The sequence below is a fragment of the Microcaecilia unicolor genome, chromosome 13 (assembly GCF_901765095.1).
Source record: "Microcaecilia unicolor chromosome 13, aMicUni1.1, whole genome shotgun sequence".
Classification (NCBI taxonomy): Eukaryota; Metazoa; Chordata; class Amphibia; order Gymnophiona; family Siphonopidae; genus Microcaecilia; species Microcaecilia unicolor.
In genome coordinates, this window is record NC_044043.1 from 95,207,618 (window position 1) to 95,495,975 (window position 288,358).

At 45.6% G+C, this 288,358-nt stretch overlaps 1 protein-coding gene across 1 annotated transcript; it reads right to left on the bottom strand.

The window, feature by feature from the left end:
- Nucleotides 1-40,948: 40,948 nt before the first annotated feature.
- Nucleotides 40,949-236,864, bottom strand: LOC115456646 (ephrin type-A receptor 8-like). The gene is made up of 17 exons (XM_030185869.1): nucleotides 236,789-236,864; nucleotides 201,910-201,974; nucleotides 151,483-152,146; nucleotides 78,665-78,820; nucleotides 77,115-77,450; nucleotides 76,463-76,587; nucleotides 75,151-75,313; nucleotides 67,471-67,567; nucleotides 64,518-64,585; nucleotides 60,783-60,908; nucleotides 57,864-58,049; nucleotides 56,468-56,529; nucleotides 53,929-54,138; nucleotides 50,433-50,582; nucleotides 46,359-46,549; nucleotides 41,162-41,317; nucleotides 40,949-41,063 (listed from the first exon to the last, which is right to left on the bottom strand). Exons 1-17 carry the CDS (start codon nucleotides 236,847-236,849, stop codon nucleotides 40,949-40,951), a joined length of 2,931 nt encoding a protein of 976 aa, XP_030041729.1. The 5' UTR covers nucleotides 236,850-236,864.
- Between the last annotated feature and the right edge of the window lie 51,494 nt (nucleotides 236,865-288,358).

Sequence of the window (288,358 nt, forward strand, 5' to 3'; positions counted from 1 at the left end):
GTAATATGATGAGTTATAGGTAGCCAGTGTGCATCTTTGAGATAAGAGGGGATATGATCGAATTTCCTGACCTTTGCTATCAACCTGATTGCAGTATTTTGGATGATCTGGAGGCATCACAGTTCTTTGACTCTAAGCCCTTGCTATAAGGCATTACAATAATCTAGTTGCGTTATGACCAAGGAATGGACCAAGATATTGAGTGCTGGAGGCAAAATCAAAGATTGTATTGAACGAATTAAACAAAGTTTATAAAAACAACCACTGGAGAGATTTGAGGATGGAAAGAAAATTTAGAGTCTGATAGGACCCATAAAATGCGGACAGTGTCCACTTGAAGTACAATGGGTATAGGCGAAGAATGGGTATAGGCGAAGGTGTATTTGCTGTTGCTGGGAATGACCAGAGAGTTGGATCGAGGAAGAGTGTTAGATGTGGTGTATTTAGATTTTAGCAAAGCCTTTGCCATGGCCCCATTGAGGTGCCTTAGAAATAAGCTGAGTGTCCTTGTTATGGGCCCTAAAGTGACTGACTATGTTAAAAACTGGTTGAGTGGAAGGCAACAAAGGGTAGTGGTAAGCGGAGCTCACTCTGAGGAAAGGGATGCTACCACTGGTGCTGCAAGGATCAATTCTTGGGCCAGTTCTTGAAGGGTTGCCTCTTTGCGGATGATACCAGGTAATAAATAGAAATAAAACAGAACAAAGAAAAGAAAAGAAAGAAGATGATACCTTTTTTATGGACTAGTTTAATACATTTTTTTGATTAGCTTTTGAAGGTAACCCCTTCATCTTCAGGGACATGACCGAGGTGTTCTGAAAAGTTGTGCGTGGAATTATAGAATACAACCTCAGTGATGGTAAATTGCATGCCAGTATTTACACAAGGATTTAGCAGGTGTAAAGGCTATTTGGTGTATTTTAATAAAATATCATTGCTTCTCTCTTGCATTCTTCGGAAGAGCCTACCTACCCTACTCTTTGGTTTTGATGTATTACAGTCGTAGGGACAGAATCTTCCTCCACACCTTGTGGCTGATTCTCTGGTGCCTAAATTTAGACATGGGAATTGGTACTACATTTGATTCTATAAGGGGGGTATGCCTTTTATAGAGTCCCACTTAGCACCAATTTTTTATGGTTCTGAATATTGAGCGCCAGTTTAGAATTCTCTCTACATGTAAATGCTTGAAATAATGATATTTACATCCATTTTTTACATAAATCTAGGTGGTTTACCTTTATGTGCATATACATGTATCTTATAAGTACATAGGCATCGCCATGCTGGGTCAGACCAAGGGTCCATCGAGCCCAGCACCCTGTCACCGACAGTGGCCAAAAGCACAAGCAATTTGTCCTGCCCATCCTAGAAATACTGTATTATTCCCTCGTCCATTCAATAACATTCTATGGCTTTTTCCTCCAGGAAGCCGTCCAACTCTTTTTTGAAGTCCGCTAAGTTAACCGCCTTAACCACCTTTTCCTGCAGCGAATTCCACAGTTTAACTACGCGTTGAGTGAAGAAACATTTCCTCCAATTCGTTTTAAATTTACCACACTGCAGCTTCATCGCATGCCCCCTTGTCCTAGTGATTTTGGAAAGCGTAAACAGACGCTCTACGTCGACCTGTTCCATTCCACTCGTTATCTTATAGACCTCTATCATATCTCCACTCAGCCGCCTTTTCTCCAGGCTGAAGAGCCCCAGCCTCTTCAGCCTATCCTGATAGGGAAGCCGTCCTATCCCCTGCATCATCTTTATTGCCCTTCTGTGCACCTTTTCCAATTCCACTATGTCTTTTTTGAGGTGCAGCGACCAGAATTGAACACAATACTCGAGGTGCGGTCGCACCATGGAGCGATATAATGGCAGAATAATATTTGTGTTTTCAATCCCTTTCCTAATGATACCAACATTCTATTTGCTTTCCTAGCTGCAGCAGCACATCGAGCATGTGTGGTATGTGTGTACACTGCAGTCTTGAACCCCACCTCTGGTAATGTCTATTGACTGTATAAAACTGTGCATGGTCTTGTGAGTACACATACTTGTATACAGCTGTTTTCCAAGTGTAAAATGATTTATCCCCAGTAATGTTAGAGCCATTGAACACTGGAATAATATGAGGAGAGTCTATGCTTCTGTGAGGAAAAATGTGGCGTGTCCAGGAAAGTGAATATTTAAAAACATTTGAAATTAGAGGTCATTGGTAGAGACGTACTTGAGCTGTGTAGTGAGCGGAAAGTATGTCAATTTTTTTTTGATGGTGAAATATATATATTTTTTAAATGTTCCTTTCCCATTATATCCTATGGGAACTTGGGTTTTCAAAAAATGGGGCTGAGATCATAAAATTCTATGCTCTTGAAAAAACAAAACTGCACTTTTAAGATGACAACTGCTGATTGGCCAGCGGGGGTCAGGTGACGTCAGCGAAGACCCTTGTTGCCATAGCTACAGCCTCAGGGACAGTTGAGTTCAGTTGAGCATTGGCTCTGGTAAGATGAGGGCGCCAAAATCTCACTAGGCCAATATACCTCGGCAAATGCGCATTCTATGTGGCAGACGGATTTTCCACTATCCAGCGTTTAGGTTGAATTTACAGCTTCTTTAGCAGAACATTAGGAATCACGTCATCAAACTATTGTGATATTTTTTTTTTTTTGTTACATTTGTACCCTGCGCTTTCCCACTCATGGCAGGCTCAATGCGGCTTACATGGGGCAATGGAGGGTTAAGTGACCTGCCCAGAGTCACAAGGAGCTGCCTGTGCCTGAAGTGGGAATCGAACTCAGTTCCCCAGGACCAAAGTCCACCACCCTAACCACTAGGCCACTCCTCCACTGTTGCTACTATTTGAGATTCTACATGGAATGTTGCTATTCCACTAGCAACATTCCATGTAGAAGTCGGCCCTTGCAGATCACCAATGTGGCCGCGCAGGCTTCTGCTTCTGTGAGTCTGACATCCTGCACGTACGTGCAGGACGTCAGACTCACAGAAACAGAAGCCTGCGCAGCCTTGTACATGGAATGTTGCTAGTGCAAATAGTAGCAACATTCCATGTAGAATCTCCAATAGTATCTATTTTATTTTTGTTAAATTTGTACCCTGCGCTTTCCCACTCATGGCAGGCTCAATGCTGCTTACATGGGGCAATGGAGGGTTAAGTGACTTGCCCAGAGTCACAAGGAGCTGCCTGTGCCTGAAGAGGGAATCAAACTCAGTTCCTCAGGACCAAAGTCCACCACCCTAACCACTAGGCCACTCCTCCACTGTTGCTACTATTCCACTAGCAACATTCCATGTAGAATCTCCAATAGTAGCAACATTCCATGTAGAATCTCCAATAGTATCTATTTTATTTTTGTTACATTTGTACCCCGCGCTTTCCCACTCATGGCAGGCTCAATGCGGCTTACATGGGGCAATGGAGGGTTAAGTGACTTGCCCAAAGTCACAAGGAGCTGCCTGTGCCTGAAGTGGGAATCCAACTCAGTTCCTCAGTTCCCCAGAACCAAAGTCCACCACCCTAACCACTAGGCCACTCCTCCACTCTATATCTGTATTTGCTTTGGAGCAAATGATTCAACATCTATGGGGTGAAGATACAACCAAATGATGATTGCAGAAGGAACAAGTGGATTTATTTTTTTGTTACTCAGACACCCTGGAAACACAATGGGATGCTTTCCTTTAACTTATATTGTAGAAACAGGATAGATAGATAGATATTTTTTTTGTCTACACATTTGGTATAATGTCTGGCTCTGATTGGCTGCATTGCTTGATGAACACTGTTCTGGAACCAATCGGCTGCCTCTGTTTTTCTGCTCTGTGATTGGCTGCATGCTGTGCCTTTTCCAGCTGTGCTGCTGGTCTTTCATTTTAACAGCTGGATCTAGTTCTTCCCCTCCTGTAAGTACTTTAGAAAAGCTCCGTGTCCGCCCACTGGTTTGCTCCATGAAATCTTTTTGTTTATGTGTTTTTAATTGCTTTTTTATGTTGTCCTGCTGTATTATTTATAGTACTTTATCACAAAGTCCCCCCTGCTGAAAGACTGAACCACTGCAGAATATCCAGGCTGTGCATACAAAACAGCTTTGGGAAGTGGGTCCCTTGCGGAAAACATCAACCTCCATATAATGAGACAAGGGTTAGACACCAATTTGGAGCCCTTTCTATAAAAGAAAGTAGGATGTACCTTTCTTTATAAAATCCTAGCAAAACAGGTCAAATTTGCACCTGCATCACTAAAAGGTGGATGGAAATTATAGTATAAATATTCTATGTACTGTATGTCGCACCCACATGCCTAGACTCCGCCCATATCTATGCCCAACTTCAAAGTATCTTCTTTAGGTTGACTAGAAACATAGAAAAAGGTAAGCAGATAAAGACCCTACGGCCTACCCAGTCTGCCCATCCATTCCATCTACTCTCCCCATCCCTCCCTTTGAGATCCTATGTACTTGTCCTAAGGTCTCTTGAATTCAGATACTGTTTTCATCTCCTGCACTTTTATCGGGAGGCCATTCCATGGATTCACCGTCCTTTCTATGAAGAAGTATTTCCTCAGGATACTTCTAAGTCTGTTACATAAGTACATAAGTATTGCCATACTGGGAAAGACCAAAGGTCCATCCAGCCCAGCATCCCGTTTCCAACAGTGGCCAATCCGGGTCACAAATACCTGGCAAGATCCCAAAAATGTACAAAACATTTTATACTCAAAGAACACATCACGTTCAAAGTATGCACCCTAGTACATAAAATCATCCATGGCGAAGCCCCAGCCTACATGTCAGACCTGATAGACCTACCATCCAGGAATACTAAAAAACCATCTCGCACATTCCTTAATCTTCATTTCCCCAACTGTAAAGGTCTAAAATACAAATTGATGCACACATCAACCTTTCCCTATATGAGTACGCAATTCTGGAACGCATTGCCACGCAACCTAAAAGCGACCTATGAACTGACCAACTTCCGTAAACTACTAAAGACCCATCTCTTCGACAAGATATACCACAAAGATCAAAACATTTGAAACTCCCATATATACCCAGAAATGTTAAGAATGCCTTCTATTATATCACTATCATATATTCCATTACCATATAACCCAAAATCCTGCTGTAATACGAAATGTCCATTCTCTTCTTATTTCCATTATCCATGATGTATTATAAGCCACATTGAGCCTGCAAAGAGGTGGGAAAACGTGGGATACAAATGCAATAAATAAATAAATACTGCTTATCCCAGAAATAGTGGATTTTCCCTAAGTCCATTTAATAACGGTCTATGGACTTTTCCTTTAGGAAGCCGTCCAAACCTTTTTTAAACTCCGCTAAGCTAACTGCCTTTACCACATTCTCTGGCAACGAATTCCAGAGTTTAATTACACATTGAGCGAAGAAAAAGTTTCTCTGATTCATTTTAAATTTACTACATTGTAGCTTCATCGCACGCCCCCTAGTCCTAGTATTTTTGGAAAGCATGAACAGAAGCTTCACATCTACCCGTTCAACTCCACTCATTATTTTATAGACCTCTATCATATCTCCCCCCTCAGCCGCCTTTTCTCCAAGCTGAAGAGCCCTAGCCGCTTTAGCCTTTCCTCATAGGGAAGTCGTCCCATCCCCTTTATCATTTTCGTCGCCCTTCTCTGCACCTTTTCTAATTCCCTTTCACCTTCATCCTATGGCCCCTGTTCCAGAGCTTCCTTTCAATTGAAAGACTCACCTATTGTGCATTTATCCCATAGAGGTATTTAATTGTCTCCCTATCCTACCTTTTTTCCAAAGAATACATATTGAGATCTTTAAGTCTGTCCCTATACGCTTTATGACGAAGACCACCAATCATTTTAGTAGCCGCCCTCTGGACCAACTCAATCCTTTTTATATATCTTTGAAGGTGGGGGTGTCCAGAATTGTACACAATATTCTAAATGAGGTCTCACCAGAGTCTTATACAGAAGCATCATCACCTCCTTTTTCCGACTGGCCATTCCTCTCCCTGTGCATCTAAGCATCCTTCTAGCTTTCGCCGTCACCTTTTCTACCTGTTCAGCAACCTTAAGATCATCACGTACGATCACATCCAAGTCCCGCTCATCTTTCGTGCTCAAAAGATACTAATTTATGGCATCATAAAGACACTCTTACACAGGCAAACCAAACAGTCTGACAGCTTGGCTACACTGTACAGTGGAGAAGAGAGAAGAATTAAGAGAATGGAATAAGCAGTTAATAAGAAGACTGCAAAAAGTCAGAGAGGTAGGACAACCTGAAATAGACATAGAAATCCAGCTTCCCAGAAAGGGTCTGTGTGTCAGACTCTCGAGGATAATCTGGACTCTTGAGCCCTTGGGCCTCTGCTGAGGAGCGGCAGCAGCAGCAGCAGCAGCAGGAGAACCACCCAAACAAGAGACAAGACAGAACACAGACGGACTGGTAAAAACAGGACTGGAACCGCCGGACTGAAGCTGCAGCTGAAGCAGAGCAAGCAGGAACAGCTAGACTTCACCTGCGCTTGACCGCCGTTCCCCAGGGGTTGAGCCCCTGGGTGCGGGTAGCCAGCAGGACTATGGGACAGAAGGGAAAACCAGAACTGCAGGGTCCAGCAGGCGGCCAGCAAACAGTCAAGTAGCCCAGGAAACAAGCAGGAACAAAGGCAGGCAGTAATAGTAGAATACTCCAGGAAACGAGCAGGGTCAAAGGCAGGATAAAAAGTAACAGGGTAGCACTGCAACAAACAAACACCAACAGAGAAACTCATCAGACGACCTCTGTTGCAAAGGCAACCTAGAAAATTCCCAGGAGGTAATGAAGGCACTACAGGTGAGGTCACCAGTAAGGGTGGGGCTTGGCAGCAACAACAGCAGAGCACGGCTTGGCTGGAACAGGATCCCGGAATGGACTCGACTGGACTGGAACAGATTTCAGGATTTCCACACAGGCTTCAGGATTAACAAACAGACTTGGCTTGGCTGGAGGAACCCCAAAGCAAGTCCGACAGGGAATATAGTCACAATCGTGACACTGTGAGACCTCAGGGGAAGGTAACAGGGTGGCTCTAGGAATAACTCAGCCAGACAAGGTGTATAAACATGAAAATAAATGTTCTGTTCGCCTGAGCCCAGGGACCTCATACCTCACAGGCTAGGAACCTCAGTTGCAACAGTCTCTCTGGTTTAGTAACAGTCTTAAGTAAGTCTCTGGCTAGCAGGCCAAGAAGTCTGTGGCTGGTGGGGCTGCCCTGCCCCAAACACAGGCTGTAAGTTATCCGGCCTTCTGAGACTCAGGTCTGGCCCCAGCCAGACTTTGTCAAGGCTTGCAAGTCTTAACAAGAAACAAAAGTTGGCTTATCTCAGCCAGGTTACAGAAGCGTAGACTTGGGCTTAAGTTCTTCCTTCCCTGGGCCTCCTTAACCTCAGCCTGGCCCTATCTTTTAAACTGCCAGGTATTGACTCTGCCCCTCCAGGCTCACTTCCTTCTGGGGCAAGATTAGTGCTCTTCAGGTGGTCCAGGCTAGTTTGAGAGGGACTTTTCTTAAGGGTGAGGGGCAGTGTTCTATAAATCCCCCTCACAGGGCCAAAATAAACTAGTCAACATGGAGATGCTTGAACTGACAGCATACTCGAAATAGCACATCAAAGACTAGTGTGCTCAGTAGCAGCAACTCTAATAGCATAAATACGTGTGAAGGGGAAAATTGTACAGTACAGAGCATCGTTCGTTTGAAGAGATCTGCACGAGGGAAGATCTTGCACCAATGGAAAGAGATGAGATATCACTTTGAGATAGTTCTGTAAAAACAAATGGTTTGTGACAAAGACGGGAGACGAGGAATAAAAGTAGGAGCATATCTATGGAAAATGTTGATTTCATAGTGGCCATTTTGGAATTGAGATACAAAATAGGGGAGTTCTTTGAACGAGCCACCAAATTCTCCGAGGACTGGCATGAGAAAGTTCTCAATAGAGGCCAAAGAAAAGAGGGGAGGGGGTGAACAACCAATGCACTGAAGGAATGAAAATAATATCTGAAAAGAACCCTATAGTTAGGGTTACCATATGTCCGGATTTACCTGGACATGTCCTCTTTTTGAGGACATGTCCGGGCAACCGGGCGGGTTTTGCCAATCTGCCCGTTTGTCCGGATTTCTGGACAAACGGCAGGTGGGTGGGCGGTCCAAGCCTCCCCTCCCCTTACTTACTTACTGCCCTGGTGGTCTAGTGACCTCTTCCGCCTTCGGGGCAGGAAAGAGTGACCTCGCGAGACTTCAACTCTCGGCGGCCATTTTGAATCGGCGCCGAGATCAGGAACAGGAAGGATGCATGCAGGGCAGCGCTCCGGGCAGGAAAGAGGGGGCTCTTTCCTGCCCCGAAGAGGTCACTAGACCACCAGGGCAGTAGTAAGGTAAGGGGAGGGGGAGTGATGGGGTGTGTGACAGGGGGGAGGGGAAAATGTGACAAGGACGGAGCGAGGGCATGAAATGGGGCGGGGCATGTCTCCTCCTATTTGGGGGACAAAACATGGTAACCCTACCTATAGTGCACTTTCATTAATGCTAAGCAAAAAATAGAACAGCTATGTAATCATATCGACACTGGTTTATCTTCCCCACATATTCAATCCAAAATACCGTCCATCATCAATAAAAACATTTTTGTAAAGTGCTCATAAACATGGCTCATCTTCTTTTATCCTGTCATAGGCTTTGCCAATGTTTTAAAGTGAAATCATTGCACATCCAAAGGTTCTACTACTACTATAAATCACTTCTATAGCGCTACCAGTCGTACGTAGCGCTTTACAATTGAACATGAAGAAGACAGTCCCTGCTCAAAAGAGCTTACAATCTAAATCAGGACAAACAGACAGGACCAAAAAGGAGAAGGGAAGGACAGTCAGAAGGACACATAAGGATGAGAAAAAAGTTACAAGTCAGGAGTCGAAAGCAACATCAAACAGGTAGGCCTTTAGCCCGGATTTGAAGGCGGCCAGGGATGGAGCTAGACGTAATGGCTCAGGAAGCCTATTCCAGGCATAAGGTGCGGCGAGATAGAAGGAGCGGAGTCTGGAGTTAGCGATGGTCATGGAGGAGAAGGGTGCAATTAGGAGAGATTTGCCTAGTGAAAGGATGTCTAGGGAAGGAGTGTAGGGAGAGCTGAGGGTGGAGAGGTAGTGAGGGGCTGCAGAGTGAATGCACTTATAGGTCAACAAGAGGAGCTTGAATTGTATACGGAAACGGATAGGGAGGTAGTGAAGTGATTTCAGGAGAGGGCTGATATGGGCATAACGACTTTGGCAAAATATTAGTCGTGCAGCAGAGTTTTGAACAGATTGAAGACGCAAAACATTGAAATGATCTCAAAATATGAAAATATAATCAAAATATCTGCGCACCTCACTGCTCTGACAACACAACTATGCAGTCCCGGCTAGTTTTTAAAGAATAAACTTGTAAAAGGAAATGTATAATGATTTTATTTCACATTTTGTTCTGTAAATATGCTTTTGGCCAGGTCACAAGGAACAGAGGAGTCGCTCCTAGGTTTTTGGTACCTCTTCCAGCATTTTCATCTAGCCCATCTTGCCGAATGCCTTGAAAAATGGACTTAAAAGAGTAGATCTGACTTCCGTTTTCCTTAAGAATCGGATATTAGTGGAAGAGGAGAGTGTTGGCTTCCGTTTGATTAATCCTTTGCCATCTGAGTTTTCCTATATGTAGTTGGCTTTGAAATATGTTCGTACCAAGGCCAGAATATCAAAGATAATAAGTGAAATGAAATGACCTGCAATGTCACAGCATGGACTCTATTCAGGATCAGCGCTGATGCACCCCCCTAACGCCAGGTCTGGGTATCTGTTGGCTGCAGAGGGTAGAGGAGGCCTGAGGTTTTGAAGTAACTTTGTGGGCTGGAAGAGGCGACTTCAACAATTAATGTACAGTGATATCCTGTTTGTTATGTGATATGTGAATTTGAATGAATATTCTTTATATGGTTTTATTTATTGCTAGACTGTTGGTTATTTGGTATTTTGGTAGAGCATGTAATGAAAATGGCAGCCATTTTGGCTGAGGAACTGCCGGAGGCAAGAGCAACTGGGGATTGCTCTTGCCAGAAAAGGCCACCAGGGCATTTAAAGGTAGGCTCAGGGAGGGCCTTCGGGTGGAGGGGTTGTGGTCAGGGAAGAGAAGGGACCGGCTGGTCCGGGAGTTTCTGCCTTCAGCTGGGGGAGGGGGGGAATGACAGCAGCAGTTGTGTGGCTGGCCAGGGAGAACCTGCTCCCTGTGCAGGTGGGGGAGGTACCATTTTCAGTGAAAACAAAATGATAAATTTTGGCTGCTTATTCAGTTTCTGTCAAAACTGAAAGTCCTGTTTTTGGTCGCCCTCTGCCCTAACTGAATATGCATGAGACAGATTTGCATGCCTACTACCTTCATTAAAGGCAAATCTGTCTCATGCATATTCATTACGGATGTCCTAAAAAGCCGATTAGTCTTCCCCCCCCCCCCCACTCCAAGGACAAGTTTGAGAACCACTGATCTAGGGTCAATGAATGCCTAGAGCAGTGGTGATGAATCCAGTTTATAGACTCCCCAGCCATTCAGGTTTTTGGGATTTCCATAACGAATATGCATGAACTAAATTAGAATGCACTGGAGGCAGGAAAATCTAAATCATGCATATTTATTAGGGAAATGCTGGAAACCTGATTGACTTGGGGTGGGGGGAACTCAAAGACCAGACTGGTTTAGTTATGTGTTGTAATTCCACCTCTGCTCTGCAGGAGTCGCTGCAAGAGACGATCATGGCTGACATGCCAAAACTAGTCCAAGTCGGCTGGTCACTTTGCTTTCTTTGTGATGGTTTCACAGCGGACATTTGCAAAGGACAGCGAGTTTATCCTTTGCTTACGGAACCAAAGACACAGAATTCAGAAGGTACTCCGCTCTCATTTAATGCACCTTTCTCCCCAGTGCCTTCCAGTCTGAGAGCACTGGTTTCTCCTTTTTAAACCTCCACACAGCCTGTCCCACGGCTCATGACCCTTCACTGGCGGCTGTCCTTGCAGAAGGATCATCGATCTGTTTGCATGTTTGCGTGACAGTGTTTTCATGACTGGGTAACGTGCTTGAGTATTTCTTTCTATTCTTATCACACTTGTGAAGGTTTACATGTCGGTGATGGCGTGCTGTGATCCTCATAGCTCAAATGGAGGAGTTGGAGGGGGTGGGGGGGGAGAGAGTAAAGCAGAAAGAGGGTGAGAGGGGACTGTTTATCAAATGCCGGATGGCACATTGACTGTCAGAGAACCCCTTGGGACAGCAAGAAGGTACAGGAGCACTGAGGGCCAGAACTGCAGCTGAGAGGGTTAAGTGCTGATTTAAACTGACAGGTCACTCGTTTTTTTCTCTTTCTCTCTCATCTCCCTCCTCCAACTCAAATTCTCTCTCCTACCACTGCTTCTTACAGCTGAGATTGGAATTTTAGTTAAAGAGACAGTTTCCAGATTTTGACTGAAGCTTTTCTGCATGGCATGCAACAGTGGTTGCTTTTGCATTCTGTTGAACATACCCTCTCCTGTCCACTTGCCTCTGGACAGTTTCCTTTATCCATGTGGTCTAATTCCTTTTGCTTTCAGAATAGGAATAAACAGTTTTCCTTTGATCAGGGCTTTTTTTGAGGGGGTACTTGGGGGTACTGAGTATCGGTACCTTTTCCATTGTGTGCTATAATTGACCCATGGTCCCCATGTTTTAATGAAAGAGCTCAGGCTCTACACACCAATTCTGCCTTGTCATAGATTCTGTGACTGGTTGCAGGGGGCCTGGCTATTGTGGGGTGAGTCCCTCAGTGATCACCCCCACCCCTGAAGGGTGGTCTGGCATTTGAGTACCAGCACCTTTTTTGCTAGAAGAAACACACTGCCTTTGATTAAGATAAATGTCCTCCCCCAAGGTCACTCTTCACCTATTTGTGCTGGATTCCTTTCCTAGCAGGACAATGCCGGGCAGACTTTTACAGTCTGTGTCCCGCAAATGACAAAAAAGATTCGGATAGGGTGGAGTGGGCTTTGACGGCAACTCCAGTAGTTGGAGCATAAGGACACAGCCGGGCAGACTTCTACGGTCTATTTCCCAGAAACACCAAAGAAAGACCATGGCCAATTGTATAATATGAAAAAAACAACAAGAAAAACGGAAGAAACCCAAAAAGACCAGACTGAAGCCACAGATGGTAAGAGCACCAAAAGAAGTTTTATTGGGACCCTACACGGTCCGTGTTTCGGCCAAAAAGGCCTTCCTCAGGGGTCTTCAATTTGACGTATACCAGGGGCGTAGCCAGACACTCAATTTTGGGTGGGCCTGGGCCCCAGATAGGTGGGCAGAAGAACTCCACCCTATCCCACAGTGATTTGGTCTCTGCTTGATGCAGGCAAAGATCTGCTATTTACAAGGTATGCAGGAGGGACAGCTGTTGGGAGTTTTCAGCTGGTATGGCTTGGGGATCCCTGCCTGCCAAATCATAGATGTGCTGCTACTGGGGTGGGCCTGAGCCCACCCGAGCCCACCCTTGGTTACGCCACTGACGTATACAGATGTTCCTCCAAAATTCTCATGGAGTAGAAAGGCATAAAACGTTGATGCTATCCGAAATGGAGCATAGACACTAAAAGCCTGTAAAAACTTCTTTTGGTGCTCTTACCATCTGTGGATTCAGTCTGGTCTTTTGGGGTTTCTTCCGCTTTTCTTGTTGTTTTGTGCGTTTTTGCGGGAGATTTGGACTCTCTTTTTGTTGTCCAATTGTATAATATGTTCATTGCTGATTTAATCTTGAATTGAAAATGAGTGTGACTGTTGGGCAGACTGGATGGACCATTCAGGTCTTTATCTTCTTTCACTTACTATTTATATATCTTTGTGCTACTATCTTTTTCTCTACTACTACTACTTAACATTTCTAGAGCGCTACTAGGGTTACGCAGTGCTGTACAAATTAACAAATAAGGACGGTCCCTGCTCAAAAGAGCTTACAATCTAAAGGACGAAATGTCAAGTTGGGGTAGTCTAGATTTCCTGAGTAGAGGTGTAGTGGTTAGGTGCCGAAGTCGACATTGAAGAGGTGGGCTTTGAGCAATGATTTGAAGATGGGCAGGGAGGGGGCCTGGCGTATGGGCTCAGGGAGTTTGTTCCAAGCATGGGGTGAGGCGAGGCAGAAAGGGTATTTATTCATCTGTTCATGCTGAAATTTTACTTTGCATGAACGAGGGTGTATCAACTTCCCCGAGGCCACTCATCAGCCGTTAACTTCTATTATCATTTCCATATCACTAGCAGAAACGTACATGAGAGACAATTTCTTCTAATAGAGCTTACCAAGTAGTCAAGACAAAAAGACTTTGAGAATTCCTTTGACTCAGGATATTTCAGGATCTAGAGCCAACCCCAGACAGCCTCAGTAATATATAAAACGGCAAACTAGCACTTCTTTCAAATTAGGAAGGTTAGAAATAAAAGGGGTGTCCATCTTCTTTACTGTCTGATGGCAAGAATGCACCAATCAGATGTTTAAGGTCAAACTTCTAAGCCAGTGGATAGCTTCAGTAGTAATGAGGTTTACAGAATCTAGTCTGGATGCAGGTGGACATAGATACCAGTACTTTTTGGACCGTTTTAAAATGTCCACACGAGGCGAAGATGTATGTGGTGTGTGTTCAAGGATTTAAGATGATTTATGGAGCATCAAGTCTTTCTGAGCCAATTGGATCCATACAGAGTGCTTGTAGGATCCTCAATGAGGTCGTCATTTGGAAGATCCAGTGCACATGTCTTTGACTTGAGTATGCACGCATGGAAAGACTTTTGGTTCCCTCACACGTCCAAAGGGTTTAGCCCACTAACTTAGAAAGTTAACCAGCAAAATCTCTAATATGAAAAGATGTGAGCCTGCTGAGTGGCTAAATTTGGCTGCTGAAAAGATGGGGGGACTCCAAAGGCATTCCTGGGGTGGGCTCTCATGTATACTCTGGAGGAAAGGATAAACAGGGGTGACATGATACAGACCAGGGGCATAGCCAGACTCTGCCGGGAGGGGGGGAGTGGTCCAGAGCCTGAGGTGAGGGGGCACATTTTAGCCCCCCCCCCCCCCCACTGCTGCCACCACCACCAACTTTGACCCCCCCCTGCCAATGACCCTCTCGACCCCCCCCCTCCTGTCGCCAACCCTCCCCCACCACCGCCATCGCCTACCTTTGCTGGCGGGGGACCCCAACCCCCGCCAACCGAGGTCCTCTTCTTCCTTCCTTCTGTTTCTGAGTCTGACGTCCTGCAGCTGGGGTAGTGGAGATTCAGGAATGTGCGTGCTGACCTTTTTGTGTTCCTGGTTGGTAAGTCTATGAGGTCGGACATGTAGACATGGTTTAGATCCACTGATAATGGAGACTGTGAGCTGTTCTGACGTATGGGGTTACACGTTTGATATACAGCCTTCCTGTGGTACAATCAAAGCTGTTTCTATATTACATACAGGTACCTTCTCTGTCCCTGGTGGGCTCACAATCTAAGTTTTGATCTGCCATAGTGAAAGCATAAAGTGTGCTCTGCCTTTCCTATGCCAGGAATTGGTCGCACACAGAGCTTAATAAAAATTTCCAAGGTTTGATTAATTTTGTTGTATGTGGCCAGGCTACTCTGGCCTGTTGTATCCCTGACAGATGTAATAAAGTTTGTGCCTTTTTCATTTCTAACTCATGCAGCTGGGCTTTCTTCCAAGGTTATTCCCAAACAGATAATATCTCTGTTTTATAATACATTGCTCTCTGATACAATATACAGCATTTCTGCTGTTCAGGTGCTACTGCTGTCTAGTTGGGGAATAGTACCAGTCTAGAATTATCCTTTTCAAGTTGAACTTTGAAGTGTAGAAAGTTTTTGCTGTCATCCCTTTTCATGGTAAAATATTTTTCACCAACCCAGTTGTGTCTCTCAGCACTAGCTCCCAAGTTGCCCTGTGTGATTCAACCAGAACTGGGTTCAGCCCATTGCATTTATAGACTCGTAGATCTTGCTTAACACATAAGCATGCCATAGTGGGAAAAGACCAAGGGTCCATCAAGCCCAGCATCCTGTCTCTGACAGCGGCCAATAAAGGCTTCAAGAACCTGGTAACCCCCCCCCCCCCCAATTTTTTTTTTTTAATAATCTTCAATGGACTTTTCCTTCAGGAATCTGTCCAAATCCCCCTTAAACTCCGTAAGGCCAGCTGCTGCCACTACATTCTCCGACAACAAGTTCCAGAGTCCAACTACACGTTGCAAAGGGAAAATCAGAACTACAGCTTCCAGCATGCATTGGGGTAAACCCAGACTTGGGTCTACCTTGATGGGTGAATCGGGAGGCAGTTGGTACCCTTCCCTACTCCACTACAATATTCCATTTGCCCCATTCTACTGTCAGCATCTGGGGGCAGGACTGGTGCTGAACGTCTTCTGTTTGTCATCAAGGTTCATCCACCCATCACAGCTCCTGGAAGACTCAGTTCTTCCGTGAGGTCCTACTAGATGTTCAGAAACATCTCGACTTGTCTAATGTCGGACGGTAAGTGTTTGATTAAAAGGCTCATTAGCATGGTAGTTAGGATGTTCTAATTAGAAACAAATTTTGTAGTTCATAGTCTTCATTTTTTAACTAGGCATTTGACTCATTTAGAATTTGGCACGAATATTATCTAGGAAAACTGTGTAAATAGTTTCTCCTTTTTTTCTTTAAACAATAAATGTTCATTGAGGATTTTGAGAAACAAATACAGAACAAGACTGTGTAATTCATAGTAATATACCAACACCAAAAATATATCCCCAGTAAGCACAACAATCCTCACATTCCCCTATACCCAAAGCCCCCGCCACAATCCAACTCCCCTCCCCCAGAACCAGTAAAAAGACACAATATAAGCACTCAATGGACTGTTCAGAGTGCCCAGCCAACAATGACCCCCCCCCCCCCCCAAACCACCAAAAATCATGTCTTCCCCAGCAACTGTTAAGAAGCGTTAACTAGGAGATCAAGGTGAACCCATTCATCTTTAGGAGCATAGCACCCAAGCCTATGTCCATGAGCTTGTCCAAGTCCCCAATGGGCTGAAGATAGGACCCGAAGTGGTGAACTGGATTAGGAACTGGTTGACGGACAGATGCCAGAAGGTGGTGGTTAATGGAATTCGCTCAGAGGAGGGAAAGGTCAGTAGTGGAATGCCTCAAGGATCGGTGCTGGGGCCGATTCTGTTCAATATATTTGTGAGTGGCATTGCAGAAGGGTTAGAAGGTAAAGTTTGCCTATTTGGGGATGATACTAAGATCTGTAACAGAGTGGACACCCTGGAAGGAGTGGAAAACATGAAAAAGGATCTGAGGAAGCTAGAAGAATGGTCTAAGGTTTGGCAATTAAAATTCAATGTGAAGAAATGCAAAGTGATGCACTTAGGGAATAGAAATCCATGGGAGACGTATGTGTTAGGCGGCGAGAGTCTGATAGGTACGGACGGGGAGAAGGATCTTGGGGTGATAGTATCTGAGGACCTGAAGGCGACGAAACAGTGTGACAAGGTGGTGGCCGTAGCTAGAAGGTTGTTAGGCTGTACAGAGAGAGATGTGACCAGCAGAAGAAAGGGGGTGATGATGCCCCTGTATAAGTTGTTGGTGAGGCCCCACCTAGAGTATTGTGTTCAGTTTTGGAGGCCGTATCTTGCGAAGGATGTAAAAAGAATTGAAGCGATGCAAAGAAAAGCTACGAGAATGGTATGGGATTTGTGTTACAAGACGTATGAGGAGATACTTGCTGACCTGAACATGTATACTCTGGAGGAAAGGAGAAACAGGGGTGATATGATACAGACGTTCAAATATTTGAAAGGTATTAATCTGCAAACGAAACTTTTCCGGAGATGCGAAGGCAGTAGAATGAGAGGACATGAAATGAGATTGAAGGGGGGCAGACTCAAGAAAAATGTCAGGAAGTATTTTTTCACGGAGAGAGTGGTGGATGCTTGGAATGCTCTCCCGCGGGAGGTGGTGGAGATGAAAACGGTAACGGAATTCAAACATGCGTGGGATAAACATAAAGGAATCCTGTTCAGAAGGAATGGATCCTCAGGAGCTTAGCCGAGATTGGGTGGCAGAGCCGGTGGCAGGAGGCGGGGATAATGCTGGGCAGACTTATACGGTCTGTGCCAGAGCCGGTGGTGGGAGGCGGGGCTGGTAGTTGGGAGGCGGGGATAGCGCTGGGCAGACTTATACGGTTTGTGCCAGAGCAGGTGGTGGGAGGCGGGGCTGGTGGTTGGGAGGCGGGGATAGTGCTGGGCAGACTTATACGGTTTGTGCCAGAGCCGGTGGTGGGAGGCGGGGCTGGTGGTTGGGAGGCGGGGATAGTGCTGGGCAGACTTATACAGTCTGTGCCAGAGCCGGTGGTGGGAGGCAGGGATAGTGCTGAGCAGACTTATACGGTCTGTGCCAGAGCCGGTGGTGGGAGGCAGGGATAGTGCTGAGCAGACTTATACGGTCTGTGCCAGAGCCGGTGGTGGGAGGTGGGGCTGGTGGTTGGGAGGCGGGGATAGTGCTGGGCAGACTTATACAGTCTGTGCCAGAGCCGGTGGTGGGAGGCGGGGCTGGTGGTTGGGAGGCGGGGATAGTGCTGGGCAGACTTATACAGTCTGTGCCAGAGCCGGTGGTGGGAGGCGGGGCTGGTGGTTGGGAGGCGGGGATAGTGCTGGGCAGACTTATACAGTCTGTGCCAGAGCCGGTGGTGGGAGGCGGGGCTGGTGGTTGGGAGGCGGGGATAGTGCTGGGCAGACTTATACAGTCTGTGCCAGAGCCGGTGGTGGGAGGCGGGGCTGGTGGTTGGGAGGCGGGGATAGTGCTGGGCAGACTTATACAGTCTGTGCCAGAGCCGGTGGTGGGAGGCGGGGCTGGTGGTTGGGAGGCGGGGATAGTGCTGGGCAGTCTTATACGGTCTGTGCCCTGAAAAAGACAGGTACAAATCAAAGGTAAGGTATACACAAAAAGTGGCACATATGAGTTTATCTTGTTGGGCAGACTGGATTGACCATGCAGGTCTTTTTCTGCCGTCATCTACTATGTTACTATGTTACTGCATGGAGTTGACACAGAGTGGTTGTAATTTATCTACACACATGACCAGGTTGCAGAAGTGCTGCTGCTGCTGCATGTGGATCCTGGCCAAGGACTGTCAGGATGGTGACTGGATCAGTGGGTGGAACTTGTAAAATAGTTAAAAGGTCTCTGGGAAGCTGCGGCAAAGCCTCGGGATGCCAAGCTGGAGTATAGGCTGCTTCCAAATGAGCTGGAAGCCCAAGGAAGCAGGAGAAAACTGCCAGTTCAATCAAGAAAGTAAACCAATCTGCAGCCAACCTTGCCCCATCTTCTTTCTATATAGGATCCTTGGAATTCTGTCACTGTTTTTATCCCTACCACCTTCCTGCGAAAAAGTATTTCCTGATGGTGCTGTTAAGTTTACCTCCCAGCAGCTTCATTTCATGTCCTCTAGTTCTACAGCTTCCTTGTCTTTGAAAAAGAAGGGTTTGTGCATTAATACCTTTCAAGTATTTAAACATTTATTTAAGTCATGTCCCCTGTCTTTCCTTTCCTCTAAGATATATATACATATATTCAAATCTTCCTGTCTCTTCTCAGTGGTACAGACTCTGCACAAGACATATGAAAAGAGATTTGAAGACCTGAATGTGACCCTAGAGAGAGGAGGGACGGCAGTGAAATGATATAAACGTTTAAATGCTTGAAAGACATTAATTACTCCTGCTGGAATTCTGCACCAAAAAAAAAAAAATCAAATTTCTGCACATAAAAATCAAACTTCTGTGCACAAAATTTGCAAATTCTGCAACTTCATTAGTCATAATTTAACCAGTATTACTCCCCCCCCTTCCTGTACACAGAGAGCATCCATATTTTTCTCAGCATTCATGTTTTTTCTAGCCCCCTCTTTGCACCCACATATAGCATCCACCTTTACAGCCCTTTTCCCCCCTCCCTGCACACACACATACCATCCACTTTTTTTATAGCCCCTCCCCTCCATAGCAGCCACTTTTTTTACAGCTCTCCCACCCATATAGAATCCACCTATTTTTTCTTACAGCCCCCTCCTTGCCTCCCCGCACCCACACACCATCTATTTTTTTCAGCTGCCTCTGCACTCACCTGTGAGATAGGAACAGGATGAGCTGCATGGGAGTGCCTCGTTGGGGCAGGAAAGAACCCCACTCTTTCGTCCTCGCTACTGCTACTCTGGACTGGTGCCGCCGCTTTTTCCAAATGGCCGCTGAGATTTCCTGTCTTGGTGGCCATTTTGAAAAAGTGGCTGCACTGGCCCAGAGCATGGGCAGGAAAGAGTGGGGTTCTTTCCTGCCCCTGACGAGGTCTCTAGACAACCAGGGCATACACAGGTAGGCCCAGGAAGGGCCCACCAAAGCTCGGAGGGGAGGGGGGTGGCAGCGAGAGAGAGCCAGCAAGCCTTTACCGCAGGCTAGAGAGGCCAGCCAATCAATCAATTCCCCTTGGCGTGCAGATTCTGCGCAAAAATGTTGAATTCTGCACGGCTGCAGAATTCTGCGCTCCGCAGTCACACAGAATTCCGGCAGGAGTAATTAATAGTAGCCTAGTGGTTAGTGCAGTGGACTTTGATCCTGGGGAACTGAGTTCAATTCCCACTGCAGCTCCTTGTGACTCTGGGCAAGTCATTTAACCCTCCATTGCCCCTGGTACAAAATAAGTACCTGAATATATGTAAACCGCTTTGGACGTAGTTGCAAAAACCACAGAAAGGCGGTATATCAAGTCCCATTTCCCGTTCCCTAATACACAAATACATTATTTTCAAAGGCGAAGAAACTATAAACTAGAGGACATGAAAGGAAGTTCCAAAGAAGTAAATTAAAAACAACATCAGGAAATACTTTTCCATGGAAAGGGTGGTGGAAGCTTGGAACACCCTCTTGTCAGAAGTAATGGGGATAAAATTCGGCGATGGAATTCAAACAGGCATGGAATAAATACAGAGGATCTCTCTCCAGCACGAGGATGGGATTAGAGAGCTGTACAGGAATGGGGAATCATGGGAATCCTGTGGGGATGGAAGCATTTGCCATGGGATTCCCACGGGAGTATAGTATAGTCAAAATCTCCGACAATGCCAGAATGATGCTCGGAATCCACTGATAGAGGCAATTGGAGTGCTAGAATGAGGCTTGGAACACCCAGAGAGATAGTCGGAATACCAGACTGAGGCTTGGAACACTCATTGGTTGAATAGTGAATCCCACCCAAAAGACTACGGGAGGCTGTTGGGATCAGGAGGAAAAGGAGGGCTGCAAGAGAGTAATACCGTTGACTCCTTGCAGGCATAGGTGGGGATGGAGAAGATTAATCATGAGGATGGAATGGATTTTAGCAGGTACAGATTAGATTCCAGTGGGGACCGGCAGGGAGGGGTGACATTTTTGTCGCCATGGAAACTCTCCAGATAGGATCAGAGGAAAACAAATGACAGACTACTACTACTACTACTACTACTTATCATTTCTATAGCGCTACTAGACGTACGCAGCGCTGTACACTTGAACATGAAGAGACAGTCCAGAGTGGTGTAACCTACACCGATACAATCCTAAACAAATATACAGAAGTGGTAACCTTGATGTTCTGCACAGACCAACAGGTAACATAGTAACATAGTAGATGACGGCAGAAAAAGACCTGCACGGTCCATCCAGTCTGCCCAACAAGACAAACATATGTGTAAACCTTACCTTGATTTGTACCTGCCTTATTCAGGGCACAGACCGTATAAGTCTGCCCTCCACTATCCTCGCCTCCCAACCACCAACCCCTCTTCCCCCCACCTGCTCCGCCACCTAATTTCGGCTAAGCTTCTGGTCTTTTCCTGCTGTCTTTTGGTATGTTACTGTGTAATTCAGAGCAAGGCAGTTAATAAATCTCAATAAATAAATTAACAAAATAAAGTTCTCTAACATTGTCTAGAACATAGGTTGTAGTCACACGACAGGGTAACTTGTCCATGACCTTTTACCATTGCCTGATACCCGAGGTCATGTATGATATAATTCATAGATTAGGTAAAATCCTCCACTCACACTGAACAAGGCCCAACATTCCTGCAGAGACAGGAGCCTGTGAAGAGGGAACCCCGATCCACGAAACATTCATTAAAACCACCTGCTAAACTGGGACCAGGGACAGTTAATCCTGCTCTTCACCACCAGCCAGCAAATAAAACAGACAAGGAGTTGAAAGGGTTTTGCCAACATCAAGATCAAAGAGAACCCAATGATTTGTGTAGGCCAAATGTCAGCAGTTGCCGCTGTCAGCAGGGACGCGGAGGGAGTTATCAAAATTCAGGAAGTTTTCTGCAGACTGGACTGAAAAATCTCATAGTTCCTCCAGCCTCGGGAGGGTCGGAGAGGCGGGGAACACTGACAGGCACTTTGCAGAGACAGAGAGAGAAAATATTGAAAAAAATATCCACAAGCTTTCCTCAATCAATTTCTCTTCTGGCCTGTTGTGAGCACATGTGATGGGAATACTGAACAGGAGGTGGGAGAAATGTAAGCATACCTATGGTGGCCACTGACACTTCTCCAGGATACAGGATGGTCACTTAGCAAAAACTGGTGTTAAGGACATAAAAGAACATAAGAATAGCCATACTGGGTCAGAACAACGGTCCGTCTAGCCCAGTATCCTGCCAATCCAGGTCACAAGTACCTGGCAGAAACCCAAATAGTAGCAACATTCCATTCTACCAATCCCAGGGCAAGCAGTGGCTTCCCCCATGTCCATCTCAATAGCAGACTATGGACTTTTCCTCCAGGAATTTGAACAAACCTTTTTAAAACCTAGATACACTAACTGCTGTTACCACATCAACCAGTTCCAAAGCTCAACTATTTGTTTTGTGAAAAAAATATTTCCTCCTATTTGTTTTTAAAGTATTTCCATGTAATATCATTGAGTGTCCCCTGGTCTTTTACCCATTCTACAGCACTAAGGATTTTGTAGACCTCAATCATATCCCCCTTTCCCAGCCACCTCTTTTCCAAGCTGAAGAGCCCTAACCTCATTAGCCTTTCTTCATACGAGAGGATTCCATCCCCTCTTCTTTGAACTTTTTCTAATTCTGCTATATCTTTGTCTCTCAAAAAGACCAGAACTGAATGCAATACTCAAGGTGAGGCCACACCGTAGAGTGATACAGAGGCATTATTATATTCTTGGTCTTATTTACCATCTCTTTCCTAATAATTCCTAAGATGCTGTTTGCTTTTTTGGCTGTCGCCAAACGCTAGGCAAAAGATTTCAGCCTATAGTCTACGATGACACCTAGATCTTTTCCTGAGTGCTGACTCTTAAAGTGGACACCAGTATCTCTGAAGACATACTTCTTCAACAAAGCCTACAATGAGAACCGATAACCTCAATAATCCACCTCACCAACCCACTCAGTTATGAAAGCCCACCTTCTATAACTACCCTAACCACTCCCTCCTCCTTCTCTCTTCCCTACTTAATCTCTGCACAATACTAACTGTATCTGATATCCTGGAATGACAATGTTAACAAAACTATGTAAGCCACATTGAGCCTGCAAATAGGTGGGGAAAATGCGGGATACAAATGCAATAAATAAATAAACAAATAAAAGTATCAGGTAACTATGATTCAGATTATTCTTCCCAAAGTGCATCACTTTGCATTTGTCTACATTAAATTTCATCTGCCATTCGGATGCCCAGTCTTCCAGTTTCCTATGGTCTTTTTGCAATTTTTCACAGTCTGCACGTGTTTGGACAACGTTGAATAGTTTTGTTTCATCTGCAAATTTAATCACCTCACTTATCGTTCCCGTTTTTCAGACCATTTATACATTTGTTAAATAGCACCTGTCCCAGTACAGATCCCTGCGGCACTCCACTGTTCCACCTCTTCTGTTGAGAGAAGAGACCATTTAACCCCACCCTGTAGTTTCTGCCCAATAACCAATTCCTAATCCACAGAAGGAAATTGTCTCCTAGCCTATGACTCTAATTATTCTCAGGAGTCTCTCATGAGGAACTTTATCAAAAGCTTTCTGAAAATCTAGATAAACTACATGAACGGGCTCACCTTTCTCCACATGTGTATTCACACCTTCAAAGCAATGAAGCAAATTGGTGAGGCAAGACTTCCCTTGGCTGAACCCCATGTTTATCTATGTCTGTGTTAAATGGTACCATTATTATTAGGATTTATTTACCGCCTTTTTGAAGGAATTCACTCAAGGCGGTGTACAGTAAGAATAGATCAAACATGAGCAGGAGGAAAATTAGAGCAGTAAAAATATTCGAACAACAATACAAAGTATGGCATGGTATAGTAGCAATGTCAACACAATACGTAATAGAACATTATAATTCGTAGTGAAGGGTAAGGCAAAGTTGTAACATATAGATGGGTAAGAAAGTAGGAAGAGTTAGAAAGTAAGGTGATTAATTTGAAGAACGTTGCACATGAGGTCAGAGAGATGGTTAAATATTATCTCAGCTAGGGTAGGAGTGGATAAACATGTCCCGCTGCAGTATGTGCAGCCCGAGTCAATCCTTGTGTGTGCGAGTGAGAATAACAAGTTAGTTACTTCTTCCGTTAAAGGCTTGGTTGAAGAGCCAAGCTTTCACCTCCTTCCTGAAGTAGAGGTAGTCTTGTGTTAAGTGGAGCCTTTCAGGCAATGTATTCCAGAGGGTGGGGGGCCACTCCGGAGAAGGTTGACCTTGACTAAAAGGTGGACCTTCCTTGAACTCCCTGGTAGTGGCAGTCAGCTCAGTGATTCAGAGAGGGCAGGCCAATAGCTTAGAAACATGCACGTGTGCAAGGCAGTCTCTGTAGAGACTGGGTAAAAGCTGGATGCTCTGGATCCTGCATATTCCACCTTAAATTTGGGCAGTGTATCGGTGGATCCAGAGAATGTGCCAGATCCACCCACTGGAAAGTATAGGATTTCAAGGATCCTGCTCCCTTTTCTTGTGTGCACTGATGAAGCCACACTGGAGCTGCACCGGATCCTCTGACTGGGAATCCAATAAAAATGCAACAATTAAAATCTTATTTGTAGGGCTGTGGGTACAAAGTCCTGCATTTTAAATATTGCTCTCCCAAATGAGAGGTAAGTTTGGTGGGGATGGGGGGGGGGGGGGGGAACAGTTTGAGCATTTCTTTTCATTAAAAGCTGTTCTGTTGACTGGTTATAGAACAGACAAGCTCTGTAGTAACAAAATATTTTCTGTCAAAATAGAAGGCAGTAGAGTCCCTAATTCAATGTGACTTCTAATAAAAGATGGGATGAAATATTCTAATGTCCCATCACATCTGTAAATCCTGCCCATTCTCTGCGCATTAATGGGATAGTCTGCATTTTCATGATCACGAACTAGTGTTGAATTATGATGTGCTATAATTCCTCTGAATGCCAGAAAGTCTCCAGGTTTTAAGGATTAGAGAAAACAGGAAGGTCCAGGTTTCTGGGTCCAAAAGCCACAAATATGCAAAGATAAAAAAATAAAAAAAAAATCCCATCCCTACTGAGAGTTCTTGTCTACCCCTTGGGTTTATCCTGGAAAGCTAGTCTGGATAAGACACCAAACATAAGTGGAGGAGTGGCCTAGTGGTTAGGGTGGTGGACTTTGGTCCTGGGGAACTGAGTTCGATTCCCACTTCAAGCACAGGCAGCTCCTGTGACTCTGGGCAAGTCACTTAACCCTCCATTGCCCCATGTAAGCCGCATTGAGCCTGCCATGAGTGGGAAAGCGTGGGGTACAAATGTCACACAAAAAATATATATATATATTAACATAGTAGATGACAGCAGATAAAGACCTGTACGGTCCATCAAGTCTGCCCCATACAAGATAAACTCCTAGCATAAGGTGTGATGTGATACTACATAGGCATACCTGTTCTTGGATTCGTCCCTGCCATTTTCAGGGCAGAGACCGAAGAAGTCTGCCTAGCACTGGCCTTGTTCCCAAACTTCTGAAGTTGTCATTGAAGCCCACTAAATCCCATCCAAATCTGTCCAGCCATGATCAGGACACAGACTGTAGAAGTCTGCCCAGTACTGGTTTTGTTTTCCAGTTACTGGAGTTGCCATCTTAATACAGACATATGCACAGTGATCTCATAAGCTTTATTTCCCTTTGGAATGTAAGCTAAAAAAAGACAAAATCCCTACAAAAACATGTCAAAAATTGAACACAATACCTCAGCATTCAGCCTTTTTTCCACTGAAATGGTGCAATCATTGGTCAGAGGTCAGCTAAGGTCTTCGTATTGTATAAGAAGCAGTAATCAGACAAATGTATGAAGTCGTCTGGTTCCAAATAGAGTAGTTAGCTCATGCCAGACGTGCATTCAATCAAACTGGACGCTGTCTTGAAAAAAACGCCAAAGGAAAGCCAACAGTGCTGGAGGTGGGTGTAATGTGTGCCATGCTCACCTCCTCTTCCTCTCCCCAAAATTGGCCTCCTTAAGCGGCCTAATGATAAAATTTCTCCCGTGTCATTGGTGTGTATGATGACAGTATTTGATCAATAACCTACCTTCAGTCTATGCCTAATATCTCTGAGACCTGACCTCCTGATACCAGGGGCGTAGCTGCGTGGGGCCACGGGGGCATGGGCCCCCACAGATTACGCCCTGGCCCCCTCTACATTTGACATCCCCACCACTGCATCAGGTACCTTGTTTGCTGGCAGGGGTCCCCAATCCCCACCAGCCGAAGAGTTTTCTTCAGCGCCGGTTGACTCCGGCGCTTTTGTTGTGGGATCATCTGTTTCTGACGCCTTACGTCCTGCACGGGGCTACATGCGGCAGGGGGAGGCGGGGGGGGGGGGGGGGTTTGTGGTGGCGGTCCAAAGTGGTGGTGGCGGCAGCGGTGGGGGTTCCAAAGTGGCAGCGGTGGGGTGAGGCGGCTAAACAGTGCACCCCCCCACCTCGGGCTCTGCCCCCCCCTCCCGCTGAGGTCTGGCTACGCCTAGGGACCCCAGGCTATACAATTCTGCACTGAGGACATTTACATCCTTAGTGATTGGAAGGCTGTCTAGCCCCTTGCCTATAGAGCACAGGTCATAGCTGACTGCAGGTTCCACTCCTTCCTCCCCCCCCCCACTGAGGACTGCCATGACAGGAAAGAATTCATCTCATCTACCTCCTGGTTGTTTCACTTGTTCAATATAGAATAATTATTTTTGCATTCATAAAGCAGTTTAGACCTAATCTCCTAGCAATAAACACTCATCATATCTTTCCACAATGACTGGAAAACTCACCCCTCCCATTCTTTAAAATCTTTTATTCATAATCTTTCCCTGGTGCAGACACTTTCATTTGGTTTATAATAGGTCAAATATATTGTTCCCTGCAATTTTTTTGTTGGTGATTTAGACACACTAGAACAACCTGTAAAGTCAAAATGTACAAGAACTGAAAATTTCCAAAGCATTGACCCTTTGTGAGTGGCTCCTGGTTAGGAGGGAAAATGAAGAGCTTTAATTATTTCTCGCCTTCTGTCTCGCTACACCCTACGCCTGGAATAAACTTCCTGAGCCCCTATGTCTTGCCCCATCCTTGGCCACCTTTAAATCTAGACTGAAAGCCCACCTCTTTAACATTGCTTTTGACTCGTAACCACTTGTAACCACTCGCCTCCACCTACCCTCCTCTCTTCCTTCCCGTCCACATTAATTGATTTGATTTGCTTACTTTATTTATTTTTTGTCTATTAGATTGTAAGCTCTTTGAGCAGGAACTGTCTTTCTTCTATGTTTGTGCAGCGCTGCGTATGCCTTGTAGCGCTATAGAAATGCTAAATAGTAGTAGTAGTAGTAGAGGGAGAAAGAAGGGGTGGGGGTGGGAGATGGGGGCAAGGGAACCTGGTGTGTGCTTGTGGTTGTTGGGAGTGAACCCAGGAGAGCACACTTGAGCTGTTACGTTAATGGTCTGAAGTAGGCATGAATAGACCCAAAATTCTTTCCCCAGCTCTGGTTTAATGCCAGTGAGTAAAGCTATTCAGACAATGACAAGGTGAATAGGTGACCTTGCATTCCCCTCTCCCTCCATACCAAACAAGTACTACAGTTGTAATGATCCCAGAGAAAATGGGACTCACCTGTTTAGCCTACAAAGCGATAATCCTTATGGAACTGCTCCCTAGCCAAACTACAGTTAAGGCACCTCTTGGTCCTGTGGTTAACCAGGCAGTGATTCTCCCCCCCCCCCCCCCCCCGTATGCAAACTGCACCTGTCTGTCCACTGTTGACATCTGGAATAAGGTTGTTAAGGACCAGATTTCCTTCTTTTTTTGCCCCATGTAAAGCACCCTGAACAGAAAGGTGTGTGAACAGGCAACATTAATAATGGAGGGCCTTGGTCACCTGTGATTCTACAAGGGAAAGGCTGCAAATCATGATCCTTGCTGTGGAGCTGTCCGATCCGGGTGGCAATCCAGAAGGCATCAAGGGAAACCATAAGGGGTGGTGACTGGTCAGTAATGCGAAGAGCAAACCTGTTCTGGAGTAGCCTAGTGGTGTGTGCAGCGGACTTTGATCCTGGGGAACTGGGTTCGATTCCCACTGCAGCTCCTTGTGACTCTGGGCAAGTCACTTAACCCTCCATTGCCCCTGGTACAAAATAAGTACCTGAATATATGTAAACCGCTTTGAATGTAGTTGCAAAAACCACAGAAAGGCAGTATATCAAGTCCCATTGCCCTTCTCTGCAGGCACAGGACCGCTTCATGCCAGTATAGCCTCTTGCTTTGCCCGATCAGTGCATCAAAGTGCATGGCTAATCCAGGAGTCCAGCCCAGGCAACAGTGGAAGGAAAATAAGGACATGAAGCACTCTCATCCTCTTCCCTGCTGGTTGGCCCAATTGGGGGGGGGGGGGGGGGGAGTGGGGACACTTATCTCTCATCAAACCAGCACAGACAAATATGTAGTCAACATCTCTATATATAAAAGGCACCACCAATATTCTAAATGAAGCCTCCAGCCGGAAGTGTGAAGGGTGAGAGATATCCGGTTTCCCCATGAGTGTCTGCCCCGCCCTCGCTCTCTCTGTAACACAAACAGTGAAGAAAAACACAGCAAAGCACGAAATCAAATCGCTCTCTCTGTAACAGTGAAGGACTCAGAGGGGGGAGGGGAGAGAGGGCAGAAGCCCTTACTATCTCTGTAACATAAACACAGCACAGCAGGAATCTTAACACTGAAGGACTCGACTCCGAGGAGGGAGGGGACAGACAGCACAGGGGAAGGGAGAGAGGACAGAGACACACACACTCCCACATGCACACAGAAGAAAACCTTGCTAGCCCCTGTTTCATTTGCATCAGAAACGGGGCTTTTTTACTAGTACTGACATAAAAGCAACACAGTAAATGAGGCAGGTAAAGTTCCATCCAGTCTTCTCAGCTGAGATTCATTCTCGTTGGATAAATGCAGTAGGTATGAATTCTACGAAAAGGTCCTCACAGTACAGAGAGGCCAAAGAAAGAAGGGGGTGCAGTTGCTCCCAGATACTCGGAGGTGGCCCCTGTCACTTTAAGGGCCTTTCGGGGAAAGGGACACCTTACTCAGACATTCAAGGTGAATTTCATGCGGGTACACTAGATAGATTTTAAGCTCTCCAGGGACAGGGAGCTAACGGGTCAATATTCAGTGGGCAGCAACAAGCGTTTCTTAAGTTAGAGCTGGCTAGTCCATATTCAGACTTTTTCAGGCAGCATCAGTTATGTTATGTTAGGCACTGCTTATATTCCGCAAATACCATGAATGGTTCAAGGTGGATCGCAACAAAAACCATAATAATCTAAACACAAATCAGAATACACAATCTAGAATTAAAATCAACTCGTATTAATTCCGTAAATAAAGATGTTTCATGAGCTTTCTTAAAAATATAATAATTGGCAAGATACAAAGTGTAATGTAACGTGTTCCATACAGAAACTTGATAATAAAGAGAAAAATTAAATATCCTAAATTTGGTAACACGTCAAAGAAAAGGGAAAAGCCAATAACATGAAATTTCTAGTTGTAGTAGCTCCAGTTTTCATATGTAGCAACGTAATCCAATCTGTCAAAGAAAGAGGGGCCTCAGTATCTCAACTGTCCATGTGCAAAGTTTGAATTCAGATCCTGTATATATGGGTAGCCGATGAAGTCTTTGCACCAGTTCTGAAGCTGAATCAAATCTACTTAACGAAAAAAAACCCAACCAAGCAACTGTATTCTGGACTAACTCTTTATCAAAGGGTTAGTACAACAACTATAAACGATATTACAGAAGTCTAGCTTAGAAATTAGTAAAGCCTGAATCAACAGTCTGAAAGTATTTGGTTCCAAATATTTACGAACTATTCTTAGCTTCCTTAACCTCTATAAGGAGCTCTGAAGCAACGATGTCACATGAATATCTGGGTCTTTGATCACAGCTGGAAGTTACGTGGATACAGCCAATATTTTTTATTTTTGTTACATTTGTATCCCACATTTTCCCACCTATTTGTAGGCTCAATGTGGCTTACATAGTACCGTGGAGGTGTTCGCCAACTCCGGTGATGAAACAAATACAAAGTGATATTATGGTCGGATAAGATTCACGTGTTACAGACACATTAGGGAATCGTAGAGGAGTTATATTGTTCATTACGGGCTTTGGTTTCGCTGTATTGCCTGATTCGGGCACTTAGGTTGGGTCGGTAGGGTATGCCTTTTGAACAGGTTGGCCTTTAGTGATTTACGGAAGTTGAGGTGGTCGTACGTTACTTTCACGGCCTTTGGTAGTGCATTCCACGATTGTGTGCCGTACCATACCCATATGACTGACTGTGAAAAGTTAGGACTGCCTTCTGTGCGGTCCTACATGCCCAGTGCCGCATCACTCCCAACTCCGCCCCAGCCTTAACCAGCAAGTGCAGTGGCACTCACACCAGGTTTTCAATGACACCGTGCAGTTAACTAGAAGGTGATATTCTGGTGTTGCAGGATTTCTAAGCAGTCTTTCACACGGTGGATCATATCATACCAGGGGCGTAGCCAGACCTCGAGGTGGGAGGGGGCCAGAGCCCAAAGTAAGGGGGCACAGTTTGGTCCCCCTCCCTGCCCCCACCGCCGCTGCTGCTACACATACTTTGGCTGGCGGGGATCCCTAACCCCCACCGGCTGAAGCCTTGGCTGGCTGGGGTCCCCACCTTCCGCCAGCTGAAGCGCGTTTTCCAGCACTGATTTCCAGCACCACCGCATTTCTTGCCCTGCTCTCTCTTCCCCTTATGTCAGGGCCAGCATGCTCGTTTTTAATTAATTTCACTAAAACGTGCATGGCGGATGTGAGGGGAAGAGAGCGCAGGGCAGGAAATGTGGCGGTGCCGGAGACCAGTGCTGGAAAAAAAAAAGCTTCAGCTAGCAGTGGGTTGGGGACCTCCAACAGTCAAACCAGGGGCACAGATTCAGTTTTGGGGGGGGCCCAGGCCCCCATGGCCCCCCCCATAGATACGCCACTGTAGAATGCTTATACAGCTGGCTGAAACAGGTATCAGCGGCACAAGATTTACACAGTTCAAATCCTATTTGTCACACAGACAATCAGTCCTGTTCAGCAACAGCACATCATTACCTTGGGCACCGAGCTGTGGGGTGCCACACGGATCCATACTGTCTCCCATTTTATTTAATATCTACCTCAAGCCTCTGGCTGAGCGGCTTCGGTCGATGGACACAAAATTCCATATCTATGCTGATGTGCAACTACTTGTATGTACTGAACAAGATCTACCCACAGTCTTGAATAAACTGACTGCCTGTCTGACCAGAGCTCAGGAATAGGCAAAAAAAAAAAAGACGACAAACTGTCTGAACCCAAGCAAAACGCAGATTCTTTTTTGGAAGTATGAACTCCATCTACAATCACAAGTCAGGAACCCTGGGATACTGCTAGACTGATCACTCACCTCGATCACACAAATTCGTACAATCTTTAAAAACTCTTATCACCTGCTGCAACTATAACATTTCTCTCAATCTATAAAAAAATATGAGTCTGATCACACAGGTCCATGCCATGATCATGAAAAAACTGGACTACTGTAATGCCCTGTGCACTGGTCAAACCAAAAAGAGTTTGCACCAGGGGCATAGCCAGACTTTGGCGGGAGGGGGGTCCAGAGCTCGAGGGGGGCACATTTTAGCTCCCCCCGGTGCCGCCGACCCCCTCCCACCATTGCTGACTTTGCCCCCTCCTGCCGCGACCCTCTCGACCCCCCCTCCCGCCGCCAACCTGCCGTCGCCTACCTTTGCTGGCGGGGGACCCCAACCCCCGCCAGCCGAGGTCCTCTTCTTCTCACAAAACGCTTCCTTCTGTTTCAGGACGTCAGAAACAGAAGAAAGCCTTTTGCGAGAAGAAGAGGACCTCGGCTGGCGGGGGTTGGGATCCCCCGCCAGCAAAGGTAGGCGACGGCGGGTTGGCGGTGGGAGGGGGGGGTCAGGCAGGTCATCGGCAGGGGGTCCAGGGCCAGATCTACGGGGGGTCCAGGCCCCCCAAGGCCCCATGTAGCAACGCCACTGGTTTGCACCAGCTTCAACTAATTCAGAATGCGGCAGAACGACTAACAGAAGGATGCAAGCGACATGACCACATCACCCCCTTCCTGCAAAAACTATACTGGCTACCAGGCCCGTGCCAAGGGTCTATGCCGCCCCCCCGCAGACGAACTGTTGGCGCCCCCCCCCTCGCAGAAGAACAGTTGGCGCGCGTGCCCCTCTCCCCCCCCCCATGAAGATGATCGCTGCGCGCCCTGGGGGCCTTTAAATCTTTTACTTGCAGTCGCAGCAGCATCTGTGAAAGCAGAGCGCTGCCGACGTCTCCCTTCCCTTCGCGCTCTTGGTTCCCTCAGTGTCCGCCTTCTTCTGACGTCAGAAGAAGGCGGGACACTGAGGGAACCAACGAGTGCAAGGGAAGGGAGACGTCGGCAGCGCTCCGTTTTCACAGACGCTGCTGCGACTGCAAGTAAAAGATTTAAAGGCCTCAGCGGCGCGGGGCGAGGGTAAGCACTGCGGCGGCGCCCTCCAGAGGTGGGCGCCCTCCTGCGGTGCTTACCCCGCTTACCGCATCGGCACGGCCCTGCTGGCTACCTGTACCTTACAGGGCTAAATTTAAAACTCTGCTTGATTTTCAAGGCCCTCAGACAAAGTGGGCCACAGTACTTAAAGAATGTTAGCCCTTTACTCACCTTTGAGGTCATTAAGGTCATCTCAAGGAGCATCACTATCTGTCCCCTCATCAAAAGAAATTGTACGATGTGATACCCGCCAGCGAGCCTTCTCAGGAGTAGCCCCCACGCTCTGGAATTTACTCCCCGAGGGGCTACGTCTAACTCAAGACTACCCTCTACTTCAGGAAGCAGGTGAAAGCCTGGCTCGTCTCCCAAGCTTTTAATATATTTTACATTTTTGATTTTACTTGACATACCGCTAAATCAAAAATATCTCGAAGCTGTTTACAACTAAAAGGTACAAGAAGAAAGGACAGAATATACAGCAGAAACAGGTGGCCCAGGATGCAGTGGGAATACTAAATGCAATGGAGTGGAGGAGTGGCTTAGTGGTTAGAATGGTAGACTTTGGTCCTGGGGAACTGAGTTCAATTCCCACTGCAGCTCCTTGTGACTCTGGGCAAGTCACTTAACCCTCCATTGCCCCATGTAAGCCGCATTGAGCCTGCCATGAGTGGGAAAGCGCAGGGTACAAATGTAACAAAAATAAAATAGATACTATTGGAGATTCTACATGGAATGTTGCTTCTATTGGAGATTCTACATGGAATGTTGCTATTCCACTAGCAACATTCCATGTAGAAGGCTGCGCAGGCTTCTGTTTCTGTGACTCTGACGTCCTGCACGTACGTGCAGGACGTCAGACTCACAGAAGCAGAAGCCTGCGCGGCCACATTGGTGATCTGCAAGGGCCGACTTCTACATGGAATGTTGCTAGTGGAATAGCAACTTTCCATGTAGAATCTCAAATAGTAGCAACAGTGGAGGAGTGGCCTAGTGGTTAGGGTGGTGGACTTTGGTCCCGAGGAACTGAGTTCGATTCCCACTTCAGGCACAGGCAGCTCCTTGTGACTCTGGGCAAGTCACTTAACCCTCCATTGCCCCATGTAAGCCGCATTGAGCCTGCCATGAGTGGGAAAGTGCAGGGTACAAATGTAACAAAAATAAAATAGATACTATTGGAGATTCTACATGGAATGTTGCTATTCCACTAGCAACATTTCATGTAGAAGCCTGCGCGGCCACATTGGTGATCTGCAAGGGCCGACTTCTACATGGAATGTTGCTAGTGGAATAGTAGAATCTCAAATAGTAGCAACAGTGGAGGAGTGGCCTAGTGGTTAAGGTGGTAGACTTTGGTCCTGGGGAACTGAGTTTGATTCCCACTTCAGGCACAGGCAGCTCCTTGTGATTCTGGGCAAGTCACTTAACCCTCCATAGCCCCAGGTACAAATAAGTATCTGTATATAATATGTAAGCCGCATTGAGCCTGTTATGAGTGGGAAAGCGCGGGGTACAAATGTAAGAAAAATTAAAAAAATATATAAATACTAATTAACAACAATATCATTAATATTAATAAGACAGATTAAGAGGGCAGGTAACACATATAGAAAATACACAAAGCGCAAGGGGGCAACAAAGTAATCTGGGAAAACCGGGCCAAAATAAGTTTTTCAGAGCTGTTCTGAATTTCCTATGGAAAGTCTCAAGATGGATATCCAGAGATAAACCGTTTCAGAGGGTTGGATCTACTACACTAAAACAGGATTCCTACTGCAAAGAAGGCAGAACTGGTGAACAGAGAATATCCAGAGCACATTGAGAAGAGGGGAGTACGAGTCTCAGTTTGTAGTTTAAGCAAACTAAACAGAAAAAGAGGGCGATTCAGAATAAAGGGCCTGGTGAGCATCGGCAAGAATGTTAAACAGAATCCAAAAGGAAAACGGGGACCAATATTCTTGGATCGGAAGGAGAAAAATCTGATCATATTGCCAGATATTCAAGTGATTTAATCAGGCAGGAGAGCTTCCTGCCTGGCTCATTCGCTTCTTCCTGCATATCAGCTGATATTCAGAGATACTTAACCAGACAGTCAGCTGAATATCATCTCTAACTGCCAGGGCCACCGAGAGACTGGACTGGGCCCGGGGCAAGGCCGCCCCTGAGGTCGCCGCACGGCAGTCCCCACCCGCCCACCCCAGCCCCGTCGACAGCCCCTCTCCGTCCGCCACCGGGCCGACTGAAGTTACATTAGATGAGGGCGGGACACAGGGAGGGAAGGCCCAAAGAGAGGCGATCTGCACTGTAGTTTGAATGCAGGGAGCCCGGCCCGGTGGCGGACGGTCGACAGAGCCAAGGGCGGGCGGGTGAGACCGGGGACTGTGGTGCCAGGCCCCCCTTGGAGGCCCGTGGATTTTTGTCCCCCCCGCCCCTCCCTCTCAGCGGCCCTGCTAACTGCCCCTGCAGTGTCCGGTTAGAGCCGGGCCAATCCAGGAGTGGAGCCTGGGCAGAGCCAGTACTTAATCCAGGAGTTTTTAACCCAGTTCTCGGGGGGGAAAACCCAGCCAGTTGGGGATTTCGGGATATCCCCGTCGTCCTAAAAATTTGCACTCACATCTCGCTGTGCGCTATTTTATAAGGCATGGCATCTAACTTCAATCGCAAGTGTCTGAAAAGGGGGCGTGACAGGGGTGTTCCAAAGATTTGGGCACAAATTTACAGAGTTTACCGAAAAGCGCTCCTAAGTTAGGTGCCAGTGATTAAACCTGATTCTAGCAGGCACAACCTACAGCACCCAAAAGTTAGGCGCAGGGTTTACGCTGACTGCTGTTCTGTAAAGAGCGCGTTCCCTTCGGCGCTGTTTGATGAATTCCCTTCACACTGTACGTATCATCCATCCTAAATTTAGCCGCCCGTCCATTTGTCCCAACAACTTTGTTCTACTCATCCTGGCTCTGTGTCTTTATGTCTCAACTGCTCTTGCCAAGATATTTCACTATATTGTACCAATATCGTACAATATAACAACAACAACAACAACCATTTCTAAAGCGCTACTAGGGTTACGCAGCGCTGTACAATTCAAACATAGAAGGACAGTCCCTGCTCAAAGAGCTTACAATCTAAAAGACAAGAGAACAAATTAAAGACAAGTGAACAATCTAGAGGACGAGTGAGCAGTTAATCTGATAGGGTGGATAGATTGGGGTATTTTATATTTCTCGAGCGGTTAGGCGCCGAAGGCAGCATTGAAGAGGTGAGTTTTAAGCAGAGATTTGAAGATGGGTAGGGAGGGGGCATGGCGTATGGGTAAAGGAAGATTGTTCCAGGCATAGGGTGAGGCAAGGCAGAATGAGCGGAGCCTGGAGTTGGCAGTGGTGGAGAAGGGTACAGAGAGGAGGGATTTGTCTTGAGAGCGGAGGTTACGGGTGGGAACATAGGGGGAGATGAGGGTAGAGAGGTAGTGAGGAGCCGCAGACCGGGTGCATTTGTAGGTAAGGAGTAGAAGCTTGAATTGTACGCGGTATCTGATCGGGAGCCAGTGAAGTGACTTGAGGAGAGGGGTGATATGAGTATATCGGTTCTGGCGGAATATAAGACGTGCGGCAGCGTTCTGAACGGATTGAAGGGGGGATAGATGGCTAAGTGGGAGGCCGGTGAGGAGTAAGTTGCAGTAGTCAAGGCGAGAGGTAATGAGAGCGTGGACGAGAGTTCGTGTGGTGTGCTCAGAAAGGAAAGGGCGAATTTTGCTGATGTTGAAGAGGAAGAAGCGACAGGTCTTAGCAGTCTGTTGGATATGCGCAGAGAAGGAGAGGGAGGAGTCGAAGATGACTCCGAGGTTGCGGGCAGATGGGACGGGGAGGATGAGGGTGTTATCAACTGAGATAGAGAGTGGAGGAAGAGGAGAAGTGGGTTTAGGTGGAAAGACGAGGAGCTCGGTTTTGGACATGTTCAGCTTCAGGTGACGGTTGGACATCCAGGCAGCAATGTCGGATAAGCAGGCCGATACCTTGGCCTGGGTCTCCGCGGTGATGTCTGGTGTGGAGAGATATAGCTGGGTGTCATCAGCATAAAGATGATACTGAAAACCATGAGACGAGACCAGCGAGCCCAGGAAAGAGGTGTAGATTGAGAAGAGATACTGAATGCCCTAATGTGTATCATACCAACATTGTTTTTTTAATCATATTTATTTTCTACAAATGTTCTAATATGCTGCATATTATTGAGTTTCACTTGTATTGTGCTATTTAACGTGTATATTTTAGAATTCAATTTGCCATTTCCAAGTTTACCTCATTGATCGTATTTATATGTGGTCATTTTAGTATTTATTTACCGCCTTTTTGAAAGAATTCACTCAAGGCGGTGTACAGTTAAGAATAAATCAATACTGTTATGCTGTTAACAAAACTGTCCCTGCTGTGAACTGCCTTGGGTGAATCTCTTCATAAAGGCAGTTAGTAAATCCCAATAAATAAATCCATTAATAAACAGAAGCGCAGGTGGCATAAGGTCAAATTAACAGCCCTCTTATGGCAGCTTCGGAAGGGTACCTAAAATGGAAGTTAGCTCAGGAAATCTGGGAATGGATGCATATGGGACCTCCCCCCCCCTTCTTCCCTGGGACCTTTTCAAACAGGACGTAAGGCATCCCTCCACCCTGCAAACATAAGAACGAGCAAGGCAGTGAGGCAACAGTTTATTAAAATGGAAGCAGTCCAAGCAGTGTCCATTTGTACGACAAAACAAAGAGACAGACACAAAATGAGAAATGGAGTGGGGAGGGGAGGGGGAGATGTGTAATGGTTCAAATGATTGGAAAAATTACAGCAGACCGACCCTGTGGTGTGGTACCTGAATTAAACTGGGTTCCCATACTACATTACAGTGAATGAATGACAATGTTTGATAAGGTGTGTATGAATGGGGTGGTGGTGGTGGGGACATAGTGATGCAAATTAAGAAATAAAATACGTTATAGCTTACAAAAGGCACTTCCATGGGAAGAAGTAAATGTTCATATACAGAATTTCAGAACTAAAAGTGTGCATAAAATAACAGCAAACTGAGGAGTTCACGGTTGAGCTGAGGCCGAATATTGCTGTCAATAGCCTGGCGTGATCAGACCACTTGTTTCTGCTTACCCTGCTAGGATTTTCCCTGGGGAGGGGGTTACACTGTATTCTACATTGGCGGTGGCAGCTCTGTGTGTGTGGGGGGGGGGGGGGGGGGGTCACATGCCAGGCAATACCACCACCACCCACACCAACCTACTCCATGGAAACTAAAGTTAATTGCTCTGATGTTCCTAACGACTATGGCTATGAATGATTGACCTCTATCGCCTATTTGACAAGACATGTACCATGCTGGCCCCAGTGCAGCGTTATGAGCCACAAAAATCCACTGGAGCAGCCTTCATGCTGGCCTTGGTGGGGGGGGGGGGGGGGGGGGCTGTAAGCTATGGCCCCCTATGTCCTGCCCCCAACCCCCACGGCTATGCCACTAAAATTCTACAGACTCATCCCTTAATATTCTTAATTGACTTAATCAAACCTCAGTGTGCTAAATCTAGTAGGATTCTGAATATGAAATTGTAAAATGCATATTTATAAATGTGGAAATAAATATTCAGAATACTTAGTATTATAAATACTAAGGGGCCATTTAGATTTTATAGATTCTATAACGTGGTATTTGCAAAACTAATGTCTACTATGGGGGGGGGGGGGCGGGGGGCATGCCCAGCTTTTTCCTATATAGGTCCCACATTAACATTGGAATTAGCATGCAGTGATCCGGTTGATGTTAGCGTGGACGCACTTATCCCTGGACTCTATGTAAGGCACGGCAAGTTGCACATGTTAAATTGGGAGCACGCCCCATTTGCGCATGCACCTTAATTAACATGCCAATCAGCGCTAATAATCAGCTGATAAACAATTATCAGCACTAATTGGCATTAATTGGAATTTACGCATGCATCTTTTGGGCGTATTCTAAAAGGAGGCGTGTATAAATTCTAACGTACATATCTGAAATGGGAGGCGTGTGGGCATGTCAAGGGCGTTCTTCAAATTTACGCGTGTGGCTATAGAATTCAGGGGGACCGTGCCTAATTTGAGCGTGGGTTATTTATACCAGGTTTTCAGTGGCATAAAAGACTGCGCCTAAACACGGGCGCATTCCCCTGCCCTATGCGCTAGTCTATGGGCCTTATTTTAGGCGTGGTTTATAGAATAGTACTAAGCGCTATTTTTGGACACGCCTATTTTGTAGACGCCATTTACAGAATCTGGCCCTAAGCACCTCCTACTTAGGAGGCCGCAAGTGGTCCCATGTTAACAGTATGCTAGATGATTGGCACACAGTAAGCGCAACACATTAACCCTCCAAAGTTGCGCATAATCTTGAGTTGCGTGTGCAAATAAATTTGTTAATAAGCACCAATAACTCTTCCTCTCTACGATTCCCCAGTGTGTCTGTAATCACATGAACCTTATTCGAACATAACATCACTTTGTATTTGCTTCTCTACCGGAGTTGGCGAACGCCATTACGGTATTATGTAAGTCACATTGAGCCTGCAAATAGGTGGGAAAATGTGGGATACAAATGCAACAAATAAATAATTTTTTTAAGAAAATGTCCTGGTGGAATTTGAATCGGTGGGCAACAGCACTCCTCAATTTGGGAACAGATCCGTAAGAAACAAAAATCATACCCCCAAAAAGTACCAGCAGGGATATGAAAATGCAACCCCCGAAAATACTTCTCCTCCCAAACCCTACACACATCTCTCCTCTGCTACAGGCTGTTACGGCCCAGGTACTGACTTACAGCAGAGGAGGGAATAGTATTAAATGTGCAGAGAGGAGCTAGGATATACATTTTCCAAATTGTCCCACTACACATCACTCTACCCCTCTCTCTGCAACTCTGAGGAGTCACTTTCTCTCCCTGTGCCTCAGTCCCTGACTCTGTGTGTTACCCTGGGGGAATCACTTTACCTCCCTGTCTGACCCTCAGGGAGTCAACTTCTGAGGGAGTCACTGTGTGACCCTGGAAGAATCACTTTCTGTCCCTGTGTCTCACTTACTCTCTATGTGACTCTGGGGGAGTCACTTTCTCTGCCTGTCATTGACTGTGTGTGACCCTGTGGGAGTCACTTGCTGACTTCTCTGTATGACTCTGGGGGAGTCACTTTCTCTCCCCGTGTTTCACTCACTAACTCTGTTTGACCATGAGGGAATCACTTTCTCACCCTGTGCCTCAGTCCCTGACTCTCTGTGTTACCCTGGGGGAATCAATTTACCTCCCTGTCTGACCCCCAGGGAGTCACTTCTGAGGGAGTCACTGTGTGACCCTGGAAGAATCACTCTCCATCCCTGTGTCTCACTTACTCTCTATGTGACTCTGGGGGGAGTCACTTTCTCTGCCTGTCATTGACTGTGTGTGACCCTGTGGGAGTCACTTGCTGACTTCTCTGTATGACTCTGGGGGAGTCACTTTCTCTCCCTGTGTTTCACTCACTCTCTGTTTGACCATGAGGGAACCACTTTCTCACCCTGTGCCTCCATCACAGACTTTGCGTGACCCCGGCCTCAGGAGAGCCCCTTTCTTTTCCGGTGCTACTGCTGACTACATAGTTTTTCTAAAGTGCCTTAGAACTAGATACATTTTGGATGGCCAGGGGAAGTCCAGGGATTGGGTCTACATTTATCAGTCTCTCTCCAGGTAAATGTATCTATTTCAGTGGACCACTACACGGCGGTACTCACTGTGAATGGGTAAATTCACAACTTTAAATCCACAGTTAAGTGGTCCTACCCAAATATACAAGTCCCCGACTATCAGACATAAAGACGAGCAGATTTTAGTAGTGGCAGGGCTGCATTTTGTCCCCAAATAAGAAAATATAAAGAACTCCAGGCTGGCTATATTGGATCGTTTCTGTTCAGAGATCCTGCAATATAGCGTCTCATGTCTACCTTTGTATCATGGCAGCTGCTGTAACTAGACAGGTTGGATCTGTTACGGCCCTGCATCCATCAAAGTTGAGTATGTCCACATCAATGTGCATATCAGAAGGGAACTCACTCTCTTAGTTTAAGTGCTCATTATACTTTTGACTAAGTATCATTCCCCCCCCCCCCCCAATTAAAGTCATCGAATCACATTTTCATTTTGAAGCGAGTAATAAAATCGCACCTCTCTATCCCAATGAAGGAAACGAGCGCTGCTAATATTTGTTTGAAGAAATGCTACAACAGGAAAATGAACTGTGATATCCAGAGTTTGTCATTATACAATACTGGTACAGTTTTGGCAGGGACAATCTATCCCTCCCCATGTGATAGAAACTTCAGTGTGTCAATGGTGATGTCAGCTACCGACGTTGTCCCTGCATCACCCATTACAGACTCTAAGACATGGAGCCTCTAGTAGGAAATGGGGGTGGGGGGTGGAAAGGATAGTTTGGGCATCTTGTTCCGAAGCAGCACCTTCAAATCTCATGAGGCAGGTTCTGAAATCTCCGCTTCATCCATCTTTGCCTTCAGGAGTAGAAGTTAAGAGATAAGTCATTCTGTAACCAAACTGTTTCCCGCATTCCCTTGGCAAGCGTTGCTGGTTTTCCGTTGTGTACCCTGTGCAGAGTCATGTGTTCTCCTGCTGCCGCTCTCATGCATTGGGACCTCCTCGGCCCCTGGAGCATCACACAGTTACACATTCATGCGCAGGCTGCCGGTGTGTAAGAGCTGGGCTCTCATCCGTTGGATGCTGTTTAGGATCTTCTTCTGGTGGCCGATGAGGGAGATTCCGAGCCGCTGAATGTCCCTGGCAAGAGAAAAAAAAAAGTCAGCCACTAAATTTCTGGATGCAGCAATGACTTGGCAGTTAAGGTAGGGAGCCCTCTCTCCATCCCATCTACTCACTCAATGTTCATCCGCATGACCATGCCCAGTGAGAAATATCCGCCCAGTGCAAAATGCTCCTGGTAGCGACTCATTTTGATGGATTCCAACCAGTCATCCACCGTAGCACAACTGGTGAAGGAGAAGAACCCTTTGTCCCGGGAAGGGTAGGTAAATCTAACCCAAAGAGAGACGAGATAACAGCTGTATTAAGTAGAGAAGGTGGAACACATGATCAGCATTGGCTTAATTTGGGGAGGGGGATAAGAGGTAGAGAATTTAAACTGGTGAGTGGAGGGGTGTGAACCTCCCCTGCTGTGCCCACCGACTTGCTCCCCCTTCTTACCCAAACTCCAATGCTTTCTCTCTTCGTCCCTCCCTCTCCTCCCAGTCTCAAATCTTCTTCCTCTTCTGCCCACCCCTTGTAATATCTCTCCCTAGGGAAATATCTTGTGTGGTCCTACATACCCAGTTATCCTAAATAGTGCCAATGCCCAAATCACTCTCGGCTCCTCCCAGCATTAACCCCGTTTTGTCTTGCAAGTTCTGCACCATCTCTCCCTCTTCCCCCATACCCTATCTTGCAACATCTCCCCTTCTCTCTCCAGTGGAGTGGCCTAGTGGTTAGGGTGGTGGACTCTGGTCCTGGGGAACTGAGGAACTGAGTTCGATTCCCACTTCAGGCACAGGCAGCTCCTTGTGACTCTGGGCAAGTCACTTAACCCTCCATTGCCCCATGTAAGCCGCATTGAGCCTGCCATGAGTGGGAAAGCGCAGGGTACAAATGTAACAAAAATAAAATAGATACTATTGGAGATTCTACATGGAATGTTGCTACTATTGGAGATTCTACATGGAATGTTGGTATTCCACTAGCAACATTCCATGTAGAAGGCTGCGCAGGCTTCTGTTTCTGTGAGTCTGACGTCCTGCACGTATGTGCAGGACGTCAGACTCACAGAAGCAGAAGCCTGCGCGGCCACATTGGTGATCTGCAAGGGCCGACTTCTACATGGAATGTTGCTAGTGGAATAGCAACATTCCATGTAGAATCTCAAATAGTAGCAACAGTGGAGGAGTGGCCTAGTGGTGGACTTTGGTCCTGAGGAACTGAGTTCGATTCCCACTTCAGGCACAGGCAGCTCCTTGTGACTCTGGGCAAGTCACTTAACCCTCCATTGCCCCATGTAAGCCGCATTGAGCCTGCCATGAGTGGGAAAGCGCAGGGTACAAATGTAACAAAATTAAAATAGATACTATTGGAGATTCTACATGGAATGTTGCTACTATTGGAGATTCTACATGGAATGTTGCTGCTATTGGAGATTCTACATGGAATGTTGCTACTATTGGAGATTCTACATGGAATGTTGCTATTCCACTAGCAACATTCCATGTAGAAGGCTGCGCAGGCTTCTGTTTCTGTGAGTCTGACGTCCTGCACGTATGTGCAGGACGTCAGACTCACAGAAGCAGAAGCCTGCGCGGCCACATTGGTGATCTGCAAGGGCCGACTTCTACATGGAATGTTGCTAGTGGAATAGCAACATTCCATGTAGAATCTCAAATAGTAGCAACAGTGGAGGAGTGGCCTAGTGGTGGACTTTGGTCCTGAGGAACTGAGTTCGATTCCCACTTCAGGCACAGGCAGCTCCTTGTGACTCTGGGCAAGTCACTTAACCCTCCATTGCCCCATGTAAGCCGCATTGAGCCTGCCATGAGTGGGAAAGCGCAGGGTACAAATGTAACAAAAATAAAATAGATACTATTAGAGATTCTACATGGAATGTTGCTGCTATTGGAGATTCTACATGGAATGTTGCTACTATTGGAGATTCTACATGGAATGTTGCTATTCCACTAGCAACATTCCATGTAGAAGGCTGCGTAGGCTTCTGTTTCTGTGAGTCTGACGTCCTGCACATACGTGCAGGACGTCAGACTCACAGAAGCAGAAGCCTGCGCGGCCACATTGGTGATCTGCAAGGGCTGACTTGTACATGGAATGTTGCTAGTGGAATAGCAACATTCCATGTAGAATCTCAAATAGTAGCAACAGTGGAGGAGTGGCCTAGTGGTTAGGGTGGTGGATTTTGGTCCTGGGGAACTGAGGAAGTGAGTTCAATTCCCGGCACAGGCAGCTCCTTGTGACTCTGGGCAAGTCACTTAACCCTCCATTGCCCCATGTAAGCCGCATTGAGCCTGCCATGAGTGGGAAAGCGCGGGGTACAAATGTAACTAAAATAAAATAGATACTATTGGAGATTCTACATGGAATGTTGCTATTCCATGTAGAAGCCTGCGCAGGCTTCTGTTTCTGTGAGTCTGACGTCCTGCACGTATGTGCAGGACGTCAGACTCACAGAAGCAGAAGCCTGCGCGGCCACATTGGTGATCTGCAAGGGCCGACTTCTACATGGAATGTTGCTAGTGGAATAGCAACATTCCATGTAGAATCTCAAATAGTAGCAACAGTGGAGGAGTGGCCTAGTGGTGGACTTTGGTCCTGAGGAACTGAGTTCGATTCCCACTTCAGGCACAGGCAGCTCCTTGTGACTCTGGGCAAGTCACTTAACCCTCCATTGCCCCATGTAAGCCGCATTGAGCCTGCCATGAGTGGGAAAGCGCGGGGTACAAATGTAACTAAAATAACAAAAATAAAAACCCTCACCCTATGCATATGAGCCAGTTCGGTGGGGGCTTGAGCACCCCCAATATTGGACAAACTCCTTGACTGTAACCAGGAAGGTGTAATTTGCACCTTCAATCGCTTTGAAAAGTTGGCTCCTAAGACCCCCACGCTTTATACAGTCTCCTACCCCTCCCACCACTGCCTGTCACATCTCTCCTCTCTTCTCCCACTTCCCATTCTCCTCAGCACCCTTTCCTCTTCCCACATCCCTGCCCTGAATATCTCCTCCTCTTCCTTCTCACTCTACTTCCCACTCTCTGCCCTATTAGTTCTGCAAAACCTACAGGCTTTGCAGTCCTCCCTCTATCTCATTCCCATGCCCTGCCCAGCAACCCCTGGCACTACACCTCTCTCACACTTCCCTTTTCCCATTCACTTGGTTAATCAGGACCTCAGTGCAGTGATGCCTCAATGTTCACATTGAAGCAGGAACAAGGACAGATCATTACAGGGCCTGCAAGCTCTCAGTTCCTGTTCCTGCCCCCTCTTGTTATCCAGAAAACCCGTGTAAAAGGGTGGCCCCAGCAGGGCCTGTGCAGTCTGCAGGTCCCATGCTGACTTTCAGTGCTTCGTTCCTGTCACCATAGGAGGAGGACCAGGGCTGCCGAGAGCCGGGAACGGGCCCGGGACAAGGCCACCCCCCCCCCACCCGAGGTCGCCGCCCACCTGAAGTCGCCGGGCCCCCCCTCCACCCGCTACCGGGCCTGGAACTAACCTTAAGCCTCCTTCTTTCACTTTGCGCAAGCAGCAGCAGGGCAGACCTCTCCTCCTTCCTTCCGTGCCCCGCCCTCGCGGACGTTACGTCAGGCAAAGGCAGGACACGGAAGGAAGGAGTGGCCTGCCCTGCTGCTGCTTGCGCAAAGTGAAAGAAGGAGGCTTAACTTGCTTAAGGTTAGTTCCGGAGCGAGGCGGGCGGGCCACACTGCAGCGGCGGCGCCGGGCACCTCCGGAGGCCCGGGCACTTTTGTCCCCCCTGTCCCCCCCTCTCGGTGGCCCTGAGGAGGACATCCAATGCCTCCAGCTTCCAGTATTGCATTTAGGGGGAACAATCTTCAAGAAACACTGCCCAAGGTGATAAGAGAAGCTGTGAGGAGAGGATAAGGGAGAGATGAGATGGAAGAAGAAAAGTTGATGGCAAGAGATGATCCAAAAAAAAGGAGGTGAAAGAGGAGTTGGGAAAAGGAAGAGAAGTAGAAATGGGCAGTGGCGTTCCTAGGGGGGGGGGCGGTCCGCCCCGGGTGCACGCCACAGGGGGGGGGGGTGCTGCGCGCGCCTGTCCTCCGTTGGTCCATGCTTCTTCTCTGCCCCGGCGGGGGGGGGGGGGTTTCCTTCACAGGGGTGTCCTTTCGCCAGGAGGGTCCGCGCTGCATCGGGGGGGGGGGGGGGGGCGGGGCGCATCGGTGATGTGCCCCGGGTGCCAGCCCCCCCAGGAACGCCACTGGAAATGGGTTGAGTTTGTGGCTCAGTATAAGGCTCATTTTGGGACTGCTGCCTAAAAGTACATAAGTAGTGCCATACTGGGAAAGACCAAAGGTCCATCTAGCCCAGCATCCTGTCACCGACAGTGGCCAATCCAGGTCAAGGGCACCTGGCACGCTCCCCAAACGTAAAAACATTCCAGACAAGTTATACCTAAAAATGCGGAATTTTTCCAAGTCCATTTAATAGCGGTCTATGGACTTGTCCTTTAGGAATCTATCTAACCCCTTTTTAAACTCCGTCAAGCTAACCGCCCGTACCACGTTCTCCGGCAACGAATTCCAGAGTCTAATTACACGTTGGGTGAAGAAAAATTTTCTCCGATTCGTTTTAAATTTACCACACTGTAGCTTCAACTCATGCCCTCTAGTCCTAGTATTTTTGGATAGCGTGAACAGTCGCTTCACATCCACCCGATCCATTCCACTCATTATTTTATACACTTCTATCATATCTCCCCTCAGCCGTCTCTTCTCCAAGCTGAAAAGCCCTAGCCTTCTCAGCCTCTCTTCATAGGAAAGTCGTCCCATCCCCACTATCATTTTCGTCGCCCTTCGCTGTACCTTTTCCAATTTTACTATATCTTTTTTGAGATACGGAGACCAGTACTGAACACAATTAAGTGCTCTTTACAGAATGACATCTAGTGGCTGGATAAAGAGCAGCACAGGAAGTAGCTCTGACCCAGCTGCATCCCATTGTCTTCTAGGTATACATATTCCTTTCATTTAATACGTGTAACATTTTTACGTGCATACATTTGATTTTTCTCTCATAAAATTGATGTATATGTGTGAGGAAATGAAAGAAAAGAATTAACAAAAATGTAAAAAAGTAAAATGAAAGAAAAACATTATAATGACAGGATGTTACTGCTTTTTTTTGGCATAAATATGGCCTACGACTGATGATGTGCTTAGGGATCCTACAGAGGGTGATCAAAGGTAAAGCACTGATGAAAGCCCACGCTGGGAAGGGTAAGGAGAGGCCTCGCAAGGACCAGTAAAGGGGAAGAAGAAAAACGGTGTTTCTCTTTCAGGTACGCACCGGTGGATGGTCGCCGTCACCTTCAGATTCTCAGGACTGCGGATCAGTTTATCGAGGATGCTGACAATTTGCGAGAAGCGTGGTCTCTCATTACGATTCCTCTGCCAGCAGTCCAACATGAGCTGGTGCAGAGCACTGGGGCAACCCATAGGTGCAGGCAGGCGGTACCCCTCCTCTACAGAATTAATCACCTGAAATGCCAACACAGGTCTATCGCTAAGTGTGCAGGACCACCCAGCATCCTCTCTCTCATCCCCATGTCTTGTGCAACTGAATGACTCAGTATAAGATTCACAGCATTACGAAGTCTATCACCTACCAGCCCAGGTGGCCACAGGGAAATGAGTTGGTCGTCTCAGTCCAGTTCCAGGGGCCTCGGTGGCTTCTGCCAGATTCTCAGGTACATTTTCAAAAGTTTAGTCCAGTGGATTTTCACCACTGAGTGCATATTGCAGGTGAATTTGGTGGCATGAAGTTATTTATCCTAACTCAGGGGTCCTTTTTTTCTCGGCTGCGGTGGAAGAGGGCCTGCGCTAGCACCAGCGTGCGTTTTTGATGCGAGGTCCCCTTTTACCGCAGTGGGTAAAAAGCTGACCAATTTTGGGGAAAAGAAATGGCCGTGTGGTATGGCAGCCCTTACTGCCAGTCACTGAGATAGCGGTAAGGGATCCCGTGCTAACCCGGTGGTAACTGGGCAGCACCGCCGGTTAAGTTCCAGCACTACAAAAATCTAAAAAATTACTTGCTCCCTCTTGGGAATTTTGTTGCTGTTTGCTTTCAATTTTGTATTTTGCTGTATCTGTTACATTCTTGGTTTTTTTTTATAATGTCTCTAATTGTTTAATAAAGACTTCTTTAAATTTCAAAAAATTACTGTAGCATTGGAAATGAATGTTAGAAATCTCAAACCTAACGCAGACTATAACCACACCGTATAAGGCTTTATAAGCATGTGTTCTAATGTCCTACTTCTACTTATAAAACTGTTAACAGTTCTTCCACTAATGTTGTAAACCGCACTGCAGAAGCGTAGCCAGACTCGGTATTTTGGATGGGACCAGAGGTAAATTGGATGGGCCCTTCCATGCACACACGCCTCCTCCCCCTCCCCCTCCAACAACACAACACAAATTTCTTCCCGGAGATATTTTTTAAGAACATAAGAGGGGTTTTTTTTCACCTACCCCACACCTTCTCCCTCTCCTCTGTGGCAGGGGCGTATCTGCGTGGGGCCACAGGGGCCTGGGCCCCCGTAGATTTTGGCCTGGACCCCCCTACCGCAGCCAACCCGTCGCCGATCTTTGCTGGCGGGGAACCCCAACCCCCGCCAGCCGAGGTCCTCTCTTCCATTGCAGCAGGCTGCCTGCAAGCTGTTCTTCTGAGTCGGACGTCCTGCACGTACAACGTGCAGGACGTCAGACTCAGAATTCGAAACTGAGTCTGACGTCCTGCGTGTTATACGTGCAGGACGTCAGACTCAGAAGAACAGGAAGCTTTGCAACTTGCAGCCTGCAACGGAAGCGAGGACCTCGGCTGGTGGGGGGTTGGGGTCCCCGCCAGCAAAGGTAAGTGACGGCAGCGGGGGAGGGTTGGCGGCGGGAGGGAGGGTGGAGAGTGTCGTTGGTGGCAGGGGGGTCTTTCAATGGTGGCGGGGGGGTGGGGGTCGGTGCTGGTGGTGGCAGCGGAGGGGGGCTAAAAGGTGCCCCCTTCCTCTGGCTCTGGCCCCCCCCTACCGCCGGAGTCCAGATACGCCTCTGCTCTGCAGCATCTGCGCTCCTGTCTCTGAACTCCGTCCCTCCCCTATGTCGGTACAGGCATCCTTGGCGCCTGCAGCAATTCATTCTGACTGCTTGCACAGGCCCCACGGGCTCCCGTCCGCCATGTCCCGCCCTCGCTGACATCATTGCCTGTTTCCTGTCCGGCTTCAGCTGGGTGGGCCTGAGCCAAGATTGGGTGGGCCTGTGCCTACCCAGGCCCACCCATAGCTAAGCCACTGCCGCACTGAACCCTAAACAAGGGACGTTAGCGGTACATAAGGCCCGAACTGAATTGAAAAGGGAACTTGCTTTGAATTTTGTTTAAAAGTATGCTAGTAGCCAGCATTACGCAGAACGTTTGCCATCGTTTTGAAGCAAGTATAGGTAAGCCCTGCTCTTGCAGCCTCTTCAAACCCAATTTATGCAGGTACCTGGTGTTTGTTGGGTGCGGGCTTAAAAGTACATGTGCAATGCAGCAATTAGGAAAACGACTTTAAATTTTACCCGTCTTTAAAAACCTAATAAATACGTCAAAATGCAAGATTCCTTTGATGTGTGAGGAGGAGGAAGAGTCCTGAGTGGTCCAGATCATCAGGCCGTATTGTAATGTAGAATACTGTGCTATACTTGGATTATTGTTTGAAACTTTTTACTGCTGTAATTGTCTGTAGCTTATATTGTTCTTGCTGTACACTGCCTTGAGAGAATTCCTTCAAAAAGGCGGTAAATAAGTTCTAATAAATAAATAAATTTAAAGTATCAGATTTACTCAGACACTTGGTTATTACTTCCTCTGAGTTAATTTTGTTTATTAGAAGCTAATACTATAATCCCTCTCTGCTTCCATCATGCAAATTAATACCATAATCTTTTGTACTTCTAATATCCTGGAAAATGTTGAATTGTGTGTTCCACACGTGGAAACCCAAGGGCATCAGACAGGAGAGAGACTGTTGGTTTTATACGTCGGTCATCTAGGCTTCCTCTCACTGCTGGCACCACCACTCAGGAGACGGATGAGTGGAGGAGTGGCCTAGTGGTTAGGGTGGTGGACTTTGGTCCTGGGGAACTGAGTTTGATTCCCACTTCAGGCACAGGCAGCTCCTTGTGACTCTGGGCAAGTCACTTAACCCTCCATTGCCCCATGTAAGCCGCATTGAGCCTGCCATGAGTGGGAAAGCGCAGGGTACAAATGTAACAAAAATAAAATAGATACGATTGGAGATTCTACATGGAATGTTGCTACTATTGGAGATTCTACATGGAATGTTGCTACTTTTGGAGATTCTACATGGAATGTTGCTACTTTTGGAGATTCTACATGGAATGTTGCTACTATTGGAGATTCTACATGGAATGTTGCTACTATTGGAGATTCTACATGGAATGTTGCTACTATTGGAGATTCTACATGGAATGTTGCTACTATTGGAGATTCTACATGGAATGTTGCTACTGTTGGAGATTCTACATGGAATGTTGCTATTCCACTAGCAACATTCCATGTAGAAGGCTGCGCAGGCTTCTGTTTCTGTGAGTCTGACGTCCTGCAAGTACGTGCAGGACGTCAGACTCACAAAAGCAGAAGCCTGCGCGGCCACATTGATGATCTGCAAGGGCCGACTTCTACATGGAATGTTGCTAGTGGAATAGCAACATTCCATGTAGAATCTCAAATAGTAGCAACAGTGGAGGAGTGGCCTAGTGGTTAGGGTGGTGGACTCTGGTCCTGAGGAACTGAGTTTGATTCCCACTTCAGGCACAGGCAAGCTCCTTGTGACTCTGGGCAAGTCACTTAACCCTCCATTGCCCCATGTAAGCCGCATTGAGCCTGCCATGAGTGGGAAAGCACAGGGTAAAAATGTAACAAAAATAAAATAGATACTATTGGAGATTCTACATGGAATGTTGCTACTATTGGAGATTCTACATGGAATGTTGCTATTCCACTAGCAACATTCCATGTAGAAGGCTGCGCAGGCTTCTGTTTCTGTGAGTCTGACGTCCTGCACATACGTATGTGCAGGACGTCAGACTCACAGAAGCAGAAGCCTGCGCGGCCACATTGGTGATCTGCAAGGGCCGCCTTCTACATGGAATGTTGCTAGTGGAATAGCAACATTCCATGTAGAATCTCCAATAGTAGCAACAGTGGAGGAGTGGCCTAATGGTTAGGGTGATGGACTCTGGTCCTGGGGAACTGAGGAACTGAGTTTGATTCCCACTTCAGGCACAGGCAGCTCCTTGTCACTTAACCCTCCATTGCCCCATGTAAGCCGCATTGAGCACAAATGTAACAAAAATAAAATGTACTTACATCTTGATTGGTCATGTTCCAATAAGGTCTCTCCCCATAGGCCAACACCTCCCACATGACCACGCCAAAGCTCCAGACGTCACTGGCGGAAGAGAATTTCCGGAAGGTGATGGCTTCGGGAGCGGTCCATCGGATTGGGATCTTCCCTCCCTGAAAGATAACCATTCCGGTTGTTTAACAATGACAGCGAGCAGCGTGGAAAGAAGGAAATGCAAAAAGCCAGGTTTATTTATTTATTTATTTATGAAATTTTAACAACTTAAATCCAAGCAATTTCACCTGTACAGAAAAGTGCTTCTGAAGGTAACAAACTCTTACAAAGCAATTCTCAAACAAGGAGAAAGAAAATATAATTACACTCAAGTCCACAATATTGGATCCAAGACTTAATAAAGAGGGAAATATAGGAAAAGAAAATTTAAAGGCATATTATACCTAGATATGTACTTTATGAAGAGCCTAATCGTTCTCCTGATAATCTCTTAGTTGCCAAAAATGCTGACAAGTGAGATGATTCAAAGAAAACATATTTTACACCTTTATATCTAATGATATATTTACATGGATATCTTCGAAAAAAGGTTCCACCTATTTGTAAAACCCCAGGATTCAACAAAAGAAATTGCTTACGTCTACGCTGGGCAGGGGTGTGCTGGTAAATTTTTAACAACAGGCTCTTTCTCCGGACGTAGCCAGCTCTGCAGTTGGAAGGGCCAGGGGTGGCCGGGGTGGGGTGGGGTGGGGTGGGGGAGCAACACTTGCCTCTCTCTCCTCCCTCCCTTCGTGCGGGCACGCTAGGCATACCTTTGCTGGCAGCCAATAAATGGACTGCCACCACTCCCAACATCTCTGAGCAGCATGCTCAAACTTCTCACACATGCTGGAGAAGTCCCAGCCTGCTGCTCAGAGCTGGAAACAAGGAGCTGGGAGCAGCAGCAGTCTATTTACTTGGCTGGCAGGGCTCAGCATCCCCACCAGCAAAGTAAAAGAGAATTCAGCAGGGGGCCCAACCCACATTTTGGGAGCCAGTTGTTAAAGTAACCATGGAGGGCCCTACTTTAACAACCGGCTCCCAAAAGTCTTAAAAACTTAACAACCGGCTCTTGCGAGCCTGTGAGAGCCTGCTCCAGCACACCACTGACGCTGGGTATCTCTTGATACATCAGGAAAGAATTGAATCTTAAAACCTAGGATTAATTTCTATTTTTAAAGAACATCCTCAATGGCCATTGTTTATCAGGAGGTAGCCACCGCAGCGACACTGATTGCTTCGGTGGCACTATTTCTGAATCCGAAGTTTCTAATATTGCGGAAACATCCATAGGCTCTTGTTGGTGCCCCTCAGTTTTCCTCAGTAGATAATAAACTTGTAAAAAAGCCAGGTTTACTTAAGATGAGACTAAAGGTCCTAGTTTTACTGTTGCGTGAACTGCCGTGTCCGTGTTACGTCCCCGAGTCCAGCCAACTATGGACTGTCCATAGTTCTCCTGTATGTGTCAAATGGATGTCCTGGTGAACTGTAGTCATCCTTAGGTCCGTATTCAAAGGAACCGGTTCAGTGAGCATTTTACAGTTAGCTGAATAAAGTCTAACATTTAAAAATCTCTTCCCTGCCCCCTACTCACCCCCCCCCCCCCCCCCCCCCCAGATGAACTTTACCTGGCAAATCATTGTTCACAGTACAATTTATCCAGCCAAAAAAGGCAGCACCTGCTCAGGGCATGATTTCACTTTACCAGTCAATGCTGGTGGTCCCAGTTATTTGGTATCTGGTAGCTTTAGACAATGTTCAGCCCAGATATTTAGATAAAGGTAAGTAGACAAAGGCCTCAAATAGTTTTGTTTGTGTCGTTACTGTTTTGGCCTCATTCACTCCCTTTCTCTGTCCGTTATCTCTCCTCCTCAGTATATGAAGGTTAAATGCTTTGGGAGATATATTTAGCTGGAAGTAGTAAACGTTTACTTTAACTGCCGCAGGGCGACACCACATACAGATAGAACTGACTTAACGTAGGCAGTGAAATGCTGAATCAAGGCACTTAACCACATATGTGCCCCATGAATATTGACCCCTTGTAGGTAGGATTTAAGTAACTGCTTTGTATGAAGATACTACTACTACTACTTATCATTTCTATAGCGCTGCCGGACGTACGCAGCGCTTCACACTTGAACATGGAGAGACAGTCCCTGCTCGATAGAGCTTGCAATCTAATTATGACAGACAGACAGGACAAGTAAGGGATAAGGGTTAGGACAGACAGGACATATCAGGGATAGGGGACAGTTGAAGGGTTAGGTTTAGGTTTAGGAGTTAAAAGCAGCATTGAAGAGGTGGGTTTTTAGCTTAGATTTGAAGATGGCCAGAGATGAGGCCTTCAGTAGATAATGTTAACAAGTTAAATAACTGGCCTAAAATTTACGAACGTTGTCTGATTAACTTCAGTCTGCTGTTTAACTGACCAGAATAACCCGGGTAACATCAGCTACCCTCATTGAATATTAAACTTTAAACTGTACCCCAGGACTGTCCTGTGGCCCCTCTTTTAGACTGGCTACATTGGGTGCAGGAAACCATTTGCCCTGATAAAACGGAGCTGGTCAGTAGGGAGTGGGAATTTGGACAGTCTGGGTTGTCCAGCTAATTTCAAAAATGATCTTTCAACATCAATGCCCATGTTGTTTCTATTCCTATGCAGTCTCAGCAGGGTATCCTCCGACTCTAGCTGGTAAAGCAGGAGAGAGAGGTGCAGGGCCTCCCCCCCCCCCCCAGCCCATCTGGGAATTGCAGTCGCAGAGCTAAAGGACATTTGTCACACCCTTCCCCCCATGATCTAAATGGCGAGTTATTTATGTGTATGCTGTTACTTCATATATCGAGTTATGTATGGCTTAGATCAAATTAGAAATTCTTTTATTTACTAAGCTAAAATAGAAGATTTACAAGTTTGGAGATCATTCCCATAGGACAGACTGGAATTGCGTAGCTGCAGGAGGGCGCCAACCCAGATTTATGCCAGTCTCTGGCAGGACTTTCCAAACCTGTCCTGGAAACCCCATAGGCAGTCAGGTTTTAGGATGTCCACACTGACTAGCTTGAGATAAATGAGAATAAATTGGGTGTGCGACGTTTATGATACTTATCTCAGGCACATTGATTCCTGATATCCAGAAAACCCAACCCAAGACAGCTTTGAAAAGCCCCGGAGTGAGCCCTGCCAGAAACACAAGACATTTATGAATTTGGAAATGATTGTTTCTAGAAGGGTCTGTGGGAAGAGTCCAGAGGGACCACCTTTGAGGACTCCTTCTCCTGAATGCAGCCGATACCATTTGGGGGACTCGGCAAAATATTTTCTCTTTTTTGACTGTTGCGGTTGGAGGTTTCGGCTCTAATTTGTCCTCAAGAAAAGAAAAATAATTCATTCTGGAAAATCAAGCTATTTTCATGTTTTTGAACAGATAAAATAAACATTCCCTATGATTTCTGACTCACGGTGGTAGTATATGCGGCATCGGGGTCATCCTCCAAGACCCGGGAGAGACCGAAGTCAGAAACTTTGCAGACCAAATTACTGTTGACAAGGATGTTACGAGCAGCCAGATCCCGGTGTACGTAGCCCAGATCAGCGAGATACCTCATGCCAGAACCAATCCCCCTCAGAATGGCCACCAGCTGAATGATAGTGAACTGTCCGTCATGGCTCTGAGAGAGAGAAATTGATGATGAGCAATTTGAAGTCTACTACAGAGCACAAACAGGGCCATTCTAACAGTGCCTCTATATTTAGGTTTCCAGAGGGCAGGGCCGGATTAAGGCCAACTGACGCCCTAAGCACAGCCCAGCAACGGTGCCCCTTGACCCTTCCATTGCTTAACTGCAAAGACATTAAGACTCAGTAAATGCTGAGAAACAAAACATCATATATATTTATAATAATTAGAAAAACACTAAAATTCATGTTGGGTGTGGCAGATGGCAGTGAAAGAGTTAAGGGAACGTGGTAACAGCAGTTAGTGTATCTGGCTTTAAAAAAAGGTTTGGACAAGTTCCTGGAGTGGAGGAAAAGTCCACAGTCTGCTATTGAGATAGATGTGGGGAAGCCACTGTTTGTCTCTGGGATTGGTAGAATGGAATGTTGCTGCTCTTAGGGATTCCAGAATGTTGCTGCTCTTAGGGATTCCAGAATGTTGCTGCTCTTAGGGATTCCGGAATGTTGCTGCAGACTGGATGGACCGTACAGGTCTTTATCTGCTGTCATTTACTATGTTACTATGATACTGGGCTAGATGGATCACTGGTCTGATCCAGTATGGCTAGTCTTATGCTCTTATGAATGCCAGGGGAAAAAACTCTGTGGTGCCCTCCTTCCCTTGGTGCCCTAAGCATGTGCTTATTTTGCTTATTGGTTAATCCAGGGCTGCCAGAGGGACCTTTTTTGTCAAAGGAAGCACCAAGCAAAATCCTGTTACCTTCTGCATCCAAACCCACTTTGCCCAGCATATGAACGTGAAGTAATGCACTTGAACTGTGAAGATCTTTGATAAAATAAGTTTTGTTTATCTCTGTCCTTTGTCATCCTACTTCCATTGCAAACCCTCCCCCCATCTTTCCACATAGTCTCCCGGAATAAACTCAAGCTAACATCATCTTCCCTAACCCTGAACTATGCCACATTGCTCCTCCCTGACCTTTGAACTCTAGATGACACCTCCACTCCAAACAGCAGGGCATAGGAAGTCAAAAAATCCCACTTTGGAACCTTGTGATCTTGGACAAGCCACTTAAACCTCCACTGCCTAAGGTACAAACAGACTGAAAGCCCCCTGGGGCCAGGAAAATAGCTAGTGAACCTAAGTGTAACTCACCTTGAGTCAAAACGGGAAAACAAGCATGAGCAAAATCCAGAAATCTCTTCCCTTAGTTGCCTTCATGGAAACTATTCTCTTTACACAGAATCTCAGTCTAGTTTCTATCCCATCTCCAACCTCCCATTTGGTTGTAATAGTGGGGAGAGCTCAGCTTAGTGGCAGTGAGTGAGGGATCCATGAGGCTGTGATACTGGGGAGAGTTCAGCTTAGTGGCAGTGAGTGTGGGATCCATGAGGCTGAGATACTGGGGAGAGTTCAGCTTGGTGGCAGTGAGTGAGGGATCCATGAGTGTGATACTGGGGAGATCTTAGCTTGGTGGTAGTGAGTGGGGGATCCATGAGGTTGTGATACTGGGGAGAGTTCAGCTTGGTGGTAGTGAGTGTGGGATCCATGAGTGTGATACTGGGGAGATCTTAGCTTGGTGGTAGTGAGTGTGGGATCCATGAGTGTGATACTAGGGAGAGTTCAGCTTGGTGGCAGTGAGTGAGGGATCCATGAGTGTGATACTGGGGAGATCTTAGCTTGGTGGTAGTGAGTGGGGGATCCATGAGGTTGTGATACTGGGGAGAGTTCAGCTTGGTGGTAGTGAGTGTGGGATCCATGAGTGTGATACTGGGGAGATCTTAGCTTGGTGGTAGTGAGTGTGGGATCCATGAGTGTGATACTGGGGAGATCTTAGCTTGGTGGCAGTGAGTGAGGGACCCATGAGGCTGTGATACTGGGGAGATCTTAGCTTGGTGGCAGTGAGTGAGGGACCCATGAGGCTGTGATTCTGGGGAGAGTTCAGCTTGGTGGCAGTTGAGTGTGGAATCCATGACTGTGATACTGAGACGTACAGGACTTCATGGCTGTGCTCTTCCCAATTGCATTGATCAGTAATAAAACTGGCAATAAATCTTCCACTTTGGTGGTCTTGTCAGAGAAGCAAAAGGACAGAGCCCCCCCCCCCCCCCCCCCAAAGACTGTACTTCTGCCTCCCTCGTACATGGGCCTTTCCCAGGTGTGGGGCAGTGTTGGAAGAAACCTGGCCCCACTTCTTCATGAACAATTCCCTCCCAGGAAGAGACTCAGGACTTCATGTTTCAGTGCCAGCCAGCAGGACCTTTGATGAACACAGAAAGCGTTACTGAGATGAAAGAGTTTGAATTACGAACACGCCTTACCCTGAGGAATGAATCCAGGGACCCGTTCTCCATATACTCCGTAACAATCATTACCAGTCTACCTAAACAATATGGAAAAGTGAGTTAATCTGACAGCCTGGAGAAGGTCTGGGTGACGTTCCATCCTGCTTTTAGCAACAGTCTTCGGGAATTTGTTACTTGAAAAAAAAAATCTATTTCACTTCTGCTCCCACCTCCACATATTACTTGTGTCATTCCAAGATATCCTCCACCTACAGTCCTGCCAGTGGGGGGCGGTGTTTCACTATCACATTTTCAATAGTGAGGGACAAGCAAGCTCTGCAGAACTCCAGAGAACCTGTCTGTTCCTAATGATTGAAAACACAATATTGAAGCACCACCCCCTGCTGGTAGCAATGCAGTTGGAGGACTCCCGCTCAGCTCAGAAGAAACAGGCTCTTTTACTAAACTGCGTTAAGGGCTAACTACGCAGGAAAAAAGTCTACCGCAAAACATATTAAAGCACTTGAGGCCCCAAAGCCCTGTGTCTGCTCCTCCCCAGCCTGTAAGGGGGGCCCAGCACCGGAGTTTTCTCTCTTCTGCTCCTGTCAGGATGCGATCACCCGGGTCTCGTCAGGAGCAGGAGAGAGACAGATTCCGACGCCGAACCCCCTTGGGGGAATCTTGCCCCAACCCCCTCTCGGCAGCCTTGACAGCAACCTTACCATTAGGCCACCTGAGGCAGGGGCCTCAGGCGTCTCTCTTTTGGAGCGACCTCTACGATGTACTTTCAGTTTCCTCAGAGATGGGGGTGGGACGCAGTAGAGAGAACGGACTGGGCTGGTGGCAGGACAGCATATGGGAACCGCTGCTGCTGACTTTTGAAATTCGGGGAAGGAAGGGGGGAGATGCCATTGTCACACTGGTGGGGGGGGGGGGGGGCAGAGCTGAGCCAGGGCAGCAGACCATCCCCTGCCTCACGCGGAAGACTGTCTTGGGCCGTCCCTGGCCACACACGTCCAGTGACACCCCCTCCCCCGCACGAGACAGTGAACTCCATTTTATTAAATTCTTATCTTACCCCTTCTATCAACACAAAGTAGTTTACAAAAATTCACATTCATAAAAGATAATAAACATAGCACTTTGGCAAGGCGCATGGCCCGAGGGCCGGCAGGCAGACATGGGACTTTTCCATTTCTTTTTTTTCAAAACCTTTCCCCTCTTACCTCTTCTGCTTAATACAATGGCATTCCTTTTCTTACTTTTTCTTTTTAACTTATTATTTCATGTAAACTGATTTGTTTTGTTTACAGATACATCAAAGGTGATATAGTTATGGATATCTGTATTTGATGTAACTCCTCAACGCTCATGTAAGACTTACACAAACAAAAATAAAATGACCAGCACTGCAAAGTTATATAACACATACTTCTGGTGACAACACCCTCCAGGTGGATGACGTTGGGGTGGTCAAACTGTGCCATGATGCTGGCCTCGCTCAGGAAGTCCCGCCTCTGCTTCTCTGTGTAACCCGCCTTTAGAGTCTTGATGGCGACAGGGATCTCACGCTTGCTGGGAAGCTTTAAGCGGCCGTAGCAAACCTCCCCAAACTCTCCTGCCAAACAGAGAGGACGTGCACATGTCAGTAACAATTATGCATGCACTCTTCCAAGAGTCCCGGAATAGGACACCCTAACAGGATTCAGCAAGGGTGCAAGACCAGCTGACAGGGCCCCCAGGATAAAAGATCAGCTCACAGAGCACAGGCACTCTGATAAGAACCAAGCATGGCTCAGATTACAGCTCACAGACCGGTGGCACAGCCATGGGGGGCCTTGGTCCCCTCAGATTGGATTCTGGCCCCTCCCCCCCTAGGTCTGCTGGTTTGACTGGCAAGGGTTTCCATGCTCCGCCAGCAGAAGTTTTCCTCCAGTGCTGTTTGCCACCATGCTGCCTGCCCGGATCCCCCCCCCCCCCCCCACATGCATGCTCGGTTTTAGTGGAATTGAGCATGGGTGAACAGCGCTGGAGGAAGACCTCTCCTGGCAGGGCTTCAGGACCCCCGCTAGCCCAGGTAAGTGGGGTTGAGGCAGGGGGCAGACAGCAGTGGGGGAAGAGGGGCAAAATGTGCCCCCCTCCTCCACATTGAGGTCTGGCTAGAACCATCCTGATAGAACCCTGGTGGGGAGAGAGAGCACATTTCAGAAAGCAGAGACAACCGTATGTATGATTGGGAGGCTTTTTGTTCATTTTCCTCTATCATCCATCTCCCCCTCCCTGATGGCAGGCACAGTTGACTCCATGAACCCTTTTGCCAGTTTTCTGGACAGCTGCTAACTGGACAGCGAGCTCAGGCTGGGCAGGAAGGGGTTTTGGGTGAGATCAGCACTTCTGCTTCCGATCAAGACTTTGGGCAATGCTGATTTCTTGATGAATGGAAGGGAAGGGTTCAGAGGGGTCGACACAAAAGGCCACTGTGAGCAGAAGCACGAGGTTACCACGAGGTCTACGCACACATTACTGGGTGCCCACTGCATAAAGGAGTCCAGAGCAGATGTCCATTTGTGTGGTACACATGGGAACACAGTATTTCAACATACATGGTAATCAGTCGTTAGGCAATTGCACCACAATGTGAAGTAAAACAAGGAAACATGGGAAATGGGATGCGATTTAATACACCGCCTTTCTGTGGTTACAGTCAAAGTGGTTTATATATTATATCCAGGTCCTTATTTTGTACCTGGGGCAATGGAGGGTTAAGTGACTTGCTCAGAGTCTCAAGGAGCTGCAGTGGGAAATCAAACCCAGTTCCCCCAATTCTCAGGCCACTGCACTAACCATTAGGCTACTCCTCCACAGTATGCACAACGCAAGAAATGCACCAACAGGTCCGAGGTAGTGCAGAAGGGTTAATTGACAGAATTTAATGCCAGATTTTTCTTTTCTTTTTTTTTCCTGCTACCACAGCAACTGTAAAAAGACAGAACAGGAGGTAGCAGCTCGGAGCTCAGGTCCGAAGAAAATTAAAGTACCAGTACACATCTGTGAATGAGCTGCAATGTTCTTCTGCACATAAATATCAACCTTGCAATAAAGTAAGTGCAAGAAATTTCTGTGAGGCTAATATTTATTTACTAGTAAAAGAGGCCCATTTCCAACAGAAAGGAAACGGGCGCTAGCAAGGTTCCAGGGCCCCCTCCCTCCCTCCCTCCACCCTCCCTCCGAGTTCCAGGCACACAGGCTCGGGTGGAAGCGGGTGGGAGGTCATCGCTCGCTCCCTCGCTGGATAAGGTGTTGAAAGTGGCCCTGCTCTCTATTCAGGGGTCCGCCCGTGCTTGAGAAGGCGTCGCGGTTTCCCCGGCAACACGGTGACGTCACTGGAAGGCTTCAGACATTACGAACCGGGCTTCAACTTCCTGGCAGTCAGCTTCAGAACGTTGGAGGTGCAAATGATTATAGTAGATTGGGATTTATTAGCCGCCTTTATGAAGGGATTCACCCAGGTACAGTTTAACATTAAATCTTACAATTTTGTTAACAGCGTAACAATAGTAAAAAAAACAAGAATAAACAAAAATACAGTACATAAGGTAAATTGAAAACTTTTGCACAGACCACCAACTCCAGTTCAGTTGTAGATGTGTACGGTGGGCTTTCCCCAATTAGCATGCAAGTTCTGTGTGTGCTTTGAATTTAACGCTCATTAGTGAACTGTATCGCCACGGTTTATTTTCTTACAAACTTCACGGTAGAAGCCACACGCTTAGCCATCGGCATTGCAGCTCTATGTTGTGGCTTTCAGCATCGGCCCTAGAGGGAGTGGATTCCATCGTACATGAAATGACACGACCGTAGGAAGCTCCAGAGACACGTGGCTTCTTGTGCTCCCTGAAGAGATCTCCAGAACACAGGACCACACATCGCTCTCTGCCCCCCCCCCACCCCGCTTACCAAGCAGAACATGAACAAGAATGGGTTGCAGGTCACTCGTGTCACCCTACAGGAATGCACATCTCTGCTGTACCAAGGGCTGGTTGGTGGAGGCGGTCTGCCCCGGGTACGGGCAGCAAGGGGATCCCGTTCATCAGTCGTGCGGCTGTCGGCTCTGACGGTCCCCTGCCCCCTCCGATGTCAACGTCCTGTTCCAGGGCAGGGGGCCGGCAGATCCGACAGCCTTACTCTTATCTCTCAGTGCACCCCCTTGCTTTGAGGCGGGAGGGCGGGGACATAACTGGAGGAGGAGGTGCTCCGGGTAGCAAGCAAGCTAGGTAGGCCACTGATTCTTAACCAAATTTTACAAGAAATAACAGGAAGTGGCATGGAAAGAAAGACCGGTCTCACTCACCTGATCCAATGACTTTTTCAATCTTAATTCTAGAAGCTTCTATTTCTCGAGCAAAGTCAAGTACAGCCTGGAAGGGGTCTTCATAGGTATGGGGGTCCACGTAAAACTTAGACTCTGGAAACATAACTGTTATTTTGTCATGGGGAGAGAAAAAAAAGCACATGGTGCAGAGTTAATGATGGGACAGAATGTATAGCACTTAGACACACGGACGGGGGGGGGGGGGGGGGGGGGGGGGGGGCAGCCAAACAATATGGATGCAAAGCCTCTCTCTCGCTTGGTGCTCACTGCAATGTTGGGTTAATCGCTTGGGGAATAATTTTACAACTATACAGATGTATAATTAATATGTGCAGTTATCCTCGTGTGGCTATAGGCAAGTTTTGTGCACACTTTTGCTTTGAAAATCACCTCAGGAAATTTATGAAAATAACAGCACTCATAACAAATAAATGGCTGGGTGTCCTAATAATGAACTTGGCTCACAAATACACCTATGATAGAGCTATAAAATAATCATGCAAGAAATACGTAGTGTGATAAATATTCTTTGCAAACAATCACATAATACAGGTATTTTGAAACATCTCGTGAACAAAGTGAAAACGATAAATGTGCACACTTTTTAAGACACTTTGAACACAAATCTTTCTGAAGGATTCTGTGAACAGATGCAACAAAGTTTCCAAGTTTATTTCAAATTCGATATACTGTCCATATAGATCTTCTAAAAAGAAGTGGGAAAGGAAAGCCATAATTAATAGAAAACGTGAAAGCCTCAAAGATACAAGTGAAAAAGAAATTAAAACCACTAAGAATAAACATATTAACATTTATATCTTGTGCTGATTAATCTGGCTCCAACCGATGGGCCTACAAACAATTGGGAGGAAGGGGTGGGGGGGGGGGGGGGGGGAGGAGGCGAACTAAGCTCCAAAATCATCCTGGAAGAAAAAAGGATTTGAGTTGTTTGGGGGGGGGGGGGGGGTTGACTCCTCCAACCACAAATAAAGAGGTATTGCATTCCAGAGGAGCAATCCAGCCACGCTAAGGGGCTCATTTACACTTACAAAGTTACACAGAGGTGTATTTTCAAAGCACTTACGGGAAGATGATCAAAAGCAAACACGGACGCAAACGCTATAGGCCAACAGCACCGGAGCAGCGCCTGCGTTTGCTCCTGCCTGACAATCAGAGTTGGAAAGCGTGTGAACAACGTGCTCGCTGGCTCTGAACACAATGAGCATGCAAATGTATGCTAAACAGGGCATTAACTATTCCTCCCCAATGCTTAGGGGCAGTTTCACCAAACAAGGGCACTGCTCCTGCGGCAAATACTACGGCAGCTCAGAGTTAGGGTCTGCAGAGCATTGGGGAGGAATGGAGAGCCCTGTCCAGCATGCATCTGCATGCTAGCAGGCCTCCCCATCCCACCTCAGGCAGAAGACCTGACTCCCCCCCCCCCCGACAAAGGACCCAACACCCCCCCCCCCCCCCCCGGTGATCAAGTGCTTTCCAACTCCCCCTCCCCCCAACAGAGGCAAACCTGATCCCCCCTCCCCAGAAGCAAACCTGATTCCCTCTGGCAGGGATGGCTCGAGGGTCGGAGGTCCAGCCCCTCCAACCTGGTGGTTTAGCCCCCTTGTACCTCAAAACAACAGAGGAGGGAGTATAATGCCAATGCTCAGATTTCAGTAAAGGAGTAATGAGATAATGTTTCCTGGCAGGGCCCCTGAGAGACTGGGCTGGGCAAGGTTGCCGCTCCCCCCCCCCCCCCCCCCCCCCCCCCCAAGGTCACCACCACTCCCTCCCCCGAGATCGCCGCAGCCACTGCTCCCCCTCCACCCCCCCCCCCCGAGGTCGTCGCTGCTCCTCCCCTCCATCCGCCACTGGGCCGGGCCCCCTGCATTGAAATCGCAGTCTCACCTCCGTGAAAGCAGCGCTGCAGGCAGCAGAACGCCTCTCTTCGGCCCTCCTTCCCTTCTTGTGTCCCGCCCTCACGGAAGTTACGTCAGACAAGGGCGGGACACAGGGAGGGAAGGAGGGCCGAAGGGAGGCGTTCTGCTGCCTGCAGCGCTGCTTTCACGGAAGTGTGACTGCGATTTCAATGCAGGGGGCAGATAGTCGACGACGGAGGGCGGGTGGGACTGCGGCGCCGGGCCCCCCTTGGAAACTCGGGCCTGGGGAATTTTGTGCCCCCCCTCTCGGCAGCTATGTTTCCTGGAATACCAACTTGTCTGGCATTTTGTCGTTGCTTGGAGTGAGTCTGTGGACTGGCCTTCTGACTTTATACCAGATCTTCAACTTGGTCGAAAACATCGGCAGTGCGTACACGCATTGCAGCCAATCACACCTGAGCAACGATTGAAATCACCAGGATTTTGCAAATAAGTTTCCCCAGTCCTCTAGGTCACCGTTGTTTCAGGAAATATTTGAAGAAACTTTTTTTCCCCACTCCATAACGTTTTGTTTACCTCGGAAATTTTATTATCCTGCTAATTCTCTAGTGAAAAACAGGTGCTTTCACAGAATTCCGTTCTCAATGTCTGGGTAAATGTGGCCATGAATGCTGCTTGTGCAGAAATTTCCCTGGACTCAGCAGAGGGGTTTGCATGTATCTGCATTCTTCAGAAAATAAATACCTGTATGCATGAAAATTAACCCCAAGAAATTTGTCTATGCAAAGAGCTGGTGTAAATTATATACCGTGTTTCAAAATAACAAGACCCCTTGTACATTTCTCTCTAATAAATAAACGGCTGAGTGTACAGTAATAAAAAAGGGCTGCGATAGAGCTATACTACGATTGTGCTACAAATATGCAGTGTGATAAATCATCGCAACTCATGATGCAATGAAATTATCTACAGGTGGTGAACAAGGGGTTGTGCAAATAAAACAGACGGACTGAAAGCTCTCTGGAAAACACTCATGAAACCAGCATGTAATTTGTGGTACAGTGGCCTGGTTTAGGGTAGCGTAACCATGTGTTCATACTTTCAGGGCAATGACAGATACGCAGTGAGAGCAGATGTACAAAGAATTCTATCACCGCACCTCCTGATGCATTGTGGGACCTGTAAATGAAGAAGCAGGACTACAAATCCCAGCACGCACTGTGACTGCACGTTCAGAATCCCCAACCAATTCGTGAGGGCAGCCCTGGCCTGTTTTTCCCATGCTGCAGACACATCTTAAGAGATGGATATTTACAAAAACAAAGAACACCCTTAAATGAAGAAGAGACAAAGGGGAAGCCACTTGAGATTGGTAGCATGGAATCTTGCTGCTCTTTGGGATTCCGGAACCTTGCTGCTCTTTGGGATTCTGTCAGGTACTTGTGACCTGGATTGGTCACTACTGGAAGCAGGATACTAGGCTAGATGGACCATCATTCTGACCCAGTATGGCTATTCTTATGTTCATAAAAAAAATTCTCTGCCTGGGGTAAATGAAATTGGTATAGGAGGGTCCCACAATAGGGAAAGGCCAGCATGACCCTAAAAACAATCCCTAGTTCTTGACCCGTATTGCCAATGAAACTGCAGGCAAAGTTCATTTGTGAGCAAAACATCGACTTTGACCTTAATCTTCCTCCTGTACCAGCTATACTCCAGGGCAGATTTTTGGAAAGGATGGGGGTGTGATGCCTGAGGAAACTGCTCACCAGGGCATGGTGTGGCGTGGTCGTGCCGGGCTTGTGGGAAAGACCATTTGGGTCGTGCCCGCACTCACCCTGTCCGTTCTCGTAGTGCCTCTTCTCCTCGTCGGACTCCTGAAACGCCTTGCTGTAACCGCAGCGCCTATGAGAAGAGAAAATAGGAGGGAAAGACTAGTACAAGTGATCACGGAGAGGCCAATTTTCAAGCAATTTACACCCAAAAACTATCCTTTCTTACAGGCAGATGATCAAAAGCAAACGCCGGCGCTAGAGGCTGTTAGCGCCATACTAGCGCCGGCGTTTGCTACCACCTCATGATCAGAGTCCTCAAGCGTGTGAAACAACGCGCTCGAGGGCTCTTAGCGCAAGTAGCATGCAAATGCATGCTAATCAGCGCTTAACGCATTCATTCCCAATGATCAGCGTCCAGCGCGCCAAAGATTGGGTCGCTTGCCACGACAAACCCTACGCCAGCTCCGAGCTGGCGTTAGGGTTTGTAGATCATTGGGGAGGAATGGTGAGCCCTGTCCAGCATGCATTTGCTTGCTGGCAGACCCCCATTCCCCCCTACAGCAAACCTGCCAGCGAGGGCAGTTGAGAATGTCCAAAATTTGTACGTTTCTGTGACGGGGCAGTTGAGGAAGTCCAAAATTTGGACGTTTCTGCGATGGGCAGTTAAGGACGTCCAAAATTGGATGTTTGTATCAGAAAGATGTCTTTCTCATAGAAACATTCAATTTTGGATGTCCTTAACTGCCCATCGCAGAAACGTCCAAATTTTGGACGTCCTCAACTGCTCCATCGCTATACCTTCGACACTCCCTTGAAATTTGGCCGTCCCTGCAACAGGGCAGTCGAGGACGTCCATCTTCCGATTTAAAGATGGGCGTCCTTCTCTTTTCATTGGTCTCCAGCCCTGTCAAACAAGTGCGGGAGGATTGTGCTGAGCGCATGCTCAGGCACAATTCTCCCGCACTTCTACCCCATGATCAGAGATAATTGTGCTGCTTAAATTTACATGCATTATCTCTGATCATAGGTCTAATAGCGCCCCGCGCTGTTCCAGCGCTATTTTAGAGCACTGTTTGGAATGGCACGGGGCTTTTGATCATCTGCCTGTCAGTGTTCCTATATTCTTTAGGTTGTTCCATAGCCACACTGAGAGGAGGTGTTGCTGGGAAGGTATTTAGATTCAAAGAGGAAAAATACAAGTTTTGACTGCACTCTTACATCTTCATGTGCACTACCTAGCAAAATTCTACCTACAGGAAAGGCAGGTGCTGTGTCCTCAAGACAGGTTTCACAGCAAAATACACACATGCCCTGTTGCTTTGACACAAAGCTATGTTCCATTACAGACAGCCTACAAATTACCCTATAAAAGGACTGGCAGTGGAGACCAGTCCTCACCGCATAGCTCTGGCCTCCAATCCTGCTTCTAAACCCACCATGTCACTTAGAGCTGTTAAATCTGCACACGCAGTCCCATATCCCACTGCTGCCACCATGTCTCCGTGTGACCATCAGCAAGTCAATCATTACTTCTGAAACATGCTGGAGGCAAACTCTGTGGTGGTTCCTGCCTGTTGTCACATTGTAAGTAGCTTTATTCTTATTGTTGTCTGTCCTTAAATGATTTATGTCATTTTTATTGAGCTTTTTACAGCAAATTATGGCGCCGTATAATGTGGAGAGAAATTTTACAAAAGGTTGTCTATGTGTGGAGTTTCCCTGTGCTGTTGTTCTGAGCATTGCACGGAATTGCTAATGAGCTCATTTAATACAAAATGAGCTCATCAGCGTAAGACCTCTGGTCACTGCTTCTGTGCATCAGACTGGCTAAAACCAGTCTAAATCAGGGGCATAGCTACGTGGGGCCACGGGGGCCTGGGTCCCCGTAGGTTTGGCCCTGGACCTCCCTGCCGACGACCCTCTCGACCCCCCCTCCCGCCGCCAACCCGCCATCGCCTACCTTAGCTGGCGGGGCACCCCAATCCCCTACGTGCAGGACATCAGACTCAGAAACTAAACGAAGGAAGAAGAGGACCTCGGCTGGTGGGGGTTGGGGTCCCCCGCCAGCAAAGGTAGGTGACGGCGACGGAGGGCTGGCGGCGGGAGGGGGGGGGGGTCAAAGTTGTTGGTGGTGGTGGCGGTGGGGGGCTAAAATGTGCCCCCTCACCTCGCGCTCTGGACCCCCCTCCCGCCGGTCTGGCTACGCCCCTGGTCTAAATGCAACTTCGAAAGCCCAGTTTGCTTTGAGAATTGGGCCCACGGTTTCCCCGCCTCCCTCTTAATTCCCCCATAATACCTTTCCCATCATTCCTCCACTTACAGTCTCCAGTTACCCTGCACAAGCCTTTCTCCATTCTCACCCTCTCGCCTTGTCGCTCTCCTGCCGCAGTCTCCCCCTGGTCTCTCCTTCCACCCCTGAGGCAGGTATTTCAGGAGAAAGAGCCTGTGACTGCAAGGGGGGGGGGGGGGGTTCAACTACCACTGCCAGCTGCTAGTGACTCCAAGCAAGTCACTTAACAGAAAGGCGGTAAATCAAATCCACCCCCTCCCCCTTTCCCCATGTTACAGCCAGGGTTCAACAAAGCTTCCAAACCATTCCAGGCAGCAGGAAGTGTAATGGGTGAGGGGGCTGAAGATCAGGGGAATGGGCACCACCTCCAGGCATGCCATGGAGTGAAACCAAGACTGGCTCTGTTTAACTGTATGCAGTTGCCTGGCTACAAACAGATACAGATTCTCATCATTTCCCAGCAGATGAGACTGTGGGACAGATGCACAGAAAGACCGACTGTCTGGACAGATGTGCAATGCATGGTAAGTTGGTACAGCACAGAGGACTGACCCTGAGGTCCGCATGCTGTATCACCTAGCCAGATGTTTAGTCCTAGCTATGCAATCCTGCCAGATGTGTGGTAACAGATAGCTCTATCCTGTGCATGAGCCACTACAGATGTGCCCTGTGTCCTGCCAGCTGTGCTCTACCACATGCCAGTATCTGCAGGGCATTTCACACACCTCTTCCTGCAGAGCAGAGCCAGGAGGAGAATCACCAGCCCTGTGATTAGAGCCAGGCAGATCCAGACGATGGTAATGGTGTCATAGCGCAGAATCCCTGCCGGAGAGAGAGACAGAGTGAGAGCAGAAAGCGGCTGCATCAGACTGCAGTGCACAGTGGGGGAAGAGCGCAGCCAGTGCATGCTTTGACTGGCAAGAGAGATGAGCCTCAGCAGCACTGGCAGTGACAGCTCAGACAAAGAAACCTGGAAGTGCATATGGTGACTAGAGAGACTTAAATGAGACATGTGCAGTCAGTGACATGCGAAACAGAGAGAAGCATGCAGTCACAAGAGAGACTGCCAGGGAGGAGTACACACAGTGATGTCTGAGACAGACGGAAGCCTGGTAAGCACAAGGAGTGACATGTGAAATGGGAGTGAGTGACAGGAGCAGTCACAAGCGAGACTGTCAGGGAGGAGTACACAGTGACATTTGAGATAGACGGAAGCCCAGTAAGCACAAGCAGTGACATGTGAAATGGGAGAGAGTGACAGGAGCAGTCACGAGTGAGACTGTCAGGGAGGAGTACACACAGTGACGTCTGAGACAGACGGAAGCCCAGTAAGCACAAGCAGTGACATGTGAAATGGGAGAGAGTGACAGGAGCAGTCACGAGTGAGACTGTCAGGGAGGAGTACACACAGTGACGTCTGAGACAGACGGAAGCCCAGTAAGCACAAGCAGTGACGTGTAAAATGGGAGAGAGTGACAGGAGCAGTCACAAGAGAGACTGCCAGGGAGGAGTACACACAGTGATGTCTGAGACAGACGGAAGCCTGGTAAGCACAAGGAGTGACATGTGAAATGGGAGAGAGTGACAGGAGCAGTCACAAGCGAGACTGTCAGGGAGGAGTACACAGTGACATTTGAGATAGACGGAAGCCCAGTAAGCACAAGCAGTGACATGTGAAATGGGAGAGAGTGACAGAAGCAGTCACAAGCGAGACTGTCAGGGAGGAGTACACACAGTCACGTCTGAGACAGACGGAAGCCCAGTAAGCACAAGCAGTGACATGTGAAATGGGAGAGAGTGACAGAAGCAGTCACAAGCGAGACTGTCAGGGAGGAGTACACACAGTGACGTCTGAGACAGACGGAAGCCCAGTAAGCACAAGCAGTGACATGTGAAATGGGAGAGAGTGACAGAAGCAGTCACAAGCGAGACTGTCAGGGAGGAGTACACACAGTGACGTCTGAGACAGACGGAAGCCCAGTAAGCACAAGCAGTGACATGTGAAATGGGAGAGAGTGACAGAAGCAGTCACAAGCGAGACTGTCAGGGAGGAGTACACACAGTGACGTCTGAGACAGACGGAAGCCCAGTAAGCACAAGCAGTGACATGTGAAATGGGAGAGAGTGACAGAAGCAGTCACAAGCGAGACTGTCAGGGAGGAGTACACACAGTGACGTCTGAGACAGACGGAAGCCCAGTAAGCACAAGCAGTGACATGTGAAATGGGAGAGAGTGACAGAAGCAGTCACAAGCGAGACTGTCAGGGAGGAGTACACACAGTGACGTCTGAGACAGACGGAAGCCCAGTAAGCACAAGCAGTGACATGTGAAATGGGAGAGAGTGACAGAAGCAGTCACAAGCGAGACTGTCAGGGAGGAGTACACACAGTGACGTCTGAGACAGACGGAAGCCCAGTAAGCACAAGCAGTGACATGTGAAATGGGAGAGAGTGACAGAAGCAGTCACAAGCGAGACTGTCAGGGAGGAGTACACACAGTGACGTCTGAGACAGACGGAAGCCCAGTAAGCACAAGCAGTGACATGTGAAATGGGAGAGAGTGACAGAAGCAGTCACAAGCGAGACTGTCAGGGAGGAGTACACACAGTGACGTCTGAGACAGACGGAAGCCCAGTAAGCACAAGCAGTGACATGTGAAATGGGAGAGAGTGACAGAAGCAGTCACAAGCGAGACTGTCAGGGAGGAGTACACACAGTGACGTCTGAGACAGACGGAAGCCCAGTAAGCACAAGCAGTGACATGTGAAATGGGAGAGAGTGACAGAAGCAGTCACAAGCGAGACTGTCAGGGAGGAGTACACACAGTGACGTCTGAGACAGACGGAAGCCCAGTAAGCACAAGCAGTGACATGTGAAATGGGAGAGAGTGACAGAAGCAGTCACAAGCGAGACTGTCAGGGAGGAGTACACACAGTGACGTCTGAGACAGACGGAAGCCCAGTAAGCACAAGCAGTGACATGTGAAATGGGAGAGAGTGACAGAAGCAGTCACAAGCGAGACTGTCAGGGAGGAGTACACACAGTGACGTCTGAGACAGACGGAAGCCCAGTAAGCACAAGCAGTGACATGTGAAATGGGAGAGAGTGACAGAAGCAGTCACAAGCGAGACTGTCAGGGAGGAGTACACACAGTGACGTCTGAGACAGACGGAAGCCCAGTAAGCACAAGCAGTGACATGTGAAATGGGAGAGAGTGACAGAAGCAGTCACAAGCGAGACTGTCAGGGAGGAGTACACACAGTGACGTCTGAGACAGACGGAAGCCCAGTAAGCACAAGCAGTGACATGTGAAATGGGAGAGAGTGACAGAAGCAGTCACAAGCGAGACTGTCAGGGAGGAGTACACACAGTGACGTCTGAGACAGACGGAAGCCCAGTAAGCACAAGCAGTGACATGTGAAATGGGAGAGAGTGACAGAAGCAGTCACAAGCGAGACTGTCAGGGAGGAGTACACACAGTGATGTCTGAGACAGACAGAAGTCCAGCAAACACAGGCAGTGACATGTGAAATGGGAGAGAGTGACAGAAGCAGTCACAAGCGAGACTGTCAGGGAGGAGTACACACAGTGACGTCTGAGACAGACGGAAGCCCAGTAAGCACAAGCAGTGACATGTGAAATGGGAGAGAGTGACAGAAGCAGTCACAAGCGAGACTGTCAGGGAGGAGTACACACAGTGACGTCTGAGACAGACGGAAGCCCAGTAAGCACAAGCAGTGACATGTGAAATGGGAGAGAGTGACAGAAGCAGTCACGAGTGAGACTGCCAGGGAGGAGTACACACAGTGACGTCTGAGACAGACGGAAGCCCAGTAAGCACAAGCAGTGACATGTGAAATGGGAGAGAGTGACAGAAGCAGTCACAAGCGAGACTGTCAGAGAGGAGTACACACAGTGATGTCTGAGACAGACGGAAGCCCAGTAAGCACAAGCAGTGACATGTGAAATGGGAGAGAGTGACAGAAGCAGTCACGAGTGAGACTGCCAGGGAGGAGTACACACAGTGACGTCTGAGACAGACGGAAGCCCAGTAAGCACAAGCAGTGACATGTGAAATGGGAGAGAGTGACAGAAGCAGTCACAAGCGAGACTGTCAGGGAGGAGTACACACAGTGATGTCTGAGACAGACAGAAGTCCAGCAAACACAGGCAGTGACATGTGAAATGGGAGAGAGTGACAGAAGCAGTCACAAGCGAGACTGTCAGGGAGGAGTACACACAGTGACGTCTGAGACAGACGGAAGCCCAGTAAGCACAAGCAGTGACATGTGAAATGGGAGAGAGTGACAGAAGCAGTCACAAGCGAGACTGTCAGGGAGGAGTACACACAGTGACGTCTGAGACAGACGGAAGCCCAGTAAGCACAAGCAGTGACATGTGAAATGGGAGAGAGTGACAGAAGCAGTCACGAGTGAGACTGCCAGGGAGGAGTACACACAGTGACGTCTGAGACAGACGGAAGCCCAGTAAGCACAAGCAGTGACATGTGAAATGGGAGAGAGTGACAGAAGCAGTCACAAGCGAGACTGTCAGGGAGGAGTACACACAGTGATGTCTGAGACAGACGGAAGCCCAGTAAGCACAAGCAGTGACATGTGAAATGGGAGAGAGTGACAGAAGCAGTCACGAGTGAGACTGCCAGGGAGGAGTACACACAGTGACGTCTGAGACAGACGGAAGCCCAGTAAGCACAAGCAGTGACATGTGAAATGGGAGAGAGTGACAGAAGCAGTCACGAGTGAGACTGTCAGGGAGGAGTAGACACAGTGATGTCTGAGACAGATGGAAGCCCAGTAAGCACAAGCAGTGACATGTGAAATGGGAGAGAGTGACAGGAGCAGTCACTAGTGAGACTGTCAGGGAGGAGTACACACAGTGACGTCTGAGACAGACGGAAGCCCAGTAAGCACAAGGAGTGACATGTGAAATGGGAGAGAGTGACAGGAGCAGTCACGAGTGAGACTGTCAGGGAGGAGTACACACAGTGATGTCTGAGACAGACGGAAGCCCGGTAAGCACAAGGAGTGACATGTGAAATGGGAGAGAGTGACAGGAGCAGTCACAAGCGAGACTGTCAGGGAGGAGTACACACAGTGACGTCTGAGACAGACGGAAGCCCGGTAAGCACAAGGAGTGACATGTGAAATGGGAGAGAGTGACAGGAGCAGTCACAAGTGAGACTGTCAGGGAGGAGTACACAGTGACATTTGAGATAGACGGAAGCCCAGTAAGCACAAGGAGTGACATGTGAAATGGGAGAGAGTGACAGGAGCAGTCACGAGTGAGACTGTCAGGGAGGAGTACACACAGTGACGTCTGAGACAGACAGAAGCCCAGTAAGCACAAGCAGTGACATGTGAAATGCGCGAGAGTGTCAGGAGCAGTCACAAGCGAGTGTCAGGGAGGAGTACACAGTGACATTTGAGATAGACAGAAACCTAGAAAGAAGCAGTGACAAGTGAAATGGGAGCAAGGGGAGGAATACACACAGTGAGTGACAGGTGAGAAAGACAGGAGACTGTAAGGGAGGAGTACACACAGTGAAGTCTGAGACAGACAGAAGTCTAGCAAACACAGGCAGTGATAAATGAAATGGGGGGCATGGGGAGGAATACACAGAGTGACAAATGACACAGACAGAAGTAGTCACAAATGAGACTGCCAGGATTCCAGGGAGGCGTCCACGGTAAAATATGAGACAAGACAGTGAGCATAAGAAGGGACAGGAGAGGAATACACAGTGACAGTTGAGACAGGAAGGAGCAGTCACAAGCGAGTGTCAGAAATACAGGGAGGAGTGCACAGTGACACATGAGACAAACAAGAGAGTGGTCTGGTCAAGCTCTGATAAACCAACAGACTGGACCACAGCAGTTGATGTTTCTTGATGAAGTGATGTCACACACTTGTCCAAAGGAAAACAGGCGTCTCCCACTGGCCCTCATTCAGCAAAGAACAAGGCACAGTGTCTTCTAGTGTTTGGCTCTGCGCTCCCTGTGATGAAACCACTCACCTTCTATTATCTGTGACACGTGGCATTCAGATCCTTCTACAATAATTCATATTTGTTCACTGTCTTTGTGCCTAAGAACTGAGCATAAACTGGGGGGAGGCTAAGGTGGGGGGGGGGGGGGGGGGAATAGTCACACACTTTTCACTATTAAAATAGGTTTTTACCGTAAGTGTATGGGGTTAAATCTCCCCACCAGTCTGCCACTGCTGTCCAGCTCAATTTTGTGTGGATAACTCCATACACAAAAATGCTTATCCTAAATGTGGTGGATTTAACCAGATATTTGGCCTGCAACTCCAGCAAATGCTGTGTTTTGCAGCCCCTGAACGACAACCCCTCAGTATCACACAGTGATCAACGGAGAGGGAAATGATACTGGGGTCTCCAGTTTACCCAGTTCTGTGCTGGAAGTGAAGCTCTGTAACTGTTACACAACTACCCCCTGCGGATGGCAGGATTGGAGGCTATGGGAAAGTAAGGCCTTAGCAATGCCATACCGGTCCCAGCAGCTCCCTGAGGATGGCAGTCACAGAAATGAGATATCCCCAAAGTACTAGTGAAGAGCTGGACTATCTATTTGCACTGCACCTAGTCAGATGTCAGAGGAGGTTGGAGAATCTGGAATCTGCAGGGGCTCACTGGATCTAGAATAGGCACTCAGCTCTTCCTGCCTGTCATTCCAAGCCTCTGCCCTGTGTCTCAAGCCTTCTCTAGCCAATCAGGATGATATCAGAATGAGCTCTGCAGAATAGGTTGAACCATGCTGCTACGCAGAGTAGCTCGGGGGGGGGGGGGGGGGGGGGGGGGGGGCTCCCGATTCCCATGAGAGTCCCAGGCAAATTCACTGTCAGCACTGGAGCTGTCATGGCCACATCCTCAGGGACAGACACCTTCTAGTGCTCCACACTGAATCACCATAGCCCTCAACCTTATCCTTTGTATGAATGGTGGGAATTTTTCTATGTTCTCATGATCCTAGTACAGAATTCCCAAAATTTCCACATGCTGCTTTCCTGTGGCTCCTCACTTCCCCACATTTTCCACATACTGCTTTCTCATGGCCTCTCACTTTCCCACATTTTCCTCATACTGCTTTCTCGTGGCCTCTTCAATTTCCACGTACTGCTTTCCCGTGACCCATCACTTCCCCAAAATTTCCACATGCTGCTTTCCTGTGGCCCCTCACTTCCCCACATTTTCCACATACTGCTTTCCCGTGGCCTCTCACTTTCCCACATTTTCCACATGCTGCTTTCCCGTGGCCCCTCACTTCCCCACATTTTCCACATACTGCTTTCCCGTGGCCTCTCACTTCCCCACATTTTCCTCATACTGCTTTCCCATGGCCTCTCACTTCCCCACATTTTCCTCATACTGCTTTCCCATGGCCCCTCACTTCCCCACATTTTCCACATACTGCTTTCTCGTGGCCTCTCACTTTCCCACATTTTCCACATGCTGCTTTCCTGTGGCCCCTCACTTCCCCACATTTTCCACATACTGCTTTCTCGTGGTCTCTCACTTCCCCACATTTTCCTCATACTGCTTTCTTGTGGCCTCTTCAATTTCCACGTACTGCTTTCCCGTGACTCCTCACTTCCCCAAAATTTCCACATGCTGCTTTCCTGTGGCCCCTCACTTCCCCACATCTTCCACATACTGCTTTCTCGTGGCCTCTCACTTTCCCACATTTTCCTCATACTGCTTTCTTGTGGCCTCTTCAATTTCCACATACTGCTTTCCCGTGGCCCCTCACTTCCCCACATTTTCCACATGCTGCTTTCCTGTGGCCCCTCACTTCCCCACATTTTCCACATACTGCTTTCTCATGGCCTCTCACTGTCCCACATTTTCCTCATACTGCTTTCTCGTGGCCTCTTCAATTTCCACGTACTGCTTTCCCGTGACCCCTCACTTCCCCAAAATTTCCACATGCTGCTTTCCTGTGGCCCCTCACTTCCCCACATTTTCCACATACTGCTTTCTCGTGGCCTCTCACTTTCCCATATTTTCCTCATACTGCTTTCTCGTGGCCTATTCAATTTCCACATACTGCTTTCCCGTGGCCCCTCACTTCCTCAAAATTTCCACATGCTACTTTCCTGTGGCCCCTCACATCCCCACATTTTCCACATACTGCTTTCCCGTGGCCTTTTTACTTCTCTGCAATTTCCACATATTGCTTTCCTGTAGCACCTCACGTCCCTGCAATTTTCACATTCTGCTTTCCCGTGGCCCCTCTTCCCCATAATTTCCACATTCTGCTTTCCTGTGGCCCCTCAATTCCCCACAATCGCCATATACTGTTTTCCTGTGGCCCTTCAATTCCCCACAATCGCCATATACTGTTTTCCTGTGGCCCTTCACTTACTCACTGTCCCTGTTTCCACCTCCAGGATCTGGCTGAAGCGGCCACAGCCGGCAGAGGTGCGGGCACGCACCTGGAAGAGATAGCGGGTGGAAGGCTTGAGGCCAGACACAGTGGCACTGGTGGCCTTGGATTTCAGGGTGGAGTAACTCTGCATTTCTTTGTCCTGCAGGGACACAACACAGCAAGGTCAGCAGGGGACCCCAGAAATAACCAGGACTGGGGCAAAAACACCCATCTCCTGGGATTATAACACAGCACAGACAATAGGGAAGCCCTGAAATTCCTGAGCACGACATAACACGAACGTTAACGCACTGTCACCTTATTTCTCACGCCGGAAATGAACTGATTATCTAACTTACTCTATAATTAACCCTATCATTTATGAACTTTAACGCAATACCACTTTGTATTTCTCATTCCGGAAATGGCGATCGCCATTACGGCATAATGTAAGCCACATTGAGCCTGCAAAAAGGTGGGAAAATGTGGGATACAAATGCAACAAATAAATAACAGTACTCTCCTTTCTCTTACACTGGTTAAAGATTGTCTTCAGAAAAGGAATGTACTTGTAACAGACATTACTATTCTAGGAAAAAAAAAAAAACGAGCCCGGAGAGTGGATATTGTTACGGACTTCACATTTCAAGACAGGAATTCTCTCTGGCACATCAGTGTTACAGAACTGCCTAAGCTTTGGCAGTAACAGATTGAACTCAGGTTCTCCCACCCCATAGAGGGGGCTGTGTAGTAAAAATGAGAAAGAAGCTGGCAATTTGTTCAGGTATGAGCTTCTGAGGATTAAGAGTCCGCTTCCTTGTGCAGTGATCACTAGAGCAGATGAATGCTCCCATATCAAACCCTCTTTTAAACAAACACTGTCACGGGTTCCTTGTGCAAGCATTATACAGAAGGAGGCTGTCATGCGATTTCATTGGCACCGCTTGGGGGCTGAGGGCTTTAAGCTGGCCTCTTCCCCGAGAGGAAACTACATATCTGCTGTTGTGAAAAGAGGGGCAAAACTCACAATTAGGGTTACCATATGGCTCCAGAAAAAGGAGGCCACATTGATCCAGTCTGGGTTTTGCTTCCATTGAAAGCAATGGAAGCAAAATCCAGACTGGCTCAATCTGTCCTTTTTCTGGAGCCGTATGGTAACCCTACTCACAATTAATATGTAGTGAACAGTCCATGTGCTGCTCAAACCAATCCAGCAGTGTGTGCAGACAATAACAAGCTAGAATGCACTGCGCTGCCACCTAGAGATCGAAGCTAACTCTTACATGTCAGAATGAGGAACAGCTGTTACCTTTTCAAAGTACTTGACCTCATACTCCAGGATGATGCCATTGGGCTGGTCTGGCTCATGCCACAGCAGTGACACACTGTTTTGTCCTGTGCCCTTCTGACGAATAAGCGTCACCTGTGACGGAGCTGCAGAAAGAATAAGAAATGAATTTTAGCAACTTGTATCGTGGAAGGTGTTTACCACCTAGCTCCAGACTGAGGTCACAGGGTTGATTCAGTCTTGGTTTCACCCCACTAAATGCAGGGATTTGTTGCTCTGATTTCCCGGTTCCATTCCCTCCACCCCAAAATGTTAAAACTATGTCCATTTGTGGAGGAGTAGCCTAATGATTAGTGCAATGACATGAGAACCAGGGGAACAGGGTTCAATTCCCACTGCAGCTCCCTGTGACTGTGGGCAAGTCACTGAACCCCTCCCCCCCCCCCCCCCCCCCCCCCCCCACTGCATTAGGTGCAAAATAGATACCCGTATATAATATGTCAACCGCAGAAAGGTGGTATATCGAACCTCACCCTTCCCTTTTCCCCCATGCATGCAACGGAGCACAGCCAAGACTGGATTAACCGGTTAGTGAACACAGAGGCTTTTATACAATAGTGGGGTGTACTGCAGTTAACTTCATTAGAGGGGGCTGTAAATATTTGGAGCCTACCTGCCTGGTTCGTGGTAATGTTCACGGTGGCAGATCTGCGTGGCTCCAGGCTGAGGTCTGACACACCGTTGACGGCCTCGATCCAGAAGGTGTAGTTCATGTGAGCCAGAAGATTCGTCACAGTGACGGAGGACTGCCAGAGGCCCATCTGCTGTGGGACGAAGCGGACCCCGGCGCCACAGGCCTCGCACTGCCCCAGATCCCACGCACAACGCCTGCAGATCACGTCGTACAAGGTATCACTACGCTCACCCTTGTCCAGGGGAGAAGACCACTCTATCGCCACTGAAGTGCCATTCACGCTGGAGACCAGGCTGACCGGAGCCGATGGGGGACCTTGTAACAGAAGAGAGATGTAAAGAGAGGCAGTGAAGACCCCAGCCAATCACACAATACACTGTAAAAATGGACCAGTAGTATCGCGATCTCATTTCTGCGGGCTCTCATCAGATCATCACCACGCCTGGCCTCTTTCCTAATGACAGGGTCTTTATGCTTAGCCTTTTATTCTTAGGAATTGTCATATGTGAAACTCTTTCCTTTCCTTGTGACTGTTTCCCAAGAGATACTCATCTGACACCTTCATTTCTTCACATCATATGCTCATTAGAAGAGCAGTAGGCTCACGTTTTACAAAAATCATGTTCAGTGTGAGAACTAGGACTGTCATAAGTACATAAGTATTGCCATACTGGGACAGCCGAAGGTCCATCAAGCCCAGTATCCTGTTTCCAACAGTGGCCAATCCAGGTCACAAGTACCTGGCAAGATCCCCAAAAAACGTATTGATTCTGGCAAGATCAATACATTTTATGCTGCTTATCCCAGAAATAAGCAGTGGAGTTTCCCCAAGTCCATTTTAATAATGGCTTATGGACTTTTCTTTTAGGAAGCTAGCCAAACCTTTTTTTAAACCCTGCTCAGCTTACTGATTTTACCACATTCTCTGGCGATGAATTCCAGAGTTTAATTACATGCTGAGTAAAGAAATATTTTCGCCAACTCATTTTAATTTACTACTTTGTAGCTTCATTGGAAAAAGACCTGGACAAGGGGCAGTCCCCCCAGACCCTCATCTGCCCCCAACATACTCCACATGATTATGTCTCTTTCACACTGTCCCCAAATCTCATCTCCTCCTACACACTGTTCTGCTAAATTTATTCAAGGCCCTTCCTTTTATCATTTTGTCTTCCTCACGCTATCTCCCCTTCATCCCACCAAGCAGACTATCCCTCCCAGTCAATTAACCCGCACCACTGTCTTCCAAGCCTTATGATGAAGACAAGCCGAACAGTATCCATCTCGTATTTTCATTTATTCATCTCATCCCTATCCACATTTAGGTGGAGGATTGTCACCAGGGCGGTGGAGGATTGTCACCAGGGCAGTGATGGCCGTAGGAGTTGGCAAGCGTGGCAACCAACCCTGGCCCTGTCCTCACACCACTCCCATGCTCAGACACTCCAGGCAATGCATGGCTGCTGTACAGTGGTATCTCACAGTACGGAAGCAGCTTAGTCTCTCGTTGGGTCGTGTTGAATACTTACGAGTACAGGAGGCAGAAGGGGAGTCCAGGGCAGCCCGATAGTAATTGGCATCACAATGGCAAACTTGAGCAGCTCGTACCTCCGAGTGACTATGTGACGGACACTGTGTGCATAGCTGATCGCCAGGAGCAGACTTGTAAAAACCAAGTTTACAGGCTGCGGGAAATACGAGAAGCAAAACACTTTTCGTTAGTGACATTTAGTGAGGCACAGTGAGCAATCAAGGAAAGTCATCCCATCTAGTGAATGCCACTGGGACTTCAGGGCTTCTTAAAACATCTCCCACTGCAGTTTTTGAAGATTTCCTTAGTGCCTTTACTCCAGTTATTAATTCAAATGTGATCATGTTATCATCGTTGTTGTCCAGCAGAGCCAACACCAGTACCTCCTTGCCCAGTTCAGGGCCGCCGAGAACAAAATTCCCCGGGCCTCCAAGGGGGGGCCCGGCGCCGCAGTCCCCTCCACCCGTCCACCACTGGGCCGGGCCCCCCTGAATTCAAATCATAGCATCTCACCTCAACCTCGCTCCGTGTGAAAGAGGCGCAGCAGCGGCAGTCTGCAGATCATCTCCCTTCGGGCCTTCCCTCCCTGTGTCCCGCCCTCGAGGGAGGCGATCTGCGGACTGCCGCTGCTGCGCTTCTTTCACACAGAGCGAGGTGGAGGTGAGGCGCTATGATTTGAATTCAGGAGGGCCCGGCCCGGTGGTGGACGGAGGGGGCGGCGGCGACGACAATGACCTCGGGGGGGCAGTGGTGGCCCAGGCCCGGCCCAGTCTCTTGGCAGCCCTGGCCAAGTCCTGCATTCCACTAAGGACTAGATCTAAACCCAGCTGCTCCATGAAGCAGTCATTTATTTACCTAGGAAATTTATGGGCCGACGATCAGAAGCAAACTCGGGGGCTAGAGGATTATTTGCGCCACACTAGTGCCTGCGTTTGCTTCCGTCCCATAATCAGAGCCCCCGAGAATGTGAAACAACGCACTCATGGGCTCTGACCACAAGCAGCCATACAAATGCATGCTAATCAGGTTATTTTACTTTTCCTCCCCAATGATCAACTGGCAGCGCGGCAAACCCTACGCCAGCTCGGAGCTGGCGTTAGGGTTTTCAGAACATTGGGGAGGAAATCCCTCCACGCAGGAGCCCCCCCTAAAGGAACCCTGATCCCCCAACCCCAAGCCAGCAACATAGGGGCTGGAGGACCTCCAGTTCCCCCCGACCCCCCTGACACAAGTTCACAGGGGCTGGAGATCCAGTGGATCTCCAGACCCCTAACCCCACTCCACCCCAATAAAAAAAGCTCTGGTGACCCAGTGGGCTGCAAACACAAGCCCCTCAACCTGGTGGTCTAGCGGCTCCATTCCCTGCCCCTCCTGTACTTGAGTGGTGGAGGGAGTACTATACTCCCTCCTCTTCCAGCGCCGCCTTGAAAATGGTGGCACTCAGCCTATCCAGTGCATCGTGGGATGTGCTGGGTGGGGCTTCACCACCATATAAGGACTGGGGGGGTTGGGGGACTGCTCCTGTATTGCTGGCTTGGGGTTGGGGTGTGGGGAGGCACTAGGCCACCAGCATTTTGCATTGCAGGGGGGTCTTGGGGCAGTGGCATTCCTAGGGGGGCTGACACCTGGGGCGGATCGCAATGTGCTCCGCCCCCTGGAACAGAGCGATGCCCCCCCCCCCCAGCAAAAGAACCCCCCCGATCTCCCGGTGAAAGAACCCCCCCCACGGGTGCACGCCGCTGGGGGGGGGGGGGGGGGTGCCGCGCGCCTGCCGGCTCTTCGTTTTCATGCTCCCTCTGCCCCGGAACAGGAAGTAACCTGTTCCGGGGCAAAGGGAGCCTGAAAACGAAGAGCCGACAGGTGTGCGGCACCCCCCCAGCGGCGTGCACCCGGTGCGGACCGCCCCCACCTTGGTACGCCACTGTCTTGGGGTTCCACAGACTTCCAGCCCCTTTGTTTGTCAAGCAAGTGTGGGAGGAGTGTGCTTAAATTTGTAGGCTATTATCTCTGATTGGATTACGCTGTTACATATGAAAACTGGAGTTAGAAGTAGGAACCTAATGTCATTAGCTTTTCTTTCTGTTAGACGTGCTATTAAACATAGTATATCTAATTCCTCTCTCCATTATCAAGTTGCTTCTATATGGAATACATTGCCATTACAACTTCGGACCTTGCCCAATTATTTATTTATTTATTAGGATTTATTTACCGCCTTTTTGAAGGAATTCACTCAAGGCGGTGTACAGTAAGAACAGACCAAACATGAGCAGGAGGCAATTAGAGCAGTAAAAATATTCCAATACAAAGTATGGGATAATATAATACATAACTCAAAAATAAAAAAAAAGCAAAAATGCTCTAACAAATAATATATATTATATATACAACATATATTGTATAAACAATACATATTTATATATATTTTTCTGCTGTGCACATGTTTTTCAATTGCTATCCGAGCGTTCCAGTGATCTATTTTAAGAGATTTGTTATTGACTTAGGACTTCACTATTGAGTTAAAAATCTTCCTCTGTTTTTTTGGCTACAGTGGTTTTTTCTCCATTAGTTGTTTTACACTGCAGTTGTTTTCAGAGGTTAAATTGAAACCCAATGATGTGAGTCTGTTAAAGGGAAGACCATCTCTGTAGGCAGTGGCGTAGGAAGGGGGGGCGGTCCGCCCCGGGTGCACGCCGCTGGGGGGTGTCGGCTCCGTGCTGATGCACTGGCCTCTCTGCCCCGGAAGGTTACTTCCTGTTCCGGGACAGAGAGAGCAGTGAACCAGTGCGGAACCGACACAGCCAGCAACTTGCAGTCGGGGCGGATCGGCCCTCCCCGGGTGTCCAGCTCCCTTCGCTACAGCTCGTCTGTAGGCACCCTGGACTCCAGAGGTTTCCTTTATTTAAATTTATTATATGTTTGAAACCCTGAGTCAGTAACTTTATTTATAGAGACATTTTTGAGGTATAGTATACTACTTACAATGTCAACACAATACGTAGTAGAACATTTTCATCAATAGGGAAGGGTAAAGCAAAGATGGAACATATAGATAGGTAAGAGAGTAAGAGGAGTTAGAAAATAAGGGGACTAATTTAAAGAAAGGCGCACATGAGGTCAGAGAGATGGTTAAATATTATCTCAGCTAGGGTAGGAGTGGATAAACATGTCCTGCTGCAGTACGTGTAGCCCGTGTTGGTGTACCTCAGGGATCTGTCCTGGGACCTCTTCTTTTCTCCATCTATACTTCTTCCCTTGGTACTCTGATCTCATCCCATGGTTTTCAGTATCGTCTTTACGCTGATGACTCCCAGTTCTATCTCTCCACACCAGAAATTACAGCAGGAGTCCAGGCCAAAGTATCAGCCTGCCTGTCTGACATTGCTGCCTGGATGTCTTACCACCATCTAAAACTAAACATGACCAAGATTGATTCTTATCTTTCCCTCTAAACCAACCTCTCCTCTTCCTCTTCTCTATTTCTGTGGATAACACTCTCATCCTCCTGTCTCATCAGCTCGTACCTTGGGGTCATTCGACTCCTCCCTCTCCTCTCTGCACATATTCAACAGACTGCTAAAACCTGTCGTTTCTTTCTATAATATCAGCAAAATTCACCCTTTCCTTTCTGAGCACACTACTAGAACCCTCATCCACGCTCTTATCACCTCTCGCTTAGACTATTGCAACTTGCTTCTCAGAGGTCTCCCACTTAGCCATCTCTCTCCTCTTCAGTCTGTTCAAAATTCTGCCGCACAACTTATATTCTGCCAGTGTCGTTATGCTCATATTAGCCCTCTCCTCAACTCACTTCACTGGCTCCCTATCTGCATACAGTTCAAACTCCTCTTATTGACTTATAAGTGCATTCGACTACATCAGCCACATGGACACCTGAATGCGGAGTTCCACAGGGATCCCCCCTCTCACCAACCTTATTCAACTTAATGATGATACTCTTGGCCAAACTACTATCAAACCAAAACCTCAACCCATACATATACACAGATGATGTAACGATCTACATCCCATTTTAAACAAGATTTTAAAGGAAATCTCCAATGACATCAACCGAAGTCTACATATCATGCATTCATGGGCGGATGCATTTCAGTTGAAACTCAATGCAGAAAAATCCATGCCTAATACTTGCCTCTCAACACAACACAAACAAATTCACCACCATTAACACACCAACATTGAGTCTCCCAATTTCAGACACCCTAAAAATTCTTGGAGTCACCATTGATTAGCACCTGACACTTGAGAGCCACGCGAAAATACAACCAAGAAGATGTTCCACTCACATGTGGAAATTAAAACAGAGTAAGACCGTTCTTCCCTAGAAATGTCTTCCGTAATTTGGTACAATCAATGGTACTCAGTCACTTAGACTACTGCAACGCAATCTATGCTGGCTGCAAAGAACAAATTGTCAAGAAACTTCAGACAGCCCAGAACACGGCAGCCAGACTCATATTCGGCAAATCAAAATATGAAAGTGCTAAACCCCTATGAGAAAAGCTACATTGGCTCCCTCTAAAAGAACGTATCATGTTCAAAATATGCACCCTAGTTCACAAAATCATTCACGGAGACGCTCCAGCATACATGTCAGACCTGATGGACTTACCACCCAGGAATGCTAAAAAATCATCCCGCACATTCCTTGATCTTCATTTTCCCAACTGCAAAGGTATAAAATACAAACTAACGCACGCATCAACCTTTTTCTACTTGAGTACACAATTCTGGAACACATTACCGCGCAACCTAAGAACAATCTATGAACTAACCAACATCCGCAAACTACTGAAGACCCATCTCTTCAATAAGGTATACCGCACAGACCAACAAATGGGAATTCAATAAGGCATAACGCACAGACCAACAAATGGGAATCCTTCAATAAGGCATAACGCACAGACCAACAATTGTGAATCCTCTATATAGATCCAGAATTATCGGTTATTTGCTTGTTATTCTAATATAATGCTTTTTCATTATCATGTTACCAAGAGCCTTCTGTAATTACTAAAAGCTATTTCTTGTATACCTCCACTACTCATGATAATTGTAAGCCACATTGAGCCTGCAAAGAGATGGGAAAATGTGGGATACAAATGCAATAAATAAATAAATAAAAATTCACTCTGCAGCTCCTCAGTACCTCTCCACTCTCATCTCTCCCTACATTCCTCCCCGGGAACTCTGTTCACTGGGTAAATCTCTCTTATCTGCAACCTTCTCCTCCACTGCTAACTCCAGACTCCGTTCCTTTTATCTTGCTGCACCATATGCCTGGAATAGACTTCCTGAGCCACTACGTCAAGCTCCATCTCTGGCCATCTTCAAATCTAAGCTAAAAGCCCACATTTTTGATGCTGCTTTTAACTCCTAATCCTTATTCACTTGTTCAGAACCCTTATTTTATCATCCTCACTTTAATATTCCCTTATCTCTTGTTTGTCCTGTTTGTCTGTCCTAATTAGATTGTAAGCTCTGTCGAGCAGGGACTGTCTCTTCATGTTCAAGTGTACAGCACTGTGTTGCTGCGTACGTCTAGTAGCGCTTTAGAAATGATAAGTAGTAGTAGTGTTGCTCCTTGTGTGTGTGTGTGTGTGTGTGTGTGTGTGTGTGTGTGTGTGTGTGAATGAGACTAACAATTTAGTTCTTTCTTCTATTAAAGGCCTGGTTAAAGAGTCGAGTTTCATCTGCTTCCTAAAATAAAAATAGTGTTGTGTTAAGCGAAACCTTTCAGGCAGTGCATTCCAGAGTATGGGGGCTACTCCGGAGAAGGCTCGCTTGCGGGTATCACATCATGTAATTATGTGCACATGGTATGTTTTTAGGGAAGCTCTTAAGACATTTTTACTTATGGAATTCATCTCAGATGATTGTTAAGTTAGTTGATTTGTATTAGGACCTACATTGGTTCTTGTAATTCTGATTCGCAATGAACCATCCGTGGTATTTGAGGAATAAAAGCAGTGCATAACATGGCATCTTATATAGCAACTTTGGGGCAAACGCTTATACCAGCTCCATGGCTGGTGTGAGTGGTTGTTCCTACTTTCCTTTACACACTAGATAAAACTACTCTCCTTGTGCCCATAGTAATTGTCGCTCTGTATCAAGCAAAACTGGTGCTGGGTAGACTTCTACGGTCTGTGTCCTGAAAAAGGCAAGGACAAATCAAACTCATGTATAAAGTATCACATACCACGTAAAATGAGTTTATCTTGTTGGGCAGACTGGATGGACCGTACAGGTCTTTATCTGCCGTCATTTACTATGTTATATCATTGTAAGTACCATGCTATGCCAAACTTTGTATTGTTACTTGAATATTTTTACTGCTGTAATTGCCTGTTGCTCAGTTTGATCTATTCTTCCTGTTTCTTCTTGCCTTGAGTGAATTCTTTCAAAAAGGCGTTAAATAAATCCTAATAAATAAATCAAGCGGACAGGCCGTACCAGGCCTGTTTTCACTCCATTGCATCTACAGATTTATGACTCCAGTTCTTCTAGGAAAACAGAAACAGCCTCGCCCTGTCCAGCTGACCTAATGCCTGTCTGTAACCCTGATTTATGGCTCTCAGGAGATTCCTAGGGAACCTACAGCAGCTCATGTCGGAGGCCCATTGTGATGTCACTAAGATCCTCGCCAGCTTCTGCCATCCTGCAGCTCAGGGCTGGCCAGGTCACTTGCTTAAGAGCCTGGCTTTACTTTTCACCATGATGTCACACAGGTGAGGTTATTACAAGCTAGAATAAGACAGGTCATGTCAGTGGGGCCACTGAGAGTAGGGCCAAGTGAGACCATTTCCACTTTTTAACCCATCTGTTCAAAGCCAGTGGAGGAAATGCTGAGAAGAAGCCAAAGGCTCTTGCGTCTTCGACAGAGAGAGAGGGAGGTAACGAGTATCATCTCGCTCTCTGTACCATCTTTAGGCAGGTATGGGAGTTTGAAATCTCAGCTCCTCTCACTTTTAACAGCAGAGAGCTCTATAAACAGCCACTAGGTGTCATAGACGCCGACTCCGTGGGTGCTGTGGGTGCTCAAGCACCCCCAATAACTGAGGCAGTGGCGCATGGGCATAAAGTGCCTGTCCCTCCCGCTCCCTGCACCATCCCACTCCCTGCCCTGTACTGCTGTCCGCACTCCGCTGTCCTTCAATGTATCCGGCCCACCGCGCCGTCAGTGACTCAGGGCCAGATGCACTAAACACACTGCCTTCGGCGGTCTGGAAGCTTTCCCTCTGTTACAGCTTCCTGTCCCCCACTGGTGGGATGCTGCGGAGGAGGAGAGCGGGGGAGTGGGGAAGGAGGGGGAGGAGGAGAAGGGGGAGAGGAGGAGAGGAGGAGGAGAAGGGGGGAGAGGAGGAGGAGAGGAGGGGGGAGGAGGAGGGGGAAATGCTTCTCTGGTATTTATTCTTAGGTTTCCTCGCTTTTTTATGGGAATGGTAGTGGCATTAGATATCCTGATTTTCCTAGCTCTCAGCCCACTGCTGTAACACCCAGGCTAGCATTGAGCAAAACAAGTCTGAGTCTAGGACGTTTAATGACAGGAGATGGCATGAGCCTATCTGGCCCAATATGTGGGCTGAAGCCAGTAGGTGGAGTTTTTCATCCTACCAATTTCATTGTTTTGGGTGTACCAAGATAACGGCAGCTGCATTGGGGAGAATTACTACTACTAAACATTTCTAGAGCGCTACTAGGGTTACGCAGCGCTGTACAAGTTAACAAAGAAGGACGGTCCAAAGGAGCTTACAATCTAAAGGACGAAATGTCAAATTGGGGCAGTCTAGATTTCCTGAGTAGAGGTCTAGTGATTAGAATTAAAACATGGTTGGGTGGAGACCGGCTTCAGCCTTGTGACATCATGCTGTCTCCTGTCATCAAACCTGCTTGGGCTGACCGCCTGCGAATCCTTTACAACCTCACCTCAACTGTTTTCTTTTCCTAAATAGCTCCAGTTTGGACAGACTTTCAGCACCTTTAAGGCTTGTCTACCAGCTCTGCCCTTCTTTGTACGTCTCTGAATACGCAATTGTCTGTTCATCACATGGACTTACATTACAAATCGCCTCTGTTATTTTCCAGAACTTCAGGAATCAGAAGCTTCAGAACGAAAGACAATGCTATGGACTCCGAACAGCAAAGCAGTCGAACCGTGGTAAATTTATATTTAAATTCTTTTTTTTATTGACAGAAATAAAACAAAATATAGAAAAGAAAATAAGATACCTTTTTATTTTAATTGGACTAACTGGATTAGCTTTTGAAGGGCAGAGGAGTGGCCTAGTGGTTAGGGTGGTGGACTTTGGTCCTGAGGAACTGAGTTTGATTCCCACTTCAGGCACAGGCAGCTCCTTGTGACTCTGGGCAAGTCACTTAACCCTCCATTGCCCATGTAAGCCGCATTGAGCCTGCCTGAGTGGGAAAGCGCAGGGTACAAATGTAACAAAAATAAAATAGATACTATTGGAGATTCTACATGGAATGTTGCTACTTTTGGAGATTCTACATGGAATGTTGCTATTCCACTAACAACATTCCATGTAGAAGCCTGCGCGGCCACATTGGTGATCTGCAAGGGCCGACTTCTACATGGAATGTTGCTACTGTTGGAGATTCTACATGGAATGTTGCTATTCCACTAACAACATTCCATGTCGAAGGCTACGCAGGCTTCTGTTCTGTGAGTCTGACGTCCTGCACGTATGGTAGGACGTCAGACTCACAGAAGCAGAAGCCTGCGCAGCCACATTGGTGATCTGCAAGGGCTGACTTCTACATGGAATGTTGCTATTCTTCCATGTAGAATCTCAAATAGTAGCAACAGTGGAGGAGTGGCCTAGTGGTTAGGGTGGTGGACTTTGGTCCTGAGGAACTGAGTTCAATTCCCACTTCAGGCACAGGCAGCTCCTTGTGACTCTGGGCAAGTCACTTAACCCTCCATTGCCCCATGTAAGCCGCATTGAGCCTGCCATGAGTGGGACAGTGCGGGGTATAAATGTAACAAAAAGAAAATAGATACTATTGCAGATTCTACATGGAATGTTGCTACTATTGGAGATTCTACACGGAATGTTGCTATTCCACTAACAAAATTCCATGTCGAAGGCTACGCAGGCTTCTGTTTCTGTGAGTCTGACGTCCTGCACGTATGTGTAGGACGTCAGACTCACAGAAGCAGAAGCCTGCGCAGCCACATTGGTGATCTGCAAGGGCTGACTTCTACATGGAATGTTGCTAGTGGAATAGCAACATTCCATGTAGAATCTCAAATAGTAGCAACAGTGGAGGAGTGGCCTAGTGGTTAGGGTGGTGGACTTTGGTCCTGAGGAACTGAGTTCGATTCCCACTTCAGGCACAGGCAGCTCCTTGTGACTCTGGGCAAGTCACTTAACCCTCCATTGCCCCATGTAAGCTGCATTGAGCCTGCCATGAGTGGGAAAGCACAGGGTACAAATGTAACAAAAAAAAAGGTAACTCTTCTTTTTCAGATCAGAAATAAGCAAATGTTGGCAAACACCAGTCAGTCTCTCTCTCTCTCTCTCTATATATATATATATATATATACTAGTAAAAGAGGCCTGTTTCTGGAGCAAATGAAAAGGGCGCTAGCAAGGTTTTCCTCCCCAACACTCCCCCTTCTCCCTCCCTCCCTATCTACCTACCGACCCCTTCGTCGTTCTGACGCCATCGCTCCGCCCTCGGTGTGTGACGCCACTGCTCCGCCCTCGACGTCATCACGTTTGACGCGAGGGCGGGGCCCGGCGACTTGGCGATTTCGGTGGCTTCACCACCACGAACCCTTCGAACCCTGAAGGAAGTGACGGAAGTGATGTCAGTGTCTTCAGAACGTTGAGGGTGAGTTTTATTATATAAGATAAGTACTTATCTTAAAAGCTACGAGAATGGTAAGGGATTTGCGTTACAAGACGTATGAGGAGAGACTTGATGACCTGAACATGTATACTCTGGAGGAAAGGAGAAACAGGGGTGATATGATACAGACATTCAAATATTTGAAAAGTATTAATCCACAAACGAACCTTTTCCGGAGATGCGAAGGAGGTAGAACGAGAGGACATGAAATGAGATTGAAGGGGGGCAGACTCAAGAAAAATGTCAGGAAGTATTTTTTCACAGAGAGAGTAGTGGATGCTTGGAATGCCCTCCTGCGGGAGGTGGTGGAGATGAAAATGGTAACGGAATTCAAACATGCGTAGGATAAGCATAAAGGAATCCTGTTCAGAAGGAATAGATCCTAAGGAGCTTAGCCGAGATTGGGTGGCAGAGCCGGTGGCAGGAGGCGGGGCTAGTGCTGGGCAGACTTACACGGTCTGTGTCCTGAAAATGGCAGATACAAATCAAGGTCAGGTATACACAAAAAGTAGCACATATGAGTTTATCTTGTTGGGCAGACTGGATGGACCATGCAGGTCTTTTTCTGCCGTCACCTACTATGTTACTATGTTTTTTTTGCCATCATTTGCTTATTTCTGAGCTGAAGAAGGGTTACTTTTGAAAACTAACCAAAAAATGTATTACGTTAGTCCAATAAAAAAGGTATATCATCATCTTATTTTTTTTCTCTGATTTATTTTATTTTATTTCTATTGATTACCTTGAAAAGTGGACGAACACAGCTACCACATCACTTTATTGAAGGTAAAAACACAGAGTAACATAGTAGATGGGACACTAACAATACAAGCAAGAGCTCAAATAACAACAAATATGAATCAAATCAAACATATAAACGGCGAGTGACCGTACTCACTCGCAAATGCGCAGTAGAGACTTCCCTCTCTGCCCCGCCCCCGCTTCAATACGTGATGATGGGGGTGGGACAGAGAGGGAAGTCTCTACTGGCATGCTGCAGACGTCGCAACCGCTCCCCCTCCCCCGGAGCCGCCCCTCCATCTGGCCCGAGCACTGTGAACTTACATCAGCACGCAGCAGCAGGCACATCAGCAAAGCTGCCGTCGGGCTTCCTTCTCTGCCTTTGTCCCGCCCTCGCCGATGTTACATCACACGAGGGCGGGACACAGGCAGAGAAGGAAGCCCGCCCCGACGGCAGCTTTGCTGATGTGCCTGCTGCTGCGTGGTGATGTAAGTTCACAGTGTTGCTCGGGCCGGGTGGAGGGGCGGCGGCAGCGACTCCGGGGGGGGGGGGGGGCTTGGAACCCCCCCCCATTCCAAAAGTAGCCCGTTTTCACGCGCTCAACGGCTAGTAGCATCAGAAAACATACACACATGGTACCAACCAATAACATAGGTATCCTAGATTTCCACAATTTCTCCCCTACTCCCGCATCCAACCCCAAACCTTAATCTAACGTCCCATACGCGATGGCAACTAACACGTGAACTCCACCCACCTAACCCCACTGTACCACTACCAAGCCCAATGTATCCCTCAAAAACAATGCACAGAGAGACACATATCCCCACTATAATGAGACATAATTATACCAGAAATTGGGTGAAATTAATAGGCCACCATCCCGTGTACACAAATATTTTTTTTTAAAAATGCTAAATCGCAGATTAAGAGATCCAGACCAACTAATATTACTTGTAAGTGCCCCCCCCCAAAAAAAATAAAAACCAACAACTCCTCAAAGAAGTAGCTAAGTACCCACACTGGCTAGGAGAATTTGAATAAAAGTTTTTGCTGCCTCCACAGATGTTAAAAAAAAGAAAAAATATGTATTTGACCATCATACAAGTCTTAAATTTCATTCATCATTCTAAACTGCTGACGGTCTTACTCTTCATAGATACAGAGAAAGCTTTCGACCGGGTCTCTTGGCCATATACATTTCAAGTCTTGAAGTGATATGGACTGGACCCCCAGTGGATACAATGGATCAAGGAAACATCATGTAGCTGCTGCAATTTCGCATCCAAGGCAACTTCCATCGCAGCCTATACCTCTGTCACGATCTCCAAAGTCCAAACAGAGCTTACCGAAGGGCTCAGTGGAGGAGTGGCCTAGTGGTTAGGGTGGTGGACTTTGGTCCTGAGGAACTGAGTTTGATTCCCACTTCAGGCACAGGCAGCTCCTTGTGACTCTGGGCAAGTCACTTAACCCTCCATTGCCCCAGGTACAAATAAGTACCTGTATATGTAAGCCACATTGAGCCTGCCATGAGTGGGAAAGCACGGGGTACAAATGTAACAAAAATAAAATAGATACTATTGGAGATTCTACATGGAATGTTGCTATTCCACTAGCAACATTCCATGTAGAAGTCGGCCCTTGCAGATCACCAATGTGGCCGCGCAGGCTTCTGCACGTGCAGGACGTCAGACTCACAGAAACAGAAGCCTGCACAGCCTTCTACATGGAATGTTGCTAGTGGAATAGCAACATTCCATGTAGAATCTCCAATAGTATCTATTTTATTTTTGTTATATTTGTACCCTGCGCTTTCCCACTCATGGCAGGCTCAATGCGGCTTACATGGGGCAATGGAGGGTTAAGTGACTTGCCCAGATTCACAAAGAGCTGCCTGTGCCTGAAGTGGGAATTGAACTCAGTTCCTCAGGACCAAAGTCCACCACCCTAACCACTAGGCCACTCCTCCATTCAGCATTTGTGTCTTTATCCATGAGTGTTTGATAAGGTGCTATGGCATACATCGCATGAAAGTTATTTATGTGGAGTTTTTTTTAAGACTTATGATTAATGAGGTGCCCTCTCTAACTAAAAAGTGTGTCTTTTAAAAAGAGGTGTTGCCGGTTATACTGAGGTCTTTCTTTCTCCACGATTTTTCACGTTTGAGACTCCATATTCACCTTTGAACACTTTAACAATTGTAGAATTTTTGAATTTAGTGGGGATTATATTCTACATATTCCAACTTTCACGGTAATTGAAATCACCCATTATTATAGTGTTGCCCAATTTGTCAGCTTTTCCTAATCTCTGACCACAAAATATTTTAAGCAGTAGTAATTTTGATTTTGGGATGATAAACTGCTTTCTCTCCTTGCCCCAAACGGTGCTGCTTCCAGGCCCTGAATATACTAATTAAGTGACAGCCTAACAAGGACTGTACTTTCGGACAGTGGTCAATAGACCAGGGCTGTGGAGTCGGTAAAAATATACCAGCCTGAAAATATTTTTTCTTTTTTAATAAATCTTGTTTATTGATGTGCATAACAGGATACAAAGGAAAGGACTTCACAGCATCAGTCAGAAAAAAAACAGTACCCATACAGACATAATAAACTGCTAATATAGACGTTGATTTTTATCCCAAGAATCCTTCTATCAGTTATCCGTTGGGAGCAGATTGGTGAAAAGGCGCGTCGTTTCATGGTGAGAGCAGCAGAGTAATCTTGAAATATCTTAATCGAATGTCCTTCAAATTGTATATCTTCAGGCTTTTTTTTATACAGGCGCAAAATTTGAGCTTTTTATGAGTAACAGTGAAATTTCGCTATGACCACCCTGGGCCTGTCGTCTGAAGTACGAGTAGGCCCCAAGCGATGTACTCGATCCAGATGAATGACACCTTTATCCCCCACCGACGGGAATTTTTCCAGCAACCAAGACTCTAATGCAGTAGATAAGGAGGATTCTTGAAGTGATTCCGGAAACCCAACAAATCTCATGTTTTCATGGCGGGCTCTGTTCTCCAAGTCCTCAATTTTCGCCTGTTGGGCGCGGGTTAGAGTCTCCAAGCGTTCTATATCTGCGTTGTGAGACTGAAGTGTATGTTCCACCTCAGAAACCCGACACTCCAGCTCGCCGGTCTGTCGTGTTAAATCCGAGGCAGTCTGGCCAATCCTTGCAATTTGTTCCGAAAGTTGCATGAACTTAGAATCCGGCGCATTAACGACCGCTTTGGTTAGTTCTGGTATGAATTCTGATGCGTGAGGCGTCGATGGGGGAGACGGCGCCATCTTGTCCTCTATTGGGTGGGTCCAATCCTGGCCTGGCCTCTCCGTGATGATTTCGATGACATAGACAGCGTTGTTCTATTTATAAATTTGTCCACAGGCTCCCAGATTAATAAGTATAATGGATATTTTTTTTAAAACGCCACGCGTTCTGTAAAAGGAGTCGAAGGAAGAGGGTCCCTGAGCAGCCAGTTTAAGTGTACGTCCACCGCCGCTCACAGCATCACGTGACCTCCTGCTTGAAAATAAATTTAAAAATTATAATATATGGTACGTTTATTATTTCATACTTATATGCTTTGTCCTGGATCTAAAGTTATATTTACCAGTACTTTAGATCCAGAACACAAAATTTAAATCCTAATATCAGTAGGAGTCTGAGTGGGACAGTAGAAAAATAGAGTCAGAGTCAGAATCAGAATCGTAGGTTTAGTGTACTGACTCCACAGCCCTGCAATATACAAAGACTACACCTCTACACAGTTACTCATGTGTCTTCCAGGACTGTAATGGAAAACTGGAGAGGCAACATGTTAACCACAAAGAAACAGCAGACAAGTGACGTGGGTTCAGAATCCAAAAAAGATAAAGTCACTTACACACCTCCTGTGATCGTGTTCTCAGAATGCTGTCGATATCCCACCGTAAATCATATTGCCCGAGAATTATCAATGCACCATCTGACATCATATCCCAGACAGCTGTAGATGCACCTCCTAAGATGTATCGATGTACCACCCAACAAGGGGGTATTCTCAGAGCATTATTGTATCAAAAGACAGTAAAGATAACTTGATCTCTGACTGCCAGAACCTGTTTCTCATCTTGTTCTCTAATTTGTTTACCCCAGGAATGTTCATGGCCTTCCTTGTGACCATCACTCTGGTGAGCCTGTATCTTCTGGACACCCTCGGTCTAATGACAAGGTATCTGCAGAGTCATAACAACATCCTTTATTTGCTAGGCTTCCTATGAGGAAATCTCTTATGGTGGTAAGACATCCAGGGCACATTTAGAGGTTTGCAGCAGGTCAAAGCATTAGGAAAAGGGCTCCCCAAATATTCTGGAAGAGATTTTGGTAACTCGTTTTTCATACAATTGGTTAGGCTTTTTTTTTGGGGGGGGGGGGGGAGGGAGGACTGTGATTAATTATCCTTCCATATCTCTCATTCTCCTCCCCCATCCATTAGTAGTTAGCCACACCCACCTATACCACCCCACCACTCAGTTTGCCCATTACCCCTTTCCACGCTTTCAGACCATTCCCCTCATACTCCTATACCCTGTGCCACGTTCCTGCTATTTGTCAATATTCTTGTGATCTTAAGCACCAGTATAAAAAAGCACCAGAAGTTCTGTGAAATGCAGGATCTGGAGATCAGAACTGAAATCTAAAGGGTTTGCCCAGCTATTAGTTACCAACAGCAGCTGCAAAATATGGAGATTTTGTGCATCGGCTGCCAGCATTTTAACTGTTTGATCGGTTTTGCTTGTATAGAAGACGCTTTTCTCCAGCTGCACTGGTTTCCTTTGCTATGAGATTCTGCCTTGTTTACTGCAGCTGTAACTGCAGAGCTGCCATCTCTTAGCGGGAGATATTTGACCCATCCTGGTTTGTGAGCTGGCATCCCAATGTTTTGTGGGAGGTGTAGTCTTGCATCTTCTGGCATCAGCACTAAAAAAAAAAAAATGCCCTAGGAGAAGGGTGCAAACTGTGAAGAAACCAGGGTTGGTCTAAAGTCTCCCTCCAGAAACTGGGTGATTTGGCAGCTCTGTACGTGAGACCCTACAGAGAAAAGCCCTAGTACATTTAGGGGTCCTTTTACTAAGGTGCACCGAAAAATGGCCTGCGCTGGTGTCGATGCATGTATTGGGCACTCGCAGGTCCATTTTTCAGCGCGCCTGCAAAAAAGGCCTCTTTTTCTGGGGGGGGGGGGGGGGGAGGGAGCGAAAACAGATGTGCGGCAAAATGAAAATTGGCGTGCGTCCATTTTGGGCCTGAGACCTTACCGTCACCCACTTACCTAGCGGTAAGGTCTCACGCGTTAACTGGGTGGTAATCGTCGGCGAGCATACAATGTCGATTACTGACCGGTTAGCAATGTGTGCCAGATAATTTAAAAAATATTTTCCGGTGAACATAACATGAAATTACCACTCGGGCCACGCGGTAGCCAGGCGGTAATTCAAAATTGACACACGAACGAGGCTTAGTAAAAGGGCCCCTTAAATACTTTTATTACATAGTTCCATTCTTGGTTGGGCTGAAGGAAATGCTGATGTACTTGGAGTTCACCCTTCTGATTACCAACACTCCGCATAATCAGCTAGGCTGACTTCCTTGTTTGCTCGGAATGAGAAGCTGGCCTCAGGAATTTGAACACCCACTGCTTCCAAGTGCCTACAAACCAGATGGGCCTGGGAAGGCTACCACGTTTTATTGAAGAAAAGCTAATTCAGTCCTGGCTTTGATCTGATGGTATGGATTTACTTGTGGCTCAAAAGACCAAAATATAATAAATCCATGGTTCCCAACCCTACCCTGATCGACCCACAGAATTGATCCCTCATTTGAAATTGAAATTTATTATTTCTAGTCCATGCAAAGGAGGGAGACAAATTTAAAAGTAACAACATATACAAACATTACAAAAATGACCAAGAACATTTGAGGTTTATTCAAGTATATTTCATTGCTGTTCAGCACCATAGTCTGGACAGTTCCCATAAAATAAAACTATACTGATACCAGTAACATTTTGCGAAATTTTTAGAAGACATTTAGCCCTGGATTCTATAAATGGTGCCCAAATATCCACACTCAGATTTGAGTGTGATCCAGAGATGTGCACACAACCTAACTGATTAATGAGCCAACAATAATTGGACAATTATTGCTGTTAATTGGCAGCAATTAGGTGTTGTGCGTGCATCTGGCTGCATACTATTCTGTACGCCTGAGTGCCCAAATTCTATAGCACGCAACCCATAAGGGGGCATAGTCATAGGAGAGCATGGGCAGGTTGGGGGTATTCTCAAAGGATGCGGCGTTATAGAATTCCGGGGATCTGTGATCAACCTGCGCGTCAGGATTTACACCAGGTATTAGCTGGCGTAAGTCTTTGATCCAAAGTGGGGTGTGGGAATCCCCACTAGGTGCTATTCTATAAAGGATGCTCATTCCAGAGTGCCCTTTAAAGAACAGCGCAGAGTGCCAATTTTTCAGTGACATTTACTGAATGCGGCCAAAGATTCCAGTATTATCTCAGTCTCACACATACAACTTTGGGCAAGTTGAAGTATACAAGATTTCAGAGAGACCGATCAGTTATAAATACCACCGAGCCACACATCTGCTTACGGCGTCACGAAAATGATTCCTTTCCCCTCCCTACTTTTCACAGACAGATTAACAAGATTCGCAGTAGCACTATTCATCCTGGGAATTAGTCTTTTCGGTAGGTATTTGTACAGAAGAACGGAATGGGAGCTAATTCTGCTCTCCTCTGCCGTATAGAAGCTTTTGGCTCTCAATGACACCACGTCATCTTAAACTTCCTTTTCACCAATACGTTGTGCCAAATCATAAAATATGGGTGACGCAGCCCTGACTTTACAGCTTGTGTTTCAAAGCAACATTATGATTTTCTCAATTAAATAAAAACAGTTGGAAACAGAAGTTGGGAAGCCAGACTAGTCTGTCATGGCCAGACTAGTGGAACCATGCCCCTAGGAAGGCTGTCATGTAAGCTTTTTTTTTTCTCTTTCCCCTGCCCTCCCCTCCATGTCCAGCGATTCTCCTCTTCCCTGCCCTCCCATCCGTGTTCCGCAATTCTCTCCTCTACTATCCTCCCATCCCATCCCATCCATGTCCATCAATTCTCCTCTGCCCTGCCCTCCCCTCGATGTCCCGCGATTCTCTCCTCCCCTTGATTTGTACCTGAACGTTCTCTGGCTGGCTGGCGCTGGCTTCCGTTCCGTTCGTAACATCCCTCCTGACGTCAGCTCACCTCCAGCATTCCCTTCTCTCTCACTGTTTCGCCCTCTGACATCATTACATCTTGATGCGAGGGCAGGACAGTGAGGGGGAATGGAACGCTGGAGACTGGCTGACGTCAGGAGATGTTACGAACCCAGGCAGCCAGACATGGAACGTTGGAGGTGCAAATTATTATATAGGATAATCACTGTATTCTGGTCTTTATCATCCTGCCAATGGCCCCTGCTCAATAAATCCAAGCCAACAAAGACAGTTCTGGTCTTTTGACTCCCATCTCTAAGGATTGCAGGATTTGTGGTCCTGCTTTGGTCAACACCACAGAAACGGAACATGAAAACAGATAAGGACTGTATGTCCCATTCAGCGTCAAACTCACTTCCTTTAATGATATCGGACTAACGTCTTTGTGGCTTTCCCCTCACTTAAGCTTAACCAAGGCTTTCTTAAATTCTGCTGCTGTTTTAGACTGCAGCATCTCCATTCACCGCACTTTCCATGAAATAATATATTGTATTTTGCCAATGACCTAGGCAGATCATAGTTACACATACAGTCACAATTCTAAAACCACTTAAAACACAAATTAGCATGTACAGTGTGTCTGGAAAAAAAAGGTACCCCCTTGCATAGTTTCAAAAAAACTTTGCAATCATTTAACATTTAGTATTACCTTTGAAAACACATTAGTATTTTTTTTTATTACTTTGTCAATTCATAATTTGTGCTCAAAGTGTCCTCCTTCAACCTTGACACATTCACGAAGTCTTAAACACCACTAAGCTGTTGGTTGAATGAATTGGGGTTTCATTAATTAAGAGCTCGGCTGTTTTGTTAGCTCAATGTGCTGGGGCTCCATTCTGTTGAAAAATAACGTACTCAGAAGTGGCTCGAATTTCAGGCAGATGTTTCTGCTGCAGTCAGATGTTTTGGGGTTATTTGGAAAAATGGGGGGTCCCGTTTTTTCTGAACACCGTGTACATGTACATACGCAATACAACCGCATCTAGGAGGATTTATTATCCATCTTTCTGAAAAAGAATTCAACCAAGGTGCGAGTACAACAGTTCTAATGTTGCTACTGGACCTTACACTCTTGAGCTCTCGTTGCCAGTCCTGCTTATAGATGGGAGTTAAAATCCACACGTGGTCTAGTGGGGGCAGGACCAAATCCCACTTGCTCCTGTCCCTAGTGGCAGAAAAGACAGCTAATACGGTAAAATTGGGGGACAAGACTTTTCTCAGATATGTAAGTGACAAGAGGAAGTGCCATAATAGCATTGTGAGGCTCAAAGCTGAGGGAGAGAAATATGTGGAAGATAAGGAAAAAGCTGAACTGCTTAACAATTATTTTAGCTCTGTGTTCATGAATGAAAGACCGGGGGTAGGGCTGCAGAAAACAAAGGCTAAAGGGGATGGATGTATGGTAGACCAAGACCCGTTTACGGAGGACTGTGTTCGTGAGGAGCTTGCCAAACTAAAAGTAGACAGAGCGATGGGGCCAGATGGGATACACCCGAGGATGCTTAAGGCACTCGGAAAAGTTCTGTCGGCTCCGCTGACGGACCTCTTCAATGCTTCCTTAGAAACTGGAGTGGTACCAGTGGACTGGAGAAGGGCAGATGTGGTTCCTTTGCACAAGAGTTGGAAGTAAGGAGGAGGTTGGGAATTACAGACCTGTCAGTCTGACCTTGGTGGTGAATAAGCTAATGGAAACCCTTCTAAAGAGGAGGATTGTGAGATTTCTTGAACTAAATGGAATGCAGGATCCGAGGCAGCATGGCTTCACTAGTGGCAGGTCGTGTCAGACGAATCTGACTGTCTTCTTCGACTGGGTGACCAAACAGTTGGATGTGGGAGGGGCGCTTGATGTGGTTTACTTGGATTTCAGCAAAGCCTTTGACACGGTTCCGCACAGGGGACTGATAAATAAATTGAGTGCCCTCGGTATGGGACCTAGAGTAACTGATTGGGTTGAAAATTGGTTGAATGGTAGGAGACAGAGGGTGGTGAGGATATGCAGATGAGCTGCAAGTCCTCCACGGCATCTGAAAGGCAGCCGGTGGGAGAGCTGGGCACCTCTCAGCCAAGGAAAGGCTTACCAGGGGTTAGGCCGAAGCCAGCATTCCTCCCCCCTGAGGGTCATATGTAACTAAGCAATAGTCCTCTCCAAATGATAACAATCATTAAATTCAAAATCAAAAGAACCACGAAGTGGAGTGAGCTTTTGTTCCACAAGCCCTGATGAAGGTTGCGAAACTTTGGCCATGGTTGGCCATGGAATAGAGTTACTCGATTGAAGAGTCAGCACATCTTTAAGAGTCGAAAGTTAAGTAAAAAGCTCTCTTGAACAGATGAATAAAACTGTTTGGGGGAGGTTTTTCAGCCAATGATGACTATATGAACTCCCAGAAATGTTTGGCATGTAGCCTTTGAGGAGTCAGTTGAGACTTTTCCTCCCATTTTTATGAAAAATTCTAAAAATTATAGAAATAAGAAAATATAAAAATCGAAACATTATATGAATGTAATGATTGTTATATACTCATTTGGAGAGGATTACTGCTTAGTCTCCATGGGTATTCCCAGCCCTGTGCTTTCTCCCCCTTCCCCCCCCCCTCCCTGGCTGAACCACGGCTTTCTGGCTGAGCTTCCTAGGCCTTTAAAGTAGCCCTTTGAGGGAGTGTGCTTAAGGGTGGACCAGTATCTTCCTATACCTTCTGTCAAGAGTCCAGTTGAATAGCAGATGACGTGTTAAGAGGCTTCTGGGACCAGCTTATCACTCACAAATAATGCAAGCTATGAAGGCTCTTAGCAAACAAAATCAATATCTTGATATCATTACATCAAACTTGTGAGGTATTTGCAATAAATGTCTTTAGCACTCTGCATTTCATCTACAGAAAATGCCCCTTTTCCACCAAGTTAGTTTAGCCAAAAAGGGAAGATCCTAACTTTTACAGTAAAGAAAATAGTTTCACTATTGCTTTAAAGAACTTAAAGATGCAATCTTGGTCAGGGTCCAAGACCAAGTTCACAATCAATGTTTGGGGGGGAGGGGGGGGGAAGAGCCAGAAATTCTACTACTACTACTACTATTTAGCATTTCTATAGCGCTACAAGGCGTACGCAGCGCTGCACAAACATAGAAGAAACAGTCTCTGCTCAAAGAGCTTACAATCTAATAGACAAAAATAAAGTAATCAAATCAATTAATGTGTACAGGAAGGAAGAGAGGAGGGTAGGTGGAGGCGAGTGGTTACAAGTAGTTACGAGTCAAAAGCAATGTTAAAGAGGTGGGCTTTCAGTCTAGATTTAAAGGTGGCCAAGGATGGGGCAAGACGTAGGGGCTCAGGAAGTTTATTCCTGCTGCGTTCACCAATAAAAAAAATGAAAAAAAAGATAACTCCCAACTATGAAAAGGTTGTTGAGAAGACCCAGCCGAACTTGTCCTGACGCCTCCTTCTTCAAAGTGCGAAGACAAAAGACTGCGGCAGAATTTTTAATGTTTCGAGTAAATATTTTTTAATTATGCCTTAGGGCGAAAATTGCCTTTATTGTCAAACTAATTTTCACCCTAAGGCATAATTAAAAAATATTTACTCAAAACACTAAAAATTATGACAAAATGCACTTCTGAGGTTCCACTGTATTCTCAATATTTTCCAGTTTAAGAGACATACGACCCTGAGCTAAGAAAGAGTGAACATCCTTCAGATTCTCAGTTTTGACTTCCAGCTTTTCTAGCCGCCACCCCCCCCCCCCCCCCCAACATTCCAGATTCAGTTTACCAGACGTCTCATATAACTGACCCAAAATTCGGTCAACTTGGCCAGAGAGATATCTGCCAAGTCACTGAATTCCTTTCTGTAATTAACCTATTTCTCAAACCTTTCCAGGGTGGCCAGGTCCACAGAGGCTACAATGTGCCCTTAAATCCTACCAATACCTTGCTATCTTACATAGTAAATGACGGCAGATAAAGACCCGTACGGTCCATCCAGTCTGCTCAACAAGATAAACTCATTGTATATGGTATTTGATACTTTATATGTATACCCGGCTGAGTTTGATTTGTCCTTGCCTTTCTCAGGGCACAGACCATAGAAGTCTACCCAGCACTGTTCTTGTACTAAGTTCTGAAGCTAACGTCGAAGCCCCTTCAAATTTACACTCCAGCCCATCCCTATCTATTCAGTCACGATCAGGGCGCAGACTGTGGAAGTCTGCCTAGCTCCCATTTCGTTTCCCCAATTACCAGCGTCACCACCCAATCTCCGCTATGATTCCATGGAACCATTCCTTCTAAACCGGATTCCTTTGTGTTCATCCCACGTATGTTTGAATTAAGATAATTCCATTATCTTTTTCATCTGCTCTTCCTTCTCCTTTCCTATTGTTCCCACTGAATATAAATGTTATTTCTTCTAAATTATAAACCAAGGGGCTAACCAGATCAAATCTCGGAGGCGACTGAAGATTCCTTACCCTGGTGCAGTTTACACTCTCCAAGTGAACTCCTCTGAACCAGGACCTAGTTCTCTCATTGCTATGGGAAGAACCGGATTATCACCAGCTTCTTCTCATGAAGAGTCTTTCGTTACAGCCATGCTTGCGTTGCTCTGTTTCTAGCAGTACCCTCTCCTTTCAAGGTTTCCTCAACATCATTGGTAGGGGAGTTCACCTTAACACATCATGCAGAGCTACTCACAGCTGGGTTTGACAGCCAAATTTCTTAATCTACACTTCCCCAGCTGTAAAAGACTAAAACACAAGCTGATACATGCAACTACCTTTTCGTACATGAGCACGCAGTTGTGGAATGCTCTACTTACTGCCTTGAAAACAATTGATGAAATAACCAACTTTCGCAAATCTCTGAAGACATATCTATTCAACAAGGCCTACAAAGAGAACCCATAGCCCAATAAATCACTTCGCCAACCCACCCCTGTAGGAAAGTCTTCCATCTATCCTCATCCACCCCAATCTTTTCTTTTTCCCATACTTAACCTTTCTGTATCACCAATTGTATCTGATATCCTGGAATGACAAATGCCATAACAGGATTCTGTAAGCCACATTGAGCCTGCAAATAGGTGGGAAAATGTGGGATACAAATGCAATAAATAAATAATAAAATCTCCCATCTCAGAAAATGTTGCTGGCATAGCGTTGGTGGTACAATGAATTACTGCCCCCCCCCTCTTCACCCCACCGTGGCATCATCCACATACACTGTGCAATGAACAAATGAATCCATGAAACTAGCGGAGAGCTGAGGTGCACAAGATAAACCAGCTTTGAAACTGCAGATAATATACATTCCATGTGGAAACTTAAAAGAGTAAAAAACCTTTCTTCCCGAGATCCATTTTTCGCAACCTGGTACAGTCAATGGTACTAAGCCACCTGTACTACTGTAACGCACTTTACGCCGTCTGTACAGAACAGAACGTCAAGAAACTTCAAACAGCCCAAAATACCGCAGCCAGACTCATATTTGGAAAGACAAAATATGAAAGTGCAAAACCCCTAAGAAAAAAACTACATTGGCTTCCACTTAAAGAACGGACCACATTCAAGATCTGCACGATTGTCCACAAAATCATTTGTGGAGATGCTCCAACTTACATGTCAGACCTCGTGGACTTACCTCCCAGAAGTGCTAAAAGATCCTCCCGCACACTCCTCAACCTACACTTCCCGAGCTGCAAAGGATTAAAATACAGACAAACACACGCTACCAGCTTCTCTTACATGAGCACGAAGGTGTGGAATGCACTGCCAACAAATCTGAAAACAATTAACGAAATCACTAACTTTCGCAAATCTCTGAAAACCTTTCTCTTCAACAAAGCCTATCACGAGAATCAATAGAGTAACTATAACACCTCATCACTCCACCACACTCTGAACAACGCCCTTCTATAACTGTATGTGTAGCTCTTCTATATCAACCTCGACCTCATTGTATTACCAAATGTATCTTTTTATCCTGGAACGGCAATGACATTACAGGTCTTTGTAAACCACATTGAGCCTGCAAATAGGTGGGAAAATGTGGGATACAAGTGCAATAAATAAATAAATACATACATACATAAACCTCTTTGGTTGTACCCACAGAAAGGCAGTATATCAAACCCATGAACCTTTGACCCCTTTGTGAGATGTGTGTGCAGTATATATTACGCAAAGAGGAAACAGAAAAGAAAAAAATAGAATCAAAAGGCTCAATGTGCAGAAAGCTCCTTGTAAACCACCACTTTGGACCATTACCAAGAGATCACCGTCTTGTTTTTCCACCCACAAAACTATTTATGCTTCAAAGAACTGACTTGATCACTGCAGCTCACACACAAAGAACTGGGCTCACTCATCAGAATCTTTCGCCAGAATCCACCAATTCGGCTCTTGTCACCACAGCACGTCACTCGTTCATCAAGCTCTCCCTGCAATGCATTTATCTGCCAGCTCCCACCTCTCTATGCTTCCTGGAAACTGTTGCTCCCAGCTTTGTTTCTCATATACCTTGAAGGGTGCTCTGCAGGGGCGTAGCCAGACACCCAGTTTTGGGTGGGCCTGGGCCCAAGATGGGTGGGCAGAACTTTGCCTTGTCCCACAAGTGATTTGGTCTCTCCCTCTCTCGCCTGCATGCCCTATGGTCTCTCAAACATCCCCCTCCCCCGCATACCTTTTAAATAGCTGATTTTCACTGGCAGCGAGCAGCAACTAATACACGCTGCTCATGTTGGCCCCACAGCCTTCCCTCTGATGCAACTTCCTGTTTCTGCATAGGCGGGAATACATCAGAGGGAAGGCTGTGGGGTCGGTGCGAGCAGTACGTATCAGTCACTGCTCGCTGCAGGCGAAGATCTACTATTTACAAAGTATACAGAAGGGACAGTTGGGAGTTTTTGGCTGGTGAGGCTTGGTGATCCCTGCCAGTCACATCATAGGTGTGCTGCTACTGGGTGGGCCTGGGCCCATCCGGGCCCACCCTTGGCTACGCCACTGGTGCTCTGCAAACAGATACATCTTAGTAATCTTCTAATTTTCAAAATTTCCTTCCTTAAGGCAAAAGAACAGTGAGATTGACCAACACATCCAACAAATTGTGCCCCTGAAAGAGAAGCTGGCCTTGCTACTGACAGAGCTGCAGGCAGAGGTTAGAGCCCTGAAAGAAACCGTAAGAGAAACAGCCCAAAAAGCAATAAGCGAAAATATGGATAAAGATTGGGCTGCAGGAGCAGTCAGTAGGCAGGTAAGTACATAAGTAATGCCACACTGCGAAAAGACCAAGGGTCCATCGAGCCCAGCATCCTGTCCACGACAGCGGCCAATCCAGGCCAGGCCAAGAGAGACATCACCCTGTAGGCCTCAGATCCCTCTATCCCAGCAGCCTCTACTGCATAGTGGTCTACCAGCCATGACCCCTAACAGCTCTATTAAGACGTCTCAACCAACCCTACTATTCCAATGCTAAGGACCTCTCCAGCCAATGCCTTTCAACTCACATCCTGCCGCACCCTTCCTATTCCAGAACAGAGACCACCCCCTCTCACCCCACACACAGCTATGACAATATACCTCAGTCCTGTCCCACAGCATGTCCTTCTATTGCAAAAACCTCCCCCCCCCCCCCATACATACAGTTAGAGCTCTGCTAATGCACTTCATCCCTACCTTGCAGCACCCCTGCTCTTCCAGGATGGAGACACCCATACAAGATCAGCCAGTGCACGGACTCCTGCCCTTGCTATCCCAGTACCGAGCCCCAGTCCTCTCCCCCCTCCCCGTTACTAGACTTGCTTTGTTTCCTCATGTTTGTGTTTTCCTTGAATGACTTCTCGCGGGTTTCTTTTTTTCCACAGAAAGTTCTTGAGACCTTGAAGGATGCTTTGCAACAGATACAGGAGGACCACGTGCAAGTGGCCGACTATGCCTTAAAATCTTTAGGTGCGTAGAACCAGCTATTAAACTTGATCTTGAATAGGGGGCTACATTCCGTAAATGCCTAAAGGTAGGCACTGAAATGATATATGCCAAGCTACTTTTCTATAAAGGGAAAGGGAAATGGGACTTGATATATTGTCTTTCTGAGGTTTTTTGCAACTACATTCAAAGCAGTTTACATATATTCAGGCACTTATTTTGTACCAGGGGCAATGGAGGGTTAAGTGACTTGCCCAGTCACAAGGAGCTGCTGTGGGAATTGAACCCAGTGCCCCAGAATCAGAGTCCACTGCGCTAACCACTAGGCTACTCCTCCACTAGCAACATTCCATGTAGAAGCCTGCCCTTGCAGATTAGCAATGCGGCCGCGCAGGCTTCTGTTTCTGTGAGTCTGACATCCTGCACATCCTGAGGTGCGGCGACCAGAGATCAACCCAAACTTCTAGGACTGTACAACTCATGCTTACAGACAGCTGAGTCGCAGTGGGGAAGCAGAATCCCGCTGTAAGCATCACTATAATTGCTAAGCTTTGAGGGCCAGAAAAAAGCACTTGGTGGGCCTGCAGGGTTAAACATGGGTATACATGGGTTAAACACACAGGGCTAGATTCTATATATCACGCCTCGATTTCCATGCGGAAAATCAAAGCATATTCTATAAAGTACACTTTAATTTAGGCGTATGTTATAAAATACGCCGAGTGTTTCTCTGCGTGACTAAATTTAGTCACTGTCAATTACGCCAACTAAAACTTGGTGTAAATCCAAACGCCCAAATTAGGAGCGGAGTGAGTGTATTCTATAACAACACGCATAGATTTTAGAAACACCCACGACCCGCCCATTCCACTCACGTATCCACGCCCACTTTTCAACTGTGTGACTTAGAATTTACGCGCACCACATTACAGAATATGCACAGTAGTGGGCACAAATTCTAATTAATGTCAATTAGTGCTAATTGCTCGTTAACTAATTAAGTTATGCACATTTTTATGGACTATGTTCCGATTTCTGCATGGAAATCAAGGCGCGATATATAGAATTCCAGGGATATTGCTGACATTTAGGCGTACACATTTACATCAGCCTTGTATATACCTGGTTAAGCTAATCTAATAATTCGCACCTCCAACGTTCTGAAGCTGACTCCGTGCCAGCGTAGCAGTGAAGCCGTATAGTGTTCATAGGGTTCGTAATCGCCCCGCCCTCGAGGGAACTCTGTATAGTTGCCAGGGAAACAAACACGATGTCAGAAGGAGAAGGGACCAACCACCACAAGCAATCACACTCGCTCTCATTGCCCCACCCTTGGAGGGAAGGGAAGGCTACATATAATATTCACCCACCGGAAGTTCGTTCCCTCCCTCCGAGTTCCAGGATCATCGTCCGTCCCCCCCCCCTCCCAATTCCAGAGTCCCCCCTCCCTCCCAGTTCCAGGGTCGTTGTCCCTCCCTCCGAATTTTAAAAGTCATCCTGACTTACCTCATGCGGTAAAAAGCGTGCAGACTCGGCACTTACTTCAGTTTTCCCTTCTCTGTCTCTCAGCTCTGGTCCCGCCCTCATTTCCTGTTTCCGCAAGGGTGGGACCAGAGCTGAGAGACAGAGAAGGGAAAACTGAAGTGCCGAGCCTGCACGCTTTTTACCGCGTGAGGTAAGTCAGGAGGACTTTTAAAATTCGGAGGGAGGGGGCCTGGAACTAGGAGGGAGGGACGACGACCCTGGTACTGGGAGGGAGGGGGGACCCTGGAACTTGGAGGGAGGGACGATGACCCTGAAACTGGGAGGGAGGGGGGACCCTGGAACTGGGAAGAAGGGAGGACCCTGGAACTGGGAGGGAGGGGGGACGCTGGAATTTCCCTTAAAAACATTAATGGCAGGTGATTACCTTGCTAGCGCCCGTTTCATTTCAATGAGAAACGGGCTTTTTCTACTAGTATTCTATAATGGACAGTAGGTATTCTAATTTCCTTTTCAGAATAGGCTCCTACCAGATGTACCTTTGTAGACTGAGTACGCTGTAGATTAGGCTTGTCCAACCTATGGCCTGCAGGCCCACCAAGTGCTTTTTTTCTGGCCCTCAAAGCTTAGCAACTATAGTGATGCTTACAGCGGGATTCTGCTTCCCCACTGCGACTCGGCTGTGTTGTACAGTCCCAGAAGTTCGGGTTGATCTCGCAGTTTCAAGTCTCACAAGAATTGTGACTTTATTGCTGAAAGAGTTAATGTTAATTTCAGAGGAGAGGAGACATGCTACTTTCTCACAGGTGCTATGTTACTGATGAAAATTATTCCCCTAGAAAGGAAGGGAAGTAAGTAAGGTACCCATGAAAAGATTCATGCCAAAGCCTCAGCATTTCTTAAATACCGATGTCATTTCCACCACTTTAGCGATAAGGCGAGTCTGGCTCATAGACAGCCAAGGATGGACTGGAGTCTTCCAGCAGAATTCTATTCAGCTTTACCAGCCCCCGTGATGGGCCTTATTCAATAAAACATTTAGTCTTAGAAAAGAGAATGGGAAAAAGTAATTTTAGAATAAGGTTTCAGGTTCATTAAAGGCTTGTTATCTCACACATTAAAAAAAAACATAAAATAGGGAGGAGATAGAAAAAGAAATGTATGAGAGGTGTCTCTTTTGCTGCTTGATGTCCTTATGGGAATTTCAGGTGCCCGGATCGTACAAAAAACAAACAGCAAGATGAGCTGGAGAGATACCATTAGTCACTTCTTCCATATCTTCTCCGAAAGGACTTCTGAGCCACAGCCAGATGTCATTCTGCAGGTAGGACTCTAACAGACAGCATGATGAAACCCAACACTCCATGTGAAGGAACATCAGCCAATAGTGATATGTGAACAATAGATACTCTGCAAGGGGCGGGGGGGGGGGGGGATCTGGCTTGTATAGCTGACAGATGCAAGATATCCTTAATAGAGCGGGTGGCAATAAGGGAAGGAAGGGAAATGGGACTTGATATACCGCCTTTCTGCAACTACATTCAAAGCAGTACGAAAATGGCCGCTGGACGAAAATGGTGTTAAAGGGGCGATCAAGGAGGACAAAGCCGTAGCAGAGAAATTAAATGAATTCTTTGCTTCGGTCTCCACCGAGGAGGATTTGGGGGGGACACCGGTGCCGGAAAGAATATTTGAAGCGGGGGAGTCGGAGAAACTAAACAAATTCTCTGTAACCTTGGAGGATGTAATGGGTCAGTTCAGCAAGCTGAAGAGTAGTAAATCACCGGGACCTGATGGTATTCATCCCAGAGTATTAATAGAACTAAAAAATGAACTTGCGGAGCTACTGTTAGAAATATGCAATCTGTCCCTAAAATCGAGTGTAGTACCGGAAGACTGGAGGGTAGCCAATGTTACTCCGATTTTTAAGAAGGGTTCCAGAGGAGATCCGGGAAATCATAGACCGGTGAGTCTGACGTCGGTGCCGGGCAAGATGGTGGAGGCTATTATTAAGAATAAAATTGCAGAGCATATACAAAAACATGGACTGATGAGACAAAGTCAGCACGGATTTAGTGAAGGGAAGTCTTGCCTCACCAATCTAATGCATTTTTTTGAGGGGGTAAGCAAACATGCGGACAATGGGGAGCCGGTTGATATTGTATATCTGGATTTTCAGAAGGCGTTTGACAAAGTGCCGCACGAAAGACTCCTGAAGAAATTGCAGAGTCATGGAATCGGAGGTAGGGTATTATTATGGATTAAGAACTGGTTGAAAGATAGGAAGCAGAGAGTAGGATTGCGTGGCCAGTATTCTCAGTGGAGGAGGGTAGTTAGTGGGGTCCCGCAGGGGTCTGTGCTGGGTCCGTTGCTTTTTAATGTATTTATAAATGACCTAGAGATGGGAATAACTAGTGAGGTAATTAAATTCTCCGATGACACAAAATTATTCAGGGTCGTCAAGTCGCAGGAGGAATGTGAACGATTACAGGAGGACCTTGCGAGACTGGGAGAATGGGCGTGCAAGTGGCAGATGAAGTTCAATGTTGACAAGTGCAAAGTGATGCATGTGGGTAAGAGGAACCCGAATTATAGCTACGTCTTGCAAGGTTCCGCGTTAGGAGTTACGGATCAAGAAAGGGATCTGGGTGTCGTCGTCGATGATACGCTGAAACCTTCTGCTCAGTGTGCTGCTGCGGCTAGGAAAGCGAATAGAATGTTGGGTGTTATTAGGAAGGGTATGGAGTCCAGGTGTGCGGATGTTATAATGCCGTTGTATCGCTCCATGGTGCGACCGCACCTGGAGTATTGTGTTCAGTACTGGTCTCCGTATCTCAAAAAGATATAGTAGAATTGGAAAAGGTACAGCGAAGGGCGATGAAAATGATAGTGGGGATGGGACGACTTTCCTATGAAGAGAGGCTGAGAAGGCTAGGGCTTTTCAGCTTGGAGAAGAGACGGCTGAGGGGAGATATGATAGAAGTGTATAAATAATGAGTGGAATGGATCGGGTGGATGTGAAGCGACTGTTCACGCTATCCAAAAATACTAGGACTAGAGGGCATGAGTTGAAGCTACAGTGTGGTAAATTTAAAACGAATCGGAGAAAATTTTTCTTCACCCAACGTGTAATTAGACTCTGGAATTCGTTGCCGGAGAACGTGGTACGGGCGGTTAGCTTGACGGAGTTTAAAAAGGGGTTAGATAGATTCCTAAAGGACAAGTCCATAGACCGCTATTAAATGGACTTGGAAAAATTCCGCATTTTTAGGTATAACTTGTCTGGAATGTTTTTACGTTTGGGGAGCGTGCCAGGTGCCCTTGACCTGGATTGGCCACTGTCGGTGACAGGATGCTGGGCTAGATGGACCTTTGGTCTTTCCCAGTATGGCACTACTTATGTACTTATATGTACTTATATATTGGATATGAATTTTTTTAAAAACTGTGCATATAAATGAAAAGTCCGTCCAGATCCACTCCACAGATGTGTGTACTGTACATGAGTAAATGTGCAAATTTTAGGGCTCATGGGTCTACTTTTTTTTTTTTAATAAGTTTTGACTCATAACAGTGATTAAAGAAAAATCAGCAAAATAGTAATAAATGTATTTATTTATTAATTGCATTTGTATCCCACATTTTCCCACCTATTTGCGGGCTCAGTGTGGCTTACAATACATTGTTTGTCCACATATGTTTGTCCACAAAAAAGGAGAGACAAGTATAGAAATAAACCAAAGGAAATTAAGATGACAACAATTAGAAAGTACAATCCTACAGCCAGCATTTAGCCTTAAGGTTGGGAAGATAAGCCAAGAGCCATAACAGCCTCACGTTGAGCCAAAAAACCCCAACTCATCACATAATTCATGTGCCTACCTGTTCCCACATATCTGCTTTACCTGTGGGGAAAGCCCGTTAATATTATCCTCCTTACACTTGGCCTTGTTTCATGTGGTTCTGCCAAAGTCACTTCATCTGTGGGCACGGTGAAAACTAATCACTTTTAAATAGATCAGTGTAATTCACGAGCAGGCAGACTCAAAAGAGAAAAATCAATCATTCCAAATGTAGTTTGGGCAGGGAACTTTGCCCATGTATTACTCTTAAGCTAAGTGGGTTTTATTTTCTGGTCCCCTGCTTTTCATCACAGCTTGGCTTTTATGCTTTTCTTTATTCTGTGTACACTCTAACAGCATCCACATCTCATGCCAAATTATATGGTGAAGCTGCACTTTCAGGGGAAGAAGCATTCTGACTTATCACATGTCTTTTGCTCCCATTCCAGCCAAACATCCATCCTGGAAACTGCTGGGCCTTCCCGGGATCCCAGGGTCACGTGGTGATCAAGCTTCCTCTCAAAATCCGTCCAGCTGCGGTCACCCTGGAGCACATACCCACGGTCTTATCACCCACAGGGAATATCAGCCAAGCTCCAAGACACTTCTCCGTCTATGTGAGTAATGGGAGGAAGTACTCAATCATGTCCGCTCCTTTCCACGTACTGGTTTGCCTAAATTCAACACTCATCCATTCACTGTGTTTTCTGTACGCAGTAGACATCTATCTGAGACCATCCACTCTTGCTCCAATGCAGGGGTGGACTGACGATTGGGATAACAGGGCAGTTCCCAAGTGCTCACAACATATCCTCTATCAAATGTAATCATTTTTCACAAGTGGTTAGGGGCTCAACAACCCTTATTGCATGGGGACCCGGATCACTTCAATGCAGTGGCTTAGCCACAGGTGGGCCTTGGTGGGCCGGGGCCCACCCACTTAGGGCTCAGGCCCACCCAACAGTAGCACATGTTTAGCAGTAGCTGATGGGGATTCCAAGCTCTACCAGCTGAAGACTTCCCCCTGATGGTAATGAAAATGGTCTGCTCCACGTTAATGGCACCTGTGAATGCTGAGTTTTCAGCGCATGCCTGCTGCAGACTGCCAAGGTGGAGAGAAACATTTTCCCACCAGCATAGATATTTTTTGGGAGGGAGGGGGAGAACACTTGGTGCCCACCCACTTCTTGCCTAGGCCCACCCAAAATCTGCTGTCTGGCTACGCCCCTGCTTCATTCTGCCTCTGTTCTACTCACATATCTGTGGTTATCGTTTATTTATTTACTATACTGTTATTTATTGCATTTGCAAAAACAAAACAGTTTACACTTTATAAATTATATATATATATATATATATATCCACACTAACACACATACATTAGAAATCCATTATTCAATAGTAAAGCACAGCAAACAATCATCCATACTAGAAAGGTAACAGTTACCATGCTCACTCATACTGCTATTAATCTGTACTACATATCAAATGTAGTATATTTAATTCATCTAAAATTCCTTACCATATATTATTTCCAAATGTATCATTAAAAAATATGTTTTTAAAAGTTTTCAAAAGTTGGTAAAAGATTCTTCTAATCTAATGTTTTTTTGGAAGACAGTTCCAAAGTGTTGGAACCAAATAAAAGAAAGCGGATACTCACGTAGATTCCCATCTTGCCCTCCTTAACGGTGCTAGAAGTTTATTTTAAAATATTTCTATACCACCTATAACTCGGTGGTTTTCAAAAGAACGTTCACATCATTCATATCACAAAACATAAAAAAACAGACCACAATAATAATTCCATCTTCAGAATTAAGAAACAAAACACCGAGACATTCGTTCCACTGTCCATCGCACACTTTGTCTTAGGGTTCCTCACACGGAAACCCCTTGTCCCACCCATTCTGCATTGACCATCAAGTTTTGAGATATGCATTTTGTCCTTGGCATTGGGCATTTAGTTGAACCATGTCATGTGCAGATTGCAAATAATTTTATTGTATTTATTTATTTAGATTTTGCTCACACTTCTTTCATTAGTAGCTCAAGGTGAGTTACATTCAGGTACTCTGGATATTTCTCTCACAATCTAAGTTTGTACCTGAGGCAATGGAGGGTTAAGTGACTTGCCCAAGATCACAAGGAACAGCAGTGGGATTTGAACCGGCCACCTCTGGATTGAAAGACCAGTGCTCTAACCACTAGGCCACTCCTCCACTGGCAACATTCCATCTAGAATCTCAAATAGTAACTCCATGTACAATCTCGGACAACAGCAACATTCCATGTAGAATCTCAAATAGTAGCAACATTCCATGTGGAATCTCAAGCAATAGCAACAGAATCTCATATAGTAGCAACATTCCATGTAGAATCTCAAATAGTAGCAACATTCCATGTGGAATCTGAAGCAGTAGCAACAGAATCTCATATAATAGCAACATTCCATGTAGAATCTCAAATAGTAGCAACATTCCATATATTTAATTTATTTAGATTTTGCTCACACCTTTTTCAGCAGTAGCTCAAGGTGAGTTACATTCAGGTACACTGGGTATTTCCCTCTCCCTGGAGGGCTCACAATCTAAGGGGCCCTTTAGGCGCACCTACACGTGCCCAACGTGCGCCAAATTGGAGTTACCACCTGGTTACTGCGTGGCTCTTGCGGTAATTTCAATTTTGACACGTCGGCTACGTGAATCTGAAATATTTTTTATTTTCTGACGCACACAGACTATTACCGCCTGGTTACCGTGTGAGATCTTACCGCTAGGTCAATGGCTTGCGGTAAGGTCTCACACCTAAAATGGATGCGCGGCAATTTTCATTTTGCCGCACATCCATTTTCAGCAAAAATTTTAAGAAAGGCATTTTTTGTAGGTGCGCTAAAAAATAATTCTGCACATTCCCAAAACACACATCTACACTACCATAGGCCAATTTTTCAGCGCACCTTAGTAAAAGGACCCCTAACGTTGTACCTGAGGCAATGGAGGGTTAAGTGACTTCCCAAGATCACAAGAATCCCACTTTTATATCTTCTGGACATATTCCAATCATGCTTCTGTTGCTGTAGGGACTGAAGGAAGAAGATGATGCCAACGGCACCTTATTAGGAACCTTCACTTATGATGCGGAAGCCGACCCAGTCCAAACATTCCAGCTGAAGGTACGTTAAAGGGCTGGCTGAACAGGCAGTTGAAGAATTTTAAGGGCAGGTTGAGAGTTACTGTAATCGGTGAGGGCTACAGGTTGGGAGGTTGGAGATTTTGTGGTGGAAGGACTGGAGAATCAAGCAGCTAAAAGTGATGGGCAAGATAGGGTTAGGAGGGCATGGATAGTGATCGCAAGTCACAGGAAAGGACAGTTATATAAAAGGCTGCCTACTTGAAGTCTATTCTGTAAAGAAAAGTAGGCATAACACGCCCCAAAATACACCCTTATTCTGAGAGCTGGTGTCAGTGATCATGTCTAGATCGCTACAGAACACGCACGGATGATAGGATTCTATGATCTATGCATGTCAATGAACACTACACCCAAACTCCACCTGTGTGAATGTCTACCTGTGAAGTCTGGGATAGTAGATTTAGTCGGCATTATACAGAATAGCTCAATACCGGAATATTGGCATTTAAGTGAATATGTGCACATATAAACATGAGCAAAACAGCGAAAATGACCAATAAAAAAGAAAAAATAAATAGTAAAAATAAAAAAAACAATAAAAAAATATAATAAAGACAACACTTCTAATTTAAAATCTTAAAAATATTTATATTTATTAACCATAAAAAGTAATCCAAAAATAGGTAGAAAACTCGACACTGCTGTGTGAACAACTCTCCGGTTGTCTCTTCTAGGATCTTGTGGTGCTAAAATTGGTTCACACCGACGGTTTAAAAACATTTCATTCATAAGATTATCTACATACCAATACAAAAATCATCTGAGACTCTATATGGTGAGAAGACTCCTGACGCAGGACTGTACGGCTGAAACACAGCTGTGTCGAGTCCTTTTCTACCTATTTTTGGATTACTTTTTATGGTTAATAAATATTTTTAAGGTTTTAAATTAGAAGTGTCGTCTTTATTATATTTTTGTATTGTTTTTTTTATTTTTACTATTTATTTATTTTTTCTTTTTTTCAGTCATTTTCTCTGTTTTGTTCATTGTTGTTTTTTTTTTTTTTTTTTTTGCGAAGACTGGTTTCTTTTGTTTTTTTGTATCACATATAAACATGTAAATGCAAAAGTTTATGTTACTTATGCAGGTCTTGTGGTCCTCACAGAATTACTGCCAGAAGGCTGGGCTATAAACACAATTTAACCCGCTGTTTGCTTGGCCTGCTCTCAGTTTAATTCACATTCCTGTACTCCCAGGGCTGGTAGACCTCCCAGGGCTGGTAGACCATGCCTGTGGCACAGAAGGCATGCATATAAATTGGGGGGGGGGGGGGGGGGGGCCACAGCTGTAGCTTATGGCCAGCTGATCTCTGAAGGATAGCTGCAAAGTTTGGGCTATTTCAACTGGCATTTCATGTCCCAGAATCTCAGCCTGGCCAGTGTGAGTCATGGCATTTCAGATGGCAGGACAAGAGCAAGAGGGGCGGGTTGGTTACTCTGAGGCAGTTAGAATGATGAAATGCATATGCATATTAAGTATTTACATAAACCATTTAAAAATATAAAGTGGATTTTGCAGGACAGTATGTGATGTTTATTTTAATTTACTGAACAAGTGTCTTAGGTACAATGTGTTATGTACCTGTTTGAGGATAGACTGTAGAGTGGTGTGGTAGCTGTGTTAGTCCACTCTTAAGGTTATCAATAGAAATCAAACAAAATAAAACATGGAAAAGAAAATAAGATGATACCTTTTTTATTGGACATAACTTAATACATTTCTTGATTAGCTTTCGAAGGTTGCCCTTCTTCGTCAGATCAGAAATAAGCAAATGTGGTAGATGACAGTATATATAAGTAAAACATCCAAGCATTTCATTGATAATCTAACAGGGTGGGGGGTGGGTAGGAGGTATGCATGAGAACATCAAAGCATTTCAGAAATAGTCTGGGGGGGGGGCGTGGATAGGTGAGAGGAGGGTGATAAACATAGCAATACAACTTTATGGTTTATAATGGGCTAGAAAACCCAGATCCTTGTTAAGTCCTGTCTGTTGGGTGTCAAAATATTCAATCATTCTGACTTCAAAGGTCTTACGTTCTTGTATTGTTTTAAAGTTACCTTTCAGGATTCTTACTATGAAGTCACTGGTACAGTGATCTGGTTTTGTAAAGTGCTGGCCCACAGGGGTGGGAACCCGGCTAGCACGAGTATTGTTCATGTGATGTCTATGTAAATTAAATCTTGTCTTTTGATGCTAAAGACAAGATTTAATCAAGAAATGTATTATGTCCAATAAAAAAGGTATCAGGATAGACTGTGTAATTTGTGCTTGCTGTTTTATACAATGGCATAGTCAAGCTGTGTGAATTTTACTGCACGGTAATGGGATAAAATGCATGATGGTTGTAAATGGCTGCAAGCTTGTATGTAGCAGCAATTGATAAAATGCTCAAATAATAAGCCAGGTGTTGGGGTTAAAATTCCAATCATGCAGCTGGCAAAAATCTCCCGGTAGAAGCAAGTTATTGCTGCTCAGAAAGATGGCCCTGCTGTCTGATTAAGTGTAAACTCACTTGGAGAAAAATAAATTGAATAATGAAACAGACAATACAAGAGGGCTGGGCCAGTGACACACGACTGGGTCTGATTACAAGGGCCTCAAGAGTCAGCTTCTCCGTTTCTCCTTTCCAGGGGGAGGCGGAAACTTCGTATCGGTTCATCAAACTCAGAGTGCTCAGTAACTGGGGGGACGAGGCCAGGACCTGCCTGTACCGCTTCCGCGTGCACAAGGAATTACCACCTGCGCTAAAGTCCTGGAAGTGAGCGGCAGGCCGGGCCCTGCAGGGGGCGCACCGCCTGTTGGAAGTCTGAGGAGTCCACGATGACCACGTGTGGCCCTTTACTTGAGGCAGTGCCACGTGACCTGATCAGTTCCCAGGGGGCATGGGAAGCAGAGAGGGAAGTCTTAAGAATAAATAAATCTATTAAGCAGAATTGTACCCAGAGGTTTGCTGCTTTCTTATTGATATAAAGGGTTTCGACTAAGGCTGGAGCTGTGTCACTGCAAAGTGATTGTGGATTTTTAATTTTTTTTTTTTTTGTGCTTTATGCAGCCACCGATAACAGGTCTCCACGATCATACACAGCAGCAGCAGCTACTACTACTACTAATATTTAGCATTTCTATAGCGCTACAAGGCATACGCAGCGCTGCACAAACATAGAAGAAAGACAGTCCCTGCTCAAAGAGCTATGTAATAAAAGTGAGCCAAGTATAGGACAATCAAGCCATTGTGACATCACTGATGAGGTTGGCTCTTATTGGTGGCCTGAGGCATTATGACATCACAATATCACCTCTGATTACAAGAGACTACTACTACTACTATTTAGCATTTCTATAGCGCTACAAGGCGTACGCAGCGCTGCACAAACATAGAAGAAAGACAGTCCCTGCTCAAAGAGCTTACAATCTAATAGACAAAAAATAAATAAAGTAAGCAAATCAAATCAATTAATGTGAGCGGGAAGGAAGAGAGGAGGGTAGGTGGAGGCGAGTGGTTACAAGTGGTTACGAGTCAAAAGCAATGTTAAAGAGGTGGGCTTTCAGTCTAGATTTAAAGGTGGCCAAGGATGGGGCAAGACGTAGGGGCTCAGGAAGTCTATTCCAGGCGTAGGGTGCAGCGAGACAGAAGGCGCGAAGTCTGGAGTTGGCAGTAGTGGAGAAGGGAACAGATAAGAAGGATTTATCCATGGAGCGGAGTGCACGGGAAGGGGTGTAGGGAAGGACGAGTGTGGAGAGATACTGGGGAGCAGCAGAGTGAGTACATTTATAGGTTAGTAGAAGAAGTTTGAACAGGATGCGAAAACGGATAGGGAGCCAGTGAAGGGTCTTGAGAGGGGTAGTATGAGTAAAGCGACCCTGGCGGAAGATGAGACGGGCAGCAGCTGATGAAAGACAGTCTGGGTGAGGTCTCTGTAACCAGTAGAGAATTTTCTCTATCTTCTCCCCCTCTTTATACCCATTTTCCAACCCCCCAGAACTACCAGAACCGTCTGCCAGTTCACTCTAACTTTTCTGGAATCCCCTTGCTTTTGCCATGACTCCATACCAAGTCCTTAGTTTTAGTCAGTGGCGTACCAAAGGGGGGGGGGGCGGTGGGGGCGGTCCGCCCCGGGTGCGCGCCGCTGGGGGGGGGGGGGTGCCGCGCGCCTGTCGGCTCTTCGTTTTCATGCTCCCTCTGCCCCGGAACAGGTTACTTCCTGTTCCGGGGCAGAGGGAGCATGGAAACGAAGAGCTGACAGGTGCGCGGCACCCCCCCCCCCCAGCGGTGTGCACCTGGGGGGGGGGGTTCTTTCGCCGGGGGGGGGGGGGTCACGCTGCACACGGGGGGTTATTTCGCCAGGGGGGGGTCGTGCTGTTGGGGGGGGGTGCTGCACCCGGGGGGCGGGGCGCATCAGAGATCTGCCCCGGGTGTCAGCGCCCCTAGGAACGCCACTGGTTTTAGTCGTCCCACTGTGCACTGTAGATTTCAGATATTTCCCTGCTAGTGGCCAGGCTTTAGGCAGAAACTTTTTTGCCTGCCAACTGATATCAAAAAGATAAGGGTCACACAGAAAGAGGATAATTGTAAACAGAAGGCGGCAGCATAGCGTCAACGATTTCTTGAATTGAAACCTCATCAACTTGCAGTGGGAGCTTTTTTTTTTTTTTTAGTTTCCTTGCAAGTATTTGATTACTTTTCAGTGGCGTAGCTACAGGTGGGCACAAGCCCACCCATTTTTGGCTCAGGTCCACCCAGTGGTGGGGCCTAACTCCTCTCTTCCTCTGCTAGCTCATATCTGAATCCCTCCAGTCCGTCACAGGCGTCTCAGCAGCCACAGTGATTCGTCTTCGCTGCCTGCGCCGGACACTGCAGGCTTCCCTCCTGCTGTATTCCACCAATGAGGAAACAGGAAGTGACATCAGTGAGGGCAGAACACAGCAGAGGGAAGCCTGTGGGGGCAGCGAAGATGAAATTCTGTGGCCACCAGGATACCTGTGAGGTACACCAGGGAGGGATTGAGAAGGGGCAGATGCCGGTGTCTGGGGGCAGGGTGATTGGGAAGGATAGACAAAACGCTGAGGTAAGGGGGGGGGGGGGGATCGGGAAGGATCCACCCAAGTTAACTGCGGGCCCATCTAAAATAGTAGGTTTGGTTATGCCACTGCTACATTTGGATTTATTTACCGCCTTTTTGAAGGAATTCACTCAAGGCGGTGTACAGTAAGAATAAATCAAACATAAGCAATTGACATTGCAATAAACATATTCAAATACAAAATATGGCATAATATACTACATGAAAACTCTAACTGCTATAGGAGAATACAAACTCTATAGAAAATATATACCAACCTACCAAAAGGAGTTTGATTAATATATATGAAGATAGTTTGGAGGTGTCCCTTTAAATTGGTGAAAAACAGATTCTTTCACCCCATATACTGCATTAAATCTTAACAAATGGAACCTCAAACCTCCTGCTATATATTTTGGTAGGATAGGATAGAGAAGGTCTCTTTAAATATCTATTTGAGGCTTTATGTTATCTTTATTTGAACTTCAGGCTTTTCTCCTCCCAGGGGGGCTTCTTTAGGTAGTCTTTTACTGGCTGGGGTCAGTTTTGGGTAGTTTGGTTTTTTTGGTGTCCGTTTAATTTATAATTTATACATATTTTTAAGAGGGAAAGAGAGTTTTTTTATCCCACATGGTTTTCTCATGTAGCATGAGTTTTTGCGTTGGGGTTTTTTTCTCTTTTTCTCCCTTAAATAGAACCTATGATAGTAACTTACTCCTGTTTATACAAGGGATTGGTAATACTCTGGTATTGTTCCTTGTTAGGAGGTTTGAGGTTCCATTTGTTGAGATTTAATGCTGTATATGGGGTGAAAGAATCTGTTTTTCACCAATTTAAAGGAACACCTCCAAACTATCTTCATATATATTAATCAAACTCCTTTTGGTAGGATAGTATAGTACATACAATGTCAACACAACATGTAATAGAACATTTTAATAGACAATTATATCTTTCGATCCTGGCCAATTGGAAAATGACCTATTGTAGACCATAGGTAAGGGTTAGTAACTCAGAGATATCTAAAGATGCAGCAGTGCTGATATAAGTGGGCTTGAGACTTGTTTTTTCTGTTTTCCTTTGCAATGATTTTTCTTTTACTTATGTATAATTTCATTGCTTTTTTTTTTTTTTTTTAAAAAGACGTTAAAACGAAAAGAAGGCAGTAGAATTTTATGTGGCAAATAGAATTCTCCTTCAAGACTTTGTAATTCTATTCACTATGTAAGCCACATTGAACCTGCTATGTGTGGGAAAGCGCGGGGTACAAATGTAATTAATAATAATAATAATAATAATACCAGCATAAACATATGTAAATGCCATAAATCTCACTCTACACTCTTCTGTAAATACACACATACCTTATATACACATTATTCAAAGCATTGCAAGACTGACTGGACACCCAAATGTCCTGTAATTTCTCCTTCTGCCAGCGCTCACTTTATGCGAATGCGGCAGCTGTGTGGGCTCAGTTAGATACACTTCCCTCCTACTCTCTCCAGGAGTGATGGCCTTGGTAACCAGAGACCCTCTTCCTTTTAGTGGATGTTTTCACTAGGGAGGACAGAACCAATCCTCTTCCCCTTGCAGTAGTGATATAGCGGTTAGGGGGCTGAAGACAAGGGCTACTGCAACTGGCCTTAGTATTGATATCAGCACAAAAGGGCCTCCAGAACCGGAACAATGGTACAATCTTTAATGGATTGGACCAGACACAGGCCATGTTATTGGCGCTCGACTGCGCCTGCCTCGGGGGGTCAAAACAGGTATGCTTAAAGGTTAGAAAAAAACAAAATGTCCTTGTCTAGGAATTTTCAAGTGTCCAGTAGATTGTACCAGACCCTTCCAACCGCTGTAGTAAGGGTCTGAAAAAGAAAGGGTTTTTTTGGCGTTTTTTTCAGACCCTTACTACAGCGGTTGGAAGGGTCTGGTACAATCTACTGGACACTTGAAAATTCCTAGACAAGGACATTTTGGTTTTTTTCTAACCTTTAAGAATACCTGTTTTGACTCCCGAGGCAGGTGCTGTTGAGCGCTGAAACACGGCCCATGTCGGGTCCAATCCATTAAAGATTGTACCATCGTTCTAGTTCTGGAGGCCCTTCTGTGCTGCCTTGTTCTGTGTACTTTTGGACCCTCTTTTTGCTCTCGTAGTATTGATATCAACATGGCTTCCCTCGAAAGTGGACCTCCTCATAGTAGGAAATGTCAATCTGCCGTAGAAGAACCGTCCTCTGTTCTAGAAGCTGCGAGTATTCCAAGTCGAAAGGTCACATAGCTATTTCTGGTGGAGACACTAGAGGACTCTGCTGAGCAATTGTTATCCTGGAAAAGGGAGCTGTGTTTGTGGAGTAATTTTTAGAAGCAGAACCCGAGTACCCCCCTGTTAATCAGTTAGGCTGTATGTGCAATTTGGACATGCAGCCAAATTATCGCACACAACTTAAGGCGCCATTTATAGAATTTGGGTGTAACTGAACATTTAGAACTTTCCATAAGTATCAAAGTTCACTTAACCTGCACTTGAGGCCTGCCAACACCCATCTAACCAGCAGACCTGCTCCAAAGATCTTGCTGTTTGAACCACACAAACGTGGTTGTTCCAGCAAAATTACAGGGCACCACATGATTCAAACAGATATAAGTGAGCCTTCTCCAGAGTAGCTCCCACACTCTGGAATGCACTGTCTGAAAGGCTCCGCTTAACACAAGACTACCTCTACTTCAGGAAGCAGGTGAAAGCTTGGCTCTTCAACCAGGCCTTTAATGGAAGAAGTAACTAACTTGTTAGTCTCACTCACACACACAAGGAGTGACACCGGCTACACATACTGCAGCGGGACATGTTTATCCACTCCTACCCTAGCTGAGATCAGGGGTGTAGCTACGTGGGGCCACGGGGGCATGGGCCCCCACAGATTATGCCCTGGCCCCCTCTACATTGACCGCCCCCGCCCCACCGCCGCATCAGGTACCTTGTTTACTGGCGGGGGTCCCCAATCTCCGCCAGCCAAAGAGTCTTCTTCAGCGCCGGTCGAGCCCCGTACAGGACGTAAGGCATCAGAAACAGATGATCACACAACGAAGGCGCCAGAGTCGACCGGCGCTGAAGAAGACTCTTCGGCTGGCGGGGATTGGGAACCGCCGCCAGCAAACAAGGTACCTGATGCGGTGGTGGGGGGGGGGGGGGGGGGTTGTGGTTGCGGCGGAGAAAGTGAAAGTGCCTTGGTGCTTTGTAGCTTTTACTATATGAGACGTGGGGTAAGGAATAATATATTGTAGAGGAATATATTCGAGTTATTCCCCAAGTTTTCCACGTCATCACTGTGACCCCTGACGCAGGTGCTAGTCACCGAAACACGGCCCGTGTCGGGTCTTTTTGTCAAGGCTCATTCATTAAAGAACTGTGTTCCATTTTTAAAGGCCCGTGGTGCTGGGTTTTTTTTTGTTTTGTTTTTTTGAGATAACATTTAACCATTTCTCTGACCTCAAGTGCAACTTTCTTTAAATCAGTCATCTTACTTTCTAACTCTTCCTACTTTCTTACCTATATGTTACATCTTTGCTTTACCCTTCGCTATCAGTTATAATGTTCTATTACGTATTGTGTTGACATTGTAAATAGTATACCATGTCATACTTTGTATTATTTTTGAATATTTTTACTGCTCACGTTTGATCTATTCTTACTGTACACCGCCTTGAGTGAATTCCTTCAAAACGGCGGTAAATAAATCCTAATAAATGAATAAATAAATAAATAAATAAATAAATGTGAGCCTGAGCAGCTTAGCACGAACTCTGCAACTGGCTGTGATTTTATTAAATATGGATTTTCTGGTTACTAATGACAAAATATTCCGAGATAAGCTTTTATTTATTGCATTTTACAACTTTTAGCCAATAAGATCAAGGTGAGAGCCACACACAAAGTACAAAAATTAACCTATCCCCCCACAACGGTTCTACATGAGATGCCAAAGCCTCTACCTAACAATCAGAAGATGAGTCAAAGCACAAGCTTTTCATTTTTCTTCCTACACAAGATAATTGAATTCCTGTAGAGGTTCCAATGGGAGAGATTTCTATAAAAGCTGGCACAAAACAAGCAGATGCATAATTCTGTAGAACAGTCAATATAACTCGATCTAATCCCAGCAATTTTAACACCTGCTGGAAGGGAACAGAGCACTTTAACAAGGACTGTGGGGCTTACATTCTGCAAAGCGTTATAAACGTAAATACTTAACAGCAAACATTACGGCACAGTAAAGACAAGGGCTGTGCAGTAAACACTGGGGGGGGGGGGGGGGGGGGGGAGCTTGCCCAGCATGTCCTCTGCAGTTACCCACAGAAACGTGCTTTACTGCATATTAAGCCTATTTGTAGTTAGCAGAGAAGCACTTAGGGGGGGTGGCCCAACACAATAGCCACCCCTGCTCCTCCTCTGCCGCCCCCACCCCTTCCTACTACTACTACTTAACATTTCTAGAGCTCTACTAGGGTTACGCAGCGCTGTACAGTTTAACAAAAGGACGGTCCCTGCTCAAAAGAGCTTACAATCTAATAGGCGAAATGTCAAGTGGGGGCAGTCTAGATTTCCTGAATAGAGGTATGGTGGTTAGGTGCCGAAGGCGACATTGAAGAGATGGGCTTTGAGCAAGGCTTTGAAGATGGGCAGGGAGGGGGCCCTTCTTCAAATTTACCTTTTTTTTTTTAAAAAGGCAGCAGTGACAGTGGCAGCGATTCCCAGAGGCTGCCCTGCCACTACTTCTGGCCCCTTCTCTCTACTGCAACTTCCTGTTTCCTCCAAGGCGGGCCATAGTAGAAAGAAGGGTCCGGGCTGGCGGCAGGGCAACCTATGGGAATCGCTGCTGCCGCTGTTGCCAATCACCTTTTAAAAAACAAAAAAAAGAAAAGGTAAGTTCAAGGAAGGGGGTCGGGGAAGGAACGGAAGGGAGGGGGAGATGATAGGCCCCTGCCTCAAGAGGCCTAAGGGCTGCCACTGGGAGATTCTATAAGTTACGCTGGAAAAGACCAGCACTAAGGTTATTCCTATAAAGGGCGTGTGCCTTTTATATAATAGCACTCAGCATCAGTTTCCCAACTCTGGGCGCCAGACTTCTACCTAATGAAACCTGGTGTAAATTACAGCACCCACATTGGCCACGGACACCCCTCATTCTATAATACCTTGCGCAAGTTTCTGGAACACTCTGCCCTTGCCCCTCTCATGGCCATGCCCCCTTCTGAATTGCTCTAGAAACGAGTGCAGCCAGACATGCGTGCAAATCCTAATTGGTGCCAAGGAACATCAGTTGTTGTTAGCATCCAATTTTGACAATTGAGGGCTCGTTAAGTAATTACGTGGCACAAGCATCTTAGCAGTGTGCACACAGTTGTAAGCGTTACATATAGAATCCAGGGGTTAATGGATAATTCTATAACTGGTCACCTGGTAGGAGCCTATTCTGCAAAGGAACGAAGACGCCTACATTGCTTCAACGAATACTAACGTAACAGTGAAAATACACGTCTATAAGTTAGGTGCAAGCACTTACGCCAGCCACTCAGTAGGTGTGTGCGCAACTAAGTTCCATTAATATGGTCATAACATATAGTATTCTATAAGTTACATGCATAAGGGTGAGTCCTAGAGACAAAGGCCATATGCCCCATCCGGTCTGCCCATTCATATCATCCACTTTCACTTACTCCCCCAAGAGATCCCACATGCCTATCCCATGCTTTCTTGAATTCTGATAAAGTCCTTGTCTCCGCGCCCTACACTGGGAGGTCGTTCCACACATCCACCACCCTTTCCATAAAGGAATATTTCCTTACATTACTTTTGGGTCGATCCCCCTTCAACTTCATGTTATGCTCTCTCATTCCAAGGCTTCCTTTCAGTTCAAAGAGACCTGCCTCATAAGTACATAAGTACATAAGTAGTGCCATACTGGGAAAGACCAAAGGTCCATCTAGCCCAGCATCCTGTCACCGACAGTGGCCAATCCAGGTCAAGGGCACCTGGCACGCTCCCCAAACGTAAAAACATTCCAGACAAGTTATACCTAAAAATGCGGAATTTTTCCAAGTCCATTTAATAGCGGTCTATGGACTTGTCCTTTAGGAATCTATCTAACCCCTTTTTAAACTCCGTCAAGCTAACCGCCCGTACCACGTTCTCCGGCAATGAATTCCAGAGTCTAATTACACGTTGGGTGAAGAAAAATTTTCTCCGATTCGTTTTAAATTTACCACACTGTAGCTTCAACTCATGCCCTCTAGTCCTAGTATTTTTGGATAGCGTGAACAGTCGCTTCACATCCACCCGATCCATTCCACTCATTATTTTATACACTTCTATCATATCTCCCCTCAGCCGTCTCTTCTCCAAGCTGAAAAGCCCTAGCCTTCTCAGCCTCTCTTCATAGGAAAGTCGTCCCATCCCCACTATCATTTTCGTCGCCCTTCGCTGTACCTTTTCCAATTCTACTATATCTTTTTTGAGATACGGAGACCAGTACTGAACACAATACTCCAGGTGCGGTCGCACCATGGAGCGATACAACGGCATTATAACATCCGCACACCTGGACTCCATACCCTTCCTAATAACACCCAACATTCTATTCGCTTTCCTAGCCGCATTAATGTGCATTAATGCTGTGGAGATATGATTGACACACTTAAATATCTCCTCTCTCTTCCCTTTCTTCCAAGGCATACATGTTGAGGTCTATGAGTGTCTCTGTATGCTTCAGGATGAAGACCACAGACCATTTTGAAGGTCTCCAGAACTGCACATAATACTCTAAATAGGGCCTCAGAGTCTTATACAGGGGCACCATCATCTTCTTTTTCCTGCTGGCCATACCTCTTCCTATATAACCACGCATCCTTCTGGCTTTGGTCATCACCCTTTCTACCTGTTTGGCCACCTTAAGATCATCAGAAATGATCACCCTCAAGTTTCACGCTTCTTTCGAGCACAGAAGTACCCCCCCCCCCCCCCCCTCTCCATCACAAATGGTACTGCTCCCTTGGGTTTCTGACCCTGAATTATTTAGCATGTTCCACCCAGACTGTGTAGGTCTAGCTGTAAATTAGGTAGAATTTTGGCATGTAACATAGTAACGGCAGATAAAGACCTCAATGGTGCATCCAGTCTGCCCAACAATCACATTCATTACCGATTCAAGATTAAATCAACAGTACACTTGATATTACATACTTGAACATGGTCTTTCTTTGGCGTTTCTGGGACATAGACTGTAGGAGTCTGCCCATATCTGTCCTTATGTTCTTACTACTGGAGTTGCTGTCAAAGCCCATCCAAGCCTATCCGAATCTGTCTTGTGGGACACAGTCCATACAAGTCCGCCTGGCAAATTACTGGAGTTTCCGTCAAAGCTCTCTTCAGCCCATCCTACAACCGGATTGCTATATGAGGGACTCGGACCGTATAAGCCAGCCCAGCACTAGAAAGAATATGCATGAATATTTGTGCATATATACCATTATTCTAATGAGTTACTCGTGCAATTAGTGCATACTGTACACACATTCTTTACAGAACTGTCCTCTATGGTGGAATGTGCACATGCACTAATTACACGTTACAAAGCACAATACTTCCTGCAGTGTGCAGTCCCCACCCATAACTCACCCGGTTCCTGCCCCTAAGCCAGTACGCAATTAATGTGCAAATTAGCACAGGAGCACAGTAACTGTTACCGCAGTTGCAATAACAGCATGTACTAATTTGCACATACAGTAACTGCTTGCGTACTTTAATACCTGGCCCAAAAGCAGCTTAAAATGTAACCGAAATGCCAACAGCAGCAAATGAAGACTTCTTAAAAAAAAAAAAGGAGTCACACAATCTGCCTTTTTCTAAAACCCAATTAAAAAATAAATAAATAAAATAGAGGTAGGCAGCTGTATTTTGTAATAATTGAAGTCAAACCTCTTTGGAAGACCGACACAAAATCCATTACAATAATCAATGCGGTTAGTGATAACGGCAAGTACAAGAACGGCCAGATCTTTCTGCTTCAAAAAGGCCTCACTCATCACACTAAACAGAATTGCGAAAGATGAATGTTTGATTTTCCATCGTCTGATTACTATCGAGCAAGACTCCTGGGCTATGAACAGCTGTTTTGTGTTTTAACCCAGTCTCACAAATAGTTGAAACATAACTGCGTCTTTAGACAACTTCTGCCACAGAGTTTCAGATTTCCCAGTGTTCAATAACGAGTTATTCTTGCGAAGCCATACGCACGCGCTATTGGACGCCAAGCGCAGAACGGGGTTGAGAGTGTGGGTTTAACGTGTGCAGAAGACACAGCCGAACATTCCATTAAAATGTACGGTAATGAGCGCATTTAAGTATTTAGGTATAACGCAGAAGAGGAAGCAGTGGCTTCGGATGCACACGTAACGAGAGAAGTTTTTCACCAGGTCTGAGGCTGCATAGAAGTGTTAGCAGAGAGGATTTCATGCCAGGTTTTGAGGTTTTACTGCCAGTTTTGTCTCCTTTTCTAACCAGAAGGGCCTGAAAGTTCCAAAAGCAGACGGGATTAAGCAACGTGTGTGTGTATTTGAACAAAACTGAAAGTGAAATCACATTGGTGAGCAAGTGTTCTTTTGCACCTACATATGAACCTTGTAATAATTTCTTGCCCATACGTTTTCACAACACTCGTATTTGTATATAGAAAACAGAAGCCAATAATACTGCTCGCACTTCTGGTTTTGTCCACACATGCGCATGAAAACTGCGCTTACCACAAAACCTTTTGTGTGCATGTGTCTGCTGCCCCCTCTCAATAAGCTACAGGTTTTCTGCGCATGAAATCTACATATATTTAGCTTTCTGCATGGCACAGTATTACACCCGCAGTTGAAGTCATATGCTCAGACATTTGCGTATGACCCTACCGTGAGCCTTTCTGTCATCAGCCCCTCTAGGGGTAATTCTATACAGCTTTAATGCATGCAAAGCTTCTTTTATACACAGAAAAGGTTTGTTTGGTTTTTTTTTTAAATACCATCTTTATTGAAGCTCAAAGTAACAACAGAACAACAAGTTTACCAATACCCAACCCAGAATACCCCCTACCCCTATCCCCTCCCACTCCTTTGTACAATTGAAACCAGACCCAGTGTTCTCTTATCCAGGTCTGGAATACTTGAAGAAAAAAAAAATGACGAGTGTACTGAATGATGAACAATTTAAAACCCAACTCCTCATTCTATGCTGCATAACAGTCCAAAATTGTTGCCAGATAGTTGAAAATCATCTCCAATGACCAGGATGGTTCCAGCCTGACTTGTGAACGCTCCAAGATCATAAAAACATATACCAAGTTCAACCATTGGGTCACACATCAGTTGGTGCAACTTGTAACCATTGTAGAAGGGTAACATGACGGGTTACCATAAATAAATAAATAGTGTAACAGTGTTTCTTTTTGTTGGGTTTGATAGCGAGGCCAGTGCAATCATCAAATATACTTGTGGTCGTAAAGGCTAAATAAACTGGAATATACCCTGCACCCGTGATTGTACTGCTGTCTAAAACTGTATAATTGACCTGCATGACCAAAACATATGTCCCAGGGTGGCTTCCGGTTCTGAAAGTTTAGGGTATGGATTATGGTGCGCAATAAGAACATAACATAAGAATAGCCATACTGAGTCAGACCAATGGTCCATCTAGACCAGTATCCTGTTTCCAAGTGGCCAATCCAGGTCACAAGTACCTGGAAGAAACCCAAAGAGTAGCAAGGTTCTAGAATTCTAAAGAATAACAAGATTCCATTCAGAATGTAGCAACATTCCATGTAGAACCCCAAAGAGTAGCAAGATTCCACTCAGAATCCCAAGTACATAAGTGTTGCCACACTGGGACAGACCAAAGGTCCATCAAGCCCAGCATCCTGTTTCCAACAGTGGCCAATCCAGGTCTTTGGGCAGAAACCCAAAGAGTAGCCCCATTCCATGATACCAATCTCAGGGAAGGCATTGGCTTCCCCCATGTCCATCTCAATAACAGACACTTCTACTACTACTTAACATTTCTAAAGCGCTACTAGGGTTACGCAGCGCTGTACAATTTAACATAGAAGGACAATGTTAAGTAGTCTTCGTACTTTTGAAAGAGTAAAACATTGATTCGCTTCTACTCGTTCTACACCACTCAGGATTCTGTAGACCTCAATCATAACTTCTTTCCAAGCCACAGAACCCCAAGTTCTCCAGCCCCTCCTCATGTGAGAGAAGTTCCATCCCCTTTATCACCCATCCGAAAAGCTTTAGGTGAAATATACTCCTGGAACAAAAATTTATATCGCTGTTCTTGATGCACCATAGAAGCAAGATAAACTAAATGTTTGCATACCAGTTTTTTCAAATCCTCCTCCTTAGTCTCAACACCCAAGTCTGTTGTCCACGCAGCCACCCCTCTTTGAAAATCCAGCGGGGGCAGCCTAGCCTCAATACTTTGTAATTAAAAAGCAGCACACACAGAAAAGGTTTTTCTAAAACTGCACAGCCAGATACGCATGAAAAGAGCACATGCATGGCTTACTTTTATGCAATCTGTGAGTAGGCGTTTCTGGAAACAGTCTAGACACAGCTGCAATGCCTACATGTAGTTTACAAAACATGTAAACACAGAGTAATTACAGGTAATCAATAAAAATAAAACAAAACACGGAAAAGAAAATAAGATGATACCTTTATTGGACATAGCTTAATACATTTCTTGATTAGCTTTCGAAGGTTGCCCTTCTTCATCAGATCGGAAATAAGCAAATGTGGTACATGACAGTATATACAAGTGAAACATCAAAGCATTTCAGTGACAGTCTAACAGGGTGGGGGTGGATAGGTGACTACCTGTTAGACTATCACTGAAATGCTTTGATATTTCACTTATATACACTGTCAGCTAGCACATTTGCTTATTTCCGATCTGAGGAAGAAGGGCGACCTTCGAAAGCTCATCAAGAAATGTATTAAGTTATGTCCAATAAAAAAGGTATCATCTTATTTTCTTTTCCATGTTTTATTTTGTTTGATTTCTATAGGTTCTACATGGAATGTTGCTATTCCACTAGCAACATTCCATGTAGAAGTCGGCCCTTGTAGATCACCAATGTGGCCGCGCAGGCTTCTGCTTCTGTGAGTCTGACGTCCTGTCAGACTCACAGAAACAGAAGCCTGCGCAGGAATGTTGCTAGTGGAATAGCAACATTCTATGTAGAATCTCCAATAGTATCTATTTTACTGTCATAGTAATGCTTGAATGTTTTCACTTATATACACTGTCATCTACCAACATTTGCTTATTTCCGATCTGAGGAAGAAGGGCGACCTTCGAAAGCTAATCAAGAAATGTATTAAGTTACGTCCAATAAAAAAAGGTATCATCTTATTTTCTTTTCCATGTTTTATTTTGTTTTACTTCTATTGCTTACCTTTAATAGTGGACTAACACGGCTACCACACCTCTCTACTCAAGAGTAATTACAGAAATTCCCTCCTTTCTCAGAGCAGGTTTAAGTTTACACACTGCTCTTGGATCCTATTTTTTATTATTATTATTATATTTATTTATTTCTTTCATCATTTTTCATTAGGAAATACAGGCATATAGATTATTCATTCATACGTTTAAGAACAATTATTAAAGCCCTCTTTAGACCACAAAATTGGAGGGGGGAGTGACATTCAGGACAGAACCTAAAAAAGAAAATCAATGTATATAGCATAACACACTTAGACCTGACCCATTTTACATACTCAATCTTGCTTAAGACTGGAATCAAGTTGTCCCATCTTTTTATGGTTAATGAAAACGCCTAGTTGTTCAGGTTGGAGAAAGAAATTTAAGCCCCAGATGTTTTATGACACATTTGCAGGGATAATTTATATAGAAAGACGCACCCAATGCCAGAGCCGTCTTTCTTTAGGGCTAAAAAAGTTTGCTTCCTTTCCTGAGTTGTTTTAGTAACGTCCGGGTACATCTTCTTTTTCCCATAAAATAAGGTTTGTGAGTTTCTGAAGAACAGACATGGAGGGGCATTTTCGAACAGGGACACCCATCTCTAAGGGCGCCCATCTCTGAGGATGTCCCCGCGAAGGGGCGGGGTATCCCGTATTATCGAAACAAGATGGGCGTCCATCTTTCGTTTTGATAATACGGTCGGGGATGCCCAAATCTCAGAATTTAGGTCGACCTAAGAGATGGTCGACCTAAATGTTGAGATGGTCAACCTTAGAGATGGACGACCTCAGTTTTCGCTGATAATGGAAACCGACGACGCCCATCTCAAAAACGACCAAATACAAGCCCTTTGGTCATGGGAGGAGCCAGCATTCGTAGTGCACTGGTCCCCCTCACATGCCAGGACACCAACTGGGCACCCTAGGGGGCACTTTTACAAAAACAAAAAAAAGGTAAAAGAGCTCCCAGGTGCACAGCACCCTTCCCTTGGGTGTTGAGCCCCCCAAATCCCCCTCAAAACCCACTGCCCACAAGTCTACACCATTACTATAGCCCTAAGGGGTGAAGGGGGGCACCTACATGTGGGTACAGTGGGTTTGGGGGGGTTGGACGACTAAGCATTAAGCAGCACAATTGTAACAGGTAGGGGGGGGGATGGGCCTGGGTCCACCTGCCTGACGTCCACTGCACCCCCTAACAACTGCTCCAGGGACCTGCATACTGCTGCTTGGGAGGAGGGTATGACATTTGAGGGTGAAAATAAAAGTTGTGAAACATCATTTTTTTGTGGTGGGAGGGGGTTAGTGACCACTGGGGGAGTCAGGGGAGGTCATCCCCGACTCCCTCTGGGGGTCATCTGGTCATTTAGGGCACTTTTTGGGGCCTTATTCGTGAAAAAACAGGGTCCAGGAAAAGTGCCCTAAATTCTAGCTACAAACGCATCCATTATCGGCGAAAGGCGCCCATCTCTGTTCGGGTGATAACCACGCCCCAGTTCCGCCTTCACCACGCCTCCGACACGCCCCCGTCCACTTTGTCCGCATCCGCGACGGAGTGCAGTTGAAAGCGTCCAAAGTTCGGCTTTCGATTATACCGCTTTATTTGTTTTTGTGAGAAAGACGCCCATCTCCCGATTTAGGTCGGAACTTGGGCGTTTTTCTCGTTCGATTATAAGCTGGATAGTAACATAGTAGATGACGGCAGAAAAAGACCTGCACGGTCCACCCAGTCTGCCCAACAAGATAACTCATATGTGCTACTTTTTGTGTATACCCTACGTTGATTTGTACCTGTGCTCTTCAGGGCACAGATCGTATAAGTCTGCCCAGCACTATCCCCGCCTCCCAACCACCAGCCCCGCCTCTGGCACAGACCGTACAAGTCTGTCCAGCATTATCCCCGCCTCCCAACCACCATCCCCGGCACAGACTGTATAAGTCTGCCCAGCACTATCCCCACCTCCCAACCACCGGCTCTGGCACAGACCGTACAAGTCTGCCCAGCACTATCCCCGCCTCCCAACCACCAGCTCTGGCACAGACTGTATAAGTCTGCCCAGCACTATCCCCGCCTCCCAACCACCCACCCGCCTCCCACCACCAGCTCTGGCACAGACCGTATAAGTCTGCCCAGCACTATCCCCGCCCCCCAACCACCCACCCGCCTCCCACCACCAGCTCTGGCACAGACCGTATAAGTCTGCCCCGCACTATCCCCGCCTCCCAACCTCCAGCCCTGCCTCCCACCACCGGCTAAGCTTCTGGGGATCCCTTCCTTCTGAGGAGAATTCCTTTATGTTTATCCCACGCATGTTTGAACTCAGTTACCGTTTTCCTTTCCACCACCTCCCGGGGGGGAAGGCATTCCAACCATCCACCACTCTCCATGAAAAAATACGTTGTTTTACTGCTTCTAGGTCTTGTTCAAACACAAAAGAGACTAATAATGTCATTCTTTCAGAATTTTCCGATTAAATGGGGGTATAAGATCCAAGGAATAATTCAGAATTTCTATTAAATGTTTTTTTAAGGCTTCTAAAGGACTAACCCCCTGGGTTTGAGGAAAATTCAGGAAGCGAAGGTTCAGTCTGCGATTGTAGTTTTCAATTTGTTCAATTTTCCAATCTTGGATCCTATTTTAGAAAGGCAAATAGGCATCCAGTTATAAAATCAAGTCATCGATGCACAAACCTTGGTCTATAGAAGGACAGAATAGATACTGATATACCTTGCACACCATATTCCAGCTAAGAAGGCTTTGAATATATATTAGAAAGCAAGGGGATAAGGGTAGAGCCCTGGGGAACAGCAATACACACAGGGCCGGTTTTAGTCATGGTGGGGCCCAGGGCAGAAATTAAGGGGGGGGCCCTGATCCCCTCTCCCCCTGATCTCCCCACCTGCATTGTTACTATGTGGTCCGGGCATCTTTTCCCCTTCTCCCCACCACAGTCCGTCTCCCTCCCTTCCACCTTGCGGTCGTCTTTAAAATGATTTCCCTTCTCAGAGGGGCCCCGATGCAGCAGCCACCCTCATAAGCTGCCTCTGGCTGTCCCGAAGCTTTCCCTCTCTGTCACAATCTGCCCAGGTGGAAACAGGAAATTGCGTCAGAGGAGGGCGGATCAGGGCAGAGAGGGAAAGCTTGTGAGAGTGGCTGTCACGCCGGGCTCCTCTGAAAAGGGAAATAAATTTTTAAAGAAGACTGGGAAGGGAGGAGGAGGCTGACTGTGGTGGGGAGAGGGGGAAAGAGATGCCCAGAGCTGTGAGGCCCAGGGAAGCTGCCCTGTTTGCCCCCTCTCCTAACGCCAGTCCTGCACCGACGGTCTGACGCCGAACACGTGGGCACAGGGGCATGCTGTTAACACTTACAATCTACAAGGTCTGCTTCATCTGGAAGAAATCCCAGCTATTCCCTGATTTCAGTCAGTGTGAAACATGCTGATAATACAATCTCAGAGTTTAATGTGCCTTACATGTTCTTTCTGGATAACTTTAAATGAAAACAGTTAAAAGCAGATCGGCATCACTGCCATAGCAGATCTGTACAATAGTTTCTCATGGTTTATTGATTTTAATATACTGCCTTTCGTAAGTAACGGCAAGGTGCTTTATAATAAAAACAAATTTAGTAGTAGGAAAGGAACTACAAAATTTAAGATAGGAAAGATAAAGGCAGAAGAGATAAGACGTAAGTAACTAGGAAAGACAGACGGAGGTGGAGATGCTGCTAATTCAGAGAACACAGAGGTAAGATGGACGATGGAATTTGGACTCAAATGCATTTTGAAAACAGGTGTGTGTTTTCAAACCATCTTTGAATTTTGGAAGAGACATTTCTAAGCGGAGGTTAATTCCAACGGGAAGGTGCGAGACGATAAAAATCCAGACTCCAAATGAGCGGAAGAAAGAGGGAGAGAATGAAAGTGCCACGATTCCTGTGACAATGCAAGAAATGCCTCCTGCTGATTGGGGAGATTAGGGGCCAAAACCGTACAAGGACTAGGGGGGGACTCAATGAAGTTACATGGAAATACTTCTAAAACAAAGAGGAGGAAATATTTTTTTCACTCAACGAATAGTTAAACTCTGGAACTCTTTGCCGGAGGAATGTAATAACAGCGGTTAGCATGTCTGGGTTCAAAAAAGGATTGGACAAGTTCTTGGAGAAAAAGTCAATTTCCTGCTTAGAATGGAGGTCCCCAGTACTGAGCCTGTGTTAGTATCAATGCAGTTAAAAACATTCCTTCCAAGGTGTCTCACTGCAGAAGCTCGTATATACCTGGAAGTGATATGGTCCACCAATATCATACAGGGTGGAATTAAGGAGACATGTATGGAGGGTTTTGCCTTCTTCTGGCTTTTTAAAAGATATACCTATTGTACAATTAGAAAAAAAAAGATTGAAAGTTCTAGCCTCCTTGATCTTCTTTTGGTTTAACTGTATGTCCGTCTACTTTTGCAGAATTTGCCAATATAAGGATGCTGTGCTGTATTAAGTCCCAGCCTGGGACTTTAATATTGCAGAGTGCACTCTCCTTCTGAACTCTTGTCAAATGTGACTAGTGAACCTACTTTATACAATGGACCCCGGACGTTGTGGGGAATGGGACTGGAGATGAAATTTACCCTTACCTGATCATTTCCTGTCCTTGAGTCCTGCTAAACCAATCAAGACAGGTTATGTTGCCTTACCAGCAGATGGAGGCAGAGACTCTGAACTGTTTAAGGGCATTTGTCAATGTAGAGGGTGATGCACCCTGGAACATCAGTATGCTAATGCTGAAGCCAACAAAACGGCAGTCAGATGACAAAGTTATATGCAGACAAGGTTCCTGTCAAAGAAAACACTGAAACGGGGGAGCTGTAAAACCAAATTCTATTTCAGATAAAACATCAAAACAAATCGGTAACAATTTATTACTGACCCTGCCACGGAGTCCTGAGTGATACTTTGATTGTATAGCAGATTTATTATCACTGAACACCTTTAAAACATGCAATTATTTGGCACACACACTTTCCCCCAGATTTGGGTGTACTCCCGAGATGCATATACAACTTAATTGGCTAACAAGCTCAACCATCAAATGGCTGTTAACCAATTAGACATTAATTGATGCTGAATAAGATTTTCACGTGCATCTGGCTATGCAGTATTCTATAATGCTGGGCCCCTACATCCCATAGCATGTATCACAAAAGAGGACACGGCGATGGGAGGGGTATGAGCATTCCACAAAGCTGAATGCGTTGTTTCCGAGGAATGGGTCAGAACGTCCAACTTGGGCACCGGGTTTCAGCAGGTGTAAATCTGGTGCCAAGCACGATTTTATAAAGGATGTGAAACTTTTATAAAATCAAACCTAGCGTCAATCTTTTCCGAGTGCCATTTATAGAATCTGGCCCTTTCCCCCAGATTCTATATAGTGCGTGTAAAGCCAGACATATTTAACCATGCACATAGATTGTTTTAGCAGGCTGTTAAGCATTGTCAACAGCTCTTAACAAGCAATAATGAGCACTAATTGGCAAAAATTAGAATTAATATGCGTACGTTGCTAAGCGTATTCTGTAATGTACTGCGCCTAAATTCTAATGCACACAGGCAAAAAGAGGCGTGGTTAAGGGCATCTTGTGGGCATTCCAAAATCTACGTGGGCTAGTGTGTGTAAATCTATACGCAGGGATTTATACCAGCTTTTCATTGGCGTAAATGGATGCAAATAGCTTCAGTTACATAAACTACACCTATGCATATTCTAAATACCGTACATAGATTTACACACAGTATTTAACAAAATAAAACATGGAAAAGAAAATAAGATGATACCTTTTTTATTGGACATAACTTAGAATACGCTTTGGTGTGATTGCCTACCACGTGTTAATTTTAGGAACCATATATAGAATCGGTCCCTTTATGTCTATATACCTATGTTGAGAAGTTATAGGATGTGAAGAGAGAACTGAAATAAAAGCCCTAAAGCATGTGTGTGGGGGGGGGGAGGGGCTTTTCATCATTCTAGCTCTATAGACTGCTATTGCAGCGAGTTGTTCTTCTACTGATATATCATAAGTATTGTCATACTGGGACAGACCAAAGGTCCATCAAGCCCAGCATCCTGTTTCCAACAGTGGCCAATCCAGGTCACAAGTACCTGGCAGAAACCTAAAGAGTAGCAACATTCCATGTAGAACCCCAAAGAGTAGCAAGATTCTAGAATTCTAAAGAATAAGATTCCATGCAGAATTTCAAAGTGTAGCAACATTCCATGCAGAACCCCAAAGAGTAGCAAGATTCCATTCAGAATCCCAAGTACATAAGTATTGCCACACTGGGCCAGACCAAAAGTTCCATCAAGCCCAGCATCCTGTTTCCAACAGTGGCCAATCCAGGTCACAAGTATCTGGCAAGATCCCCAAAATGTACAATACATTTTATGCTGCTTATCCTAGAAATATATCCCTAACACAAACGTTATATAACTTAATAAATGATGTTTTTTTGTGTGTTAACACTTGCTCTGCTTCTATTCAGCATTTATATTTTTTTTGAGGTATTCTTATGTTGTTTTTTTATATGAAGTGAAACTTTTTTTTTTTTTTTTTTTAGGTCATCAGATTGGTTTCTCTCTTCCAGTAAGGGGAGGTTTTTTGTTTTTGTGTAGAGAACTAGAAAGGCAGCCTGAATCCAGGTGGGCTCTGAACTGGTCTAGCAAGTCTCAAGGAAAGGAAATCATCAAGTAAGATTAAACTTTACCTTCCTTATCATCCTGCTAGACTGGCCCAAGACTGAGAGGATGTACCAAAGCTTTATCCCTCATGATGGGAGGAAGACAAGGCCCCTCGTAAGACCTGCTCTGCCAAAGGCATTATGGGCCCTGGCCTGGACATAACCTTGGAACACTTTACAAAAGAAAGCACAGACAACTATGTCACCGCTCTGCAGATATCTTCTAGGCGGACTGCCTGACCTTCTGTCCAGGAAGTTGTTTGAGCTCTAGTCGAATGACCTTGCAAACCTACTGGAATCTGCTGGCTGAGAATATAACCTGCTTCTACCTGCAACTTAATCCAAAGGGCAAAGGCTTCGTGGCCGCTTCCCCTTTGCACAGCACAAAACCAAAACAGGATTATAATAATTTATCTCTTGCCACATAAATCCTGTGCAATGCTCAAAGCCAATTTGTTAAGACGAAAAGGTCTTTAAATGATAGTGTGAATAGGAGGAACCCTCTTTATCAGATTAAGCCATAAATGCAGCCTTTAAATGACATTGCCTGCTTAGGCTAGACTTCTTGTCCTTCGATTATCATCGCAGGGAAAACCTCCATTCATTAATATGCAAAAGCGCAATTGTGCTACAGTGAATATTTCGAGTCACTCATATAAAAATACAGTCTACAAAAGCCTGTCTGACTTTCAAAAGGAATTCACCCTCTTCAAGTACCATAAGAGAATTCTGCTCAAAGAGAGGATTGGCTAAGGCTTGAGGAGCAACCCCCCTTGCAACAGGGGCCAAATCTGCTTAACCACCCAGTGGAGGAGTAGCCTAGTGGTTAGTGCAGCAGACTCTGATCCTGGAGAACTGGATTCGATTCCCACTGCAGCTCCTTGTGACTCTGGGCAAGTTACTTAACTCTCCATTGCCCCTGGTACAAAATAAGTACCTGAATATAATATGTAAAGCGCTTTGAATGTAGTTGGAAAAACCACAGAAAGGCGGTATATAAGTCCCATTCCCTTTCCCCCTTTCCCTTATGACATCACAATATCAGAAGTGAGCCAAGTATCAGGCAATCAAGCCATTGTGACATCACTGATGAAGTTGGCTCTTATTGGTGGAATGAGTGGAGGAGTAGCCTAGTGGTTAGTGCAGTGGACTTTGATCCTGGGGAACTGAGTTCAATTCCCACTGTAGCTCCTTGTGACTCTGGGCAAGTCACTTAACCCTCCATTGCCCCTGGTACAAAATAAGTACCTGAATATATGTAAACCGCTTTGAATGTAGTTGCAAAAACCTCAGAAAGGCAGTATATCAAGTCCCATTTCCCTTTCCCTTATGACATCACAATATCAGAAGTGAGCCAAGTATTGGGCAATCAAGCCATTGTGACATCACTGATGAGGTTGGCTGTTATTGGTGGAATGAGTGGAGGAGTAGCCTAGTGGTCAGTGCAGTGGACTTTGATCCTGGGGAACTGGGTTCAATTCCCACTGCAGCTCCTTGTGACTCTGGGCAAATCACTTAACCCTCCATTGCCCCTGGTACAAAATAAGTACCTGAATATAATATGTAAAGCGCTTTGAATGTAGTTGGGAAAACCACCGAAAGGCGGTATATAAGTCCCATTCCCTTTCCCCCTTTCCCTAACAATCGACTCATCTGCTTTGCACAGTCAAAGAGAGATTGTTAATTGTATTGTGAAGCATGAAAGGGCCACCAGTTGAACTTTCGGGAAATTAAATGCTATGCCCTGATCAAGACCATGCTGTAAAGAGGCCAGAATCGAGGACAGGTCTGTGCACTAATCATTTAATGGTCCGCCAGTTGTGGACATATGCCAAGGAAGCTGAAGGCAGGCGTACATGAAGCAACGCTGCAATAATGGAGATGGACTAGCTTCTCTTCTTTCAAGGGCTGCCTCTCAAGGGCCAAGTTGAAAGCCAAAAGGGATCGACATTTTCCATCAGCAAGGGCCACTTGGAAGCGGAACTGAGGACCCCATCAACAATTAATTGAGGTCCACGTGCTATGGACACCAGAGACCATTTGTAGCTGCCAGGATCACCAGAAAGAGATGTTTTGCCACTTTCCAAAAGGGCCAGCCTGATCAAGGGCCACAGAGGGAAAACATACAGAGGTTCCATCTCCAGACAGGGCATCAATACCCATTGAACTACATTTCCTTCTGTGACTGGAAACGCTGCAGGCACTTTGCATTCCAGCTGAAAGTCTTAGATCAAACAGAGAGAGCCCCCAACAGTCCAGCAGCATTTGAAGGGCTGAGAGGTTCCACTCCTGGATGCAGACAGCATACCCTGAAAATAATAAAAGCCTGATGCATATTGTTTGCCCCTACAATGGTCTTCATTGACATTGTTCTACTGAAAAAAGCATGTTTCAGAACACAATGTGCCAATGCCCACTTATACGTGACTAGAATGAAGGGTATCTTGAACAAACCCCTGTAACTTATATTGTATGGAAATCCATAGCTCTTAAAGAAATAACACCACAATCATAAAATGTTCATTTAATGTGCTGATGATAATCATGAAAAACAGGAATGACTATAGAAAGCTTGTTGACCCCCCTGTTATTAAGCTGCAGGTACGAAAAGGCATTGTAAGTGACAGCAGATAAAGACCTCAATGGTCCAGCCATTCATTATCAATTCAAAATAAAACCAACAATGAACGTGAAATTATATACTTGATCAAGGTCTGGTTTTGGTGTTTCTGGTGTTTCTTTTTTCACTTGTACATTTTGGCTGCATCTAGCTGAATGTGTTTTTGGACTCCTTGTCCTGAGACTTGTGCTTTGCTAGCAATCCAAGTTGAGCAGAGGACTCGTTTATCGAGCCCTGAAGAAGGCTTTTTCTGCCGAAACACGGACCGTGTAGGGTCCCAATAAACTCTGTTTGGAGCTCTTACTTCTGTGTTTGGGCTGGTCACTTGGACTTGGTTCTCTTCCACCCTGTGTTTGTTTTGCGTGCGTTACTTCTTTGCTTACTTTGGAGATTCTGGGACATAGCCATAGAAGTTCGATCGGTTCTGTCCTTATGTTTCAACTACTGGAGTTGCCGTCGAAGCCCACTCCAACCTATCCAAATCTGTGTTGCCCTGAAGGCGGAAGAGGTCACTAGACCAGGGCAGTAGTAAGTTAGGGGTTGGAGAGGCTAGCAATCTGCCCGTTTGTCCAGAAATCCGGACAAACGGGCAGATTGGCAAAACCCGCCCGGTTATGTTCTCAAAAAGAGGACATGTCCGGGTAAATCCGGACATATGGTAACCCTAGTTACCACGCCCTCACTACCAGCTATCCCCTTACCTGTACAGGGGTCATTCAGTGTCTAACCCAGTCTGACGCACAGGCCTTCACATTCATTGTAGTAATCCTGAAAATTCAAACGGCCAGGTGGAGCAGCTCTGCCCTAGGCCCCACATTTCTCATTGTCTGTTAGGCTTCTGCTATTCCATTAAGCCTCATGGTCTTCCAGGGACACTCAGCAGTGTAACTTCTTGTCCCCTGACAATTTGAGTGTACACTTGGTTTCCTACCTCTTCTTATTCAGCATCTTTTGGTCTTTGTATGCTTAGGAAAATCCACTTCTTTTTCTTGGGATGAAATCCATTGCACTCTTTTGGTATCCTGCCAGGCTCTTGTGGCCTGGATTGGCCACTGTTGGAAACAGGATACTGGGCTTGATAGCAAAAATGCTTTTGTACTTGTACGCATCTTTTGTTGAAAAGCAAGATTAAGGGGGATTAAAATACCTCAGGATGAGAGTCAGGAAACCAGAACAGGTCTATAATATCCAGTTGGTTTAGCAAGCGTGCCTCAGGCTTCGCGAGTACAGCTAAGAGCCTAATTTACTCAAGGGGTTTCCCCATTTTGGGTCTATGGGAAAAAGCTTAGGACATCAGGCCCTAATCCTAGCTTGCATCAAATGGGTAACATTTTAATTAAATCAATTCAGATTTTATTTCATGAACTCCCTTTGGGATCTTTTTACTAAATCCCAAGCTTACTTATAACTTGTTTCTCACCCTATTAATGATCCCATTTTAATTAACAGTAACTAAATATGCCCATTCCAAGAAATGTAAGGTTTCTTTTGGGGATTCGTAAGAGACAAAGCTGTTAATTCGCTCAGAGTTCGCGACAATTACCAATGTACTACAGTACAGAGGCCCAAGTCACCTGTATTAGATAGCCACAAAATAATTCAAAATACCACTGCAAGACCGAATCTCAAAAAGGCAGGGAAATATTCCGATGCTTTGCCTCTTGTGATTCAGGGTTTATGTCCCAACAAATAAGACAGACACTAGAAGAATAGATCCGATGGACGGGTCACTGATGTCATCTGATTGGATATGGCTCATCAAATATCTCCATTATTAGAATTCTTTGGCTACTATGGTGGTAAAATTTGTTTACGAGTCCAACAGAGATAAGGTGCTGAGATGGTGCTTTTTAACACAGGCAAGCTCTGCTCTACGATTCTCATTTCTGTTTCCTGATGTAGCAAGTGTCTTCCAAAAAAGGAAGACGTGATTCCTTATTATGTAGCTCAGGGTTCAGGGTGTCCTTTTTTTTTTTTTAATCCCTACAAATGTTTGGTTCCATACAGGAATGTGAAATCTAAATTTTTTTGTCCCCCTCAATTAGCTTTCTTCTTTAGTGATAAATGCCCTCGTCTCCAACAGAACCTTTGCCCTGTTACTTCTAGCGGTGCTTCAATGTAAACTGACGTCTTTCAATGTTGTATGATGTACATACTAAACATTTTCCTTGTATATTTACACAGTTGTACAGCTGGGTTTTTCTTTTTTTTTTACTTATGTGCCCCCTCACACTGTGAACTTCAGTTACAAATCTTTTCTCTCTTTTATTGTAACATCCATCTTTTTGGACATACACGTCCTTCCTTCACATGTCCTTCCTTCTTAAATCAGAGTTGGATATCCATACTTTGATCCCTCCCTAGCCTGTCCACACATCCCCAGACCACACTGCCCTTGCCCTAAGGACATACTGAAGTTTTACATGTCCATATCCCAAGTTTATAACATCGGATTTGGATGGCCATGCAATATGGATCTCTAAATGCTATGCTCATATTAGCCCTCTCCTCAAGTCACTTCACTGGCTCCCTATCCGTTTCTGCATGCAACTCAAACTCCTCTTATTGACTTACAAGTGCATTCACTCTGCAGCTCCTCAGTACCTCTCCACTCTTATCTCTCCCTACAATCCTTCCCCGCCCCCCGAACTCCGTTCATTGGGTACATCTCTCTTTTCTGTACCCTTCTCCTCCACTGCTAACTCCAGACTCCATTCCTGTACCGTATGCTTGGAACAGACTTCCTGAATCAGTATGTCAAGCTCCAGCTCTGGCCGTCTTTAAATCAACAAAATCCTGAGTGATGTGGAACGGGTGGAGGTGAATCAACTTTTCACTCATTCAAAAAGTACAAAGACCAGGAGACACTCAATAAAATTGCATGGAAATACTTTTAAAACAAAGAGGAGGAAATATTTCTTCACTCAATGAAGAGCTAAGCTCAACACCCTTGCAAAGACAATATCTCATGCGCAACTCTCTGCCATAAATATTAACCCTTTCATCTTTACTGAAAACATAATCAGGCCACAGAGAGTGATAAATACCTTTTCATCTGAATGGCAGAAAATGAAAAATTGCCAGCATAGCCGAAGCTGGAATGCTATTCTGTCTATCTGGCAATTAAAATTGCTCATTTTCAATTCCAGCTGATTTCTGAATGATGACACTCAATGGGAAGACAAGTTTCATGGTGAAAAATGACTTCTCCGTACGAATTAAGGCATGAAATTCTGTGTGTAATTACTTCTGAACACTTCTTGTAGTGCGTGAAATGATATACAATGTAAAGTACGGAAACATCTGTGTGCAGTAAGACAGGGACATAATACTACATGGAGACAGATGTGTTGCAGGTCAAATATTTTCCCATGTTGTTAGTGCGAAAATCCCATTTTGTTTGTTTTTTTGAAAATTTCTCTCATTTCTGGGGCAATTTCACCAGTAACACTGTTAAGTGACAAAACACGCTATTGATGACACGGTGCAAGAAACAAAATGTCAAGTTTCTTCTTTTTTCAGGCTAGAAACGACAGGAAACAACATGGGAAGTGTTATTTCAAATAAATGCACCAAACCATTACAGCTTTGTACAGAGTCAGACGTGTCTATAAAATTAACTTGGCTCAGATATATACATTGTAAGAAAAGTTTGTGAAACCTCCAGAACGGTGTGTATTTTAACACAATTTGAACTCATAACATAATTAGATCCTAATGTAACAGCAAAACGAGGAGTAGGATAATCTGGCTCCTTCAATAACCCAGGGAGACGTATGTAGTTACAAAGTCTTTATTATTGGTCATCAAATGACTCGACACAGCAGCCGTGTTTTGGCGCTTGTGCGCCTGCTTCAGGAAGGAGCCAGATTATCCTACTCTTCGTTTTGCTGTACTACTGTAACGTAGGTTTTGAGGGTTCCTCCACCTTCGGCGGTCACTCCTCATCATAGATCCTAACGTAAACCTTGAAAAGAAAGAAAGATTACTCAACAAATAAACTACTCAAGACGAAAAGGATATTTTTGATGACCTATTCAACAATAAATTAAATAGCTATTCTTCTGTGAAAAAGTAAGTGAACCCAGATTGTAAGCTCCTTTGAGCAGGGACTGTCCTCTGTGTTAAATTGTACAGCGCGGCGTAACCCTGGTAGCGCTTTAGAAATGTTAAGTAGTAGTAGTTTCCTTAGCAGATTGTCTAATTAGAATCGGGTGATTAAATAATTGGGTAACATAGTAAATGACGGCAGATAAAGACCTGAATGGTCCATCCAGTCTGGCCAACAGTCACACTTATTATCAAGTCATGATTAAACCAATAATGAATGCGATATAAAATACTTGATCATTGTCTCTTGGGCATTTCCGGGACATAGACCATTGAAGTTCGCCTGGCCCTCTCCTTAGTTTCCAACTACTGAAGTTGCTGATGAAGCCCAATCCAGCTCATCTGAATCCGTCTCGTCAATTCTGAGACACAGACTGTTTCGTGAGAAACGACGCTGGCTTCCAGTAAAGGAACAAATTACTTTTAAAATTTGGACCCTGGTCCATAAAATTCTTTATGGTGAAGCCCCAGGTTACATGGATACCCTTATCAATCTGCCATCTAGGAATTCTTGCAGACCATCCCGTTCATATTTAAACCTCCATCATCCTACCTGGCCGGTTAAATAGCGCTGAAGCGCCTAACCACAGCCATTCAGAGGGAGATATAGCCAATTAGGGGCAGAAAATTCAGCGCCAAACCAGCTATGCTGAGCGATCAAAATAAGCCACTTAAAAAACAGGCTTATCTTTGACCGCTGTTGAAGCTGAATATCGGCATAGCCGGTTAAGTTTTTAGCGGCCAAAATTAACCCGGATATTCAATGCCGGTGGCTAGAAACTGCCCAGCATTAAACATCCAGGTTTAACACCAGCGGCGGACAGCAAACGCATTGCCCAATGCCAGCTGAATATCAGGGGACTAGACCAGCGCTGCAGTTCCCGATCTCACCCGCCCTCGGCTCCGTCGACCGTCCGCCACCGGGCCGGGCCCCCCGCATTAAAATCATCACAGCACCCCACCTGTCACCTCCATAACTGAAAGCACAGCAGCGGCAGATCGGATTCGCCTCCCTTCGGGCCTTCCCTCCCTGTGTCCTGCCCTCGTCTGATGTAACTTCCACGAGGGCGGGACACAGGGAGGGAAGGCCCGAAGGGATGTGAATCCGATCTGCCGCTGCTGCGCTTTCAGTCACAGAGCGAGGTGACAGGCGAGGCGCTGTGATGATTTCAATGCAGGGGGCCTGGCCTGGTTGCGGACAGGGGGGGGGCAGGTGGGGACTGTGGCGCGGCAATGACCTCAGGGGAGGGGGGGCGCGGGGGCGGCCTTGTCCCGGGCCCAGCCCATTCTCTCGGCTGCCCTGGACTAGACTGCCACTAGGCTATCACTCCTTCATTCTCCACAACTCTGTCTGGGTCATAACCCCAAGATTTTTCTGGTAAAAAGCCATGTTTTGGTGTTTGCACAGTTTCCAGTGGATTGTCTCTCTCTTTACACTGACCTTTTCACATCAGCACATGACACCCAGTGCTTTGTAACTGCTTCCAGTTCAGTCCTACAGAATCTTCGGCTGTGCTACAGTTGTCACCCTCTCATCTTAAGTTCACATCACCTTCACCATTCCTGCATCAGGTCTGATCTACGTGTGGTTTCTGAAATAACCTCTCTATGTCCCACTATACTTGTGTTATTTCTTGTTTACTGGTCTCAAGTTTTATAGTTTTTTTTTTCTCTTGATTTGCAAACTATTTTGATTCTTTTCCAACGTGTGCTGGTCCAAGTTTAATGACTCTGGCTGTTTACTTTCATACTTTGGGTTTTAAATCTATCGATGTTGCCAAGTACGTCTGGAAGACTATGATTATAGCTCTGTGCCGGTTAACTTCATCATTTTTATAAGACCTATACCATCGACACAAATACATACACAGTTTTATACAGACCACCTGGCCAGTCAGGATATCCACAATGAATAAACATGAGAGAGATTTGCATACCAAGAAGGCAGTGCATGCAACTCTCTCATGATAATCATTGCGGCTATCCTGAAAATTCAACAGGCCAGGTGATCTCCGACAACTGGGTTGAAAACCATTGTTATAGACTACCTGGTTGGCATGGAGGAGTTTTCTTGTTGATTACATTCAAAGTTTTTAAGGGACCAATCTATAATTTCAAAGCTGCTTTAGAATATGGGGATTGCAGACATCAGTCAAACAAATGTGTATTTTTTGATCCGGCTCAGTTAACAGCATTTCTTACCTCAAGGCAAAATAGGAGTTCTTAGAACATCTTTGCCCTTTAATTGAAATTGTAACACTGTATAATGCTGGCTGTTATCATTTGTTGCTCTATCTTTGATAATTTTAGTTATATTACACATTCCATTTCTTATCATTTTGTTCCTAACATGTGGACTTGAGCAAGAAATTTCAGTATTTCTCCTGATTTGTATTTTCCTTAAATAAAAGTTGAAATGTATTGCTTTTCAAACAAGCGTTTGCTTGATATAAATTTATTTATTTATTTTATTGCATTTGTATCCCACATTCCCCCACCTATTTGCAGGCTCAATGTGGCTTACATAGATTTGTTGACATTGTCATATCAGGATATTAGATACAGTTAGTCATGTGTAGCGATCAATGAAGGGAAGAGGGAAGAAGGGAGGGAGCGATTAGGATAGTTATAGAAGGGATTTCATATTTGAGTAGGTTGGTGAAGTGACTTGGTGAAGTTATCAGTTCTCATTGTAGGCCTTGTTGAAGAAGAACGTTTTCAGAGATTTTCGAAAGATAGTTGTTTCGTTGATTGCTTTCAAGTCTGTGGGTAATGCAAAATCTTAAAAATAAAAATAATAATAAAAAAAAAAAAAGAATATGGGGATTGCAAATTGATTTATGACTTGTGTTATATTACTCTGTGCTACTGAAGCAGTTTTCAATATCAGTGTTGGTCTTCTATAGTATTCTTTGCCGATCTTTTCTCAGTACTTTGTGCTGACTTGATGTATTTTCTGCTCTTTTGCTCATGTTTTTATCCTACAGAATTGAGTCAGAAAAGATATCAGTTTTGCTTAGTTTTCCCGTTAAGAAAGTTGCTTTGACACATTTGTCTCAGCCAAAAGTCATCCCAAATATCATTTGAAAAACCCTTCTGTACTCAAATTTGTTCTACAGTCACAAATGCAGTAAGGTTTCAAATCAAGGGCGTATCTGCGTGGGGCCTCAGAGGCCTGGGCCCCCGCAGATTTTGCCCTGGACCCCCCTACCGCCATCAACCCTCCCCCACTGCCGTTGCTTACTTTTGCTGGCGGGGGACCCCAACCCCCGCCAGCCGAGGTCCGCTTCCACCTGCCGCTGCCTTAAAAACTACTTCTTCAGCCGGCGGGGGACCCCAAACCCCCGCCCCGAGGTGTTTAAAATTCATCTTCAGCCTCCGTGGCCGTGCTGCAGTTGATAGGCGCTGTTGAATCCACTTCGGAGTCTGACGTCGCAGCACGTACAACGACGTCAGACTCCGAAGTGGATTCAACAGCGCCTATCAACAGCAGCACGGCCACGGAGGCCGAAGATGAATTTTAAACACCTCGGGGCGGGGGTTTGGGGTCCCCCGCCGGCTGAAGAAGTAGTTTTTAAGGCAGCGGCAGGTGGAAGCGGACCTCGGCTGGCGGGGGTTGGGGCCCCCCGCCAGCAAAGGTAAGCAACGGCAGCGGGGGAGGGTTGGCGGCGGGAGGGGGTGGAGAGAGTCATTGGTGGCGGTGGGGGCTCTGACAATGGCGGGGGGGGGGGGTCGGTGGCGGCAGGGGGGGGCTAAAATGTGCCCCCTCCCTCTGGCTCTGGCCCCCCCTACCGCCGGAGTCCAGATACGCCCCTGTAATTCAAATCATCTACAGTTACAAGATGAAATATTATTTGGGGGTTAATATAGTTAAATCTATAATCAATGAAGAGTTATATGCATTTGGTGCAGACAAAAAAAGGATTGATAACAAGGAATTTCTCTATAACCCCATGGCAATCAAGTCTACTGGAATGGGTCCTGGGCATACAGCAGTGGTGCAATATCCAAAATCCCTAGTCCTGGTCCTGGGGAAAAGGTACAGACATAAGTAGGTTGTATCGTCATATGCATCCCGTAAGCGAGGCTGGTTGAAAGCAACGCTCCCGTCCTTCAGTTATCAATGGCTGTATATCTGCTTTATTCCCGAGTCCCCACATTTTCCTCCTTCTCCGAGTGACGTAGGAGGTCCTTGTATTTAGCCTCGCTTTCCCTCCTTCACCCACTGGCACTGATCACCAGTCTTACATGCTGGGACTACTTGTCTACAGTTTGAAGCCAGGAGGTAGACCCGAGAGAAAAAGAAAACCAAGGACTGCTCCAACATGCTATTTAGCAAACAGGAGCAAGCAGCGCGACAATACTGTACTTTTTGTGATAGCCCGTGCCATGGCATAAGAACATAAGTATTGCCACACTGGGAAAGACCAAAGGTCCATCGAGCCCAGTATCCTGTTTCCAACAATGGCCAATCCAGGTCACAAACACCTGGCAAGATCCCAAAAAAGTACAAAATATTTTATACTGCTTATCCCAGAAATAGTGGATTTTCCCCAAGTCCATTTAATAACGGTCTATGGACTTTTCCTTTAGGAAGCCGTCCCAACCTTTTTTAAACTTTGCTAAGCTAACCGTCTTTACCACACTCTCTGGCAATGAATTCCAGAGTTTAATTACACGTTGAGTGAAGAAAAGTTTTCTCAGATTCGTTTTAAATTTACTACATTGTAGCTTCATCGCATGCCCCCTAGTCCTAGTTATTTTTGGAAAGCGTAAACAGACGCTTCACATCAGTATATCAAATTTTAAATAAATAGTAAATGCAAACTACATTACAGCTTGTGTTTTAGAAGCATAGGAGACAATTTTCAAACTTGACTGATGCTAAGTCAACAAGTGCTGATCTTTGGACCAGTTTTCAAAGTGAAAATGTGCATGTACTTCCAGTTAAGAGAGTGGCACAGGTACAAAGCACCCTTGGATACTTGCACCTGTTTTTTCCACAGGTATGTTCTCCATGGATAAATGCAATCTGCATGTATTATTGTGCTCCCCTGACTGAAACACATTCCTGGAACACCTCCTTCTCCGTATGACACAAGGGCATGTGTTGAGGAACAGCATATGGTTAAGCGTGAGCAATTTTCAGAGAACCCTTGTATCCAGGTACATCAGTATTTTCCTGGGTAAATGGCTTCGACAATTGCATCCACTGAGAATTACTCACCGAGTTATGTTAGCACACCACTAGAAACCTCAGCAAGTGCAAACTAAAACATTTTTAGCATGACATGTTAGTACAAATGCCCATAACATTATTGGGTAAGGTAATACAACTCAGACTATCAACCAAAGCCTCAGAGAAGAAGAGAGGGGTATAATAGGTCTTCTCAAAACACCCAGAGACACAGGGTGCCAATGCCACTCCTAGACCCTGTATAAAATGAAAAGTATTTCCGACTTCAGGTCCAAGCTTCTGTGAAAGAGCTGTCACGGAGAAACAAGGGCAAATGCCCATAGAGCTGTGAAGGGAGGCCAGCTTTATCTTCATCCTTGGTCTTCGCTCCCAGTCCTTGAGGGCTGCCAATAGGTCAGGTTTGTCAGGATATACCTAATGAATATCCACGAAAGATTTGCATGCAAATCTCTCTCATGGATATTACTAAAAAACACTGTAGACCAAAGTTTCCTAAAATTAAATCCCATACAGCTTCCCCCAGCTGCTAATAACATCTACACTCATATACATACCATCAAACAATCACATATACTCTCTTCTATGACTAAAATAATCTTTCGCTCAATTGGGTTTGATGCCAGTTTTCACCGAATGAACAAGTTGGGTTTGATGTTGGCTTTAATTGATAAACGAAAACCGACAAGAGTGCTGTAAGGTTGAATCAGCACAATAAGAACACGATTTGGTGGACTTAAGAGTTTACCACTCGACCACCGAAAGAAATAAGGAGTACTAGACTTTGTGGTGGACCATAAGTACATAAGTAGTGCCATACTGGGAAAGACCAAAGGTCCATCTAGCCCAGCATCCTGTCACCGACAGTGGCCAATCCAGGTCAAGGGCACCTGGCACGCTCCCCAAACGTAAAAACATTCCAGACAAGTTATACCTAAAAATGTGGAATTTTTCCAAGTCCATTTAATAGCGGTCTATGGACTTGTCCTTTAGGAATCTATCTAACCCCTTTTTAAACTCCGTCAAGCTAACCGCCCGTACCACGTTCTCCGGCAACGAATTCCAGAGTCTAATTACACGTTGGGTGAAGAAAAATTTTCTCCGATTCGTTTTAAATTTACCACACTGTAGCTTCAACTCATGCCCTCTAGTCCTAGTATTTTTGGATAGCGTGAACAGTCGCTTCACATCCACCCGATCCATTCCACTCATTATTTTATACACTTCTATCATATCTCCCCTCAGCCGTCTCTTCTCCAAGCTGAAAAGCCCTAGCCTTCTCAGCCTCTCTTCATAGGAAAGTCGTCCCATCCCCACTATCATTTTCGTCGCCCTTCGCTGTACCTTTTCCATTGGGGTTTGGATGAGCCAGTTACTCGTTTGGATAAGTTAATTATTTTGTGGATATGCATTCGATTGGTCGTCACGCATAATGAATAGAGGTTTTATATTTATTAGGATCTATTTACCGCCTTTTTGAAGGAATTCACTCAAGGCGATGTATTTTGCTGTTTACATCTGAGCAATAGAAAGATATGGTGTGAAATTGTAAGAATTATTTTGTTTATTGGAGGATCAGCATTTGCATCTAACTTGTTCCTTCAGAAGAAAGACCAAGTGAGAAATCATTTTAGCAATAGAAAAGAGTTATTAGCGGCTGGGGGAAGCTGTATGTTTAGGAAGCTTTTGTCTTTTAGTAAATAAAATTAACTTGAGAATAGTGTTTATAGTTACTTTTTGGGAGAGACAAATATTTGTAAGTCGAGTGAAATTAAGTCACTCATTAAGAAGGGAAGATGGACATTTATTAGAGATATCTTGAAAAACTGGACTGGAAATGAGGGCCAGGGTTCTACACAGAAGCAGCTTTGCCTCCCCTCACTTTCCCTAAGTTACAGCAGCACAGGGCTATGTGTATCCTAAACCTCCTCTGTGAGGCACCTGTTCAAACTCAGTGCACCCCGTCCAGAACACATCCCACAAGCAACTGTGGTCACTGCCTGACTCATGCCAAAGTGACTTCTGCAGCTGCTGGAATGGTCAGGTGATGACAGACACAGCGAAAGCAGTTTGCTGTCTGTTTGGGATATACCATCACACTCCTGGCAGAAGACCCCAGCAAGGACAATGTACAACAGAGGGTCAGATATGTGTCCACCCTCTGGGACCCCTAGAGATTAAAACCCCTCTCTAGGCTTCCTTTCTACATCCCTCCTGGCTACCTTGAGCTGAGTTATCAAGAGCATCTGACCGGGATGACCCAAAGAAAACCTACAATTTCCTCAAACTCTCTCCCCTAAAGTTTGGGTGTGTTTTCATTTCACTCAGAGGCTGAGGAGTAGCCTAGTGGTTAGTGCAGTGGACTTTGATCCTGGGGAACTGAGTTCAATTCCCACTGCAGCTGCTTGTGACTCTGGGCAAGTCACTTAACCCTCCGTTGCCCCTGGTACAAAATAAGTACCTGAATATATATATATATATATATTTTTTTTTTTTGTTACATTTGTACCCCGCACTTTCCCACTCATGGCAGACTCAATGCAGCTTACATATTGTATACAGGTACTTATTTGTACCTGGGGCAATGGAGGATTAAGTGACTTGCCCAGAGTCACAAGGAGCTGCCTGTGCCTGAAGTGGGAATCGAACTAAGTTCCTCAGGACCAAAGTCCACCACCCTAACCACTAGGCCACTCCTCCGCACTCCTCCATATATGTAAACCACATTGAATGTAGTTGCAAAAACCTCAGAAAGGCAGTATATCAAAAGTCCCATTTCCCTTCCCTGACATGCCAGACTACCTGCACCTGCCTATTCTAAGGCTTCCAATTTCTATAAGCTTAGTTTAGTGCTTAGAATACTTTTTCTGCAACCATTTACTGACAGAGGGATTGAACTTTCTGGAACAGGCACTGGCCAATTCCCATCCTCCTATTCACACTGTGTGGCTATACATCAGAGACGAGAAATTGCTCGATCTCCTTTTGCTTACTCATCTATCCTTAGTCTTTCTCTTCCCCTCCCCCCCAAAAAAACAGAGCCACAAGCTGGTAAATAAAATGTGGTTTCACTTCCATCCCAGTAATAGCCTAGTGGTAAAATGATTCAGGCCTCTCCTATAAGCCACAACAACAAAGAAAACACCCAGGGGAAGGCAGGGTACAGGAAGGTTTGGGACTCACCTATGCAGGCGTCCCTCTGCTGCTCGTAGCCTGCACTGCACACGCATTTCCCGATGGGGACAAGCCACTCCCCTTCAGAGCTACAGTACATTTTGGGGGTGTCTCTTTCCTCAGAGTGCGCCACACATTGTCCCTGCACCTCCACCAGGGAGGAAGAGTCGGCACCAGTCACGGCTTCCGAGAAGGCTGCCAAGTTCCTCACCAAAGCAGGACACTTCTTATAGTAGATCCTGACAGAGATTATAGCGATGCAAGCCCCTACATCCTGGAAGGCAAGGTAGAAGCCCCGCTTGGCCAGAGGCCCGACTCCCCGCACTTCGGTGTTAAGTCTGAGGCGACGGACCCCCAAGTCTACACCAGTGAAACTTTCGTCTGCGGCGATGGTGTCGATCTTTAGAAACTGGCTCTCTCGGATGCTGGTGCCAAGGTCCCGGTCGGACTCCAGGTAATAGAGGTTGAAGGTCTCCTTGCACGTACCCAGCACACCGGGCATGCTGTTACAGTCCCGCAGTGTAAATTTGATCTCGGCGTACACCCGCCACGCCCCCTCCCTTTGCACCCAGTTTGTCCGCAGCCAGTTGTTCTGGTTAGGAGTCAGGACGTTACACACCTGGTAGGTGTGGATGGGAATGAAACGCTCGTCCATCTCACTGATGGAATCCCACTGCAGAGAAAGAACAGGGAGAGACGGAATGGGAAGAGGAAGGAAGGAATGAAGAACGGACAGAAATGAAAAGGGGGAAAAAAACGCAGGAAGGAAGGAAGAGGAGAAAGAGGAAAAAACAAAAGCAAAAAAAAAGGAAAATGGAGATAGAAAGATTACAGGAGAGAAGTAAATATAGGATGTAACAAGGAGAGACAGAGAAGGGAGATGCAGGGAGAGACAAAAAACAAGTTAAAAACGAGAAACTTGATAGCTACAGACCTGAGAACAATTATGCAAAGTTAGGCTGAAAGAAGCCAGCAGATCAATATAACATCAGAAAGATTTTATTGAAAATACCGCATGTAAACAAACTGCCCGACACAGGCCGTGTTTCGCCCACCAAGGGCTGCGTCAGGGGCTAATTTGAAACCTTCTGAAAGGAGCAACTCTAAAAACTACTACTACTATTTAGCATTTTTATAGCGCTACAAGGCATACGCAGCGCTGCACAAACATAGAAGAAAGACAGTCCCTGCTCAAAGAGCTATGTAATAAAAGTGAGCCAAGTATAGGACAATCAAGCCATTGTGACATCACTGATGAGGTTGGCTCTTATTGGTGGCCTGAGGCATTATGACATCACAATATCACCTCTGATTACAAGAGACTACTACTACTACTATTTAGCATTTCTATAGCGCTACAAGGCATACGCAGCGCTGCACAAACATAGAAGAAAGACAGACCCTGCTCAAAGAGCTTAGAATCTAATAGACAAAAAATAAAGTAATCAAATCAATTAATGTGAACAGGAAGGAAGGGAGGAGGGTAGGTGGAGGCGAGTGGTTACAAGTGGTTACGAGTCAAAAGCAATGTTAAAGAGGTGGGCTTTCAGTCTAGATTTAAAGGTGGCCAAGGATGGGGCAAGACGTAGGGGCTCAGGAAGTTTATTCCAGGCGTAGGGTGCAGCGAGACAGAAGGCGCAAAGTCTACTACTATTGGAGATTCTAGATGGAATGTTGCTACTACTACTATTTAGCATTTCTATAGCGCTACAAGGCATACGCAGCGCTGCACAAACATAGAAGAAAGACAGTCCCTGCTCAAAGAGCTTACAATCTAATAGACAAAAAATAAGTAAAGTAAGCAAATCAAATCAATTAATGTGAACGGGAAGGAAGAGAGGAGGGTAGGTGGAGGCGAGTGGTTACGAGTCAAAAGCAATGTTAAAGAGGTGGGCTTTCAGTCTAGATTTAAAGGTGGCCAAGGATGGGGCAAGACGGAAAACTTGTGGTGTATAATAGATTGGAAAAAACCAGCGCATACAGCAGATGCCTAAAATGATGTGACTCTTAACACAACGCAAGCAGATGCACTGCTGTATGCGCTGGTTTTTTCCAATCTATTATACACCACAAGTTTTCCGTTTTTAGAGTTGCTCTTTTCAGAAGGTTTCAAATTAGCCCCTGACGCAGCCCTTGGTGGGCGAAACACGGCCTGTGTCGGGCAAATTTGTTTACATGCGGTATCTTCAATAAAATCTTTCTGATGTTATATTGATCTGCTGGCTTCTTTTTCCACATTGGATTTTGCAGATCGCTTGCCTTGTTGTTTTTTAAGTTAGGCTCAAAGAACCGTTTTGGGGGTTTGTAGAGAGACTGGGAGCTTTTGGGCCTTACAGCTGGCAAATCTCACTCATATCAAGACTATTAATTTGTACCTGAAGCAGGAGAATGTTCTCCCCCCCCCCCCCCCCCCCAAGATACTTCAGTAGCAATAACATTAGAGAACTGCACACAAGACTGCCCCCGTTAACTGTTAACTGAGCTATCAAGAGTGTCTTGGCAAAGAATCTACCAGGACTTTCACTTGCAGAGGATGAAAAGGCTGGACTGGACAGAATTAGTCCTATTACTGGTTCAAATGAAAGAGACAAAAGGCAAAATCTTCATCAAATGGGGGAATTTTAACAATACTGATACAGTAGAGGAACAGACATGGACCAGCTGGCACTAGCCTCTCTGCCCAGTGGTTCACATCTCTACTGCTCCAGCAAGGGATACTTCTCAGCTGTTAGCCAGACAGGCTTGTCACCTTTACCCAGGACTCCCTGGTCCTTTCCCACTGAAGAAGACAATCATACGTTCCTATATTAAAGAAATGGAATTTAAGAAATACATAGAAATACTTCATCAAGGCAACACTCCAACCGGGAAACCCAGGAGGACACATTCTGTTAGGCCTTTAGATTTTCTTGCAATTACCTTAGTGCAGTGATGGGCAACCTTTTGAGCTTGGTGTGTCAAAATTCGCCAAAAAAACCGAGCATAACTCGGGTGGTGTGTCACTTCGAGAAAAATCACTGCTACTAGGACCGCCCCCGGGCCCCCCCCCCTACCCGAGATCGCTGCCCACCCGAGGTCGCTGGGCCCCCCCTCCACCCGCTACCGGGCCCAGAACTAACCTTAAAGCCTCCTTTCACGTCGCAGCAAGCAGCAGCAGGGCAGACCTCTCGTCCTTCCTTCTGTGCTCCACCCTCGCGGACGTTACGTCAGGCGAGGGCGGGACACGGAAGGAAGGAGTGGCGTGCCCTGCTGCTGCTGGCTGCGACGTGAAAGGAGGCTTTAAGGTTAGTTTCCGGGAGCGAGGAGGGAGGGCGGACCACACTGCGGCGCCGCCGCGTGTCAGTGCTGACACGCGTGTCATAGGTTCGCCATCAGGGGTCTAGTGGAATGATACATTGTAACTGCTTTATATTTTTGCCTTGCTGGGTGCTGTGTATGGGGCAAAGCATAAATACAGGAACACAGGAAATGACAGCAGATAAAGACCAGTACAGTGGCTCGACTTGTACCTGCCGCTCCGTGCGGGTTACGGCCCCTCTTCGCCTTGTTCAGGTTGTAAAGTTTTGTAAAGAATGGGCATATTACTGTTAGCCACAAGAAAAAGATATCATCCATAGCCAATCAGACATTGGGGGGGGGGGGGGGGGGGACAGCAGGACTTTAAATTTAACATATTTATACCTACCCTTCCGAAAACTGCTGAAGACTTACCTCTTCAAACAAGCCTACCCAAATGACCAATCCTAAACCCGACCCAAATTCACACCACTAGCATCACCCACACTACAATTCTCTCCCCACACCTATTACTTTTGTCCAGTGGCGTTCCTATGGGCGCTGACACCCGGGGCGGATCATCGATGCGCCCCCCCCCCGGCGAAATAACCCCCCAGGTGCAGCGCGACCCTCCAGCAAAAGAACCCCCCCCCCCGGGTGCATGCCGCTGGGGGGGGGGGGTTCCGCGCGCCTGTCGACTCTTCGTTTCCATGCTCCCTCTGCCCCGGAACAGGAAGTAACCTGTTCCGGGGCAGAGGGAAAATGAAAACGAAGAGCTGACAGGCGCGCGGCACCCCCCCCCCCCCAGCAGCGTGCACCCGGGGCGGACCGCCCCTACCTTGGTACGCCACTGCTTTTGTCCTACTCTATGTAACGTTGTCATCTATGCGATACTTTGTACCATACTTTGTAAGCCCGCACTGAACCTGCTATCGAGCGGGAAAGAGCGGGGTATAAATGCCACAAATAAATAAATAAACAAACATTTATAGAAGAAAAATGATTGCAGAATTGTGAAATCACAGTACTGCTTGCATTTCCAGTTCCAAATATGAGGTAACATAACTCTTATACGTGATAGGTCACAAAACGCATTTGCAAACTCTAATTTTAAAGCAACTGTTTCTGTGGAAACGTTCCTCCTCGGGCCTGTCGGTATAGTCAGCAGTGGATCAGTTTGTGAGAGGCCTGGGTGGAGAACACCTCCTTATGGAATTCCCTTTATCTTCAGCAAGGACTTCTGGCCCTCACCTCCCTTCTCCTTAGGAACGGATCCTACTGCAGTTCAAAACCAACAAGCAGGCCGATTACAGACTTAAGAACATAAAGCCCATCTTGATCCAGCGTGTCTCCTCTCTCATAACAGCGGGCAAGGATGCTCAAGGGAACAATTCAGGATACGAGGAACATACCGAGTTGTCTATCTCCAGTCAGACCCTTCCGGTTTCTTGCAGTCATGATTTACTTGTGCGATTCATCTTTCTAGATGTTAGTGGTGAAGATGACCTTCCATTTATTTTCATCTCTGGCAGTCTGTCAAGAGCTTGGGTTGGCAGCTCAGCCAACACATTTAGTTACTAATGTTATTCTTACATTTATGTCCATCTTCCCTTGTTCATTACTACAAGATTTTCTTCTCTAACGAGATTTTTCACCGTTTTTCTAGTGGGGGACAGTTTGTGAAATAAACTTCAATGTGAGAAAAAAAAAGATTATCCTCAGACAATGCATCAGACACCCTGTCAACCTCTACCCCCACCCCCTTCAAGTTGATTCTTCTCCCCCTATACTTTCGCTAGAGGACTGTTTTAGTCCAGCATCGCATGGCGCGCAGTAAATTGGGGGCTCCACCTGTCTTGGGAGAATGGAGTGGTATTTTGGGCAGCCCACAGCTCAAACTCAATGAGAGGTTAATGGTACAGGTATTAAACACAGACCCCCCTCTCCCCCCCCAGATATTTAGCGCTATTTAACTGGCCTGGTTAAATAGTGCTTAACTGGCTATCAACAAATACTCAGAGGGAGATGGCTGGTCATCTCCTGCTGAATGTTTCTGGTCAGTGCTTAGAGGCTAACCGGTTATATTCAGTGCACTGCCGGCTAAGTTTGGAGGCCAAACTGGGGCCGCTAAAATAGCAGGGCCTATCTTTGGCTGGTTCAAACGTAACCAGCCAGTGCAGAATATTGGCTTGGTCAGTTATGTTTGAACCGGCCACAAATAAACCGGATGATGTTCAATGCTGGTCACCGGAAACCTTGAATATCAGGTCTCTCACCTCTGTCCGCAGGCGTTAGCTGGACTGGTTCCAATGGTCTGAATATCAGCCTCGATAACTTTTATGGCGGTATTCCAGCAGCCAGAGTGAAGGAAAGGTGGAGATTGTGTATTGGGGAAAGAGTCAGAGGGCAACACACAGGGTTGACGGAGGCCACCACTGGCCCTCGGGCCTTGCAATGAAGAACACAGCTCTAATGTATCCTGAAAACTGACCTATTATTAAATTACTTTCGAGAACTTCTTGAATTCTTCTGTCTAAGATATTCTCAGCATCCTACTAATATTGCACTCCTCCGCTATTTTTAGTCTACCTTGCAAAGCTTTCCTAACTCCACCTATACTGAATTAACCAAAAACTTTGCATTTCAGCACACGTATTTTAGTCACCGCATACAGTTCAAGCTTCTCCTACTAACCTACAAATGCACTCAATCTGCAGCCCCTCACTACCTCTCTACCCTCATCTCCCCTTACGCTCCTACCCATAACCTCCGCTCAAGACAAATCCCTCCTCTTAGTACCCTTCTCCACTACCGCCAACTCCAGACTCCGCCCTTTCTGCCTCGCCTCACCCTGTGCTTGGAATAAACTTCCTGAGCCCCTACACCAAGCCCCCTCCCTACCCATCTTCAAATCCTTGCTCAAAGCCCACCTCTTCAATGTCACTTTCGGCATCTAACCATTGTGCCTCTATCCAGGAAATCTAGACTGCCTCAATCTTGATAGACTGCACTTTTTGTCCTTTAGATTGTAAGCTCCTTTGAGCAGGGACTCTCCTTCTTTGTTAATTGTACAGTGCTGCAGAAATGTTAAATAGTAGTAGTAGTTATTAGATAAAGACTTAGATGGTTCAGCCAGTTTGCTCAGATGTTTAGACTCTATATGTTAGATCTTCTTGTAGGTTGGGTGGTTGCCCTCCATCGGTGATGCTGAATTGGGGGGGGGGGATCATTGTTACGCCCTATATTGAAGGATGTTAGGGAATCGGTGGGAACGGCCACAAATTACAGGCCAATCGCATCGATACCTTTGTTTCTGAAATTAATGGAAGCTGTGATCGCATCTCCATTGTCACACTTTCTGGAACAGAATGGAATTCTTCATTTTTCATAACTGGGGTTTCGATCAAATTTTAGTACCGAGACTGTAGTGGGTCCTCTATCGGATACAGTCACGCTGGGGTCAGTGAAGGGGGGAAAAGCACTGATCTTCCAATCTGATTGATTGCGCATATTTGAATTGGTTGATTTTGATATCAATCAGGATTACAGGTGTAATTATATCCTGGCTCTGGGGTTTTTTTTCTCAGTAGGAAAGTATAGAGTTAGTATGTCTGCGGGGCTTGTCAGGTTGTTGGAGCAATGTACGTGGGGTTCCACAAGGTTCTCTACTATCCCTCTTGTTATTTAATTTATACATACATTCTTTGGGTTTTGTATTGGAGAAATTACGGGTTGTATTTATTTATTTATTAATTATGCTGATGAAATAACTGTCCTTCTCCCAGTGCAGGTGGAGGTTTCACCTGAGTTGCCTATTTTGCATATGGTTTTTGGTGCTGTAGAACACTAGATGACAGTTCATAGATTAAAACTGAACACCGAAAAAACAAAGCTATTATTAATTACTGGTTCTGGGGGGGGGGGGGGGGGGGGAGGGGAACAGAACCTAACATTGTGATTCATCGACAGGTTTATTCTTTTTTCCTCCTCTGTGAGAGCTTTGGGAGTTTTTCCTGGACTCAACAGGCTCATTGGAGCTTCAAGTAAATAAGGTGGTTGAGAAAGCTTTTTTCCTTATGGGCAAATTACGTCGTATTCAAAAATATTTTAGAAAACATCAGTTTTGGTTGCTGGTTCAGGCTTTATTGCTTAGTTCTTTGGACTACTGCAACGTTGCCTATCTGAATTGTTCTCAGTTATTGTTGAGGACGTTACAGACGGTTCAGAACACAACACCGAGGCTGACCTCTCTGAAACAATCTGATCGGCTCTCGGCATATTATGCCAAAGTTCATTGGTTGCCAGTATGTTCTAGAATTTTTATTTCAATTTTCATGTATAAGATTTCTTATGGTCTGGCACCTTTTTTATTCAATGCAATGTTTTTGTTTCGTTGAACTTAGCATGGTCTACTCAATTTGTAAATTTGTCTTCTTTTCCAACTACGAAAGGGTAAAGCAAGGAACAAATGTACCGATTCTATATTTTCTTATCAGGCAGCTAAGGGGTCCTTTTACAAAGCCACGGTAAAATGTGGCCTGCGGTAGCATGGGTGCGTCTTTTGGGCACGTGCCGGGCCACTTTTTACTGTGGCTGGAGAAAAGGCCATTTCTTTTTAACGGGCTGGGAAATGGGAGCGCGCAAAAATTAAAACTAGCGAGCGCCTGTTTATGGACCGAGTCCTTACTGCCAGCCATCGATTTAGCAGTAAGGGCTCACGCGCTACCTGTGCGGTAACCATGCAGAGCGTGCCAACGTGATTGCGCTGCCGATTACCACAATGCCTCCCCCCCCCCCCCCCACGGGATTCAGCACATTCCACACTCAGAATTACCACCAGGTACACATGCCACCCTGGTGGTAGTGTCAATTTGGCGCATGCTACCCACTCGTTAGCCGTCCCGCGGCTTTGAAAAAGGGCCCCTAAGTTAGGTAAAGACATTTCTTCATTGATAACAGAAGCATCAGATTACGTAAGTTGTAGACGGTCGCTTAAAACAAACGGGTTTCAAAAATGCGATAGGAATTGATTGTATTAGTTTATCTCTGATTGTGTTTAAAATTGTAAGTCCTGGCTTGTCCGGCTTCTTTGCATAGAACCCACATCGAACTGCAAAATATTGAAGACTATAAAAATAAAGGCCCCCCCCCCCCCCGTTTACAAAGGCATTGAAGTACTTTGAATGGACTGTTTCAGCAATGTTGCCTGGCTTTGTAAACAGAGGGAAAAGTGTTGCGTTATGCAGGGGCGTAGCCAGACTTCGGTGGGAGGGGGTCCAGAGCCCGAGGTGAGGGGGCACATTTTAGCCCCCCCCCCACCACCAAGTTTGACCCCCCCCCCCCCCGCCGATGACCCTCTCGACCCCCCCTCCTGCAGCCAACCCTCCCCCGCCAGCCAAGGTCCTCTCCTTCTGGCGCAAGGCTTCGTTCTGTTTCTGAGTCTGACGCTGGCCACCGTCGGCTCAGGGCGGCAAGTGGAGGACCGCATAGCGGAGGGCAGCATCCAGTGAACACCGTTCGATTTAAGATAAGTAAGATAAATCGGATAGTGTGTTCAAATCACGGTGTATTATGCACGGATAACAGTTTGTTTTTGTGTATCAAAAAAATAGAAAAATTTTGAAAAAATTACCACAGGCATTTAAAGTTTCTAGATCTGTGGAATCGGGGTTTTTGCCTATGATGAAGACAGAACAGTTTAGTCCATTTTAGCTCCGTCAGATCAAGTTTATGTCTGGGAGCTCTTTGAGGCTTTTCCCCTGAATAATGAGCCATTTTGGATTCTGTGGAATTTGTTGTTTCTCTTTGATTTACTACACTTAGTATAAGTTGGAGTCTGGGACAGACAGCAGAAAAAAAAATAGAGTCAGAATAGAAGGATTCAAGTAACAACTCAACAGCCCTGACTAGAACAACCTTTTGTCTGTCCTATGTTATCCGGATGGCAGACCCAATATGGAGTGGAGGAGTGGCCTAGTGGTTAGGGTGGTGGACTTTGGTCCTGGGGAACTGAGGAACTGAGTTCGATTCCCACTTCAGGCACAGGCAGCTCCTTGTGACTCTGGGCAAGTCAATTAACCCTCCATTGCCCCATGTAAGCCGCATTGAGCCTGCCATGAGTGGGAAAGCGCAGGGTACAAATGTAACAAAAATAAAATAGATACTATTGGAGATTCTACATGGAATGTTGCTACTATTGGAGATTCTACATGGAATGTTGCTACTGTTGGAGATTCTACATGGAATGTTGCTATTCCACTAGCAACATTCCATGTAGAAGGCTGCGCAGGCTTCTGTTTCTGTGAGTCTGACGTCCTGCACATACGTGCAGGACGTCAGACTCACAGAAGCAGAAGCCTGTGCGGCCACATTGGTGATCTGCAAGGGCCGACTTCTACATGGAATGTTGCTAGTGGAATAGCAACATTCCATGTAGAATCTCAAATAGTAGCAACAGTGGAGGAGTGGCCTAGTGGTTAGGGTGGTGGACTTTGGTCCTGAGGAACTGAGTTCGATTCCCACTTCAGGCACAGGCAGCTCCTTGTGACTCTGGGCAACTCACTTAACCCTCCATTGCCCCATGTAAGCCGCATTGAGCCTGCCATGAGTGGGAAAGCGCGGGGTACAAATGTAACAAAAATAAAATAAATAAATATTGCCACTCTTCGAATACATGGCGGAACTTCCCTGGCTCCGCTCATGCTCGGTCCCACTCCTGCCTCTGAAAATTCTGGTGAGCAGAGGCTGTTATCTGTGAAATCTGTATGTGCGTTGTCTTTTTGTACTGCTTTCCTATCACAAATGGATTTCAGAGTATGTTTTACTTACTGTTTTAATATTATTTTAATGTTATTTTATATGGTAAACCGTTCTGATTTACTTTTGTAATAAGTGACGGTCTAGTAAATGAATAAACGATAAACGATAATTGCTTTTGAATATTGGCCTGTATATACTTTTTCCCTGCCAGACGGCTTAACAATGAAAGTAGATATAAATTTGCTTTTCTTGGGTTTAAATTTTTTTTTTATTCAGTTTCGTTTATTGTACGATCAGTATTATGTGACTGTGATGTACTTCGCTTTGATCTTGTGTGTAGAAAGACAAATTTTTGAAAACTCACTGACTGCTGTGCGTAATATAAGGGGCAGAGAGGTCTCCCTGCGGAAGCGACAGATGTTTCCAGCCTCCTCAGGAAATGCTTTGAAGTTCAAGCAGCCCCTGACGGTTTCTGCTATTACTTGGTGAGATTCTATTTGGTAGGAAGTGACCCAGAGATTTCTCCCTCTTTCCTTCTCCAGGCTAGAAAGGAATTATTTTTACCTGTATGCCACAATTGGATTAATTATCACAAGGATTTCTTTTTTGCTTTGGCTGCCTCTACTTCACCACAAGAGAGGACAGTTTGACAAAGGATGGACGCTATCATAGGAGCCGGTTCTGTGGGGGCTTGAGCACCCCCCCCCCCAATATTGAGAAGATTTTGTGTGTCCAAGAAGGGGTAATTTCCATTGGGCTTAGCACCCCCAATAATTTTGAAACGTTGGCTCTTAAGGACACTATCGCCTCAATCTCACTCACAATTTTGGGCCTGTACATCCCAGACACCTCTTTCAACCATTAATACATGCATGTTACATGTACCGAGAGGCAGTTCTGTGCAGACTCTCTTTACATAGTAACATAGTAGATGACAGCAGAGAAAGACCTTCACGGTCCATCCAGTCTGCCCAACAAGATAAACTCACATGTGCTACTTTTTGTGTATTATTAAGAATAAAATTGCAGAGCATATACAAAAACATGGACTGATGAGACAAAGTCAGCACGGATTTAGTGAAGGGAAGTCTTGCCTCACCAATCTAATGCATTTTTTTGAGGGGGTAAGCAAACATGTGGACAATGGGGAGCCGGTTGATATTGTATATCTGGATTTTCAGAAGGCGTTTGACAAAGTGCCGCACGAAAGACTCCTGAAGAAATTGCAGAGTCATGGAATCGGAGGTAGGGTATTATTATGGATTAAGAACTGGTTGAAAGATAGGAAGCAGAGAGTAGGATTGCGTGGCCAGTATTCTCAGTGGAGGAGGGTAGTTAGTGGGGTCCCGCAGGGGTCTGTGCTGGGTCCGTTGCTTTTTAATGTATTTATAAATGACCTAGAGATGGGAATAACTAGTGAGGTAATTAAATTCGCCGATGACACAAAATTATTCAGGGTCGTCAAGTCGCAGGAGGAATGTGAACGATTACAGGAGGACCTTGCGAGACTGGGAGAATGGGCGTGCAAGTGGCAGATGAAGTTCAATGTTGACAAGTGCAAAGTGATGCATGTGGGTAAGAGGAACCCGAATTATAGCTACGTCTTGCAAGGTTCCGCGTTAGGAGTTACGGATCAAGAAAGGGATCTGGGTGTCGTCGTCGATGATACGCTGAAACCTTCTGCTCAGTGTGCTGCTGCGGCTAGGAAAGCGAATAGAATGTTGGGTGTTATTAGGAAGGGTATGGAGTCCAGGTGTGCGGATGTTATAATGCCGTTGTATCGCTCCATGGTGCGACCGCACCTGGAGTATTGTGTTCAGTACTGGTCTCCGTATCTCAAAAAGATATAGTAGAATTGGAAAAGGTACAGCGAAGGGCGACGAAAATGATAGTGGGGATGGGACGACTTTCCTATGAAGAGAGGCTGAGAAGGCTAGGGCTTTTCAGCTTGGAGAAGAGACGGCTGAGGGGAGATATGATAGAAGTGTATAAAATAATGAGTGGAATGGATCGGGTGGATGTGAAGCGACTGTTCACGCTATCCAAAAATACTAGGACTAGAGGGCATGAGTTGAAGCTACAGTGTGGTAAATTTAAAACGAATCGGAGAAAATTTTTCTTCACCCAACGTGTAATTAGACTCTGGAATTCATTGCCGGAGAACGTGGTACGGGCGGTTAGCTTGACGGAGTTTAAAAAGGGGTTAGATAGATTCCTAAAGGACAAGTCCATAGACCGCTATTAAATGGACTGGAAAAATTCCTCATTTTTAGGTGTAACTTGTCTGGAATGTTTTTACGTTTGGGGAGCGTGCCAGGTGCCCTTGACCTGGATTGGCCACTGTCGGTGACAGGATGCTGGGCTAGATGGACCTTTGGTCTTTCCCAGTATGGCACTACTTATGTACTTATGTACTTATGTACCTGACCTTGATTTGCATCTGCCATTTTCAGGGCACAGACCATAGAAGTCTGCCCAGCACTAGCCCCGCCTCCCAACCACTAGCCTCACCTCCCACCATCGGCTCTGCCACCCAATCTCCACTAAGCTTCTGAGGATCTGAAAAATAATTTTTTTTTTTCTGGCCTGCATCAACTACGCACGCAAGTCATTACCACCTGGTTAACGCATGAGACCTTACCGCTAAGTCGATGGCTAGCGGTAAGGTCTCAGACCCAAAATGGATGTATGCTGATTTTTATTTTGCCGCATGTCCATTTTTGGCAAAAATTTTTAAAAAGGCATTTTTTTGCAGGTGCGCTGAAAAAAATGAATCTGCGTGCCACTAAAACACGCGCCAGCATGAGGGCAGTTTAGTAAAAGGACCCCATTAGTATCATTGTTTATTGGGTAGTAACGAAACACTGGAAGTGGAGTGGAGGAGTGGCCTAGTGGTTAGGGTGGTGGACTTTGGTCCTGGGGAACTGAGGTACTGAGTTCGATTCCCACTTCAGGCACAGGCAGCTCCTTGTGACTCTGGGCAAGTCACTTAACCCTCCATTGCCCCATGTAAGCCACATTGAGCCTGCCATGAGTGGGAAAGCGCAGGGTACAAATGTAACAAAAATAAAATAGACACTATTGGAGATTCTACATGGAATGTTGCTACTATTGGAAATTCTACATGGAATGTTGCTACTATTGGAGATTCTACATGGAATGTTGCTGCTATTGGAGATTCCACTAGCAACATTCCATGTAGAAGGCTGCGCAGGCTTCTGTTTCTGTGAGTCTGACGTCCTGCACGTACGTGCAGGACGTCAGACTCACAGAAGCAGAAGCCTGCGCGGCCACATTGGTGATCTGCAAGGGCCGACTTCTAGTGGAATAGCAACATTCCATGTAGAATCTCAAATAGTAGCAACAGTGGAGGAGTGGCCTAGTGGTTAGGGTGGTGGACTTTGGTCCTGGGGAACTGAGTTCGATTCCCACTTCAGGCACAGGCAGCTCCTTGTGACTCTGCGCAAGTCACATAACCCTCCATTGCCCCATGTAAGTTGCATTGAGCCTGCCATGAGTGGGAAAGTGCGGGGTACAAATGTAAAAAAAAAAAAGATGTGGATTAGCTGCATCTCAGATCATGTGATCCTCAGTCTTGTAAAATGCCATTGGGAGGTTTCTACTCCATTATTCATTCCAGGACGGATAATCACAAAAATATAACTGTACTGTCCCTCCCTTTGTTCAGTGACCGACTCGTTTAACACAGTGAACAGATAAACAACTAGAGTTTTATTCTACTATAATTCATACCATGCAAGTATGAGATTTGTTCTCCCTTCTGCTTAAATTAGCATTGTTTTGGCTTGAAGGCAGATTTGCACGTGGCTTTTGCATAGGTTGCCGAAAGTTGAGTTCACAATTTCGGGCACAAGCGCTAATTGGCCATTGTCGGTAGTTGCGTGCGGATCTGCCCTATAACCTATCACTCACAACGCCAAAGGGGGCATTGCCAGGGGAGAGGCATGGGTGGCTCGGGGACATTCCCAGCATTTAGATTTGCAGTTATAGAACACTTGCATTTCTTCACCTAATTGACAATACTTGGGCGGGAAAGGAAGTCCCTCATGCCCAAAGTTAAACACGAAATTGCGTGCTAAGCTTGTATTTTGTAAACATGTATACCCTGGAGGAAAGGAGAAACAGGGGTGATATGGTACAGGCGTTCAAATATTTGAAAGGTATTAATCCGCAAACGAACCTTTTCCGTAGATGGGAAGGCGGTAGAACTAGAGGACATGAATTGAGGTTGAAGGGGGGCAGACTCAAGAAAAATGTCAGGAAGTATTTTTTCACAGAGAGAGTGGTGGATACTTGAAATGCCCTCCCGCGGGAGGTGGTGGGAGATGAAAAAGGTAACGGAGTTCAAAAATACGTGGGATAAACATAAAGGAATCTTTGGTGTGGGTCGCTTTGATAGTGTAACACCTATTCTTAATAAACTCCACTGGTTACCAGTATGTCGACGTATTAAATTTAAGATATGATGTTTAGTTTTCAAATCACTTTTTGGATTAAATGCAGAGGGGTCGGTGGATTAGTCGTCTATTCCCTCTTTGAGGAGAAACCTTTATTTCCACCGGATTTTAACAATAGGTTACCCTACAGTGAAATGTGTCAAGATTAAAATCGATTATGGAGAACTCTTTCCATTTTCAGGGGGGAACGTATCTGGAACACATTTCCTGTTAATATGAAAACTCTCTTATTTAGTTTTTAGGAAGACGTTAAAGACTTATTTATTTGATGATTAGCTATGAGTTTGTATTCATAGGCTGCATTATACTGGCTTTGAAACTTTTGTTATTCTCTCTATGTTGCACACTCTTTGCAAAAAGAACCCACAATTTAAAAAAAAAAAAAAAACTTAAAAAAAGTACATGCTATTTCCAAAAGAACTCACGCTAATGACATTGCTCTCATAATGAAAAGATGCCCAAAACTTCTTGGACAAAATGAACATTCCCATAAATGACATGGGAAATGAGCAGAAATGGTTCTGGCCGTACACCCCTGAGGAATATAGGAAAAGTAACAGTGAACAGCTCTAACGGACAACGCTCAGCATTACATGTAAACCAACAGAATGAACAAAAGGGTATTTTGGGGCCTGCCTAGTGGCAGAGCTGTGAACTGCCACATGGAGGTAACTGGTTTGATTCCCAAGATGGGTCTTTGTCACAGCCAGGGGGGCAGAACCATAGTCATCCTCATTAAAAAGTAACACCTAGGGCAGTGGGTCCCAAACCTGGTCCTAGAGGCAGCCCAGCAAGTCAGGTTTTCAGGATATCCACAATGACTATTCATGAGATTTGAAAAAGCCCCCAATCCAATATGCTCGCTGTGAGATGGAAGGCTCTGGGACCCTTCTTGCAGACGGCTTTTTCATCTTCACAGGCAGCTGCTTCGGCATGCCAAGCACCATACAGACCAAAGGGTTTGCATCTGTGAATATTGTGCCCGCGCCTTCAGGAGCTCCCATAACCTTGCTATGCATAGAATGATTCATACAGGCGAGAAACCTCTACAGTGCGAGATCTGTGGTTTCACCTGCCGTCAGAAGGCCTCTCTGAACTGCCATATGAACTGCCTCTGGTGACCACTACCACTCTTCAGGCCGCATACTGCTGTTTCTTCTGCTCTTCGTCTGCGCTTACTGGGTATTGCTACAGTTCCCAATTGTGGATCGCCTTGCCGAGAACTGTTCGTACCACTCTGGTCCATCTCAGCATCTGGATTACCACCGTCCATCTTGGTCTCTCTTCCCTTTCCCTTCTCCCCTATCTAATGTAATTGTAATTGATTCACCTGTGCATTGTAAGCCACTTTGAGTCTGCTTCATGTGGAAAAAAGTGGGGTATAAATGTTCATAAATAAATAAATACCGTATTTTTCGGACTATAAGACGCACTTTTTTCCCCTCAAATTTGGGAGGAAAATGGGGGGTGCGTCTTATAGTCCGAAGGTAGACTTCTCCCTACTCACGCGATCTTCCCTGGTGGTCTAGTGACGTCGGGGCAGGAAAGAGCCTCCTCTTTCCTGCCCAGCGCGCTGCTCTCCATCTTCCTGTATACAGCCTGACGGTCTCGGCGAGATTCAAAATGGCCGCCGAGACTTCAATTCTCGGTGGCCATTTTGAATCTCGCCGAGACCGTCAGGCTGCATACAGGAGGATGGAGAGCAGCGCGCTGGGCAGGAAAGAGGGGGCTCTTTCCTGCCCCGACGTCACTAGACCACCAGGGAAGATCGCGTGAGTAGGGAGAAGTGGTGACAGGGCCGGGGAGAGGGCGGCATTTGGACAAGACGCACCGGAGCACCTAGGTTTTAGAGTTGGGAAAAAGGAAAAAAAATTTGTTCCTATTTCCCTCCTCTAAAACCTAGGTGCGTCTTATGGTCCGGTGCGTCTTATAGTCCGAAAAATACGGTACATACAGTGGAGGAAGTGCATTGCCAATCTCTCTCATGACTATTCATTGTGGATCTCCTGAAAACCTGACTGGCTGGGCTGCCTCCAGGACCAGGTTTGGGAACCACAGACCTAGGGGTAGATTCAATAAATGACATGCAAAGTTAGGTGCTAGCATTCTGTAAACGCCACTCTGCATGCAATGACCTTTATAGAATACTAGTTTAGCATGTATTTCGCGCCTAACTTTGGCCGTGAGCATTTACGCCGGACACACGCCAACTAAGATGTTCTGTAACACCTGGCCTAAATTCTAGGAAGGCTCCCGACCAGCCCATGCCCCCTCGAGTTGTGTGCTATGAAATTTAGGTGTGCATTTTCTAGAACAGGACACAGGGCAGATCTGAATCTAATTCCTAATCACTGCCAATTAAGTGCTCAGAGTGATGCATTTGGGGTGCAGAAACCCAAAAGAGAGATACCGGATAGGAGGGGAGAGTTTAGTAAGCTCGACTCAGGAGAGAGACTTTGGGATGTTGATGTCCGAGGATCTGAAGGTGAAGAAACAATGTAACAAGGCGACGGTCGTGGCCAGAAGGATGCTGGGTTGCATATAGAGGGGTATAACTAGCAGAAGAAAGGAGGTGTTGATGCCCCTCTACAAGTCGTTGGTGAGGCCCCACTTGAAGTATTGTGTTCAGTTTTGGAGGCCGTATCTTGCTAAAGATGTAAAAAGACCGGAAGAGGTGCAAAGAAAAGCTACAAAAATGGTATGGGATTTGCGTTGCAAACCGTACGAGGAGACCTGAACATGTATACCTTGGAAGAAAGGAGAAACAGGGGTGACATGATACAGACGGACAAATATTGGAAAGGTATTAATCCGCAAATGAACCTTTTCCGGAGACGGGAAGGTGGTAGAACTAGAGGACATGAATTGATGTTGAAGGGGGGCAGGAAATATTTTTTTCACGGAAAGGGTGGTGGATACATGGAATGCTCTCCTGCGGGAGGTGGTGGAGATGAAAACCGTAATGAAATTCAAACATGCGTGGGATAAGCACAAAGGAATCCTGTTTAGAAGGAATGGATCCACGGAATCTTAGCGGAGATTGGGTGGTGACGCCGGTAATTGGGAAACTAAATGAGTGCTGGGCAGACTTCTACAGTCTATGCCCTGATCGTTAACTGAATAGATATGGATGCGCTGGAGTGTAAATTTTAAGGGGCTTCAATATTAGCTTCAGAACTTTTAGTACAAGAACAGTGCTGGGCAGACTTCTACGGTCTGTGCCCTGAGAGAGGCAGGGACAAATCAAACTCTGGTATATATATAAAGTATTACATACCAAGTAAAAAGAGTTTATCTTGTTGGGCAGACTGGATGGACTGTTCAGGTCTTTATCTGCCGTCATTTACTATGTCACTTTAGCCAATGACTTTGCACTTGGATCTTTAATCTGTACCCAAAATTGAACCACCTATACAGAATCTGGGAGCTAGTGGCTAGATCTAGGCATGACTACAGGAGCCCCCCCCCCCCCCCCCTCCCAGTGGAGCCTCTGGCCCAGGATCACCCACTGCATTGTCCAGACTAGATACACTGAGGGCATAGAAAATAGAGGAAATATACCCAGGTAGACACAAGTGAAGAATCACGTGAATCCCAGCCCTGGTTCTTATGGAGGTGGCAGTCCAAACAAAACAAAAAAAAACCCAACAGGCATTACGCTGAGCTGATACAATTTAATCTGTGGCTTATATACTGCATCCATCCCAGCTGGAGGAGGAGGTTTACATCCAGTGCATATTTCCTAGTAACAAAAAAGGTGCCAGTACTCAAATGCTAGGCCACTCTTCAGGGGCGGGGTAATCACTGAGGGACCCATCCCACAATAGCCAGACCCCTTGCAACCAGTCACAGAACCTATGACAAGGCAGAATTGGTGTGTAGGACCTGAGCTCTTTCATTAAAACTTAGGGTCCATGGGTCAATTTTAGCAGACAATGGAAAAGGTGCCGGTACTCAAATGCTAGGCCGCCCTTCAGGGATGGGGTGATCACTGAGGGACCCACCCCACAACGACCAGGCCCTCTGCAACCAGTCACAGAACCTATGACAAGGCAGAATTGGTGTGTAGAGCCTGAGCTCTTTCATTAAAACTTGGGGTCCATGGGTCAATTTTAGCAGACAATGGAAAAGGTGCCAGTACTCAGTACCCCCTCAAAAAAAGCCCTGTTACATCATAAGAGCTGCACGAAGGCAAGAGAAATAGGAGGAACCAAAGTGATGCTACAGAAGAAGGGGAACAGAGATTTCAATTTGCGTGATTAAGATCTCCAGGAGGGAGACTGATTAGTGGAGGTGGAGCTCAAGAACAGAGAACCGGAGCCTGGCGAGGGCAGTTTCTGTTCATCAGATACTAATGGTGGAGAAATAGTGACCAACTCTGACCGGTCTCCAATTCACCAATGAGAAACCTCTACAGAGAGCATCTTTCTACAGGATTCTCAGCACCAAGGTTCCTTGGGGACCTTTCAACCCAGTCACACAAAATTTGGATCCCCCTGTGTAACAATGTAATTAACTACAAAAATGAAGGATCAGTGGACTTACCCCCCCCCCCCCCCCCCCCCACCAAGCACATAGAAATCCACTATATATTATCTACTCTATATGGCTGGATATAAATAAATATTCTTTACTGTCTTGTTAAATATACACAGGGTAGGAAAAAGCCTCAGAATGGTAGACAATCCTTCTTGGGGTTTTTTTTTCCTGGGACAATTGAGATCCAGAAAAAAACCGAGAAGGGCTATTCACAATTCTGAGGCTTTTTCCTACTGTGTTGTATGTATATTTAACAAGACAGTAAAGAATATATATATTCAGTCATATAAAGCAGATAATATACATAGAGGCCATTTTCAGGACATAAGACTGTAGAAGCCTACCTGGCAATATCCTTACATTCCAACTACTGGACTCACCCTCAAAGTCCACTCCAGCCTGTCCTGATCTGATCTGCCATATATGGGACACAGACCGCAGAAGTCCGTCTAGCACTGACTTTAGTTCCTCACAGCCTGCAAATTTAGATATTCTTTTTATTAGAAATACCCTCCTAATGGAGAGAAGATACACCCTGCTTTACACATTTCCAAGTGGCAATCAAGACATGTGATCATTTAATACCTTCTCCAGAAGATACCAGACATCTGTCACAGCTCAAGCTGCCAAGCTTAAATAACTCCGAAGCTGTTTTACATGTCTGTACTAAGAAGGGACGATTGTGCACTGCACAGAGAAAATCATGACAAGTTTATTTCTGCCCCAAATTGCACTGTCCTAGTTTTCTGGCAGCCCTTTAATTATAGGATCTCAATAAGATTTCCACTTCCTGATGGAGGATTTTGAATTTATGTAAATTCTCTATGTACCAGACTAAGCGGTTCTCTTGGCTGTGCAGAGGAATCAGACAGGGATCAGCTTGATATCTCCACAGTGTAGACCGAGGCTTTCCAGCCCCACATTCAATGTGCAATTCCCTCTCCGTTATGTTTAAAGCGGGTTTTAATAAATGATGCAAAGATCCTTCTTCATCTCGATAGAATCCCCAGAGACAGAAAGAAACGCTCTAAAATTAACACAAATGGACAATTTACTAAGCTTTTATCCCCATACAGATAATGGGAAGAAAGAAACAATCTGGCCCCGTGTGTTTATGGGGTGGGAAAAAGGAGAGAGGAAAATAAGGGAGGATGTGGTGCAGTCTGCTTTCAATTAATTTGTATGACAGCTCCCCCCCCCCCCAAAAAAAAAAAAATCTCCGATTGCAAGACTTCTTGATTTAAGTTTGGTCCCACCATCACCCCTGGGCAGGGCTGTCTTTGGGGAAGGAGGGCTACTGTAGTAACTCTGACCACCTTTACATAATATTACCACCAAGTCCAGAGATTTATAAACACATAACTGATACAGCAGTTCCTGCTCTAGAGAGCTTACTGTCTGTTCAAGACAGCCCAGACAAGAAACACATAAGAAGCTTCGAGTTAAACAGTAAGGTGTTTGTCCTGCAGACAGGACCACTTACGCTGATTAATAAAGTAGCATGAAATCAGAGCTCTGCCTCAAAAATAAACAGGGGTCATGCATTTGATAAAGGAGTATAAATGGTGCAGGAAGGCTACTCAATGCAGCTTTGTGAAAGGACCCTAGTCAGAAAGGTGCATGAAAATGATCTCGGCTAGGAGTGAATAAGTGTATCATCCCATGGTGCGACCGCACCTCGAATACCGTGTGCAATTCCGGTCACCTCATCTCAAGAAAGATATTGCGGAACTAGAAAAGGTACAGAGAAAGACAACGAAAATTATAAAAGGGGATGAGATGATTTCTCTATGAGGAAAGACTAGGGCTAGGGCTCTTCAGCTTGGGGAGATATGATAGAGGTATATAAAATACTGAGTGGGGTGGAAAAGATAGATGTGAATCGCTTGTTTATGCCTTCCAAAAATACTAGGACTAGGGGGCACGCAATTAAGCTACTAAGCGGAGGAGTGGCCTAGTGGTTAGAATACCGGTCTTGCAATCCAGAGGTGGCCGCTTCAAATCCCACTGCTGCTCCTTGTGATCTTGGCCAAGTCACTTAACCCTCCATTGCCTCAGGTGCAAACTTAGATTGTGAGCCCTCCTGGGACACAGAAATATCCAGAGTACCTGAATGTAACTCACCTTGAGCTACTACTGAAAAAGGTCTGAGCAAAATCTAAATAAATAAATAAATTTAACACAAACCAGAGAAAATATTTCTTCACTCAATATGTAATTAAACTCTGGAATTTGTTGCCAAAGAATGAGGTAAAGACAGTTAGCTGAGCAGAGTTTAAAAAAAAGGTTTAGATAACCTCCTAAAAGAAAAATCCATAAGCCATTGCGCTGCTTATTTCTAGGATAAGCAGCATCAAATTTGTTTTACTGTTCTGGGATCTTGCCAAGCACTTGTGACCTGGACTGGCCACTGCTGGAAAACAGGATACTGGGTTTGATGGATCTTTGGTCTTTTCCAGTATGACAACAACACTTATATTCTTCTGTCCTGCTGTGGTAAGTGCAGCTGCTGTTCGTGCTCATGTGCATCCAGGTTCCTGAAGTATTTGAATGAAAGAAGCTGTATAAAATTCAAAAATTTCCTATTGGAATTTTTTAATATCATTGGCAAGAGAAATGTGTTTGTGCACGCCAGTGTTTCCTTTTCAAAGTCCCCAAACTCGCTGAAATGTAAACACACGCTCTTTGCTGCTAGTCTCCAGCCATGTGCAGATGGGAAAAGCAAATTAAGGAAACAATAAACCATTAAACATTTTTTAATAGTGATGAAGCCCATGAAATTAGCCATCGACACATTTAATAAGCGATTTGCCAGACAGTTAGCTAACCTTGACTGCGCTTCAGGTCATTAATGACCAGTACTGCCCAGACGCTGGAGAGCTATTATTTAACTCTGGATGTTCCGGGGCAGCTGTAGGAATTAGGCATGAATTTCTCCGTTAGGTATAATTCAGCCGTTGCAGTTAGGCTTTGGCTCGGTGCACAACACTGTTCTCAGGACGATTTCTGTGCTTACGGCCTTAGTGGCAGCTTAGGGGACAAGTCAACAAGCTGCATTAACTGCCTCTTAATGGGACGTAAAGGGCTGTAACATGGCTTGACTTGTTCGTCGTGGTCAAATTTAGGTCACCACGAGTTAAACAGTAATGAGATACAAGACATGTAAAGCAGCTCATTACTATGTAAAAACCAGAATGAAACTTGCAGATCTGCACCAGGTGCACGTTCTGGGCTTAGAATGATGGTAAAATAACCCCAGCCAAAAGAGGTTTGGGGTCCTTTGGGGCCGGGGGAAATTGGGCCCCAATCCTTGTGAATTTTGTAAGAACAAAGCTCACAGAATCATTGTCACGTTGAGATAAATTGGAAATTCCTGTCCGAACGACTGAACCTCTTCTATCATGAGGAAAATACAAATAGGGTAAAAAGCTGTCTATTGCCCACCCTCAATATGGCTAAAATCCCAGAAAACATATAGGCAGGCTTTCAGAAGGCTATATTTACTTTTACTTTATATTCCACAATGACCCGCAGCTAAGAACTCAGTTCTACGTGGCTTACATAAAATCATGCAGATATACAAATATAGGTCAGGAATGCAAGTTAAAAACAAGAACAGGGAGAACCTAGAAAAGGGTAGACAGCTCCTTGGAATAAGCTAACAGAACTAGGGTACATAAGTATTGCCATACTGGGACAGAGCGAAGGTCCATCAAGCCCAGCATCCTGTTTCCAACAGTGGCCAATCCAGATTACAAATACCTGGCAGAAACCTAAAGAGCAGCAACATTCTATGTAGAACCCCAAAGAGTAGCAAGATTCTAGAATTCTAAAGAATAACAAAATTCCATTCAGAATTTCAAAGTGTAGCAACATTCCATGTAGAACCCCAAAGAGTAGCAAGATTCCATTCATAATCCCAATGACATAAGTACATAAGTGTTGCCATACTGGGACAGACCGAAGGTCCATCAAGCCCAGCATCCTGTTTCCAACAGTGGCCAATCCAGGTCACAAGTACCTGGCAAGATCCCAAAACAGTACAATTATGTTGCTTATCCTAGAAATAAGCAGTGGATTTTCCCCAAGTCCTTTTTAATAATGATCTATGAACTTTTCCTTTAGGAAGCCATCCAAACCTTTTTTTTTAAACCCCAATAAGCTAACTGCTTTTACTACATTCTCTGGCAACGAATTCCAGAGTTTAATAATACGTTGAGTAAAGAAATATTTTCTCCATTCCGTTTTAAATTTACTACTTAGTAGCTTCATTGCGTGCCTCCTAATCCTAGTATTTTTGGAAAGAGTAAACAAGCAATTCACGTCCACCCGTTCCACTCCACTTCTTAGTTTATAGATCTCTATCAGCCGTCTTTTCTCCAAGCTGAAGAGCCCTAGGAGAAGAAGTGTCTTGGAGCACAGATTTAAGTCACATCTATCTGCAGGAATTTCTCGTACAAAAATGTTTTTAGTCTTTTATGAAAACTTTTGTAGGAGGTTTCTGTCGTATGTCTTCGGTCAATGAGTGTCACCGTTTGGCCGTGTAATATGTAAAGCTGACGGTATGGGCCAATTTGTAGACCACCCCTTTGCAGCTGGGGAAGTGGCCCAATTAGGGGGTCTCTCAGCTTCTCCATGGTCAGGAAAGAAAACGTATGGATTTGAACTGCATTTTCAAGTTTTCACAGGGACTGTTCTGTGCACTCTCAAAAGCCTAAGTACACCCATATTTTTGCTTTGAGAGCTAGTGCAAAGTTCATAGCTAAAACGTACTTGTAATCTATCATTTGGGGGAGGGCTCATTTTTAAAAAAAAAACTTCTGGTGCAAGTGTGCAGAAAAGAGCTTTTATAAACCTATGTGACTGTGTACATATGTAAAAAAAAGTAGGCTGAGGCCAGACAAATTTACTCTCTTTATTTTTGGAGCAGGTGTAAAACTTTTTTGAACAGGAACTCGTGCACTATTGGGGCTGGTTCCAGGGACCTCTTTTACATAAGGCACCGAAGCACCTACAGTGCTGTTATACAAGCTCTCATATACATACTTGTCCCAATATGGATATTTTGAAATCTGTACCTAGTATGATGCTAAAATTAAAGAGAAACTGCCTGGCATCGTTCTGTCCCCCACAGTTGTGTAAGCCAGTGGCGTAGGAAGGGCGGGGCGCTGGAGGCGGTCCGCCCCGGGTGCACGCTGCTGGAGGGTGCAGAGAGCAGCCGCTCGCCTGTTGGCTCCGCTGGTTCCCTGCTCCTTCTGCCCCAGAACAGGTTACTTTCTGTACACGTAAGTTACCTGTGAAGGAGCAGCGCAATGGTTAGAGCATCCTACCGAGAACCAGCACAGATCCAAAGGTTGCTGGTTTAAGTCCCATTGCAGTTTTTGAAGTCTGCTATAGAGATATAAATGGAGAGAGCCATTGCTGACCCTGGGATCGGTAGCATGGAATCTTGATACTCTTTGGGGGTACTTGTGACCTAGATTGTCCACTGCTGGAAGCACAGGAAACTGGGCTAGATGGATCACCATCTGCCCCAGTATGGCTATTTGTAATAAACAGTTGGAAATCGGGAAAAATAAGTCTTCCTTTTGGATGTTGAGCCGATTTCGCTAGCTGTTTAATGGATGCTAATTTCCTTATTTGCCATCAGTTTTTGATGAAAGTGTGGATAAGTGGTTTGATTTTTTTTTTTTTTTTTTTTGGGGGGGGGGGGGGGGGGAAGGCAACAAATAAGTTACTGGAAGTCCAGGATGTTAAATGTAATTTTGTAGCTAGAAATAAATGTCATCCTCGTTTGTTTTTGTTGAGATTCCAGTTGCATCAATTGGAAAGGAAGTGGTGAAAAGAAAACTTCTCAATAATTAAAAATGAAATGTAGGGAGATGAGTAAATTTGATTACGCTGAAGTTACATGTAGTAAGAAGGATTATACCAAGAAGAAGCTAGATGCTGCCGACAATAATCCACATCAACTTTTCAAGATTGGACACTATGTCTAGGCATAGTCCAATTTCTTGTATTGATAGTTTTGACACTGGGTTTTTCAGCCTTTTTTTTTTTAATAACAGAAAGGTAGCTGATTTGGCTGCTGATAATCCTTAATGTGGAAGAGTCTCTTAGTCCGATTGATATGTTGCATCAAGATGTTTATGTTAAGTCACCTAGAGAGTTTTAATCAGAATTTTCACTTGAACCCGATACGGCTGTAGTCAGACATCTTTATAGCTTCATTCCTTAGCTGTGGCTTTAGACAGGATCCTTTGTTCAGGGTTGCCACAATGGAGTAATGCTTTTTTGCCATTATATTTGGAAAAACGAGATTCGAAAGTGCCAAACCCCTCCGAGAAAAACTGCACTGGCTCCTAATCAAAGAACGTATTGCTTTCAAAATCTGCACCCTGGTCCATAAAATTATCTATGGCGAAGCCCCGGGATACATGACTGATCTCATAGACCTACCAACCAGAAACACAGTCGGATCAACATGAACATACTTCAATCTCCACTACCCAATCTGTAAAGACTCAAATACAAATCAACTTATGCATCCAGCTTCTCCTACATAAGCACACAACTGTGGAATGCATTACCAAAAGCCTTGAAAACTACGAACGACCACCTAAACTTCCGGAAATCACTAAAGACCAACCTGTTCGAAAAGGCATACCCTACCGACCCAACCTAAGTGCCTGAACCCTGCAACATAACGAAACCAAAGCTCAAAACGAACACTACACAACTCTTCTTCTCTCCGATTCCCCAATGTGCCTGTAACATATGAACCCTATTCGACTATAACATCACTTTGTATTTGTTTACACCGGAGTATGCCTCTCTGGTACTATGTAAGCCACATTGAGCCTGCAAATAGGTGGGAAAATGTGGGATACAAATGTAACAAAATTAATTCATTAATTGCGTATTTAGTTAACTATTCTCTTTGTTTGGATAAGGTTCCTGATAAATTCAAAGAGGCAGTTATTACTCCTGTTCTGAAGGAGGGGGGAAAAAAGCAGCGGATGGGTATTCTCGCTTTCGACCTATTTCTAATTTGTTTTTATTGACTAAAGGTGCTTGACAGGATAGTCCTTGAACTGAGTGATTTTTTTTTAATAATAAAAAAAAAAACTATTGCATAAAAACCAGTCAGGTTATAGGCATCATGCCAGTTCTGAGTCCCTTTTGTGCTCGATAGTGGATAATGTGTGAGCGATGGGGAAATCAAGGTTATGATATCTTGTGGCTTCAGCTTGATTTGAGCGCTGCATTTGATACCATTTGCCATATAAAATTTCTCATTTTGATGTATTAAGATTTGATGCACTATATTGAAGTGGTTTGAGTCATATTTTAATAACCGATCTCAGGTGCTTTGCTGGAATCAGACGTTATCACCCCCTAAGGGACTGAAGGGAGATGTTCCTCAGGGTTCCTTGCTTTGACCTCTACTTTTCAATTTATATCTTGGTGGGACCATTGCAATTATAAAATTTCATTTTTTTTGCAGCTATTTACCTATCTTTGTACAAGTTAATCAGTTTCAAGTGATGTCTGAATTAAATTGTAAATTGGCAATGTTGGGAAAATTGGATGAGAGACCATGAGTTGATAAATGTTGATAAATCTGTTGCTACCTTGGAAATCTAAACCACTTGTTACTCGACCCAATGATGCAGAGTAAATTTATTCCCTTCAAAGATGAAATTATTACTCTGAGATTTCATTGCGATAGTGCTCTGAAGTTCGATAGACATATTAGTAGTGCTGTAAGCTCATGCTAATTCCAATTACGGCCGATTCATCAGTCTTTTCTGACTCAGTCCAGTCTGGTCAAAATTGTTCATGCACTTGTAACTCACAGACTCGATTACTGCAATTCATTGTTTCACGGTTTGACAAAAAATAAGTCCCAACAGACTGCAGTCAATTCAGAATACGGGTGCATGATTGATAGTTACTGGCAAGAAATTTGACATTACTCCTCTACTGAAAGAACTGTACTGGGTTCCAGTCTCTGCTGGGATAGCTTTGTAACCTTTATGCCTGGTTTTTAAGTCTTTTCATATGGGTGTACCACAATATCTTTCTGAAAAATTGGTTCCTCTTGAACGTTCAAGATATTTACGATCTTCACAGCATTGTTTGTTGCAACTTCCATCTTTAAAGACAATCAAATCGTCATCGACTATGAACCAGGTCATTAGTTATGTGGGCCCATCCTTATGAAATTTTCTGTCTGATGTGGTTAGCAGTTGAAGTGGCTACTTTAGTTTTCAAAAAGCCTTGAAAACGGGTGATTTTTAAATTGCATCCTCTTACGAGGTTCTATTATGACTATTGATGGGTGGAATTTAATTTAATTTGTCTTATCTGTTTATTGTATTATGATTTTTTTTCAATTGTATACCACTTTAAAACCTGTGTATAAGAACTTACCTCAACCTACATTAACCCAATTGCAAAGGTCTCAAATACAAAACCTATTATGGATCCAACTTCTCCTTCCTCGGCAGCCAACTCTGGAATGCCCTCCCCAGACCTATCCGATCAATCAGTGACCATCTGCCCTTCTGGAAATCACTAAAAACCCATCTGTTCAGGCAAGCCTACCCAAATGTCCCAGATTAATTCCTATGAACCCATCTATCCATCACATATCCAGGAGACAATGACCTAGACTACATCTCCTGCCAAATTTTCCCCTGCTTATCCCTTGTTCTATCCCCTTTCGCCTCATCGACCCCTCCCCCAATGCTCACCTACCCTTGCGTATACCTCTCCTACTCCCTTCACTCTTGCCCATCCCCTTTCGCCCCATCTACCCCTCCCCCAATGCTCACCTACCCTTACGTATACCTCTCCTACTCCCTTCACTCTTGCCCATTCCCCTCCGCCTCATCTACCCTCCAGTTACTCACTTACCCTTGCTCATACTTCTCCTGCTCCCCTCATCCCTGCATTTCTACATTCCTATTTCTTTTATTATTCCGATAATACTCAACTTATTTCTCTTCATCAATACTTTGTAATCCCAATTACTATGCAAGCTGCATTGAACCTCCTTTGAGTGGGAAAGCACGGGGTACAAATGTAATAAATAAAAATAAATATATCAAATTATTAAATCAAATAAATACACGGAACATGCATTAGGGAGTGGAAGAGCAGCCTAGTGGTTAGGGCAGTGGGGAGCTTGGTTCAAATCCCTCTGCAGCTCTATCATCTTGGGCAAAACACTTAACCCTCCTTTGCCCCAGGTACAAAACTCAGATTGTGAGCCCTCCAGGGCCAGAAAAATACTTACTGTACTTAAATGTATAGCATTTTGATAGCTTTCAGGTTTGTATGTAAGAAATAAATAAATAAAATAAATTATGAGAGCGCAGACATTTGTCTTCTGATTACTACTAATGCTTGTAATTCATTTAGAATGTTAAGACAGGCTGACATAAGTAAATAACATGAAATGAAAAATGAAGGCAGAGGTAGATGAGATTCCTCGGCAAAATGTGACCATGAGTTTAATTCCTAAATCAGTGCCGATAAAGAGCACTTTACCTATACGTGCTGAGGTTCCCAACTGATGCAGGTCAATTCAAAGCCCTCGTTTTGCATATATGAAGATGTGGGACTTTTGATCTTCCCAGGAAAAGCAGGGCTGGATCAGATAGGCAGCCTGAAGGAACCTCAGCAGCTACATGTCAAGAAAGATCTGATCCACACATGCAAGGGTAAGAAAATGCTTATCTGTGCCCGAAAAGACGCCATGGAATCTGCTGCCATTATCTTTTTGTGCTCCGTCTGCCCTCACATACTCTCTTCTCCTGATCCTTTCCTGCTTCCCTCCTCTTCCTCCTCACTTTGCCTTCCTACCTCTTCTTTAATACCCTTTTTCAGACTCCCCCTCCCCCAATTACCACTGTTCTCCTCTTTCAAACACCATCTGTACAGTCCCCCTAGTCTTGACTCAATTTTCTCTTGTACTCCCACCTACCCCTCGCCCCAGTTTACACCAGCCCACAATTTCCTTCCATTATAAGCATTTCCCTCTGCTTTTCAAACGACAGGTTACTGAGTAGATTTATTTCTTGCTTGTAAATCTTCCATTCTGAGTTACTAGTGGTACCATCGAATAAAGATCTATGTTCCAGTATGCAGGGCTCATTCTGGGGGATGGAGGGCGAGCAGGGCAAATGAACTGGTGTGGTCCTCACCCTTGCAACCAGTTGGAAGAAAGCAGCTCTTACCTATATGACTGCATAAGTACCTAAGTATTGCCATACTGGGAAAGACCAAAGGTCCATCGAGCTCAGCATCCTGTTTCCAACAGTGGTCAATACCTTTCTGTGGCATTTTGTAAGTACATTCAAAGCGGTTTATATATATACGGGTACTTATTTTGTACCTGGGGCAATGGAGGGTTAAGTGAGTTGCCCAGAGTCACAAGGAGCTGCAGTGGGAATCGAACCCAGTTCCCCAGGATCAAAGTCCACTGCACTAACCACTAGGCTACTCCTCCACTAGCAACATTCCATGTAGAAGCCTGCCCTTGCAGATCAGCAATGCAGCCGCGCAGGCTTCTGTTTCTGTGAGTCCGACGTCCTATCTAAAGGAAAAGTCCATAGACCGTTATTAAATGGACTTGGGGAAAATCCACTATTTCTGGGGTAAGCAGTGTAAAATGTTTTGTACTTTTTGGGGATCTTGCCAGGTATTTGGGACCTGAATTGGCCACCGTTGGAAACAGGATGTTGGGCTCGATGGACCTTTGGTCTTTCCCAGTATGGCAATACTTATGTAGCTCTCACCACTACTCTATTTACAGCACGCAAAAAGAGTTCATGTGTCCAATTTGCTTTGTCAGGATTTGAATAAACCTCAACTTTATCGTTTGCTTGACCATTTAACAAACTTGCTAGCTACAGCATCCTCATCCATGTTGACAGCAGATGATTTCGCTACTGGTTTCTATGACAAAGTTACCTTACTCAGACAGTCTCCACCACCAATCCACCCATCACTGTATCACCAGATTCTTTTTCATCTACACTTACTATCCCCTATAGCCTCCCTTATCTCTTTTAATCTTCCAACTATGACTCTTCTTAAAGATCATATGCCAGCTTTCTTTTTTACAGAGATTCTTTCTACCCCCTTCTCCTAGTTCTTCTTTCGATGGTTAATACTAGCCTCACTATGGGTGTACCTTCCTTCTTCTTGGAAACAGGCAACTGTTACGCCTCTCCTTAAGGGTCCTAAATGAAGATATCAGAGAGTGAGCGGGTCATTGCGCCAGTTGTCAAGGGAGCTGGAGTGGTCGGACAAAGGAGCAGATTTCAACTCAATTTTCACCATGCAAAGTCAACTTGGTCTGTCCGGACGGTTTACATCTCTTCCAGCCAATCGGTTCAAGCTACTCCAAGGATTCATATAACCTGATGTCCTTCCTAACAACATTTCCTGGGACCATTTTAGACTCTCTTATCCTTTCCCAATTTTCTTCTTACCCTGTTTCTTCTATCCCATCTAATTTATTTTATTTTTATTACATTTGTACCCTGCGCTTTCCCACTCATGGCAGGCTCAATGCGGCTTACATGGGGCAATGGAGGGTTAAGTGACTTGCCCAGAGTCACAAGGAGCTGCCTGTGCCTGAAGTGGGAATCCAACTCAGTTCCTCAGTTCCCCAGGACCAAAGTCCACCACCCTAACCACTAGGCCACTCCTCCACTGTTGCTACTATTCCACTAGCAACATTCCATGTAGAAGTCGGCCCTTGCAGATCACCAACGTGGCCGCGCAGGCTTCTGCTTCTGTGAGTCTGACGTCCTGCAGGTACGTGCAGGACATCAGACTCACAGAAACAGAAGCCTGCGCAGCCTTCTACATGGAATGTTGCTAGTGGAATAGCAACATTCCATGTAGAATCTCCAGTAGTAGCAACATTCCATGTAGAATCTCCAATAGTAGCAACATTCCATGTAGAATCTCCAATAGTATCTATTTTATTTTTGTTACATTTGTACCCTGCGCTTTCCCACTCATGGCAGGCTCAATGCGGCTTACATGGGGCAATGGAAGGTTAAGTGACTTGCCCAGAGTCACAAGGCGCTGCCTGTGCCTGAAGTGGGAATCGAACTCAGTTCCCCAGGACCAAAGTCCACCACCCTAACCACTAGGCCACTCCTCCACTCCATTTAAGCACTGGTCTGGCGATAGCCTAATCAGTACACTGTAAGCCACTTTGAGCCTGCTAACATGTGGGAAAAATGTTGGGTATAAATGTGCAAAATAAAATAAAAATAAATAAATGAGATACTTCTGCTATAAACAACTATAGACCTATCTCCAATCTTCCACTTGAATTTAAGATAGTTTAAAACCCTGCATCCCTCCAACCTTCTGATTTTCTCAACCACACCAATGCTCTTCATCACCGTCAAACAGGCTTATTTCACACCCACCACCTCAAGGGTAAAGGCTGAGGCAGAGAAGTTTGTATTCTGGAAATACACGCATGGTTGCATGGATGCTATCAACCAGACAGTGCAAATAACTCAAGGAATCTTCACCATTTATATCCCTGGATGCAGCCATTTGGTTTTGTTTTTTTAGTGTCCTGTCTTCACAATTTCGATCCCTGCTATTTACAACCTTACGAATTGAAATATTTAATTCTTCTGTAGTTAACATTGTTATACATATTTCTTATGGTTTGGAATAGCTGATCATCAGCTTTTTGGATTATCCCCTCCTGATTATCCCATTTAGAAAGCTTTTGATATCCAGTTTTTAAAAAAGATCCTCCTTGGTTTTTACTTTATACGTGTTATGAAGACGAACTCCACCTCCTAAAGCTTCTCTAGAGTCCAGACTTGTACTACATTCACAGATATCAGACTCCCTGGCTATAGCATTCCCAGAGGCTACGTGTGCTCTGACAACTGAAGAGCTTGTAAATTTGTCCAGAAAGGGACTTGGCCAGTCCTTCTATAGTTATCGACATAGCTTGGCGAGAACCTCCAACAATGTCTTGGAAATAAATTTCCTGAAGAACGCTGTTTGGTCCTCTTTCTCCTTCCCTAGGCAGCTCTCCGGCAGGTGTCTTAGACTGAAGCCATGGCCACTCTCACAACAGAGTGTGACCCGGCTCCCCCTCATCATTCAAACGGGACTGCTCTGGTAGCTCCCTGCTCATTCTCCCCCTCCTGCAGTGAGGGTGGTTCCCCTATCATCAGGGTTCATTTTCTGTCAGAAATTCACAGTGGCACCACTGCTTGGGCATCTCTGGTCCCTGCTGAACAAATTGATCAATGGGACTTGTAGAAGATGATGATGATTTGGGGGCCACTGAAAGGACCCAAACATTCCTCTTAATTTTTGTAGGAAAAATGCAAGCACCCAAAAGAAATTCAACCTAGAAGTGTGTGAGCACCTTTTCTCCACCCTGACAATCCTTTTCATGACACTGCAAACTCCAGATAACGCATTCTGATGGATTCCTGCGATGAGTACAGAGAACCAGTTATAAACGTCTGTAACAAGGCAGAAGGGCCCAATGATTGCAACGAGGTCAGGCTGAGCAAGGAAGGAGCTGGGGAACTGCTCCCTTCACTCAGTGTTAAGAGGCCTTGGTACTGAGCCAGGGGCTGCAGGGTAGGATTTGAATAGCCGGCTCCTTATTTATTTATCACATTTGTATCCCACCTTTTCCCACTGATTGCAGGCTCAAAGTGGCTTACAATAATACTGTAGTATAGTTACAATGCAAGAAGTACAATTTTATGCGAATTGGGAGCAGGGTAGAAATAACAGTTAACAGCGATAGTAAGATATAATTAACAATTAATCAGTAGTAAATAAGAAAATAATAAGGTGTAATTAGAGTCCATTAGATCTTATAATAGTAAGGGATAATTCTGATTATGTTGAACTTGAGGAATAAGCCTTCTTAAGATACGTCTTCATTTCACTGGAACATTTGTGTTTAGGCTAAATGATGCTTTAAGTTAATTTTCTTACTTCCAAGCTGGAGTGGGCTGATGATAGGATTTGTTTTGTTGGTTTAGTGACCTTTTTCATATCATTTTGTTGTTTTTTTTTTTAAATAAAATTACTAGTTTGAATCAGGCATTTGTGTTTTTTAAAATTTTATTGAGTCAAGATTACATTTTAAACTATTTCATAAGTCTAACGCATCTGTCTTGTCTTTTTTTGTGTGTGTATAATCGTATTTTATTTTTTATTTTTTTGTAAATGTTTCTTCCCCTTTATTACAAACTTTGTAACTGCTATGATTTTAACTAGAATGATGTAAACGTGAACCTATTTGAATTTAACTCACATCTTTCTCATAGCTTACAATCTATGTTTGCCCTGAAGGCGGGTGACTTGCCCAAGATCACAAGGAGCAGAAGTGGGATTTGAACCTGGCCCTCCTGGTCCTCAATCTCTTGCTCTAACCATTAGGCTGCGTCTCCAATACTAGTTAAAAACACGCACGTACACATCGATCTTTTTACAAATCACCTCCTTAGAGATACTTCTTACAAACTGACCTGAGCATCCAATGTCAATTCCCACGGAAGGTTGTGAAGCCAAAACTGTGATGAATTCAAGAATATGTGGGATAAACACAGAGGATCCCTATACAGAAAAGGGACAGAATCCAATTAAAGTCAAACTTAAATGACCTCCTAGCTGGAGTGAGCTTTGACGGCACCTTCAGAGGTTGAGAAGTAAGACTAATACTGGGAAGACTTCTATGGTCTGAGTCCCGTAAAATGGCAAAAATAGTTCAGGATCAAGACAGGAGAGGGCTTCCACCGCCAACTCTAGTAGTTGGGAAGTAGAACTGGTGCCAGAAAGACTTCTACGGTCTGCGCCCCAAAATTGGCAGGGAGAGATTGAGATTAATTATACCAGTATTTAATCATCAAGTGGAACCTCTGCAGAGTCAGTGGAGACTGACTCAATGATTTCCAAGCAAGGAGTCTTTATTACTTCCTGATGGAAGTCATCGGAATCAGTCTCCACTTCCTCTGTTGGTGTTTGGATATTCCAGGGGTCTTTTCCTGTTCCTTTTGTGTTGACCTCTGCAGAGCGCATCTTGCAGGGCAAAATGGATAGACCCCGTATAAGATCTTTATCTGCTGACATTTACAGTGTTACTATGTTACTAGAATTGGCCATAAAAAACACTCATTCCTCTGGAGGGTATAAAGAACTGCAACCGGGATTAATTACTTGCATTTATCTTAGTCACATCAATTTTGTTCTTTACCATAGATCTGTTCTACTTGTCACTTAAAACAGGAGAGGTTCCAAGAGAATGAGGAAAAGCACACACATTGCTACTCCACAAGGATAGGAGCAAGGAGGCCGTGAAAAACAGATCTATTAGTTTCTTCCAGTGGTAGGGCAAGGTTACGGATGCAGTACTGAAGGACAAAATGGTAACATCTTGAAGCCAGGATCAAAGGCCACATGGCTTCACAAGTGGAAAATCTCCTTGATGAAGAGACCAGAACAGCAGATCAGGGGAGCTGCAGTAGATGTGGCCAATCTGGATTTTGGTAGAACCTCAGACAGTCTTCTACTTCTACACAGCAAGAGGAAAGAGGTCTTCAAGCTATCTGCCAATAGCAGCTGAACACGTATTCATCTTTTTTTTAATTTTTTTTAAAGACAAGAACAAAAAACTTGTACAGAAAAGCTATCCAGATATTTCTAATCAAAAGTAAATAACAAAAAGGGGTATTTTTGAAAGAAACGTCTTTTTCGTAACAGGATGTCTTTGTAAAACATCCAAATCCGGGGGGGGCGGGGAAAAATGTATTTTCGAAAAAAGATGGACGTCCATCTTTCCTTTCGAAAATACCGTCAAAGATGTCTAAATCCAAGGACGTCCTTAGATTTGGACATCTTTGACTTTCGGCGATTTTCAAAACCAAAGACCTCCAAGTCAAAAACGTCCAAACGCAAGCCATTTCGACGTGGGAGGAGCCAGCATTTGTAGTCCACTGGTCCCCATGACATGCCAGGACAGCAACTGGGCACACTAGGGGGCACTGCAGTGGACTTCATAAAATGCTTCCAGGTACATAGCTCCCTTACCTTGTGTGCTGAGCCCTCCAACCCTCCCCCCCCCCCCCAAAACCCACTACTGTACACCACTACCATAGCCCTTATGGGTGAAGGGGGGCACCTATATGTATATGTGGGTACAGTGGGTTTGTGGTGGGTTTTGGAGGGCTCGCTGTTTCCTCCACAAATGTAACAGGTAGGGGGGTATGGGCCTGGGTCTGCCTGTCTGAAGTGCACTGCATTACCCACTAAAACTGCTCCAGGGACCTGCATGCACTGTCATGGACCAGAGTATGACATCTGAGGCTGGCACGAAATATTTTTAAAGATGGTTTTTTGAGGGTGGGAGGGGGTCATCCGGTCATTTCGGGCACCTTTTTGTGCCTTATTCGTTAAAAAAAAAAAAAAAAACACATCCAGGTGAAAACGTTCAAGTTTTACTTTAGGACATCTGTGCTTTTTTCGATTATGGCTCAAAGATGGACTGCAGTTGGAGATGTCCAAAATCGGGTTTCGATTATACCGATTTGGACATCCCTGGGAGATGGACGTCCATGTTTCGATTTATGTCGAAAGATGGACGCCCATCTCTTTTGAAAATGAGTCTGATAGTGTAAGAAAAACGATTATCTGAAAGTGAGCTAAAGTCCACTATAATTGAGAGCCAAGGATATACGAGGGTAAAATAAGAAAAGTAAACTATATTCAGATATTAATCACTGACAATCTCAAACATGGAGGGGAAAACATTTATTATTCAGATGATGCTGGACCCTTGGACAAAGCAACAGGAGCAAATACTACCCCCAGAGTTGCCAAAAAGGCCATTAACAGCTAGATTCTATATATGGCGCCTGAGAAACCCGAGCAGAAAAAAATTACACCTAGACATATTCTCTAAAATACACCTATATTTTATAGAATAGACTTAAATTTCTGCACGGTAAACAGAATACGCCGAGCGGCTCACCATGCGACCAAATTTGGACACGTCCATACCCTGCCCATGGCCACACCCTCTTTCAACTATGCGACTTAGAATTTAGGCGCACCACATTATAGCAGGGGCGTAGCTAGGTGGGGCCACAGGGGCCTGGGCCCCCGTAGATTTGGCCCTGGACCCCCCTCCCGCCGACAACCCTCTCGATCCATAACCCCCGCCAGCCGAGGTCCTCTTCTTCCTTCGTTCTGTTTCCGAGTCTGACGTCCTGCATGTACAACGTGCAGGACGTCAGACTCAGTAACAGAACGAAGGAAGAAGAGGACCTCGGCTGGCGGGGGTTGGGGGCCCCCGTCAGCAAAGGTAGGCGATGGCAGGGGAGTGTTGGCGGCAGGAGGGGGGGGGGCGACAGGGTCGTTGGCAGGGGGGGGTCAAAGTTATTGGTGGTGATGGTGGCAGCGACGCCGCCGGGTGGGGGCTAAAATGTGCCCCATCACCTTGGGCTCTGGACCCCCTTCCCGTCAAAGTCTGGCTACGCCCCTGCATTATAGAATACACTTAGCGAGTTGCGCGCGAAAATCAATTAATACCCATTTAGCACTGATAATTAACATCCAATTAATAGCACTGATCAGCTAGTTAACCAATTAAGTTATGCGTATTGTTATAGAATACTCTTCAGTTTCTGTGCAGATTTTCAGGCGCCATATATAGAATCCAGGGGTAAATTGATAGGTTAAAAAAATATTTATCAGATTGGAAAATTAATACATTTGCAAGGAAACAAAAAGAAAATACAAAAACAACAAAAAAACCTAGTACTCGAGTTATAAAACTGCAGGGCACATCAGCAAAAACTATTTCCTCTTCCTGTGTGTGTCTCAACACATCAGGAATCTTTAAAATCATAAACAACTTCTGATTCTTGACATACAATTTACGGAGCCATTCTCTACCTGAACACAAAGCCACTGTCACCACCTTTTCTCATTTTTAGTCCCCGTCTATCTTGGTCATCACTGAGAAAAAGTACAAACTCTTGAAAACACTACAGTTAGGTTATTGTGTCATGCTCATCGTTCAGATACCACTGGCTACCCGAACAACATATAATCTTCAAGAGAGCTACCCTCAACATTTAAGGCTCTATGAATCGGCCTTCCCCGCTTTACGATCCCTTACTCTCTTGCTCGGACTCTCCATTCCCTGAACCACCACTGCCTTATTCCTTCCTAGTCCCAAAGTAGAACATTACGAATCAACTAGACAGTGCTTTCTTCCTTGCCCCCCCCTCCTTATATGGAACAACCTTCCCCTCTCCCTTCGCTCTGAACCTTCCTTTAAATACTTAAGGTTAATTTAAAGGCTTGGATTTTAAGTCAGGCCTTCAGAGGGTCGGATTGATCAGATGTTTTGTTTTGGGTTCTTCAGCAAAGGCCTTTTTCTCCATTTTCTTTCTTGTCTTGTATTTTGGTATTTCTGCGTTAACTGTTGAGCTTTACTGTCTATAATGAAGTTCCTTTCCCTTTCTAATGTTTAGTCTGCACACCGCTCTGTACTTTCCTGGCAGCTCCACTGGTCTAGGAAGTTGAAATTAACTACAAACAATCAAAGTTTCCGAGCAAATTCTATTTCAGCATCCGAGGTCACCAATAATGCTGTTACATTCAAACCATCCATTTGAGTCCCTTATTCTCGTATTTGTGGATTCTGTTTTTTGAATGGCAAATAATAAAACCAACGGTGGTAAATTTGCCAAAGAAACTTGCAGTACTTCAGCCAAACCCTTATTAAATTTATCTTTTGCTGATAAGTTATAAGTTACAGCTTCTAACACTTTTGATCTCAGTGTGGGTAGATTCTATTCTAGTCTATTTGTGTCTTATATAATCGCAGAATATTCCAATAAGAATTCTCAGCCATTTACAGTTCGAGCCTCTCAACTACACTTCTTTGAAGGGGTGAACAAACATGTGGATAAAGGTGAGCCGGTTGATATTGTGTATCTGGATTTTCAGAAGGCATTTGACAAAGTACCTCATGAAAGACTCCAGAGGAAATTGGAGAGTCATGGGATAAGAGGTAGTGTTCTATTGTGGATTAAAAGCTGGTTAAAAGGTCAGTATTCTCAATGGAGAAGGGTAGTTAGTGGGGTTCCCCAGGGGTCTGTGCTGGGACCGCTGCTTTTTAACATATTTATAAATCACCTAGAGATGGAAGTAACTAGTGAGGTAATTAAATTTGCTGACACAAAGTTATTCAAAGTCATTAAATCAATGGATTGTGAAAAATTACAAGAGGACCTTACGAGACTGGGAGACTGGGCGTCTAAATGGCAGATGACGTTTAATGTGAGCAAGTGCAAAGTGGTGCATGTGGAAAAGAGGAACCTGAATTATAGCTACGTCATGCAAGGTTCCATATTAGGAGTCACCGACCAAGAAAGGGACCTAGGTGTCATCGTTGATGATACGTTGAAACCTTCTGCTCAGTGTGCTACGGCGGCTAAGAAAGCAAATAGAATGTTAGGTATTATTAGGAAAGGAATGGAAAACAAAAATGAGGATGTTATAATGCCTTTGTATCGCTCCATGGTGTGACCGCACCTCGAATACTGTGTTCAATTCTGGTCGCCGCATCTCAAAAAAGATATAGTGGAATTAGAAAAGCTGCAGAGAAGGGCGACGAAAATGATAAAGGGGATGGGACGACTTCTCTATGAGGAAAGGCTAAAGCGGCTAGGGCTCTTCAGCTTGGAGAAAAGGCGGCTGAGGGGAGATATGATAGAGGTCTATAAATTAATGATTGGAGTTGAACGGGTAGATGTGAAGTGTCTGTTTACACTTTCCAAAAATAGTAGGACTAGGGGACATGCAATGAAGCTACAATGTAGTAAATTTAAAATGAATCAGAGAAAAGTTTTCTTCACTCAACGTGTAATTAAACTCTGGAATTCGTTGCCAGAGAATGTGGTAAAGACGGTTAGCTTAGCGGAGTTTTAAAAAGGTTTGGACGGCTTCCTAAAGGAAAAGTCCATAGACCATTATTAAATGGACTTGGGGAAAATCCACTATTTCTGGGATAAGCAGTATAAAATGTTTTGTAATTTTGGGGGATCTTGCCAGGTATTTGTGACCTGGGTTGGCCATTGTTGGAAACAGGATGCTGGGCTTGATGGACCTTTGGTCTTTCCCAGTATGGCAATACTTATGGACTTATGATATATATTTTATTAATTATATAGTCTCAAGTCCTGAATACCCAGTTAACTGTCAAAAAAAAAAGTCTTTAACGATTTTCAAAAAAGCAAAGACAATGGTGTGTGTTTCATTTTTACAGGTAGCATATTCCAAAGCCTCACCCCTTGAAATAGAAAAGAGCCTTCATAAAGCGATTTTAATCACATTTTTAAAGATAGGATAAGTTGCAGAGTTCTGGAAAATCGGAAATTTCCCTCCTGAGAAGATATTACAAGTAGTTCTCCTACACTATCTGAATTTGAGACTACAGTAGCTGGCATGTCTTTGGTGGAGGCTGTGGATCGCTCAACATTTTCAACTCGAAATTTTACACCGATCCACCTCCTGGGAGTTTTGAACACCTGTCTCTTCTACAGTTTTAACTTTCCGAGATAACTAAGCTTCTGTTCCTGCATGTCAATGAGCTAATTCAGAGACAGCTTCCCATATTACTGCTAAACACACCACAGACGGGCAGGATAATAGAAGATCTGAACAGTCAAACAGTTCCGTTCCCTGATTTATTCTTTATTTATCTTATACATCGTTTTGATTTGTTTCAACGAGGAATGGTAGATCAAATTCTAATTAATGATAAAGGTATCCTGGCAAATGCAAAGCCGAAGATGCAGACTCCTCAGACACCTGACCTGGAAGATCCAATCTCTGTCCTTCATATCGCTGGTCTCTTCAGACCTCAGAGTTGAACCTCACACCACAAAACGTTTCCACGGGTTCAGATGCAAGGGAAACTGCCAACTGAGAGGACAGAGCCTTGCAACATCCCTTGCATTTTCCCATCAAGGTAATCAAGAGAGGAAAAAGGACCAGCCATCTTGGTTCTCTCTGACTCGGATGTATTCATCATAACCCTCAGCCCCCCATCAGTGGAAGATTAGGTCCAACTGAGCTGCACTATAAGCTGTACAGAGAGAGACTGAAGGGGCGAAAGAGATCAGGGACAATAATCAACAGGACTCATCTGAACAGGAGCTGTTCCTACTTGGATTGGTCCCATTGACCAGGTCATTCAGAAGAACTTACCCGGATAGTGCTACTGGATATCTGCTTAGACTGCCTTCGAGTAATACTGTGGCAGTCTGGGGCTGGAATCTGGAAACTTCCCAATGTACCGGCGATACTCAGACCGGGATGGTCGCCTAATATCCGGATATTGAGTGCCGGTATCCAGGTGAGGCCTGACACTGAATATTTGGGCATAAAAAGCCCATGGTGGCTGGTATTTTAAAAAGAATTTTGACCACCACTGGCTGAAATTTGACCTGGTAGCAAGGAGGTAAAATTTTTGGGCCCAATATTCATACAACGCTGAGCTCCTAAATTTATGCTCCTAAGTTAGACTCCCAAATTTGTGTCCTATTTTCAGCTAAGGAATGTAAGTTTTCAGCTGCAAATTCAGCTTAATTTATGAACTCTAAAAATCATGCTCAAAAGGCTGCCATTCATTTGCCTAATTTATGAGCCTAGGTGCTGAAAATCACTGCTAAACACCCACCTTCTTTTCTCTACCCTAAATCTACCCCGTTACCTTTTTAAGCTCCTAAATTTAGGAGTTGAGACATTTCGAGTAAATGTTTATGAGCTCAGCCCTAATAGATTTCCAAAGAGACCAATTTATAAGCATAACTTTCAAAGTTAGAAGCACAAACCCTTTGAATATCAGGCCCTTTAAATGTTATGCAAGTCATTATTACATGCACCATCCTTCGACAAAGTCAACGGAGTTATTTAAAATAGAACATTATAAAGAAACATCCTATATAATAATTCTCACCACCAACGTTCTAATGTGGGACTGCCTGTGTCCATGACTCCTGGAGTTGCTGAGCTAGGCTCCGTAGCCAGGATGATGTCACTAACAGCTGATTCCCAGGCAGCGCGTGTTTACCTACTCCTCCCCCTGCCTGGGCATCAGCTGTCAGTGCACCGCTCCCTACCACTTCGGAGCAAGTGGCAGGGAGCAGCGCATCAAAAAACTACAAGCGCGGCACCACAAAACCCCCCACCTCGGCGCATCACCCAATCCCCCACCCAAAGCACATCAATACCCCCCCCCCCCCCCCCGGCGCATCAAACCCCATCGCCACCCGCAGATGCCAGTAGTAACGCTGTTCGGCCGCTGCTGCTTCTCCTGTTGAGCAGCAGCAGCCGCTACAAAAGGAAAAGAAGTGATAAATATTTTTAAACCCAGCCCAAATCATCCACAAATGCCCAAGTCTTACAACGTAGTCTCTGCAGCCGCTCCTCCTCTCGCCTCCACGTCACTGCCCCTGGAGAAGACCCCGGAGGAGCGCAGTGCCGTGACGGGCGAGAGGAGGAACGGCTGCAGAGACTGTGTTTTAAGACTCGGGCATTTGCGAATGATTTGGGCTGGGTTTAAAAACATTTATCGCTTCTTTTCTTTTTGTAGCGGCCGCTGCTGCTCAACAGGGGAAGCAGCAGCGGCCAGACAGCGTTACCACTGGCAGCTGCGGGTGGCGAGGGGGGGGTTTGATGCGCCGGGGGGGAGGGGAGGGTCGCTGGACATGGATGTCTGGAGGCGGGGCAGGAGAGAGGGAGGTAGGGAGGGGGTCCTGAGACCAGAGAGGCGGAGGTGGGGAGGGGGGCCCTGGGAGAGGGGGGTGGGGGCTCACACTCACTGTCTCTCAAATACAATCTCTCTGACACACTCCCTATCACACTCTCTCTCTGTCAGACACACACAGTCTCACACAGACACTCTCTCTCATACACACACACACACGCTGTCTCTGTCTCTCTCTTGTTCTCTCTCTGACACACACACTCCATCTCTCACACACACACTCTCTCTCTCTCTCTCAAACATACACACTCCGAGGAAAACCTTGCAAGCGCCCGTTTCATGTGTGTCAGAAACAGGCCTTTTTTTACTAGTAATACAATAATCTTAAAATAAATAATTGAGAAGTTCATGAACTGCTCTGTCAACCACCTAAAATGTTTCAGTATATTAGCAGAAAGTCGTATTTTCCAACTAATGAAAGAACAAGAGGTTATAATATCAGTAGAAAGGAACATGAGCTACATATTTCACCTGCTCCAAGTACCACCCAGCTCTACTCCATACGGGGTGTTCTCATGAAATAATTTAAAAAGGAAGCTCCCTCCAGCACATCACTGGATAGCTGCCGATTCTGGGCCCAGGGGCAGAGGGAGAGTCTGTGCTTTTGATGTGATGTCAGGGGTGGAACAGAGATTGAAGACGTAGATCAGAATGGCAGGGGAAAAAAAAAAAAAAGGTTACTGCCCACCGTCGTCGCACACCTGACAGCCGGATAGAAATCTCTCCTTGTTCCACTGTGTAAATCAAAGCAGAAGATGCAGTAATGATTAATCAGATGTTGACTCATCTCATCAGCATTTTAATTAGCTGTGGAGAGGCAATTTGCAAAGGGAGGGCAAGGGGGGGATTACATTTTCTCTAATCTGCTGCATCGCATGTGGGGATTAATTCTCTCATAATCAAGTTGTCTCAAAAAGTTTCTAAGGCAGGCAGGGGTGGGAGCAGGGGATGTCAATGAACCTGGGTGGATGGGGAATGGGCAGCTCAGAGAGATGAAAGAGGCAAAGCAAGGGATGGAACTGACCCGGGGGCGCTGCCTGCAGTAGGAAAGGGAAAGCTGTGAGGGAGGTGAAGATAAGGGCACAAGGCAGAGACAACCCTGAATGTGTTGTGGAAAGATATAGGTAATTCAAGGTAAGGATGGGACTGTATGTTGAAACGGGAGGGGGGGGAGAAGGGCTGTTGCTGCTATGAGAGAGGCTGTTGAATTCTAAGGAACATGAAAATGAGGGCCACAGCTGGACTTAAGCCTATCACTGCCGTGGAACACTTGGAGCTGACACAGCTGTGGGAGAGGAAAGAAAGCTCAGGGGAAATGTTAAAATGAGGTGGAGGGGGGCAGGATGGCACACGCTGGGCATGGAGAGCTCCAAGAAGTGAAGCTGGGGGCAAAGAGTGGTCCTAGTGCCGATATGGATGGATCTACAGTGTTCACGGGAAGCTCTAATGCAATAATAATTAGAAAAAAAATGAGACCCTGATGCTCCCAAAATTGCAATCTCCTGGTAAATCTCACTGGAGACCTCTGATGAGAGCATGTGGGAAGGCTGTGCTGTCCCAGGTGCTGAATCCAGCCGGGTGGGATAGAAAGAGGCAATACATACTTTGGCCACAATGATTAGCATCCATTAGTCCATCCAGTACTTTCCCAAGCAACAGCAGCAAAGTCAGGTGAAATAAAGGCAGCTTTTTGCATCAAGCAACTCTTTGGTCATCACTTCCGAACAGTATTAGAGCTCTGCCTAGTTTTGACTATTTTAAGAAGGTGATCAAATATGGTTTGGATGCTGTTAATTAATCAGTATACCTCCTGCAGAATATTGATGTACAATCCTGGATTTATGCGCTAGTTCTCTTTACTGTAATCCACTGAGAACTATGTTTGGTAATAGCGGAATATAAAAATGGTAACTGAATACTGCCCCTCAACTCATGTGTTCTTGCCCTCTTCATCCCTCTACCCCAGCTCACTCACCTTCTTCACCCCACCTTCAATAATCCAAGTATCCCCAGATCACTTGTCTTACCGTCCCACGAGATGTTGATAATGAATACAGGTCTTAACCCTCTCCAGACACCCCCACATCTGAAGCCTAAATAAATTTAAGTAACACGAAAACTCCAGCGAATCTTACCACCACTGCAAGGCTCTTTCTGCCGAGATCTTTCATGACAGAGACCTATTCCTACCTTGAGTGGTGTACAACGGGTAAATGTGAATTGTTTATTCTTTCAAAAAGTACCAAGATTAGGGGACACTAAATGAAGTTACAAGGAAATTGGAGGGAATACTGTTTTTTACTTAACAAGTAGTTAAGCTTTTGGAACTCATTTGCAGAGGATGTTTGGCAGACTGGATGGATCACGCGGGTATCTGCTGTCATTTACTGTGCTAATGGGTATGTGTTAACCGTGGTTAGCATATCTGGGTTTACAAAAAGGTTTGTACAAGTTCTCGGAGGAAAAATCCATAGGTCTGCTATTGAGATAGAAACGGGGGTAGCCACTGCTGTCCCTCGGATTAGTAGCATGGAATCATGCTACTCTTTGGGTTTCTGCCAGGTACTTGTGACCTGAATTGGCCACTGTTGGAGACACTGGACTAGATGGACCACTGATCTGCCCCAGTACGACTATTCTTTTAAAAACATAAGAAGTGAAAGTGTCTTGAGGTCCTATGAGCTCAACCTACAGCAGGCACCGAGTGCCCCCAAAAGGAACTGTCAATGCCTTACACTTCTAGTCCAGTAGTTCAACTCCTGCTTAGGTCAGAAGGGATTTCAGAAGGCAAGTCTGTATGAAATGAGGCTGGTGACAACATTCTGTTTCCCGGTAGCTGAAGCAGAATCGTTCACACTGTGACCTCTGATAGATTTCTACATATCTGTGAATCTTGCAGCACAGCTCTCTTTCCCATATTAGCAATCACACTTCTACCCCTCGTCTCATTCATTTCAATGCTTTCCTGATCATTTTATTTATTTTATTTCCATTTTGCTCACACCTTTTTCAGTAGTAGTTCAAGGTGAGTTACATTCAGGTACACTGGGTATATCCCTGTCCATGGTGGGCTCACAATCTAAGTTTGTACATGAGGCAATTGAAGGTTAAGTGACTTGCCCAAGATCACAAGGAGCAGCAGTGGGATTTGAACCGGCCACCTCTGGATTGCAAGACCGGTGCTCTAACCACTAGGCCTCTCCTCCACTCCACTCCACTCATAATTAGAAAGTGTCTATATCTGAACTGGGATAGAATTCCAAAGCCTACTAGACTGGAATGTCTAAGCATCTCATAATACTCTCTGCGTTACATGTGTAAGGTAATGCCATGTCCATGGCCACACCCACACATACACTCCCTTTGCACTTTCCGCTTATGTGCTACCTTATAAAATAGTGCCTTTGAGGCATGTAAGCGGCAGGAATTGACGTACTTATGTGCAAGGCATACGTAACTGCTCACACTCAGGTGTACAAACTTCCTTTTATAAGTGCAGTGTTTGGTTACATAAATCATCAGTGCAATTTTCAGACTGCCCATCTTGCCAGCTACTTTTTTTTTTTTTTAACTGCGATCTCTGCACCTGTTTTCAAAGTGAAGCTGTACACAGATTTTCAGTGGAGACATTTGCATCTACCTTTCCAGCTAATACAACGTATGCCATTTTGAAAATGCAGAACTATGAAAGTAGCAGCCATTCCTGCCTTAGCCCCGCCCCAGGATCACCTCTGCTGAATGCGGGTAAAAATCACCACACATACCTTCACTCGCACATCTGAGGCTCATGCAGAAAAAAGTCTGCACTCTTATCGCGAAATTTGCACCACAAAAATGCTGCAGCGTGCTATAATCAACGACCACACGCAAATTACTGCTGCATTAAATCCCTACAGAAATCCACGGCTCATTGCTAAATGTCAACTTCCCTGTCAGTGCCTGAGTGGTGATTGGATCAGACACTGACAGGAAGGACAGACATTTAAAAAAAAAAAAATTAAAAAAAACACAAGCATGCTGCAGCCCCTCACTCCCGCTCAATGCCCTGACAAACATTCCCCCCAACCCGACATCTCTACCTGCGCCCCCCCCCCCCCAAAAAAAAACATATATCCGGTATTTAGCAGCACCCAACCTGCCCCTATATGACCAACCCCCTTCTTCCGCTCCAACCCCCAGAAAAATATCCCCTGGTAGTGTAGTGGCCCCCCTTCCAAATTCCCTAGTAGTCTGGTAGCCCCCTCCTTATCCCCCCATTCCAAAAACAATCCCTTGGTATTCTAGTGGGACCCCCACCTACCCACTCCATGATCCCAAGCTCATGTTCCCAGACCCCACACCTCAAAGCAAAGCAGGAGCTGATGAACACTTGCTCCAGCTTCCAGCGCCGTCAGTTGCAAAGCGGCTCTGCCCTGTCCCGTGTGATGCATTTTAATACAGCCTTTAATAATTGTTTCTGCACGAGTGAACACCCGGACTGAAATCATTTCTACATTGCTCGGCCAGTAAAACCTGCAGTAAAACCAGGTAAAAAGCCACAGAAATGTTTTCTACGTAAGGCCCTCAGCGCATGACCCGGCTCAGTCCGGAGCACCAGCCTCAAGCACGGCAGGCAAAAGCTTACGAGGTCCCTTGTGTTTTTCTGGTTTTGTTTGTAAGTCACGAAAGGCAGTACACGATCAAAGCAAATACATTTAATACGCTGCCAGGAATTCAGGGAAACAGAGGAAACTTACAAAACAATTTCAAGAAGCACAACCAACACAAAGATGCCATTCAAATGATACACAGGAAGCCTCTTCGTGCTCATGACGGGACAAAGACCGCAGCTGATTTTTACTCAGGGGCTTTGTACCCAATTTTCAAACAGGGTAGATTTGTGCTAGAAAAATGCAAGCGGGGGATCTGAAAAGTGCCACTGAAGGGGTCATTTATAAAGGGGTTTTTTTTACATATGGAAAAGTCCCACAAAAGTATATATGCCAAGAAGCAGCAGCAAAATTACAAATATAGGCATTTGCAAGGATGCAGTTTGGATGGAACAGGCCAAAACTGGAAAGTAGCCGCCTATTTCATTAAGGGGCCCTTTAACTAAGCTGCGTTGGGCTTTAACGCACGTTTAATGTGAAGTATTCCATGTTAGTTTTGCCATCTGCTGGTGCAAAACGTGCGGTAATTATTTTTTCTAATTTTTTTGGAGGGAGGGGGTGTGTCGGGGTGGAGACTAGGCTTGGACGCACTCTTCAGCTAGCATGCAGACATTATCGCTTGCAAACTGAATAATACACACTTTAATGTGGGAGCCTGTACCGCCTTGGTAAACGCTCCCGTGTTAATTGGTATTTTAATTATCGCTCACTAATGCCAGCATTTACGCATGGCCATAAAGAACAAAATAGAAAAAAAAGCCTATTTAATGTCTACGCTAGAAATGGGCTTGGCGTGGTAGAAAGACCGGAGTTTAAAGGTGCGCCAAGCTCATGCTTAGTAATGGGTCCCAGAGACAGCAGACAAAACACAGTTGTACCTGTTTCCGGGCACACGTTACCGTGTGTATCAGTGTCTATATAATAATTGGTCAATCTGCGTCCCTGAATGGCTGGCTGGGTTCGTAACCGTATGCTAATGAGCTTACGTCCGTTCGCCTTCAGCGTTCCCTTCCCTCTCAGTGTCCTGCCCTCGCAGAAAGACGAAATGACGTCAGGGGAGGGAAGGCTGGAGGTGACAGGATGGGAGTGCAGAGGAGGGGAGGGGAGAAGAGAATCGCTCGACATGGAGGGGAGGGGAGAGAGATGAGAAAACGCTTGGATGACAGCCTTCCAAGGGCCTGTTTCATTTGTTCCGAAACGGACGTTTTTGCTTGTTTGTACTATATTAGGGCTACTCTTGATAAGTGGAGAATTTTTTTAATGGCCTGTGATCACTTACTTTCAACCTTTATAAGGTTTAGCTGTGGTTGCGAAACTTTTGACCAAGGTCCTTTTTTCTCCACTTATTTTTTTGAAAAACTATTTCTGGAACTTTAAAGATTTTTTTGCATTTTTTAAAAATTAATTTTCAATACAATTTAAAACAGGAAAACACTAGCATTGAGTCAATACTTACAAGTTTGAAGTAGCAAATTCCACCACTCTTGGTAAGTAGCTTGATATAAGGACTTCCAATGCAAGAAAATTACTTTTAAAGCTACTTCAAACATATAAAATGCCACGTCCGTAAGTTTATTTCATGCATTTCATATACTCTTTGGTCTGTGCATAGCATATACTCTGTCGCATACAGTGTTTTCCTGTTTTAAATTGTATTGTATTGAAATTTTTTTTTTTAAATGTACTTGTTTTGAGCAGTTGGAATTTTGCTTTGCTAATTTTGGAACCCCAGAGTGGAATTTATCAAAGTGTAGGAATCGCCAACTTGGCTCCATCCCAATTCCGCAGGTTGCCGACTCCCGTGGCGTACGAATGACGCTGCCTGTGAGCCACCTTGCACGCAGCATTATTCCATGGGCCCAGGAGCATCAGGCCACCAAGTCACTGCCCGATGCTCCAAGGTTGGAACATCTAGACAACAGCGGTGGCCAGAACGCCCCCAACCCCCTCCCAGGCAGAATGCCCCTCTTGAGCTTCTCCCCCAATCGAGGTCTTCCCTTGTGGCATTCCAACCAGCTTCCCAACCCCCATAGGACCCCCCTAGTGGCCAACCTTTTCCTAGTGGTGCAGGCATTCTCTCCTGCCCTCTCGAACACCTTCATCCGAAATGGCAGCAGCAAATCCTAGCAGGAGTCTGATGGAAACATGACCACCAATAGAGATTGCTGGTACCGTTTGGGGTGAAGGTGTCAGTGAGGGTGGGTGGGAGTGACTGGGGATTGCTCCTTCCCACACTTTCTTTTAAGGGGGATGGGATTTTGATATACCACCTTTCTGTATTTACAATCAAAGTGGTTTACGTATTATATACAGGTATTTTTTTCTGTCCTTACTGGGCTCACAATCTAATTTTTATGTACCTGGGACAATGGAGGGTTAAGTGACTCGCCCAGGGTCACAAGGAGTTGCAGTGGGAATTGAACCCAGGTCCCCTGGCTCTCAGGCCACTGCACTAATCATTAACAAACACCAGGGATTTTGAATAAGGAAGGCCCAGGGGAGGTCACTGACTGGGGACTCTGGTCACTACCATTGCCGATGGGTCCTGGCACGATGCTTTTAGTTAGGGTTATTTGTGGTTTCTGATGTACGAAGGAGCTGCATTACAACGGAAATACTGCAGTATTTAAAATGTGTTCATATCAGTTCCAGGACAGCGGTTTAAGCCAGGGGTTCTCAGCCCAGCCCTCGGGACACATCTAGCCAGTCAGGTTTTCAGGATATCCCCAATGAATATGCATGAATGCAAATGCATTCATTGCCTTCCCTGTATGCAAATCTGGGGTATCCTGAAAACCTAACTGGCTAGGTGTGTCCCAAGGGCTGGGTTGCAAACCCTTGGTTTAAGGGTTGATGTTTTGGTGGAAGACCCCCTTCCTTCAGATAGGGACAAATCTTTTAAAAAGTGACTTTTCACATTATAATGGAGTGGAGGAGTGGCCTAGTGGTTAGGGTGGTGGACTTTGGTCCTGAGGAACTGAGTTTGATTCCCACTTCAGGCACAGGCAGCTCCTTGTGACTCTGGGCAAGTCACTTAACCCTCCATTGCCCCATGTAAGCCGCATTGAGCCTGCCATGAGTGGGAAAGCACGGGGTACAAATGTAACAAAAAAAATAAATAAATAATGAGCAGAGAGAGAGAGAGAGAGAGACAATTCTTTTCCACAGGAAGAGGACCTGACAGGAGTTGAAAGCGTCAAAGGAAGAGCCGGACAGCAAAATATTTTGCCCAAAACTTACCGACTCTTGCAATTTCAGCACGTGAAGACCGCTAAATTACACAGCCGAGCCCCTCGGATAGGCATATTTCTCTGTGCTGGGTAATAAAGGACAGCCTGCCATGTGCCTTCTCTCCCCACACACCCCTGTGCTGCAGTCCTGCCAGGATAATTATCCCATACAAACATGCAGCAGAGCCTCACCTTCTGCAGCTGCAGAAGCTGTAAGAAGGATAAATTACACAGCCGAGCCCCTCGGATAGGCATATTTCTCTGTGCTGGGTAATAAAGGACAGCCTGCCATGTGCCTTCTCTCCCCACACACCCCTGTGCTGCAGTCCTGCCAGGATAATTATCCCATACAAACATGCAGCAGGGCCTCACCTTCTGCAGCTGCAGAAGCTGTAAGAAGGATAAATTACCAGCCGAGGCTGGACAGAAGCAGCTTGTGCTGGCTGCCAAACATGAGTCTCATCCCCATTTATCATATCTACTACTTTCGGCCCCTCTCTCGCTCTCTACCTTTCCTGCCTCTCTCATTTATCTACCCCATTCTCTCTCTCTTGCTCTCCTAAGCCAAGTACCCAGGATCCCCAAACTGAAAAAAAAAACATCCATGTATTTAAAAAAAAGGTGTCTTTACTCACCCCATGTGGTGGATAGGTTATCCATCCCCAGTCCCCTGCGATTGCTCTTGTGTCTAACAAATTCACTGGAAAAGAGAGAAAAAAGCTTTTCAACAAAATGTGTTTGCATTCAACAGCTGCAACGTTTTCACGTGTGGCAGGGGATGATCTCCCAGAGGGGAAGTCGTCTGCCAATGCAGAGCAGATCTTGGAGGACAAATCCAGGGAGCTGGTACGAGGGACGTGCATTCATTTCAGACAAACATTTTGCACGTCGCCGGCAAATGAAAAGGAGAACACAAAAAAAATTAGCAGTTTTATTTGCTGTCATAAGCACATAAGTATTGCCATACTGGGAAAGACCAAAGGTCCATCAAGCCCAGCATCCTGTTTCCAACAGTGGCCAATCCAGGTCACAAATACCCGGCAAGATCCCAAAAAAGTACAAAAACATTTTATACTGCTTCTCCCAGAAATAGTGGATTTTCCCCAAGTCCATTTAATAACGGTCTATGGACTTTTCCTTTAGAAAGCCATCCAAACCTTTTTTAAACTCCGCTAAGCTAACCGCCTTTACCACTATAACTGTATAAAGAACTTGCCTTGAGTTTAGCCACCCATCTATTTATCCCAACTGACTCTGGTACACACAAGATATAGAGAACAGCGACCGAAGTACTTGACCGGACACAGAAGTCACAGCGCTGTAGAGAATTAATTCAGGCTCCCGACGTCTACAACGTCCACAATCATCAAAATGGCGTTTCGGTTTCAACCACCTGCTTCTGGGGTAAGATCGCTGCAGAGATTTCAACAGCAAGGCGCCATCATTGTAGACGCTAAGGTTGTTAAAACCAAAATACCATTTTGATGTTTGCGGGCTTCGGGAGCATAAATTCATTCTCTACAGCGTAGTGACTTCTGTGTTCAGTTAAGTACTTTGGTCGCTGTTCTCTACATCTGGTGTTTGTTTGGTTTCATTTACAATTAAGTGTTTGCGAAATTAAAAAAAAAATGTAATGGTTATTTAAGGCAGATGATTAATTCAATTTGGTGAGCCCTGGATCTGGAATAGCTGTTTGCCATAGGAGATCCAGTAGCCTTTTACCTTTGTATGATGCCTCTTTGCCATAGGAATTGAAAACTACAGTGCAAAAAGGGATTTTTTTTTCCCAGTCTTTTCAAGTTGTCACGTATCTTGCACGCCTATATTTTTTATTCTTTTGGATGAGAAATCCAAATAGTAGCAAGATTCCATGCTACCAAGCAGTGGATTCCCCATGTCTATTCTCAATAGCAGACTACAGACTTTTCCTCCAAGAACTTGTCCAAACCTTTGTTAAACCCAGATAGGCTAACCGTATTTCTATGTAACTTAACTGAGTGTCCCTTAGTCTTTGTACTTTTTGAAACAGTAAAACAATTTGATTCACTTTTACCTGTTCTACACCACTCAGGATGTTATAGACCTCTATCATATCCCCCCCTTATAGACCTCTATCATATCCCCCCCTTATAGACCTCTATCATATCCCCCCCAGCCATCTCTTTTCAAGTTTATTAAACGTTTCGTTTCCCACCCTACAGTAAAACCATCAGAGCGGTGTACAATCTAAAAATAGAGGGGGGGGGAGGGAATATTGGACATTGACTGATCATATATAAAATCCTCTCCTATAAATGCAGGCTAAAGCATATAGTATTTGAACCAATAGTAAACTTTTAGCTACAGAGTACGATTAACACTGGAGGGAAAAGTCTCAGAACTCCACCTTCACCTTGTTTTAGTGATAGGATTTACAGGGTGATCACTGGCATCTCTCACTCACTACATATTAGAAAGTACAAGGGGTAGAACTTCAATCTCGATAGGAAAGAGGGTTGGGGGAAAACAGTAGGGTACCATACTCAGGACCCAAGGCCCTGCGATAGGAAGTCACAGCCCCTATAGGTAGGTGAACTATTGGAATGGAGGTTAGGAATAAGCGTCACAAGACAAGCTTTTAAGTTCGGTTTTGAATTGCTCTATGGAAGACGGCTGGCGTACACCGAGTGGGAGAGAATTCCAGAGTTCAGGTCCCTGGACTGAGAACATGGAGAGCCCGGAGCAGTGTTCATGAATTTCTCTATATGTGTGTACGTTCTAGCGTTGCTGGTGCTGATCCGAGAGCCTGAGTGGGGTAGTAAGGAATGATGTATCTGGAAGGACAAAGCTGGTTCGTCAAAGGTATGAAGTTTGAATACTAATAACAGTGTTTTATAAGTGATTCAATGTGAGATTGGGAGCCAATGCACCTCTTTTAAATATGGTGCAACATGTTCAAAATTTTTAAGATGACGGATTTATTTATTATATTTGTATCCCACATTTTCCCACCTATTTGCAGGCTCAATGTGGCTTACATAGTACCGTAAAAGGCGTTCGCCCATTCCGGTATGAACAAAGACAAAGTGATAATGTGGTAGAATAACGTTCGTGTGTAACAGACACATTAGGGAATTGTGGAGAGGAAGAGTTAAGTTATGTCCAGTACGAGCTTTGGTTTCGTTGTGTTGCAGGGTTCAGACATTTAAGTTGGGTCGGTAGGGTATGCCTCTTTGAACAGGTTAGTTTTTAGTGAGTTCCAGAAGTTTAGGTGGTCATACGTTGTTTTCACGGCTTTTGGTAGTGCGTTCCATAGGTGTGTGCTGGATGCATAAGTTGATTTGTATTTGAGTGATGAAAAACCAGGACCAGCTCAACCTACTTGAGGTGGCCTGGAGTTACTTTATAATTCCAAGTTAATGAAGCACCCACAGTGCAACAAATCGAGGTGAGCTACATGAGACTCCGCCCCTTCTGCCTCGCATCACCTTATGCCTGGAACAGACTTCCTGAGCCCATACGCCATGCGCCCTCCCTGCCCATTTTCAAGTCCTTACTCAAAGCCCATCTCTTCTCCCTTGCTTTTGGCGCCTAACCACCTTCCCCATTCATGATACCTACACTGACTACATAGTTTGTTACCTTTAGATTGTAAGCTCTCTTGAGCAGGGACTGTCCTTCCCCATGTTTAAACTTGTACAGCGCTGCGTAACCCTGGCAGTGCTACAGAAATGCTAAGTAGTAGTAGTAGTAGTAGTAGAACAGGTACTTGTGGGGGAGGAGGGGGCAGCTCTACCAGCAGAGTAAGAAAGGTTAAGTCTTAGGAAAAACAGAAATAAACCAATGAAAACAGAGAAACAAAAAAAGCTGTATGGTGTTATGGCCCTCTTTCTTCATCAAAGTCATCCATTGGCAGAGAAGGCCCTTCGGACTTCCTTCATCTCACTGTCTGTCAGCTTAATGAGCTTAATCACTGTATTTTGAATTATCTGTAGCATTTGGCATTTTTTTGATCCCAAGTCTTAAATATAAAGAACCACAGTAGTAGTTGACCGATTATTAACGAATGTATAAGTACGTTTAGGACAGAGGGGTATTGTAAGGGTTGAATGGATCTAATGAGGTGAAGTGTAAAAAAAGATCGTTACACTATCTGGCTAAGTTGATTGTGGAGAGTAAGCTCGGAATCTAAGACGACACCAAGGAGATGACTGGAGTATACCTGAGAAACAGGGGCGCCGTTAAGTAAAATAGGGGATGGCAAAGCCTGCTGGTCTTGACTGGAAAAATAGTAGCATAGTAGATGACGGCAGATAAAGACCTGTACGGTCCATCCAGTCTGCCCAACAAGATAAACTCAAAGCATAAGGGATGATGCGATACTTCATATGTATACCTGACCTTGATTTGTCCTTGCCATTTTCAGGGCAAAGGTAGTCTGCCTGGCAGTGTCCTTGTTCTAAAACTTCTGAAGTTGTCATTGAAGTCCCACTCCAGCCCATCCAAATCTGTCCAAAGACAATCAAGGTTGACCCATCCTCTGAACGGAGACGGGGTGATCTGTTTTGCCCCCACATTTTTCCTAATAATTCCTGGCACCCCGTTTGCTTTTTCTTGGCCACCGCACACTGGGCAGAAGATTTCAGCGTATTGTCTACAATGACACCTAGATCTTTTTCTTGGGTGCTGACTCCCAAGGTGAACCCTTAGCATCAGGTAACTATAATTCGGATTATTTATTTATTTATTGCATTTGTATCCCACATTTTCCCACATTTTTGCGGGTTCAGTGTGGCTTACAATATGAGATGAATGATGGAAATACAATTGTTACAAATTGGTTATGGATTACATTTTGCAGAGTTATGCGAGACAAACGAAGTGTCGTTAAGGAAAGTAACAATGGAACACAAACATTGAAACGATGGAAGGAGACAATGGGAGCTTAAAGGGCGATCATAGGCATAAAGACATATGGTATACATATTTCTGTGAGTAAAGGTGTGAGTGATGTGAGATTACGGGGGATGAGAGTTCAGAAGTGGATGTATGATGCATTAATGAACAGTAAATGTGGACTTTATGTGTTTTGGCTCTTTCCGTAAATTTTTTCAAACAGATGGGTCTTCAATAATCTGCGGAAGGAAGCTTGCTCGTGGATTGTTCTTAAGTTGCGCGGCAGTATATTCCAAAACTGCGTGCTCATGTGAGAAAAGGTTGACGCGTGTAGCGTCTTGTATTTCAAGCCCTTGCAATTGGGGAAGTGGAGGTTGAGGAAGGTTCGGGATGATCTTTTGGCGTTTCTGGGTGGTAAGTCTATTAACTCGGACATGTAGGCTGGGGCTTCGCCGTGAATGATTTTGTGGACTAATGTGCATACTTTAAAAGTGACGCGTTCTTTGAGTGGAAGACAGTGCAGTTTCTCTCGTAGTGGTTTTGCACTTTCATATTTTGGCTTTCCAAAGATGAGTCTGGCTGCCGTGTTTTGGGCTGTTTGAAGTTTCCTCTCAATCTACATCACTTTGATCACATTAAATTTCATCTGCCTACTCCTTGGAGCTGTCCCCCCCCCCCCCACCCCCCCTTCATGAGCCTGCTTGCCACTTTAACTACCCTTAATTCTATTCTTCCTGCCACCCACTCTTTCATTTCAACTGTAGTTCTGTTTTCTCCCCCTCCGTCTTACTATTCTTATCCCCTCTTTTTCTTTTCTCTCACCTCATTTTCTTTCTGTTCTTTCGATTTGCAAGCCACTCATATTTTACATATTAAGCAGTAAATAAACTTGGAAACTTGCCCAGTCTTCAAATTTTCTATGGCTTCCCTGCAATTTTTCACAATCTGCATGTGTTTTAACAACCTTGAATAGTTTTGCATCATCTGCAAATTTAATCACCTCACTTTCATTCTGATTTCCAGTTCATTTATAAATGTTAAATAGCACCGGCCCCAGTACAGATTCCTGCGGCGCTCCACTGTTCACCCTCCTCCATTGAGAGAAATGACCATCTAACCCTATCCTTTGTTTTCTGTCCAATAACCAATTCCTAATCCACACCAGAACACTGCCTCCTATCCCATGACTCTAATTTTTTCAGAAGTCTCTTATGAGGGACTTTGTCAAAAGCTTTCTGAAAATCTAGATACACTACATCAACCGGCTTCACCTTTCTCCGCATGTTTATTCATGCCTTCAATGAAATGATGCAAGTTGGTGAGGCAAGACTTCCCTTGGCTGAACCCATGCTGACTCTGTCCCATTAAACCACGTTTATCTAAGTGTTCCGTAATTTTACGCTTTATAATGGTTCCCACTATTTTGTCGGACACTGACATCAGTATTACCGGTCTGTAATTTTCTGGATCATCCCAGAACCCTTTTTAAAAAAAAATCTGCATTACATTGGCCACCCTCCAATCTTCAGGTACTATATGGATGATTTTAATGACAGGTTACACATAACAGCAGATCAGCAATTCCATGTTTGAGTTCTTTCAGTACCCTAGGGTGCATGCCATCTGATTCAGGTGATTTACTATTCTTTAATTCATCGATTTGGTTCAGTACGTTTTCCAGGTTCATCGAGATTTCTTTCAGTTCTTCATCACTAACAGCAGACCAGCAAATCCATGTTTGAGTTCTTTCAGTATTCTAGGTTGCATGCCATCCAGTCAAGGTGATTTACTACTCTTTAATTCATCGATTTGGCTCAGTATGTTTCCCAGGTTCACCGAGATTTCTTTCAGTTCCTCTGCATCATCACCCTCGAAAACCATTTCTGGTACAGGTAGATCTCGTACATCTTCTTCCATAAAGACCAAAGCAAAGAATTCATTCAGTCTCTCTGCTATGGCCTCGTCCTCCCCGAGGGCCTTTTTGCTCCTTCATGATCTAATGATCCCACGGATTCCCTCACAGGCTTTCTGCTTCTGATGTATGCCTATTTTTAATCGTGTTTTATTTTCTCCTTTCTTTTAAAAATGTTTTACTGTAAACCGCCTTAACTAGTGATGACAAGCAGTATATCAACATGTTTTAAACTATTAAACTAGGTTGTTACTGTGAGTTTTTGTCCCTGTGACAAGTTTTCTTCATATTCTCTTTTAGCCTTCTTCATCAGAGCTTTGCATCTAACTTGCCAGTGCCTATGTTGCTCAGGGAGATTGCCAGACAGCCAATGTTGGGAAGGCCCGCGCTCAAACTGGATAGGCGCCAAATTTACTGTCAGCCTCCACCCTCCCCTTCACTCTCCACCCCTTCCCTGGCACCTCCCAACTCAAAATATAAATATTTTAGTTAATGAGGATCCCCAAGGTCTGTCAGCTAAAGACTTCCTTCAAAAGGTGGCCAGAACTTCCTTTTACCAAGCTTGGCAGAGAGAAGATATATTCACGAGCCACCGATGCCATCAGTTAACGCATGCTTAGTCGACGACTCAAGGATGCTACTGCCAACTGCAGAGCTTGGTTGAAGAGAGTTCTGGCTGTCTGTGGAGGAGGACCTCACTTAGCGATGCGTGGGGTTCTCCACCAGCTACAGCAAGGGTCAGGGCCGGTGTTAGACATGCTAGGGCCCAGGTCAGAAAATAAAGGAGAGGGTCCCAGATTCTCTCTCCTCTCTGCCTCCCAGTACTATCCCATCAACGTATTTTATTTTATTTTGTTACATTTGTACCCCGTGCTTTCCCACTCATAGCAGGTTCAATGCAGCTTACATATTATATACAGGTACTTATTTGTACCTGGGGCAATGGAGGGTTAAGTGACTTGCCCAGAGTCACAAGGAGCTGCCTGTGCCTTCAGTGGGAATCGAACCCAGTTCCCCAGGACCAAAATCCACCACATTAACCACTAGGCCACTCCTCCACTCACCAAATACAGAACAAAGGATAACAAATTAGAAATAAAGATACACAGACAAAAATTGAACTGGGAACCCCAAGAATTTAAACAACGTGTACTATAATGCTGGAGAAATAAAATGGGAAATGCATTTTCCTTTTCTAGTGAACACAGTACAAAGACATCTGCTATGTACATTTCCCAAAGCTAACATATTTCAGTTAATAAATTAAAAATAAAATGTTTTTGTCCACCTTTGTGGTCTGGACATCTTATTTTTCCAGCTTATTGGTTCCAGTTTCTCTTTTCTGCTTTTCTGTCTGTCCTCTGCTAATTCTCCTTCAAGTAGTTAATGTCCATTTGTCTTTTTTCCTCTCTCCTGTCTTGTTCCATTCCCAAACTACACCTGCCTCAGACGTACTGGTCTTTCCTTTTTAGCTCTTTCCTCTCTTTTTCTTTACTGCCTGTTCATTTGCTCTCAATTGTCTTTATATTTTCCAGCTACCCATCAAATTCTCTCTCTTACTCTCAGCAATTAGCTCCCCCAATCCCCATCTCACTCCTTCCCCAGCCTTCCACTCCCTTTCATCTATAATCTACTCCACATTAACGTATTTCTACCTCCTATAATCACTATCCTCCTCTCTTTCATTCCCCCAGCCTCTCCCACATGGTTCCACCATTCTCAGCATCTTTCTCCATCCACCTTTCTAAATCAGCATCTGCTCTCTTTCTCCTCTCCAAACCCTCAGCATCTTCCTGTCCCTTTTCCCTTCTCTCCTGCCCCCTCTTTCTCCTATGGTCCAGGATTTCTCCCTCTTTTCCCTCCTTCCCATTGTCCAGCATCTCTCCTTCAATATCTTCTACCCCTGGAACCAACATTTCGCTCTTTCTCCCCTCCCCATGCATCTCTCACATTGTCTACCCTCTCTCTCTCTCTTGCACCATGGATATAACATTTTTCTCCCACTACCCCCATGCAGCATCACTCTCTTTGCCCCCCCCCCACCCCCACCCCCACCCCCCGTGCAGCATAACCTTTCCTCTCTGGTCCCTTTGGAAAATTAAATGCTAACTCTGTTTTTTTTTAATTTTGAAGCTGGAGTGAAACAAAAAAAAACTTACAATAGTGAATTGCATATTTTCATTTGACAGCATTTCTTTTTGTTTGGGTTCTTTGTTCAAACTTCAAATAAATATACTTTATGGTTCATTAATCCTAATTTTGTATACAAAGCAACATCCTAGGTCTCTGTAATTAATCAAATTTCTCTTAGATTTACTATACATAGTAGGAGTCGGAGTTGGACAGTAGAAAAATAGAGGAGTCAAGAGTCGAAGCTGAAGGTTTGGTGTACTGACTCCATAGCCCTGGTTATGAAGGTGTGGCCTAGTGGTTCGCGCAGCAGTCTTGACATCCAGAGGTGGCCGGTTCAAATCCCACTGCTGCTCCTTGTGATCTTGGCCAAGTCACTTAACCCTCCATTGCCTCAGGTGCAAACTTAGATTGTGAGCCCTCCTGGGACACAGAAATATCCAGAGTACCTGAATGTAACTCACCTTGAGCTACTACTGAAAAAGTGTGAGCAAAATCTAAATATATGGAATGTTGCTACTATTGAAGATTCCACAGGGAATGTTTCCACTTTTTGAGATTCTGGAATGTTGCTGCTATTTGAGATTCTAGATGGAATGTTGCTATAGTGGAGGAGTGGCCTAGTGGTTAGAGCACCAGTCTTGCAATCCAGAGGTGGCCGGTTCAAATCCCACTGCTGCTCCTTGTGATCTTGGGCAAGTCACTTAACCCTCCATTGCCTCAGGTACAAACTTAGATTGTGAGCCCTCCTGGGACAGAGAAATATCCAGAGTACCTGACTGGAACTCACCTTCAGCTACTACTGAAAAAGGTGTGAGCAAAATCCAAATAAATAAAATAAATAACCTTGTCTGAAATATCCAAAAAGCAGACCCTGCACACACTTTTGAAGTCAGACTCTTACTGGTGAATCACTGTATCCGACCTTCCATCCAGTCCTCACCTGGGAACCATCATACATGGCTTCATAAGGAGTCATTCCAGAAAACGAGCGCTAAATTTTGTGCGCCAATTACACATGTCTAGGCCAATATGTCACCAAGTGCTATTCTATAACTCAGGGGTGTAGCCATACTCCCAATTTTAGACGGGCATGAGAACCCCGCCTCCCTGCCCAGCATCTCTCCACCCCTCCCCCCAGGCGATCAGGGATCTCTACCTTCTAAGTCTTTCAGTTCTTTGCTGGCAGTGAGCATCGACTCATACCTGCTGCCCGCACTGGCCCCAACCCTTCACTTCTGATGCAACTTCCTGGTCCCGTGAACAGGAAATTGCGTCAGAGGAAAGGCTCTAGTCCGGCAAGGGAAGCAGGTATGAGTCTCCTCTCTCCACCGGCGAAAAACTGAAGGAATTAAAAGGTACTGGGGATTGGGGCAGTGCAGTTAAAAGACCCCTACCAATTGGGTTGGGGAGGGGAGGGAGAGGTGCCAGGAGTCTCCAGCTGGAAAGGCTTGGGGAATCCCTCCCAGCCACATCACAGCTGTGCCCTCGAGTTCAAAGGGAGTGGGCCTATGCCCACCCATGACTATGCCACTGCTGTAACTATACGCATATGATCTTCCATACTGCACAGTTTGCAGGTGGGTGTACACAGGGGCGGGGTCCGAGTGGACTATCGTTGAGGCGCACATGTACATAAGTATTGCCATACTGTTTCCAACAGTGGCCAATCCACGTCACAAATACCCGGCAAGATCCCAAAAATGTACAAAACATTTTATACTGCTTATCCCAGAAATAGTGGATGTAACATAGTAACATAGCAGATGACGGCAGAAAAAGACCTGCACGGTCCATCCAGTCTGCCCAACAAGATAAACTCATATGTGCTACTTTTTGTGTATACCTGTCCCGTCCCGGGCTCTTACCTGGCGGCCCGCTTCTGGGGGCGAGGACCAGCGGAGGCCGCGGGATCCGGGGCGGCGAGGAGGAGCCGCCGACAGGGCCGGCGATGCCGCGGGCCGCTCCGAGGCCGGCGATCCGCGGAAGCAAGATGGCGGCGCCGGCGTCCTCGTCCTCCTCGTTGGAGCGGACCAGCGAACCAGCACCGCCTACTCGCGCCGGATTGGCGCATCGCCCAGGAGACCCCGCCCGCCGGGCAGGTGGCCCAATCCAGGCCTCCTCTGCCTGCCTGGGCCAGGGGGATTGGCTACAGCTGTGGGAGGACGAAGGACGGGCGGGGATTTAAACAACGAAACGGAAGGGGTCGAGTGCTTCCATTTCGTTCGTCAAAAGCCGACACAGTGGATTCTGGAGTGTTGCCACCTCAAGAGACTGTGTTCCTCTTCAGCTAGCCGTCCTGCTAGCCACCTCCAGAGACTGTGTTCCTCTTCAGCTAGCCGGCCTGCTAGCCACCTCCAGAGACTGTGTTCCTCTTCAGCTAGCCGGCCTGCTAGCCACCTCCAGAGACTGTGTTCCTCTTCAGCTAGCCGTCCTGCTAGCTACCTCCAGAGACTGTGTTCCTCTTCAGCTAGCCGTCCTGCTAGCCACCTCCAGAGACTGTGTTCCTCTTCAGCTAGCCGTCCTGCTAGCCACCTCCAGAGACTGTGTTCCTCTTTAGCTAGCCGTCCTGCTAGCCACCTCCAGAGACTGTGTTCCTCTTCAGCTAGCCGTCTTGCTAGCCACCTCCAGAGACTGTGTTCCTCTTCAGCTAGCCGTCCTGCTAGCCACCTCCAGAGACTGTGTTCCTCTTCAGCTAGCCGTCCTGCTAGCCACCTCCAGAGACTGTGTTCCTCTTCAGCTAGCCGTCCTGCTAGCCACCTCCAGAGACTGTGTTCCTCTTCAGCTAGCCGTCCTGCTAGCCACCTCCAGAGACTGTGTTCCTCTTTAGCTAGCCGTCCTGCTAGCCACCTCCAGAGACTGTGTTCCTCTTCAGCTAGCCGTCTTGCTAGCCACCTCCAGAGACTGTGTTCCTCTTCAGCTAGCCGTCCTGCTAGCCACCTCCAGAGACTGTGTTCCTCTTCAGCTAGCCGTCCTGCTAGCCACCTCCAGAGACTGTGTTCCTCTTCAGCTAGCCGTCCTGCTAGCCACTTCCATAGACTGTGCTACGTGCTGGCCGCCCGTGCCAGCTATCCTCCAGCGACTGTTCCCTCTCGGAGTGCTAGCCGCCTCTGCTAGTCCTCCCTTAAAGACTGCGTTCTGACTACCAGCCAGGTCAGCCGTCACCCCGCGGTTCCAGCAGTCCTGCTGGCCGCCTGCAGCTGAGGGCTCAACCCTCGGTGAACGGCGGTCGCCGCGGGTGAAGATTCGGGGTGCTCGGCTGTCCTCTGGGGTCTTGCGGGGCCTTAGGGAACCTGAGGGCTCACCAACAGAGACAGAAACAGGACAATACCCTACCTTGATTTGTATCTGCCATTTTCAGGGCACAGACCGTAGAAGTCTTGCCCAGCACTAGCCCCACCTCCCAACCACCAGCTCTGCCACCCAATCTCTGCTAAGCTTCTGAGGATCCATTCCTTCTGAAAAGGATTCCTTTATGTTTATCCCACGCATTTTTGAATTCCGTTACCATTTTCATCTCCACCACCTCCTATGTATCACAACTTAGGAATCATACATGCCATTAACATAAGTGCTTGAGACTAAGTTATAGGCACTTTTTGCTGTTATGCCACTATTCTATACAGGAAAGCAGGCAGGTTCATTCCTTTACAACAGTCTCCTACCAGGTGCCCTCTGGGTGCCCTTTATAACCACACAGTTATACTGCCATGGTTTCCACTGCATGCCCTCACACTCTAATCACAGGAGTTCTCCTGGCTGCGCATCTGTAACTCCTGGAGAGCATAAAAGCAAGGTTTAAAAGGGAATAATATTAAAAATTGTTCAGCGTGAAGCACAGGGAGAGACCGTGACTCCCCCAGAGTCACACGGAGAGAGAGTCAGAGAGCGAGACATGGAGAGAAAGTGACTTCCCCAGGTCGTACAGAGTGAGTCAGCCACTAACATAGGGAGAGACAGTGACTTCCTCTGGGTCAGTGACATCTAAGGGTATCTCGGAACAAAGTATTAGTTGCGGGTAACAGAGGCTCTTCCGCACAGCCACGGTCTCCTCCTGTCCAAACCCCTTAGTAAAGCTCTATGTGGTATGGTGGAACTTTTCCTGGATGCGCCAATTTCCTTTAACCTACTTTAGTGGAACAGGGAGTGTCACAGCATACAGAAACAAGAAGTAGGTGGTAGAAATTATTCCACTCAAAACATCATTTTATTCTCAAACGTCCCCATCTGTTCTGGCCTCTGATTACTGAAGTGTAAAAACACAAGGATTCCCTACTGATTAGAAAGAGCTGCAAGATGCAGGCACGTGGGCACGCTGTATGCGAATGCCAGAAGCCACAGGCAAAAAGTATCATACGGACTTCCCTAAACCATCCCGGGCTTCTGTGTCACAGTACAGTTTTTAATTTAGAAGACAGATTCCCTGCATAACCGACAGCCGATATGGAAAACAAAATAGTTCAGTAAACCTCAGGGAGAAGAAATACAGAGTACGGTTCGACACAACGGTGTTAACCATAAGGTTAAATACGCACAACGATTTTTACGTTAGGAATCAATGGTCCATCTATCCCACTATCCTGTTTCCAACAGTGGCCAATCCAGGTCAAAAGTACCCGGCAGAAACTCAAATAGAGGCGACAGGTTGCCAGAGAACAGCCGAACCTGTGCGGGAATTTGTCAGCTAGAATTTGAAAATAACACAACTCAGTCATTCCAAGGGACTGAGGGGGGGCGGGGGCACAGCAGCTTTCAGGGCAAGAAAGCACACTAAATTGTATTATAATTTACAGTAATCTGCCTATTTCCACGTTTACCTCGTTGTCAATTGTGTAAAATGATGAAATTTGCTCTTTTTATGGAAGTTAAGCCATTACAACGATGTAAGATCATTATGTCTAGTTACACAAGCTGTATGACACCTAAACAAGCTGAAAGAAACCAATCTACTTAACTTGGAGGAAAAGACCTCAAAGGTCCCAGCTTGACAGCAAGTATAACGTCTTCAGTGTCAGCTCATTGTTGTACTCCGTTCTTATCGTCGGTCACAAAACCCTCCAAAGAAATTTTTCTTAAATAAGAGGTTTTTGTGACCGACGATAAGAACGGAGTGCAACAACGAGCTGACATTGAAGACGTTATACTTGCTGTCAAGCTGGGACTTCTGAGGTCTTTTCCTCCAAGCTAAGTAGATTGGTATCTCATTAATATACAAGACATTAAGAAAATTCTTTCAGCTTGTTTAGGTGTCACACACGTTGGGGGTTGCTGAAATTAAGTCTATGTTGAGTTTTCAACCATAGCTACACAAGCTGTCCACCACTTCATAAAGGTGGTTAATAAATCTTCATAAAATGGTACAGTAAGAGGGGATAGAAAAATAAAAAGAGCAGGTGGGACAAACACAAAGGAATCCTGTTTAGAAGGATCGGGTCCAAAGAAGCTTAGGGGAGATTGGGCAGACTTTTACGGTCTGTGCCCTGATCGCGGCTGAACAGATTTGGAAGGGCTGGAGAGGAGCTTTTCAGGGGCTTTGACAATAACTACATAAATTTTAGAACAAGGACAGTGCCGGAAAGACCTCTATGGTCTATGCCCTAAAAATGGCAAGGATAGATCACGATCAGGTATATATATATATATATATATATATATATATGATGTATCACTTCATACCATATGCAAATGAGCTCAGCTTGTTGGACAGACTGGATGGGCCATACAGGTCTTATCTGTCGCCATCTACCATATTATAACGAAAGCTACACAGGAGCAGTCGAATGAAGGGGCAGTCACATACCGGGTGGCGAAAGAAATGAGGAACTACAGGAAGACCGTGCTATAGGAAGGGGTCTACCACACATTATGGCAGTTTATTTTTTGTGTAACGTCTGTAAATCTGATCGCGCTTCTCCATTGGCTGCCCATCAACTATGTATTATGTTTAAATCTTGCGTTTAAGCCATACAGCACATCATTTGGGCTCTCCTCTATACTACTGTCTCTCACACCCCCTAACTGTGCCCTTAGGTTTACTGACTCTAATCGACTTGTATGAGGATTAGGAAGACATAAAGGTAGGCGAGAGCTTATGGGAAGGAACAGAAAGAGTTGGGCTCTTCAGTATCGAAAGCATGCTTGACAAAAGAGTCCCAGTAGTGTGACTTACCAAAGGGTAGGGCCAGGTTTAAGATTAGAGAGGCGGAGGACCAGATTTGGAGGCAGGCAGGTGGTGACGCCAGGCACGTCCCTGTGCTGCCAATGTCCTAATCTGATCCTGCTGAAGAAGAGCATACAGCACTGACGATCACTTCGACCTACATTTTTCACTCGTGCAGATTTCTACATTCACTTTAAAGGCATGCAAAAATCTAACTCAATTTTCAAACGCAAGATCAGCGCACAAGTTGACTTTGAAATGTGAGTCGACCTATGTCTAGCACATACAGAATGCTCCTTTTCTGTGCACTTGCCGTTACATGTAATGTGAAATTATACACGTGTTTTATGGCTGCTGGAAATTGCCCCAGTGTGGATTTTCAAACTGTCCACAATATAGTGAATGCTGCATTCTCATTCTGAAAACTGCCTCAGGAAAAAGGGGGGGGACCCCACACCCCAGACAGCTGTGCATCCTTTTCCTTCAGTACTTTCTGCCTAAAACACATGTATAGATTTAAAAATAATCAAACTAGAAGCATTTTCTCTCCTGAAATAACCCTGCCTTGAAACACCTCCACTGTGGTGTACATCAGCGTACACGTTTATGTTTATTGGAAACTTGATATACCGCCCTTCACAACAAATCAAAGCGGTGTACAGACAATTTTAAGAAGGAAGAAAATAGGAAAAGAACAACAATATCAGGACAGCAGGGCAAATAATCAGAGTAAGTAAAAAAATTAAATAAAAGGGAGAAACAGCGAAGGCAGGTAGGGAAACCGAGACAACCAACTACCTACTGGAACCCGTCACCAAAGAATTGAAAACCAAAGGGTTAGGGAAACGCCTGGGAAAACAGGTGGACTTTAAGGAGACAGCGAAAACGGGGGGGGGAACGAAAGCTCAGACTTCAGGGAAGGTGGTAAACAGGGGAACGAAAGCTCAGACTTCAGGGAAGGTGGTAAACAGGGGAACGAAAGCTCAGACTTCAGGGAAGGTGGTAAACCGGGGAACGAAAGCTCAGACTTCAGGGAAGGTGGTAAACTGGGGAACAAAAGCTCAGACTTCAGGGAAGGTGGTAAACCGGGGAACGAAAGCTCAGACTTCAGGGAAGGCGGTAATGAATTCCAACGGAAAGGGGCCAAACAAGAAAAAAAAATTGCAGAGGTGTGAGTGGAGCAAAGACAAGCATAGAGAACAGACGGTGAAGTCAAACAGAAATCCAATGCGGAGAGGAGCTCACATGCAGGACAGTAAGGAGTAATCAGATTGGCCAGATACGGCGGCGAACCCAAGCACAATGCCTTAAAAGTGAAGATCAGAATCTTATAAGTAATCTGGTACTTTATGGGAAACCAATGGTGTTCTTTTAAAAGTAGAGTTACATGATGATAGCGACGAGCATGTGACAGAAGGTGGATGGCGGTATTCTGGACTGTCTGAAATTTACGGAGGGAGGCATCAAGGAGGCCGGCATATACAACACTGCAACAGACTCATTTTGAGGCAACCGAAGCATAAAGAAGAGTAGCACAGCTCTCGGAGAGAAACGGACAGAGTGAGCGCAGTAGGCGAAGAGAATAAAAATAGCTCTGAAAGATGGCAGAAATGTGCGAAGCGAAAGGAGATATTTCACGTTATCAGTCAGATGAACAGAACCCCATCAATGGATAGCACAACAGGGGGTGCGGAGCGATATCTAGAGAGCCAGATAGTTGGAAGATTTCTGTTGATTAAGGTGGAGGCAGCGAGAGACAAGCCAAGAAGAAACAGCATCAAGACAGCTTTGCAAGATTTGGGATGACGAGGATCTTGGGTGGAGACTAGAAGGAAATATAGCATCTCACATGGAGCTCCTGGATGAGAGATGCCAGAGGACGTAAGAAAACATTTATTTATTTATTAGAATTTATTTATTGCCATTTTGAAGGAATTCACTCATTAAAGTGCAATGGCGTGGAACTAATGCCCAGACTTTTACTGGAACACAGAATAGGCAATTTTCAGACAGCTGAGCTGTACTGAACATTGCCCTCGTTTGCATATACAAAGGGACCCGATTTCTCGCAGCACTAAAAATGTCACAAACAAAACAAAAAAAACAAAAAAAGAGGAAGAATAGCCTAGTGGTTAGGACAGTGTTTCCCAAGTTGGTCCTGGAGGACCCCCCTTGCTAGTTGGGTTTTCAGGATATCCACAATGAATATGCTTGAGATTGATTTGCATACACTGCCTCCACTGTATGCAAATCTCTCATGCATATTCACTGTGGCTATCCTGAAAACCTGACTGGCAAGGGGGTACTCCAGGACCGGACTTGGGAAACACAGGACTGACAACCAGGGAAGCCCAGTTCAAATCTCACTGCTGCTCCTTGTAATCTTGGGTAAATCATTTAACCTTCCATTGCTTGAGATACAAAATTAGACTGTAAACTCTCTGGGCACAAGGAAATACCTATCATGCCTGAACATAATTAACTAGCTGCAACTGAAAAAGGTGTGAGCAAAATCCAAAACCCAAATAAACTTGGCTCCCATGAGAAACTAAGTTGAGGTGATCACTGCCTCCTCTTCGCCCTGCTCCCACACATCCCCAAGTGTCTCTCCCTCCGCCCCCTGGATTCTTAGGCTTCTCTCCCCCTTTTTCAAACCCTGGGCCTCTCCCCTGCCTAAGAGCAGGAACACAGCAGCACTTCATACCTGCGGCTGCCTCTTCAGCGGGCCGTCTAATCCGAAGACTGCCCCGTGGTTCCTGGAGACCCGACATCACTGTATGGTTCAAATCACTAGACTGAAGCTGCCACGTGTAAGTTAACACTGCTGGCTAAGAGAAGGGAAGCCTGTGAACCAGCCAGAGGGTGAAATGGGGGTTGTGCTGTGGAAGGGGACACAGGGAGGTTGGCCCTCCCCTGATGGCAGTTTTCAAAGAGTAAGGTGCTTTGGTATTATTCAGTCCCTAGGGCCGGTGCTAGAGGGTGGCAACCAGAGCAACTGCCCTGGGCCCCCCATGCCATAGGGGGTCTCCCCAAGCCTAGCTCAAGGAGGCACAGCATGAAGATTGGAGAGGAGGCCCAAGAACTCTTCTTGTCTAACAGTCCCACCTGTCACCAGATGGCTTAGCGAAAGGTTTCTCTCTATTCCTTATTGGGCATCGGGGGCATAACTACAGGGGGCCACGGGGGCCTGGGCCCCCGCAAATTTCATCCGGGCCCCTGGTTTGGCTGGTGGGGGTCCCCAATCCCCGCCAGCCGAAGCCTTCTTCAGCGCCGGTCTCTCTGGAGCAGCCACATTCGCTGCCCTGCTCTAAGAGCAGGACAGTGAACATGGCTGCTCCGAGTCCGGAGAGACCGGCGCTGAAGGCGGCTTCGGCTGGCGGGGGTTGGGGATCCCTGCCAGCAAAGGAATTTGTTGGCGAGGCGAAGCCAGGCAGGCAGGCGGGTGGGTGAGGAGGTGGCGGCGGTGGAAGGGGGATGGCCGGCACTCAAAATGTGCCCCCAACCTCGGGCTCTGGCCCCCTTCCCACCGTAAGGTCTGGCTACGCCCCTGTTGGGCACACTTAAGTCATAACTAAGGTTTCACACATTTAGCCCTTACAAACCTTTGCTGGATTTACTAGATCTGGACAGCCATAAAAGATTACCAGCAGAAAAGAGATCCAAAACCTGTGATTTTCTGCCATGTTATGCATGCCAGGTCATTAGAATGGAGCCTCAGAAGCTTAGCAGAGATTGGGTGGCAGAGCCGGTGGGGGGAGGCGGGGCTGGTGGTTGGGAGGCGGGGCTAGTGCTGGGCAGACTTCTACAGTCTGAGCCCTGAAAATGACAGATACAAATCAAGGTCAGGTATACACAAAAAGTAGCACATATGAGTTTATCTTGTTGGGCAGACTGGATGGACCGTACAGGTCTATTTCTGCCGTCATCTACTATTAGCTCACTTGCTTTTCCCCACTGAAACTGCAGGGGAAGGTGGGGGCTTCTTGTGGTCCTCACCCGATACCATTTTTTTTTTGTTTAAGAAAATTGCACTGTATTTTGCATTCCTGTCATTCTGAAGGCCGTTTCTACTTTTTACTGACAAGTCTGGCCATCGGAACATTAGTTTCGGAAACACCAGCATAAATGACATTGCACTTCCTTTGTGGGAGGAAAAGGTAGCCAATTAATCTACAATGCTAATACTTATAATTACAGTATCACAAAGGCTTCCAGATTTCCAGGACTGATATTTCCGGGCTCAACGGATTATGGTACTTAACGACTATAAAAGTCTATCTCATAAAATAACTGCTCCATAGAAGAGAAGCCTAAAAACAAATCTATCGACCTCAAAAGTAAGGTCAGAGCACCCAGGAGCTCGTCTACTTTCTAGCTGCGCTGCTGGAAAGAACAGAAGTTATTCCACAGTATTTCCTAACCATTTCACGGCAGGAATCAGGGTGCCTGGGGATGGGAAGGTGAAATGAAGGTTACACCGCTGGAGGTGCTCCCAGGGCTGGGGAAACGACTGCACGGATACAGAAAAAAAAATCAATGCAGGAAAAACGTTCCGTTTGGGAAGCAAATTGAGTTTGGTTTCTTAGCCCGTCAGCACAACATTTTGAGTTGGGCAAAGCTAAAACCTTTGAGGAAAGAAGAGGCCAAGGAGAAAACACGCCAAGGAAAACCACAGGGGCAGAGAATGGATTTAAGAATGTTAGGAACAGAAGACAGGCCTGCATCTTTGTTCATGATCTGTCTTTCAACTTTCATTCCTTGGCCTCTTGATCTCCTGCAAGCTCCCTCTATGCCTCTGGATTTCACTAGATCAGCTCAGCTTATTATCCTTAACTTCTTTCTCCTGATTCTGAATATTGCTTAGTTTTGTACGTCAGTGCTGAATTAGGCATGCAAACAGCATCCTGCTTCTGGCTTTCCTAGGCTGCTCTTTTGTACTGGCTGTTGTTATAAGTGAAACTCAATAAAGGCATAGCTTGAAGGAACAAAGGGAAGAGAGAGGGGGTGGCACAGAAGGAAATTAGGGCAGGGAAAAGGGTGACAAAGGATTCTGGTAAACCTGCAATTCTGCGTTGATGTCATCCCCGCAAATCTGGTTCCCTTTGGGAGTAACAGCAGTAAAGGCAGAGCTGGCCCAGAAAGGACAAGACGGATGAGCCTGTGGGCTACTTCCTAGCTTGGCACTCCCTCAGCATCCCTTTTCCCCACAACACCCTCGCTGCTCATCCTACCCTAAAAATCCGGCCCAGGCTGAGAGAGATTTAATTGGTAATAAATTTCAAAACAAATTGGAGAAAAAAATGCATTCACTCAATGTAATTCTGGAATTCGTTGCCAAAGAATGTGGAAAAAGCAGTTAGCTTAGCAGGGTTTAAAAAATATATAAGATCTGGACAAGTTCTTACAAGAAAATTCCACAAGCCATTATAAAGATGGCCTTGGGAAAATCTACTGCTTATTTCTAGGATACAGCATAAAATCTGTTTTACTGTTCTGGGAACTTGCCAGGTACTTCTAACCTGGATTGGCCACTGCTGGAAACAGGATATTGGGCTCGACGTACCTTTGGTCTGTCCTAGTATGGTGATTCTTACATTCTTATAATTTATGCCAGGATTCCTATGTACAAATGCCAAGTAGGGGCTATTTCTAGCTTATTTTATAAAGAACAGTGGCGCCTTTGTGTCTTCATAAAGCACTAGGGAGAGGAAACATAACGAGACAGAAGCCGTGGACATTTACCCCTGTTTGAGTATCGGCATAATGTAGGCATGTGTTTTATTAACGCATGAAAATTGTGACTCCACCCCTGAACATGCCTTTGCATGTGTCGCATCACTAGTGTAACTCCTGTGGCCATTTTACACAAGCCCATTTCACAAGCAAAGACTCCATCACACAATTAAGAGGGGGATTTTCAAAAGGCTTCACAAACAGTGAATGGATATTTCTCCTTGGCAAGTTCCCCTTCAAAAGGTGCCCCAGGCCCTTTGCAGGAAAGCAGGATGGTAGCCAGCTACGCGCAGGTGTTGCGGCCATACAGGGTGCAAAGGAGGTGGGGCACCAAAACTCCACCCCTGCCCACTGCCTCCCCTGATTGGCTACAATGCTATGGGTGGGGCCGAAGTGCAAGGGGGAGTATTGCACAGGGCACATTTTCAACTGCAGGAAAGAGCAGGTACGCTGACAACAGCAGGGAAACAAATATCACTGGGGAGAGGCATGGGAGGGGGGAGAAACAGGCCATCAAAAGTGTGCATTTTGAAATCCCCACATCTGCTTCTTTTTCCTGTTCTCCCCGCCCTCCTCCCCCCCCCCCCACCACACACCAATACTTTGCATAGCGCTGCCCAAGCTTTCACTGTGGAGACAGCTGTACATAGGGAAAAGGATTTGATTTACCACCTTCCTGTGGTTACAATCAAAGGAGGTTTACATATTACATACAGGTACTTATTTTTGTACCTGGGGCATTGGAAGGTAACTTGCCCAGAATCACAAGGAGCTGCAGTGGGAATCGAACCCAGTACACCAGGTTCTCAGGCTACTGATTCGAAAACACCGCAAATATTAAGTACTTTGTGACAGGGGCATAGCCAGAACTCATGGTGGGAGGGGGCCAGAGCCCAAGGTTGGGGGGCACATTTTGAGTGTCAGCGTGCACAAGAGGAGAAAGAAGAGCAGGGGGCAGGCAGCAAACGCGGCTGCACCGGAGACCGCGCTGAAGAAGGCTTCAGCTGGTGGTGGTTGGGGACCCCCGCCAGCCAAACCAGGGGCCCGGACGAAATTTGCAGGGGCCCAGCCCCCCCGTAGCTGTGCCCCTGCTTTGTGAGCCAGGAGGATATAAAGCAGCGTAAATCTTTAAATTCTGAACAGTAGAAACTACCCATCACAAATGAGTTTGATGCAGCCAGTCTACTGCATGGCGAACTGATAGCGGTCTCAGAGACCACCCAGGGTACCTCAGAAAGAGAATGCAAGTACTTCTGAATGTGGCAGGGCGCTAGGACTTCAGATCAGATAATTTCATGGGGGAAAAAAATCCCATTTGTACTTTTCTAATGAAGTTGGTAAGAAAGTGGGTCAGCCAGGTTTTTTTTTTTTGTGCATTAAAAAAAAGCAGATTAGCAGCTGGTGCCTGAGGATGGCTGGCAGAGCTGCTGGATGATCAGGCAGTTCCCTGGCACTGCCAGCTGTTGCCTCCTCTGGAGGCCACCGTTGCAGGTCCAACCTCTTAAGTGCAGGTGGTCTCATTACATACATCTGTGTTTGCTCTCTGCTGCAAAATAAATCCTTTGCTTAACCCTTCTACGGGTGGAGAAGAATAACAAGTTCTGCCCACCCGCAGAAACCGACCCTGAGAACTGTGGATCTCCTGTCTCAGCTTCAAAAAAAGGGTCGGATGGCTTCCTGGAGGAAAAAGCCATGTAGAATGTTATTGAACGGACGAGGGAATAATACAGTATTTCTAGGAGGGGCGGGACAAACTGCTTGTTCTTTTGGCCGCTGTCGGTGACAGGGTGCTGGGCTCGATGGACCCTTGGTCTGTCCCAGCATGGCGATGCTTATGTACTTATGTACTTTGCGTGAATCGAGCAACCACCGTAACCACCTGTCAGCCACCATTGTATTCTCAGGACCTTACAGACATGGGACCTGAAAGGAACATGTAAGGGGGGGGGGGGGGGGGGGGGGGGGGGGGGGGGGGGAGGAGTACCAGACTGAACCCAGGAGACCGAGAGTCCCTACTGCCTGTTTGCTTAATCATATGAAACATTAGAAGGCTGAAAAGGAAGAAGACCAAAGCCAACTATGAAATGCAGAATTATGATGGTAAAAGCTGCAGCAAGACAGATTCTTCAGCGGGGGATCCTGGATGGGCTGCAAATGCTCTAAACGCCAGCCTCTCTGGATCTGTTATCAGTGCTCTCAGCTCTTCTACCGGGCACACATGCCTGCTATGAACAGCTGCCACCACAGAGATGCTGCGTAATGAGAAAGGAAATTCAGCAGGAACATGGACCCCTCCCCCCAGGAAAGGGGGGCAATACGGACACCACAGCTCTCCCATGCACACAAAGCACAAACTGGTGAATTCCTCTCGATACATCTTCAATCCCTCAAAACCTCTGCAAACATACTGGAAAGCTTTCAGTTCACATCATATGACATGACAACTTTCTTGCATAAAATCTTCAAACTACGACTGCACTTCATAGTAACATAGTAGATGACGGCAGAAAAAGACCTGCACGGTCCATCCAGTCTGCCCAACAAGACAAACATATGTGTATACCTTACCTTGATTTGTACCTGTCTTTCTCAGGGCACAGACCGTATAAGTCTGCCCAGCAGTATTCCCCGCCTCCCAACCACCAGTCCCGCCTCCCATCACCGGCTCTGGCACAGACCATATAAGTCTGCCCTCCCCTATTCTCGCCTCCGAACCACCAACCCCTCTTCCCCCCACCTGCTCCGCCACCCAATTTTAGCTAAGCTTCTGAGGATCCATTCCTTCTGCACAGGATTCCTTTATGCATATCCCACGCATGTTTGAATTCCGTTACCGTTTTCATCAGAACTCCTTAGAAAATCAAATGGCACATAGATGTAAATTTGTATGGCCTAATTACAGATACATCATTCAGTCTTACGTTTACAGGCTTGCTTAATATACCACCCACTTCTAAATAAAAGATCGCAGCGGTTCACAAAACAGGAAGGCAATAATAAAAATAAAAGAGAAAAAGGAACGCCAAAGGTGTTATTGCTGGAGAAGGACCAGCGGAATAATTTGAGGTCAATGATTAATTTGGAAATCATTTCATTTGTGATTTTTTTATGACCCTCCCGTTCACCACGTCAGTACCAAAAGATTGCAGCACCTCACCCCAATCAACCCATTTTCTTTTTTCAATACAGTTTTACTGGTGATTTGGATCTATCTTTTTTGCACATAATTATGGAATAAAATTGCAGGAGTCCCGTTCAGACACGAATGACTTTCTTGGGCCCTTCAGAGTCCGCCAAGAGACCTCAGGAATCACAATTCTCAAAGACACTGCTTTAGCCTCAAAATAAAAAAAACTTCCCATAGATTTTATCAAAGTACCTGTTAAAATGGAACTAATACATTTTTAGATTTAAGAGCTTTACTGGAGCACTTTGCTGACTGCCAAAGGCTGGGTAGCACTAGGCTATTAAATAGTTCCAGTACTTAAAACATTAGAATACAGAAAAAAAATTATTAATGCTTTCTATACCGCTATTTAAACCACCAGCAAAGGGGGGAGGGGGAAGCAGGGCCGGCTCAAGGGACAGTGGCACCTTCAGCCAACTTGCTTTGGTGACGTCCCACCTCCATCGCATCGCTTCTGGTGCCCCCTTCCTCCTCCGTGGGTTCGGCAACTCTCACCTCCCCCAGATCCAGTCTTTCTCCCTCCTCTGTCCCCATCCCTGCGAATCTGACACTGCTCCCTCACCTCTCTCACTCCCCTGCAATCTTCTATATTGGTCACCAGAAGCAGAAGAATAACAGGCTGCCTTCAGTCAGCCCCTGGGTCTTCCCTCTACCGTATCCCACCGACAGGAAATTGCATCAGAGGAGGCAGGAAACGGCTGAGGGAAGACGCAGGGGCTGACCGAAGGTAGCCTGTCATGCTGCCGCTGCCATCGGTGACCAACATACTGCAGGGGAGCAAGGTGAGGGAGAGACTGGTCTGGGGGGGGGGGGGTGTGGGGAAAAGGTTTAACCTGTAGAAAGGCTAGGTATTTTGGCACCCTTAAAAGGGCCACAGCCTCACCTGCTCCAATGGTTAAGATGACCCTTGGGGGGGGGGGGGAATGTTATCAACACGAGCTACAGTTAAGACTTAATAATTTGGATCAACAATAAACATTAACTACCTCTTACTGTATAAAATGAGACCTGTGCTAAAACAGCACAAATTAGTGGTAAAATAACACACATTAACGGCAGCCCACATTGATAATTTCCCCCCCTTAGTGTGAAGAGTTTCAGTGATGTCACAATGGCTTGATTGCTCTATACTTGGCTCACTTTTATTACATTATAGAAGTGATTCCCATTTCTAGAGAGATTTCTTTTTTCTTTAATTAAGGAAGGAAGTTGTCAATGCGGGCTACCATTAAGACATGTTATTTTACAGTTAACCCAGTTATTAGTAACTAGGTCTCATTTAATAAAATGGGACCTGTGCTAAAATAGCACAAGTTAGTGGTACAATAACACATCTTAACAGTAGCCCATGTTGATAACTTCCCCCCTTAGTGTGAAGAGTTTCAGTCTCTGGTAACCAGAGCTGATATTGTCATAATGCCTCATTCCACCAATGCCTAAGAGCCAACCTCATCAGTGATGTCACAATGGCTTCACTGCTCTATACTTGGCTCACTTTTATTACATAGAGCAGTGATTTAACCAGAGCTGATATTGTGATGTCATAATGCCTCATTCCACCAATGCCTAAAAGCCAACCTCATCTGTGATGTCACAATGGCTTGACTGTCCTATACTTGGCTCACTTTTATTACATAGAGCAGTGATTTAACCAGAGCTGATATTGTGATGTCATAATGCCTCATTCCACCAATGCCTAAAAGCCAACCTCATCTGTGATGTCACAATGGCTGACTGTCATAAGTACATAAGTAGTGCCATACTGGGAAAGACCAAAGGTCCATCTAGCCCAGCATCCTGTCACCGACAGTGGCCAATCCAGGTCAAGGGCACCTGGCACGCTCCCCAAACGTAAAAACATTCCAGACAAGTTATACCTAAAAATGAGGAATTTTTCCAGTCCATTTAATAGCGGTCTATGGACTTGTCCTTTAGGAATCTATCTAACCCCTTTTTAAACTCCGTCAAGCTAACCGCCCGTACCACGTTCTCCGGCAATGAATTCCAGAGTCTAATTACACGTTGGGTGAAGAAAAATTTTCTCCGATTCGTTTTAAATTTACCACACTGTAGCTTCAACTCATGCCCTCTAGTCCTAGTATTTTTGGATAGCGTGAACAGTCGCTTCACATCCACCCGATCCATTCCACTCATTATTTTATACACTTCTATCATATCTCCCCTCAGCCGTCTCTTCTCCAAGCTGAAAAGCCCTAGCCTTCTCAGCCTCTCTTCATAGGAAAGTCGTCCCATCCCCACTATCATTTTCGTCGCCCTTCGCTGTACCTTTTCCAATTCTACTATATCTTTTTTGAGATACGGAGACCAGTACTGAACACAATACTCCAGGTGCGGTCGTACCATGGAGCGATACAACGGCATTATAACATCCGCACACCTGGACTCCATACCCTTCTTAATAACACCCAACATTCTATTCGCTTTCCTAGCCGCAGCAGCACACTGAGCAGAAGGTTTCAGCGTATCATCGACGACGACACCCAGATCCCTTTCTTGATCCGTAACTCCTAACGCGGAACCTTGCAAGACGTAGCTATAATTCGGGTTCCTCTTACCCACATGCATCACTTTGCACTTGTCAACATTGAACTTCATCTGCCACTTGCACGCCCATTCTCCCAGTCTCGCAAGGTCCTCCTGTAATCGTTCACATTCCTCCTGCGACTTGACGACCCTGAATAATTTTGTGTCATCGGCGAATTTAATTACCTCACTAGTTATTCCCATCTCTAGGTCATTTATAAATACATTAAAAAGCAACGGACCCAGCACAGACCCCTGCGGGACCCCACTAACTACCCTCCTCCACTGAGAATACTGGCCACGCAATCCTACTCTCTGCTTCCTATCTTTCAACCAGTTCTTAATCCATAATAATACCCTACCTCCGATTCCATGACTCTGCAATTTCTTCAGGAGTCTTTCGTGCGGCACTTTGTCAAACGCCTTCTGAAAATCCATGTCCTATACTTGGCTCACTTTTATTACATAGAGCAGTGATTTCCATTTCTAGTAACATCTTTTTTTTTCTTTAATTAAGGGGAGAAGTAATCAACATGGGCTACCGTTAAGACATGTTATTTTACTGTTAACCTCAATTATTAGTAACTAGGTCTCATTGCATAAAATGGAACCTGTGTTGAAACAGTACAAATTATTTTTTGTTGTTGCATTTGTATCCCACGTTTTCCCACCTCTTTGCAGGCTCAATGTGGCTTACAATACATCATGAGTAACAGAAATACATGAAAAAGTATACATTTAGTGATAACTGAAGGATTTTGGGTAGCATGATAATGATAAAACATGATAGTGTATTAACAAACAAACATAATAAGAAGTAATTTAAGAAATATATAAGAGTTGTATTAAAAAGTATACATTTAGTAGTAGTTACAGGATCTTGGGTATCATGATAGTGAAAAAGCATGGTAGTGTTTTGGCAAGTAGATACTGTAGAGGCAGTTTTGGATGTGCGTATAGGAGTTTATGTTTGTTGATCATTGTTGTATGCCTTGTTAAAGAGATGAGTCTTCAGTAGAACTCGGAAGTTAGCTAATTCGTAGATTGTTTTTAATTTGCGCGGTAGCGCATTCCAGAATTGTGTGCTCAGGTAGGAAAAGGTTGACGCATGCGTTAGTTTGTATTTGAGACCTTTGCAATTTGGGAAATGAAGATTGAGGAATGTGCGGAATGATTTTTTAGCATTCCTGGGTGGTAGGTCTATCAGGTCTGACATGTAGGTTGGTGCGTCTCCTTGAATAATTTTATGAACTAGGGTGCATACTTTGAAGGTGATACGTTCTTTAAGTGGAAGCCAGTGCATCTTTTTTCATAGGGGTTTAGCACTTTCGTATTTTGCTTTACCGAATATAAGTCTGGCTGCGGTGTTCTGAGCTGCCTGAAGTTTCTTGATTATTTGTTCTTTGCAACCAGCGTAGAGTGCATTGCAATAATCTAGGTAGCTGAGTACCATTGATTGTACCAGGTTGCAAAAGACGGTTCTTGGGAAGAAAGGTCTTACTCTTTTCAATTAGGGGCTCTTTCCTGCCCCGAAGAGGTCACTAGACCACCAGGGCAGTAGTAAGGTAAGGGGAGAGGGGTGACGGGGTGTGTGACGGGGGGAGGGGAAAATGTGACGGGGGCGGGGCAAAGGTGTGAAAGGGGGTGGGGCATGTGTCCTTTCTGGGGGACAAAATATGGTAACCCTACCTCAGGGACAAATTTAGGGTTAGATTTAGTAAACAGCATACGCACCAACACGGTACAGCCTCCACTAAATCTAGCCTCTACTACTACTACTACTACTATTTAACATTTCTAGAGCGCTACAAAGTGTACGCAGCGCTGTACAAACACAGAAGAAAGACAGTCCCTGCTCAAAGAGCTTACAATCTAATAGACAAAAAGTAAAGCATTTAAATTTAAAATATTTAAGCAGTCAAGCACAAGAGAACAGTCACAGAAGGACAGAAGATGTTGAAGGGACAGAAGATGTTGAAGGGACAGAAGATGTTGAAGGTCTAGCCTCTAGACCCAGGGGTGCCTAATCTCTGTCCTCGCCAGGGTCGGGTTTTCAGGATTTCCCCAATGAACATGCATGAGATCTATCTGAATACAACAGAGGCAGTTCATGCAAATTAGATCTTCTGCATATTCATTGGGGAAATCCTGAAAACCCGCTGTAAGTCCTCCTGTGGTCCCTTGTCTTGACCTACTGATGAAAAGGCTTGAACTAAATGTAAACAAAGGATGAACGTAAACAAGGCCCCTGCGACATTTGCAGCATGAAAAAACATTATAGATTTAAGGCCAAGACCTCCCATCCTGTCCTAGGGACACAGCCACACAGATCTTCAGGATGTGCACCACAAACACATATGAGAGATAAGTACATAAGTAATGCCACACTGGGAAAAGACCAAGGGTCCATCGAGCCCAGCATCCTGTCCATGACAGCGGCCAATCCAGGTCAAGGGCACCTGGCAAGATTCCCATATACTGGACACCCAGAGTTTACTAATTTCTCTCTGGCATATTATAGATATCCAGAAAACCCATACAAGGGTGGGATCACTAGAATAAAACCTGGAAGCCCTGATCTAAACTGATTTTTTTTTGTTACATTTGTACCCCACGCTTTCCCACTCATGGCAGGCTCAATGCGGCTTACATGGGGCAATGGAGGGTTAAGTGACTTGCCCAGAGTCACAAGGAGCTGCCTGTGCCTGAAGTGGGAATTGAACTCAGTTCCTCAGTTCCCCAGGACCAAAGTCCACCACCCTAACCACTAGGCCACTCCTCCACTCCATGCAAAGTGATCTATGGTATCACTTTGCATAAAGTGTTTTACTAATGAACTAACAAAAACACAGAAAATTAAATACTTCTATTCCGAATTCACCTATACGGTTCTATGCGGATCACAAAATCACAAGAAATAGAACATATCTAAGACATAATATCAAAATACCATACCAATAACAGGAGATAAAATATACAACCTTAGCAAAAGAGAAAACAAAAATTAGATTCTAGTTAACTCAAATTTACAAAATAAGTTTTCAATGCTTTCCAAAACCGAAAAAGAATTCCTCAATCATACTGACAAAGGCAGAGCTGTCCAAACGAAAGCCATGTCACACCTCACTGTCGTTGCTCTGACTCACTAAAGGACAGCAGGGCCGCTGAGAGGGGGGGGGGCAGGGGGGACAAAATTCCCCCGGCCTCCAAGGGGGGCCCGGCGCCAGGGTGTCTCTCCTTCTCCTGCTCCCAGGCCGCTGGCGCTGCAGTCCCCGGTCTCACCTGCCTGCTTCGGCTCCGTCGACATCCCCCCTCCGTCCACCACCGGGCCCCCTGCATTCAAATCGGCAGCGCCTCACCTCTGTTTGAAAGCGGCAGGATCGCCTCCCTTCGAGCCCTTCCTCACTGTGCCCCGCCCTCACGGAAACAGGACGTTACATCAGACGAGAGTGGGACACAGTGAGGGAGGGCCTGAGGGAGGAGATCCTGCCGCTTTCACATAGAGGTGAGGCGCTGCCGATCTGAATGCAGGGGGCCCGGTGGCGGACGGAGGGGGGCTGTCGACGGAGCCGAGGGCAGGCAGGTGAGACCGGGGAATGCAGTGCCGCGGGGGGGGGGGGGGGTGGCTTTGTCCCGGGCCCGGCTCTCCACGGCCCTGAAGGACAGAAATGCAAAAACTGGTCTGACAGCTCTGTGGTTGTGACCCAGGTACAATTCACAGGTTAAATGCGGTCATGGTGACATTCTGAGATCGAGGGGAGTATTGGTCATCACACAACAGTGACATCTGGTGGCCAGACTTAAAAGTGCAGTCTGTGGCCCCTGACCTAAGACTATTAATGCAGAGTCAGGTAGATGAGGGTTAAAAAGGAGGGAAATCCCAGGTAATTATTCATGGCACTATAGTCCCACAGACACTAGTTCAGGCTCGGCTAGAGACCCAAAGTAGCAGGAGAAAACTGTGAGAAACCTGGGGGAACAACCCCTTAAAAAAAGAAATTACAGCATGGAGGTATTAGATCACAGAATTCAGAGCTGTGAATACGAAAGGGGGATAATGTATTGTGAACAGCACAGAGCTGGCCAGTACTTTTAAAGTTGGGACGAGACACAGAAACCCATTGCTTTTGATCAGGCCTGTATCCAGTGTCTCTCATAACACTCACACTCTTTTGTCCTTCTGCAATGGGAAATGGTCTCTTCCTATCCCCCTACCCCGTCTCAGACCAGAGAAAAGCTCTCTCATGGCTCAGTGGCTTTCCCACTGGGTTCCAGAATTGGCAGTTGATTTTCTGAGTTTCTGCTCCTCTCTCCACACAGTAACTACCATTCTGGGATGTCACACACATACATACACAATTAGGCAAACACCCCGCAGAGGCTGCAGGGAGACAAGTCCTGAATGTGATATTGCGGCTTTTTGCCTGGTGTGAAACTAAAGCCACAGTTCTATAGGGATTTGTCTACAAAACCCCGAGTGGTTTAGAACAAGTAGAAGTGAATCGCTTTTTATTCATTCCAAAAGGGTTCGTTCGCAACCGCATCGAGTCATTGCACCTGGACTTGCCTTGATCCTCTGTTTTCTGTGCCGAATGTCCCTCTCGCTGCTCCCTTACCTCTTCACTTTGTCTCCTCCTAATTGCCTCCCCGTGCATTAGCTGCAAGTTTTGGGGTTGTCAAAGGCTCTTGCCTTGGATCTAGCCCTCCTCTCGCTTTCCTTGGCTGTGCCCTGTTGTCCTTTTCACCTCCGAAAGGACAACAGGGGACACTCAACGAAGTTACATGGAAATACTTTTGAAACAAACAGGAGGAAATATTTTTTCACTCAAGAAATAAGCTCTGGAACTCTTTGCCGGAGGATTTAGTTACAGCAGTTAGCGTATCTGGGCTTTAAAACAAGGTTTGGACAAATTCCTGGAGGAAAAGTCCATAGTCTGCTATTGAGACAGATATGGGGAAGCCACTGCTTGTCCTGGAATTGGTAGCATGGAATGCTTCCATGAAGTACTTGTGACCTGGCTTGGCCACTGTTGGAAACAGGATACTGGGCTAGATGGACCACTGGTCTGACGCAGTATGGCCAGTCTTATGTTGCCATGTTTGCACAAAAACGCCCCACACTCGGCAACAATAATGTGCACCTGGTAAGTTGTTTTGAGTTGTGCCAACGTAAGTGTTCATGTGTGTGTAACATGGCATGGCTGTATGTATTTCTGATGGAGTGGAGGAGTGGCCTAATGGTTAGTGTAGCGGGTTGTAGAACCTGGGGAACTGGGTTCGATTCCCACTGCTGCCTGATGGTCGCCAGTGGGTTGATATGTTCAATTCGCTCTGCAGCTCTGGTGATCCTGGGCAAGTTACTTAACCCTCCATTGCCCCAGGTACAACAGTAGTAAAATGTACCGTGAGCCCACTACGGACAGACCCTGTACCTGTAAAGTGAAGCTCTAAGCAGTATATAAATACTCAAATGAATAAATGATAACCCATAAGTGTGCAAGGGTGTGAGGCAATGCGTTTCTCTCTGTCTGTGGGAGGTAGAGAAAGTTCTGCCGCTCTCCCAGCACGGGACATTTGCCTCATCTCTCTCTCCCTGGGGAACCCCTTAAAAATACAGCAGTCTGGCAGACAGAGGCATTTGTCATCAGACTCATGAAAAATGGACAAGCAGCCAGAGACAGACAGATGGCATTTTAGCAGCCCTGTGACTGAAGGCAGAAATACAGGACTAAAAGGCATAAGAGTATTTGAAAGTAAATACAATGTACAGCTACATGGCAGCTTAATATATTAATCAATGATTCTATCTGCCTTGCACAACCTCAGTTCTCTGTGGATTTCCTCCCTCCCCCAAATTATAAGTAGTCTGTCTCTCTTCCCCGTCCCCTCAACACTGGTTCTTAATGGGACCCCCCCCCCCCCCCCCAACAACAGCTATTTGGGACAGTATCCTATAAAGTCATCTGTGCAGGGCAGTCTCCATCTTGCACTCATATCTGCACACTGAGTGCACTCCTCTGACACCTTGTGCAACTCATAAATACATAAGTAATTCCATACTGGGAAAAGACCAAAGGTCCATCGAGCCCAGCATCCTGTCCCCAACAGCGGCCAATCCAGGCCAAAGGCACCTGGCAAGCTACCCAAACGTACAAACATTTTATACAAGTTATTCCCGAAATTGTGGATTTTTCCCAAGTCCATTTAGTAGCGGTCTATGGACTTGTCCTTTAGGAAACCGTCCAACCCCTTTTTAAACTCTGCCAAGCTAACCGCCTTCACTACGTTCTCCGGCAACGAATTCCAGAGTTTATGTGTTGGGTGAAGAAACATTTTCTCCTATTTGTTTTAAATTTACTACACTGTAGTTTCATCGCATGCCCCCTAGTCCTAGTATTTTTGGAAAGCGTGAACAGACGCTTCACATCCACCTGTTCCACTCCACTCACCCACCCTGCACCTGCCAATAAAAGGAGATGGTTGGCTGGGAGCAATTTTTGTGCCCCTCTATATTTGCACCTTGTGAGACTACACCTTTGATTCAGTCCTTGGCACTGCACTACCCTCCCCCGATACGTTAATTTCTGTTGCTGATTGCGTTTGTATGATACCCTTACCGAACACCTCCATAATCCTGGAATCGTCTTCTTTGCACTTCTAATTTAATATTGCTGTTGCAATTGTTCTTCCTTCTCTTATTTTAAAATCACATTGGGCATTATTTTGGCAAACATGCACAAACCACCATGACAAACAGAGATCCTGGAATCTTATGCAGGCCAGTTTATCAAAGCATTATTGACATTCTGCAGGACAAGTCAAAGGTAAGAAATAATAAAACAACAAAAACAGACTAAGAATTTCATGAATTTGGATTTAGCTCACACCTTTTTCAGTAGTAGCTCAAGGTGAGTTACATTCAGGTGAAATTGGTATTTCCCTGTCCCTGGAGGGCTCACAATCTAATCCTGAACCCAAGATCACAAGTACCAGCAGAGTTTGAACTGGGCACTTCTGGATGTCATATATAAAGTCAAATGTTAGGTCTAAATTTACTAAAGTGCACTACGGCATTGAATGCCGTTCATGTGTGTTGCTTATAACTAAGTCCCACTGCTTAAAATGGGACCCGAGGTAAACAAAGCTTCATAATATGTATTAGTGCAAAGTAGTGGAATAGTCATTGAGCAGCAGGTGAGAACCAGGGTTCAAATCGCACTGATGCTCCTTGTGATCATGGGCAAGTCACTTAACCCTCCATTGGCTCAGGCACAGACTAAAGCCCTCCAGGGACAGGAAAATACCTACTTCACCTGAATGTAACTCACCTTGAGCTACTATTGAAAAAAGAAATCCATTTCCCCTCTCATCAAAAAAAAAAGAATCAGAAAAAAACCTAACCAATTGGCGTATGGATGCATAAAGAGATCTTGAGTATTACTAAAGTGAATCAAATTATCAACTGATCACAAGCGCAGGGGTAAAGCACTGCAGTGATGTTACAGAGTAGTTTCCTGAATCAATTCTGTGCATGCATCTGAATGAAGGCACCTGAAAATACTCTGGTCAGATGAGCGCAGGGAGTGCAAAGGTACATAAGAAGCTGCTAAATCTATCAATGGAAGAGGTGCAGTCCCTTTTGATGCCTTAAAGACCTACCAAATTACTGAGAACCAGAGCTAGGAAAGATATTGTGCCAAGTCTATCTTCCACATCCAGTAATTAAAAGTGCTGGAAGGTCTTAAAATAACATCTGTCCAGTGTCCACTGGAAGATCTACTGCAGGTGGAAGTGTTTGCAATTGGCTGAAGGCTATGCTGTGGTATCCTCACATAGGCACCCAGCTCCTGAGGGCAAAGGTTATATTTAAGCGACATGGAACTAGGTGACAAGGAATAGGACCCAAGCCATAAGGCAGTGACAAGAAGGGCACTGCCTAAAGCAGGAGAGGGTGAGTAGAGGGGCACAGCTGTGCCTAGGTGCACGGACAGCAAGTCCAGTTGAGAACAAAAGTCCATTTCCAAAAGAGATCCATTGCTCAAACCTGGAACAAGGGCACAGTGCAAAGAGGTGAAGAGGACAACAGGGGCACAGCCAAGAGAAGGGAGAGGAGGGCTAGATCCGAGGCAAAAGCCCGTGACAACCCTGAAACTTGCAGCTAATGCACGGGAAGACCGGGGAGGCAATTAGGAAGAGACAAGTGAAGAGGCAAGGGAGCAGCGATAAGACATTCGGCACAGAGAACAGAGGATTAAAGCAAGTCCAGGTGCAATGACTTGATGCGGTTGCAAACGAGACAAGGTGAAGAGGCAAGGGAACAGCGAGAGAGACATTCAGCACGGAGAACAGAGGATTAAGGCAAGTCCAGGTGCAATGACTTGATGCGGTTGCAAATGAACCCCAAACCCCATCGGATTTGAGACAAGGTGAAGAGGCAAGGGAACAGCGCACGGAGAACAGAGGATTAAGGCAAGTCCAGGTGCAATGACTTGATGCGGTTGCAAATGAACCCCAAATCCCATCGGATTTGAGACAAGGTGAAGAGGCAAGGGAACAGCGAGAGAGACATTCAGCACGGAGAACAGAGGATTAAGGCAAGTCCAGGTGCAATGACTTGATGCGGTTGCAAATGAACCCCAAACCCCATCGGATTTGAGACAAGGTGAAGAGGCAAGGGAACAGCGCACGGAGAACAGAGGATTAAGGCAAGTCCAGGTGCAATGACTGCAAATGAACCCCAAATCCCATCGGATCTGTGAAGTTCCCGCTGACCTACAAATTCCGGGTTCAGCTCTGAACCTTGAGACAAGGGTACCGGGAGCTCACCGTTATCCGGACCCCCCCCCCCCCCCCCGGACACTCAGCTGCCGCACGTGCCGGGGCATCACCTGGCGGAAACTTTCCTGACCATTTGCACGCTCGTTGGGGGGGGGGGGGGGGAGCACAGGTGAAAACAGGAGCCTCCGCTCTTACCTTCCGTGCTGGCCGCGCACACGCACAGCGTCACCGACAGCAGCGCGTGCGCCCAGCCCATGGTACCGACGGACAAACCCGGGCCGCCTCGCGCTCCAGTCCAGCGCCGGCTGCAGCAGCAGAGCCGAGTGCGCTGTCCGCGCGCGCACTGGAGCAGCCTGCCCACGGGGGGAGGAGACTGAGCGGCCGTCACAGCGGCTCGGCCAATGAGGCATGGGGGCCGGGCTGTGCGCTGCTGGACCCCGCCCACGGACACACCCACAGCTCTCCGCGCGGCGCAGCAGGTGTATGGTACGTGTGTCCGAGCCCAGTATACGTACAAATGGGGAACGTAGAAGTCGGATCTGAGGATGCTGCGCGTGCAAAACCCACATACTGCGCACCTTATTCAGGGAGGGACAATTTGTATTGCTTTTGGACCCGCTAATCATTCTGAAATGTTGTACCTTATGAATTCAAACATTCATGCTCAGACACATAACACACAGAACGTATAAATCCAAACTTACACTTTCATGCATACAGAAAGACATTACACATATACAATACGCACACCGGGTTCAATTCTATAATTAGATGTGACCATTTAGACGCCCTGATGCCATATGCTGAGCGTCTATAACAACATCTGGGCACCCTAGGCATCTGTGGGTAGTGACTGTGAACCGCTTTGATTGCATTGTTTGAAAGGCAGCATACCAATGTGCTAATAAAAAATAAATATAAGCATAAACATTTGATTATAGGATATCGGCATATCATAAGTGCAGTTGCATAAATTCTGCAAGGATGCTAGAACTTATTCTGCCAGTTATGCATGGAAGTGGTAGCTCCGCCCCCGCTCATGCTTTGCCCATGAAAATGCTCCCCTTGCTTTTATATGCTATGCAGTTCTCATGCATCCTTACAGAATAGTGCTTAGGTGTCCTGGCACTTAACGTAGGAAAGTGTACCCTTATTTGTATAAAACACAGCATGTGTGCTATAGATATAACAAATACAGTATAAAAATGCAAATATGTACATCACACATGTATTATATACATAAGCACAGTACACCTATTAATGCAATCATGTACATCCATGGAGACACAGACACATAAAACACACACATATATATATACACACACAGCTCCACACAGCAAAACACATACAAATTCAAATATGTACATCCATGCACACACACAGTCATTACACACACACACTGCTTCTATGAAGGGGATCAGGGAGTGTTACTGCTGTCACTGGAGGGATTGGGGAGTCAGTGATATACATTTTGGGGCCATTCCTGCTGGTTCACTGAGCGTCAGCGTGCACAGGAGGAGCAAGAAGAAAGAAGAGCAGGGGGCAGGGAACGAACGTGTCTGCGCCGGACATCACGCTGAGGAAGGCTTCAGCTTGCGGGGGTTGGGGACCCTCGCCAACAAAGGTATTTGTTTGTGAGGGGGGCGAGGTGGTGGGGGGGCGAGGAGGCAATGCAAGGTGTGGGTGTGGCAGTGGGGGGGCGATGGAGCGGTACTCAAAATGTGCCCCCAACCTCGGGCTCTGGCCCCCTCCTACCGTGAGGTCTGGCTACGCCCCTGCCCTCACCAGGAGCCAGAAAAGGGGTAAGAAAGAGCTTCACGGCCAATCCCTTTCCAAAAAACATGCCCAGATGGAGGATCGTAGGGCTGTGCTTTGATTTTCGGATGAATGAGACCATTTTCGGTTTATAGAGCTGTAAACCAGGGGTTCTCAACCCAATCCTCGGGACACACCTAGCTAGTCAGATTTCCAGGAAACCCACAATGAATACACATACGATACATTTGCATACATGCCAGTGTATTTCATGCGTATTCATTGTGGGTGTCCTGAAAACCCGGTTGGTTAGGTGCGTCCCGAGGACTGGGTTGAGAACCCCCGCTCTAAACAAACCAAATAGGTTCAGGTCCCAAATGCATGACTTAGTTCTGATTTCCTTAAGAAAATCAGAAGTACATGACGGTGCAGGCAATGAGAGAAAACCAGGACTGGTCCAACCTGTCCCCGTAACCCTAAGCAGAGGGGTACAAATAGGGTTACCCCTTCACCCAGGTCAACCTGGAGAGCTGATCCACTCCTGCTTTGCCCCTTTGCAAGCTTGGAGATGTAGTTCTGGCCCTGAAATCTCCTATGCAGAAGCAAGAAGTAGGAAAGGCAGGCTCTTCTAAAAACTGGAGGAGAGGTCTATAAAGAAACAATTCTTTATTGCAAGCGAAGTGACAACGACTCAACATAGCTGTGTTTCGGCACTAGCTCGCGCCTTCTTCAGGAGTCTTATGGTGTATAGCTGATTGCTACATTACGGTGCTCTTTTCTGTTCTGGAGGAAAGGAGAAACAGGGGTGATATGATACAGACGTTCAAATATTTGAAAAGTATTAATCCGCAAACGAACCTTTTCCGGAGATACGAAGGCGGTAGAACGAGAGGACATGAAATGAGATTGAAGGGGGCAGACTCAAGAAAAATGTCAGGAAGTATTTTTTCATGGAGAGAGTGGTGGATACGTGGAATGCCCTCCCGCAGGAGGTGGTGGAGATGAAAACGGTAACGGAATTCAAACACGCGTGGGATAAACATAAAGGAATCCTGTTCAGAAGGAATGGATCCTAAGGAGCTTAGCCGAGATTGGGTGGCAGAGCCAGCCGGTGGTGGGAGGCGAGGATAGTGCTGGGCAGACTTACACGGTCTGTGCCCTGAAGAGCACAGGTACAAATCAAAGTAGGGTATACACAAAAAGTAGCACATATGAGTTGTCTTGTTGGGCAGACTGGATGGACCGTGCAGGTCTTTTTCTGCCGTCATCTACTATGTTACTATGATAGTGGAAGTTTATACCTTATATGAAAGTTTTTTTGTAACAAACTATCAACTTTACATAATCAGCTATACACCATAAGACTCCAGAAGAAGGCGCGAGCTAGCGCCGAAACACAGCTGTGTTGAGTCGTCACTTCGCTTGCGATAAAGAATTGTTTCTTTATAGATGTCTCCTCTGGTTTTTAGAAGAGCCTACCTTTCCTACTTCTTGCTTCTGCATCCTTTTACGTAGGAACCAGTGTACCTCCACCCGTTTGGGGTGGTTTTTCTTTGCCTGAAATCTCCTATTCCAGTTCCTCCTGCTGACTTAGGTAAGGTGAGCACCCTCGATCCCCTTCCTTCCCAATGTCTTGGTCTTCTATTTTGGAAACGCAATAACCTCATAGCCAGGACCAGACTGTGACTTAGGGAGTCTGTCTGTTCACGGAGGTAACAGTTCTCAGCTGATGAAAGAATGTAAAACATTAGTGATTAACAGTTCAATGTTAATCATAAAGGGTAAGATGGCCTTTTGTACACTTTCCAACTAGTGACTGAGCACAGACAGTCCAGTTTTCTTTCAATATATTAATTAGTATAAAATGCATTGTGTCCTTAGGGGAGGGAAGAAGTCGGGTTATTTTTATTGACTCTATTTTCCCAGTCTGAAAAGCATAACAGTATTTGAATGTAAATTCCATTTATGGCTATAGGCTCAGAGCCCAGGCAACTCAATATATTAATTCATGATAGTATTCACACTGTACAGCCTTGATTCTCCCTCTCTTCCACGTTTCCCTCTTCTCCTTCCCCCAGTCTCACATCTTTTGTGCTCTGTCTCCTTTCTCCTCTATTTTTCCATAGGGTCCCTTCCCAAAGCCTCTCCCTGTCTTCTCCCTTCATATTTTCTTATTTCCTCCTTCCCCAGTTCCCTGTGAGTCTAGCCGTCTCTCCTCATCTTCTCCTCCCATCATCTCACAGTCCCTTCTCCTCCTTCACCATTCCCTGTTAGTCTAGCAGTCTCTCCCCATCTTCTCCTCCCATTGCACAGTTTCTTCTCTTCAACTCTTTCCATTTTTCCCAGGAGTCCAGCAGTCCCTCCCTGTCTTCTCCTCCCTTCCTCTGTCTCACTGTCTCTTCTACTTCTTCCTCATTTCCCCATGAGTCTAGCAGTCTCTCCCTGACTTCTCCTCCCTTCCTTCATCTCACAGTCTCTTCTCTTCTCCTTCCACATTTCCCTGTGAGTCTAGCAGTCTCTCCCTATCGTCCCCTCCCTTCATCTGTCTCACAGTCTCTTCTTCTCCTTCCATGTTTCCATGTGCATATATCCATATCTTTCCCTCCTTTCCTCTGTCTCACAGTCTCTTCTTCTTACACATTTCCCTATGAGTCTAGCAGTCTCTTCCCATCCCTTCCTGCTTCTTCTCTTTCTTCTAGGTCTCATCTCCTCCTTCCATGTTCCCTGTGAATCTAGCAGTCTCTCCCCATCCCTTCCTGCTTCTTCTCTTTCTTCTATATCTCTTCTCTTCCTTCCATGTTCCTTGTGAATCTCAGTCTCTTCACTGTCCAGTCTCTTCTTCTCCTTCTGTGTTTCCCTGTGAGTCTAGCAGTCTCTCCATGACTTCTCCTCCCTTCCTCTTCTCTGTCTCTTCTTCTCTTTCAATGTTTCCCTGTGAGTCTAGCAGTCTCTCCTCAACTTCTCCTCCCTTTGTGTGTCTTCTCCTCCTTCCACATTCCCTGTGAATCTAGCAGTCTCTCCACTGTCTTCTCCTCCTTTCCTCCATCTCCCAATCTCTTCTCCTCCTTTCATGTTCCCTGTGAATCTAGCAGTCTCTTCCTGTTTTCTCCTCCCTTCCTCTGTCTCACAGTCTCTTCTCCTCATCCATATTCCCCATCAGACTAGCAGCTTCTCCCTGTTTTTCTCCCTTGCTCTGTCTCTCAGTCCCTTCTTCTCCTTCCACATTTCCCTGTGAGTCTAGCAGTCTCTTCATGTCTTCTCCTTCCTTCCTCTGCTCTTAGTTTCTTATCTTTTCCTCCTTCCATGTTTCTCACCTTTCTCTATCTTGTAGGTTTTCTCCTCATTTCTTCTTGTAGACTTTCCTCTCTTCCTTTCCTTCTGCAGTTTCTTTTTCCTCTCTTCCACTTTCTTACCTTCCCATTCATTCTCTCTACCTCCTTTCCTATCTTCTCCCCCCCCCCCAATTCTGTCATCCTCCCTTCCCTTCTCTAGAAATTGACTCACAGACTTTCCTTAGTGACCCCACAACCTGTTTGGGTTTTCAGAATATGCTCAGTGAACATGGATGAGACAATATTACATGTATGATGTTTTCAACTCAAGCAAATTTTTTCTCATGCATATTCATTGCGGAAATTCTGAAACCCCAACGAGCTCTGGACAGGTTTTGGAAACTTCTTTCTACAGGCCATCTTCTCCCCTGTAGTCTTTAACCACACTTCCACTGACAATAACATTCCTGGTTATTTCTTGTGATGGTTTGAGGAGGACGGTAATATAGTAATTAACAAGTCTGAAAAAAAGACAGATCCTCTGAAATCCCCCATACTCATTTCCCCAGGATAAGTTCAGTCATTCAGTCTATCATATTTTTTCCCAGGAGTCTTAGTTCAGTCTCTTTATTAACAAACAAATCAAACAATACAACCCCCCGACAACCTGGAGTTATACAAACACATTACATTATCCCATATTACAAATAAACTGAGATTTTATTCAATATCACACCTTAGCATTTCGATAATACAAATCTAAAAGAGCCCAAACTTTTTAAAACATAGTTTTATACTAGCATGCTTTCTAATGTAAGTGCTCAGAGTGAAGAGCTCATTCTTACAAACCCCAGGTGACCAGCTCCTCCTGCTGCCGCTGAAGGATACATTCTTAGTAACATAGAGGCTTATTTTCAAAGCACTTAGCCTCCCAAAGTTCCATAGAAACATATGGAACTTAGCCTTCCAAAGTGCTTTGAAAATATGAGTAACATAGTAGATGACGGCAGAAAAAGACCTGCACGGTCCATCCAGTCTGCCCAAGAAGATAAATTCATATGTGCTACTTTTTTTATTTGTACTGTCCTCTTCAGGGCACAGACCATATAAGTCTGGCCAGCCCTATCCCCACCTCCCAACCATCAACCCCGCCTCCCAACCACCAGCTCTGGCACAGACCGTATAAGTCTGCCCAGCACTATCCCTGCCACCCACCACCGGCTCTGGCACAGACCGTATAAGTCTGCCCACACTAGCCCCACCTCCCAACTCACCTTGAGCCTCTGCTGAAAAAAAAGTGTGAACTAAATCCCCCCCCTACACAAACTAATGTCTCCATTTATTTACAAATTAAGTGGATCAGAAATTCAAACCACATAATTACTAAAAATCACAAATCAGAAACTCAAATATACATCATTCATTTACACTGCACATAAAAATAAAAGTATAAAGCAAAATACAAAAGTAACAGCCGAAATGCCATGCTGTGCCGTCCTCTGCCAGCTGCAGCTTTCAATACCACTAGTAGTTTTAACACCACTATCAGAGATAATATGATCTCACCGATGTCCTCAGCTGCAACAAATTGTAAGAACACCCAGTGGCCTAAAGGTTCTGTGGAAAGATTTGCTGGAAGGTGTTTCTTCAGTCCAGCAGTATCCAATGAACAGAAGCCCGAGATCAGTGCAAAGTCTATTCCATTCAGAAGGGCCAGCAATCGAGTTTCAGGAAAATGTATTTTAGTTAATGAAGGAATAGACCGTCGCCGCAATCCTTCAGATCATAGAACTCTGCAGTAGAAAGATAATACGAGGCATCAGGGCTGCAATGCCTTGCGCATCAAAAGGAGGATTTGGAACTTAATGCAAAATTATACAGGCAGCCAGCGCAAGGCTTAAAAATGGGACGTAGTATCACGATGCAGAGCTGTAAAGTTATCCAGTTCCAGGAGGGAGACCTTTTGGCCAGACCTGCTTTTAAATTTACATCCTGAGTAGAGAGGTGTGGTAGCTGTGTTAGTCCACTTTTAAAGGTAATCAATAGAAATAAAACAAAATAAAACATGGAAGATAAAATAAAATGATACCTTTTTTATTGGACATAACTTAATATATTTCTTGATTAACTTTTGAAGGTTGCCCTTCTTCCTCAGATCGGAAATAAGCAAATGTTGGTAGATGACAGTATATATAAGTGAAAACATTCAAGCATTACTATGACAGTAAAATAGATACTATTGGACATTCTACATGGAATGTTGCTACTATTGGAGATTCTACATGGAATGTTGCTATTCCAGTAGCAACATTCCATGTAGAAGGCCGCGCAGGCTTCTGTTTCTGTGAGTCTGACGTCCTGCACGTACGTGCAGGACGTCAGACTCACAGAAGCAGAAGCCTGCGCGGCCACATTGCTGATCTACAAGGGCCGACTTCTACATGGAATGTTGCTAGTGGAATAGCAACATTCCATGTAGAATCTATAGAAATCAAACAAAATAAAACATGGAAAAGAAAATAAGATGATACCTTTTTTATTGGACATAACTTAATACATTTCTTGATTAACTTTTGAAGGTTGCCCTTCTTCCTCAGATCGGAAATAAGCAAATGTTGGTAGATGACAGTATATATAAGTGAGACAGTCACAAAAGAGAGGGAGCACAGCATACAAATACAACAAGGCAAACAAAAACAAAAAAACACTGGGCCTTCAGGATTGAGAAAAATGTAGTCCTTTAATATCACAAATACCCGACACGGGCCGTGTTTCGGCGTACAACCGCCTGCATCAGGGGTCAATAAACTCCTATCGGTCAACTTGCAAACTGTGGCGCAAGAGGAAAGTGAAACAATCGGGGTAAAACTCCAAAGTAGCCGCGTGTGTCTGCTGCTTAGAACTGACAGGCAGCATCAACTGCAGGGTGCTTGCCCTATGGTCAGGGCTCCGCAGAGGAATGGAATTAGGCAGCAGAGGTTGTGATGTACAGCTGAACCCTGGACAGTTTGCCACCAGGCAAGAGGAAGACACTTGCCAGGGCCTTGTGGTACTACTGGTGACTTTTCTACAAGTGTCCACCCCACCCAACCCCAACACAGCCATCTGTATTCCTTCCTCCACTCTCCATCTTACTCAGATCCAATGCTCTTATTCCTTTTCCATAGTAACATAGTCAATGCCAGCAGATAAAAATCCCTGTGGTCTGTCTAGTCTGCCCCCTCCCCTGCCATCCATTCAGTTCTCTTCAACTAACTCCTCTCTACTCAGTTTTCCTCCCCCCATCATTCATTCACTCACTTCTCTTTCACCCATCTCTGTCTGCTCAAATGTACTGTCCCCTCTCCACCATCCACTCACTTCTCTCCTACCCACCCATCTCTACTTAATTTTGCTGTCCCCCCCAACACCCACTCACTTGAGTTCCATCTATCCCTCTCTACTCAGTTTTGCTGTCCCCCACCATCCACTCATTCCTCTTCCACCCACCCCTCTCTACTCAGTTTTGCTGACCACCCTCCCCCATCATCCACACTCCTCTTCCACCCACCCCTCTCTACTCAGTTTTGCTGTCCCCCACCATCCACTCATTCCTCTTCCACCCACCCCTCTCTACTCAGTTTTGCTGACCACCCTCCCCCATCATCCACTCACTCCTCTTCCACCCACCCCTCTCTACTCAGTTTTGCTGACCACCCTCCCCATCATCCACTCACTCCTCTTCCACCCACCCCTCTCTACTCAGTTTTGCTGTCCCCCACCATCCACTCATTCCTCTTCCACCCACCCCTCTCTACTCAGTTTTGCTGACCACCCTCCCCATCATCCACTCACTCCTCTTCCACCCACCCCTCTCTACTCAGTTTTGCTGACCACCCTCCCCCATCATCCACTCACTCCTCTTCCACCCACCCCTCTCTACTCAGTTTTGCTGACCACCCTCCCCCACCCTCTGCTCATTCCTCTTCCACCCACCCCTCTCTACTCAGTTTTGCTGACCACCCTCCCCCATCATCCACTCACTCCTCTTCCACCCACCCCTCTCTACTCAGTTTTGCTGTCCCCCACCATCCACTCATTCCTCTTCCACCCACCCCTCTCTACTCAGTTTTGCTGACCACCCTCCCCCATCATCCACTCACTCCTCTTCCACGCACCCCTCTCTACTCAGTTTTGCTGACCACCCTCCCCCACCCTCTGCTCATTTCTCTTCCACCCACCCCTCTTTACTCAATTTTCCTCCACCTCCTAAGCCCTCCCACTGTCCTCCTAATTTTTATGCAGTTCTGGATGGTTAGATTGCTTCACCCCTAATTAGAGGCTAATGCCCTGAGACAGGTCATTCTCTCTCTCTCAGGATGACTCATTTTGATTATTGTAATGGCCTTTTTGTTGGCTGACCTTCTAGGTTAACCAGGCAACTGGAAATTTTACAGAATACCGCAGCCTGTTTGACTTTGGGCAAGTCTCGCATAAATCATTTGATTTATTGTCTTCATTCCTCCCTTCACAATCTGCTTCAGAGTGGATTACAAGAAGCACCTAAAATAGCAAAGAACCACATGTAAATAAACTATATGTTTTAATAAATAAAATTGCAATAGAAATACAATCATCGGTCTGCATAAATCAAGCTTTTCCTCAAATGCACACAGCTTGTTTCCCCAAGATGGATTCTGTGATGGGATGCACCGATGCAGCCTTCCAGGCTCTAAAACTCCCTTTTGCCTGTAATTCCACAGTGCCATTTTTGGGATACTCCCACCAATAACTTCATTCCACAAATGCAAATTAGTCACCATGATCTTGGCATTTGTTTCTCAGTTGTAAAGTGTCAATTAGCCACCGCATTCTACAAAATCCTCCCTTGTATATTTGCACCTCTGATCTCTTCCCAATCAGTTCTAAAGGATCCATGTCACAGCTGGGCAACCTAGTCCCTAGAACTGGGTATCCAAGGTAATGCTCCAGGGGCCAATCTCCTGGGGATCCCTCTTCCCTCGGGATCCTTTTCAACACAGACCTCACAAATATTTTCTAAATCACTTTTCCTTCCTCCTGCAGTTAATTGGGTTAATTGTACACATGCTCAAATTTCCTGGTAATGCTTATCTTAGGTTGGAGGAGTAGCCTAGTGGTTAGTGCAGTGGATTTTGATCCTGGGGTAACTAGGTTTGATTCCCACTACAGCTGCTTGTGACTCTGGGCAAGTCACTTAACCCTCCCATTTCCCCAGGTACAAAATAAGCACCTGTATATAATATGTAAACCACTTTGATTGTAACCACAGGAAGGTGGTATATCAAGTCCTTTTTCCCCTTAGCACCTGCATAGTGCCAAACAGCATCTCCTCCTGGCATTCATGAGGTATAATATGAACAGGCAACATACCAAGATGTCAAGTGAAAAGTAAAACCAAGACTTTTACAAGTAAGAATAATTTATTACCATACAAATATGATAAAACCCATAAAACTCAATTCAAACTCAACATGGCTATTGTTTCACCCATAAGTTGCATCACAGGTTTCCAGGTCCCTCTCCTCTTTGTTGGCGAGATTACCTTGCTCAGAGTATGATCGGCCACATTTGGTGGTTGTGTCCCAAGGCACAGCCTTATTGGAGGCCGATTTGTGCTCATTTGCAGGGGTGGTTGGGCCACCCTGTGCAATGGCACCCTGCGGAGTTTCTTTTTGGTAAAAAACACAGGACCGTACTTGCTGCCAGTCTTGGTTCGTACAATATGCTTGTCACGCTGCCCGCCTTAACTTGGCGAGACTGGAAACCCAGGGTGGTTCCTCCATTGGTGCAGCGGATTAACAAACCATGGTTGGGTAATCAATAGACATAAAACATGGAAAAGAAAATAAGATGATACTTTTTTTATTGGACATAACTTAATACATTTCTTGATTAGCTTTCGAAGGTTGCCCTTCTTCGTCAGATCGGAAATACACAAACGTTGGTAGATGACAGTATATATAAGTGCAACATCAAAGCATTTCAGTGACAGTCTAACACAATGGGGGTGGGTAGGTGAGAGACAGGGAGATATGCATGGAGACAGGAGGGTGTCAAAGCAGTACAATTTTATGGTTTATAATGGGCTAGAAAACCCAGATCTTTGTTAAGCCCTGTCTGGTGGGTGTCAAAATATTTAATCATTCTGACTTCAAAGGTCTTACGTTCCTGTATTGTTTTAAAGTTCCCTTTTAAGATTCTTACCATGAAATCACTGGTACAGTGTTCTGGTTTTGTGAAGTGCTGCCCCACAGACATGACATCTTTATTGGTACTGGCATTTTTCATATGGTGTCTATGTAAATTAAATCTCTTTAGCACCTGACTTGTTTCTCCAATGTAGCAGCCTTCGTTGCCTTTTTTGCACTGAATGATATATACCACATTGGAAGATGAGCACGTGAAAGACTGAATATTTTTCCTTTGTGAATGACTGTGGGGTCCTGTGAAATGTTTTGGCATAGTTTGCAGCTGGATATATTGCAAGGATGTGTGCCATTCTTTTCTTTTTGAGTCTGTGTTGGGAGCTTACTTCTAATTAGTTTGTGTTTTAAGTTGGGTGGCTGTTGGAAAGCCAGCACTGGTGGGGATGCCAATATCTCTTTCAGTAATTCATCCTCCTGGAGTAGAGGCTGCAGATCTTTTATGATTTTTCTGAAATTTTCCAGCTCTGGGTTGTATGTCACTATAAGGGGGGATTCTGTCTGTGGCATTTTTTCTTTGTACTGTAGCAGATTTTCCCTGGGTGTTTTGAGGGTGGAGGCAATATTCTTGGAGATGATTTTGGGGTTGTAGCCTATCAAAGGATGCAGTCAGGATTTCAAGGTGTCTGTCTCTTCCCTTGGTCAGAGCAGATACGGTGGTATCTTGTGACTTGGCTGTAAATAATATGTGAAGGGTGGAAGCTGGAGTTGTGGAGGTAGCTGCATTTGTCTGTGGGTTTCTTGTATTTTTTTTTATTTATTTTTGTTACATTTGTACCCCATGCTTTCCCACTCGGCTTACATGGGGCAATGGAGGGTTAAGTGACTTGCCCAGAATCACTCAGTTCCTCAGGACCAAAGTCCACTACCCTAACCACCAGGCCACTCCTCCACTGTTGCTACTATTTGAGATTCTACATGGAATGTTGCTATTCCACTAGCAACATTCCATGTAGAAGGCTGCGCAGGCTTCTGCTTCTGTGAGTCTGACATCCTGCACGTACGTGCAGGACGTCAGACTCACAGAAACAAAAGCCTGCGCAGCCTTCTACATGGAATGTTGCTAGTGGAATAGCAACATTCCATGTAGAATCTCCAATAGTAGCAACATTCCATCTAGAATCACCAATAGTAGCAACATTCCATGTAGAATCACCAATAGTAGCAACATTCCATGTAGAATCTCCAATAGTAGCAACATTCCGTGTAGAATCTCCAATAGTATCTATTTTATTTTTGTTACATTTGTACCCTGCGCTTTCCCACTCATGGCAGGCTCAATGCGGCTTACATGGGGCAATGGGTGCCTGAAGTGGGAATTGAACTCAGTTCCTCAGTTCCCCAGGACCAAAGTCCACCACCCTAACCACTAGGCCACTCCTCCACTGTTGCTACTATTTGAGATTCTACATGGAATGTTGCTATTCCACTAGCAACATTCCATGTAGAAGTCGGCCCTTGCAGATCACCAATGTGGCTGCGCAGGCTTCTGCTTCTGTGAGTCTGACGTCCTGCACGTATGTGCAGGACGTCAGACTCACAGAAACAGAAGCCTGCGCAGCCTTCTACATGGAATGTTGCTAGTGAAATAGCAACATTCCATGTAGAATCTCCAATAGTAGCAACATTCCATCTAGAATCACCAATAGTAGCAACATTCCATGTAGAATCTCCAATAGTAGCAACATTCCATGTAGAATCTCCAATAGTATCTATTTTATTTTTGTTACATTTGTATCCTGCGCTTTCCCACTCATGGCAGGCTCAATGCGGCTTACATGGGGCAATGGACTCCTTGTGACTTGCCCAGAGTCACAAGGAGCTGGTCGTCAGACTCACAGAAACAGAAGCCTGCGCAGCCTTCTACATGGAATGTTGCTAGTGGAATAGCAACATTAACATTCCATGTAGAATCTCAAATAGTAGCAACATTCCATGTAGAATCTCCAACAGTAGCAACATTCCATGTAGAATCTCCAATAGTAGCAACATTCCATGTAGAATCTCCAACAGTAGCAACATTCCGTGTAGAATCTCCAATAGTATCTATTTTATTTTAGTTACATTTGTACCCCACGCTTTCCCACTCATGGCAGGCTCAATGCGGCTTACAATGGAGGGTTAAGTGACTTGCCCAGAGTCACAAGGAGCTGCCTGTGCCTGAAGTGGGAATCGAACTCAGTTCCTCAGTTCCCCAGGACCAAAGTCCACCACCCTAACCAGGAGGCCACTCCTGCACTCTGTATCTCTCTGCCATATTTTTGTGCTCTCCGATTGTCTTTGTTGGTACCTGATGCTCTTCTCTTTCTTCACATGTACTTCAGAATAGTCACTTCTATTAGTCATGCTGGGTTTCTCCTTTCTCCATTATCACAGTGTCTGATTTTCTTGCACAGAGGTTTGTAGCTATGGGAATAAAAAGATATCATCTGATCACTGGTTCTTTATTCTTCTCAGTTCTATCAGGGTCACGATCCCGTTGTTTTTCTGTTACAGTGTTTACGTAGCGTCCAGTGGATGGGATGTGCCACTGTATTGTGCCTTTCTGCATACAGGAATTCTGACATCAGCCCATCAAACCCAGCAATAACATAACATAGTAACATAGTAGACGACGGCAGAAAAAGACCTGCACGGTCCATCCAGTCTGCCCAACAAGATAAACTCAGGTGCAAGTGTTTCCAGTTCAGTGTTTTAGTTATTTTACCAGACTTTTCACACTGGCTGTGAGCCGGTTCCTCTTTTCTGTATTCCTGTATCCTACGTTGCAAGTGTCACTCTCTCATCTTTAGGTTTAATAATTCACCTCTCCTTAATCATTTTTATATCAGGTTTTGATCCGCTCGTGCTTTATCTGGCTGTTTTTCCTGGCTTGCCGGTCTAATTCTTTATTTTAAACTCGGTTTATTGAACCATTATTCCAATATTACACCAGTGCACGCAGTGAAATTCAGCATTTCAATTCATGTAGTATAGGCTTATAACTTATTCTATTTTCACTTCCTTCCCCTTCTACTACTACTACTACTTATCATTTCTAAAGCGCTACTAGACGTACGCAGCGCTGTACACTTGAACATGAAGAGACAGTCCCTGCTGGACAGAGCTTACAATCTAGTTAGGACAGACAAACAGGACAAATAAGGGATAAGGACAAAGAGTAGCAAGATTCCGGAATCCCAAAGAGTAGCAGGATTCCGTGCAGAATTCCAGAGAGTAGCAAGATTCTGGAATCCGAAACACTACTACTACTACTTATCATTTCTATAGCGCTACTAGACGTACGCGGCACTGTACACTTGAACATGAAGAGACAGTCCCTGCTCGACAGAGCTTACAATCGAATTAGCACAGACAAACAGGACAAACAAGAGATAAGGGAATATTAAAGTGAGGATGATAAAATAAGGGTTCTGAACGAGTGAATAAGGGTTAGGAGTTAAAAGCAGCATCAAAAAGGTGGGCTTGCAAGGGCAGGCTTCTGTGCAGGACGTCAGACTCACAGAAACAAAAGCCTGCCCTTGCAGATCAGCAACGCAGCCGTGCCGGAGAACAGAACTTTAGCATATCCACAATAACTATTCATGAGATAGGTTTACTACTATCATTTCAATAGCGCTACTAGACGTACACAGCGCTGTACACTTGAACATGAAGAGACAGTCCCTGCTCGATAGAGCTTACAATCTAATTAGGACAGACAAACAGGACAAACAATAGATAAGGGAATATTAAAGTGAGGATGATAAAATAAGGGTTCTGAACAAGTTCTATTCCAATATTACTCCTCTGCTCATTACTTTATTTCTAAGGAGTGCCAGACACAACGCAAAAAGGTTCTCTCAGGGTTATAACACTTCGTCCACACCCTTGCCCTCCAAGCCCATTTTGAATGTATGTATGGTCTTTGTGGTGGTTGAAAATATATTTCCCTCAACTGTACACACTTTATTCATTCATTGCTTCGGGACACCCCTGTTTAGACGTTCTCTTTGGTGGTGGAGATGAAAACAGTAATGGAATCCAAACATTCGTGGGATAAACACCAAGGAATCCTGTTTAGAAGGAATGGATCCATGAAATCTTAGCGAAGATTAGGTGGGAACACCAGTAATTGGGAAGCAAAACCAGTGCTGGGCAGACTTCTACGGTCTGTGCCCTGAGAAAGGCAGGGACAAATCAAACTCGGGTATAAAGTATCACATACCACATAAAATGAGTTTATCTTGTTGGGCAGACTGGATGGACTGTACAGGTCTTTATCTGATGTCATTTACTATGTTACTAAGTTACTCTTTGGGGTTCTTTATGGAATGTTGCTACTAATTGGGATTCCGGAATCTTGTAACTCTTTAGGATTCCAGAACCTTCAGAACTTTTAGTGCAAGAAGAGTGCTGTGCCCTGAGAATGGCAAGGACAAATCGTATACATATAAAGTATCACATACCATGTAAAATGAGTTTATTTTGTTGGGCAGACTGGATGGACCATACAGGTCTTTATCTGATGTCATTTACTATGTTACTAAGTTACTCTTTGGGGTTCTTTATGGAATGTTGCTACTAATTGGGATTCCGGAATCTTGTAACTCTTTAGGATTCCAGAACCTTCAGAACTTTTAGTGCAAGAAGAGTGCTGTGCCCTGAGAATGGCAAGGACAAATCGTATACATATAAAGTATCACATACCATGTAAAATGAGTTTATTTTGTTGGGCAGACTGGATGGACCGTACAGGTCTTTATATGCCGTCATTTACTATGCTACTATGTTACTCTGATGGTCAAGAAATTGGGGCATTGAAATTTTTTGTCTGCCATGTGTTTAAAGAGAGAAGAAATCCTCTGTAGTGTATTGCTATTAATCTCTTACCATCTCCTCCATCAGCCATTCCTTATCAAATTCTGTAGGCCTCGGATCTTCCTTTATGTCCTACGCGCAAAATATACCATGTCTGCAAATAAGGGAACCTATCACCGTATAATCCTCCTTTAGGCCTATCATCAGACTTTATTCTAAAAGGAGTTTCACAAATTGTATTCCTTCTCGCACCCATTTGATAAATTGAACTTTCCATTCCTGGAGAAAATTCTTTATTCCCTTGCATTGGTAAATGCTTTGAACACGCCAGAGATAAGTTAAAGCATTTGCACATGATCCCATGGGCCCATTGTACCAATTTATGCAAAAAATTACTTTTCTCCTCCAGAGGAAGCATTTCCACTTTAGCTTGCATTACACAAGGGGAAGCTACCTGCACCTAAATGAATGTGCGTTCCCCCGAATTCTATAACATCGTACATAAATTTGATTGATGCCCCCAACATGCCTACTGTCCTCCCAAGGCTGTGCCCCAATTGGCTATTGGGCAATTATCATTACTAATTGGGCCATTACTCAATTGAGTAGCATGCGTAAATTGGTCGCCCGCACAATTTAACGCATATGACTCACTGCGCCTTAAATAGAATCCAGCCTATTATGCATATGTTTATGATCGTTCTCTCGTACAGTAAAGAGAGGGCGCAAAGTACAAACAAAATTCCAAAGAATGGACCCATTCAAAGATATGTTCCTCTAAACACATGATTAAAAGTTTTTTCCCCCTTTTTTGAGGGCTCTATGATCGTTCTCTCCTCATACTTTTTGAGAGGAATTGGACTAGTGAATTGAGTATTGCTTGCTGCAGTAGTGATTCGTTGTTCCCTCATTATAGTTCACATATATATGCCACAATTATTCTTGTGTGGAAGGTTTTCCAGCCGTTCAGTTTTAAGCTATTTTCCAGCAGAATCTTTGTTGTGATTTATTTCAAAATTGCCCATCCTCCCGCGGCTGATGGATCTTTCGAGTTTGTGTGGATGTCAAAATGTGATATTTTCCCTTTGACTGCAGCTGCTCTCTGCCACCCTCCGAAACCAGCTGCCCCAGGCAGAAACCTATTTTGCCTAATGGTTAAGACGGCGCTAAATGAGCTTGGGACCCATGAAGCGGTGGTACAGACGAGCAGTCAGCCTGAAGCAGTGATTTATAGGCATGCAACTTCAAATCGCTGCCTCTGCTTTCTGAATGCAATAATTTTGGTTTTTGCATTTTCTAGTAAATCCTTTACAAGCAGAAGAATCTGTCCACATGCAAAAACTAATCACATAAGCCCTTTCTCTATTTCTCTTCCATCTGGTGCAGTATATTTCCTGTCACATAGTAACAGTCGTCCCCGTTTCATGTGTCCTAGCAGCCCAGCTCAGTGTGCTACTGCAGCTCGGAAAGCGAATAGAATGTTGGGTATTATTAGGAAAGGTATGGAGAACAGGTGTGAGGATGTTATAATGCCGTTGTATCGCTCCATGGTGCGACCGCACCTTGAGTATTGTGTTCAATTCTGGTCGCCGCATCTCAAGAAAGATATAGTAGAATTGGAAAAGGTGCAGCGAAGGGCGACTAAAATGATAGCGGGGATGGGACGACTTCCCTATGAAGAAAGACTAAGGAGGCTAGGGCTATACAGCTTGGAGAAGAGACGGCTGAGGGGAGACATGATAGAGGTATATAAAATAATGAGTGGAGTGGAACAGGTGGATGTGAAGCTTCTGTTCACGCTTTCCAAAAATACTAGGACTAGGAGGCATGTGATGAAACTACAGTGTAGTAAATTTAAAACAAATCGGAGAAACCTTTTCTTCACCCAACGTATAATTAAACTCTGGAATTCGTTGCCGGAGAAAGTGGTGAAGGCGGTTAGTTTCCATGCAGAATCTCAAAGAGTAGCAACATTCCATGTAGAACCCCAGAGAGTAGTAAGATTCCGAAATCCCAAATAGTAGCAACATCCCAGAATCCCAGAGAGTAGCACCATTCCATGTTACCAATCCCAGGGCAAGCAGTTGCTTCCCCATGTCTGTCTCAATAGCAGACTATGGACCTTTCCTCCTGGAAGTTGTCCAAACCTTTTTTAAACCCAGGTACGTTAACCGCTGTTACCACATCCTCCGGCCAAGAGTTCCAGAGTTCATGCATTTTGCGTATGAATTGGATTAGTGCCTTGTGTGCCGTATTTGCGTTACTATTGACGCAAATTTCAACATACCAGTGTTTCTGTATGTTTACTAAGACAATGTTGGTACAGCCTCCTGAGAAAGCAAGGCATGGGAACAGTCAGTCAGACCAGAGACGCTGGAAAAGGGTAATAAACTTTAATAAATGATGACTCAACAAGGTACCGTGTTTCGGCGCACAGGTTGCCTTCCTCAGGAGTCTTGGTTTATGTTTCAAAAATTTTTCTATAGCTTCACAGCGGCATACAGAAGCAGCAACATTCACCATGACTCCCAAAGGTCTTTTTAAAGATCACCTCTTCTCAGATTTTACCTTTTGAAGACTCAGTTTTTTGAAACATAAACCAAGACTCCTGAAGAAGGCACCCTGTGTGCCTAAACACGGTACCTTGTTGAGTCATCATTTATTAAAGTCTGTTATCCTTTTCCAGCGTCTCAGGTCTGTTCTGAAGAGACTGACTCTGTTCCCACTCCTTGCTTTCTCTGTGTTAACTCCTCATGGGATATCAGTGTTCTTTCCACTCCTGTAGTTTTTCATTGGTACAGACTCCTGATGCAGGCCTAATGGCCAAAACACAATTCATGTTCAGTCTTTGATACCCACCAATAAGGTTTTTGCACCACCCCATTTATTTTGGGTCTCCTTGTCACCTTTACGGTTGTTGCTTCTTTTGAAAAAGTTTTCTTTTTCCAACTTTAACGCAGGTAGCCTTTTATGTATTTATTTATTGTATTATTACATTTATATCCCACATTTTCCCACTGTTCGCAGGCTCAAAGTGGCTTACAAAGTCTGTAGTGCAAGCTACAGTACAAGAAAAACAATTATACAAATTGAGAATAAGACATAAAATAACAATTAAACATCAAAAGGCAAAAGATAATAACAGTTCATTATTGTCCTTGGATCTGAATTTATAGTAATAGTTAATTCAGTTAAGTTAAACCTGAGGAGTAAGCTCTCTTAAACAATACTGATTTCAACAATTTTCGGAAGTTAAGGTAGTTCTGGGTAGATTTTACTTGTGTGGGTAGAGCATTCCGTAATTGAGTGCCTATACAGGCATATTTTCAAAGCACTTTGGGAGGCTAAGTTCCATAGGTTTCTATGGAACTTTGGGAGGCTAAGTGCTTTGAAAATGAGCCCCATTATGTATGTAAAGTTGGTGGCGTAAATTGATTTGTATTTATGAAATTACTACCCACTGGCTCTGTATAGCACTGCATATATCTGAGCTGATCTGTACATATGTTAAATGGCCTGTCTGTTGGTGACCAGTGGAGTGGGTTTGGACTTCAATTTCAGTTACTTGTCTTTCCCAATTAAAGCTCCAAGTTAAATTTCATTTAGATAACAGTAGCTATTTCTTTACCCAAATGGATCTGTAATCTAAGTTTGTATCTCAGGTAATCAGAGCTGCCAGGGAGCCCAATCTCGGAGTGGGAGGTTTTAAAACATGGCCCCAGCCCTGTACCACTTCACCCAGCCCTACCCAGCCAGAACCCAGCCATGCCCACTCCACCTCCTGGCTCTACCCCCTGACAGACCTCAATGCCATGCCAGTGTCCTCAACAAGCCTCCTCCCCCTGGGGCAGCAGGAGACACCTTAATAAAATGTCATCTCCTGTCACCTCTGGACCAGTCTTACGATAAGATCTGTGAGATTTTGCAGCTCCGTCCTATCACAAGACAGCAGGACATTACATCTTATGAACACATAGTGCTGGGCAGACTTCTACAGTCTGTGCCAGAGCCGGTGGTGGGAGGCAAGGCTGGTGGTTGGGAGGCGGGGATAGTGCTAGGCAGACTTATACGGTCTGTGCCAGAGCTGGTGGTTGGGAAGCGGGGATAGTGCTGGGCAGACTTATACGGTCTGTGCCAGAGCCGGTGGTGGGAGGCGGAGCTGGTGGTTGGGAGGCGGGGATAATGCTGGGCAGACTTATACGGTCTGTGCCAGAGCTGGTGGTTGGGAGGCGGGGATAGTGCTGGGCAGACTTATACGGTCTGTGCCCTGAAGAGGACATGTACAAATCAAGGTAGGGTATACACAAAAAGTAGCACATATGAGTTTATCTTGTTGGGTAGACTGGATGGACCGTGCAGGTCGTTTTCTGCCGTCATCTACTATGTTACTATATGTTACATCTCCTGCTGCTGATGGAGGGGAAGGATGTTGAGCAGCAGTTTCTTGGCTCCCAGCAGGCGTGCAGGAGATGACCCATGAAAGCAGGAGTCTCTCAGTGAATGCGGGAGACTTGGCAGGTCTAGGTAATGGAGCTCTAAGTGACTTGCCCAAACTCACGTGAATGGAAGAAGCAGGATTTGAAATATGGTTTCCTTGGGCTGCAGCCTGCTGCTCTAATCACTAGACTAGTGCTCCACCCTACTAAGGAGGGTCCCTACCTGGACCCTGAGCCACTGCACTAATGCACAATGCCAGTAGCCGGGCAGGCTTAAAGGAGGTTCTTGAGTTGGAATACAATGGCCCATGTGGCTGCATATCCTGGTATCCCTCAGCACAGCGGGGGCTGACAGGGAACGTTTTCACCAGGACACAGCTAGTAATGATAATTATTATAATAAAAAAAACTGAAAAACGAGGGGAAAGTTTTCTTATACTGTTCGCATCCATCATTACCCTGTCCCTCTGATAGGACAAAACCAAAATCGCATCTTTCCTCGTTGTGGCTACCTTGTGACTTCCAGTCCCATATCTGCTTAGTTTTACAGACTTTCTCAGGATAGTGATTGTAGAACAGGTAAGTCGGGCTGCTGTGTTTTGTGTGCATCTCGTGTCCTCATCAAGTTCATTGCAGCTTTTATAGGTGTTTCCAGGAAAAAAAATCAGGCTATTTATTTGATAAAACACACAAGCTCCAACCCATCCTATTACCATGGATGCCGAAAAGCAGAAAAGTGCGGCAGGACACGTCCTCAGCCCCTCTTTCATGCTGCTGTCAGAGACAGGTTGCCGGGTTCCCTGGACTAATCCAGGATTGGCAGTCCTTATGCATTTGGATATTATCAACCCCCGTGCCGCAGATTTGAAACGCTTATAATGGAGCAGATGAGGTTTAATAATGGCATCCATCGGCCCTCCCTCATTGTTCTCTGTTTGCTTGATTAGGTACTGGACGGCTGTCAGATCCAGCTGTGAGCGCTCACGACGTGACAGCAATTAAGCAGCGTCGCCTTCAGATCTCATCTGTGACATAAAAAAAAAAAGTGAGCAAATCTTCACAGCCAAATTCATAGCAGCAGAAAAGATAGGTGTTCAAGAGACACACTGCCGAGGCGGATGCTAAATTCATGCAAAATTCATTTTTCTGGTTTGCATCTGCCTTTCTGATGGTTTTGACTGGGCACCACTGTCTTTGCCTGCTCTTCCTGTCCATCCTCACTTCTGACCTTCCACCGCCTCTATTCCTGGGGATACTCCCGGTCCCCCAGTTCAATGTGCAAGCCCTTTCTCTCCCTCAGCTGGTCACCTTCAGCTAAGGTACACTATAATCCCTTCCTTCCCCCCTCTGACAGCAGCCTCCTTAGCTTGTCTTTTTCGCTTTCATTTCTACAACTCTTTAGAGATCAGGGGCAATGGAGCATCTTGTTGGACAGAGGGTCTAAACATACCAATCTCTCGTCCTGCCTCCAAGCTCTCCAGTTGCTGATATTGTGTTGGGCAAGATGTTCATCAGGGCCAGACCACCAGTGGTCCACCCCACTTCACTACATAAGTATCGCCACACTGGGACAGACCAAAGGTCCATCAAGCCCAGCATCCTTCCAACAGTGGCCAATCCAGGTCACAAGTACCTGGCAGAAACCCAAAGAGTTGCCACATTCTATGTAGGACCTTAAATAATAGCAAGATTCTAGAATTCTAAAGAATAACAAGTTCCATGCAGAATTTCAAAGTGTAGCAACATTCCATGTAGAACCCCAAAGAGTAGCAAGATTCCATTCAGAATCCCAAGTACATAAGTATCACCACACTGGGACAGACCAAAGGTCCATCAAGCCCAGCATCCTGTTTCTAACAGTGGCCAATCCAGGTCACAAGTACCCGGCAAGATCCCGAAAAAGTTCAATACATTTTATGCTGCTTATCCCAGAAATAAGCGGTTGATTTTCCCGCAAGTGAATTTAATCATGGTCTATGGACTTTTCCTTTAGGAAGCCGTCCAGACCTTTTTTAAACCCTGCTAAGCTAACCGCCTTTACCGCATTCTGTGGCAACAAATTCCAGAGTTTAATTACATGTTGAGTGAAGAAAAAGTTTCTCCGGTTCGTATTAAATTTACTGCTTTGTAGCTTCATCGCATGCCCCCTAGTCCTATGTCAGAGATTGTAGGAGTTGGCTAGCCAAGAACTGAAAAAGCTTGCTTCATCAGAAGCTGATGTATAAAGTTTCTTAGGGCCTCATATTCAAAGAATTTATGTTCCTAACATTGCCAATCCAGTACCAGACTTTTCATAGATCCATTTTTTTCTGATTTGTTTCTTATCTTTTTTTTTTTTAATCTCTTTACCAATTTCAGATTCTCCAAAGGTACACAGTGGGTCACTTATCTTAACAAAAGTAGTTCAGACAGCTTCCCGCCATGACGTCCAAGTTTCCAAGTTTATTCATGGCTTTTACCCCACCCATCAAACATGTTATCTAGATGGCTTACATAGTGCGGGCAATGGGGGACGTCAAGGAGGCAGATAGAAAATTGTAAGACAGAGCAGAGAGGGGAAGGAGATAGAAATACAAGGATTGACCGTAAAGTGGGGGAGGGACATACAGGAAAGGGGGAAGTGCAGTTCAAGTCTGCTACCAATGCATCCACTCAAGAAAGCTTTGGCCATTGACTTCAGAAAAGACAATGTTTTGCCACCCTACATCAGGGAAAAGGCTCCTGCAAAATTCATAGAAGTCAGAATCCAACCATCTAAAAAATCTTCAGCATTTTTCTTGGCACACTGAGACAATTTTACCTTAGATAGACCCTCATTTGATAACAACTAATACACTCATGATCTGCTTCCAATATGGTGATGGCATTCTATCAACATTTACATAAAGGTCAGCTGATCAGTTACGACCAATCCCTTAAATCAACGTCATCCATTCAAATCCCTCATTTAGCCCCTTTGGCGATATACTATCCAATAGAAATACCCAATGCTGTTCCTTATAATTCAAACGGCGGTTCCAGATCACCATCCTCCACACCCAGCTGATACTGTGTCAAGTACTCTCCATCGTATGTCCGAGGGATGATGCTGTTTCTGCCACCAATGACAGACTGGCCATTTGAATTCTAAGGAGGGTTCGAGGGTGGAGGAGAGGAGGTACCATTCATTTTGAAACGCCGAGAGCTGGACTCACAGGATACAGGGCAGCTGGCAGCAGCGCTCCGGGCAGGAAAGAGGGGGCTCTTCCCTGCCCCGAAGAGGTACCTCTAGACCACCAGAGATAGTAGAGTAAGGGGAGGGGAGGGTGACGGGGGGGGGGGGAGTGGAGATGACAAGGGGGAGGGAAGGTGATGGGGGAGGAGGGGGTGACCGGGGGAGGGGAATATGCATCAGGGGCGGGGTGAGGACGTGAAAGGGGTGGGGCAGGGGTGTGAAAGGGGCGTGGCAAGTGTCCTCTTTTTATGAGGACAAAAAATGGTAACCCTAGTTGGAGGACACTTGCTCAGCTTAAAGGGAACAGCTTAGGAGATGTGGCTTGAGACTGAATATCCAGATATAAAAATCCGAGACACCCTATGTTGTAAAAATTTTTATTTCAAAATTTGTTTATTATTTTGCATATGGTTACAATAAAACATTTAACAAAAATCTTCTCTCTCTCCAATGCAAATCTATTCTCTAAGTTATACACAGGTCTGGCTAGGGAAATTTACCCCTTCCCAGCCTTAGTACAATATTCTGTGTTGTCACAAACTTTAAATTTAACTCTTTAAATCTTACCCCCCCCTTCCACCCTCTCTATCCCCATCTCCATCCCCCCTCCCCTCCTCCCATCTCCCACCCTCGTCCCTTTTAAATAAAGACTATTCTGCTTGATTGTAACATTGACCATTTCTCACATATTTAAAATATGTCCTCTACCCCCTGGGGGTATTGATTGCCAAAATGGGGTCCATAGTCTATAAAAGTCTTTGTCTGTGAATCTCCGTTCTCCTCTATAATCTGCTAATCTCTTTTCGAATTTCATGTAATCCATTAACAACTCACGCCACTTCTGCAGAGTCGGTTCTTTGTTTGTAATCCACTCTGTGAGAATAAGTTTTTTCGCTGCCAGTACAGCTCTACAAGTAAATCCCTTGAAGCCTGCTGTAGTTGGTTGAACTATCCTTGGCCTTCCGAACAGCAACAGCGGCCCTTTCTTCCATGTGGCGCCCCACATACTGGATGTCATTTGTATTACTCTGGTCCAAAATCTTTGTATTTTCGAGCAAGTCCAGAACATGTGCCCTAGTGTCGCGCCCTGCGTCCCGCACTTTGGGCATGCTCCATCTGGAGATATGCCCATATGGAAGGCTCTCCTTGGTGGAATGTAAGTTCTTAATGCAAATTTGTATTCCATTTCACAATATTGGACCATCTTTGATGATTTTTGCGTCGAATAAATGTATTCCTGTAGTATTTGAGGCGTTAAGGTCATTTGTAGTTCCTCCGTCCACGCCTGGGCCAGAGCTACATAATCTATTTCCTCTGTCATGTCTCTTAAATGTCTGTGATGCATTGTCAATGACACTCTGCCCTGTGCCTTAAATGAAAAGGCTGAGGATATCTCCTCCTGCACATCTTCCGTGAGGCATTCCCAGGGCAAGCTGTTTATATAATGTCTCAATTGCCAATAGTAGAATCTATCTCTTTCATCAAATTTAAACTGGGCCTGAAGCTCCACGAAAGGCCTGATTCTCCCCTCTGATGTCAAGACCTGATGTAAGTATACCAGTCCTCTCTGCTGCCATTGGTTAAATCTACGGTGTAGAGTTCCTGGTAGGAATTGTGGGTTATTGCAAATTGCTTGAAAAGGCGTAATTCGTCCAGAGAATTGATGGTGACGGCAAACCCACTTCCAGACCGCCCTTGCCGTGGGCATTATATGCGATTGTTGTAGGACTTTAGGAGCTTGACCGCCTCCCACATGCAACAGGCTACTGAAATGTATTCCCTGAGTTAATGTTGTTTCCAGATTTGTTGCTGAAAAGTCTGAGGTTGATCTGTACCAATCAGAAATATGTCGCATGCCACTTGCTATTGTAAGATACCTGATGCTGAGCAATCCCAATCCTCCATATTCTCTTGGTATTTGCAACGTCCGTACTGGGAGGCGTGCTTTCCTTCCCTTCCACAGAAAGCGCTGTATATACCGGTGCAAGCGTTTTTCATCTTCTTTCTCAAGAAAAAGTGGAAGGGTTTGAAATTTATAGAGCCACTTTGGCACTATCATCATGTTATAAATAGCAATTCGTCCCATAAGGGACAGCGGATATTTCTCCCACAACTGGAGTTTTATGCGAGTGGTCTCAAGCAAGGGCTCGACATTTTCTTGGTATAATTTAGATAGGTCTTGTGGTATGTTGGTTCCAAGGTATTTAATTTTCTCTTCCACTCTGGCTATGGGGCAGCTTTCCTTCTCCTGCTGAGTTCCTCTCGGATATACATCCATTATTTGAGACTTTTTTTTATTTAGCTTGAAACCAGAGACTTGCCCAAATTCCTTTGTTAGGCTCAGCAGTTGGTCCAATGAGCTCACCGGGCAGGTTGATATTATCATCAGGTCGTCTGCAAACGCTAGGGCCTTTATGGTATCCCCCCCAACCTTCACCCCGGGGATTCCCTCTGCTCTCTTTATAAGTCTCAGTAGGGGTTCTAATGATAGGATAAACAATGTAGGGGATAGGGGACATCCCTGTCTAGTGCCTCTGGATATTCCAAATGATTCTGCTTTAACTCCATTTACTATCACCGAAGCAGTCGGATTTGCATACAAGGATTCTATAGCTCTGTAATACCAGCCCCCAAATCCCATATGCCTCAGTACTTGGAACAAATATGTCCACCCCACCTGATCAAATGCTTTTTCAGCGTCAAGTGAAATTATGGATGTTGGGGTTTTTGTCAGCTGACCAGTCGCCATGGCTAATAGTAGTCTGCGCACGTTTTTGGCTGCCTGTCTGGTTTTAACAAATCCCACCTGCTCCTCCCCCACCAACCTGGGCAAAATCCCGGCCAGGCGATTTGCTAGTATCCTGGCCAGTATTTTTAGGTCAACATTGAGTAATGAGATGGGCCTATATGAGTCAGCCTGGCCCTCTGGCCTCCCAGGTTTTAAGATCAGGGAGATCAAGGCTGTGTTTGCATGATGTGGGAACTGCCCCTCCCCAACTACTTGTTCATAGTAGTCACTAATGACAGGGTAAAATGAGAGTGGTAAAATTTTATAAAATTCCCCAGTATACCCATCCGGGCCCGGCGCAGATCCAAGTGGTAGTGACTTCACCACCTCCTGTATCTCCCTAGCCTCTAGTGGTTCTTCTAGGACTGCTCGCTCACTGTCTGTTAATTTCGGGAGCTCTGCCTGTTCCAAAATTTTTTGTATTTCTCCTTCCTCTGGGTCTTCAGGCGAACTATACAGTCTAGAAAAAAATTTTGTCAATATCTCGGCTATCCTTTCGCTCTTATTCTGCAGGAGACCCGTCTCATCTTGGAGGGCTATTATCGGTTTGCGTGGTCCCCACGCCGACACTAAGTTTGCTAACATCGTCCCTGGTCTGTTTCCAAACCTGCGAAATTTAAATTTCTGGTATGCTAGGTATCTCTTGCTTCGGTCATGAAGTAAGGCATTTAGCGTCACTTGCATTGCTCGAAGCTGGTCTTTATGTTCTTGAGTCTGCTGTTTGATATATCTGGCTTTTGCTTTTTTTAAGGATTGTTCCAGTCTCATTATTGCTATTGTTTGTTTTTTATTGTGAGCGTGTACAAAGGCTATTATCTCTCCTCTGAGTACGGCTTTAGCTGCACTCCAGAACAGACCAGGCTGATCCATGTGTTCCCTATTATTCTGAACATAGTCCTCCCATTTCTTTTTGATATGCTCTTGGAATTCACTATTCTGGGACAAATAGTTTGGGAATCTCCAACTCCTACCCTGCTGATAGAACCCTGGTACCTCCACGTCTATCCATATTATGGAGTGATCCGATATCTCCTCTGGGCCTATCTCAGCGGCCCGCACCCACGGAAACGCGGTCTGGGCTATTAATATGTAATCTATTCTGGAAAGTGTGCCATGTGCTCTGGAAAGGTGAGTAAAGTCTCTCTCCCCAGGGTGTAAACTACGCCAAGTGTCTACCAAATTGAGTGAACGCTTAAAGGAATTAAGTACATGCGCTCTTGGTCCTCCTCTCGAAGCAACTCTCGGGTTTGAACAGTCTGCATTTGGATCTGCCACTAGGTTGAGATCTCCCATTACCAGGAGCTGCCCAGGTTTGTATGGGAGGCACATCTGAACAAGATTAGGATAAAATTGTGCTTCATAAATATTTGGTCCATATATTCCCAGAATTAGGAAGTTTCTCTGTTGTACCCATATCCGTACCAAAATATATCGCCCTTTTGGATCTGCTTTCACTAATTCAGATTTTGTACCTATCCCTTTTCTTATCAGCACTGCCACTCCGCCTTTCCGATCCCCAGAGGATGTTGAGTGTACCTCCCCCACCCACTGCCTTTTTAGTTTGTTATGCTCCTCTGGCGTAAGTCTTGTCTCTTGGAGACATCCGATATCTACTTTCTGTCTCTTTAGATTTGATAAGATTTTTGCCCTTTTTATTGGGGTCGTTATGCCTCCCACATTCCAGGAGGCAAATCTGATGGTTTTAATGTGCTTTTGTCTGTGGGACTCTATATGGCTGATAGTATTTATATGTCTGCCTCAGGTGCCCAGCCTCACCCGAGACTCTGTGAGTTGTTCTATTTACCCAGGTCTCTCTTGTTGTGTTATGGGACTTCTTAGAGATATGTTGTGTCATGGTCAATGCTTGCTTGCTTCCCCCCTTCCTACCCTTCTGCCCCACCCTTTCCCTCCCGCCCTCCCTTAACTCCTTACCCATCCCCGTACAAACCCTTCTGTTTCCCCCACCTAACATATGAGAAAAATAGTGAGATCAATGATGTGGGGCTTCCCCCTCCCCCGCCATTTACTTTATCTGTGGGCCCCTTTTCAATACCTCCTTGGATGGCTCTGGGCCTCTGCTTTGCCTGGTGCTTAAATCCAGAGTCTGTTCTCTTTAGTCCTTTATTTATTTATCTCTGCTTTGCTGTGACTGAAGTGTCTCTGCCGCCCATTCTTGAGCTTCTTTGGGGGTCATGAACACTTGCCATTTGCCCTGGTGATTGACTCGTAGCGTAGCGGGGTATATTAGCATGAATTTTTTGTTCGCTTCCACCAATGTTGTACAAATCTGGCTGTAGGCCCTCCTCCGTTCTTGCAGTGCGTAGGAGTAATCTTGGTAGATCCTCACCGGAGAGCCCTCGAAGGCCAAGGTTTCTCGTTTCAGTCGGGCACCTCTTAAAATTTCCACCTTATGCACGAAGTTGTGTACTTTTACCATCACCATCCTGGGTTTCTGATTATTGTCCATTTTCCGCCCCACTCGGTGTGCTCGCTCGAGGCAAATGGCACCCATTCCGTCTGACAACGCAAACTCATTTTGCAGCCACTTTTCTAGCACTGAAGGTAGTAGGCGCTCTGATACATTCTCAGGTATGCCTACTATTCGCAAGTTGGCTCGTCGCGAGCGATTTTCAAGGTCGTCTATTTGTTGAGATTGCTTTTGCACCAGGGATCTCAATGCCTGAAGCTGTGTTGTTGTTCCGGCTCCTTCGTCTTCTATGGCGGACACTCTTTGTTCTAGTTCGCCTGTGCGCCTGGTCGTATCGGCGAGTAGATTTTCTACTGACGTTAACTGAGTGGCCAACTGTTTTAACTGGGGATCCAGCGCCAATTTTACCGCCTCTGTTATTTGTATCAGTTGCTGATTTGTGAACATCGGCTCTGGCGTCTCTTTCGGCGGGCTCGCCGCCATCTTGCTTTCCGCGGCGCGGGGCCTCTCAGCCTCTTTCTTTACATTTTTCGGCGGCATCCTCGTGTCTAGGCGCGTAACAAAGCTGTCCATGCACTCCTACTATCTGTACGCTTTAAGTTTATAATTTTGAGGTTGAAACGGACGTTTTTATGGCGACAGGGAGGGTTCCGCCCGAGAGGAGAGCAATTCCACCTCCGCTCTCTTCAGCACATCACGTGATCTCCCCCCTATGTTGTAAAAATAACGCTGAGTACAGTGGGCTGAATAGCAGTGGGGAGAGGTCTGATTTTCCCACTTGCCCTGTGTCAGTTTAGGTCAGGTTTCGGTCAGCACTGCATGGTCTCCTCTTCATCACAACTTAGGAACCCTGGTATTAATATCCTTTCTATCAGATATTAATAATAACAACAACAACATCGTTATCATAATTTGGCCTCTGTGCAAGGAAGTGGCTTTGAAATTTGAATCCATGCCCATCCCAGAAGCTGGGAGGCGCAGGTAGCCCTGATCGACCAGAGTTTATAAGTCTGGCTGTGGTACTATCTCTCCCTGCCCTTATCTAGGAAGATATGACAGGTATTGAAATGTTAAACAGCTCTTTAGCCACTATCTCGGGGTTTTATTAAACTGGGAATGAGCAAGGGAAAGGCAGCTGTACACATTTGCTCTTTGTTGGATATTAACAGTTATTACGTAGCCATGATAACCCTCAGGACTGATTCAGCTTGGGGTCCTTCCATCACCTCTCAGGCAGCAGAGACGATGCTCACACAGAGACGAGGACCTCGGGATCCTGTTGTACAGTTAACAGAATGACCTAAGACACTTGTCCAGGCTGTCAGGGGAAGCTCTTGAGGAAGGCCTCACCTCCTGATGTGAGAGTGAAGGACCACAAGATTGACCGCAGAAAAGAGGGTCCTTTTAAGAGTTAATGAGGGAAGCATCTTAATCCGCAGCTGGAGAGTGCTCATGTACCCAGGAAACGTAATCCTTCTTCTCTCAGGGGAGAATAATATTATGTTTAATTTCAAAATGTTATTCAAAATTGAGTCAGTGTGAATGCATATGTAACATGGTGCAGCAAAGAAACAGATACAAACTTTCTATTTTGATTTGTATAACATTATTAACTTAGATTGTGAGCCCTCCTGGGACAGAGAAATATCCAGAGTACCTGAATGTAACTCACCTTGAGCTACTACTGAAAAAGGTGTGAACAAAATCTACGCCCATGTGTACACAGAAGGGTGACGAAAATGATAAAGTGGATGGGACAACTTCCCTATGAGGAAAGGCTGAAGTGGCTAGGGCTCTTCAGCTTGGAGGAAAGACAGCTGAGGGGCAATATGATAGCGGTCTATAAAATAATGAGTGGAGTGGAACAGGTAGATGTGAATCGTTTGTTTATTCTTTCCAAAAATACTAGGACTAGGGAGCATGCGATGAAGCTACAAAGTAGTAAATTAAAAAAGAATCAAAGAAAAATTTTCTTCACTCAACATGTAATTAAACTCTGGAATTCATTGCCAGAAAATGTGGTAAAGGCGGTTAGCTTAGCGGGGGAGGGGGGGTGGGGGTTAAAAAAAGGTCTGGACGGCTTCCTAAAGGAAAAGACCATAGACCATTATTAAAATGACTTGGGGAAAATCCACTGTTTATTTCTGGGATAAGCAGCATAAAATGTATTAAAACATTTTCGGGATCTTGCTAGGTATTTGTGACCTGGATTGGCCACTGTTGCAAACAGGATGCTGGGCTTGATGGACCTTTGGTCTGTCCCAGTGTGGCAACACTTATGTACTTAAAATCCAAATAAATAAATATGAATTCCAGTGATGTTACCAACCCAACTCCTCTCCCCCCCCCCCCCCCCCCCCGGTCTTCCTTTAAATGCCAAGGGGTCCCTTTTACTAAGCCGTGGTAAGCTCTATGCACGTGCAGCATTCGCCCAAATGAGACTACCGCCAGGCCTGCGTGCAATCCTGGCAGTAATTTCAGATTTGGTGTGCGCTCATAAAACGTGGATCAATTATTTATTCATTTATTTCCTCCTATGCGCTTGGTAATCAGCACTTGGTGCAGACCGACCGGTCACCGCATATGTAGCGCCTGAGCCTTTACCGCTAGATCAACAGGTAGCATTATTTATTTATTGTGTTTGTATCCCACATTTTCCCACCTATTTGCAGGCTCAATGTGGCTTACGTGGAGGGGCATAATCAAACGGAAACGCCTATCTCCATGGGCGTTTATCTCCGAGAACGGGTCCGTGAAGGGGCGGACCGAACCGTATTTAAAAAAAAAAAATAGACGTCCATGTTTTATTCGACAATTTGTGAGCTGGGCGTTTTTGTTTTTCAGTGATAATGGAAAATGAAAGCGCCCAGCTCAAAAACGAATAAATCCAAGGCATTTGTTCGTGGGAGGGGCCAGGAGTCGTAGTGCACATGCCAGGACACCAACCGGGCACCCTAGGGGGCACTTTTACAAAAAAAAAAAAAGGTAAAGAGCTCCCAGGTGCATAGCACCCTTCCCTTGGGTGTTGAGCCCCCCAAATCCCCCTCAAAACCCACCGCCCACAAGTCTACACCATTACTATAGCCCTAAGGGGTGAAGGGGGGCACCTACATGTGGGTACAGTGGGTTTGGGGGGCGGTGTGGAGGGCTCCCATTTACCAGCACAAGTGTAACAGGTGGGGGGGGGATGGGCCTGGGTCTACCTGCCTGACATCCACTGCACCCCCTAACAACTGCTCCAGGGACCTGCATACTGCTGCCAGGGAGGTGGGTATGACATTTGAGGGTGAACATAAAAAGTTGTGAAACGGCATATGTTTGTGGTGGGAGGGGGTTTGTGACCACTGGGGGAGTCAGGGGAGGTCATCCCCGACTCCCTCCAGTGGTCATCTGGTCATTTAGGGCACTTTTTGGGGCCCTATTTGTGGAAAAACAGGGTCCAGGAAAAGTGCCCTAAATTCTCGCTAAAAACGCATATTTTTTTTCCATTATCGGCGAAAAGTGCCTATCTCTGATCGGCCGATAACCACGCCCCAGTTCCGCCTTCACCACGCCTTTGACACGCCCCCATCAACTTTGTCCGCATCCGCGACGGAGTGCAGTTGAAAACGTCCAAATTCGGCTTTCGATTATACCGCTTTATTCATTTTTGTGAGATAAACGTCTGTCTCCCGATTTGGGTCGCAATATAGGTGTTTTTCTTTTTCAATTATAAGCTGGATAGTATTGTTAACATAGTTATTCCAGTATATCAGGTACAGTTAGTATTGTGTAGAGATAAATTAAGGGAAGAAAGAAGAAGGAAGGGATTTATAAGGGTATTTATAGAAGGTGGGCTTTCATAACTGAATGGGTTGGTGAAGTGGAGTGGAGTGGAGAAGTGGCCTAGTGGTCAGGGTGGTGGACTTTGGTCCTGAGGAACTGAGTTCAATTCCCACTTCAGGCACAGGCAGCTCCTTGTGACTCTGGGCAAGTCACTTAACCCTCCATTGCCCCATGTAAGCCGCATTGAGCCTGCAATGAGTGGGAAAGCGCAGGGTACAAATGTAACAAAAATAAAATAGATACTATTGGAGATTCTACATGGAATGTTGCTACTATTGGAGATTCTACATGGAATGTTGCTATTCCACTAGCAACATTCCATGTAGAAGGCTGCGCAGGCTTCTGTTTCTGTGAGTCGTCAGACTCACAGAAGCAGAAGCCTGCGCGGCCACATTGGTGATCTGCAAGGGCCGACTTCTACATGGAATGTTGCTAGTGGAATAGCAACATTCATATAGAATCTCCAATAGTAGCAACAGTGGAGGAGTGGCCTAGTGGTTAGGGTGGTGGACTTTGGTCCTGGGGAACTGAGTTCGATTCCCACTTCAGGCACAGGCAGCTCCTTGTGACTCTGGGCAAGTCACTTAACCCTCCATTGCCCCATGTAAGCCGCATTGAGCCTGCCATGAGTGGGAAAGCGCGGGGTACAAATGTAATAAAAATAAAATAAGTGGATTAGTGAGGCTATAGATTTTCATTGTAGGCCTTGTTGAAGAAATATGTCTTCAGAGATTTGCCCAGAGGCACAAGAAGCTGCATTAATAAAATAAATAGATAACATACCTTTAATCATATGATTAATCACGATTACAAATTTTAATGAATATGTAGCAAAAAGTAATGAAATGCTAAAAAAATGCAAAATACAAATTTAAAAAAATCTAAAAGAACATGCAGAATTGATATTGTGCCACCTAAGGGGTCACAGGAGTGGCCACAAGGTGAAAGGAGAGTGGGGTCAACCCAGCCATAACCTAGGGATAAGGATTCCTGTCTGGGACAGCAGCAAGGGAACGCTCGTGTAATCGGAAAAAGCAGTATGTCGGTGGTCAATGGGGGAGGGGCGAAAAGGCTTCCTGAACCCCAGTAGCTAGAGCGGGGAGCAGGGTTAGGTCTTCTGGGAATTGTAGTCTAGCCCTAAGAAAGTAAAAGGGCCGATGATGGCACCTCCCTGGGAAAGGAGAAAGACAGGGTTCTAGAAGCACCTGGCTGCAGTGGCGTTCCTAGGGGGGCTGACACCCGGGGCGGATCGCCGATGCGCCATGCCCCCGGGGTGCAGTGCCCCCCCCCCGGTGCAGCGCAACCCTCCCCGGTGAAAGGACACCCCCCACCCCGGCGAAAGAACCCCCTCCCCCGGGTGCATGTCGCCGGGGGGGGGGGGGCGCGCGCCGGTTAGCTTCGTTCGTTTCCATGCTCCCTCTGCCCCGGAACAGGTTACTTCCTGTCCGGGGCAGAGGGAGCATGGAAACGAACGAAGCTGACCGGCGCGCAGCACCCCCCCTCAGCGGCGTGCACCCGGGGCGGACCACCCCCCCCCCCTTGATACGCCACTGCCTGGCTGTCCTCAGCCCTAGAAAAGGGTTTTCCAGACAGACAGGAGAAGAGGAAGGATGGATCTTCCTAAGAGCCGGCCAGTGAGAGAGGAAGCGGGCTACCTAACCCGGGGTAGCGAGGACCCCAAAGTACAAGCAGGACCAGAGAGAAGTATTCCCTAGAAGGCAGGTGAAAAGCTAGGAATGTGGCTAAGCCTATCCTGATGGAAAGTGTGGGGAGAGACCCAGCCTGTCACGGAGTGGCCTGGGTATGACCACATGAAGGTATTGTCCAAGAACGTTTGCCCTGAAACGTTTTGGGACACTTGATTGTTGGGAAAGATGAACTAAGGGTGGGAGTTGTGCTCAAGGTTAATTTTGGACTGTGTGTTTCAAAAACAAGGGCAAGCAGAATCCTGTGTTTGTTTGCTGCTTAACGAAGGGAGAAGGGTTCCCGAGAGAGCAAAGGGAATTAGGCAGGAGTCTTGCAAAGGCCCCACAGGAGGAGAAGTTGGCATGAGGCATGGCAGCCCTTGAGAGAAGGGAAACATGACTTGGGGGGGGGGGGGGGGAGGAAGCTGTTCCAGATGCTGGTGAATGTAATGTCCATAAAGAGAAGGGGATTGCCTGCTGTAGAAATGAATATACTACCTTGGATACTGCTGGACTAAGTCTGTGTTCTATTTTAGGAAAAAGTCAAAAATATAAACGGCAAGTGACCGTACTCACTTGCAAATGCGCAGTACAGACTTCCCTCTCTGTCCCGCCCTCGCATCAAGACGTCATGATGTCAGAGGGTGGAAAAGAGAGAGAAACGGAGTCGAATTGTTGGAAGACGACGCTGCCGCCTGGAAAGGAACATCGCACAAAACAACCTCCACCCTCCCCCCCCACATCCCCGCCGCCGCTCCCACCCCCCTCCATATTGGGCCCCCTGCACTGACCTGACAGCACCTCTCACCTCCGTGTGGAAGCACTGCAGGCAGCAGCAGAGCGATCTGCTGCTGCCTGCAGCGCTTTCACATGGTGAGAGGCGCTGTCAGGTCAGTGCAGGGGGCCTGGCATGGAGGGGGGAGGGAGCGGCGGCGATGAGGGTAGCTGGACATGGGGGGAGGGCAGGGGAGAGAGGCCATGGTTGCTGGACGGGGTGACAGCAGGGCACAGAGGAGGGTCGCTGGACATGGGGGGAGGGGGGAGGCCAAGGGAAAGAGGAGGGTCGCTGGATATGGGGGGAGGGGTGAGGCCAGGGGAGAGAGGAGGGCTGCAATACTCGCAGGTTTTTACGGGCTAAACGGCTAGTATAATATAATTGGTGTTGATTGATGCTGAAACAGATGTTTCTGTGAACTTGTGTCCGAGGCAAAGAGATAATCAGCACCATAGCCAGCTATAAACAGCCTTAGCTAAATATTTGTCTGATTGAAATAGTATAAATGGATTCAGTAAAGTTTAACTAACCACCTATATTTATAAAAACTTTTAATCTTTCTTAGGTAACGCAATAATTTATTTCACAGATCAGGGCCACAAGCCTACAATAGATCACTTTCAAGTTGTAGACTTTCGGCAAACCAAATTTAAAGGAATTATTAATCTAATTCCTTGTCGAGCACAGTGGAATTGTATCACAAAGATAAGACAGGGCTAGACCAAACAGAATTTTGAAAACAAACATTAATAACTTAAAATGTATTCTAGTTTTTATCGGAAGCCAATGTAACTTAACTAGGAACGGAGTAGCACGATCAGTGGATTTTCCCCCCCCCCCCCCAAGATCATTTTGGCTGCCGCATCCTGCGCTATCTGTAATCTTTGAATTAATGAGTCCGGCAAACTTAACAGAAGAATATTGCAGTAATCTAGTTGACTTATAGTCACTGCTAACAAAACTGTTTGTAATTGAGAAGGCTGTAAAAATGGTTTGATTCAGCATAACAATTTGAGTTTAGTAAATACTTTCCTGACTGTTTCATTCCCATGTTTGAACGTACTGAGTGCAGAATCTAATGTCGCTCTGAGAATTTTAGCTATAGAAAATTTTATTTTAATCTGCGGTGCTGCCACATCTCTACCTCCTATCTGGATTTATCTTCAAGTCATGGGCCTGGTCAGATGGGAAGTTCCCTGGCGTGAAGTTCAAAGATGATTAAACATTGGTTGATGAACCCTCTGCAAGTCTGGGGGTGGCCCATCGTACCTAGGAGGAGGCTCCGGGCGTATGCTGGAGGAAACAAGAGCGCTTACAGGAATGATAGGCTCTGATATATTTCTGGTCACTCCTGGCACTGGTGCTACTCACTGAAGCCTGTCCATATGGGAGGATACACTCTGGACCAGGGGCGTAGCTACAGGGGGGCCTGGGGCCCTGCAAATTTCATCCGGGCCCCTGGTTTGGCTGGCGGGGGTCCCCAACCCCTGCCAGCTGAAGCCATCTTCAGCGCGGTCTCCGGCACAGCCGCGTTCGCAGCCTGTCCCTTGCTCTTCTTGCTCCTCCGGTGCACACTGACGCTCAGCATCAGTGTGCACAAGAGGAGCAAGATGAAGAGCAGGGGGAACGCGGCTGCGCCGGAGACCGCGCTGAAGAAGGCTTCAGCTGGCGGAGGTTGGGGACCCTTGCCAGCAAAGGTATTTGCTTGTGAGGGGGTGAGGCGAGGTGGTGGGGTGAGGAGGCAAGATGTGGCGGTGTGTGGGGGGGAGGCGCTCAAAATGTGCCCCCAACCTCGGGCTCTGGCCCCCTCCCATCGTGAGGTCTGGCTATGCCCCTGCTCCGGACAGAGCCAGACAACTGCTGAAGCTGCAAAGCAAGCTGCTGTAATGGCCGCAGGGCGGGTGACTTGTCCGAGCTCATGACTTTGCAGACTGTTTGATGAGCTCTTGGGTCACAGTTGGATTGATGCCGCCCCACCAACCTAAAGGTCATAAAGACCCCAATTGGCGGTAGGAGAGTCAACCAAGCAAGGCCGGACAGGTCTGGAGAATGGAGGAGGTGTCCAACCTGGAAAAGGAGAGCAAGGATCAGATGGCTGGAGCTAGAAGCTGATCGCTGGACACAGGGTACTGGAAGCTGAAGCTGGAAACTGGAGCTGGATGTTGGAAGCTAAAGCTGGACTCTGGATGCTGAAAGTTGAAGCCAGTACTGTAAACAGAAAATTGGAACTGAAAGCCAAAGCTGGAATCCAGAACTCGAGGCTGACTTGCTGCAAAGCAAGCAGGAAGTGACAGTGGTCCATTGAAATAAGTTCTGTCTGATATCACTGTGAGGAGCTACCGGAAGTGTCACCAGCGGTGAGCAGAAGATTGGCCCCGTACATGCCTGAAAGAGGCAGCAGACAGAAGGCCCAGAGACCCCCACAAGTGGACCCCGAACACCAAGGACACCCACACCAGCAAGACAAGGTGAGACAGTGATTATGCGGAGGCCCAGGGGAATGTCACAGAACCTGACCCCTGTGTCCAGCGACTGAAGCAGGTGAGCTGCGATGCATGGAGGGCACGGTGGGGCTGTGACAGAATCCCCCTTTTTCCATTTCCTCCCCCTTCCTTGCTGCAGTCAAGGAAGGGAAGAAGTCAATGCAAAATTATAACAGACATTAAATTAATTGTACAGCATTCAATCACAGTTACAATTGCCTAAACCCAAAATATTCCATTTATTTTATAGTAAGATGGCGATCAAAGGGCTTCCTTAACTCTGCTTCAGATGGGAGGGCAGCGTAAAACATTCCCTCACAGCACAGGAAAGGCAGATTTAAAACTGGGGAAAGACTATAGATTAACAATACTATAACAATTAAAATGATATGACATTGGTTCTTCCAATCAGCAAGTAAATTTTATTTTTTGTTACATTTGTACCCCGCGCTTTCCCACTCATGGCAGGCTCAATGCAGCTTACATGGGCAATGGAGGGTTAAGTGACTTGCCCAGAGTCACAAGGAGCTTGCCTGTGCCTGAAGTGGGAATTGAACTCAGTTCCCCAGGACCAAGGTCCACCACCCTAACAACTAGGCCACTCCTCCACTGTTGCTACTATTTGAGATTCTACATGGAATGTTGCTATTCCACTAGCAACATTCCATGTAGAAGTCGGCCCTTGCAGATCACCAATGTGGCCGTGCAGGCTTCTATTTCTGTGAGTCTGACGTCCTGCACGTACGTGCAGGACGTCAGACTCACAGAAACAGAAGCCTGCGCAGCCTTCTACATGGAATGTTGCTAGTGGAAATAGTAGCAACATTCCATGTAGAATCTCCAATAGTAGCAACATTCCATGTAGAATCTCCAATAGTATCTATTTTATTTTTGTTACATTTGTACCCCGCTCTTTCCCACTCATGGCAGGCTCAATGCGGCTTACATGGGGCAATGGAGGGTTAAGTGACTTGCCCAGAGTCACAAGGAGCTTGCCTGTGCCTGAAGTGGGAATTGAACTCAGTTCCCCAGGACCAAGGTCCACCACCCTAACAACTAGGCCACTCTTCCACTGTTGCTACTATTTGAGATTCTACATGGAATGTTGCTATTCCACTAGCAACATTCCATGTACAAGTCGGCCCTTGCAGATCACCAATGTGGCCGCGCAGGCTTCTATTTCTGTGAGTCTGACGTCCTGCACGTACGTGCAGGACGTCAGACTCACAGAAACAGAAGCCTGCGCAGCCTTCTACATGGAATGTTGCTAGTGGAATAGCAACATTCCATGTAGAATCTCCAATAATAGCAACATTCCATGTAGAATCTCCAAGAATAGCAACATTCCATGTAGAATCTCCAATAGTATCTATTTTATTTTTGTTACATTTGTACCCCGCTCTTTCCCACTCATGGCAGGCTCAATGCGGCTTACATGGGGCAATGGAGGGTTAAGTGACTTGCCCAGAGTCACAAGGAGCTGCCTGTGCCGGGAATTGAACTCAGTTCCTCAGAACCAAAGTCCACCACCTTAACCACTAGGCCACTCCTCCACTCCAATTGCATAATCCCAATTATTGAGGCTTAAACGTCAAGAGAGATAGAATATACCTTTTTTCCCCCAAGTAATTTCCTGTTAGAGCAATCTCTGCAATTTTACTAACTCCTCTATAGTTCCTATAAGCCTCAAAAACCAGACAAAAGACCCTGCTTGTCCAAGACAAATTAGAAATAGAGAAGGCAGCTACATTTCCCAGAAATTTAGGAAGCTAACATTAATCACAGCAGGAGAAACCTCAACCCTGTAACACATTCCTTTAACAGGCAGATTCTATAAAAATATACACTTTTGTAACTCCAGTTACCATACACACACAACCACACAGAAATACAATACAGTGATACCTCGGTTTTCGTCGATAATCCGTCCGAAAACAATCCGCGAAAACCGAGGCAATTATTTCCATATGGAATTGTTTGGCTAGACGCGCGGGGTGATGCTCACACAACGAGAAACAACGCCACACTGAGCAGGAGAACGCGTGGGCCGCCCTTTGTTTTCGCAAAATTAGCAGCGAGGTCACGTGGGCACGCCGACGAAATCCAAGACAAATTTTTTGCGGAAAAAAAAATCGACAAAAACCGAAACCAACGATAAACGAAAACCGAGGTATTACTGTATTCTAATTTATGAAGTTCTGGGATGGAATCCTGAAAATTTTAAACTAGAAAGTTTCATGTCTAACAGCCCATGACTACCAACACTGACGTACAAACTTTAAATGCAGTTTGAGGCAAGTAACAAAAAGCACCTTCCATAACATCCTTATCCTGAATTATTCTTCTGAATTATTATGTCTGTTTTCAAAGAACTCAGGGTGGGGGAAGAAGGCGTGTTGGAATCTCTAAATTTCACCAAATGTTTAGAAACTTTAGTATGAGAGCAACTCTCCTTGTAACCCTAAACTCCGAACAGGATAAAATAAGGATATTGATATATTATTTTTCTAAGAAAAGTGAAAATGTTTGTGGGCAAAGTATCCGTAGTTTTCCTAATGTCACCAGAGCCACTCAGTTAATGAGAAAAGAGTTTCTGGAAAATAAATCACATGTACTAGCTCTAGGTGGACTGTTCTTCCTTAGATTTCCTTCTAGAAGTTTCTTTACATGTAACATAATGTGGTAACATAGTAGATGACGGCAGAAAACGACCTGCATGGTCCATCCAGTCTGCCCAACAAGATAAACTCATATGTGCTACTTTTTGTGTATACCTTACCTTGATTTGTACCTGTCCTTTTCAGGGCACAGACCGTGTAAGTCTGCCCAGCACTATCCCCGCCTCCCAACCATGAGAAAAAGTATGTTTTGATCCATCTCAAAGGGAAAAACAAAAAGCTGGTATTCAGGCCTAGAGATTATTGAATCTGTAAATGGAATAGATTATCCTGATTTCTTGAATGATTTTCCTTCAATTATCTCTCTGTATCCCCATTAATGTGGACTATTTTATTTCATGTTTTGTTTTGTGAATCTTGCATTGGAAAATAATAAAATTATGGGGGGGAAAAAACCCCTTATCCTGGACCAGTGGTTCCCAAACCTGGTTCTGGAGGCACCCCAGTCAATCGAGTTTTCAGGATAGCCACAATGAATATTCATGAGAGAGATTTGCATGCACTGCCTTCAGTGCATGCAAATCTCTCTCATGAATATTCATAGTGCATATCCTGAAAACCTGACTGGCTGGGGTGCCTCCGGGACCAGGTTTAGGAACCACTGTCCTGCACAATACTGGTCTAGAGATGAGTAAGTTGTGTGTTTTTTGGGCTGGCGAAGGGTCCTCGTGCTGATTCAAGGGCAGGTGATCAAAAGCCCCGCGCTGTTCCAAACAGTGCTCTAAAAATAGCGCTGGAACAGCGCAGGGCGTTATTGGACCTATGATCAGAGATAATTAAATGCAAATTTAAGCACGCAATTCTCTCTGATCATGGGGTAGAAGTGCGGGAGGATTGTGCCTCAGCATGCGCTCAGTCACAATCCTCCCACACTTGTTTGACAGGTCTGGGCTGTCAAAAGCCCAGACTTGTCAAACACAGGGGCTGGAGGTCCATGGGACCACCAGACCCCAACTACCCCTGCCCCGAGGGCTTGCTTCATTGGGCGGAATGGGAGCTGCTAGCATGCAAAGGCATGCTGGACAGGGCTTACCATTCCTCCCCTATTGGTCTGCAAACCCTAACGCCAGCTCCAAGCTAGCGTAGGGTTTGCCACAGCCAGCAAGCCAATCTTTGGGTCGCTGGTCGCTCATCATTGGGGATGAATAGGTTTAGCATGCATTTGCATGCTATTTGGTATGGGATTTGCGTTACAAGACGTATGAGGAGAGACTTGCTGACCTGAACAAGTATACTCTGGAGGAAAGGAGAAACAGGGGTGATATGATACAGACGTTCAAATATTTGAAAAGTATTAATCTGCAAATGAACCTTTTCCGGATATGCGAAGGCAGTAGAATGAGAGGACATGAAATGAGATTGAAGGGGGGCAGACTCAAGAAAAATGTCAGGAAGTATTTTTTTCACGGAGAGAATGGTGGATGCTTGGAATGTGCCCTCCCATGGGAGGTGGTGGAAACGAAAACAGTAACGGAATTCAAACATGCATGGGATAAACATAAAGGAATCCTGTTCAGAAGGAATGGATCCTAAGGAGCTTAGCCGAGATTGGGTGGCAGAGCCGGTGGCGGGAGGCAGGGATAGTGCTAGGCAGACTTATACGGTCTGTGCCCTGAAAAGGACAGGTACAAATCAAGGTCAGGTATACACAAAAAGTAGCACATGTGAGTTTATCTTGTTGGGCAGACTGGCTGGACCGTGCAGGTCTTTTTCTGCTGTCATCTACTATGTTACTATGTTACTATTTGTGCTAAGCGCCCTGTTTTGCATGCATTTGCATGCTAGTTGCATTCAGAGCCTGCGAGCGCATTGTTTCACATGCTCGGGGGCTGTGATCATGGGGCGGTAGCGAATGCAGGCGCTAGTATGGGGCTAACAGCCTCTAGCGCCTGTGTTTGCTTCTGATCATCAGCCCATCAGGGCTGGAGAAGGGACAAGAAGTCTGTCAAAGAGGTTTGGAAATGGTTATAATCTGTATTTGAAAGCTGTTTACAAATCGAGACACAGATACTGTACTTTTATCCAAAAGCACTTTAGAAACACTGAGACAGACACACAGCACTTTGGCCTCATAATTCTCCGACACTGAGGACGATGGCAGATGAGGTACAAACCTCAGGGTCTGACTGCTGTATCCTAAACACACTGTGTTGTTCAGTGAAGCGTTAGGTTTTTGGAGAATGTCACGTCCCCTGGTGTATATGTGTCTTTGTAACAGGAGTGTCCCTGAACTCCACCAGTGACAGGCTAATTCCAGTATTGCCATATGATGTGAAGGTGGAGGCAGGCCAGGCTGATGTGCAGTTTACATCTACAAAGCACTTAAAAAGCAATTATCCCGACGTGGGAGCTCTGGCGAGTTAACGCACCTCATGTATTTTAATGTGCAGCTGAAAGAGATGAAAATTCGTACAGGGAAAGGCAGCTTCCAGCACTGGCTGAATAATCAGACCCCAACCAGGCTGCAGACAGACACTCTGAGGTATCCAGAAAGACTCTGGTCCAGTACGAGGGAAGGGACAGAGCAGACACACCAGGAGTAAAAGATCTGGGGCTGGGGGCTCTTACTGGATCACAGACCTTCTGCTTCTGTAACACCTCCAGCTCTATTCAGTTTTTGTGGTGCTGAGGGGGAACATAAGAATAGCGATACTGGGTCAGACCAATGGCCACTGCTTGCCCTGGGATTGGTAGCACGGAATCGTGCCACTATTTGGGTTTCTGTCGGGTACTTGTGACCTGGATTGGCCACTGCTACTACTACTACTACTATTTAGCATTTCTATAGCGCTACAAGGCATACGCAGCGCTGCACAAACATAGAAGAAAGACAGTCCCTGCTCAAAGAGCTATGTAATAAAAGTGAGCCAAGTATAGGACAATCAAGCCATTGTGACATCACTGATGAGGTTGGCTCTTATTGGTGGCCTGAGGCATTATGACATCACAACATTAGCTCTGGTTACAAGAGACTACTAACCTACTATTTATCACTTCTATAGCGCTACAAGGCATACGCAGCGCTGTACACCATACATGAAAAGACAGTCCCTGCTCAAAGAGCTTACAATCTATTAGACAAAAAAATAAATAAAGTAAGCAAATCAAATCAATTAATGTGAACGGGAAGGAAGAGAGGAGGGTAGGTGGAGGCGAGTGGTTACAAGTGGTTACGAGTCAAAAGCAATGTTAAAGAGGTGGGCTTTCAGTCTAGATTTAAAGGTGGCCAAGGATGGGGCAAGACGTAGGGGCTCAGGAAGTTTATTCCAGGCGTAAGGTGCAGCGAGACAGAAGGCGCGAAGTCTGGAGTTGGCAGTAGTGGAGAAGGGAACAGATAAGAAGGATTTATCCATGGAGCGGAGTGCACGGGAAGGGGTGTAGGGAAGGACGAGTGTGGAGAGATACTGGGGAGCAGCAGAGTGAGAAGCAGGATACTGGGCTAGATGGACCCTTGGTCTGACCCAGTATGGCTGTTCTTATGTTCAGTTCTTATGTCCATCTAGCCCAATATCCTGCTTCCAACGGTGGCCAATCCAGGTTGGAAGCCGATTGAAATTCGGTTTCGGTTTCACTTCTGGTGCCGAAACCGACTCAAAAAGCTGTTTTGGCAAGTTTCTGTTTCTGCAGAAAAGCTTTCTGCAGGGTTTCGGTTATAGCTGAAACTGGTCCCTTGTTTTACAGCGATTGCCAAAACCCCGTCCCATCCCCTGGCCCCGGAACAGGAGCTCACCTCCGGCAGCAAAAACAAAATATGTTCTAACTGCTGCTGCTGCTATGGGCAAGACACTGACGTTCAGTCCGTGGCGGACCTAAGTTGGCTAAGACCGGGGTGGGTTGCAGCTACCCCCTCCAGTGCATTAACCCCCATCTCGGTGCATCACCCACCTCCCTCCCCCTCCTCCGATGTGCATCAGCCTCATTACCTGGGGTCGCACAGAGCAGGAACAGGAAGTAACGTCAGAGGAAGGCAGGGGACCGGTGGAGCTGACAGCTCCGCCACTGCTCCGTACACCCCCTTGCTGCCTGCACCCGGGACGAACTGCCCCGCCCTTGGTACGCTAGAGCTGAGAGTGTAATCAGTGTATCAGAATAATACCACACAGAACCAAGATCCAAAGAGATTCAGATTCAATACGTTTACTAACAAAACGCGAACAACTTAACGCTCTGAGACTGCGTTGAAATAATATAAGTTCCCTTCAAGCAGCCTATTTACCTTAGCGCAGTCTCTTCTACGCATTCCAGCTTCAAGCCAGTGGCGTAGCCACAGGTGGGCCTGGGTGGACCACAGCCCACCCACTTAGGAGGAGATCCCAAGGTCCACCAGCTGAACACTTCCCCCTGATGGTAACGAAAACACTACTCTCCATGATACTGGCACCTGCGCATTCTGGCCGAAATCAAGCACCTAGTTTTGGCTGCAAATTGGCAAACAGTTTCGGTGGCAGTTTCAGTTGTGGCTGAAACTGAAAAAAAAAAAACAGTTTTGGTCGGGTTCTAATCCAGGTCACAAGTACCTGGCAGAATCCCAAAGAGTAGTACCATTCCATGCTACCAGTCCCAGGGCAAGCTGTGGCTTCCCCCATATCCATCTTAATAACAGACTTTTCCTCAGGAACTTGTCCAAACCGTTTTTAAACCCTGATACGCTAACCGCTGTTACCGCATCCACCGGCAGTGAGTTTCAGAGTGTAACTACTCTTTGAGTGAAAAAATATTTCCTCCTGTGTGTTTTAACAATATTTTCATGTAATTTCATTGCGTGTCCCCTGGGCTTTGTACTTTTTGAAAGAGTGAAAAATCGACTCACTTTTACCCGTTCTACACCACTCAGGATTTTGTAGAATTTAAGTGGTCCATCTTCTAGAGACATAAAGGGGTGTTATCCAGCCTCAGCAGTCAATGTTTTAAAAATGTCTACCACTGCAGTTAAAATAACACTGGATATCCAGCCAGTATCTGGGTACCGGGTCAGTGCTGAGTATTTGGTTTCAGATGACTGGTTCTGTTTTCCAGTTAGTGGCGATATTCAGACTGCTAACTGGATAGTGAACCAGATAAAGTTAGTTCCGCCTTTTTGCTGTCCTAGCTTTATCCAGGCCGTTACCCATTTACTCCCGGATTCTATATAGCACCCCTAGAGACCTGCGCCAAAATCCAAGCACATTCTATAACAACGTGCATAACTTAATTGGCTTAACAATCAATAATGAGCAATAATTGGCAATAATTAGAATTACATGCACAACTCGCCAAGCGCATTCTGTAATGCAGTGTGCCTAACCTCTAATATACACAGGCAAAAAGGGGTGTGTTACTGGGCGGGGAAATGGGTGTTTCATGGGCATTCTGAAGTTGGAACGTTGTCGAGCCCAGCTGTGACTGTTCCAACTTCAGTACAAGCACTGAGACCCTGAAGCAGCAGCGCGAAACGCTGGCCACCGTCGGCTCGGGGCATGAAGACAAAAACAGCGCAGCATCGCACTTGTTTTGGCAATGCAGTCCATGATTGACGTACCACCTTTAAAGATAAGTGCTGGTACTCAGATTGAGTGCAATTTTAATATATGAAAATCACAAGAAGTGTAGCTATTTCTAGACTATACTACACTATTTATGTAGCCGGAAGCTATACACATCTCAAAGGTTTTTTGGCCGATGATGAAGGTAAGATCAATGTGATCTGTTTTAGCTCCCCATTCACCAAGTCTAAACTCACAGTTCATTGAGGGAAAGTGGTTCTGAAACCTCCAAGGAAGAAGATAATTCTTGGATCATAGTTTTATCTTTTCATTTTGCTGGAGCACGTTCCTATTTGCTATTTGTATGTTATGCTTATCCATTTTGTACTATCTTTGCTTAAAAGGGCGGACTTCGAATATTGATATTAAATGAAATTAGCTATCCACAGGACTTTTTTTGAGGGGGTACTTGAGGGTACTGAGTACCGGCACCTTTTCCATTGTCTGCTAAAATTGACCCTTGGACCCCAAGTTTTAATGAAAGAGCTCAGGGTCTACACACCAGTTCTGCCTTGTCATAGATTCTCTGACTGGTTGCAGGGGGCCTGGCCATTGTGGGGTGGTCCCTTGATGGTCACCCCACCCCTGAAGGGTAGCTTGGCATTTGAGTACCAGTACCTTTTTTTTGCTAGAAAAAAAAAAACACACTGGCTATCCAGAGCATTTCTCCCATTCTCCATGCTGTAACGGCTGCTGGTTGGCTTGCATGAAATGTTCAATACACTGCAGGAGAATGGCCATGATAGAAATTTATGTGCTAAGGCAATAGGAAAACCATAGTTAATGGTGAGATGACGTCAAATTTTTAGAATACGGCACATTATCATTCTCTGTTTGGGATTCCAGCTCAAACAGGGCTGGCTTCTACTGGGACTTTGACACCAAGAGCCTTCATTCACAGTTACCTGAAGTGGAGGAGTAGCCTAGTGGCTAGTGCAGCAGACTCTGATTCTGGGGAACTGGGTTCAATTCCCACTGCAGCTCCTTATGACTCTGGGCAAGTCACTTAACCCTCCATTGCCCCTGGTACAAAATAAGTACCTGTATATATGTAAACCGCTTTGAATGTAGTTGCAAAAACCTCAGAAAGGCAGTATATCAAGTCCCATTTCCCTTTCCCCATTTCCATTATGACATCACAACTATCAGGCAATCAAGCCATTGTGACATCACTGATGAGGTTGGCTCTTATTGGTGGAATGAGTGGAGGAGTAGCCTAGTGGTTAGTGCAGAGGACTTTGATCCTGGGGAACTGTATTGGGCAGTCAAGCCATTGTGACATCACTGATGAGGTTGGCTCTTATTGGTGGAATGAGTGGAGGAGTAGCCTAGTGGTTAGTGCAGTGGACTTTGATCCTGGGGAACTGAGTTCTCAATTCCCACTGCAGCTCCTTGTGACTCTGGGCAAGTCACTTAACCCTCCATTGCCCCTGGTACAAAATAAGTACCTGTATATATGTAAACCGCTTTGAATGTAGTTGCAAAAACCTCAGAAAGGCAGTATATCAAGTCCCATTTCCCTTTCCCTTATGACATCACAATATCAGAAGTGAGCCAAGTATCGGGCCATCAAGCCATTGTGACATCACTGATGAGGTTGGCTCTTATTGGTGAAATGAGTGGTGGTTAGTGCAGCGGACTTTGATCCTGCAAGAAGTGGGTTCAATTCCCACTGCAGCTCCTTGTGACTCTGGGCAAGTCACTTATCCCTCCATTGCCCCTGGTACAAAATAAGTACCTGAATATATGTAAACCACTTTGAATGTAGTTGCAAAAACCTCAGAAAGGCAGTATATCAAGTCCTATTTCCCCTTTTTTTTCTTATTTTTTTGACCCCGGCACAGTGACAGTTATCAGGACAGGGCAGAATTCCTTTCAGATACCAGTCTGGCCAATAGGTGGCACTGTTCTGCAATGTCTCTGCCACACCCCTAACCCCAGCTGGAGCAGGGCCTGGCATGGAACCCAGTTGTCTCTCTCATGGTGGTTGCAACTGAGCAACCCAAAAGAGGAGAAGGAGGAAACCAAGTGATTCCCCCCCCCCCCCTCCCCGAAAGAGAGATTCTTAGGGGAATACAGGCAGATGTTGCTCTGCTGAGACAAAGGAACCAGGGGATAATTCCATGTGCTGTTAAAAATAGTCCTCTGCCTTTGGCTTATCATCTGTCGGGGGGGGGGGGGGGGGGGGGGGTCTCTTCAAAGGGGGAAATCCTGATTCGGACTGCTTATCTCTTCCCTTGCCAGTACACAATGACATTTTACCTGCAACAACTGATCTTGTTTTCTGTCCAGAGGAAGCTTCTCTTGGCAGTCTGAAGTGAAGCCGCAGAAGGAGCGTTTGCTGCAAAGCTACAAAGACCTGGACAGTATTTTCTTATAATTAGAGCTGAAGCTAGTGAAGCATGAGCGATCGTGGCAGTGACACATCGAGGCCACTGGAAGAAGCGAGAAAATGAAACGGCCACTGAATGAGGGCTCAGCTGCAGCGTTCAGTGTCAGGCCACGGAGCGCAAGGCCAGGTGGATGGCAGCTTGCAATAACAAGGAACTGTGATAGGGAATGGGAGAAAGTTAAAAAAAAGATGGGCTTGATTCATCCAGATCTGGAGCTCAGAAACAAACAAAAAAAAAACTCTTTGAAATTGGCAAATAAAAATAATGACATTTATCTTAGGAAAAAGTGCTTCTCTGAGTCCCAGTGCAGTAGAATATTCTTATTCTAGTGCACAATGGTTTTGCAATATTTTTCAGGTATGATAAATTCAACATATAAAAGTCTTTCTTTAATCTTCAAGGCTCTGAGAGGTAGGGGTTCTGTATAGTTAAGGGTGTGATTGACTCCGTATAACCCGACATGGCTCCTGAGGAGATTGCAAGGGGTGCTGCTTCCGAACCAGCCCTGATAAAGGTGTGCTTATCAAATAAAAGATGGAAACCCTTCACATAAATTGCTCTTTCCCCATCTCTGCAATACACATTGACTACAGGGTGATGGATATGGCGTTTAAGAAGCTGCTAAAAGCCATGAGAGCAATTTTCAAAATGGTACATGCAGTTAAATTTGGAGTTAATAAATCATTGACTTTCAAGGTTTGGCTGCATAATATTTGGCCTGCGTTGTACTGTCAAGTTATCCATATAGAAAAGGAAGGGCTGGGAGGCGTTTCAGGGTGGGGTTAAGCATTAATCAGATGGCATCACTACTACTACTATTACTACTTATCATTTCTATAGCGCTAGTAGACGTACGCAGCACTGTACACTTGAACACGAAGAGACAGTCCCTGCTCGACAGAGCTTACAATCTAATTAGGACAGACGAACAGGACAAATAAGGGATAAGGACAAAGAGTAGCAAGATTCTAGAATCCCAAAGAGTAGCAAGATTCCGGAATCCCAAAGAATACTACTACTACTACTACTACTTATCATTTCTGTAGCGCTACTAGACATACGCAGTGCTGTACACTGGACATGAAGAGACAGTCCCTGCTTGACAGAGCTTTCAATCTAATTAGGACAGACGAACAGGACAAATAAGGGATAAGGACAAAGAATAGCAAGATTCCGGAATCCCAAAGAGTAGCAGGATTCCGTGCAGAATTCCAAAGAGTAGCAAGATTCTGGAATCCGAAACACTACTACTACTACTTATTTCTATAGCGCTGTACACTTGAACATGAAGAGACAGTCCCTGCTGGACAGAGCTTACAATCTAATTAGGACAGACAAACAGGACAAATAAGGGATAAGGACAAAGAATAGCAAGATTCCGGAATCCCAAAGAGTAGCAGGATTCCGTGCAGAATTCCAAAGGGTAGCAAGATTCCAGAATCCCAAAGAATACTACTAGTACTACTACTTATCATTTCTGTAGCGCTACTAGACATACGCAGTGCTGTACACTGGACATGAAGAGACAGTCCCTGCTTGACAGAGCTTACAATCTAATTAGGACAGACAAATAGGACAAACAAGGGATAAGGTCAAAGAGTAGTAAGATTCCATACAGAATCCAAAAAAGTAGCAAGATTCTGGAATCCCAAAGACTATTATTACCACTACTACTTATCATTTCTATAGTGCTTCTAGATGTACGCAGCGTAGTACACTGGACATAAAGAGATAGTCCCTGTTCGATAGAGCTTTCAATCTAATCAGGACAGACAAACAGGGCAAATAAGGGATAAGGACAAAGAGTAGCAAGATTCCAGAATCCCAAAGACTACTACTACTACTACTTATCATTTCTGTAGTGCTGCTAGACATACGCAGCGCTGTACACTGGACATAAAGAGACAGTCCCTGCTTGACAGAGCTTTAAATTTAATTAGGACAGACAAACAGGACAAATAAGGGAATTACTAAGGTGGGGAATGATAAAACATGGGTACTGAACAAGTGAGTAAGGGTTAGGAGTTAAAAGCAGCATCAAAAACGTGGGTTTTTAGCCTAGATTTGGTTATCAATAGAAATCAAACAAAATAAAACATGGAAAAGAAAATAAGATGATACCTATTTTATTGGACATAACTTAATACATTTCTTGATTAGCTTTCGAAGGTTGCCCTTCTTCCTCAGATCGGAAATAAGCAAATGTGCTAGCTGACAGTCTATTGATAACCTTAAGAGTGGACTAACACGGGTACCACACTCCTCTAGCCTAGATTTGAAAACAGCAAGAGATGGAGCTTGATGTATTAGCTCAGGAGGTCTAATCCAGGCATATGGTGCAGCAGCACAATAAAAGGAATGGAGTCTGGAGTTAGCAGTGGAGGAGAAGGGTGCAGATAAGAGAGATTTCCCCAGTGAATGGAGCACCGATAATCAGCCACTGTCTGCAGAGTTGCCAAGGGGGCAAAGTTTTTGTGTGTTTTTTTTTCCTGTAGTTTTAGATTGAAAATTATATGAGAAACAAATTTCCAAACGAATGCGCATCCCTGATATTTGGCTAAGTCTATCCGTTTAAGTAGGTCCACATAATTAACTTTCTTAAGGACCTCATATTCAGCAGGCTGACTTTTAAATGCAGAAGCAAACTGAAAATCCACCTAAAGATAATTAGATCATAATCCGGTTAGCTCGAAGTAGATTTTTCATTGCTTCATATTGGCCATGTTTTATTTATTGAGGCATTTAGCTAATGAGATTATTCCGTATGCAGTGCTTCTTTGCTCGTTTGACTGATATTGCTCAGCGAATAAAATGGGTCTAGTCACTTTTTGCAGTAATCAAATGGTTAATTGCCAAAATGAATATGTGGTAACTGCAAAACTTCTGCATTAACTGTTGGGGGTGATACCAGTATTTTTCTCATTCTGTTTAACACTGAGAAAATATTTTTAATCTGCACCAACTACATTGTACATAACACAATGCAGGTAGCGCCCCCTACTGAGGCTGCCTGTTATCTGCTCTGCCTATTCCTTTCTAGTGTTACTGAGGTAGGTATTCACTGGAGAAGCTCCTGCCTGATTAAATAGCACTGGGCCAGTCAGGAGAAGTTATTCTGCAGCACAGTGGCTGTTGAATTTCTGCTCTGACTTCTGCAGACCGGGAACGGAGGCAGGGAAGACCCGGTGCCCACACAAATAACAGTCCTAAGTTGCCTGGATATTATTCAGGCACCAGCAGTGAACACTGGCTGGACTGGACAACTTTCAGCAACCATAAAAATCTCAGATATTCAGGCCTGGGGGACTAAATTTATACTCAAATTTTTACTAAACTGTTAAATTTAGGATCGGCAACAGGAGTGGATTAAAGGGGTATGTGTGTGTGTGTGTGTGTGTGTGGTGGTGGGGGAGGGATGGAGGGAGGGAACTTAGCATCGATTTTTGGCACTAGGCTCATAAATCTAGGCAAATGAATGGCAGGTTTA

Bases quoted from the DNA above. Each gene is read 5' to 3' on its own strand.
- LOC115456646 (XM_030185869.1), bottom strand. From the start codon at position 236,849: ATGGGCTGGGCGCACGCGCTGCTGTCGGTGACGCTGTGCGTGTGCGCG. The intron at 41,318-46,358 runs GTGCGTACCTGA...TCTTTGGGTTAG, and splicing joins GTGACGGCGACCATCCACCG to ATTTACCTACCCTTCCCGGG. The intron at 41,064-41,161 runs GTGAGTAGATGG...TTCTCTTGCCAG, and splicing joins GTCATGCGGATGAACATTGA to GGACATTCAGCGGCTCGGAA.